Genomic DNA, 288,358 nt, shown 5'->3' on the forward strand with positions numbered 1-288,358 from the left:
GGAGAGGGGAGGCCGACCGTCTCTCTTGGGGAGGCGGCTGCGCCAGGGGTGGTTTGGGTCTCCATTGGTCCAAATGGCCTGCAATCCCCCCTCCACTGCAACACACACAGCTGGCTTCTAGATTATTAACAACAACTTTGAGAATGGTGGCATTATTAGGATTCATCTTTGCTTAGAATCCTGCTGGGTGGCGGTGGTTTTCCAACCAACCAATAAAATCACTAATAAAAGCGATATAAATAGCCCGCTCGTTGCTCTTTTTCAGCCTGCTTCGGAATCAAGGCAGATGAAATAGCACCAGCACCAAGAATGGCTTCAGCTGGTGGCCCAGATGAGCCCCTACCTGGCCCAGGAAAGCCTAACTCCTGTCATCTGTGCCCTGGCAACCTCTAGGGTGGATTAGTGCAGCACATTATACGTGGGGCTGCCTTTGACGTTAGAGGCCCCCCCATCCCTGCAATACAGAGCTAAGATGGTCTAATGCAGGACCTAGGAGCCTATGCCCCCTCTTGCAAATGATCCCCAAGTGTTCTGAAGGTACCTGTGGGTGGCCACAGGGCCCCCACATTGGAGATAAAATTTTCAAATGCACAAAATGCTATGTTTGAGTGCCATTGTATTTACAATGCTGTGCAGTTACGTTTGCATTCAACCAGAGGTTTCACTCTGGCAAATGCGGCAGGAAAGTTTGGATGTTTCCGTTTCAGTCTTTAGGCGAACTGATAACTTATCGCCAGAAACATGAGCTGCCGTCTCCCTTCAGGAAGGCTTAAGTCAGCGTTGGAGCTAGTAGCAGTAGATGCGAAGCTCCGATGCCGAACAAGCGTAGGATCTCTCTCTGGGACTGAACTGCATTCAGGACTAAAAAGGTAATTGGGCCTGCATTGCTTGCGTGTTAAAGAGTTACGTGTTACTTTGTATTTCTGCAACGTTTGTTTGTAACTATTTTAAGACTGTTTTCAGGAAAGCTTTAGAACTCTTTCTTGTGGTGGGGAGCATTCATTTCTACCCTACACAAGGTCCAGAGCAGGGATTCCTCTTGCAACAATTTTTAACACTTCACCCGTGCTCTAAGGTAGCAGAAACCATGAAGGCTAGACTCTACCCTCACATTTGGAGGCAATAATAATAATAATAAGTAGTAGTAGTAGTAGTAGTAGTAGTAGTAGTTCAGAGCACCTCCCAGCGCTCCTTGCCACAGGGGCTTGAAGCAGGACGATACTGTTGTTATGGCTTGGAGCCATTGCTTCAGCCTGTCCTTGTGGCTACCTCCAGCTGTGCATCGCCTACTCAAGAGCAAACAGCCTCCTATTCAGGGCCTACGAAGCAACTGAGCCCTCCTGAGATTCAATGGGAACTTCACAGTAGTAGGGATTGCTTGCAAAGGGCTTCGTGTGGGTCTCTGGGAGGAAACAGATTGCCACCATTATTTCTGGAGAGCTGTCTGGCAGCTGGTGCGGGAGGAGATGGGGTGGCCCGGAACCTGGCTGCTGCAGAAGCGAGTCCTGGCGTTGGATCTCACCTCCGCCTCGCCTTGGCAGAGCTCCGCTGCTGTGCGCGTGGTGCCAATAAAGCTGATTGAATCTAATGGGAAGGAAATTGACCGTGTCAGTGCCAAGCTGCCCTCGCCTCGTTCTTTTCTCTGTCGCAGCCGGCCTCTGGCAGGTGGGTGGGCAGCTCGGGAACGAGTCTCCCTGGGCAAGGAGGATGCAAAACCAGGAGCCAAGCCAGGCGAGGCGCCTCTCCCTGAAAAGAAGGGAGAGCCTCTGCCCATGACACATCGCCCTGTTCCCCCAAACTCAGACCAGGCTCTCAGTGGGAGAAGTGGCAGGCATTTGCGGGAAGACAAGGGGATCTGAGCTTTTGCCCACTTGACGCTTTTCCTGTACATCAGGAGTGATGGTGATGATTTGTTATTTATATGCCCCCCCATCTGACTGCGTTACGCCAGCCACTCCGGACAGCTTCCAGCGAATTAAAACACAGTAAGACCTCAAACATTAAAAAAAAAGCTTCCCTATACAGAGGGCTGCCTTCTGGTGTCTTCTAAAAGTTGTGTCAGTTCACACCTTCCAACATTTCTCCGATGAAAAGACAGTGGTACCTCGGTTTATGGACACAATTGGTTCCGGAAGTCTGTTCATAAACTAAAGCGTTCATAAACTGAAGCGAACTTTCCCATTGAAAGTAATGGAAAGTGGATTAATCTGTTCCAGACGGTCCGCAGAGTACTTAAACTGAAGCGTTCATAAACTGAAGCGAACTTTCCCATTGAAAGTAATGGAAAGTGAATTAACCCGTTCCCGATGGGTTCGCGGCGTTCGTAAAACCGAAAATTCGTAAACCGAGGTGTTCATAAACCAAGGTTCCACTGTAGTGACGTCCCATTCCATAATTCTACTATTCATACCCCCCACAACTTACTGGGGTGCCCCAGTCACTCTGGGCAGCTTACAATATGCAGTGAGGGGCGGGGGAGTATTTGATCCCCTGCTAAATTTGCCCATTTGCCCCCTGGCGAAGAAATGACCAGTCCATAATTTTAATGGTAGGGTTATTGTAGCTGTGAGAGACAGAATAACAACAGGAAAACTCCCAGAAACCCAGAAGACAAAATCAGAGATTGACAGAGGGCTGTCGTACGGCCGGGAATCGTAAAAACGTTCAGGGAACATTGACCTAAAAAAAAAAAAGGTCAACATGGCAACTTGTTCAATCTCTTCCACCTCTCGGCTTCTGGCATTTCTCCACCTTTTCCTCCTTTCTCTTAGACGTTTTCCCGAAACAAGGGGGGAAAGGTAAGGAATGGAAACGGAGGGTGCTGCTGCATTCTGCGCCCAGGAAAGGTTTGTGGGCTTGCGCCCTGCAGTTGTAGAATGAAGGCAGCAAGGCTTAAATCCAGGGCTTACCAAAGTTGCGGCTGCAGTTTGATGTGCAGAAAGGAGCAGGTGATGCCGTTTCTCTCCCTGTGTGCTGTAGAAACTAGCTTCTGCACACAAGACTGCAGATAAAAGGTGCAAGAGAAAACCGGGCTGGGTTCGCCCTGCTCCCCAAAAGGTGGCAACCCCCCTATAATACACTGGTTCTTATTCCTCTGCAGCCACCTTTTGTGAAAAACAAAACAAAACAAAATAAAAAGCAAGAATGTCAGCTTAACCCAGGGGCGTCCAGCTCGTCTCCTTCCTTGGTGCCTCTCGAAATTGCCAATTAGTTCGACTGCAGCAAAGTCTGTAGGAAGATCTGTGACTAGGCTTTGGAGGAGATTAACCTGAAGAGATGAATTTAAATAATTACAATAATACTGTATTATTATTATTTTAGGAGAGCAGAATAAATACAGCAGGTGTGGGTTACACATAAGCCGGAGGGGAGAACAGTTTTGTGTTCCAAAAACAGAAAAGAACCACGAGCTGAAAATATCTTGTGGGGTTTTATTTTTATTTTCCCCCAGCTGTCAATTAGCAACTCGCAGAACAATGGGAGAGGGAGATAAATGGGGGAGGCAAGGAGAGTCCTTCTCTCCTTCCCCTCCAACCGCCAAAATGCTGGGGAAGAGGGACGTTGCTAAAAACGGGCCGGTGGGGTGGATTGGAACAGGCCTTCACAGATGCTCCTGCAAACTAATTTGGGCATCGCAGGTGGTTTGGGGGTGCCATCCAGGGCCATCTTAAGTGTATCTGGCGCCGTGGTGCAGAGATCCCTCTGGCGGGCCCCCCCATGTTTCCCTCCCAGCGGGCAGCGGCTGGAGGGCAGCTCCTCTGGCGGGGAGGAGGCTCCAGGTGCAGCGTGGCATGGTGGAGGTGGGCGAGGGCAGCGAGCTGATGCCGGGAGGTGCCACGTTCAGCCTCTGCCTCTTCCCTCGCGCCCTCCAGAACTTGGTGCCATGGCGCACCGTGCCACTACTAGCCTCTATGGGTAAGACGCCCCTGGTGCCATCAGACTGGATCCAGCCTGCCCCGTCCCTGACTTCAAACACATACCTTCCACAAGTCCAACTTGCAAGACGAATCATTAGGAAATGGGAATGTTCGCCTCGCCAGATGCCTCCAAAGCATTGCCCATGTGCAGAGCTGAGCATAAGTGAGCGAGAGCAGCTTGCTGCATCAAGCCAATGGTCCATCTAGTCTAGCCTCCTGTTCTCACAACGGCCAGCTAGATGCAGGGAGCAGAAGAGTGGAGTGTGAGTGCCTGGCGGCGGTTGAAGGATGGATGACGGGTTGAAGCTGAATCCTGACAACACAGAAGTACTGTTTTGGGGGGACAGGGGCAGGTGGGTGTCGAGGACTCCCTGGTTCTGAATGGGCAAACTGTGCCCCTCAAGGACCAGGTGCGCAGCCTGTACTCACAGCTGTCCATGGAGGCGCAGGATGAGATCCTCCCTGCCCACAGACTGTCTCGCCAGAGTGGTGCATGCTCTGGTTATCTCCTCCTTGGAGTACTGCCATGCACTCTGTGTGGGACTACCTTTGAAGGCAACCCTGAAACTACAACTAATCCAGAATACGGCAGCTAGACTGATGACTGGGAGCGGCCGCCAAGACCACATAACACCGGTCCTGAAAGACCTACATTGGCTCCCAGTACATTTCTGAGCACCATTCAAAGTGTTGCTGCTGACCTGTAAAGCCCTAAACAGCCTCGGCCCAGTCTCCACCCCCATTGTTCTGCCCAGACACTGAGGTCCAGCTCCGAGGACCTTCTAGCGGTTCCCTCCCTGCAAGAAGGGAGGTTACAGGGAACCAGGCAGAGGGCCTTCTCGGTGGTGGCGCCCACCCTGTGGAACGCCCTCCCACCAGGAGGAAATAAACAACCACCTGACTTTTAGAAGACATCTGAAGGCAGCCCTGTTTAGGGAAGCTTTTAATGTTTGATGTTTTATTGCATTTTTTTGTATTTTGTTGGGAGCCGCCCAGAGTGGATAGGGAAACCCAGTCAGATGGGTGGGGTATAAATAATTTATTATTATTATTATTATTATTATTATTATTATTATTATTGCCTCCAAATGTGAAGGTAGAGTCTAGCCTTCATGGTTTCTGCTACCTTAGAGCACGGGTGGAGTGTTAAAAGTTGTTGCAAGAGGAATCCCTGCTCCGGACCTTGTGTGGGGTAGAAATGAATGCCCCCCACCACAAGAAAGAGTTCCAAAGCTTTCCTGGAAACAGTCTTAAAATAGTTACAAACAAACGCTGCAGAAATACAAAGCAACACGTAACTCTTTAACACGCAAGCAATGCAGGCCCAATTACCTTTTTAGTCCTGAATGCAGTTCAGTCCCAGAGAGAGATCCTACGCTTGTTCGGCATCGGAGCTTCGCATCTACTGCTACTAGCTCCAACGCTGACTTAAGCCTTCCTGAAGGGAGACGGCAGCTCATGTTTCTGGCGATAAGTTATCAGTTCGCCTAAAGACTGAAACGGAAACATCCAACCTTTCCTGCCGCGTTTGCCAGAGTGAAACCTCTTGTTGAATGCAAACGTAACTGCACAGCATTGTAAATGCAATGCACTCAAACATAGAATTTTTGAAGTTTTATCGTGTTTTTAATATTCTGTTGGGAGCCGCCCAGAGTGGCTGGGGAAACCCAGCCAGATGGGCAGGGTACAAATAATAAATAATAATAATAATTATTATCATCATTGGTCTTTCTCCCTGGGCCTGCCCCCACTTGGTAGGCCCCGCCCCACTCAACTCCAGGCCCCGCCCTTAACCTCGATGACTCCGCCCACAACGCCACACTCAGGTGTCAGCTGGTGTGTTCTCCTCTGGAGCAAATTAAGCGCTGCACTCACGAGCCCTGAAATAGAGCTGAGGAGAGAAGTGGGGCTGGAATCTCCCTGCCCCACATACGTTGACCTCTAGGGCTCAAGTGGCTGTCCTCTTGGAACCGCTAACCTGGCCAGGAAGGCTGCGTCCTCTCTGGGCAGAAGACAGGTCTCTGTGTGTCATCCTGTTATCTCGGAGTGCTTTTAGAGAAAGAAAGAAAGAAAAGGGGAGAGAGCCCACATTCTGTAGGCGTTAATTTTGACCCCCCCCCAGACTTGGCTCCCTTCCAGAGCCAGTAATTGTTTCCTGCCTGCTGTTTCAATTAGATTGCAGGAAAAAAAACAACAGAGGTCCAGGAATGGGGAGGAGGGATGGCTCGGTAGGAGGAATAAGGTCAGATAAGTGAGTCTTAGGCCCATCCAGACAGGCCATTGTCACATACTCTGATCACTAGGATCTCTTGCAGAGGGCTGGGGCTCTGAAGCAGAGCTGTAGCTTTGCATGCAAAAGGTCCCAGGTTTTGAAAAATGCGTATGGGACCCTAAATGGCCTCGGCCCAGTATACCTGAAGGAGTGCCTCCACCCCCATTGTTCAGCCCGGACACTGAGGTCCAGCGCCGAGGGCCTTCTGGCGGTTCCCTCTCTGCGAGAAGCAAATTTGCAAGGAACCAGGCAGAGGGCCTTCTCGGTAGTGGCACCCGCCCTGTGGAACGCCCTTCCATCGGAGGTCAAGGAGATAAACAACTACCTGACATTTAGAAAACACCTAAAGGCAGCCCTGTTTAGGGAAGTTTTAAATCTGTGATTATTTTAATGTATTTTTGTATTTGTTGGAAACCGCCCAGAGTGGCGCGGGAAACCCAGCCAGATGGGCGGGGTATAAATAAATAATAATAAATAATAATAATAATCTTAGTGGAGACAACATGCAGAAATGCATGATACTGTACTAGGGAAAACCGCTTTGCAGCAAGGGCTGTTTTAGGCCAAATTGCACCCAACCCGTGTGCATTGGAGAAAAGTTCGCCAGAGGGTTTTCACGAGGACTTTGAATAAATATTTGCAAACCGGTGAGGAAATGTGTTGGAATGAACTTTGGGCTGGGGTGACGGTTAATTGAGGGACGAAGGCAAAGCAGACAGAATCCACAATCCCTAATCGCGGGTGGGGAGTTCTGCTTTCGCACTCAGGTCCTGTTTGTGAAGGGGAGAGGTCCTACTGGGGCTTAGAATCATAGAGTTGGAAGGGACACTAAGAGTCATCTAGCCCAACCCCCCGCAGGCCTCTCAACTAAAGCATCCCTGACAGATGGCCGCCCAACCTCTGCTTAAAAACTTCCAAGGAAGGAGAGTCCGCCTCCTCCCGAGGGAGAGCGTTCCACTGACAAACAGCTCTTGCCATCAGAAAGCTTTTCTGTATATGTTTAGTCAGAATCTCCTTTCTTGTAACTTGAAGCCCTGGGTTCGAGTCCTACCATCCAGAGCAGGAGGGAACAAGCTTGCTCCCTCTTCCATGTGACAGGCCTTCAGGTACAGTCGTACCTTGGTTCTCGAACGTTATCTGTTCCGGAAGTCCGTTCGACAACCGAGGCGTGGCTTCCGATGGGCTGCAGGAGCTTCTTGCACCCTGAAGGAAGCTGCGTCGGACGTTGGGCTTCCAAAGAACGTTCAAAAACCAGAGCCAGGTTTTTGGAATTCGGGAGCCAAAACATACGAGTACCAAGGCGTTCGAGAACCAAGGTACGACTGTATTTGAAGATGGCTACCATCTTGGAGAAAAGCAATGACAAACCTAGACAGCATCTTAAAAAGCAGAGACATCACCTTGCCGACAAAGGTCCGTATAGTTAAAGCTTTGGTTTTCCCAGTAGTGATGTATGGAAGTGAGAGCTGGACCATAAAGAAGGCTGATCACCGAAGAATTGATGCTTTTGAATTCTGGTGCTGGAGGAGACTCTTGAGAGTCCCATGGACTGCTAGAAGATCAAACCTATCCATTCTGAAGGAAATCAGCCCTGAGTGCTCACTGGAAGGACAGATCCTGAAGCTGAGGCTCCAATACTTTGGCCACCTCATGAGAAGAGAAGAATCCTTGGAAAAGACCCTGATGTTGGGAAAGATTGAGGGCACTAGGAGAAGGGGACGTCAGAGGACAAGATGGTTGGACAGTGTTCTCGAAGCTACGAACATGAGTTTGACCAAACTGCGGGAGGCAGTGGAAGACAGGAGTGCCTGGCGTGCTCTGGTCCATGGGGTCATGAAGAGTCAGACACGACTAAACGACTAAACAACAACAATTTGAAACGCGCAGAGAAGAGCAAATAAGAAGATAAAGGTAGGATATGAGAATTAATTATTGATGGGATATAGCACAACTACGAGAAAAGTTAGAAAATGGAGATCATGCACGGGTGAGGGGAAGTGAGGGGTGAGGGGGATTTTGGAAGTGTTTATTTCATTGTATGGGAAAGACTGAGGGCACAAGGAGAAGGGGACGACTGAGGACGAGATGGTTGGACAGTGTTCTTGAAGCTACCAACATGAGTTTGACCAAACTGCGGGAGGCAGTGGAAGACAGGAGTGCCTGGCGTGCTCTGGTCCATGGGGTCACCAAGAGTCGGACACGACTAAACGACTAAACAACAACAACAACACCATGTCTCCTCTCAGTCTCCTCTTTTCCAGGCTAAATATACCCAGCTCCTTCAACCGTTCCTCATCAGGCTTGGCTTCTAGGTGTAATCCCTGGCACCTCCAGGTACGACTGAGAAAGATCCTAGAAAGCCGGCACTCTCTTTCCCTGAGTGCGGCGGCCACACATTCAAATCATTCCTCTTTCCTGCTCCTGACACTGCAATTGGACTTTGTGGCAAAGGGAGCTTTTTCTTTTTTCTTTAAAGAGAAAATGAAATGGATGGGTTTTTCTACATCTGTGAAAGAAAAACCTTGGGGTGGATCCTTGGCAGGTAGATCCCAGAATATGGGATTGACAGTGGTTCTCCTGGGTTTCTGGAAGGATTCTCTCCCAGCCCTACCCAGAGATGCCTTTGGGGATCAAGCCTGCAACCTTTTGCATGCCAAGCGAGTGTTCTGCTGCCAAGCTACAGCTATGGAAGGCAAATCTGTATAGGGGAAATAAATCCCTGTAGAGGGGAGCTTTTTAATGTGTAATGTTTTATTATGTTTTATATATGTTGGAAGCAGCCCAGAGTGGCTGGGGCAGCCCAGTCAGAGGGGTAGGGCACAATTATTATCATTATTATTATTCTTCTTATTATTAGCATTTTGGTTTCTCGTTTTCCCAGCCTTGCCCACATTTCTGCACCAACCATGAGAAGCCCTCACAAAAATTCACAAGCAGCTTAATACAAATGTCTCCTAAATACAGTGGTAAAGGTAAAGGTAAAGGGACCCCTGACCATTAGGTCCAGTCGTGACCGACTCTGGGGTTGCGGCGCTCATCTCGCTCTATTGGACAAGGGAGCCGGCGTACAGCTTCTGGGTCATGTGGCCAGCATGACAAAGCTGCTTCTGGCGAACCAGAGCAGCGCACGGAAACGCCGTTTACCTTCCCGCTGTAGCGGTTCCTATTTATCTGCTTGCACTTTCACATGCTTTCGAACTGCTAGGTTGGCAGGAGCTGGGACCAAGCAATGGGAGCTCACCCCGTCGCAGGGATTTGAACATTACAGTGGTACCTCTACTTACGAATAACTCTACTTACGAATGTTTCTACTTACGAATGGAGCTCCGTCCGCCATCTTGGATGTGGTTTAGATAGGATTCTTTCTACTTACGAATTTTTAGACAGGGTTGCTTCTACTTATGAATTTTTTCTCCCAATGCATTCCTATGGGATTCGACTTACAAATTCTTTCAACTTACAAATGTGCGTTCGGAACGCATTAAATTCGTAAGTAGAGGTACCACTGTACCTTGGTTTAAAAACAGCTTAGTTTATGAACAACTTGGATTAAGAACGCTGCAAACCCAGATGCAGGTGTTTTGGTTTGTGAATTTGCCTTGGAAACAACATGTTCCGCCTCCTGTTGAGTGTGTTCCATTTGTAAAGTGAGTCCCCCTCTTCTATGGGAAAGCACACCTTGGTTTAAGAACGCTTTGGTTTAAGAACGGACTTCCGGAACGGATTAAGTTCGTAACCAAGGTACCACTGTATAGGTGAATCATTTTTACTAAAATGCACATTACTGCAAAGTAAACTTCCCTCCTCAAATATAATGCATTTTTGTATGTCGTTTTCACAGAGACGTGCATTCCTTCGCCCTGTATTTAGAATTTTGCACACATTGCACTGCATTGCAAAATTTGGAGAAGTGCGAACTTCAAAGGAAGGCCTTGCGCTCCCCCTCGCTCCATGTTCCGGAAAGCGCAAATTAAATGCCAACTGAATTTGATTTCTCCTCCCTGCCCTCTCTGTCGCCTTCCAGCCTTACGTGGCAGGGCGATGCTCAGCTCTCCCCAGCCAGAGTTATAGCCTTCGGTGTTGCAATTCCCGACGTTTCCGCTCGAGCTCCGAGCGGCGTGTTCTCTCTCCGCAAAACCCACAGCCTTTCAGAAGAGGGGAAAGGAAGGACAGAGAGCCGAGAGCCGTTGTAAACAAAGGTTTATTGGAAGGGAGATAATCCTTGTTTCTCCAGAGTGATACAGAGGAGTTTGTACTGCTGTTGCATGCAGGAGCTGCCACATAGTTAAAAGATGAAAAATCACCGGGGTGGGGGTGGGGGGGGGCAAAGGTCACGAGAGAACTTGTGTCAAACTAGCCCCCTTGTTACGCACATGCTACCCACACCCTATTTACAGTGTGCTTGTCTCTCTGTCTCTTTCTCTGGGGAGGAGTCGTTGCCCCAGGGAGTGGGTGGGGGGCTAGAGAATAACCTACCGTTCTGCAGTTCCCCTAACACAGCTGAGTCCCCTTCCCCCCCATCTCTGCTTTCGAAATCTAGTGGCGGACCCCTTCTGTTACCCCAACAGCCTCTCCAAATCTACAGCCTCAGGAGTCCTCCACCCCTCGGAGCAGGAATCAGGAACGCACCCCAAACCTCGACATTAAAAAAAGAGTGAGCACAAGATTCTCCTTGCACCCCCAGGGCAGGATCAGACCGAAGGTCTGGCTAGACCAGAACATTTCTCGGAGACCCACAAGCAGAGGGGCACACAATCCACACATCCTGGCTGTGGGTTCTGCCCCCAGGGCAGGGGCGTTTGGTGCCCCATGGGACTGGCGCCAGGGAGACCTGCTGTGCGGGGAGCCAGCGCTAACGGCCGGTTGCAGAAGACTCAGCTCTGCATTTGCCCCCCGTCCTCTTCGCTTCTGAGTTCTGCACAAGGAGAAACACTGGGACTCGGGGGAAGGTTGGAAGCTGATATGCAGGGCCACCCTCCGGGCTGGGTGCAAGTGGTGGACGGGTCAGTGAGTCTACGCTGAGTAAAAAACTAAGCTGCTCATTTAGGTCCCATCTCCACCATGCATTTACGGCACATCACACCGCTTTCCCCAAAGGTTCCTGGGACCTGTAGTTTGTTAAAGGTGCTGGGAATTCTATAAACTACAGTTCCCAGTTTTGTTGTGAGAGGGGGGCACAACTGACTTGCAACTGACTTAGAAAACTGGGAAGTGAAGACTGGAAGTGTGTGTGTGTGAACTGGGGGAGAGGAGTTATGGGGAAGAGAAGCCCTCTTGTCCATCCTTTGTTCTTTGAGACCCCTCCTACAATGGTGCTCCCTGTAAGGTTCAGGGGGAGACATGGGGGGGGTTAACCTTGAGGGTACCAGTGGGTTCATATGGCCATGATTCTCCACCCGCCCCCAACATATCCTGCAAGTGTCCTGGAAAAAAACGAGACTGGTGACTGGGAGCGGCTGCCGAGACCACATAACACCGGTCCTAAGAGACCTACATTGGCTCCCAGTATGTTTCTGAGCACAATTCAAAGTGTTGGTGCTGACCTTTAAAGCCCTAAACAGCCTCGGTCCAGTATACCTGAAGGAGCGTCTCCACCCCCATCATTCAGCCCGGACACTGAGATCCAGCGCCGAGGGCCTTATGGCGGTTACCTCACTTCGAGAAGCAAAACTACAGGGAACCAGGCAGAGGGCCTTCTTGGTAGTGGCACCCGCCCTGTGGAACGCCCTTCCATCGGAGGTCAAGGAGATAAACAACTACCTGACATTTAGAAAACACCTAAAGGCAGCCCTGTTTAGGGAAGTTTTTAATCTGTGATATTTTAATGTATTTTAGTACTTGTTGGAGGCCGCCCAGAGTGGCGGGGGAAACCCAGCCAGATGGGCGGGGTATAAATAATAAAATAATAATAAAAATAATTTTCTTGTGAGAGCAGCCATTTTTAGAGCCATGATCTCGCACCAAGATTTCCCCCCCCCAAAAAAGAGTGTGTTTTCTGGAGCCGAGATCATGCATGGTGCCCCCAAACACATGTTTTTAGGCCCTGCGCCTGAAAAAATGCTTTTGGGGGACGGGGTGGGGGGTGGTTGTGGTGCAAAATCACGCGGGATCTTGGCATCCCCCAAAGGCTGCAGTTCTCTCACAATAAAAAGTGTCCTGGATTTTGCTTTGTTGGAGGATATGCAACGATGCCCCAGAAGATGGCTCAACTTTCAGGATGTTGTGCAGGGAGGGAAACGAAACGGCGTCACCACGAAAATTCGGAAGCGTCCGTGTTTGTATAGTACTCCCCGCCTTCCTCCCCCTGCCATGCAACAAAGCTTGGGAACTCAGTTCCCGGGTGGGTGGGTGGGTGAGATGGCTGCCAGCCTGAAAATGGAGAATCATAGGGTTGGAAGGGACCCCGAGGGTGATCTAGTGCAACCCCCTTCAAGGCAGGAATCTCAACGAAAGCATCCAAAACAGATGGCCATTCAACCTCTGCTTTTAAAAGCCTCCCAGGGAGGAGAGTCTGCCACTTCCTGGGGGAGTCCGTTCCACTTTCAAATCACAGAACAGTTTTTGTGGATGTTCCCCATAGCACAGCGTTTCCTTAAGGCAGGGGCCAGCAACCTAAGACCCATGGGCCACAAGCGACCCACGGAGGTTGTTTAACTGGCCCATGAGCCGCCCACTTGGTGAGTCCCCGCGCGCTGCGGTAACCTGTCACAGCGCGGCACGGGGAATCGCTTCCGCAGTGCCGGAAATCGCGTCTGGGCGTGTGCAAATGCCAGAAATCGCTTCTGGGCGTGTGCAAATGCCGGAAATCACATCTGCGTAGACTCAAACACTGGAAATCGTGGGAACGCGCACTCATGCACGAGCACGATCCGACCCATGGAGGGATCTCCGCTGGAGTGAAGCGGCCCAGGCGAGGTAAACCTTGCCGCCCCCTCCCTGCCTTATGATATGACATTAAGTGCCACAATCTATGCTGAGGCAGGCCAGACTTAGAACTGTGAGGGATTAGCGCTGACACTACAAATCAAACCAGTGATGGACCTTGGGCATATTGTCCTGACCCTTCTGCACGGATTCATTCCCAACCATCTTCACCCCGCCCTCCCCCCTGTCCACCAATCACAATCCACAGGATTCTTTAAGCCAGGGGTAAACTTAAGGGGGCGTCAAAACGGTCTGAAGCCCTGCAGCATTGAGAACCATGAAAAAGGGGGGTGGTTTGACAACCTGAAGCAGCCGCTAGCACCGTTAGAATCGCAGCTGGAAGGGACCCCGAGGCGCCATCTAGTTGACACCCCCCCCCACCCACCCGGCAATGCTGGGATTTGCTCTCCCAGTGCATGTAGAAAGTCTTTACGGTCCTCTCCTTCTGAGAAATTTCTCGATCTGAGAAGGAAAAGGAAAAAGGCAATCCTTGCCATGCCAGGGTTTGACCATAGACAAACAGCCACTCCCAAACCATTCCTGCTTGGCACGAGCGAGGATTCGTTTTTGTGCATGAGCAAGCGTGTAAGTAACACACCAGAACCTCACCAAACAGGTAGAGGAAATCAGAAGGAAACGTGGGAAGGGATGCCAGCCCCGTGTTTTGTTTTGTTTTTTTAAACGCCTTTCATAGTCTGGCACCACCTTCCAAACATTCAACCACTCGGGGAGAAACTGGGGGCAACAGATAGGGAGACAACCCCCCCCCTGTCCCTGACCTTTGAAATTTCCCTGGCCACTGCCGTTGGTTATTATTTATTTCGCAACCATCATTCAAAATCCTGCCCCCCCTTATTTTCGCGACACCTTTGCGAGGAAGGGGGGGAGCAGCACCCGAGACCGCCCCGTGCCCCGCCTCTCCGAAAGGAGGCGGAGCGCTGCGGGAGGAACAGTCCAGCGAGGAAGCGCCCGGATGAAATAAACCCCAAATCACGCACACGCACACACAGAAGAGGTCTCCCTCCCTGCTTTTTTTTTTGCCTCAAGCAGCATCTCCCAAGTGCCCCCCCTCTCCAATAATCCATACGCCTGGGAGGTTGGGGGGGGAGCACAGGTCCTTCTCCTCCCCCCTCTGCCCCTCCTCAAGGTGGGACCCAGGGTCTTGCGTTGTCCTTTTCCTGATCCGCTCATCCTCCGTGCTGTGAAACCCCGCCCCTTTTCTAAGGAGGGAGGCCGTCAAGCCAAGCCACGCCCCCTGGGCCATTCCCCCTATTTGACGGAAGAGGCAGTCCGCTCCACGCCGCTGTATTTCAGGAGGTGGCTAAAGTCTGTCAGGGTGTGCTGGGCCCCCAACGTGGGTCCCCGCGCTGCCCGGGCGTAGGTCGCCGGCCCTTCCCCGCTGTTGAAAGTGTGGGTGCGCTTGAGTTGCGCGCTCGCCCTGCTGGCCGCATTGTTACTATTCGAGTTCAGCTTCTCGGGGTTCCACGGGGCGGGATCCCCCGTCTCCCCGCCGGGGGCCGACACCACCCGCCGCCGCTCGGGGCTGCCGTGCGGCGTGATGGGAAGCTCTCCACCGTAGGAGCTCCGAGTCCCGCTCGGTCGGTGCGCGGGCGGCGCTTGGTGTTGGTGTTGTTGTTGCTGCTGCTGGGCCACTCGTGTCCCCTCTCCGGCGCTGACCGGCAAGTACCGCATGTCCAGAGAGAGGTCGCCGGCCTCGTTCTCCAGCTCTTGGTCCATCAGCATGGAGTGGCAGGAGATGGGGATGACACGGCCCGAGCCGAGGTGGTGCGGGGGCATGGCGGTGTGGCCGGCGTGGAGGAGGATGACCGAGGAGGGCGGGTCTCCACTGCGCAAGGAGGCGTTGATGAGATTGTGGCTGTACTCCCAAGTGCAGGGCTTGGGGCAGCGCTTCTGCTGCAGGGGGGTCTGCTCCGGGGTGGGCAGCACCCCGGAATCCAGGTCGTGCTGGCTGACCTTCACCAGCCCCTTGGGCCACCCGTTCTGCATGAGTGGGGCCAGCAGGTTCTCAGGCTGCCCGCCGGTGCCCCCCCGGGAGCGGCGCTCGCCCAGCCGGCTGACGCTCACCACCGACTCACTGTGAGACAGGATGTTCTCCTTGTCCTTGCGTCGGGCGAGCTCCTTGCGGTCGCGGTGCCCGATGAACCAGCACACGCTGAAGCCCGAGATCACGGCGCCAATGACAAAGGCCGCCACGGAGGAGATCACTAGCAGGTTCACCGAGACCAGGCCATCCGGCTCATCCACAAAGCTCTCCGTCAACAACCCTGTGGGAGGGAGGGACAACGTTAGCTGGTGGGTTGACCGTGCGTGTGGATGTGCAGGATCTATTATCAATCAATCAAAACCTTTATTGGCATCATTTTCAAACATTTAAAATACATAGTCCAGTACGAGGATCTATTATCATAGAGTTGCAGGGGTGGAATAACATAATAGTGGGTGGTGTCAGGGAATGGTCTGGATCTGAAGATTGGGGGATGCAGTCAGATCAGCTTATCTCAGAAGAGGAGGGGGAATATTTGCCCCCCCCGCCACCTCCAGTGTTTTCAGAAGCAGAGAGAGAGGCAGACTCAGACACAGAAGCTGAACAGATTAGAGAGGAGTTACCCAGCTATGAGATAATGACAGGAGAACCAGAAGGGAGGGGACAGCTAGGATAGATGCCAATTGATAGTATGGGGGAACTCCCCTCTCCCTGGATTCAGAGGTCTGAACATATTAGAGAAGCAGGGAGGCAGTGGGAGGGAGGAACTTCCTGTTGGCACCTTTCTTGCTGCAGAAGTCAGAAGGAGGGGTTAGAGTGGGCAACTGCCCTCCCTGTGGAGAGCTGTGTACAGCCGTACCTTGGTTTTCTAACAACTCAGTTCTTGAACATTTTGGCTCCTGAATGTTGCAAACCCGTAAGAGACTGTTCTGGTTTGCAAACTATTTTTGGAAGCCAAACGTCTGACGGGGCTTCTGCGACTTCCGATTGGCTGCAGGAGCTTCCTGCAGCCAATCAGAAGCCGCGCTTTGGTTTCCGAACATTTTGGAAATCGAACGGACTTCCAGAAGAGATTCCGTTTGACTTCCAAGGTACGGCTGTATTTGTGATCGCAACATGAAGCTGCAATGAAGGACTACAAATCTATCAACTGCTCGTTAATTCTTTTCTGTGAAGTTACCGAAGGGAGGGGAGTACTCTCCATGCTTGACAGGTGGGAAGCGGGGGGGAAATCACAGATGGCAACCAGATCACCATTTTGGTTTTAGATAGTACATGGGTAGATGAGTCTAAAAAGCCCGGGACACAAATTTTCACAGCCCTCTAGTAGCTATGGTGGCTCATTGAACAGGTGTTTGCAACCATGGTGAGTTCGCGGCAGGATCCATACAGCAGCCTTGCCCAGCTGCCCTTGACCCCAGAGCCAGGAATGGTGGACATGCACACACCTTCACAGTCGCCAAGGTGAGAGGTCTTGCCTCCGAGGATGTCCTGCTCGAACGCGACCCTGCAGCCGGACAAATGTGGAGAGAGGGAAGCACAGAGTTAGATAAAGCGAAAGGGTGGTTTGTATTAAGGAAGTCTGTTCCATGCATGGCCTCTGAAGGGTTCAACTTCTGTTGCTGTTGTTTTTTAATTTTTAATTTATACTTTTCAAGTTTACACATTTCACCAGTGCTTTTTTCTTGGGGGGGGGGGATGCAGGGATACGCATACCCCTAAACATTTTGTGAATCTTTGTACTTGTGTCCATTTACTGTATTTATTTTCCTCGATTTGAACTATAAAACAGTTGTTTTCTTGAGTCAAAGTGAGAGTACCCCTAAAACATTTTGAAGAAAAGAAAGCATTGCATTTCACTAATTTTCATAAATTTTACAACCATTTTGACATCAAAACTTGACTTCCTTTCCCCTCTTTCCTTAAATTTATTTTTAATATCTTTTGCATATCCTAATGAACTTAATTTGCTCATTTATTCATCTTCTTTAAATATATACTCTTATAAAACTGCAGGTTGTTAACAATAATTCTGCCGATGTTCTTATTTGTTTGCAATTTATCTGTAAATATTCAACAAACCATTTCTATCCATTTATTAAAAGTTTGTCGTCTTGATTTCTTATCCTTCGGTAAGTTTCGCCATTTCTGCATATTCCACAAGTTTTTGTATCTATTCTTCCTTTGCTGGGACTTCTGCTTCTTTCCATTTTGGGGCAAGGAACATTCTCGCCACTGTAGTCACATACATGAATAAGTTTCTATACAATAAGGGTTCAACAAATAGCTGCTTCCTTATCTCCCTGCTTTTCACAACTTTCCCTCTTCATGTCTAAAAGCTGCTCCCCCCCCCCCGCTCAAACATACCCTGGGAACATCTGGGGGAGGGCAAGTAATAAACTAAATAATGCATGTGGACAGGTGCATCAATAGTCAAGGTTGTTTTGGGCCCTCAATATTGGAAAATAATATATATAATAAGAATAATATTGGAGAAAACTGGGTATTGAAACTTGCTTAATCTAAATCATATATCCCAGTTTACAGCGGGCCTTTAAAGTACGCTTCACGCAGAGTATACGGTCAGAAGTTGACCTGGCTAAGAAAACACCACCAAGAGCGTAGGGTATTATCTCCCTTATATGAAACCCCTTACTAGCTGCACACTTGTAAAAGTATGCAGATGCAGATGAAAATACAAACGGTTGAGTTTCTTTAACTGAAAAACAAACTGAATCTAAAGAGACTTTAAACTAAAGATAAATGCTTTCTCTCTTAGCAACTTTACCCACATTCCATCCTTCAAACCATTCCAAACCTCCCACAAACTCCCACATAACTCCCATTAAACTACCCGAGAATTAACAGCAAACTAGCATTATAACTAAGCAATCATACTAAGATTCAACTAAGGAATCTCTTAAATTGAGAACAACTGAGAGAGAGATCTACTACGAGATGAATCAAACTGAAAGATCTAACTAAGAGATACAGAAGGCTTTCTGGCAGAGCCTTATATACAAGGAACAGAGCCCACGCCTGTGAGCAATTAACAGAAACACCGGCACCTGTTTCTCTTAAACAGACAGCATTTACATTAGACCGGCTCTAAAGTAACTTGACTATTCAAAAAATCCAACACCCAATGTATTTTTGAAGGGCCTGAGCCTTCTCAATATTCAGGGAGCATTCAGCTTTGCCCCCCAGCTTCTCACAGTGTCATGCACGTGACATCATGACGGTGCGCGCCGCCACCCCCCCTCAATCCTGTTAAGAAGATGGCGCCTCCACACATGGAAGCTTGTGTTTTGGGTAAAACCTGTGGTGGGTTGCCTTCTGGCGGTAGGGTGGGTGGGGAGAACAACAGAGGTGGACAGGGCCAAGGCCCAAAGCATCCCATAATGGACTGGGTGAAAGTCAGTAAACTGACGGTCAATCCAGAGAAGGCGGAAGCAACTGTTGGTGGGTGGTTCTCAATTCAATGATCGGGTTTTGAGCTATAAAGCCTTAGACGGCTCAGGACCACAGTCCCTCCAGGACTGCCTCTCCCCGTATGAGCTGACCCAAACCCTGGGATCATCCTCGGAGGCCCTTCTTCACGTGCCTCCTCCATGAGTGGCCCGAAGTGTGGCAAAATGAGAACAGGGCCTTTTCAACAGTGGCTCCCCGTTCGTGTGGGGAGAGCCAGTGTGGTGTAGTGGTTAAGAGCAGTAGACTTGTAATCTGGGGAACCGGGTTCGTGTCTCCGCTGCTCCACATGCAGCTGTTGGATGACCTTGGGCTAGTCACACTTCTTTGAAGTCTCTCAGCCCCACTCACCTCACAGAGTGTTTGTTGTGGGAGAGGAAGGGAAAGGAGAATGTTAGCTGCTTTGAGACTCCTTCGGGTAGTGATAAAGCGGGATATCAAATCCAAACTCCACTTCTTCTTCTCTCCCCAGAGAGTCTCACCTGGTGCCTCCCATTACACATATTTAGGCGCCAGGCAAAAACCTTCCTCTTCCCCCAGGCCTTTGGCTTGACGGACAGCCTATGTCCTTTCAAACGTTTCTGTAGGAGCTGGGGGGGGCACCGGCTTGTTTTGTTTTCGTTCTCGCTTTTATTATGTACTCGTGGTTTTATTCCGTGAACAATAACACACACCCCCGAGATCTTTGTAGGAAGGGCAGCATGCAAATTTAATAAATAAAAACAATAAAATTGAGTTTTTAAAAAGTGGGGATGGCAAAAGCCACAGACTCTGGGGGACTCAGAGTCAGACCCCACCCCCTTCATCAGGGGATGGAGGAGAGGGCTCTGAACTTGGAGGGAAAGGGAGCTCATTGCTCCCCAATTAACCTGTGGCTCCTGTCCCCCCCCCCCCGAGGACCGAGAATGTGGCACCCTCCAAGGACTCCTCTTTCCAAGACTCTGGATGACCCAAGCCTCCTCTGCTCTGCTCAGAGTCTTACCTTCCAAGTCCTGGACTGCAGAATCCGGGACCGGCAGCCGTGTGACACCGGAAGTTGCGTCGACATAACTAACTGTGTCGCTTTGCCCTTCTATGGGCACAAAAAATGGCTGTCACCAGCTTTGAAAGTCGCTTCTACGCATGTCAGGAAGTGCGTCGACGCAACTTCCGGTGTCGCTCTGCCCATCTATGGGCACAAAAAATGGCCGCCGCCGACACCGGAAGTCGCATCTATGCACTTATGGACATGCATAGATGCGACTTTTGAAGCCGGCGGTGGCCATTTTTGGTGCCTATAGAAGGGCAAATCAGGAAAAAAAATGGCCGCCGGAAGGAGAAAATAACGGAGAAAAACGGGAGACGAAGTGATACGGGGGACCACCGGGAAAAGGTAAGTAAAAATGGGGGTTTCCCGGGGAAAATGGGGTACTTGGCAGCTATGCTCAGAGTAGGAGATTCCTGCAGCAACTTCAGAGCCCTGCATATCCCAGAGAACAGCCTGTGCCCTGTGGGGCAGCCCCCCATAGCACCTACACCCTGGCCGAGCCTTGCCCCAGAGCAGGGGACACACACCCCACCCAAAGAGAAACCCTCCACCCACAGAGACGCAGTCTTTTGACATGCACCCATACTTTTATAGCCTCTGTGGGGCAGATGTAGAAGGTTCTGTAGAAGCGGAAGAGTAATCCTCGTCGTCATCTGCCCCCCCCATAATACTAATCAAGGAGGGGCATTTGCCACCAGATAATACCTTGTGCTCTGTTCCAGGAAAATACAGGAACCTTCTGGCGTCCAACCACAGTATGGGTCACGGCTCCCCAGGCAGTTTCTGAAGGGCAGAAAGGAAGACGGGTCTGTTTTGGGTGGTCAGTAAAAAGAAACTAACAGAAATTGCTAGAGAACTATGAGGACATAAAAAACCAGGAATCTTAAAATCACTGACTAACAACAACAACAACAACAACAACAACAACAACAACAAAATATTATTATTATTTATACCAGGCATAGGCAAACTTGGCCCTCCAGTTGTTTTGAGACTATAATTCCCATCATCCCTGGCCACTGGACCTGTTAGGGATTATGGTTGTAGTCCCAAAACATCTGGAGGGCCGAGTTTGCCTATGCCTAATTTATACCCTGCCCATCCGGCTGCGTTTCCCCAGCCACTCTGGGCGGCCCCCAAAAGAATATTAAAAACACGATAAAACAACAAACATTTAAAACTTCCCTAAACAGGGCTGCCTTCAGATGTCTTCTAAAAGTCAGGTACAGTGGTGCCTCGACTTACGAATTTAATCCGTTCCGAAGGCACCTTCGTAGGTTGGAAAATTCATAAGTCGAAAAATGCCATTGGAAATGCGATTTCCCATAGGAATGCATTGGAAACGGAAAAATTCGTAAGTCAAAGCAACCCTATCTAAAAATTCATGTCGAAAAATCCCTATCTAAAACCACTGCGGTTTCCTTTCGGATGTCAAGACATTCGTAAGCGTGCGGCCATTAGCCCCATTGGTAAGTCGAAAATTTCGGTTGTCGAGTTGTTCGTAAGTTGAGGTACCACTGTAGTTGTTTATTTCCTTGACATCTGATGGGAGGGTGTTCCACAGGGAGGGCGCCACTACCGAGAAGGCCCTCTGCCTGGTTCCTTGTAACTTCACATCTTGCAAGGAGGGAACCGCCACAAGGCCCTCAGAGCTGGATCTCAGTGTCCGGGCTAAACAATGGGGGTGGAGACGCTCCTTCAGATATCCTAGGCCGAGGCCATTGAGGGCTTTCAAGGTCAGCAGCAACACTTTGAATTGTGCTCGGAAACGTACTGGGAGCCAATGTAGCTCTTTCAAGATCGGTGCTATGTGGTCTCGTCAGCCGTTCCCAGTCACCAGTCTAGCTGCTGCATTCTGGATTAGTTGCAGTTTCTGGGTCACCTTCAAAGGTAGCCCCACGTAGAGCGCATGGCAGTAGTCCAAGCGGGAGATAACTAGAGCATGCACCACTCTTGCTAGACAGTCTGCAGGCAGGTGGGGTCTGAGCCTGCGTACCAGATGGAGCTGATAGACAGCTGCCCTGGACACAGAATTGACCTGCGCCTCCATGGACAGCTGTGAGTCCAAAATGACTCCCAGGCTGCGCACCTGGTCCTTCAGGGGCACAGTTACCCCATTCAGGACCAGGGAGTCCTCCACACCTGCCCGCCTCCTGTCCCCCACAAACAGTACTTCTGTCTTGTCGGGATTCAACCTCAATTTGTTAGCCGCCATCCGTCCTCCAACCGCCTCCAGGCAGTTGGGAGTCGAGTTGGGAGGGACAACTCATGATGGGTCTCTTTCAGCTCCACAATTCTATGGTTCCCCATGTGGTTTCATGTTTGGGGAGCTGGAGATAAAGAATAAATATTGGGTCTGATGGGAAGCTGGGAGTGGGCACTGCCCTGGCAAGTTTTCATCTCAGCTACACATGCAGAAGGCATGACCCACCCCCCTGTAAAAAAAGGGGCAAATGCCCTCCTACCAATTCTCCCCACGGACTCTCCCAAGTGTGAGATTATATGCAAGCATGGAGGAGAGGAGAATTGGGAGGGGGGGGAGAAGACTCCTCCTCTAGTTTCCCATGCCCTTTTGGGGTAATCCATCCTCCAGCTCTGAACCCCCAGGCCCTGTGACCTTTCGTTCAGAGACAAGCCTGCTCTTTTTATTTCACTTCTCACGTTTTAAATTTTCCCACTGATCTGTTCCCCCCACCGCTCCCAGGGCCAGGTATTTAGCAGGGAGCTTGTGAATAATGGGGCTTCTGTCCCTGGCAATTATGGGAAGGAAATGTTGCATGCGCCGCAGAGAGGGTGGCAGCCCCCGCGGTGGGTGACAAACGACTCCAATATCACGTTGAGGCAGGGCGGCCCGTCGCCTTTTGTGGGAATCAGCTCGAGAACCTCATCGGCGAAGATGCGTGTGCCTCGTTGTGGCCTCAAAACACAGGCGCCGCGGAGAGCTTTCTGGGACACGCAGGCTGTATAGCCGTGCTAAGAACCCAGAATCATATAATAGTAGAGTTAGAAGGGACCCCAGCGGTCATCCATTCCAACCCCCTGCGATGCAGGAATCTCAGCTAAAGCATCCGTGACAGATGGCCATCCAACCTCTGCTTAAAAACCTCCAAGAACTTAAGAGGAGGCTGCTGGATCAGGCCAATGGTACCCTGTTCCCACAGCAGCCAACCAGATGCCTCTGTTGGGAGCCCGCCAGCAGGATTTGAACGCGAGACCTCTCCCCTCCTGCGGTTTATGGCAAGAAGTGTGCCTGCCTCCGACCATGGAGGCAGAGCCATAGCCGTTGTGATTGGTAGCCTCTCTCCTCCATGAGCTGGCTTCTGCCCTCTTTTAAAGCCCTCCAAGCTGGTCGCCACCGCTGCCTCCTGCATGAGTCAGTTCCACAGATTAACAGCCTGCTGCACCAAGAAGCGCTTTCTTTTCCTGTTCCAGTACTGGGTCCCACGGAGAAAGCAACAAGGCAAGGCAGAGTGAGGAAACTGCTCCGACAGCGCAGGATTTAGGGTGGGTGTCGAGTGGGGGGGGGGCTCAACAACACCTACATTTATATGGGTACCTTTTGAGATGCGTAGAAAAAGCAGTCACAACAAAAGGAATTATTGCGAAAATAAGATCTATTGGGGGAGGGCGTCTCCAAATTTTGTCCTTGCTCAGGGCGCCATATTGTCCCTGGCTCTGGCAAGGGTTGGGAGCAGAGGGAGATCTTTTGTAAGCCCCCATCTCCAGGCTCTGCCCCTTTTTGGGAGAACTTTAGAGCCCAGTATACCTGAAGGAGCGATCTCCACCCCCATCGTTTGGCCCGGACACTGAGGTCCAGCTCCGAGGGCCTTCTGGCAGATCCCTCACTGCAAGAAGCAAAGTTACAGGGAACCAGGCAGAGGGCCTTCTCGGTGGTGGCGCCCGCCCTGTGGTAAGCCCTCCCATCAGAAGTCAAAGGAATAAACAACTTTCTGACGTTTAGAAGACATCTGAAGGCAGCCCTGTTTAGGGAGGTTTTTAATGTTTGCTGTTTTAATGTATTTTTAGTCTCCTGTTGGAAGCCACCCAGAGTGGCTGGGGAAACCCAGCCAGGTGGGCAGGGCAATTATTATTATTATTATTATTATTATTATTATTATTATTATTATTACTACTACTTAAAGTGCCATCCCTCTGCTCTTAAGATGGGCCCTCCTCCACCTTCAATTTCCCTTTTTAAATAAACATTTTTTAATTATTTGAAAAACAGAAAACAAACAACAAAATGGCGGGGTTAGATCATTTTGACGGCCCCTTTCTGTTGGAATGAATGTTAAGTGAATAGTTTCCTAAGTTACGTTAAATAGCAGACAGCAAGACAAATGACGTAATATATTCGGTGGAAGCGGAACTGCAGAGAAACGGAAATGGTGCTGATTGCGATGAAAAGCAGTTTGGAATGAAAATTGCTTTATTATTTCAACGGCAACTCCTTCTCTAACAGCGGATTTGGTGATGAGATTGCGGCCCAAATGGGACTCACAGAACGGTTGCGGGAAGCACAAGATTTTCAGACGAACAATTTTTTTTAAAAAAAAGAATGTAAGGGACAAACCCACCAATGGGCCATCAATCAATAGCTGCAAAATGCTGAGTGTCAGTTGAAAAACAAAAACAGAAAATTGGGGGTGGGGAGGGAATCAGCCAGCTTGAGCCCCTTCCTGCTTATGGCAGGGTTAGGGGACTTTTCTTCTGTGAATTTTTGTACCAGCTCAAAGTGACACGGGTGTTGGACCTGGCAGCTGTGGGCGAGCGCCGTAATGAATCGGCTCCACACAAATTCTCTGTAGTAACCTGCAGTAAAGAGTCTTTCCTGAATAGGGCCAGGAAAATATATCAATTTCAGTTCCTCATTTTTTCAAGCCTGAACCTCAGTTCTCCACAATACCACATTAGCTTGTTGTTTACTTACTTACTTATTTTAGAAAGGTCCTTGTGAAAATTCACCAGCATTTTAGTGCAAAATTCTCCTTATTATATGCATTAATTTTTTTTGCAAAGCAATCCCCTCCAACGTAATGCGTGCAACATTTTTGCGTGTTATTTTATTTATTTATTTGCTGCTAATATATGCATATTTTTTTTGCAAACCTCCCTGCCCCAATATCCATTAAAAACTGCAGTGGTACCTCTACTTACTAATTTAATGCATTCCGAACACACATTTGTAAGTCGAAAAAATTTGTAAGTCGAATCCCATAGGAATGCATTGGGAGAAAAAAAATCGTAAGTAGAAGCAACCCTATCTAAAAATTCGTAAGTAGAAAAATCCTATCTAAACCGCATCCAAGATGGCGGACGGAGCTCCGTTCGTAAGTAGAAACATTCGTAAGTAGAATTATTCGTAAGTAGAGGCACCACTGTATTCGGTTCAATTAATTCAACCACACTGATGATCTTCTTGACCCAGTGATAACGAGCTTTTCAAAGCTTGACATATGCATTTTTATATGCATGCTTTCTCCTAGAATATCCTTTCTTTCTTTTTGGCATGCCCAACTTAGCCGGAGAACTGTGTTGCAAAATTCGGAGAACTGCGAATTCTGAAGGATAGCTGAATTTACGTTCTGTAAAGTGCGAATTGGGGAAGCCTGCCTTTCGATACAAGATGAATCGACTCTCCCCCTCCGTCCCAACCCAATGGTGGGGCGGGGGGGGGGGGAGGCTGTGTTAAAACCCCAGCACATGGAAACAGGAATGGAAGACTCACTTTATGCAACCGGAGTGCTGGTGACACCGAGCCACGGGGGCACGCACCACACAGGGCGGGAAGGCCAGCAGCAGGGACCCCGTGGCCTTGTCCAATTCCATGCCCAGAAGTTTCCGTTCACCCGCATTGTCTTTTCCGCACCTGAAGGGGGAAAAAGGAAGACCACATCCTCGGTCAGCCGTGTTAGAAATTAGCCAGGTGCCAGGCGCGTTTTGCTTGGTTTCCAGACCCTTGATCATTTTGGTACTGCCAGCTCCTCAGCCTGCATGAGCTCCCAGCTCTTTCCCCTCTTCAAGAAGCTCTGTGGAAGCATGTGTGTGTGTGGGGGGGATTAGTGAGGATGTCTTTGTATTTTGAGCAGCCAAGTCTATTGGTTTCTGCGATTCTTCCTCCTTGCTTATTGGTTCAGCCCTTTGGAACTGTCCAGAGCTGTGGGTTTATTTTATTGTTTTGATTTACTGTTTGTGCTCCAGCGAGAAGTATCAGCAGGAAGTAGTAAGATCTGCTGGTGGGTCTTTTATTTTATTTTAATTATTTGGTTTTTCAAATTAAAATTTTACAGAGATATATCAAACATTAAAACAAGATTCCATGAAATTTCTCAGACTTCCCTCCTCCCCTTTGTGGGTCCTATTGTTAATCATTTCCTCCTCCATCTTTTATGATAATCCAAATCTTTGTGTCCAAAATTCACGATTAAACTACAAGTGATATTCCAATCCTACTAACAATTTTAACTCTTTACAACAGTTTTTAAGAGGGCCTTCTTGGTGGTGGCACCCGCCCTGTGGAACACCCTCCCATCAGACCACTCTCCTAGGATAGACGCACCACACCTCTCCTCCCAATTCTCTGCCTGCCACACCCCTGTTTTTAAAACAGCCGATGTGAGGGGGAAAGGGTACAGAGAGCCCCCCCCCAATCCTGAGAAGCAGCTCATCCACCAGCAGTAGCGCCAGCGGGAAGGGGGAAAGAGTCCAGTGAGGAAGGAGGAAGGAGGAAACGGAGCTCTGGCAGCATAGGAGAGCCCCTACTGCACGTGGGAGAGGAAGAGAGAGGGGGGGAAGAGGGGGAGAAGGAAAACATGGAAAGGAGACCCTTTCCCCCTCCGGTTCCGGAATTACGCAGGAGGAAACGCGGGAGGAGATTTGGGGTGCCCAGACTCTTATGTTGGAAGAAGACGCGGAGCGCGCCATTCCAGGGTTGTAGGTCAGACTGAGAGGATGTATCCTGTACAGCTCCAGCACTGTAAATAGCCTGCACTTAATAAAAGCATGAAAAGGCAAAGGTCTGGAGAGTCATTACTCTAGAGTAGTCGCAATGCAACACCTGTGACAGCCATGATCACGGATGCCAAACGCAATGATACATTTAATCAGCCAGACCCCCCCTCTTTCTCACACACCCGTCTCGGATGGCTAACAGTCCCCCCCCCACTTTCACAGTCCATAGATTATTTAATGGCCAAAAGCCTGGGTAAAGAGGAATGTTTTTTGCCTGGTGCCTACAGACATGTCGTGATGGCACCAGGTGAGCCTCTCTGAGGAGAGCATTCCACAATCAGGGGGCCACCACCAAAAAGTCCCGTTTTCTTGTCGCCCCCCTCCAAAGGTCTCTGGGATGGGGAGAAAACAGAGAAGGGCCTCAGAGGACTTCTCTTAAGGGCTGCTTCACTGCTTTTCATTCTGTATCCAAGCCTGCTGCTCAATGACGGCACCAGACTTCTCTCCACAAGATTTGCTTATTGCCACCAAATCCAAAAGAACTCTTGCCCGCGGCCAAACTTACTTGTCACTGGGATAGGTCTCGAATTCCTCCAGCAGCAAACTCTGGCTGCTGGCCCTTACGGTAGCAGAGCTGGTGCTGACGTTGGTGTGGACGAGGAACTTGAAGACGGTGCCTGCGTCAGAGGCCAGGAACACCACGGTGTGGTTCCTGCCAGGCCCTGCTGTGGGGTCCACCACAATCTTGCGCAGCTGATACCTGCCCGGAGAAACAGAGGCGGTGGGTTTATTGTCTGCGCACACAAAACCAGTGCTGTGCTGTGTGTGTGTGTGTGTGTGTGTGTGGAAAGAAGCAAAGATCACCAGTGTCATAGCACTCATCTCACTTTCAGGCTGAGGGAGTCGGCGTTTGTCCGCAGACAGCTTTCCGGGTCATGGGCCAGCAGGACTAAACTGCTCCTGGCACAACGGGACACCGTGATGGAAAACAGAGTGCATGGAAACACCGTTTACCTTCCCATCACAGTGATACCTACTTATCTACTTGCACTTTGATGTGCTTTCGAACTGCTAGGTTGGCAGGAGCTGGGACAGAGCAACAGAAGGAGCTCACTCCGTCGTGGGCATTCGAACTGCTGACCTTCCGACCGGCAAGCCCAAGAGGCTCAGTGGTTTAGACCACAGCGCCACCCGCATCCCTCTACACACAATATTTAAAATCCATTCCCCACAGAACCTACCGATCGCAGTGAATTTTGCGTGCCACTCTCCTAGGATAGACACACCATGCCTCTCCTCCAAATTCTCTGCCTGTCACACCCCTGTTTTTAAAACAGCCACCATCACGGATGTCAAACGCAACAACGCATTTAATCAGCCAGATTCCCCCTACCCCTTTCTCACACGCCCGCCTCGGCTGGCTCACTCTACCCTTTGCAAAGCGGGTGGCGGCGGGTAGTCAATTAGAGGAAAGTTTTCTGTCATCTCATTAAATCTGCAATTATCCCCACCAATTAATTCTGGCTGTTTTGCATGTGAAGCTAGCCTCGCTAGCAGTACCGGGCGAGGAGAGGGATGAGGCAGGTGCAAAGGGCTAAAGGGAGGAGTAGAGTTGCGACGGACAATGTCCTCTCTATGGGGATGTAAATGATGTCCTTTACCGCTGGTGGTTGAGTATGTATTCGCCTCCATTCCTGCCGCTGTTCGGGGCTCCCCCCCTGATTTATTTATTTTTTGGGGGGGCTAAGAACAGCCTGAAGGATACACACAGACCCCCACCCCCACCCCCCGGCCCAATATCTTCCAGTGTGTTCTAGCCTGAGAGACAACAGGAATGACGCTTGATTAATTTCACATAAAACATCAATTAAGACAGATTTAATTAGAACCAGCTCGCCTTGGCGGTGGTGCTTAGGAAATTAATGGAAAGTGCTTGTTTTCCTGTGCCTGCCACACACACACACAAACACACACGTAAAATGCACAAAGTATTCACGCAAGAGAGGTGAAACGGAATGGCAGCTGCTGCGGGTAGTTGATTAATCCAAATTAGGTAAATCAACTGAAAAAATACCTTGGCTGTCTCTTGATTAAATTGGTCAGCAGACTTTTAAAAATGCATTTATGTTTCCCTAATGTGACCTTTTGAATTATGGTGCTGGAGGAGACTCTTGAGAGTCCCATGGACTGCAAGAAGATCAAACCTCTCCATTCTGAAGGAAATCAGCCCTGAGTGGTCACTGGAAGGACAGATCCTGAAGCTGAGGCTCCAATACTTTGGCCACCTCATGAGAAGAGAAGACTCCCTGGAAAAGACCCTGATGTTGGGAAAGATTGAGGGCACTAGGAGAAGGGGACGACAGAGGACGAGATGGACAGTGTTCTCGAAGCTACTAAACTAAACTGCGGGAGGCAGTGGAAGACAGGAGTGCCTGGCGTGCTCTGGTCCATGGGGTCACGAAGAGTCGGACATGACTAAACGACTAAACAACAACAACAACAACAACAACAACAACAACAATGTAACACCTGCAAAACTCTTGTTTTCCCTTTCTTAGAATCATGTATCTGAAGAAGTGTGCATGCACACGAAAGCTCATACCAATGACAAACTTAGTTGGTCTCTAAGCTGCTGCTGGAAGGAATTTTTAAAATTTGTTTCGACTATGTCAGACCAACACGGCTACCTACCTGTAATTAGAATCATGGAATATCAATGGTTGGAAGGGGACCCTCCAATGCAGGAATAGCAACTAAAGAACCGCTGGCAGTTGGCCTTCTGACCTCTGTTAAAAAACCTCCCACATTTTGAGGGAGCCCATTTTATTATTATTTTTATTTATTTATCCATTGACTTTATATACTGTACTGCCCTATAAGGGGGGGGGGGGCGCTCAGGCCGGTTCACAGAATATAATCAAGATATAAAACCACAAAATACATAATACAGATAAAAACAACCACCCAATAGCTGCCCCCCCCAAAAAACACATTTTAAAAGGGCGTAGGATGGTGCTGGAGGAGACGCTTGAGAGTCCCATGGACTGCAAGAAGATCAAACCTATCCATTCTTAAGGAAATCAGCCCTGAGTGCTCACTGGAAGGACAGATCGTGAAGCTGAGGCTCCAATACTTTGGCCACCTCATGAGAAGAGAAGACTCCCTGGAAAAGACCCTGATGTTGGGAAAGATTGAGGGCACTAGGAGAAGGGGACGACAGAGGATGAGATGGTTGGACAGTGTTCTCGAAGCTATGAACATGAGTTTGACCAAACTGCGGGAGGCAGTGGAAGACAGGAGTGCCTGGCATTCTCTAGTCCATGGGGTCACGAAGAGTCGGACACGACTAAACGACTAAACAACAACAAGGATGTGAGTCAGATCAGCCAAATCCTGGTAAAAAGGAACGTTTTTTTACATGGCACCTAAAGGTGTACCTTGGTTCTCAAACGCCTTGGTACTCAAACAACTTGGAACCCAAACACTGCAAACCCGGAAGTAAGTGTTCCGGTTTGCGAACTTTTTTCGGAAGTCGAACATGCTCCGTTCTGAGTGTTACGCTTCCGATTTGAGTGCCACACTTCCATTTTGAGTGTTATGCTGAGGCCTGTCTGTTTTTGCTATTTATTTTGCCTTTTTGTTTTTGAGGCTCTTTCGTTTTTGTTTTTGTGACTGTGTGGAACCCAGTTTAGCTACTGATTGATTGTGTGACTGCAGTACATTGTTCTTGCTTTCATTTTATAGATCAATGGTCTCATTAGGTAGCAAAATCCATGTTAAATTGCTGTTTTCGGGGTTGTTTTTAAAAGTGCGGAAAGGATTAATCCATTTTGCAGTACTTTCTATGGGGAAGCGCGCCTTGGTTTTGGAATGCTTTGGTTTTGGAACGGACTTCCGGAAGGGATTAAGTTTGAGAACCAAAGTACCACTGTATAATGAAGGTGCCAGGCGAACTTCCCTGGGGAGAGAATTCCACAGACGGGAAGCCACTGCAGAGAAGGCCCTGTTACTGTGTTGCCACCCTCTGGACCTCTCGAGGAAGAGGCACACTCTTACCGTCAGAAAGTTCTTCCTAACGTCTAGTTGGAATCTCCTTGCCATTTGAACCCATTGCTTTATGTCCTGCCTTCTGGAAGCAGCAGAAAACAAGCTGCTACTCCAGAGAAGCGGACACGGAGCAATGGATTCAAACTACAAGAAAGAAGATTCCACCTAAACATTAGGAAGAACTTCCTGACAGTAAGAGCTGTTCGACAGTGGAATTTGCTACCAAGGAGTGTGGTGGAGCCTCCTTCTTTGGAGGTCTTTAAGCAGAGGCTTGACAGGCATATGTCAAGAATGCTTTGATGGTGTTTCCTGCTTGGCAGGGGGTTGGACTGGATGGCCCTTGTGGTCTCTTCCAACTCTATGATTCTATGATTCAAGCTGGCTCTGTCCTCCAAGTGACAGCCGTTCAAACATTACCCCTCATTCTTCTCCAGGCTAAACATACCCACGCTGAAATTTCTTTAGCTCTCCCTTACCGGGCCATGGTCCGGATGATCCAGGGCGCGTTCCCCAGCGACGGAACCGACTCGTCCATCAACGGATGCGTCTTGACAAAATTGAGGATCTCGTCCGGGAAGAAGCTCGAGGAATTGTAGCGCATCCCTGGAGCTGCGCAACAACCTGGCCTGCAAGGCAAACGTCCAAAAGTCAAGATTCTGCGCTACGTGAGCAAGGAAAGAGGTTCATAGCTGGACAGGGGCTACAGAGATGTCCCGAAAGCACCCAAACCCATCTGTTATGTACTAAGCTTGGATCCTAGAACAATAGGCAGGTAGGATCGTAGAATGCAACAGCTGATTGGTCTGCAGGAGAAGACCAATCAGGCTGCAGGAGGGAAGCAGAATCAGCCAATCAGACGGGACCCATTGTGTAAATAATGTACAGTGGTACCTCTATTTATGAATAACTCTACTTACGAATGTTTCTACTTACGAACGGAGCTCCGCCCGCCATCTTGGATGCAATTTTTTCTACTTATGAATTTTTAGATAGGGTTGCTTCGACTTACGAATTTTTTCTCCCAATGCATTCCTATGGGATTCGACTTACATTTTTTTTCAACTTACGAATGTGCGTTCGGAACGCATTAAATTCATAAGTAGAGGTACCACTGTATATAAAAGCCTGAGGTTTCTGGGGGAAATTCAACCACTATTTTACAATCTGCAATAAAGAGCATGAAATCACTGCAGGACTCCGAGTATATTTCACCATCCCACTATCATTCCCAACAGTAGTGAAATATTTCGTAGGGGGACAGTTTTAGGGCACGTGAGCACGGCACCTCCCTCCCTAAGCCAGGCAGAAGTTTCCGGGGCTTTGGGAAGGAGGTGACAGGAGAGTATTTAGGGACTAGCCTAAATGTGACCACACACCACTAATTTGCACACAAACTATGGGTTGGGATGTAATCCATTGGTATAATCAAATGCAGGGCCGGATTTAGGTTTGATGAGGCCCTGAGCTACTGAAGGTAATGGGGCCCTTTATAATGTCCAGCTGTCCTTTGTCAACAACAAATTGTCGCTATTTTTTGTTGTTGAATATATGCTAGATGTTCATTGATGGACCTAATAGGGATCTCAAGCCGTTTGCGCATGTTGCCATGCAACCAGTCCATGCAGAATGTAGGCACACTATATATAGAAAGGAGCAAACCAGTGATATTTTAGGGAGCAGGCTAGCAGGCGGGGCCCATGACTTACATCACAGGAGCCTACACAACTCAAAACACTGTTGCTGGATTGTTTTTTTATTTTACATTTTGGAAATGTACACCCAGTTTTTCCCCCTTTAATTTTTTTGGTCCCCCAAGAGAGTGGGCCCCTAAGCTATAGCTTGTTTATCTTGTATGTAAATCCAGCACTGGTCAAATGCAAGATTTCTTATTTCCCTATAGGCAGGGAAGATCCAGTCAGAGTAACTTCCTTTCCCACTGATCCAGAGCATCCTCCCCCTGCATGTGACCTGGGAGATGGACGTGGCACTGGCTGACTCCATAAAAGAGCCGCGCCGTGCAGCCATTTTCTCAGTTGTTTTCCTCTTGTCTTGTCTGCTGATCTTTTGCTGCCATGCTGCTCTCCTGCGGTCATTTTGTTGTCTTGATGCAATTTTTCACATCAATTCAGCATAGCTGCCAAGTTCCGGCTTGAGAAATAAGGGACTGGACCGGAAGTAGCAGACCGGAAGTAGCGCTGCCACCATTTTGGAACTGGGCAGAGCATGCTCAGAAGCTACTTTTGATGCTGCTCTGCCCTGTTCCAAAATGGCCGCCGCGCCAGAATAAACCAAGGGAAAACAAAAAAAATCAATTTTTCCGGCTGGGAACAGCTGGAAAAATGGGGGTTTCACGGGGAATACGGGAGACTTGGCAGCTATGCAATTCAGTCTCCATATGAGATAAACTCACAGTTTCTTTGTGTCATTACCAAGCCAAGCCTGCCTTTCAGGGATCAAATCATGAACTGAAATGTGAGCAAACTTTTCGTTTCTTTACTCAGAAAGGCTCTCGTGCCTTTGTTCTTTTAAGAGGGATTAAAGGGGACACCAGGAAATAACCTTAACTAAGAGATTCAAACGAATCTGCAAACTAGCTTCCAGCCATATTGAGGGGAATCTGTTCTGCTACATCATTCACTAGCGTGACTGAAGGAAGGATAATACTTATTCAATACTGTATATCCTTTCCTACTATCCTTAACTTCCCCACACTATGCAGACTTTAAGGAGTCATTGCTTATTCAAATCCCCGGCCATCTCTGCAACAAGCCAAGAGGCATTGAATTATGATACCTCGGTTTTCGAATGTTTCCGTTGGTGAACATTTCATTGGAAGCCACACAGAGTGGCAGGGTATAAGTAATAAATTATTATTATTCATATTATTAAAAGGTAAGGTAAAGGGACCCCTGACCATTAGGTCCAGTCGTGACCGACTGGGGTTGCGCGCTCATCTCGCATTATTGGCCGAGGGAGCCGGCGTATAGCTTCCAGGTCATGTGGCCAGCATGTCAAAGCCGCTTCTGGCGAACCAGAGCAGCACACGGAAACGCCGTTTACCTTCCCGCTGTAGCGGTTCCTATTTGTCTACTTGCATTTTGATGTGCTTTTGAACTGCTAGGTGGGCAGGAGCTGGGACCGAGCAACGGGAGCTCACCCCGTCACAGGGATTCAAACCGCTGACCTTCTGATCGGCAAGCCCTAGGCTCTGTGGTTTAGCCCACAGCGCCACCTGGGTCCCTATTTATAGTATTAGTATTATTTCGGTTTTCAAACGCTGTAAACCCGGAAGTAAATGCTTCGGTTTTCGAACATGCCTAGGAAGTCGAACATGCCACGCAGCTTCCGTATTGAGTTTTCGAACGTTTCAGAATCTGAATGGTCTTCCGGTCTGGATTACGTTTGAAAACCGAGGTACCACTGTATAAGAAAAAGCCTTGCTGCATCGGACAAATGGATCGTCTGGGCCAGAGCCCGCTTTCCAAATGCAGTCCGTTCCTGCTTCTTAGCATCCGAAGACTGCTACTACCAGACCAAGATCCCTTTCCTGGCATTGTTTGGGTGTTTGTGAACATCCCGTGCCATCCCAGGAGCTTGCCCCATGCGGGGGGGGGGGAGTCCCCTTTGAGGACATAAATGAGGAACAGCCCTGCTAGGGGAGACGAAAGGACCAGCATCTTGGTATCTGCAGTGACCGACCCGCACGTCTCGGAAGCCCTCAGGCGGGACGTGAAGATCTGTAACGACACCCCCCCCCTTACGTGCTGTTTGTCCCCGGCACCTGGAACTCAGGAGAGGCGGCCACCTCTGAACATGACAGCGGCAGCTAGACTGGTGACTGGGAGCGGCCGCCGAGACCACATAACACCGGTCTTGAAAGATCTACACTGGCTCCCAGTACGTTTCTAAGCACAATTCAAAGCGTTGGTGCTGACCTTTAAAGCCCTAAATGGCCTTGGTCCAGTATACCTGAAGGAGCGTCTCCACCTCCACCATTCTGCCCGGACACTGAGGTCCAGCACCGAGGGCCTTCTGGCGGTTCCCTCGTTGCGAGAAGCCAAGTTGCAGGGAACTAGGAAGAGGGCCTTCTCAGTGGTGGCGCCTGCCCTGTGGAACGCCCTCCCAACAGATGTCAAAAAGGAAAACAACTACCAGACTTTTAGATGACATCTGAAGGCAGCCCTGTTCAGGGAGGCTTTTAATGTTTAATAGATTATTGCGTTGTATTTTTCTGTTGGAAGCCACCCAGAGTGGCTGGGGAGACCCGGCCAGATGGGCGGGGTATAAATAATAAATAATTATTATTATTATTATTATTATTATTATTATTATTATTATTATTATTATTATTATTATTACGACGGTTCTGCTGCAGCTTTCACTGGTGGCTCGAAAGGACGTGGCAGCTGTCATTTTCACTCACCGTGGTTTTGGCACCAGTTCCTCCGGCACAGGGGTCCAAACAGATTCGGGGGATTTCTGCTCGCGGAAGCGCCCCTCGAAGACGGAGGCTATTTGGGCCATGTCAAAGGCACACACGGCAGAGCCTGGAATGCTGAAGAAAGAGAGAAAGAGAAAGAGAGAGAGAGAGAGCACGCTTTGCTGTGAATTCACAATATGGCAAATTGTAGCCTCAATAAACCCACCTGCAAAACTAACCTGCCATTTGCTTCTCTTATTCCCTCCACACCCACCCACCCAGTTTTAAATACAGTTCTCCGGATTTCTGCAGCCATTTTGCCCTTGAAATATATTGCCGTCATTTCAAGGCCAAGAGTTGCTTATTCTTGAACGGATACTAAAGCAGCCTCTTTGAACTGACTGCATTTTAATGATGCAGTGTTTTAATGACAGACTGAATTTTAACAGCAGTGACGGCTAAACCAGGCGAGGGGAGCCGATGGGCCTCAAACCCATGGCGGGTTAAGGGCTTCCCCTACATGTGATGACAGGCTCCGGCAGAAGGAGCAGACAAGTGGGTCCGACGGTCAAGAAGGCGGTCTCTGCCCGTCTCCCAGCTTCCCTGTTTAGGGAAGTTTTTAATGTTTGATGTTTTGTTCTGTTTTTAATCTGTTGGGAGCCACCCAGAGTGGCTGGGGAGACCCAGCCAGATGAGCAGGGTATAAATAAATTTATTATTATTATTATTATTATTATTATTATTATTATTATTATGTTTTATACCAGGCATCCCCAAACTGCGGCCCTCCAGATGTTTTGGCCTACAACTCCCATGATCCCTAGCTAAGAGGACCAGTGGTCAGGGATGATGGGAATTGTAGTCCAAAACATCTGGAGGGCCTAAGTTTGGGGATGCCTGTTTTATACTGTAAACTGCCCTGTGATCTTCAGATGATGGGGTGGTTAATAATAATAATAATAATACAGTGGTAACTCGCTTAACGAATGCCCTGTAAGGCGAAATTTTCGCTTAAAGAAATGATTTTTCTAGCGGAGGTTGCCTCGCTAGACGAATTCGTTTTACGAAAAATTCGTCTAGCGAATCATGGTTTCCCATAGGAATGCATTGAAATTCAATTAATGCGTTCCTATGGGCAAAAAAAATAATCAAAAAACAAAAATTTCAATGCATTCCTATGGGATTCGCTAGACGAATTTTCCGTTATAAGCATTGACCCGTGGAACGAATTAAATTCGTCTAGCGAGGCACCACTGTAATAATAATAATAATAATAATAATAATAATAATAATATCAGTGTAAACAAATGCAGTGGGAAAACTCAAGGCAGAAGGAACTCTAGATGTTTTGAGGGCTGAGTCCTGGACAGCCCCCCACCCCAATTCAAATCGGGGCCCCTGCTATTCCCAACCGCCACTGACCTGTTGGCAGGTGTGGAAAATACGGCAAGCACGACCGGCCGGCCATCGATCTCCAGGATGTCCGTGACCGACTGGATGACATTGAAGTAGAAATGGGAGTCCCCCGGGACGGAACAGTTGAGGCGGGCCTTGAGGAAGGAGGTCCACTGCTTCTCCAGCACACGCTGAGAGCCACCCATGTCGTTCTTGCAAACTCTGGCCACCCGAGACACGACCACCTACATTGTGGGGACAGCAAGGAGGGTCAGAGGAATCTGGGTCCAAGGGTTCCTGGGTGCTGGCCGCCAGGCCTGGTTCACAATGCCCTCCTCTCGCCAACTTACCTTCTCTAAGTAGTTGAACTCCATTGCGATCTCCCTGAAGAAGAAATAGACGTGGCTCTTCCACTCCACGGCACGGACAAAATATGGTTCTGGGTGGGGAGAGTCCAGATAAAGGAGGTTTTTTATGGTTTCATGTTTTATTTACGCATATTTACAAACAAACAAATAAACAATAAGGTACATACACTTAACCCCCAAAACCAAAGAGAGTAAGGGAAAGGGTAAGAAAGAAAAAAGGATGAAGTCCCACACCCATTTGACTCCCCTCTACCAGCACTCACCATCTTTGAGTCATTTAAGTTCTTATTTACATTGCATATCATTTATCACTGTAATTACTTCTTTTATGGTACTATTATGGTATAACATCAAGTCACCTTACAAGCTTAGTCTAAACATAAAGGTAAAGGTAAAGGGACCCCTGACCATTAGGTCCAGTCGTGACCGACTCTGGGGTTGCGCGCTCATCTCGCATTATTGGCCGAGGGAGCCAGCGTACAGCTTCCAGGTCATGTGGCCAGCATGACAAAGCCACTTCTGGCGAACCAGAGCAGCACACGGAAACGCCGTTTACCTTCCCGCTGTAGCGGTTCCTATTTATCTACTTGCATTTTGACGTGCTTTCGAACTGCTAGGTTGGCAGGAGCTGGGACCGAACAACGGGAGCTCACCCCGTCACAGGGATTCGAACCGCCAACCTTCTGATCAGCAAGCCCTAGGCTCAGTGGTTTAACCCACAGCGCCACCTGGGTCCCTAGTCGAAACATATCAGCATGTTATCTTTACAGCAGTGTTTGGTTCATATATTCTTCGAACCATAACCATTGTGCCCTTAATTTCTGGTGTGTTTGGTGTCTTATTACCGCAGATAATTTTGCCATTTCTATAAACTCTGTTAATTTAATTAACTAATCCTCTTTTGTAGGTATGTGATTTCCTTTCCAGTTCTTTGCAAGGAGTCTTCTGGCTGCCTCCTTTCCAACTATGCTCAGCAAGAATGAGGTTATAAAGGAGGTTATTGGGATGTAACTCTGGAAGGGTTGTCTAAAGGCTGTTGCTGTGTCCAGCCATGGCCTTGCACATGGCATGGAGTCCTTCTCGCCTGAGTGCCGGGATAAGAAAAACCAAACTGCTCAGGCATGGAGCTTTAAAGCCTGTACCTGTGGCTAGAAACAAGGCACAAAAAGTCTGAATGAGCCCTCTGAATCCCGAGATTGCTGTTCCATGTTTGACCCTGATTTGTTTCAACTGCAATGCACCTGCAATAGGGTGATGACGTTTTCATTTTCCCCCTCAAAAATTATTTCCTGTAGCACAAATGGATGAACTTTTGCCTATTAATGACTAAAATGAGGTATATTCCATTGAAATATTAAAAAAAGGTTACGCACAAACCGTTTTTATTTTTTTTGTATGTCGTTTTACCATTTCATAAAATTGTATTAACAATTCTATATATATTTCGTATCAAATTTGGACACAACGCCAGATTCCACAATGGGGAGTATTCTTAGCAACATAGGGTATACAAATGTCACACCTGCGCAAGGTAAAAAACCCTTTTTGGGACCTCAAAACTCAGCCAGCAGACCCTGCTGGGCATGCTGGGAAAAGAACCTACAGGAGAGGTAGCAAAACATCGTCCTCTAGCATAGCTGCCAAGTTATCCCTTTTTTAAAGGGATTTTCCCTTATGCTGAATAGGCTTCCTCGCGAGAAAAGGGAAAACTTGGCAGCTATGTCCTCTAGTGGCGTCTATACTGTTACTGCAGCTAAAAAAAGCTTCCTTGTGTGTTTGATGACCCTATTTAATGTTGTATATATGTGACTCTAAAGCTTGGGTTCAATTTTATATCTGCTTACAGCGACTTCAAAAATGGTCAAAAAACTGATAAATAAATTTTTAAAAATCATTTTGTGCGTGAGGTTTTTTTAAATCAAATCTCTTTGAAAGTAAGATTTTATCTAATCGTTAATGAAAGCTCATCAAATTATGATACAGGGGAAATTATGATTCAGGGAAATGAGGTTGTAAAAAAGTCATCACCCTAACCTGCAAGCTTGCCCTCATTGGTGAATGCTTCGGTGAAAGGCTTTTATCTGTAACTGGAAGCCTAGACAACACCCCCCCATCCCGAGGGCACCCCAAGGAGTGTGACAGTCGCCCAGAATGGTCCTCTGTTTGTGAGACTTATCACTGCTCTACTCCTGATTCACTAAAGCAGGCTTCCTCAAACTCGGCCCTCTAGATGTTTTGAGACTACAATTCCCATTATACTGGCCTCGGTCCAGTATACCTGAAGGAGCGTCTCCACTCCCATCGTTCTGCCTGGACACTGAGGTCCGGCACTGAGGGCCTTCTGACGGTTCCCTTGCTACGAGAAGCCAAGTTACAGGGAACCAGGCAGAGGGCCTTCTCGGTAGTGGCACCCACCCTGTGGAATGCCCTCCCACCAGAGGTCAAAGAGAACAACAATTACCAGACCTTTAGAAGGCATCTCAAGGCAGCCCTGTTTAGGGAAGCTTTTAATGTTTGATTTCTGTACTTTAATGTTTTGTTGGAAGCCACTCAGAGTGGCTGGGGGAACCTGGCCAGATGGGCGGGGTATAAATTATTATTATTATTATTATTATTATTATTATTATTATTATTATTATTATTATTTCCCTGACCACTGGTCCTGCTAGCTAGGGATCGTGGGAGTTGTAGGCCAAAAACATCTGGAGGGCCAAGGCTGAGGAAGCCTGCACTAAAGCAATTCACCGTTTCTTGAAGAGCAAAGATTTAGCCGGTGAGCCAAGATGTGTCCCTCAAAGGAAAGTTAAAATCCCCACTGAAATATACTCGGAGTCGAGAGTGAATTTCATGCTCTTTATTCAGCTCATATTCATCAAGGAGAAGAAGAGAAGACGAATGGCTCTTTTCCCAAAACCATCTGCTTATATACATTATTTACACAATGGGCCTTGCGTGATTGGCTACTTCAGGGCTACACCTGTGGGCCAATTATATTGTGGATTGACTTCTGCCTGCAGCCTGATTGGCTGCTCCTACAGGCCAATCAGGTAGCAGATTCACTTCTGCCAGCCGCCTGATTGGCTGCTCCAGCAGGCCAATCAGGTTGCGGATTCACTTCCACCTGGAGTTGGATTGGGTAGCTCCCGCTGATTCTGAATCCTATTGTTCTAGGATTCCGCTCAGTACATAACACCCCTCCCCTCTAAGTTCCAGTCCTGCCTGGGAAGTTGCATTCGTAGTCCCCAAGGTCTGCTGGCCGCCTCCGTGTGCGTTGTGGCCTGGGGTGTTCCTTGGTCAGGGGTTCTGGTTCTGGCTCGTGTTCCGAGGCTGCTGGCTGTGCCGGGGCTGTCTGGTCTGGCGCCACTGAACCACTAGGTTGTGACTCTGGTTCCGGTGTCCTTCCAGCCTCGGGGCGCCCCTCTGTGCCTACTGCTTCTGCTTCCCCTGCCCACCCCTCTCGCTCTACAGGCCTCACTGCCCTGCTGTCCCCTTGGGACCCCTCTGTCCCGCTCTCCTCCCGGGTTCCTCCTGGGAATCGTCGCCGTAGCTGGTCGCAGTGGCGGCGCCAACATTGCCCCCCTTCCGTTAGTACCTCGTACGACACGGGACCGGTCACCTTGGTGACTGTGGCGGGTACCCATGCTGGGCCTGCCCCAAAATTCTTCGCATACACTGGGTCCTGGGCCACAAATGTCCGGGGGTTCCTGCCTTTCCCCACCACTACCTCATCCTGAGCTCTGTCGGGGTGAAGTCGGTCCAGTCTAGTTGCAAGGCGCCGGCCCATGAGTAGTTCAGCTGGGCTCCGGCCCGTCGTTGTGCTTGGGGTGCTGTGCTGTGCTAGAAGAAATGCGGCAAGGCGGTATTCCCAGTCCCCTTGTGTTATGCGGCGGAGGCTGTCCTTGGTGGTCCGCACCATGCGCTCCGCTTGGCCATTGGTGGCAGGGTGGAATGGTGCTGAGCGGATGTGGCGGATGGCGTTCTGCGCTGTGAAGGTCTGGAACTCCTCTGACGTGAATGCGGTTCCATTGTCCGAGACGAGGGTGTCAGGGAGCCCGTGGGTTGCAAACAGCTTACGTAGTACCCGGATGGCTGCCGCCGTAGAAGTGGACGGTACCAGTACGACCTCCAGCCATTTGGTGTAGGAATCCACCACTATGAAGAATGTTTTTCCCTGGAAGGGGCCAGCGAAGTCCACGTGCAAGCGTGACCATGGATGTCGGGCGGACTCCCAGGGCTGGACTGGGGCCCTTGGGGGATCCGGGCGGGATTCTTGGCAGGTCTGGCAGTGTTGGACCCAGGCCTCTATCTCTCTGTCAATCCCCGGCCACCACACATAACTCCTGGCAAGGGCCTTCATCCTCACTACCCCTGGGTGTGTCTCGTGTAGGGCTGTGAGGACCCTTTTGCGGAGTGGCTGGGGAACAACAACCCTGCTTCCCCATAACAGGCACCCCTTGTGGGCCGACAGTTCATGTTTGCGGTTTGTGTAGCCAGCGAATTCTGGCCCGGGGCTGCTGCTGGGCCATCCTCGCCACACCCAGTCCAGGACCCGGGAGATGACCCTATCTTTTGTGGAATGGTGCGCAACTTCTTGTGCCTGAATGGGTCGGTCGGGAAGCAGCTCCAGGGTCATAACCTCTTGCGCAGGCGCTGGGTCGGGGCCTGTTTCTGGTAGTGGTAGCCTGCTGAGTGCGTCTGCGTGGCCCATCGCCTTCCCAGGGCGGTGGATTAGTGCATACTGGTAGCCGGCAAGGAAAATTGACCACCTGAGGACACGTGGAGACAACACTTGGGGGTCTGCTTCTCGGGGGCAAACAGGCCAAGCAACGGCTTGTGGTCAGTCACTATGGTAAAGGGCCGCCCGTACAAGAAATCATGGAATTTTTTTACGCCCTTCACGATTGCCAGACCCTCCTTGTCAATCTGTGAGTAGTTTCGTTCGGCTGCAGCAAGCGTCTGGGAGAAGTATGCCACCGGCACCTCTCTTCCATCCGGGAGTTGGTGTCCCAGGACAGCGCCGATGCCATAGGGAGAGGCGTCGCATGCCAGCACCACTGGCAGCCTCTCGTCGAAGTGTGCCAAGACCGAGTTCGAGACGAGCAAGTCCTTGACTGCCTGGAATGCGGCCCTTTGTCGCTGGCCCCACACCCAAGGGGCCCTTTTATCTAGGAGTCTGTGTAGGGGCTCCGCTACCGCTGCCTTATGGGGAAGGAAGGCATGGTAAAAGTTCAATAGTCCCAAGAATGACTGAAGTTCGGGCTTGCTCTTGGGCGCTGGGGCCTCACAAATGGCCCGTACCTTGTCACCGGTTGGATGGACCCCTTCTGCGTCCACCTTAAATCCCAGAAAGTCCACCTGCGGCACTCCCAGTAAACACTTTTCCCGCTTCACCTTGAGGCCCGCCGTCTGGAAACGGTGCAGGACGGAGCGGAGGCGGTCCTCAAATTCCTCTGGTGTGGGCCCGGCGATCAGTACATCATCGAAGAAGGGGGTGACGCCAGGAATCCCTTTAAGGAGAGAGTCCATTAGATTCTGGAATATGCCTGGTGCCACGCTAACGCCAAATTGCAGCCGCTTTACTCTGAATGCCCCTCTGTGCGTCACAATCGTCTGAGCCTCTGCTGTGGCTTCGTCCACAGGCAACTGTTGATACGCTTGGGCCAAGTCCAGTTTGCCAAAGATTTTTGACCCAGCCAGGGTGGCGAGGACATGGCTGACCACTGGCACTGGGTATGCATGAGCCGTGAGAGCCTTGTTTATGGTGCATTTGTAGTCTGCACAGATGCGGACCGAACCGTTAGGCTTGACGGGTGTGACAATTGGAGTTTCCCAGGGGGCGTTGGGCACCGGCTCCAGCACTCCTTGCTCCACGAGCCGGTCCAATTCCTCGTCTATGCGGGGTTTCAGGGCGAACGGGACCCGGCGGGCCTTGTGCCTGATGGGTCGTACAGCGGGGTCTAGCTGTAGGGCAATGGGGGGTCCTGTATATCGTCCCAATGCCCCATCGAAAACCCCTGGAAACTCTTTGCATATGGCGTCCACGTCCACTTGTAAGCTAGTGTGGTTCACCCCGGTAACGGCTAGCCCCAGAGGTCCAAACCATGCCAGTCCCAGTAAGCTAATGTAGGGGCCCTTAACTACCAGCAAGTCCAATTGTTGCTTTCGCCCTCGATATTGGACCCTGAAGGTCCCCACCCCCATTGTAGGGACCTTACGTTTCTGGAAGTCCCGGAGGGTGAATGGGGCCGGCCTTAGTTTGGGACCCCCATTAGGGCACAGTTCCCTTAATGTTCGGGCCGAGATTATGGATAGAGTTGAACCCGTGTCCAGCTCCATGCGGCATGGGGCTCCCTCTATCTGTACCTCTATATAAATTTTCTCTGTGCTGGGATGGGGCAACTGGAATACCTGGTAGTCCGTGATCTCCGTCGAGTTGCCTTGGTGCATGGTGCCGTGTGACCTGGGGCTCCTGGGTCGGTCATCTGATGCTTGTCGACGGGTGAGTCGAGCCCGACACACCCGGGCGATGTGTCCCAATTTTCTGCACTGCCTGCACTCTGCGTTGCGGAAACGACAGGTCCTCCTCTCGTGGTTCTCCCCGCAGCTTGCACAGTTCCCTCCTTCTCGTCGAGGCTGCTGTGGTGTGTGTGCTGCTTGAGTGCGCCGCTGTACTCGGTGTACTTCCTCCCTGTCAGATTCGGATTCGTCGGTGAGGTCTTCGTGGTAGACCCTCGGTTGGGATGGCGGGGCCGGTCGTGCCTCTTGCGTTGACCTCTCGGCGGCTTCGGTTGCCAGGGCTTCCTCCAGAGCAATCTGGAACGTGAGGTCTTTTTTGGCGTAGAGGCGTCGTTGCAACATCTCGTCCCTCAGGCCACCGACGAGGCGGTCACGAAGCATGTTCTCCAACTCTGAGAAGTTGCATAACCGGGCGGCTTGGCGGAGGGAGGTCACAAACCCAGTTATGGTTTCCCCCGGGGCTTGCCGCTTTGCGTAGAAGGCATTTCGGCAAGCTACCTCCGAGGGCTGTGGTGAGAAGTGCTCCTTCAGCCGTTCCATTATTGTTTTGTAAGAGACGGTAGCGACATCTCTAGGTGCAAGGAGAGCCCGGGCGATTTCAAACGTCTCCTCTCCACAGACGCTGAAGAATGTCGCCCTCTTCATGGCATCGTTGGTGACTTCTTTCGCTTGCAGGAGGAAGTTGAAACGGGCGGCGTACCCTTCCCAGTCTCCTGATGCTGGTTTGAATGGCAAGAAGCTGCTGTCGGTTGCCATTCTGGGTTCCTTGGGTCCTGGAGCTGAAGCCTGGATGCACGGTGCGATGCAGCGGTGCAGTGCGTGGTGGCGGTCAGCTCAGCAGGATCCCATCCTCGTCGCCAGTGAAATATACTCGGAGTCGAGAGTGAATTTCATGCTCTTTATTCAGCTCATATTCATCAAGGAGAAGAAGAGAAGACGAATGGCTCTTTTCCCATCGGAGGTGGGACCGATTCGGATGGTCCGCCCCCGCTACTTAATGGATCCAATTGGCTTCCAGAGAGTGGTAGGGGATGTTTTATCCCATGTCGATGGCCTTTCAGCTGATTCCCTGGTGGCCCGCTGGAATGCGGAGTTAACCAGCGCTATTGACTGTCTGGCTCCGAAGCGCCCTCTCAGATTGCATGGAGCCCGGACAGCCCCGTGGTTTTCCCCGGCGCTGAGGGCGATGAAACAGTCGTTGAGACGGCTAGAGCGCCGGTGGCGGAAAACTCATTTTGAATCAGACCGGACACGGGCTAGAGCTCAACTTCGAGCCTACCAAGTGGCAATGGCGACAGCGAAGAGGACCTTCTTCACCGTCTCCATCGCATCTGCAGAAAACAGCAGCAGGAGACTCTTCCAGGTGGTTCGCAATTTAGCGGAACCACCTGCTCCATCCGGGCCCAGTACGGGCCACATGATCTCCTGCAATGATTTTGCAAAGTTTTTTGCAGATAAAGTCGCTCAGATTCGGGAAGAGGTAGACTCCACCGTGGGAGCAGGGCCGGGGCGGGGGAGTGCTAGAGTCCTGTCTAGTCAAGTTTTGTGGGATCAATTTCAATCTGTTACCTCCGAGGATGTGGACAGGCTGCTTCGACGAGTGAAACCAACCACCTGTCTCCTTGATCCTTGCCCATCCTGGCTTATAAAAGCTAGCCAGGAAGGGCTGGGCGATGGGCTTCGCGGGTTGGTAAATGCTTCTCTCCATGAAGGAGCCTTCCCAGACCCGCTGAAAGAGGCGGTTATTAAACCGCTTCTTAAAAAACCATCTTTAGATCCGGCCAATATGGCCAACTATCGCCCAGTCTCAAATCTTCCATTCTTGGGCAAGGTGATTGAGCGAGTGGTTGCTGAACAACTTCAGGCACGCCTGGAAGAAGCGGACCATTTGGATCCCTTCCAGTCAGGATTCAGGCCTCACCATGGGACTGAAACTGCCTTGGTCGCACTGGTCGATGATCTCCGGCGGGCTAGGGACAAAGGTAAGAGCTGTTTCCTTGTTCTGCTGGATCTCTCAGCGGCTTTTGACACCATCGACCATAACATCCTTCTGGATCGTCTAGAGGGTTTGGGAGCTGGGGGCACTGTCATGCAGTGGTTCCGCTCCTTCCTCCTGGGCCGTGTTCAGAAAGTGGTGGTGGGGGATGAGTGTTCAGACCCCTGGGCTCTCACTTGTGGGGTGCCTCAGGGTTCTGTCCTCTCCCCCATGCTTTTTAACATCTATATGCAGCCGCTGGGAGAGATCATCAGGGGGTTTGGGCTGGGTGTCCATCAGTATGCTGATGATACCCAGCTCTACCTCTCTTTTAAATCAGAACCAGTGAAGGCGGTGAAGGTCCTGTGTGAGTGCTTGGAGGCGGTTGGAGGATGGATGGCGGCTAACAGATTGAGATTGAATCCTGACAAGACAGAAGTACTGTTTGTGGGGGACAGGAGGCGGGCGGGTGTGGAGGACTCCCTGGTCCTGAATGGGGTAACTGTGCCCCTGAAAGACCAGGTGCGCAGCCTGGGAGTCATCTTAGACTCACAGCTGTCCATGGAGGCACAGGTCAACTCTGTGTCCAAGACAGCTGTTTATCAGCTCCATCTGGTACGCAGGCTGAGTCCCTACCTGCCCACTGACTGTCTCTCCAGAGTGGTGCATGCTCTAGTTATCTCTCGCTTGGACTACTGCAATGCGCTCTACGTGGGGCTACCTTTGAAGGTGACCCGGAAACTACAACTAATCCAGAATGCGGCAGCTAGACTGGTGACTGGGAGCGGCCGCCGAGACCACATAACACCGGTCCTGAAAGACCTACATTGGCTCCCAGTACGTTTCCGAGCACAATTCAAAGTGTTGGTGTTGACCTTTAAAGCCCTAAACGGCCTCGGTCCGGTATACCTGAAGGAGCGTCTCCACCCCCATCGTTCTGCCCGGACACTGAGGTCCAGCTCCGAGGGCCTTCTGGCGGTTCCCTCACTACGAGAAGCCAAGTTACAGGGAACCAGGCAGAGGGCCTTCTCGGTAGTGGCACCCACCCTGTGGAATGCCCTCCCACTAGAGGTCAAAGAGAACAACAATTACCAGACCTTTAGAAGGCATCTCAAGGCAGCCCTGTTTAGGGAAGCTTTTAATGTTTGATGGATTTCTGTATTTTAATGTTTGATGGATCTCTGTATTTTAGAATTTCTGTTTTGTTGGAAGCCGCCCAGAGTGGCTGGGGGAACCCGGCCAGATGGGCGGGGTATAAATAATAAATTATTATTATTATTATTATTCCCAAAACCATCTGCTTATATACATTATTTACACAATGGGCCTTGCGTGATTGGCTACTTCAGGGCTACACCTGTGGGCCAATTATATTGTGGATTGACTTCTGCCTGCAGCCTGATTGGCTGCTCCTACAGGCCAATCAGGTAGCAGATTCACTTCTGCCAGCCGCCTGATTGGCTGCTCCAGCAGGCCAATCAGGTTGCGGATTCACTTCCACCTGGAGTTGGATTGGGTAGCTCCCGCTGATTCTGAATCCTATTGTTCTAGGATTCAGCTCAGTACATAACACCCACTCAATCCAAGGATTGTATCTAATTAAATTTTACTCAGATTGGACCAGCTGTGGTTGATGCACCTAAGACAGCCCTCCCCATTCATTTCAGTGGGTCTCCCCTCTGCGTATGCCTGATATTGACTACAAGCCCAAATCATTCCCCGTGTCTCTTTTTAAGCAGATGGGCCCTTGACGGGTGATGCTTGACTCCTGTTTCGTCAATTCCCCAACATCCTGATAATCTGTCCCTGCAGCATGCCATATTGTGGGATATTTAGAATGCAGTCAAACCGACAATTCATGTTTTGCTGGATAGGCAGCTGAAGCTCACAGAATTCCCCTGTACATTTGCTAGAGAGGACTCTGTGAGAGACACTCCCACTGTGCCCTGGACATAGAAATGCACAGTCGTGCCTCGGAAGTCAAACGGAATCTGTTCCGGAAGTCCGTTTGACTTCCAAAACATTCAGAAACCAAACCGCAGCTTCTGATTGCCTGCAGGCAGCTCCTGCAGCCAATCGGAAGCCGCGGTAGCCCCGTCGGATGTTCGGCTTCCAAAAGAACATTCGCAAACTGTTCTCTATGTTCTTGTTATATGCTGTTTGTTTTTTTCTGCAATTTTATAAAATCAATAAATATATATTATTTTAAAAAAGAACATTTGCAAACTGGAACACTCACTTCCGGGTTTGTGCCATTCGGGAGCCAAAATGTCTGAGTACCAAGGCGTTTGGGATCCAAGGTATGACGGTATATTCTCCTGCCTACCTGCCCGGGCACAAACTCTTTCCATCTCTCTTTCTGCTCAGCCAGCAATGTGAGATTATCTGCACCAGCTCAGACATCATTGTTAAGTTCGACTTTTTATTTTAAGCCTGCCCAAACAAAGCTGCTGTATCTGTTACACTTCAACAAAGTATTCCGAGTGAGCAAACGTCGTTTTTACCTTTTAGAAGATGCGCAATGTTCCGTTGTGTTGTTTTAAGAGGGAGAAAAGGAGGAAAGCACCAGGAAAATCCAGCCTGCCTTAAATCATCCAGGATTGCTTAAACTAGCCTATCTAAGCTTCCTTTTTAAACTGCAAAGGGAACCGATCTCACAAACTCGAGGAAGGATCATCGATGCACATCCCAACACATATTTTACTGTAATTTACTATATTATATTTAAGCATTATATTTACTATAATGCTTCTCTAAAATGTATGTTTTTTCATTGTCCTATATTGAAAGATTTTTGGCAGAAGGGAACTGAAACCACCCACAGAACTGTATGGAACAACCTTACATTTACAGAGCAAAATATCCTCTTGAATTACCCTGTTTCTTCGAAAATAAGCCGTAGCCATAAAATAAGCCGTAGCAGGATTTTTAGGCATTCAAGGAATATAAGCTATACCCCGAAAATAAGACATAGTGATAGGCGCAGCAGCAATGCCGGCCGCATCAAGAGGAGGAGGAGGAGGGGAAAAAATAAGACATCCCCTGAAAATAAGCCATAGTGTGGTTTTTTGAGGAAAAATAAATTTAAGACGGTGTCTTATTTTCGGAGAAACATGGTATATAGCCAGCACATGGAACCTTACAAATGGACAACGAGAGTGGACTCTCCGTGCCCTGACTATGGCAAAAAAGGCTGATACTGATGAATTGGAAAAAAATAAAAATGTGGCTCCCTTCTGTGATTATATGCAAACTTGCAACATACAAACAACTTGCATATAAACGCAGACGCCATGGACAAATTCTAAGATATCCGGAACCTATTCTTGCAAATATTGTAATAGGTTAAAATCTGGTGAAGTACAATAACCACCTTGTAAAACATACAGTTTTGGTTTCCCCCCCTCCCCTCTTTATTTTCCCTTCTACGTGGGTTCTCTTTCTTTCTTTCTTTCTTTTATTTACATGTCTCACCATGTTTAGTGCACATATAGTTATGTACTTTTTGAACTTTCAATAAAGATGTTTAAAAGCAGAACAACAACCCCCCCCGCATATTTTACTCCAGTTCGCCAGCCGATTTAAAGAAGCCTCAATCGATTTGTCACGAGGACTATTTCCTCGACACCAGTTCATCCGACGAGCACATCGCCTTGCGTTATGAGCAAATGGAGCGGCTTCTCCCACTCCTGCCTCCCCCCACCGCGAAGTGAATCGAAAAAGCACCTTTGAACCACTTGGAGTCGTGCTTGACTGTGCGAAGAGTCGGGCTGTCTCCCAGGCTGCGGTAAATTACTGCGTCGATGGCCAGGAAATCCGTCACAGTGGCGGTGAAAAGCATCCCACCTGCCAGGGAAGGGGGAGATAGATATGAAGTGATGGAGGGGAGAGAGGAGTTGTAAATAATGGCATGTTGCGTGGCGCCTGGAAGTTGGAATCACCGAAGAAAATGCTCTAGCTCAGCCACAGAGTACATGCCCTGCATACAAAAGGTCCCCAATTCAATAAAAAAAAAGTTAAAAGGTAAAAGACCCCTGGATGATTAAGTCCAGTCAAAGGCGATTCTGGGGTTGTGGCGCTCATCTCGCTTTACAGGCCGAGGGAGCCGGCATTTGTCCACAGACAGCTTTCCGGGTCATGTGGCCAGCAGGACTAAACGGCTTCTGGCACAACTGGACACAGTGATGGAAACCAGAGCGCATGGAAACGCCGTTTACCTTCCCGCCGTAGCGGTACCGTGTTTCTCATATTATAAGACATGTCTTATATTTATTTTTTCCTCAAAAAACACACTATGGCTTATTTTCAAGGGATGTCTTATTTTTTTCCTCCTCCTCCTGCCGCGGCCGGCATTGCTGCTGCGCCTATCACTATGTCTTATTTTCGGGGTATGGCTTATATTCCTTGAATGCTTAAAAATCCTGCTATGGCTTATTTTATGGGTATGTCTTAAAATATGAGAAACAGGGTACCTATTTATCTACTTGCACTGGTGTGCTTTCAAGCTGCTAGGTTGGCAGGAGCTGGGACAGAGCAATGGGAGCTTACCCGTCGCAGGGATTCGAACCGCTGACCTTCCGATCGGCAAGCCCAAAAGTGGTTTAGACCACAGCGCCACCCGCATAACCCAAGGGAGGCACACGTCCATTGATTTCTAGGGGTTTACTCTGAGCAGTGCTTACATGGATGCGACTCTGGGTTCCTATTTAAACTGGCCTCTTATTAAGAACCTCAAAGACTGGAATAACACTGCTGCAAAAGTCGGGTGCCTCCCGCTCTCTCTGCCGAGTGGTGGCAAAAGCCCATGGGGTTCCGGACATTCACCTGGGGTGTGTGTTCCTTTGGAGGACTGAGACGCAGCGGAGACTGCCGTAGCTTTAAAAAATATGTCACATTCATACATATGTGGTGGACTTGTCAAGAAATAAAAAAGTTTTGGTTAATGATTCATGAAGAATTAAAGAAAATGATGAAAAAAATGATAAAGAAAAAACCAGAGATCTACCTATTAGGTTTATTACCGGTAAGTGAAGAGATTCCCCAAAAGAATAAGACAGTGTTTTTATATGCCAGGGTTCTAATAGCTACATATTGGAAGACATCCAAAACACCAACAAAAGAAGAGTGGATAAACAAACTTAGTGAGTATTTATTAATGGCCAAGCTGACAGCAGCTTTGAGAAATCAACCGAAACAAAAACTAAGAAGCGAATGGGAATGTTACGATGAATATATATAAAAAACATTATTTAAAAGAGGGCATGCTCACATGCCTAGAATAAAAAGATATGAAGGGATACAAAAGATAAAGAGTGGAGATATAAGAGAAGAGAGATAGAGGAATATAGGAAGACAGAATGCATGCAGAGAATATATGTAAGTGATGGACTATACTTACAAAATTGGAGTTGAAGTGAAAACAGAAGTCGAGTAAACAAGGGAGGGAAGTTTGTGGGGGAGGGGGGAAGGTGGCAGGGGGTGATTGGTATTTGGTGAATTTTTTGATTTTTTTAAAAATCGTTATTATTATTATTTATTATTATTACTATTACGGATTATTATTTATTTATGTTCATTGGTTTATAGACTATTTGTTTATTGTTTATGTTTAATTGTATAAAAATTGATACTCAATAAAAATTTATTTTTTAAAAATGGCTTATTCGCCTATTTACACCTTCAGTCTGCATGGAGGGGGTCCAGATCTCACAGCACGGTCATTTCAAGAGGGGCTTGCAGTACAGCCAACCTTCAGCCAGCCTTCCCAAGATGGATCCCAGTCTTTCTGCTTCCCAGCAACCCTTGCTCAAAAACTCTCATTTCCTGCCACCTCAAACACACACCCCATCACCCTGGCAACATCCGTCTCCTCAGGGCCAAAAGATTCCTCTCAGATGGCCCATCGACCCCCTTTTGCCATGTTAACAGATTTGTTCTTTGCTAGGCCAGCCAGGCTGGTTTGCATAAGCCAGCCTGGGGATTCCCGGTCCAGCAAAGTTCTGCATCTTGCATTTTTTCATCCACCTCCCAATTAATCGAAATCCTATCATTTATCAGTTTCTAGGTTTTAGAGCTCTCTCCCCCCCCCAATCTATTTCCATATTTTATTTTATTTTTTTAGAATATTTTTTATTAACTTTTCCCAAATAAACAAACAAAACAAAAACAATTTTTTTTAAAAAATACAATTCATCTTAAATTCACCCATCTCAGTTCATTTTGCTCTGCCGAGCTGTGACTTCCCTCCCTCCCCTCATCCGGTTTTCTTATTCACTCCTATCTTGCAGTTCTTTTGTTTCCCTTACTTTAGTCAATTCGTAGGATTTATTTCAATCCTGCAAGTGTCTTTAAACTTCTACAGTTCTTTTCCATATAATCCACAAATTTACTCCAGTCTTTTTGGAACTTTGTCTCTCCCTGGTTTCGTATTTCCATATTTTATTTTGAGGAGAAGGGCTGTAGCTCAGTTGTAGCGCCACATCCTCTGAATGCAAAAGGCGCTGGATTTGACCCTCGGCAGGGCCAGGGACCCTGGAATCCTGCGGCCCGTCAGGTTGCCGATTGGGGTGTGCGGAACAAACCTGCCGGGCTCTCCTGGCGCTGTTGAATTCGAACCCCCATCAGCCCTAGCCAGCATGAACTATATTGTCAGGGTTGACGGGAGTTTTAGTTCACTAGCACCTGGAGAGCAGCCCCGCCAGTTTCTCCTTGCTGTTGTAAGACAATAACAAGATGGATGTTTTGACTTGGAATAAGGCAGAGGAGAGGGAAACGAATCCGGAGGCACACTTATGCAAAGAGAAAAGGTGAAGATAGAGAGAGAGAGCAGGAAATAAGGACGGCAGCAAAATGAAAAGATAAAGAGAGGGCCGGTTAAAGAAGAAGGGCCAAATTAGATCTGATGCTAAACACAGAATGATAGACATGCAATACATGTCATTAGAAACCATGTGACTCTGTGGGTGTGTTTTTAATTTAATGGTGGGCACATGGGACCAAACAGAGGCAGAGAAGGCGTCTATGATTCTTAGCAAGCGAGGTCCTCCCTCCACCGACACACACAAAACGCCTTGTATATCGAGGACCACGGATAACCTACTTCGTTGTCTCCATAGGAACCAGAGACTGGCTTGCTTCTCTGTCGTTGAAAGAGCTCATTATCTGTGCGTGTGAGGCCAGGTTTGGGGAGACCCAGGTTCAAATCCTTGCTTGGTGGCCTTGAGTGTATCCTCGGTCCAACCTTCCCCACAGGGTTGCTGTGATGCTTAAGGAAACCATAAAAATTTGCAGGGCTGGGGGCAGGGAATGGGTGCATGCAGGCAGCCTCAAGCTCCTTGCAGGAAAGTTGAGGTGTAAATGCTGTTCCTGCTCGCTAAGTCATCATAGCCGGGTCAAAATACTTCCCTCCGTGCTCCGAACTGACCTGTGAAGAGAGCGACGTTGGCGTGCTTCGGGTCATAGGGGCATCGAGCCATCCCACTGATGTTGTCTCCCGTGGGCTCCAGCGTGTCCATCTGATGGAGGGGGGGGAGATAGTTAGACAAACTGCGGATCTCTCGAGGGGCTGGACAAAAGGAAATGGGCTGTATCCAATGACCCAGAGCCATTGACATTAATGGACCCAAGTCATAGAATCATAGAATTGGAAGAGACCACAAGGACCATCCAGTCCAACCCCCTGCCAAGCAGGAAACACCATCAAAGCATTCCTGACAGATGGCTGTCAAGCCTCCGCGTAAAGACCTCCAAAGAAGGAGACTCCACCACACTCCTTGGTAGCAAATTCCACTGCCGAACAGCTCTTACTGTCAGGAAGTTCTTCCTAATGTTTAGGTGGAATCTTCTTTCTTGTTGTTTGAATCCATTGCTCCGTGTCCGCTTCTCTGGAGCAGCAGAAAACAACCTTTCTCCCTCCTCTATATGACATCCTTTTATATATTTTAACATGGCTAGCATATCACCCCTTAACCTTCTCTTCTCCAGGCTAAACATACCCAGCTCCCTAAGCCGTTCCTCATAAGGCATTGTTTCCAGGCCTTTGACCATTTTGGTTGCCCTCCTCTGGACACATTCCAGCTTGTCAGTATCCTTCTTGAACTGTGGTGCCTGGAACTGGACACAGTACTCCAGGTGAGGTTTGACCAGAGCAGAATACAGTGGTACTATTACTTCCCTTGATCTAGACTCACTTAAACAAGTGAGTCATGTTTAATTCCGGTGGGTGTACTGCGAGTGGGTCCGGGTACGACCCAATGCATCCCCCAGCACAACAGACTGCTTTTTTTTTTTGTGGTGAGCCCCGCATGCATCTGGATGGGCAGGTGGAAATCTGTGCATGTTTTTAAAATAAAATTAAAGCATAGCAGAGCCGTTTGCCAAGTGTCGAACCTTATACATAGCCAAAGCACGCAAGAGGCTGTTATCGGCGGACCTGGAGGAACCATGGAATTCACAGGAGCTGCAAGAAATCTTTAGGTGTTTGTGGGCAACCACCAAAACAGCTCAAGTGAATACAGGGCCACAGAAGGGTGGCTCTCAAAGGAGGGGAGCAGCAAACTGTCTGCCTTTTTTTTTACTCGCAACCACACCAGGGGATTGTCACTGACTGTCCCCCTCCTCCGACTCAGGGTTTGCCCCTTGTAGAACTCAGAAGGGAGGAGGAGAAACAAGAATTAGCTGGGCCTGCCTGCCACTGTCTTTGGTGCCCCCTGCTGTTGGGCTCCCAACCTTCTGCCCAAGGGCCACCAGCCACCACTGGTTAGAACACTATTTGAACCATTGGGCATGGAAATAATAGCCCATAACGTTGGTCATGTATATTGTGTGGGGAAGCACGATTCAGCCAGACTAGTTAGGACGCAAGCCAGGGCCAGATTTAGGTTTGATGAGGCCCTCAGCTACCGAAGGTAATGGGGCCCTTTCTATGTCCAGCTGTCCTTTGTCAACAACAAGTTGTCGCTGTTTTTTGTGTTGAATATATGTGATATGGTAATTTATGGACCTAATAGGTACCTAAAGCCATTTGCACATGAGAAAATACATGTATTTTATCAAAGTAAACTGAAATACAGTTGTTGAACTGAAATACAGTTAAGAAGAAGTATATTAATAGTGAAATACAATTAAGAAGAAGTATATTTTGGTGGGGGCCCAAGAGAGTGGGGCCCTAAGCTATAGCTTGTTTAGCTTATATGTAAATCTGGCGTGCTCTGGTCCATGGGGTCATGAAGAGTCGGACACGACTAAACAACAACAAATCCGGCATTGACGCAAGCACAAGGGATATTTGAGTCGTGGCCAGGAACATGTACAAACTGAGGTGAGTGATGAGTTACGGGCACCTTCTGGCTGTGTGGCATCTGACCACCCCTGACCTTTTTGATCAAAGGCTATAAAACTTCTAAAACTCCATTTGTCTGAGGCACATCTCATGTCTTGCCTGCAAATGCGAATTTCTCGTTGCACACAAGCCAAAGACATCTGTTACATCCTGTTGGAAATTCCCCCTAGCCGACCCGAAACTGGCTGACCACAATATGCAAAGCAATGTCCAGGGGCATTTGAGTAGGTAACAGATGCAATAATAGTTATACAGCACCACCTAGTGGAGTAGGCAAAGGGCTTTGCAGCTTGAAATTAGTAAGTCAGACACCATTCTGATTGGCTAAAGGAATACAGCATAGGGGTGGGGTAAGGGGCAGATCTTTTTTGCATGAAGTTGTATTTATACTCTGTATATGCACAAGGTTTTTTGGTGCAAATAAAGAAGCCTTATTCTCACTTGTACTTTATCCTTAGCTGCCAAGTCTCCCGTTTTCCCCGGGAGATCCCCGTTTTTCCTGCTGTTCCTAGCTGAAAAAATGGATTTTTTTGTTTCCCCCCGGTTTATTCTGGCGCGGTGGCCATTTGGGAACTGGGCGGAGCATGCTCAGAAGCGACTTTTGATGCTGCTCTTCTCAGTTCCAAAATGGCTGCAGTGTGACTTCTGGCGCGGCGGCCATTTTGGAACTGGGCAAAGCAGCATCAAAAGTCACTTCTGAGCATGCTCCGCCCAGTTCCAAAATGGCGGCAGCGCCACTTCCGGTCTGCTATTTCCGCCCAGTCCCTTATTTCTCTGACAGCAACTTGGCAGGTATGACTGTATTGATTCTGTCTGACAGAAACAATAAAATTGTTCTTAGAACTTTGAAACTGTACTGCCTGAACTTTTTCATCTGGTCTATGTCGGGAGTCCTGAAACACAGTATAACAGCTGGCCCCAAGTTTCTGGTACTCACGGTGTAGTTGGCACAGATGGGGTTGAAAGCGTTGGTGCCGCAGACGAAGAGCAGGTTGTCATTGCGGAGCAGAAGCACTTTGATAAAATTCCGGCACTCTGCCTGGGGAGGAGAAGCGAAGCGATGAAGGCTGCAAAGTGAAAAGCACCCTTGACATGCTCAGAGTTTGCAACATTACTCTGATGGCCTAGGCAGGAAGCGAGCCCTATAGGGGGCTGAAAGCAAGCGAGGCCCAGGTCAGATTGAGCCCCCAACGCTTCTTTTCTTGTACCCACCACACACCTCATAAAAACAAGCCAGAACTCCTTCTGAACAAGCAAAAACACTTCTATTATTATTATTATCAACATCATTTTTACTCCCCCTATTATTATTATTATCAACATCATTTTTACTCCCCCTAACTGCAAGTTCGGTGCCCCGTGCTGACAGGTGTGGGGCCAAATTCAGTCCAGTTCGCATCCGTGAGTGAGCCTACTAAATCTGAGCTTTGCTAATTCTGTTTGAATTTGCACTTCTCTGAATTTCTGTGGTGTAGTTCTCTGGGCAGGAAATGTGCGCTCATATAGTAAGGTAGGAAAAGGTGTATATTAGTGAAAACAGAATACAAAGATGCATTAGACGAGAGGAATTGCTTTGCAAAAGTGTGTGGGTTTCCATACGTCTGGAATTTCCCAGACATAACCAGAATTCGGCCTTTGTAAACAGCATCCGGGCAGAAATTGCTGAAACGTCCAGGAAAATCCAGAAGTGTAGATTTTGTCAAATTTCATTAAAAATAGCTCAAAAACTCTTCTTTCTTTTTAAAAAGATATTGCCCCCCCCCCAAAAAAAGCTCAAGAATTTTTGTCTCCGGATTTTCACTTTTTGAAATATGGCAATAGTACAGTATTAGAAGAAGAAAAAAATGCACTTTTTGAAATACATTCTCTTTTAAGGCTATGCATGCTGTAAATTTGAGATTTTCGTTCCATAGTTTTGTCCAATCGTCAAGCTCAATATCATGCCCAAAATATATTGCCCATTTTATCTTCTACTTCCTCATCCATAGTATACAAATCTAACAACAGATTATACATTTTAGATAATAATTTAACACTGCTTTCCAAAAAAATGGCTAAACTGACATGCAGAATCCGAGATCAGGATGATACGAAATTCAAAAAAGAGTGGAGTAAATTTGTGGATTATGTAAAGGACAATTATAAGAATTTAAAGACACTGGCGGGATTGAAAGAGATCCTACAATATTGATTTGGTATTGAAAAGTTGTAAAATGCGCAGGTAAATTGAAATAGATTACCTGCTTGGGGGGAGTCAACGCTTGGCGAAGCTATTTGCTGTATATATGTGGATGATAATTTGTTTGATGTTGTAAGGGGAAGAAAGTACAGAGAACCTCCCCCTTGCATCAGAAGTAGCTCCTCCCCAAGCAGTGATGGAAGCGAGGGCTCTGAGGAGGCCAGTCAGGAAGTGGAGAGAGAGGGCCAGGGCTCCAGCAGCATGGGAGAGCCCTGGCTACACAGGATGGAGGAAAGAGAGGGAGAGAATGGGGAAAAGGAAAGCATGGAGCGTAGACCCTTTCCTCCGGTTCCGGAATTACGCAGGAGAAAGAAAGGGAGGAGATTCACTGTCCCGAGACTCCTATGTTGGAGAAGATCACGTGGGGGGGGGCAGTGCCGGATTCTGCATCGGAATGAGCAGACATGTTTTTACGCACCTGTCTCACTGTAAATAGACTGCACTAATAAAGACTGTTTAAAGACAAGCATGCGGAGCGTCGTTACTCTAGAGTAGTCGCAAGAACCCCTGACAGATGTTAATGAATTTGAGTAAATAATAAAAAGTTATTTGGAAAAAAATATAAATAAATAAAGTGCACTTTCCCTGGACCGACGCCTCTTTGTGCGCATTGTTCCGTCAGGGAACCGGGTCTCCAAATTTGGAGGGGCGTAGATCGCGAAGCAGAATCGTTTCCATTTGCGTATCATTTCGCCTTTAAGCATGAGCAAAATGGAGTCTCTCATCTTATCCCTGGTTTCGGATCGCGCTTTTTTTTTAACTTGCTGTTGACAATATCTTGACATTTGCACCTCACTCTTTACATCTCATGCGGGTACCAGTAGTAATAATACTGCTGGTAACAAATGAAAAAAAGACACCCTGCTCCCCTCTCCCATCTCCACGGCTAGCTATTTGGCTCCAAGCGCGCTACCTCTCTTCCCCCCTCGCCTGCTCTAGCACAGACCTTTGTGTTTCTATTGTAAGTTCTCATCCTCTCTCTTTGCTCTCCCATCCAAGCACCTTTTTTCTCCTCTCTGTTTCCATGGTTTCCGAGCAGGCCAGAGAGAGAAAGAGAGAGAGGAACGGGGTTGGGAGAGCCCCCCCCCGCAAACTCCGCTCACTTTCCCATTTCCTGCTAGCATGTCTTCTTCATCTTTCGAAGCCATAATCCCTGCCAGGGTGGAAAGCAGACAATTTTTTTGGGTGTGTGTGTGTGTTTTAATCCCCAGAAATGAAGACCCTCCAAGTGTCCCTATTTTCCAGGGACAGTCCTGGATTTACAGAAGCCAGTTTCTGATTTGATCTCGGAATGTCCCGCTTTTCCTTAGGACGTCCCCATTTTCATCAGGGAAATGTTGGAGGGGGTGGAATAGGACATCACTATTTTCATCAGGGAAATGTTGGAGGGGGTGGAATAGGACGTCCCTATTTTCACTGGAGAAATGTTGGAGGGGATGGAATAGGACGTCCCTATTTTTATCAGAGAAATGTTGGAGGGGGTGGAATAGGATGTCCCTATTTTTATCAAAGAAAAGTTGGAGGGGGTGGAATAGGACGTCCCTATTTTCACTGGAGAAATGTTGGAGGGGATGGAATAGGACGTCCCTATTTTTATCAGAGAAATGTTGAAGGGGGTGGAATAGGACGTCCCTATTTTCATCGGAGAAATGTTGGAGGGGATGGAATAGGACGTCCCTATTTTTATCAGAGAAATGTTGGAGGGGGTGGAATAAGATGTCCCTATTTTTATCAGAGAAATGTTGGAGGGGGTGGAATAGGACATCCCTATTTTCATCAGAGAAATGTTGGAGGCTCTGGAGTTATGTAACCTCCCAAGCCAAGGAGATAAGTAACTATACAACCTTTAGAAGACATCTGAAGACAGTCCTGTATAGGAAAGGTTTTTTTTAAAAAATGTTCAGCATTTTATTTTGTTTTTATATATGTTGGAAGCCACCCAGAGTGGCTGGGTATTAATAAAAAAAATCATCACCATCATTGAATAGGGCATCCCTATTTACACCAGAGATATGTTGGAGGGTATGAGATTGAAGAAGAGGAAGAAGAAGAAGAAGAAGAAGAAGAAGAAGAAGAAGAAGAAGAAGAAGAAGAAGAAGAAGAAGAAGAAGAAGAAGAAGAAGAAGAAGAAGAAGAGACGTTTGGATTTGATATCCCGCTTTATCACTACCCGAAGGAGTCTCAAAGCGGCTAACATTCTCCTTTCCCTTCCTCCCCCACAACAAACACTCTGTGAGGTGAGTGAGGCTGAGAGACTTCAGAGAAGTGTGACTAGCCCAAGGTCACCCAGCAGTCTCATGTGGAGGAGAGGGGAAGCGAACCCGGTTCCCCAGATTACGAGTCCACTGCTCTTAACCACTACACCACACTGGCACTACAGCACACTTGTGAACATTCAATGAAGCCACCCAGAGTGGCTGGGGCAACGCCGTCAGATGGACAGTGTATTATTATTATTATTATTATTATTATTATTATTATTATTATTATTATTAAATAGGACGTCCCTATTATCATCGGAGAAATTTTGGAGGGTATGGAGTTATGCACCCCCCCTTCCCAGAGACAAGGAGATTAGTAACTATACCACCTTTAGAAGACATCTGAAGGCAGCCCTTTATAGGAAAGGTTTTTTTTTTAAAGTTTAATGTTTAATTATCTTTTTATATGTGTTGGAAGCCGCTCAGAGTGGCTGGGGAAACCCAGTCAGATGGGCGGCCTATAAATAATAAAAATTATTATCATTATTGTTATGGAATAGGACGTCCCTATTTTCATCAGAGGAATGTTGGAGGGTACGGAAGAGTTTCTTAAATGGGGGGAAAAGAGGCAAGGCTGGGGAAACAGGCCATTCCTCTAGCCAGGCCCGAATATGAGAAAGCTGGCTGTCGGGGCCTGGTGTCAGAGGCCACCAACATGTGGGAGCTGCTGTTATTTATTTATTTAAAATAATATTAAATTTGTATACCGCCCTATTCCCGTAGATCTCGGGGCGGTTCACAAATCGACAATAATAAAAAAACCCCGCAAAGTACATAATCAGAATAAGAACAAAGACGACCCAATAATTCCCTCCTCCAAAGCACATTTGAAAGGGCATCATATGTCGACCAGCCAAAGGCTTCGTTAAAGAGGAATGCGTTTGCTTGGCACCCAAAGGTGTATGTAAGGGGGAGGGCTTACAGAGAACAGCCCCCCCTCATCCGAAGCAGCTCGTCTCCCAGCAGTCATGAGAGCGAAGGGTCTAATGGAGGGAGTCAGGAAACGGAAAGGGAGTGCCAGGGCTCTAGCAACATCCAAGAGCCCCTGCTCCATAGGCAGGGAGAGAGGGAGGGGGAAAGAGAGGACAGGAATCAGTCAGACCAGAGACCCTTCCCCCCGACGCCGGAATTGAGGAGGAGGAGGAAAGGGAGGCGCTTCTCAGTTCTGAGGCTTTTATGTTGGTCTAGAAGGCGGAGGGGGGCAGTGCAGGAATCTGACTTGAGCGAGTAGACATGAATCCAGCAGTTCGTTACACTGCAAATAATGTGCACTAATAAAAGCTTCTGAAAGACAAGCATGTGGAAGGTCGTTACTCAAGAGTAGTCACAACAACCCTGACAGTGTATAATGAAGGCGCCTGGAGAACTTCTTTGGGGAGAGCAGAAGAACTGCTCTCGAACCTTCAGCCACAGTCCGGCTGACACTAGCCCCAACAGGTCTGGGATGCGTCTGAGCAGGGCTGTCTTAAGCATATGCGGCACCAGGGTGCAAAGATCCACCCGGCGCTCCCCCCCCCCAGGTTGCCCAGTCTCAAGCGCATAGGAGGGCAGAGCTGGCCGGCTGCCTCAGCATCTCGCTGGCTCGGTCACCCCCAAACCCACGGCGCTCCGACCGACAGGCAGGCTCTTCCCCGGACTCAACTCTCGGGCCCCGGACTCTTGGCCTGGCACCCCTGAGAGCCCGGCGCCCGGGTGCCCCGCACCCCTAGCGCCTATGGGTAAGACGGCCCTGCGTCTGAGTTCCTTGCAGGGAAATGGCTTCATCAGATGAAAGCAAGAGAGGCAAAAGGGGTCTCTGAGCCTGCACAGAGCTCTTTCCACTGAATAACTCCACAGGCAGTCTAGTTAGGGATGTTGTGAAGCTATCAGTTTGGGTTCTTCATTTTTTTTTTGCCGATCGAATATGTGCATTTTTAAAGCATGTGCATTTCTCTGCTTGGCTGGAGAACTGTGATGCGAAATTCAGAGAACTAGAAATTTCGAAAGCTGGTTTGCACCTTGTTTCGGAAAAGTGTGCATTGGGTTTTTTCCGCCTTGAAATGCAAACCGAACGGGATTTCTCTCCCTCCTGCTCCTGCTCCCGGCCAAATATATCTAGGATTTGGAGAAGGACCGCAGGGCAGCCTCTGGCATTTCACGTTTGGCAAATTAAACCCTGTTTAATTTTTCACCCTCTGACCCCCACCGCTCTCTGTTCTCCCAGGGAAAGTCTCGGGGTGGCCCATATTGGAGCCTCTCTGGGACTTCACACTCTCCCTTCAGTTCCCTTCAGCTCCCGGCAAACATTTTATATCCAACGTGATTTATTAAGAGGCTCGTATAATTGGTTTTGTAATTAATTATTTCTGGTCTGTTGATCGGAACAGACACATCTCATAATCGGTGCGAAATCCAATTTCCAGATTCTATTAACGCCTCCCTGGGCCGAGTGCAAGGGAGAAGAGCCAGACTTTCCCGGGAGACATCCCAAAAGGATTCAGGGCCAGCGGAGAGAAACTCTGGGGAGGTTCCTTGCCTGCAGCTGCAGAGGGGCGAACGTAGGCACCTTGCAGCTGAGGTAAGTGTGTGTCAGGGCAAAGAGGCTGGGTTGCAAACTCTTTTAGTGGCCTATTTAAAGGACATGAGCGAACACTTCACAGGAACACAAAGTTAATCCCTGTGATAATTTGGCGGTAGGGGAAATGGTCTTTGAGATAGAACCTCGGTTTTCGAACGTCTCCGTTGCCAAACGTTTCGGAACCCGAACGCCGAAAACCCAGAAGAAAATGTGTCCATTTTTGAAAGTGCCCCGGAAGTCAAAACAGCTTCCGCTGCCTGTTTTCCAATTTTCTCAGTTGAATTTGCCAACAGCCCTTTGTGCCTTGGTTTTCAAACGTTTTGGAACTCGAATGGTCTTTCGGAACGGATTACGTTCGAGAAACTGAGGTACCACTGTATTCTGCACAGTGTACAGAGCCAGTGTGGTGTAGTGGTTAAGAGCGGTAGACTCCTAATCTGGGGAACCGGGTTCGCTTCCCCGCTCCTCCACATGCAGCTGCTGGGTGACCTTGGGCTAGTCACACTTCTCTGAAGTCTCTCAGCCTCACTCACCTCACAGAGTGTTTGTTTTGGGGGAGGAAGGGAAAGGAGAATGTTAGCCACTTTGACACTCCTTCGGGTAGTGATAAAGCAGGATATCAAATCCAAACTCCTCCTCCTCTTCTTCTTCTTTTATTTTGTTCTGAGCTTTTAAGTTTTGTCGCCGGCGTTTTTCATCTTGATCCTGGCGACTGACCGTAATCAAATGACTACAGAGCAAAACGTACAATTCCATTTTGAGTTTTGGATCTGTGGGGATGTCAGGGAGCCACCGCCACCAGGCTACTTGAAAACATGGCATTGTCGCCGTGATCACATGGTCCCCAATCAGACGGGCGAGGTACAAAAGGAGAGACAGAGAGGCTGGAATGAGAGAAACTCAGAGATGCACCGAAGAAGGGGTGGATCCAGCCAGCGGGCCAGTTCTTTTCTTTCCCCTTCCCTTTGCAGACCAGATTTGACAGGAGGCAGGGCTGCCCACCTGTCAATCACCTAACGTCACAATGACATCCGATGATTGCCAGGCCTTCAAAGCAATGCTCAGGCTTGGAATCCTTTGGGTGAATCTGCTCATTTCAGTTCCACATTTTCCCAATCTTGACATTCAGTTCTGCTCATTTCCACGCTGGTTTGCGATTCCTACCCTAAGAATCAAGTCCTCAAAAAGGAATGATATCCTATAAACTACCTACAGCTTCCAACAGAGGTGTGAAACTTCGATGTTTTCTATTTCCCGATGTTGGGAGGTTCCCTGTACCCCGACTCCTGCTCTGTAAAACTGTCTGCTGCAGCTAGACTGGTGACTAGGAGCAGCCACCGAGACCATATAACACCTGTCCTGAAAGACCTACATTGGCTCCCAGTACGTTTCCGAGCACAGTTCAAAGTGTTGGTGCTGACCTTGAAAGCCCTAAATGGCCTCGGCCCAGTATACCTGAAGGAGCATCTCCACCCCCGTCGTCTGGCCCAGACCCTGAGGTCCAGCTCCAAGGACCTTCTGGCAGCTCCCTCCCTGCGAGAAGCGAGGTTACAGGGAACCAGGCAGAGGGCCTTCTCGGTGGTGGCGCCCGCCCTGCGGAACGCCCTCCCAACAGATGTCAAAGAGGAAAACAACTACCAGACTTTTAGAAGACATCTGAAGGCAGCCCTGTTCAGGGAGGCTTTTAATGTTTAATAGATTATTGTGTTTTATTTTTCTGTTGGAAGCCGCCCAGAGTGGCTGGGGAGACCCGGCCAGATGGGCGGGGTATAAATAATAAATTATTATTATTAGTAGTATTATTATTAGTATTATTATTCCCCTTTGCCAGTCTCCATCAGCTAAGGCTGGGGGCATCCTCTTCCCAGGCCCCTGTGGCGTGAGGAGGCACCTCTCTTGGGGGTAGGGTCAGCTCAGAGACCGGGGTGGTGGCTGCAGCTGCCCAGAGGACTGCAGAGCGAACACTCCACAAAGGAGGGTGTTTGAAAAGGGGAGAGGGGCTGCCAGCTCTGCAGGCAAAGGGTGATGTAACTGGGCTCCTGAGCCCCACAGAGGAGCAGCAGAAAGAATGTACAGTGGTACCTTGGTTTTTGAACATCTCCATTGACAAACATTTCAATTTTCGAACACACCTCGGAATTCAAGCTCCGTATTGAGTTTTCCGTATTGAGGTTTCCGTACTGAGTTTTCAGTTTTCGAACGCTTCAGAACTCGAATGGTCTTCCAGAACGGATTTATGTTCAAAAACCGAGGTATCACTGTGGTTGGTCAAGGGAGCCGTGGACTCCTAAAGGTCGAAGACCTCTGCTTTACACAATCTCCTCGCCCCTATTATTGCAAAGCTCAGTTTGAAAATATCCCGGCGATTAAGAAGGCCTTACTCGCCCCTGCCCCATCTCTGTGAAAAGCTGACCCATTTATAGAGATGTCACTCTAGAGCTGGACCTTCAAACACCTCCAGAAATTGGCCAGGAGTCTCTAAAAATTAGTGCATCCTGTTCAAAAGCAAAGGACCATACTGGGATCTCTCCAAGTGTCCTTATTTTCCAGGGACAGTCCTGGATTTACAGAAGCCACCCCAAGTTTCTGATTTGATCCCGGAATGTCTTGCTTTTCCTTAGGACGGTGAGGTTTTTCAGCTATTTTTAAGGATATTTGCCAAAAAACCAACACTCCTGACACGGGTTGCCTTGGACATTTTTACTGATTTTTGGAAATTCCGCCCGGATGCAATTTCTGACGGAAATCCCAGACATATGGCAGCCCTAGTTAAGTTGCAGTTCCTTAAAGCTAGGGCAGTGTTTCTCAACCTTTTATGGGCCACGGCACACTTGTTCCGTGAAAAAAATCACGAGGCACACCACCATTAAAAAAGTTAAAAAATTTAACTCTGTGCCGCCCTATATTATAATTATGACTGTAAGAAACACTTGCCAAATATTGCTTTCCGGCGGGTCAGTGCTGGTTATTGGCGGCCGCCAGGCACGTGACAATGCAAATCGCCCTTCTTGTCGCCGCACGTTGCGGCACACCAGCCAGCGTCTCGCGGCACACTAGTGTGCCGCGGAACAGCAGTTGAGAAACGCTGAGCTAGGGTATCGGAGACTCTGCACAGTTTTGCAGACATATGAGAATGTTGAGGGGGGGGAAACTCTGTGCCCAGCAATGCTTTAGATGCGAGATTGAGGGTGGGGGCCGAAATCTAGGTGCTCTGCACACGCTTGAGTGTGCAACACGAAGACACACCGTGAGTGGCAGAACCAATTATGCAAAAGAGGTCATTACTGGCAAGCGTGCCGGAGGTGCGTGATTTATTCAGGCTGCAGAGTTCAGCTTTCTTCGGAGCACGGCTTCAGTTATGTTAGCACAGGACCTGGATGTTAAAAGCATCGCAAAACATGCAACAGCAAGTAAGTGCAGATTCCTGGCCAGCTGTTCCCTGCGTCTCCTCTTCCTGATAAGCTTCAAGTTTCTTATTTTTCCAACCTTACCTTCAGCGCTGCACATTTCCACATCTGTTTGCAAACTTTTTATTTATTTTTTTAAGTCCCTATGCAAATTCATTGGCATCTTAGGGCAATTTTCTCCTGATAGACACCATTTGGTGTGCAATTTTGCCTAATGCAGTGGCTACCTCGGTTCTCGAACGAATCCATTCCGGAAGCCTGTGCAGCTTCCGAAACGTTTGACAACCAGGATGAGGCTTCCCATTGGTTGTAAACCTTCTTGCACTCAGCAGAAGCCACGTTGCATGTTTGGGTTCTGAAAAATGTTCGAAAGCGGAAGCATTTACTTCCGGGTTTTTGTCGTTCGAGAACCGAAACGCACGAAAACGGAGGCGTTCAGGAACTGAGGTACCACTGTATACATTTCCCCAAAGCAATTTCCCCCTAAAACGACACATTTTTGGCATGTTATTTCCCCCACTAATATGTGCATTTATATATGAACTTGGCTGGAGGACTGCATTGTAAGATGCCGCAAAACAGACTTACCTCGTGCTTTCCTTTCATCCGACAGATGTTGATATCGTGTTGATTCGACCTCCATGTCAGTTTCTATGCAAAGCCCGAGCAACAACAAAAATGGGTCAAAGAAATAGAGAGACAATGATACCTGTGTGGAGGATGCTATAGCCTCTTCCCCTCCACCCCCCAAAACACACTTCTAAACAGTACAGTCGTACCTTGGAAGTCAAACGGAATCTGTTCCGGAAGTCCGTTCGACTTCCAAAACGTTCAGAAACCAAAGTGTGGCTTCCAATTGGCTGTAGGAAGCCCCTGCAGCCAATCGGAAGCCATGGAAGCCCTGCCGGATGTTTGGGTTCCATAGAACGTTTGCAAACCGGAACACTTGCTTCCGGTTTGCGAACGTTCGGGAGCCCAAACGTTTGAGTAACAAGGTGTTCGGGATCCAGGATACGACTGTATAAGATTTACCAACTAAAGTGGTATTCAACTAGGTTTTACTCATCGAGTAGACCCACTGAAATAAATGACTGTGGCACATTCATTTCAACAGTTCTGCTCTCAGTAAAATGTAGTTGATTGCCACCCAAAGGCTGCAACCATAACCCCATTTGCCTAGGAGTAAGTCCCATTGCGGGACCCAGGTGGCGCTGTGGGTTAAACCACAGTCTAGGGCTTGCTGATCAGAAGGTCGGCGGTTCGAATCCCTGCAACGGGGTGAGCTCCCGTTGCTCGGTCCCAGCTCCTGCCCACCTAGCAGTTCGAAAACACATCAAAGTGCAAGTAGATAAATAGGGACCGCTCCGGCGGGAAGGTAAACGGCGTTTCCGTGCGCTGCTCTGGTTCGCCAGAAGCAGCTTTGTCATGCTGGCCACATGACCCGGAAGCTGTCTGCGGACTAACGCCGGCTCCCTCGGCCTATAGAGCGAGATGAGCGCCGCAACCCCAGAGTCGGACACGACTGGACCTGATGGTCAGGGGCCCCTTTACCTTTACCCTTGAGTCCCATTGCATTCAATAGGACTTACTTCTGAGCAAACATGGGTTTCATATGCACTAAAAAAATTCCTTTTGGGGGGGGCTCCCTGGTTCTAGCCTCATAATTTCCTGTTGCATCTTTTCCCTGGGCTCGGTATCCATTTCAAAAATGCCCCCTTTGCTACGCTGCTGAGCTGTGACACCTGCTCTTATTGGGTGTTGTTCTCTACCGTTATATCTCCGTTCTGTTTTACTGAGAAAATCAATAAAAGCCTATTTTAAAATAGCCCAGTCCTGTGAAGATCCATATCCATCTGAGAGGCACTCAACCTCCAAGGGAGCGCTTCTTAGCAGGGTCTTTCGTTTCAAAACACTGGGTTCGATCCAGTGCTTAAAAAAAGAAAAGGAAAAAAAGCTGTTGGTGCTCACCATGACGTAGTTACAGAAAGTGTCGATCTATCATCTATCTATCTATCTATCTATCTATCTATCTATCTATCTATCTTCTATCTATCTATCTATCTAGGTAAAGGGACCCCTGACCATTAGGTCCAGTCGTGACCGACTCTGGGGTTGCGCGCTCATCTTGCATTATTGGCCAAGGGAGCCGGCGTATAGCTTCCAGGTCATGTGGCCAGCATGACAAAGCTGCTTCTGGCAAACCAGAGCAGCACATGGAAATGCCGTTTACCTTCCCGCTGTAGCGGTTCCTATTTATCTACTTGCATTTTGACGTGCTTTCGAACTGCTAGGTTGGCAGGAGCTGGGACCAAGCAACGGGAGCTCACCCCGTCACAGGGATTCGAACCGCCGACCTTCTGATCAGCAAGCCCTAGGCTCAGTGGTTTAACCACAGCGCCTATCTATCATCTATCTATCTATTATCTATCTATCTATCTATCTATCTATCTATCTATCTATCTATCTATCATCTACTGTATCTATCATCTATCTATCTATCTATCTATCTATCTATCTATCTATCTATCTATCTATCTATCATCTATCTATCATCTATCTATCTATCTATCTATCTATCTATCTATCTATCTATCTATCTATCATCTATCTATGGCACTGGTACTGCGTACTTTTGAGTACCCCCCAGAAAAATAGCACTGTATCCAGCCAACATTAGTCCTGTTCAGAGTAGTCCCATTGCAATTAATGGGCCTAAGTTAACCATGCAAATGAATTTCACGGACAAGGGCTACAAAGAGCCTGCACTTTTGAGACTTATCACGTACCTGATGATAGCGCATTTCACTGGCTGAGGCCTCGGGTTCAAGGCTTATGCGGTACAAGTTGTCCCTGAGAAGAAAAGAAAGGGAGGAAAATAAAAGGCAGCCCTGTTTAGGGAAGCTTTTAATGTTTGATGGATTTCTGTATTATTATTATTTTCTTTTTTTTAAATAACATTTTATTAAATTTTCCAATTAATACACATTTAAACATAACAAATAACACCATAACACAGTAACATGTATTTCACTGTGACTTCCCTCCATCCCCTCATAAGGTTTTCTAATCGAAGCTTATCCTGCAGTTTTTTATTTCCTCTTCTTAAATTCAATTCGCAGGATTTACTTCAACCCTGCAAGAGTTTTTAAACTTCTACAGTTTTTTTCCATATAGTCCACATATTTACTCCAGTCTTTTAGGAACTTTGTTTCCCCCTGGTTCCGGATCCCGCTCGTAAGTCTCGCTAATTCAGCATAGTCTATCCTTTTTGTCTGCCACCCTCCAATCGTCGGTAATTCCTGTGTCTTCCATTTTTGGGCTAATAAAGTCCTAGCCGCGGTTGTTGCATATAAAAATATATTTTTATTTTTATATTTTTAGATGGATTTCTGTATTTTAATGTTTTGTTGGAAGCCGCCCAGAGTGGCTGGGGGAACCCGGCCAGATGGGCGGGGTATAAATAATAAATTATTATTATTATTATTATTATTATTATTATTATTATTATTAAAAATGAAGTCTGAGATATTCCAGGGAGGGAGAAGCAGGCATCGCTTCCTCTCCCATCTTTTAAAAGTCCAGGGCGGGCCAAATTCAAGCTTGCACCATTCGTCAGCTATACTGTAAATAGGAATGCAAACCAGAATTGCCAGGACATAACCCAAGCGTTTCTTGATTTAACGAAAGAGCATTGCGCCCTTAGGGTCTTTTAACCAGACTTTGACCTATAGAGCCTTAAACGGCTTAGGACCACAAGTCTGCAAGGACCGCAGACCCTCCGATGGGTCCCTGTTTTCCAGGGACAGCCCCTGATTTGCAGAAGCCATTTCTGATTTGCTCCTGGGATGTCCCGCTTTTCCTTAGGGCGTTCCTATTTTCATTGGAGAGATGTTGGAGGGTATGGAGTTATGCAACCCCCGAGCCAAGGAGATCAGGAACTATGCAGCGAACTCAAAATGTTCCGTGCTCCATTGCAGCATTGATCCCAAGTTGGATAGGGTGGGGTCTCCAACTGCTCTCCTCTCCTGGAAGCCTTTAAGCCACGGCGCCTGCGTTTCTTTGTTAGTCCCAGCGGAGCAGCTTTCGCTCCGTTTAATTGTGACGAATAAAACTTTAAAGAAGGACCGGCGTACGCAAGATGTATCTGGCCTCCCGCAGCATAAACTACCCATCGTTCCTCTTGCCAGCTTCAGAGGCCACTTAGGAGGCGAATTCTAAACAGCCAAGCCTGCCAACTTAACTGAGACGATTGTGGCAAAAGGAAACCGCTATCGTTTCACCCCGCGGCCTCAACGAAAATCCTCAAGGATATGTTTCCTGGGAATGGGGGAAAAGTGGAAAGAAGGGGGCCGGGGCAGCAGTTGACCTTTCATTAATTTTCTACAAGAATAGCATCTTCTGATTTAGGGTGAAAGTCCTTTGGTTTGGGATCGTAATTCCCCAGCTTTTCCAAATTTGGCAGCACAGTTTTCCAACCCTCAAAACACAAGCAAAGCCCCCAAACCAGTTTTGTTTGGACATGTTACGTTAAATTCCTGTTTACTTACATATTTTGGACTTTGGGCCAGAGAGACACCCCCCGCCCGAGACAGCTCGCAAGAATCAACGCACAAAATCACAAACGATGCCAATTGTTCTTAACCTGAAACTGTTCTTAACCTGAGGTACCACGTTAGCTAATGGGGCCTCCTGCTGCCACCGCACGGCCACTGCACAATTTCTGTCCTCATCCTGAAGCAACGTTCTTAACCCGAGGTACTATTTCTGGGTTAGCGGAGTCTGTAAACTGAAGCGTCTGTAACCTGAAGCATCTGTAACCCGAGGTACCACTATATATGCTTTGCAATCCCTTGTCTTTGCAACAATCAGACAGAAGGGGGTGCCAAACTCTATCTGAGAATACAGTCATGCCTCATGATACGTCTGCTTCATAGAATCATAGAATCATAGAGTTGGAAGAGACCACATGTTGCGTCTTTTCAGGTTACGGATGCGCCAAACCCGGAAACCCTGGAACGGGTTACTTCTGGGTTCGGCGCATCCGTAACCTGCGTGCATGTGCAAAAGCGCTAAATTGTACTTTGAGCATGCACAGAAGCACCGCATTGCATCACGCGCATGTGTAGATGCGGTGTGTCAGGATGCGGCCTTTTCATGTTGCAAATGGGCCGCCGGAACGGATCCCGTTTGCAACATTAGGTACCACTGTACCAGGAATGCACATGGACCATTTTTCACTCGCCCCAACTCTGGTGACTCCAACTGCATTAGCAAAGCAACCGGGTGGGTTAAGCACCTCCTCATGCTACTTCTCTGCTTCAAACTGCTTCAGCTTTGCAGATTTTTGGAGGAGAGCCAAGTCTCCCCATCATCAGGTCAAAAGGCACCCCAAGATCCAGTTTCTCCCTCCCATAACCGCACCCCCCCCCCCAAGAAGACCCTTTTTCTGGGCCCAACAATTGCGTCAGCAACTAGGAAAAGGTATCTGCTTGGAAATTCCACATGTCCAGAGCCAAGCTTGGGTAACAGGTTCTGGGTTCGAACGCTCGTAAAACTGGATCCGGGTGTGAGGCGGTGCTAGCAAAGTGCCCCCTGTGCCCCCGGGCATGCTGTGCTAGACTTAGGCTGGCAGCATCAGCCAGAGCAAAATGCGCATTTGGGTGAACTTCATGGCATTCCTCATCCCTCATTTTAATTTCTCCACAAGGCAATACTTTACAAAAAGCTCTGCAGTGCCAACAAATTAACATTGAGGATTCCAGGGAGGCTGGGCATATGAGTGTGTGTGTGTGTGTGTGTGTGTGGAAAGACCTGCCAACTTTGGTTTCTCTCAGTTTTGCATTGTTCAAGTTTTAAGTGGAATCCGTCACATTTCTGCATCTATTTGTGAGTTTTTAAAATTCTCACTGGCATATTACTGCAAATTTCTCCCGATAATGACATTTTCAGACGCAGCTTTGCCTAAGGCGCGCATGATTAGCAAAGCGATGCTCTTTAAGACAATGCCCCACTGTCCATTATTTTCACTAATGCGTACAGGACAGCGACCGTTTTAGCTGCGTCCGATATGCGTGTGTCTCACGCCGAACCCAGAAGTATCCCAAAAATGTCACAACAGCATCCCCAAAAGGGGCAGGGCAGAGGCAGTATGGGGACACAAGGGGATGTTTGCAGGATTTTTCCATGGTGTTTCAAATATCTTTTTCTTCTTTGGTGATCACTTGTAGCCGAGTAAGATTGTCTTCCATAAACATGGTTTTAACAGTGAGTCTGTAAGTGACTGTGGAGGCCAATTCTGGATCCACACGTCCTTCCGCAGTGGGGACATTGGTTTCTGGGAGGGAGTTGATCGTGGTGAGGGTTTGCCAAGCGTGCCTTCCTCTTAGCACATTTCTCCCTTGCGTCCTGAGTTCGAGTGTCTTCAAAGCCCATGACACCTTTGGTAAAGGCTGTTCTCCAATTGGAGTGCTTGCAGGCAAGTGTCTCCCAGTTGTTGGTGTTTATACTACATTTTTAAAGATTTGCCTTGAGACAGTCTTTGAACCTCTTTTGTTGACCACCAGCATCATGTTTTCCATTTTTAAGTTCAGAATAGAGTACGGTAGTTGCTTTGGAAGACAATAATCAGGCATCTGCACAACATGACCAGTCCAACGAAGTTGATGTTGAAGAATCATTGCTTTGACACTGGTGATCTTTGCTTCTTCCCGTACACTGGCATCAGTTCGCCTGTCTTCCCAAGTCTTGTGTAAAATTTTTCGGAGACACCGTTGATGGAATTTTTCAAGGAGTTGGAGATGGCGTTTGTAAGTGGTCCATGTTTCACAAGAACACAGTAAGGTTGGTAGTACAATAGCTTTGTAAACAAGCATTTTGTTTCCCTGCGAATGTCCCGGTCCTCAAACACTCTGCATTTCAATCGGAAGAAAGCCGCACTCTCAGGCGATGCTGGATTTCGGCATCAATGACGACCCTTGTGGAAAGGTTACAAGGGGATGTTTGCAGGATTTTTCCATGGTGTTTCAAATATACATGACTTCACTTAAACGTGCGGCGCCTTGGGACCTAAAATGGGGGGATTGCCCATGCATATTTTTTTCCCCAAAAAATGCCTGCATTACCCCAGAATGTGCATTTTTGAACATATTACTTGGAGGGGAGAACTGCATTGCAACGTTCAGATAAATGCACGCATTGTTTCAGAAAGTGCAAATCCGGTGGGTTCTCCTTTAAACGTGAGCCAAATTGAATTTCTACCTAGACCATGGTTTCCATCAGGGATGGTGCGCCCTAGCATTCGCCCTGTGCTGTCTCTATGAAGGGGAAGCGAGTTTGGACGCCAGAACCGAGTACGTACGAGGGGCCCACGGTTTCCCGCGCACACCCTGAAAGGCGCATCGCCCACCACTTGTGACTGACGGGTCTCCCGGCCTCGGCGGCGCATCCATGCGCTCTGTTTACAAACGGCAGGGTCGCGCTTCATTACCCCACCAACCCCATCTGCTCAGCCCAGACTTTAAAAGTCCCATTAAAACCGCAAATAGATAAAACTTATATACCCAGAACGGGATTTATGATGTGCAAGGCTCTGGGGCGCGGTGGGGGGGAGGGAAAGCAGTGCACTGAAGAGAAATCCATCCACATGTCTGGAGGGGATTTAGCACTTTATGGGGGGGGGTGCGGATACCACCCCAAAGCAGCTAAATCTGCTATACATGATGAGCATTCAAGAGCCAGCCAACCCAATAGAAACTACAACTAATCCAGAATGCGGCAACTAGACTGGTGCCTGGGAGTGGCCACCGAGACCATATAACACCTGTCCTGAAAGACCTACATTGGCTCCCAGTACGTTTCCGAGCACAATTTAAAGTGTTGGTGCTGACCTTGAAAGCCCTAAATGGCCTCGGCCCAGTATACCTGAAGGAGCGTCTCCACCCCCATCGTCTGGCCCAGACCCTCAGGTCCAGCTCCAAGGGCCTTCTGGCGGTTCCCTCCCTGCGAGAAGCAAGGTTACAGGGAACCAGGCAGAGGGCCTTCTCAGTGGTGGCGCCAGCCCCATGGAACGCCCTCCCATCAGATGTCATGGGAATAAACAACTATCTGACTTTTAGAAGACATCTCAAGGCAACCCTGTTTAGGGAAGTTTTTAATGTTTGATGTTTTATCACTTTGTAATTCTGTTGGGAGCCACCCAGAGTGCCTGGGGAAACCCAGCCAGATGGGCTGGTTATAAGCAATACATTATTGGAAAGCCCTGCTTTGTCATTTGAATCCATTGGTTTGGATCGTACCCTCTGGAGCAGCAGAAAACGAGCTTGCTCCATGAGCGGTCCAGGACCTCATAGAACCTCAAGGACCGCCTCTCCCCATCTAAACCAACCTGGACCCTGCAAGCATCACCTGAGACCCTTCCTTGTGAGCCAGCTCCATGATTGGTCCATAGGGTGGCAACACGGCAACGGGGCCTTTTCTGTGGTGGCTCCCTGTTTGATGAATGCTTTTTCCAGGAAGGCTTGCCTGGCACCTTCATTTCATATCTTTATCCGTAACCAACCAGGCCTTTAGCTTTCTGCAGCCTTTTAGAAGTTGGCAGGGTTTTAAATACATATTTCTCTTCTCCTTTGATTTGACTGTGGGGTTGTTGTTGTTTTCATTGTTTGTTTGTTTGGTTATAAGCTGCTTTGGGCTTCCCTGGGCAAGGTAAAGCAACTGACAAACACAGGCATTCCCAAACTTCGGCCCTCCAGATGTTTTGGACTACAATTCCCATGATCCCTGACCACTGGTGCTGTTAGCTAGGGATCATGGGAGTTGTAGGCCAAAACATCTGGAGGGCCGCAGTTTGGGGATGCCTGGACAAACAGCAAACAAACAAACAAACAAACTATCCATGTGACAGCTTTTATTTTAATATGGCCATATTAGGGTTGCCATACACCCAGAATTTCCTGGACACAGCAGGTATTCAGCCCATGTCGTTAGTGTAGATTTTGACAAATTTTATTAATAATAGCTCTTCTCTTTTTTTGAGATTTTGCAACTTTGGGCAATCTGCTGCTGTCTGAACCTGACTCCACATCGGCCTCGCCCGAATTTGATGCATAGCCCTAGTCATTGCTTTAGTTTTGGCCACTGTGAGCTTCGCAAAGTGAATATAGCAAAGGTTTCTGCAGAAGCCGGAACGCAGTGCGATGGAAACAGTGCGGTTTGCGGTGAGCGCAGGGCAGGGCAGGGCAGGGCAGAAACCGCCACTTCGCTATGTGCCGCGCGACAAGGCGCTAGGCCTCATTCTGGGAAGGCTGTGCAACTCTGAAATTAGGCAAGGCAGCAGTTTGTGGAGTACGTCGAAATCTATCAGGCAGAGTGCCTTAACCCGGCCTCGCCATTCTTAATTTATCCTGCTTTTTCTGCTGTGCTCTTCCTGTGGATTTCAGGTTGCTATGGCGATGCAGCAGTCCGCAAGCTGAGCTGCACAGCCCGCTTGCTCGGCATTGAGGCAACTCTGCACCCCCTTTGTGTTATGTCTCCGCTCCCACCTCCCTTTGGCTCCTCCAACAAATGTTCGATGCTACTCTTAAAGGCACAGGAGCCTCACATTGCAGCTGGTTAGACCTGCGGGGGTAACCGAGGAGAGAGTGCATTTGAACATGCACAGAGTGCCTTTCCCTTCTCATGGACGGGCCAGCAAATAGGGACATTCCAGGATCAGACCAGAAGCTGGGATAGCTTTCGTAATTCCGGGACTGTCCCTGGAAAATTGGGACGCTAGAAGGGTATTATTCCACCGTAGGCAATTCGTATTGCAACTCTCAGTTTTTCGAAGGGAATAAGTCCCTCCCGCCTTCGCCGGATAACCACACACCCCGTTTCTAAACCATGCACTGAGCTATATGGTCGGGTCGTATGGGGTCACCTGTCTCCTATGTACAAAGTCCTGTTGAATGTCAGCATTCGTTGGATCCTGAGGCGCTCGGCGCCGCCATCTTGGCTGGAAAACCGGCCCATCCCGTTGCCCACGAAGACCGGGTAATGCTTCACATCTGCAGGAAAGCGAGAGAAGGTCAAGGGGAAGTTGGGCAAGGAGGCTCCCCACGACTATTTATGTTTATGTGTTAGCGCATTTAAAGGTGGCCCTTCTGGTGAAACGGGGGCCACAACCACAACATGCAGCCGAAGCACATTCAGCGTGTGTGGCTTCCCTCAAAGGATTCTGGGTGCTATAGTGTGCACCCTCACAGAGCTGTAGTAGCCACCAGGCTTAACATATGACAGTTCCCAGGATTCCTTGGGGGAAGTCATGTGCTTTAAATGTACAGTATGGTGCGGATACCTCCTAGTAATGTGTACGGATACTAAAGAGAAACCAGGGTCAGTAGTTTAATAATAATAATAATAATAATAATAATAATAATAATAATAGCAGCTATGAATAGACCAGGCATAGGCAAACTCGGCCCTCCAGATGTTTTTGGGACTACAACTCCCATCACCCCTGACCACTGGTCCTGTTAGCTAGGGATGGTGGGAGTTGTAGTCCCAAGACACCTGGAGGGCCGAGTTTGCCTCTGCCTGGAATAGACCCATTGAAATTAATAGACCTCTGAGAAGGACTCACATTGAATGAAACCCACTGTCTACCTAATAAAAACAAAAGCTGTCGGAATACTTAAAAAGTGCCTTTCAGAACAGGCACCTTCACTGACACAAAGGAGGCCCTGTCTCTCATCCATGATACAAATAGAATGGAATGGAATGGAATCTTAGAGTTGCAAGGGACCCCTCAGGCTCATCTAGTCCAACCCCCTTTCGGCACATGCATTCAGAACTCCCGCCCACCCTCCCTCGTTTTAGGGCTTTTTGCGATTGACCTTGCTATGCCGTCGTGTGTCGTCTGTCATTGGGACTGGGGCACGGCAGGAATTTCCCCCACTTGGCAGATTGGCTGTTGCCATTTGGGTTTTGCCTGCCGCGTAGCAAATCGTCACAACTTGTAAGGTTGCGGATGGGCTCTGATTCAGGTGGTAGGGATGGAAGAATGGTCTCGCCATCCCTATGTGAAGGGTATTCCGTGAAAGGAATCTAGGGACTCAAATGGTTTGGTGAGCCCCCGAGAGGGGGTTGTGCCCGTGCCTGAGTCCAGGGGGACATCTGGGTGGCAGACATAGTCTGCTCCCAGCTTTTCGCCTATCCAGGTGTTCACTCTTGGCTGACGTATGCTGCTGCCCTGGGTCAGCGCTGTCTGCAAGAGTGCAGGGAGCTAGTCAAACCAGAGCCTATGCAACCACTCACTTTCTGTAATCAATAAAAGGTAAAGGGACCCCTGACCATTAGGTCCAGTCGTGACCGACTCTGGGGTTGCGCGCTCATCTCGCATTATTGGCCGAGGGAGCCGGCGTATAGCTTCCAGGTCATGTGGCCAGCATGACAAAGCCGCTTCTGGCAAAACAGAGCAGCACATGGAAACACCGTTTACCTTCCCGCTGTAGCGGTTCCTATTTATCTACTTGCATTTTGACGTGCTTTCGAACTGTTAGGTTGGCAGGAGCTGGGACCAAGCAACGGGAGCTCACCCCGTCACAGGGATTCGAACCGCCGACCTTATGATCAGCAAGCCCTAGGCTCAGTGATTTAACCACAGCGCCACCTGGGTCCCTGTAATCAATAAAGTTGTGGCCTAAATCCTGCCAAAAACCAAAACTAAAATTTGAGTCATGTGTGAATTTATTAAGGGGGAGGTCTCTGGGTCTGAACACGCAAAGGACCCCTGGATGGTTAAGTCCAGTCAAAGGCGACTATGGGGTCGCGGTGCTCATCTCGCTTCCAGGCCGAGGGAGCTGGCGTTTATCCGCAGACAGCTTTCTGGGTCATGTGGCCAGCAGGACTAAACCGCTTCTGGCACAACGGGACACCATGACGGAAACCAGAGTGCATGGAAACGCTATTTACCTTCCCACCACGGTGGTACCTATTTATCTACTTGCACTTTTGACGTGCTTTCAAACTGCTAGGTTGGCAAGAGCTGGGACAGAGCAATGGGAGCTCACCCCGTGGGGATGGGATTCGAACCGCCAACCTTCTGATCAGCAAGCCCAAGAGGCTCAGTGGTTTAGACCACAGCGCCACCCACGTTCTAAGGATACCTACACTTAAGCCATGTATTATTTGTTTATTTGTTTGTTGGGTTTGGGGCCTAAGTTGTATATGCACATTTTCCCAAAGCATTTCTCCTCGATATGATGCATTCTTGCAAGCTACACTCACAATTATGTGCATCTGTGTGATTTTATCCTAGGTTTTCCCCTAACTTTTCCTTGCACACATTACTTGGCTGGAGAACTGCACTGCAGAATTCAGAGCGGGGCAGATTTCAAAGGACGGCTGGGTTTGGGTTCTCTGATTGTTCCCCCAAAGTGCAGGTCAGGTGGCCTTTAAACGCTGGCGGAATCGATTTTCCACCCCACTCCGTCTACATCACAGGGCTTTTGTGAAAACAAGACGAGGGGAATACTACACAGCACCTTGATCTCCTGTGAGGCACGATGGGAAAAGACAATCGAAGGGAAGTGTCTAGGCGAGAAATAGAACTGCACACAGTGTTTGGGGAGCAAGGAAGGCCCTCTGGCTTTGACCACTGGCCATAACGGGATGGGAGCCGGACTTCTGTGGCTTCTCTGATGGGTCCCACAGATTCCCCAACCCCTTGGTGAGAATCATAGAATCATAGAGTTGGAGGAGACCACAAGGGCCATCCAGTCCAACCCCCTGCCAAGCAGGAAACACCATCAAAGCATTCTTGACATATGCCTGTCAAGCCTCTGCTTAAAGACCTCCAAAGAAGGAGACTCCACCACACTCCTTGGCAGCAAATTCCACTGCCGAACAGCTCTCACTGTCAGGAAGTTCTTCCTAATGTTTAGGTGGAATCTTCTTTCTTGTAGTTTGAATCCATTGCTCCGTGTCCGCTTCTCTGGAGCAGCAGACAACAACCTTTCTCCCTCCTCTACATGACATCCTTTTATATATTTGAACATGCCTATCATATCACCCCTTAACCTTCTTTTCTCCAGGCTAAACATACCTAACTCCCTAAGCCGTTCCTCATAAGGCATCATTTCCAGGCCTTTGACCATTTTGGTTGCCCTCTTCTGAATGAAAATGAAAAATAATTTTTTGGGGGTGGCAGAGGGAAACGCCAGCCGAGCTCCAGCCTCCTATGGCCACACCCTACCACAGCCTCACTTACAGTTGTCAAGGGCCACACTGATGGGACCAGGCTCTTCGGGGAAGAGTGCGTGAGTTGCCCCCTCCAGTAGGAAAAGTAGGACGAGCGGCAGACAGGTGGGCCTCATCGTCTCCTCTCGGAGCGCCCCTCACACCTGCAGGGGTTCAAGATGACAGAGTAACGTTAAGCCATTAGCCGTGTGCGTTGTGGTCCGTGTTGATGACAACCTGTGGCGCACTGAGCCCCGATAAAATGCATGGGAGATGGGGGGCAGAATCAGAGGGCCGGAGGGATGGCATGGCCTGGGGAGGGAGGGATAAGGTAGCCCACGGGGGGGGGGGAAAGGGGTGCATTGTTCTCCCATCCTCCAGAAATTTTCCCCACACCTCTGGACAAATGCTTCCCAAACCAGCTCAGACCTGTCCGAGCTAAATTTCCGAGCTACACCTGAAAGTACTGCAGCTACCAGGACTGCAGGAGGAAGGGAATGTGAACGATTTTCTACGGCAGAGCTTTCAAATATTTTTAGTTCCATCTTCAGGGGTGGCCTGCCGATTGAGTGCAGGAAGGGGCCACCTCCCGCAGTTGGCGGGTTGCGGCGAGATCTTGGGAGAGTTCTGCGAGATCTCAGCAGGATCCATAGCCGCCACAGCCACACAAGTCTGGCAGCAGAGATGGGCAGGGTGTCTACAGGGGAGAGCACTGTCCCGCGAGATTCTGCTACCCGAGGCAGCTACTTCAGGCTGCCTCATGGGCCGGCCGGCCCAGATTCTCTTCTATATATTTGTTTAGACCAGGGGTAGTCAACCTTTTTATACCTACCTCCCACTAATGCATCTTTCTTGATAGTAAAATTCCCTTACCGCCCACCAGTGCTCGATGGAAGGAGGATTCAGCTTGTGCCGTAGAACCCCCTACCGCCCACCTAGAATCCTGAAATGCCCACTAGTGGGCGGTAGGGGCCAGGTTGACAACCCCTGGTGTAGACCTTTTGGTGCTTTCATCTTCCGTATCGTAATTTTAGGGGGTAATAAATTTAACAAGGAGAAGGGGACGGCAGAGGACGAGATGGTTGGACAGTGTTCTCAAAGCTACCAACATGAGTTTGACCAAACTGCGGGAGGCAGTGGAAGACAGGAGTGCCTGGCGTGCTCTGGTCCACGGGGTCACGAAGAGTCGGACACGACTAAACGACTAAACAACAACAAATTTAACAAATCACACCACCACACCATCTTGATATTTGCCTACTCTTCTGAAGCAACTTTTCTGCTTCAGCGCCGCAGCTCAGAGCATTCCGAATGCTGGAAGTTTTTGTCCAAGGGTTATTTGAACCGATGGGCAAGCGGGCCAGCTCATTTCGTAAAGGGATGAACATGAACTGGAATTGGTTTGGACTTGCTGAACATGAACTACAGTCGTACCTTGGTTGTCGAACTTAATCCGTTCCGGGGGGGTCCGTTCGACTCCTGAAACGGTTGAAAAACCAAAGCGTGGCTTCCGATTGGCTTCAGGAGCTTCCTGCACTCAACCGGAAGCCGCATCGGACGTTCGGCTTCCCAAAAACGTTCGCAAACCGGGACGCTCACTTCCAGGTTTGCGGCGTTCGGGAGACAAAACGTCTGAGTACCAAGGCGTTCGAGAACCAAGGTATGGCAGTAGTTCCTTTTAAAAATGAACTTCCCAGGGTCTGGCTGAAGCAAGGCATCTCACCCAAATTAATCCAGCTTTGCTTTGAGATCTCCCCCCACCACCACCACCAAACCCCACCCAATCCAAATGTTTCCACTAGAAATGAAAGGGAAAGGAAACCCGAGAGGAAGTTCTGATTAGATTGGTTTCAAAATTGTGTGCTGCAGCACCTGTTTTGTAGAATTACAAGGTGTGATGGGGCAGAAGGGGGTTAGTTTGCCTGTGGAAAAGAGGATTAGGGAGAACATTTGCCCATCAGTTTCCTACAGACAGATGCACGCACCAGTTGTTGAGAGGCAACATTGACCAGATAATCCCAAATGACAGGACACCCCCCCCTCCCCACACACATTGCTAGCTTCGTGTTTCAGCCCTACAAAACTGATGCTCCCATGTTCCAAGGGAGCCCACTTACTCCCCACAAGTAAAGCATTTTGTAGAATCAAAGAATCCCCCAAGGTCCATTCAGGAATCACAGCTCAATTTAAGAAGCAGGTAGCGAATCCATCAGCTTTGGCTTCTCTTAGTTTCTCATCCCCCTCCCGCACTCCAAAGTTTAGTTCTCTTTCCTTTGGAGAGAACGCGCTTTTGCAAAGCAATTTCCCCTAATACGATGCGCTTTTGCACGTTGCTTTCACTACAGACGCAGTTCCATGCATACTTTCCCCCAATGCATGCATTTCAATTCACCTCCTCCTCCCCCAGTCTTTGCATTTCCATACACATTACTTGGCTGGAGAACAGCACTACAAAATCTGTGTGGGTTTCAAAGAGCGGGAAAGTGCAAATTCCAAAGGGCGGCTGTGTTTCCCATTATGGTATCAGAAAGTATGAATTAGGTAGGTTCACCTTTAGGTGTGATCGGGACGCAGGCGTCACCCCCATGCCTATAAATATGTGAGGCACTGGGATGGGCGAATTAGTCTATTTCTAGGACTTGCCATTTTGGCACACACAAATCTGTTCCGTTTTGTTTCTGCATTGATCTTCAAAGGCTTGTTTTATTTATTTTCATTTCATTTCAAAACATTTGTACAAAAATTCTCGTTTATTTTCCTGGCCGGAAGTGCCCCATATAGTTTCAATGAAGGGGCAAGTCCCCCTTCAAAGTTCTGCGGCGGCCATGGAAAAGAGGAATACAAATAAAAATATGTTATGCCGTGTGTGTATGCGACGGGGATCAAATCTCACTACTCATCCAGGAAACTCCTTGAGTATAGTGCGTGGAGCTTCTCAGAGGAAAGCAATGACAACAGCGATTTGCTACAGGGCAAAATCCAAGGTTCTTGTGTCCCGAGCACAATTCAAAGTGTTGGTGCTGACCTTTAAAGCTGACCTAAACAGCCTCGACCCAGTATATCCAAAGGAGCATCTCCACCCCCATCGTTCAGCCCGGACACTGAGGTCCAGCGCCGAGGTCCTTCTGGTGGTTCCCTCCCTGCGAGAAGTGAGGTTACAGGGAACCAGGCAGAGGGCCTTCTTGGTGGTGGCACCCGCCCTGTGGAATGCCCTCCCATCAGGAAATCCCATCTGACTTTTGGAAGACATCTGAAGGCAGCCCTGTTTAGGGAAGTTTTTAATGTTTCATGTTTTATTGTGTTTTTAAGATTCTGTTGGGAGCCGCCCAGGGTGGCTGGGGAGGCCCAGCCAGGTGGGCAGGGTATAAGTAATAAATTATTACTATTACCATTATTATTATTATTATTATTATTATTATTATTATTATTATATTTGCAAAGCCCTGAACAACTTGCACCCAAGGCACCTGAAGGACTGTCCTATCCCTTACACCCCACTGCGATAACTTTCAACCAAAATCCAAGGAAGTTGTCTTGCTTCTAAACCAGTGTCCGTCGTCCGTAATGGAGAAGATGAGGGGGAACAAAAGTAAACTCTTGTGGAATCTCGACACAAATAATAAAAAGAAACCGCTGTGAAAACGCTAAAAATAAAATAAAATTATTGAATTTGCCATAAGCTCACCATCGCCATCTAGTGTCCCGTTTGTATAATGCGCTTAAAAACACACTTAAAACATTATATTTGCAGCTGTGTAGCTGAGTCATTATTCCAGACAAGGCAGAGGTGTTCTTGTTTTTATTGTAATTATTTCTATGAGAGTTTTGTGTGTGTATTATATATAAGTAATATAATATGATAGAATTCTATCCGTGTTTGACTGTTTCTTTCCCTATGCTTTTAGCAGTTCTTGTTTTTAACTGTAAGCTGCCTTGAATGCCTGTCAGGGGGAAACTTGGGGTTTAAATAAATACCATTATTATCTCGGAAGGGTCACTTTGCCCCTTTGCCCCCTGACGTTTGCTCAGCTTTTACAGAGGAAGGGGGCATAGGCGTAGGCAGGGGGGCAGGAGGGGGCAGCTGCTCCCCCCAAAGCAAAAAATTAATGTATTTTACAGACCATAACCAGCACTTTTCCCCTCCAAAAACTGAAGTGGAAAGGGCTTTGCTTTAGCAAGAGCAGCTCAGTCTCTGCTTGCTGGGGGCGGGAGGCTTGAGTTGGAGACCCTGCCTGTCAAATTCTTAGCTAAGAGAAGTCCTCTCTGTGCTCTTTCATACTGTCTTTGGAAAACAGAACTGTTCAGACAGGTGTTGGCGACGTGGGGTTTGTCCCCCACCTCCACTGACGCACCGCTGATGTCTTTACCAATGTTCTTCTTGTTGAGTTGCGTATTTATGCCGTGCAACACCTTGTAATATTTGCTAAGGAAGTGTGGTTTATAAATATTTTAATGAACACGGCACATTCTAAGGCGGTGCACCAGGTTCAGTCGAAGCCCGAATCCAGTCTGCTTTCGGCAGAACTGGGCTTCAGCTGAGTTGGGCTGAGATACCCTCGATCGGCCCAGGACGGGCCATCTGGGCAACGGTCAGAAGGCTGGACCGTTGGACGGTGGAGGGGAAGAAAGAGAGGCAGGCAGAGCCTTGGCAAGCAGTGCAGGGCTTCTAAACAGCCCCACGCCGAGCTTTGGCTGCACACGCCAGCAGCGGAACAGGTGAAAGCAGCAAAACCGAGCAGGATTGAATCCTCCCCTCCTCAGCTGAAGGGTCCAATCCTGCTGGATGCAGGGGTCTGCCTCTCCAGGGTGTTCTCTACAGGGAATGCAGGGCATAATCCCCCCCCAACATTTCTCCGATGAAAATAGGGACGTCCCATTTCCATAATGATATTTTTACTACTGTCGAACCTCGGAAGCCATTCCATAAGCCATTCCATCCAGAAGCTTCCGGAATGTTCGACAACCGAGTCGCAGCTTCCGATTGGTTCGCAGGTGCTTCTTGCACTCAAGCGGAAGTTGCGCTGGACGGTCGGCTTCCGAAAAACGTTTGAAAACTGGAGCATTTCCTTCTTTGGCGGGAGCCAAACATTCCAAAACGGATGCGTTCAGGATCCGAGGTTTGACTGTATTTATACCCCCACACAGGTGGCGCTGTGGTGTAAACCACTGAGCCTTGGGCTTGCCAATCGGAAGGTGGGTGGTTCGAATCCCCACAATGGGGTGCGCTCCTGTTGCTCTGTCCCAGCTCCTGCCAACCTAGCAGTTCAAAAGCACGCCAGGGCAAGTAGATAAATAGGTACTGCTGCGGCAGGAATGTAGACAGCATTTCCATGTGCTCTGGTTTCTGTCACGGCGTCCCGTCGCGCCAGAAGCGGTTAGGTCCTGCTTCCACCACTTCCCGAGGGAAACCGTTCCACTGTCAAACAGCTCTTTCTGTCTTCTTGATGTTCTTCCTGATGTTTCGTCAGAATCCCCCTTCTTGTAACTTGAAGCCCGCAGTTCGAGTCCTACCCTCTGGAGCAGCAGAAAAAAGCATGTCCCATCTTCCATGTGATAGTCCTTAAGATATTTGAAGATGGGCTATCCTATTTCAGGGGACACAGGTGGCGCTGTGGTCTAAACCACTGAGCCTCCTGGGCTTGCTGATCAGAAGATCGGCGGTTCGAATCCTCACGACGCAGTGAGCTCCCGTTGCTCGGTCCCTGCTCCTGCCAACCTAGCAGTTTGAAAGCATGACAAAGTGCAAGTAGATAAATAGGTTCCGCTCTGGCAGGAATGTAAACGGCGTTTCCGTGCACTGCTCTGATTTCGCAGAAGCGGCTTAGTCATGCTGGCCACATGACCCGGGAAAACTGTCTGCGCAAACGTTGGCTCCCTTGGCCAGTAAAGCGAGATGAGCACCACAACCCTAGAGTCGACCATACAGTGCTTTTCCTTAAAAAATGTTTAGGGGTACTCTCATTTTCCTACTCATATTGAAATTCTGCCCCTCAATGAGGTCAAACTTAGATGCACAAAATGTTTAGGCGTATGCATCCCCCTGCGTCCCCCCAGGGAAAAAAGCACTGCCCCCCCACATCTTACGGGGTTGCCGCAGCCTCTCCGGGCAGCTTCCAAAATATATCAAAACACAATAGAACATTAAACATTTTTAAAAAACCACCTTTCCTATACAGGATTGCCTTCGGACGGCTCGGTGAAGGCCTCCGAAAACTCTATACCCTCCAACATTTCTCCAATGAAAATAGGGACATCCTAAGGAAATGTGGGGCATTCCGGGATCAAATCAGAAACTGGGACGGCTTCTCTAAATCAGGAACGTTCCTGGAAAATAGGGACGCTTGGAGGGTCTGCAGTGGTGAAGAAGACCCCAGCAGGATTGCACTCTCTGCTCCCAAGGTGGCAAGTGGAGGGTTCGATCCTGCTGGCGGCTGTGTGGTTTGGAAAGCAGGGAGGAAGTTCATGGACGTGCCCTTAATAGGTATATGTGCATATATTGGAGCCATGTGAGCTGCGCTGTTCACCAAAGTGGTTCATTCTGAAACACCTCTCTCTCTCTCTCTCTCTCTCTCTCTCTCTCTCTCTCTCTCACACACACACACACACACACACACACACACAAAAGCGCAATTGTCCTTCACACACCCCTTCTGAGCAGAGGTGTTTTCAATCCTCATTCTCACCTTTAGTTAGCAGGTGATAATGACATGGTTGCTGACCTTGAGCCAGACATCTTGGAGAGTGAAGTCAAATGGGCCTTAGAAAGCATTGCTAATAACAAGGCCAGTGGAAGTGATGATATTCCAGCTGAACTATTTAAAATTTTAAAACATGATGCTGTTAAGGTGCTACACCCAATATGCCAGCAAGTTTGGAAAACTCAGCAATGGCCAGAGGATTGGAGAAGATCAGTCTACATCCCAATTCCAAAGAAGGGCAGTGCCAAAGAATGCTCCAACTACCGCACAATTGCCCTCATTTCACACGCTAGCAAGGTTATGCTTAAAATTCTACAAGGCAGGCTTAGGCAGTATGTGGACCGAGAACTCCCAGAAGTGCAAGCTGGATTTCGAAAGGGCAGAGGAACCAGAGACCAAATAGCAAACATGCGCTGGATTATGGAGAAAGCTAGAGAGTTCCAGAAAAACGTCTACTTCTGCTTCATTGACTATGCAAAAGCCTTTGACTGTGTCGACCACAGCAAACTATGGCAAGTTCTTAAAGAAATGGGAGTGCCTGATCACCTCATCTGTCTCCTGAGAAATCTCTATGTGGGACAAGAAGCTACAGTTAGAACTGGATATGGAACAACGGATTGGTTCAAAATTGGGAAAGGAGTACGACAAGGTTGTATATTGTCTCCCTGCTTATTTAACTTATATGCAGAATTCATCATGCGAAAGGCTGGACTAGATGAATCCCAAGCAGGAATTAAGATTGCCGGAAGAAATATCAACAACCTCAGATATGCAGATGACACAACCTTGATGGCAGAAAGTGAGGAGGAATTAAAGAACCTTTTAATGAGGGTGAAAGAGGAGAGCGCAAAATATGGTCTGAAGCTCAACATCAAAAAAACCAAGATCATGGCCACTGGTCCCATCACCTCCTGGCAAATAGAAGGGGAAGAAATGGAGGCAGTGAGAGATTTTACTTTCTTGGGCTCCTTGATCACTGCAGATGGTGACAGCAGTCACGAAATTAAAAGACGCCTGCTTCTTGGGAGAAAAGCAATGACAAACCTAGACAGCATCTTAAAAAGCAGAGACATCACCTTGCCGACAAAGGTCCGTATAGTCAAAGCTATGGTTTTCCCAGTAGTGATGTATGGAAGTGAGAGCTGGACCATAAAGAAGGCTGATCGCCGAAGAATTGATGCTTTTGAATTATGGTGCTGGAGGAGACTCTTGAGAGTCCCATGGACTGCTAGAAGATCAAACCTATCCATTCTTAAGGAAATCAACCCTGAGTGCTCCCTGGAAGGACAGATCGTGAAGCTGAGGCTCCAATACTTTGGCCACCTCATGAGAAGAGAAGAATCCTTGGAAAAGACCCTGATGTTGGGAAAGATTGAGGGCACTAGGAGAAGGGGACGACAGAGGACAAGATGGTTGGACAGTGTTCTCGAAGCTACCAGCATGAGTTTGACCAAACTGCGGGAGGCAGTGGAAGACAGGAGTGCCTGGCATGCTATGGTCCATGGGGTCACGAAGAGTCGGACACGACTAAACGACTAAACAACAACAACAATGACATGAGTGTTTATGCACCAAACATGTGAGAATGTGAGAAAGATGAGGATGGTGTGTGTGTGTGTGAGAGAGAGAGAGAGAGAGAGAGAGAGAGAACGAGCACGAAACACTGCATTTTATTTTATTTTATTTTACAGCAAGACCAGATATATATATATGAATGGACCTAAGCACTCTTTTAAGTCCCGGCCTGTTCATTTAGGGACAGGTGTGTGTGTGTGGGGAGGCACTTAATATTTTATCAAAACTTTTCCAAGCACATCCGTGACACGACATACACACACAAACACCAACCTCTTGATGCATTAAAAAAGAAAAAGGCATTAATTTTGCACTTTACTATGTGCAGGTTATGAAGCATTCAGATGTACTCATGACACTTTTACAAACCATGGTTCTCCCCCCCCCCCAAAAAAATATCCTGGGATTTATAGTTTGCCAAGGACTACAATTCCTAGCACCCTCAGCAAGCTACAACCCCTAGGATACTGTAAAAGACGTACAAGAGTATTTTAAAAAGTCGGGTTTGGGTGTGACCCCTAGTTTGCAGTTTTCAGAAAGAAGAGGAATTGCAAATGGCCAAGCAATCATAAGAGACGAACCTTGCATTTTGTAAAAAGCAGAGCCATTCATATGCAACATTTAACCTCCCCCCTTCCCCCCCCCACACTGGTTTTTCCTGAATGCATGGAAACATGGGCACCCATGTAAATGACACCCGAGGCATTTCATCTGCATGTCAATTACCCAGAGATCCTTGTCTTGATCCCCATTGCTCTGCCAAGTTTAACCAGACAACAGAGCTTATTTGTTTCCAACTCCCCATGGTTATGCAGATCTGGCCCAATTCAGAATCGGGCAATTGTAGAGTGATAGTTTAAGGGTGGGGGGAAACTATCATGCACTTTGGGACTATTATTTGTTGTTGTTGTTTAGTTGTTTAGTCGTGTCCGACTCTTCGTGACCCCATGGACCAGAGCATGCCATGCACTCCTGTCTTCTACTGCCTCCCGCAGTTTGGTCAGACTCATGTTGGTCGCTTCTAGAACACTGTCCAACCATCTTGTCCTCTTTCTTCCCCTTCTCCTTGTGCCCTCCATCTTTCCCAACATCAGGGTCTTTTCCAAGGATTCTTCTCTTCTCCTGAGGTGGCCAAAGTATTGGAGCCTCAGCTTCAGGATCTGTCCTTCCAGTGAGCACTCAGGGCTGATTTCCTTCAGAATGGAGAGGTTTGATCTTCTTGCAGTCCATGGGACTCTCAAGAGTCTCCTCCAGCACCAGAATTCAAAAGCATCCGTTCTTTGGCGATCAGCCTTCTCTATGGTCCAGCTCTCACTTCCTTACATCACTACTGGGAAAACCATCGCTTTAACCATAGCTGCCAAGTCTCCCGTATTCCCCGGGAAATCCCCGTTTTTCCAGCTGTTCCCAGCCGAAAAAACTGATTTTTTGTTCCCCCCGATTTATTCTGACGCGGCAGCCATTTTGGAACTGGGCGGAGCATGCTCAGAAGTGACTTTTGATGCTGTTTTGCCCAGTTCCAAAATGGCTGCCGCGGTGCGGCGGCTATTTTGGAACAGGGCAGAGCAGCATCAAAAGTAGCTTCTGAGCATGCTCCGCCCAGTTCCAAAATGGCGGCAGCGCTACTTCCGGTCTGCTACTTCTGGTCCAGTCCCTTATTTCTCAGGCCGGAACTTGGCAGCTATGGCTTTAACTAGACGGACCATTGTTGGCAAGGTGATGTCTCTGTTGTTGTTGTTTAAAAAAATCCGTGTGACTGACAGGCACCCTGGATTTAGAAGTCACATTGAAAGGAGACTGCTGGGTGTTCAGCCAGCATTGACAGGTGTTTGACCCAACCATTCATTTCCGGATGCATTGAGCAGGCGCCACCTGTGATTTGGGGATTGCACACTGATGGCCTGTGTGGGCGGGGAGTATTCTTCCATTCCATGTCCCTGAAAGGTCATTGCTGCAGCTGACTGGACATTTTCCTAACCATTGCCAAGGGTTATAAATCTGGAAGCCGCACCTCGGGATCTTTTTTTACTCCAGACAAAGCCAGGGTTTTGTTTTGTTTTGCCAAAAGTGCAAAGAGTACAGCCTTCAGACTGGGTGCTTTTACCAAAAAATAGGGTGGGTGGGTGCCTTTAACAGCCTGCTTCTCCCAAGGATAGAGTTGCCAAATTTCAAAAAGTGAAAACCAGAGCTTTGCTTTTGGGGGGGCAAAATGGTTGAGGTGCCTTTTCTTGGGCCAAAGTTGTTCCGCTTTTGCCCAAAGTTGAGATGCATTCCCGACGTAGGTTGCCATACATATGGATTTCCCCAGGCGTTTCAGCGATTTCCACCTTGTTTCAGATGGCCAAATCCTGGCAGTGTCTGGGAAATTACAGACGTATGGCAACCGTACCGAAGGAAGCCTTAGCCTTCGGGTTCCGACATCCAACCAGTGCCGGGTTTAGCACTTTAATGCACCACATCTCTCTTGGAGCGATGGCCCAGGATATTTTGCCTCTTGAGGCAAACCTGAAAAATCTCAGAATTATAGAGTTGGAAGAGACCCCTGAGGGTCATCTAGTCCAACCCCCTTGCAATGCAGGAATCTCAGCTAAAGCATCCCCAATAGACGACCGTCCAACCTCTGGTTAAAATCCTCTGAAGAAGGCGAGTCCACCACCTCTTGGGAGAGACTGTTGCAGTGCCGAAAAGGTCTTAACTGTCAGAAAGTTTTTCCCGACGTTTTGTCGGAATCTCCTTTCTTGTAACTCGAAGCCATGGGTTCGATCCTGCCCTCCAGAGCAGGAGAAAGCAAGCACGTTCCCTCTTACCGTCAGAAAGTCACATTCAATATGTGCACCGCTGTGTGCATGTGCTCATCGCACAATGACCCGGAAGTGACTCAAAAACATCACACAAAAAGGGGCGGGGGCAGAACAGGGTGTGTGCAGCCTTTTCCAACAGCGTTAACAATCTTCGCGGTTTCTCTTAAGCAGGGTGGTGCTTGGGGACGTAAACCCCGCGAAAATTGGTAGTTTCCTGTACGTATACTTAGTTGAGCAAATAAATACCGTATTTATCGTCTATAAGATGTCCCCATGTATAAGACGTCCCTATTTTGGGGGGACTCCAAATTAAGAAAACATCCCTCAGCACTACCCGTGTATAAGATGAGCCCCAATTTTAAACCGAATTTTTTGGTTAAGAAAACAACAAACCCTAGTCTTATACACGGAAAAATACGATAAATCCTCTTGCTTGTCTGGATGGAGAGATGTGCATGTTCAGAAACCTCTGGCTGTAGCATCACCGACATGTAACCTCCTGCACAAAACTAGAGTCATCCAATTGCTCTGCCCACATTTACAACCGGCCCCCAAAAGTTTGCACGAGAAGGAAGGCGGCCCCTGGGCTCCCAAGGCTTTGCCCTCCCCACCCTACTGTAGGTGCTGCTGCTGTGGGAGGGCAGGAGGGAGGGCTGGGGTCAGGGCCAGATTTAGGTTTGATGCGGCCCTAAGCTACTGAAGGGGGCCCTTTATATGTCCAGCTGTCCTTTGTCAACAACAAATGGTTGCTGTTTTTTGTGTTGAATATATGCTTTGAAGCTCAGCATCCAAAAAACTAAGATCATGGCCACTGGTCCCACCACCTCCTGGCAAATAGAAGGGGAAGAAATGGAGGCAGTGAGAGATTTTACTTTCTTGGGTTCCATGATCACTGCAGTTGGTGACGAAATTAAAAGACGCCTGTTTCTTGGGAGAAAAGCAATGACAAACCTAGACAGCATCTTAAAAAGCAGAGCCATCACCTTGCCGACAAAGTTCTGTATAGTTAAAGCTATGGTTTTCCCAGTAGTGATGTATGGAAGTGAGAGTTGGACCATAAAGAAGTCTGATTGCTGAAGAATTGATGCTTTTGAATTATGGTGCTGGAAGAGACTCTTGAGAGTCCCATGGACTGCAAGAAGATCAAACCTCTCCATTCTGAAGGAAATCAGCCCTGAGTGCTCACTGGAAGGACAGATCGTGAAGCTGAGGCTCCAGTACTTTGGCCACCTCATGAGAAGAGAAGAATCCTTGGAAAAGACCCTGATGTTGGGAAAGATGGAGGGCACAAGGAGAAGGGGACGACAGAGGACGAGATGGCTGGACAGTGTTCTTGAAGCTACCAACATGAGTTTGACCAAACTATGGGAGGCAGTGGAAGACAGGAGACACGACTAAATGACTAAACAACAACAACAGGTATCTAAAGCCATTTGCACATAACAAAATATGTATTTTATCAAAGTAATTGTTGAACTGAAATACAAGTTCTCAGGTGATATTTGGAGCTTATATTTGGTGCTTTTGTTTTTGCTATTTATTTTGCATTTTTGTTTGGAGCCTTTTTCAATTAATTTGTTTCTGTGACTGTGGATCCCAGTTCAGCTACTGATTGATTGATTGATTGATTGTGTGACTGCAGAAATAGATAAAAGCCCCTCCTCCAAACAATGACTATCATTAGTGCAGGTAAGAAAAATTATAATTATAATTTTTATCATCTACAATACTGTTTTATTTATTTTATAGTACAGTGCCTTGATTATTGCTTTTAAAAGTCTGGAATGGATTAATCTGTTTTGCATTACTTTCTATGGGAAAACACCCCTTGGTTTTGGAACGGACATCCGGAACAAATTAGGTTTGAGAACCAAGGTACCAAGGTATATGGAAATGAGCAAACCAGTGATATTTTAGAGAGCAGGCTAGCAGGCGGGGCCCATGACTTACATCACAGGAGCCTTCACAACACAAAACACTGTTGCTGTATGTAGGTTTTATTTTATTTGTTGTTTATCTTAAATTTTTGAATTGTACATCCAGTGTCTTTTTTTCCTTTAATTTTTTTTGGGGCCCCCAAGTGAGTGGAGCCCTAAGCTATAGCTTGTTGAGTTTGTACGTAAATCCGGCACTGGCTGGGGGCCACCCAGAGCTACAGACCACCCCTTGTGTGTCAATTCCTAGCTGGGTCCCAGGGGCATTCGAAACATCTGGCTTTGTGGAGCTCCTTCCCATTTGAGGGAGGAGGAAATGCGGAACATGACTGAAAACAACAGAATTTGAAACAAACAAGCCCACAATGGTTATGAGTCACAAATGTCTATGGGGGAAGCCAATGGGGATCTGCCAGCACTCAGCCTCCTACAAATGACCTGGCTCGATCCCATCTTGGTCCAGGCCAAATTCAAGGAGATCACATCAGTGTTTGAAGCCTTCCTTAAAAACAACAACAACAGCAACAAACCAGAAAGTTGGTAAAATGGTTTGTTTATGCCACCAGGGCAGCCAGAGGGGGCATAAAATTAAGCACAAAAATGGGGGGGGGGGGAATCCCAATAAAGGAGAAATGGGTACTCAAGCTATTTGGAGTACAGTATTCAGAAAGGACGGTATGCAGGTGGCACTGTGGGTTAAACCACTGAGCCTAGGGCTTGCCGATCAGAAGGTCAGCGGTTCAAATCCCTGCCACAGGGTGAGCTCCCGTTGCTCGGTCCCAGCTCCTGCCAACCTAGCAGTTCGAAAGCACGTCAAAGTGCAAGTAGATAAATAGGGACCGATCCTGCAGGAAGGTAAATGGCGTTTCCGTGTGCTGCTCTGGTTCGCCAGAAGCGGCTTTGTCATGCTGGCCACATGACCTGGAAGCTGTATGCTGGCTCCCTCAGCCAATAATGCGAGATGAGCGCCGCAACCTCAAAGTCGGTCACGAGTGGACCTAATGGTCAGGGGTCCCTTTACCTTTGCCTTTATTCAGTAAGGGCAGAACTCACAGCTAAAAGTAGGGATCAGAAAGACAGGATAGATGTGGAAGAACGGAGACCGATTTTGGTCTATTTAAAAATGCAATACAGCCAGATAAAACTTCAAACAAGTTTTGAGCCACGAGTAACGGCAAGAAAATAGAAAAGATTGCAGTATGGGATTTAGGTAAATTGATATGATCAAGGAGTTGGGCAGGCAGTTGCTAGGGTTGCCATGTGTCCTCTTTTCCCAGGACACTTCTTCTTTTCCAGGGGTAAAATATCTGTCCAGGTGGATTTTAATTTTTTCCCAAAATGTCTCTGGCTTTGCAGAGACATCACCTTGCTGACAAATGTCTGTATATTTAAAGCTATGGCTTTCCCAGTAGTGATGTATGGAAGTGAGAGCTGGACCATAAAGAAGGCTGATCGCCGAAGAATGGATGCTTTTGAATTATGGTGCTGGAGGAGACTCTTGAGAGTCCCATGGACTGTAAGAAGATCAAACCTATCCATTCTGAAGGAAATCAGCCCTGAGTGCTCACTGGAAGGACAGATCCTGAAGCTGAGGCTCCAAGACTTTGGCCACCTCATAAGAAGAGAAGACTCCCTGCAAAAGACCCTCATGTTGGGAAAGATGGAGGGCACAAGGAGAAGGGGACGACAGAGGACGAGATGGTTGGACAGTGTTCTCAAAGCCACCAACATGAGTTTGACCAAACTGTGGGAGGCAGTGGAAGACAGGAGTGCCTGGCGTGCTCTGGTTCATGGGGTCACGAAAAGTCGGACACAACTAAACAACTAAACAACAACATACGTTCTGGATGAGACCTAGACATTACTGGGGGCTGAAGACTTCCAAAACCTCTGCAAGGGCACCTCCTTTTCCACTGACTCTTGGGGGTTAAGATCGGCTGAGGCCACGATGGTAGCCTGGAGAGGGCCTTTTCTGTGGCGGCTCCAAAGCCGTGGGATTTCTCCCACACAGAGGTGTGCCTGGTACCTTCATTGCATGGCTTTCATCGTATCTTGAAGATGCTCTTCTTTACTCGGACCTTTGGCATGTAAGATAGAATCACAGAACCGAAGGGCTTCGAAGAGACCCAAAGGGTCATCTCGTCCAACCCCCGGCAATGCAGGAAATTATTTATTAAATTTGTACCCCGCCCTTCATTCGAGGATCACAGGGCGGTTTATAGTGTAAAAAACACAAAAAAAATACATAACATGGTAACAGACAAAATAATAGCACCACCACCAATTTAAAAGGCCATCAATTGTTTAATTAGTCAAAGACCTGGGAGAAGAGGAATTATTTCACAATTATTATTTCTTAAACTTTAGACACTGCTTGAACGTAAAACAACAACAACAACAACAACAACAACAACAACCTCAAAGCAGTTTACGAAAGGATAAAACCATATCTTCACCTGCAGCAAAATCCTATATCGTGGGGCGCTATGTTTATTTATTTAAAGAAATATGGTGCAAAAATCGATCAAGTGGTGAACAATAACCCTTGCACCACCATAAAATTAAAATCACAGGCCAACTGGCTAAATGTTGCAGAAAGAAGAAATCTTAAACCACCCGCATAATCTTGGCGGCATAGAAAAGTCCCCAGCAAATGTTCCCAGCCAGCCATGCCTTCTGCTGGGATACTCCATTCCATTACTCAGAATTCCACCTCCACTGAGCATGCTCACTCTCTCCCCCTTTATGGATCCCCCTCCCCCAGAGATTTGGACTGTGGCCAACATTCCGCCCCCACCCACCTGTGAGTTCAAGGATGCTAGCAGGGACTCATACAGAGAGGCAGCGGGGCAGCCTCCCCTGCAAGTCAGTGTTTCGAGGCTCCATTTTTATTTTTATTTTTAAAGCAGTTTCTCCCAGTGCACCAGAGGTTCTGCATCCCAGACCGCAGTTTGCACACCTCTACGTCCAACGCTGCCAAATTTCCCGTCGAGCTCTATTTCGGGGGTTTGTTTGTTTTTTTACCTAAAAAGTAAAACAAATAAAAAATCCTGTCTGGGCAACATAATTGTGGGAACGTGAGACACTGATAAGGATCTTTCAAGCTGCGGCAGAATGTGAGGGGGAGACAAAAGGAGTCGGGGAAGGGGGAATCCGCAGGGAGATTTGGAAGAAAGGAGAGAGGGAAGGGCTTTTCTGTCTGTGTGTTGTATTCCTACTTAGGAACAAGGTTCACAGTCTCTGTCTCTCTCCCTCTTTCTCCCTTCCTCCTTCCCTCCCTCCCTCCCTCCCTCCCTCCCCACTCTCTCCCCTCTGCCTCCCAAAAGGTGACAATGAACATTAAGACATTTATCACACGAGGATGAGAACATTGCTATTTCAAGCCAGCCAATTAAAAACAAGAGGGAAGTGAATCACCCAAGTCTGCGGGAAGTTTCTTGTTTCTTCATGCGCCCCCCCCCCCATTTCCACATGCCATCAAAGGGGAGAGAAACGGGGAAACAATTTTAGAGACACTTCTGTATTTGGACCCCAGAGGCGTAGGAAGGTCAGGTGGTACCCGGTGCGGAAAATTTCTTGCCCCCCCCCAATTGATTATTATTATTTTGCTTGCAAAAATGGTTTTGCGTTATTTCATATTTTCTTACAAAGGAATGTGGATTCTGAGCCTCTGATAACAAGTAGGCGACTATGGACAGATACTTAAATCGACAGGATGGATTGTGTTTTGGCTTGTGTTATTTTATTTATTTTTATTTATCAAAAAAAGCAGAGACATCACCTTGCCAACAAAGGTCCGTATAGTTAAAGCTATGGTTTTCCCAGTAGTGATGTAGGAAGTGAGAGCTGGACCATAAAGAAGGCTGATCGCCGAAGAATTGATGCTTTTGGATTCTGGTGCTGGAGGAGACTCTTGAGAGTCCCATGGACTGCAAGAAGATCAAACCTCTCCATTCTGAAGGAAATCAGCCCTGAGTGCTCACTGGAAGGACAGATCCAGAAGCTGAGGCTCCAAGACTTTGGCCACCTCATGAGAAGAGAAGACTCCCTGGAAAAGACCTTGATGTTGGGAAAGATTGAGGGCACAAGGAGAAGGGGACGACAGAGGATGAGATGGTTGGACAGTGTTCTCGAAGCTACGAACATGAGTTTGACCAAACTGCCGGGAGGCGGGAGGCAGTGGAAGACAGGAGTGCCTGGCGTGCTCTTGTCCATGGGGTCATGAAGAGTCGGACACGACTAAACGACTAAACAACAACAACAAATTTATTTATATTTATTGTTTATTTATTTATTTAATGAAATTTATTTTTTAAAAACCCCTGCAAAGTGTTTTTACCAAAAAAATAAACAAACACCACAGCAGTAAAATCAAGAAAAATTTAACAATCCTACTTTAAAACCAGATTCTGGGTTTTAAACGCCCCCGCCGGAGCAGTACCTATTTATCTACTTGCACTTTGACGTGCTTTCAAACTGCTAGGTTGGCAGGAGCAGGGAACCAAGCAACGGGAGCTCACCCCGTTGCGGGCATTTGAACCGTTGACCTTCTGATTGGCAAGCCCTAGGCTCTGTGGTTTAATGCACAGTGCCACCCGCATCCCTTATAGCTTGTTTAAAGGTAAAGGGACCCCTGACCATTAGGTCCAGTCGTGACCGACTCATCTCACATTATTGGCCGAGGGAGCCGGCGTATAGCTTCCAGGTCATGTGGCCAGCATGACGAAGCTGCTTCTGGCAAACCAGAGCAGCACATGGAAACGCCATTTACCTTCCCGCTGTAGCGGTTCCTATTTATCTACTTGCATTTTGACATGCTTTCAAACTCCTAGGTTGGCAGGAGCTGGGACCAAGCAACGGGAGCTCACCCCGTCACAGGGATTCGAACCGCCGACCTTCTGATCAGCAAGCCCTAGGCTCAGTGGTTTAACCACAGCGCCACCTGGGTCCCTTATAGCTTGTTTAGCTATCAGTATCAGCTATCAGTGCTAGATTTACATATAGCTTGTTTAGCTTATATGTAAATCCAGCACTGATAGGAATACAAGGCAGGGCTGCTGAATCAGTCCATCATCCTGTACTCACAGTGGCCAAATACCCCATAGAACCTAGGGACTCATACAGAGGTCTTGCAGGTACCCTCCTCTGTTTGATGCGCATAACTCCATGTGAATAAGTGCCACTGCTCTGTCTACCTCACCGTGGCCTCTCATGGTCCCAGGCAGAGATAGTCCACACACACACACGCAGAGGCTACAGCACCCAGGAACTGTTTCCCCAGCAAGGTCAAAGAGAGAATCTGTGGTTTTAAGCATGCATAGCCAGAGCCCTCACATTGCAAGCCACCGGGTTCCACGAGCTCCGAGGAGCCTTTCTTTAATTAAATGTATTTCTCACACTCCGTTAGTGTGGCCCAGAACACAGCTGGGTGGATTACTGCTGTAGTTGTTAAGGGGACAGGAGAGACGAGGGAGAATTATCTGTAGCTTTTCCGCACGGGGTGGATGTATGAACAGACAACTGCGCTGCCCAGTTTCCCTGGGGTTCTGAGTCATTAAGGTTCTCTGGCAGAGAAAGGGGAAAGAGGGGAGGAGAGGGAGGGACAAAGGTGGGAGGCAGGAGAGGAGAGAGATGTTCATTTTAAGCAGACTGCCTCGAAGAATTTGTCCTCTGGTCTCTTCCCTTCTCACCAGTCAACACAGAGCCACAGGCATGCATTTACCTCACGTCTAAGTCAAAGAGAGCTTTAGATCCTCTCTGAGCGTACGACCTATGGTGGTTAAAAAGAATAATAGAATCATAGAATTGTAGAGACCCATCTAGTCCAACCCCCCTGCAATGCAGGAATCTTGGCCAAAGGTGGAACTCGAACCCAGGACCCTGAGATCAAGAGTCTCAGGCTCAACCCACTGAGCTGTTGATGGTGAACTACATATCAAATTCACATCCAAGCAAGCCCACAGATTCCCCCCCCCCAAGGGTGGTTCTATTTAGTGTTTTGTTCCTTAAATCATAGATCCTTTGAGTAGGGCCTGAAAGTTGGAAGGGACATCTAGTCCAACCCACCCACTGCAATGCAGGAATCTCAGCTGAAAAATCATCCCTGACAGCTTCTGTTAAAAAACCTTCCCAGGTAGTTCATCCCACTGCCAAACTGCTCTTACCACCAGAAATTTCTTCCTGGTGTTGAGTTAGGATTTGAATCCATTGGCTCATGGGCTATGCCCTGGAATCGCAGAAAACAAGCTTGCTCCATCTTCCATGTGACAGCCCTTCAGATATTTGAAGATGGCTCTCTCATCTTCTCTTCTCTAGGCTAAACCTATCCAACTCCCTCAACCATTCCTCATCAGGCTTGCTTTCCAGACCCTAAATCATCTCAGTCGCCCTCCTCTGCACACCTTCCAGCTTGTCAACATCCTTCTTAGATTCCGGTGCCCAGAATTGGACACAGTATTCCAAGTGTGGTTTGACCTAGGCAAAAGAATCATAGAATCGTAGAGTTGGAAGAGACCACAAGGGCCATCCAGTCCAACACCCTGCCAAGCAGGAAACACCATCAAAGCATTCTTGACATATGCCTGTCAAGCCTCTGCTTAAAGACCTCCAAAGAAGGCGACTCCACCACACTCCTTGGTAGCAAATTCCACTGCCGGACAGCTCTTACTGTCAGGAAGTTCTTCCTAATGTTTAGGTGGAATCTTCTTTCTTGTAGTTTGAATCCATTGCTCTGTGTCCGCTTCTCTGGAGCAGCAGAAAACAACCTTTCTCCCTCCTCTATATGACATCCTTTTATAGATTTGAACATGGCTATCATATCACTCCTTAACCTTCTCTTCTCTAGGCTAAACATACCCAGCTCCCTAAGCCGTTCCTCATAAGGCATCGTTTCCAGGCCTTTGACCATTTTGGTTGCCCTCCTCTGGACATGTTCCAGCTTTTCAATATCCCTCTTGAACTGTGGTGCCCAGAACTAGACACAGTACTCCAGGTGAGGTCTGACCAGAGCAGAATACAGTGGTACTATTACTTCCCTTGATCTAGATGCTATACTCCTATTGATGCAGCCCAGAATTGCATTGGCTTTTTTAGCCAAAAGAACAGCCCTTAAGATATTTGAAGATGGCTCTCATATCTCCTCTCAGTCTCCTGTTTTCCAGGCTAAACATACCCAGCTCCTTCAACCGTTCCTCATCAGGCTTGGTTTCCAGGCCCTTGACTGGTTGAAGGTTGAAGGAGCTGGGTATGTTTAGCCTGGAAAACAGTAGACTGAGAGGAGATATGAGAGCCATCTTCAAATATCTTGGTCGCCCTCCTCTGCACACCTTCCAACTTCTCAATGTCCTCCTTAAACTGAGGTGCCCAGAACTGGACACAGGACTCCAAGTTGGGTCTGCCTGAGGCAGTACTATAAATCAGTAACTCAATAAAAGGAAAAACGAGACCAACAAAAACCAAGGCACTACAATGTAGGCTTCAGATCTTAAAAGGTCCACAGCCACCATTGGCTGTAGGAACCCTGACAGCTCCGGTGTGTCAAAATGAGACCTCTGAAGCTATTGGCTCAGCTGCTGAGGAGCCACGGAATATTTACAGACATTCCAACTTTAATAGCCCTGGGGATGAGTGCTGCTGGCAGATACAAGGGAACACACCGTGTCAGCCGTGAGTGATGTGCGCATTTAGGGATGCGACTGACGTACGACGAGTTGTTGGAAGCTTTTGTGTGGACAGAGAAATTGGACACAGAAGCTACTATGCAAAAAGGCACCGCATCATCACCTCCGCAGCCACTTGCGATTTGCTTTTTTTTTTTTAAATGCCAGATTCTACTTGTTGAAGATAAAAACTATAAGAAAGAACTGCTCCTTTATCCCTTATGGGGTACCCAAGAGACCGTGTTGTTTAGTCGTTTAGTCGTGTCCGACTCTTCGTGACCCCATGGACCATAGCACGCCAGGCACTCCTGTCTTGTACTGCCTCCCGCAGTTTGGTCAAACTCATGTTCGTAGCTTCGAGAACACTGTCCAACCATCTTGTCCTCTGTCGTCCCCTTCTCCTAGTGCCCTCCATCTTTCCCAACATCAGGGTCATTTTCCAGGGAGTCTTCTCTTCTCATGAGGTGGCCAAAGTATTGGAGCCTCAGCTACAGGATCTGTCCTTCCAGTGAGCACTCAGGGCTGATTTCATTCAGAATGGATAGGTCTGATCTTCTTGCAGTCCATGGGACTCTCAAGAGTCTCCTCCAGCACCATAATTCAAAAGCATCAATTCTTCGGCGATCAGCCTTCTTTATGGTCCAGCTCTCACTTCCATACATCACTACTGGGAAAACCATAGCTTTAACTATATGGACCTTTGTCGGCAAGGTGATGTCTCTGCTTTTTAAGATGCTGTCTAGGTTTGTCATTGCTTTTCTCCCAAGAAGCAGGCGTCTTTTAATTTCGTGACTGCTGTCACCATCTGCAGTGATCAAGGAGCCCAAGAAAGTAAAGAGACCGTATAGAGTCCTTAGGTAGAGTCCCAAGAGACCGTATAGAGTCCTTAAGTAGGTTCTCTATTGGTAGGGGAAAATAACAGAGGCCAACCAGAGAATATTGAGAAGCAAAGCAGCTAGTAAGCATGATCCTTATTAAATTGTTGCAACAAGGGTCCCCTAGCCCCCACACACTGAGAGGGAGGAGAGGAACCCAGAACATTGGTGTGCAAGCTCTTATATAGACTTTTGAAACTGCCTCCCCTGTAGCTCAAGGCCACCCCCCAAAACATCATGCATACATCAGAGAAAGAGGTGGTCCCCAGCAGAAATTTTTGCGTGTTGCTTCTCTCCTGTCTGCCAGGATACCTGATAATGCCTTATCAATTGCCTTTTCTGGGTAGCCTGGCCATTCCTTGGAGATGGTAAATACTTACAATAGTTCCTGAATCTCATGTTGAGAGTGTGCTCAGCTTAGCAGATACTCGCCAGGCTGTATTTACAGGGAGGTGTAAGCCCCTACCATCCAAAGACAATTGGATAGCTTTCCCCATTTCCTTCCTCCTTGACGAGAAATACCCCACCCCACCCCCACCCATCTTTCCCCCATCTACCTCTTTCCCCCTTTTCTTCTTCTTCCCAATGTCTCAACAAATGAAAGTGATTTGTAAAAACGTTACGAGACATTGCACATATTTTTTGTAAATCAAGGAAATCTTTAATTTGGGAGAGTCAAAATGGCTTCAGGATTGTTCAGACATGTGGTTTATATACTTATGTATGTGTCTGCCTTGTAAATTTATGAACATTATACTCTCTCTCTCTCACACACACACACACCCACACACCCCCACACCTCTTAGAATTCCTATAACAATACAAAAGCAATTTCCTAGATTCCACCACTTTGTCACACTCTAAACATGGACAAGACACAGGCTGGGTGAGGACTTGATGGCCGTCTTCCTCCTCAAGGGCTCCTGTTATGTATTCAGTGGTCTGTGTTTGCCTGAGCTCGAGTCTGGACTAAGGATTCTGAGTTCCTGTGTTCTGATTCGATACATGATGTCCAATCACAGATCGTTTCAGGATTTGGGCCTCTGCCATTGGCCCTTGAACTCTGAGTCGTGATTCGCAGCTTGGAAGTTTAGACAGCCAATCACGTTGGGAGTGGGAGTGGCCCAGGCTTTCAGGAATGTATATAAACAGGTAACACACAAAACTGCGTTATATCCAGGGCAATTGCTTTGCAAAACATGAGGCAATGCTGTGTTAAAAATGGTGCACACTGGGACAAATTTGTACAAAAAACACTGATGCATCGTCACGAGGGCTTTTAAAAAATAAAGTAAAAGTGGCAAGCCAGGGTGAAAATGTGGAGAACCGAAGCTAAGATTGGGAAATGAGTAACAGTGAGAAACCCAAATTGACAGGATTATTATTAATAATAATATGATGTTATTTATACCCTGCCCATCTGGCTGGTTTCCTCAGCCACTCTGGGCGGCTTCCAACAAAATATTAAAAATACGATGAAACCTCAAACATTAAAAACGTCCCTAAACAGGGCTGCCTTCAGATGTCTTCTAAAAGTCAGATAGTTGTTTATTTCCTTGACATCTGATAGGAGGGTGTTCCACAAGGCGGGCGCCACCACCGAGAAGGCCCTCTGCCTGGTTTAAGCACCCTCTACAACCCATCCATCACTTTGACTTTTCTCCTCCTTCATCTCTTCCTGGCATTCACAAACCCCTCCTCCTGCCACAAGAGTCCATAGGAGTTCTTCCTCTGAGGCAGGAATGACTTTGGTACCCCCAACATAGGATATCTGCCGAGCCTTCAAAAGTCCTTGAGAAAATTCCTTGGCTTTTTTAGTGCAAATTTCTCTCACCATATGCAACTTTGTACAATATGCCGATTCCCTATATGCATAGATTTGCGAAGCAATTTCCCCTAATATAAAGCATTCTCTCTCTCTTTTTTTTTACATGCTGTTTGCTATGATTATACGCTTTTTAATGCACGCTCTACATTTCTGTGTGCAATGTGGAGAAACCCATTGCACACTCTACATTTTTGTGTGCAATGTGGAGAAACCCATTGCAAAATTTGAAGGGAGTAGGAATCTGCAAGGGTGGCTGTGTTTCAGTAAGTGTGATTTTGGTAGGCTCGCCTTTAAATGCAACCTGGACCAACTCAAACCCTGCCCCATGGCCATCTCTAGACAGCCACCTGCCATGTATGATCTAGATGAGATTCCTACAATGCAGGGGGGTCAGACTAGATGACCCCTGGGGGTACCCTTCCAACTCTACAATTCTACGATTCTATGCCAGGTGACCTAATTTACCTTTGTAGTGTGGCTTGAGGCCACCACTGATCAAGCCCTGATTTCAAGCCCTGATCTGAGCAGCTGTTTAAGGAAGTTGTCAAAGCAGAGTCTATAAGGAGGATAGGAGAAACAGCAAAAGGCCACACCCTGCCTCCTGTTTGGTGACTGCAGTCACACCTGGAGCAACGACGATGGCCCCAAAAGCATCACAACAATTGTTGCAGGGGAGAGGGGATGGGAGAGAAATTTGCCCAGTTTAACGTGACCCTAATGGCCTCATTCCATTGGTTCTTCGCAGGGCCATCTTTCCCATTGGTCTTAAGGTTCGTTGTGCCAGGGCGCCGGCCTCTCAGGGACGCTCTAGCGCAGTGATGGGCAACCTTTTGAGCTTGGTGTGTCAAAATTCACCAAAAAACCAAGCATAACTCGGGTGGTGTGTCACTTCGAGAAAAAAACCCATAATTTTGCGATATTTATAGTTTAAATAACAAAAATGTATAATTGTAATATATAACTGTATTTAATAAACCAAAAATTAATTATTTAACCTAACCAAACCAAAAACCCCTTATTTATCACAAAGTGTCCACAGTTGTTGAGCTTTTTGGGGGAGCTGCTGACCAAGGTTTTGGAGGTTTTTTTGGGTGCAAAAGTTGCTTTGCTTTTTTGGGGGGATGCCCCAAAGCTGCTGTGCTTTTGGGGGGGAAGAGAATAGAAATAAATGACGACTAATACCTTTGCTGGAACTAACATGCAACACCGACATAGTCTGCCAAAGCGCCAGAAAAAAACAGCTCAGAAAGGGTTAAAAAACCAATCTCTGGCTACCAGCAACAACAACAACAACAACAAAAGAATCCGGGTTTTAACAGCGAAGACAAGCTCTAGCGGAGACAAGCTGTAGGAGGAGCGGGAGAACAAATGGGGGGGGGGACAACGACAACAACAGCGCGAATGGGCCAATGGGGCGCGTGCCAGCAGTGAGGGCTCTGCGTGTCACATCTGACACGTGTGTCATAGGTTCGCCACCACTGCTCTAGCGAGTGAGGGAGTTGCGCGGCTTTGCCGGCAGCCTCCCCTTTCCCTGTACGCCCTGCCAACTATATGGCGGGCGGGTGGGTGGGCAGCTTCCTTCCCAAGCCTCCGCAGGAGGAGAGCGATCCCTGCAGAGGCTTGGGAAGGAAGTTGCGCGCAGCTTCCCTCCCAAGCCTCTGCATCAGCTAAAGACGGCCCTGCTCCTGGTCATTGTCCTCCTCCTGCTTCCTGGCGAAAGGCAGCGTGCAGCCTTCCGGGGCTGCTTTCTCGGGCGCCCTGACGCCGGAGAGCATGTCCGCCAGCACGTTTCCCTGCTTGATCGCCGCCCACGCTGGAGATCGGGGGTGGGGTGGGGGAAGCAGAGGACATTTTCTACCGCCCCCTCCCTTGTTTTGGAGTTGCTGGAGGGATCTCTGCACCACGGTGCCGGATATGCTTAAGATGGCCCTGGTTCTTCTCAGGCAGAGAAATCCACGCTTCTCCAAATTTTGCAACGCAGTCTTCCACAAACAACCCCACGCTCCGTGCATGCATTATTGCAAAGAGGGCACAGGCGTGAAAAAAAACAGCAAACCCCATGTGGAATATGTTAGGAGGAACTGATTGCAAAAATGCAAATATCAAGAGAGCATCTGGACGTTCGTTGCAAACCGATGGAACTGAAGCCTGGGGAAATGAGAAATGGGGGTTAGGTGCATTTGAGAGGGCAGATGCATTTGTCCTTAGTGGGGAACAACGGCGCACCTCCCTTAAGAACCTACGTATTTTCACTAACATATGCATCAGATGCTTGCAACATAGAAGCCAACTCCTAGGGGCCGTGGGGGTTTCAGCAATAATAATAATAATAATAATAATAATAATAATAATAATAATAATATATTTATACCCCACTCATCTGGGCTGCTCCCAACAGAATATTAAAAACACGATAAAATATCAAACATTAAAAGCTTCCCCAAAGAGGGCTGCCTTCAGGTGTCTTCTAAAAGTCAGATAGTTGTTTATTTCCTTGACATCTGATGGGAAGGCATTCCACAGGGAGGGCGCCACCACCGAGAAGGCCCTCTACCTGGTTCCCTGTAACCTCGCTTCTTGCAGGGAGGGAACCACTCAGAGCTGGACCTCAGTGTCTGGCCTGGACGATGGGGGTGGAGACGCTCCTTCAGGTATAATGGGCCGAGGCTGTTTAGGGCTTTCAAGGTCAGCACCAACACTTGAATTGTGCTCAGAAATGTATACAGTCATACCTCGGGTTGTGTACGCTGCGCGTTGTGTACTTTCAGGATAAGAACGCAGCGGACCCTTACTTCCGGGTTCCGCCACGCGCGCATGCGCAGAAGCGTTCTGCACACTTCGCGTGTGCGCAGAGGTGCTCTTTCAGTGCTTCGCGCATGCACAGAAGTGCCACTCTGGATACATTCTTTTTTGGGGTGAGAACAGCACCCCGGAATGGATCAAGTACGGATCCAGAGGTACCACTGTATAATAATAAAATATTTGAGGGGGCCGAGTCCCCACAAAGTTGATGGGCATTGCCATTCAGATGGTTTGTGTGCACTGCGTCATGTGATCAATTATGTAGGGCAGGGCTTACCTGGGCCCCCCACAATATTTAACCCAAGTTGGCACCGCAGGCTTGCACCCATGTCTGCATCAGAATACTGCACCAGAGGAGCATGCTAGCTATTTCGGGAAGTGTGCTGTTTCAGAGTCGAACTCATCTCCCATCACTACTCGCTGGAAAGTGCAGGGTTATAAAATATAGGAAGCAGAGCTGCCTCTCTCCCCACGGTGACCCCCACAGGCTCACTTTCCAACATATTCCAGGATTTCTCCTTTCCACCCTCCCTCTCTTAAGTTTGTGGGAAGATGGAAGCAGAGAGAGGTGCCGGCTCCCTTGACAGGCGATCAGGCTATAATTAATGAGCTTGTCGGAGGGGTCTGCGATGGCAGGCGGAAATGGTGACAGCCCGAGTCAGCCAGCCCAACAGAGAGCCCCATCCATGGTACTGCATCCTGCTGTTGCCTCTGGCTGATCAGAGTTCAAAGACAGCGGTACTTAGAAAACTGCTTGTCCCGGGTGACAGAGGAGATACAGGGATGCTGGCGGCAGCAATTGCAGGCTGGCTGAAACCAAGTTCTGGTGCTGAAGATTGTGTTTGGGGGCAGGATAATATGGCGCCCCATACGATGCCAAACTTTGACACCCAGCCCCAGACCGTAGCTGTCAACTTTTCCCTTTTCTCGCGAGGAATCCTATTCGGAATAAGGGAATTTCCCTTTGAAAAAGGGAAAAGTGGACAGCTATGCCCCAGACCTTCTGCTGCCTTCCCAAAGGCGGGGCACAAGGAGGAGTAAGGCTTTGGATGGGTCCTAGACCCCTCCTGTCTCCTTCCCAAAGCTGGGCAAGCACTTCCTAGGTGGAAGGAGGACTTTAGGGCCCTGTCAGATCCCTCATGCTTCCTTGCCAAGTCATGGGAAGGTGCCCTGTGTGAGGGAACTGGTCATGCTACCCAAAATCCATCTATGTTGGGGGAAACCTCTGCCACCATTTGAGCCAAAAGCAGCAGGTTACGAACCCTCAAGACCTGTTGAAAGGAGAGTTGCTGTGCTCATTAGGCCACGGCACTCCTGAGCAGTTCCTGTTTCGTCTAATAAAGAGTTAACTTTGCTTTCTCCGTGTGGTTTATTGCTGGCTTGGTGTGGCTCAAGTAACCCAAGACTAGAATGAGCTGGCACTGCGTGTCACTGGCTCTGGCACCACCTACATTCGGGCTCAGTTTCAGTGGGCAGCAACTACAGCTCCCAAGGCATTCTGGGAAGTGCGGCTGGGGAGATGCGGGGCAAGGCTGGCGGTTCCACCTGGCGGCACTTTCTGGCGGGACCCCGAAAAGGCAAATGATGAACGCCTCCCCAAAATGTCAGAGTCCTCTCTCTCAAGTGGCCGTGTAAGGTAATAAAAGTATTCTGGGAAATAATATATAATGAATTGGGGGAAAATGTTTAAAATAGAATAATAGAATCATAGAGTTGGAAGAGACCACAAGGACCATCCAGTCCAACCCCCTGCCAAGCAGGAAACACCATCAAAGCATTCTTGACATATGCCTGTCAAGCCTCTGCTTAAAGACCTCCAAAGAAGGAGACTCCACCACACTCCTTGGTAGCAAATTCCACTGCTGAACAGCTCTTACTGTCAGGAAGTTCTTCCTAATGTTTAGGTGGAATCTTCTAAACATAACCTTTATATAAAACCTTTATATAAAAAACCCGAGACACGTTTTTATTAGGAATTGTAAGTACCAAAATCCCAAAGGAGCAGAAAAGGCTTTTTATGTCTGCAACAACAGCTGCACGGATGCTACTAGCCCAGAGATGGAAAGAAGACAATGTCCCTACTAGAGAGGAATGGCAAACTAAACTGTTGGATTACGCTGAAATGGCAAAACTGCCCGGAAAGCTCAGGAACCAAGAAGACAAAAACTTCACAATAAAGAATGTGAAAAAAATTATAATTTGGTATCTAGGACAGTGTTTCTCAACCAGTGTGCCTCCAGATGTTTTCGGACTACAACTCCCATCATTCCTGACCACTGGTCTTGCTAGCTAGGGATGATGGGAGTTGTAGTCCCAAAACATCTGGAGGCACACTGGTTGAGAAACACTGATCTAGGAGACCACTAAGCAGATGAAGACATTGGCAGTATTCTAATAACACAGGTAAAGGTAAAGGGACCCCTGACAATTAAGTCCAGTCGCGAACGACTCTGGAGTTGTGGCGCTCATCTCGCTTTACAGGCCGAGAGAGCTGGCGTTTGTCTGCTTCCGCAGACAGTATTCCCGGGTCATGTGGCCAGCACGACTGAGCCACTTCTGGCGAAACCAGAGCAGCGCATGGAAACGCCGTAGGTTGACAATAGGACCCATGGAGAGGAAGGTGGGAAGTCTGGAGATTCAGGGAAATCTCTAAATGTGAATGTGTATTTTGTATTGTTGTAATTCTACACTTGTAAAATCATATAAAAATTATTTCCAAAAAGAGAGAGACAGAGAGAGAGTTCTCTCTCTCTCGGGAAAGAAGCAGGAAACCTGCTCGCATCTTCGCAGAGGAAAAGCATTTCCAGGAAAGTTGCGTGCGTGTGAGCCCTAATGGATAAGCGGGCCTTAATGCCAAATGGAACGGCTTGCATGCCAACGGCTCTGGGTGCAAGGTAGGAGGGGACATATGTCCCTGAGAGGTGTTAGAAGCGGTTGTCCTCGCAAGCCGGCAAGGGCAGCTGCACCCCAAGGCGAGGAGGAAGGGGTGCTCCGGCGAGGAGGAAGCTCGCTCCGGTCCAGTTTCTTCCTGAGCCATCCCAGACAGCGAGTTAAAAAAAAGGATTTCAAGGTAAATGGGAAGCCGACTGCCGCCGGAGTTCCCAGGAGAGCCATCGAGAGGAGAGGTTGTTACTCTGCGCAGGTGGCGAGAGCGCCAAAGAGTCACCCTGGGAGGAGATACCCAGCCTTTAATTATTGCAATTAAATCGTTAATGGCTTTTCGAAAGAGCGGCCCAAGCAGAAATAATTCCTGTCTTGGACCGCTGGGAGAAACTTCATTTCACCCAGCGCGGGAAGGAGTCTCTCGGCACAGCGCACTCGCGGCGGGTTGAGAGGCACATGTGTGTGCACGCACAGGAGTGAAGTTTTGTGTGTTTGCAGCTTCAAACCATGGCAGAATGGCCACAGCTAACCAGCAGGCATTGGCTCCAGAGCTTTTGGGACCTGGAGAGAAGGAGGAGTGAATCTGTCAGTCCCGTTTTCTCTCTGTTTCTCTTTCTCTTTCTCTCTCTCTCTCTTCCCCAATTGCAGATTCGGTTCTCCACCTTTTCCACATCCCTTTGCAATGACAGCCGTACCTTGGAAGTTGAACGGAATCCGTTCTGGAAGTCTGTTCGACTTCCAAATTGTGGCTTCCGATTGGCTCTAGTCCTGGTCCGACTGCCCTGGCTACCAATTAATTTCCAGGCCCGATTCAAAGTGCTGGTTTTGACCTATAAAGCCTTAAATGGCTCAGGACCGCAATATCTCAAGGACCGCCTCTTTCCATATGAACCTACCCAGACCATGAGATCATCTTCTGAGGCCCTCCTTCGTGTGCCTTCTCCTTGAGATGTCCAGAGGGTGGCAACACGAGAACAGGGCCTTCTCTGCAGTGGCTCCCCGTCTGTGGAATGCTCTCCCCAGGGAAGTTTGCCTGGAGCCTTCATTATACACCTTTAGGCACCAGGCAAAAACGTTCCTTTTTTACCAGGCCTTTGGTTGACCTGATCAACATCCCGTACCCTTTTAAAATGTGGCTCTTTTTTGGGGGGGTGTGTGCTATTGGGTTATTGTTCTTATTTTGATTTTATATATTGTGATATTTTTTGTGAACTGCCCTAAGACTTCCGGTTATAGGGTGGCATATAAATTCAACAAACAAACAAACAAACAGTAGCTGTCTGTGTCTGTGTCTCCTAAAAACTCATAGAATCATAGAGTTGGAAGAGACCAGAAGGGCCATCCAGTCCAACCCCCTGCCAAGCAGGAAACACCATCAAAGCATTCTTGACATATGCCTGTCAAGCCTCTGCTTAAAGACCTCCAAAGAAGGAGACTCTCCGCACCTTTAACACACTATGGGAACCCATGATTGCTAAAGTGCCAGAAGACGGCTTTAAATGCAGGGGGGGGGCTGTCTCCAATATAAATCCTACACAGAGTAGCCTCATTGAATCACAGAATCATTTAGTTGGAAGGGGCCACGAGGGGTCATTTAGCCCAACCCCCTATTATTGCCCAACTCTGATCTCGAACCCACAACCCTTGAGATTAAGTCTCATGCTCTACCAACTGAGCTATTGAAATGGATAGGCACAGTTAACTTAGATCTGTCGGTTTCTCTGAGCCTACTATGAGTAGGGCTTGGCTGAATGCAGCCCATGGCATGCAAGACCAAAGCTGAATGCCCTGGTCTACTCAGAGTAGGCCTATTGCAAATGATAGACACGACTAACCTGGGCCCATAAATTTCAGTGGGTCTCCACAAAAGCAGAACTTAGCTGGACGCAACCCCATATTCCAGATGTTGCTCATATTCCAGATGTTACAAACAACAGCAACAAAGAGCAACGATTTTGGATAGAAATTGCAGTTAATACTGTTTTCCCAAAGCCTCCATCTAACGAACTGTCATTTAAAGCCGTTGCTTCGCAAGCGATCCCTCCCAGCGGAGACTCCTCAGGGACCCCTATCCATTCCTCCTAAGGAAGGTCGCTTATTTGAGAAAGGAGCAGGTAGCACAGGCAGTAAGAAATATGTACTGTATTGTGTTGGGGGAAATTGCTTGCAAAAATGTGTCGGTCTGCCAAAAGTACACACAGAAATGTGTTTGTTGGGAGAAATCCACACTAAACTGCTGGTGAGTTTTCATGAATAATAATAATAATAATAATAATAATAATAATAATAATAAATAATAATAATAATAAATTATTGCAGAAATGTGCAGACTGTCTTGCCAGAGTGGTGCATGCTCTAGTTATCTCCCGCTTGGACTACTGCCATGCGCTCTATGTGGGGCTACCTTTGAAGGTGACCCAGAAACTACAACTAATCCAGAATGCGGCAGCTAGACTGGTGACTGGGAGCGGCCACTGAGACCACATAACACCGGTCCTGAAAGACCTACATTGGCTCCCAAGACGTTTCCAAGCACAATTCAAAGTGTTGGTACTGACCTTGAAAGCCCTAAATGGCCTCGGCCCAGTATCCCTGAAGGAGCGTCTCCAACCCCATCGTTCAGGGTCCAGTACCGAGGGCCTTCTGGCGGTTCCCTCGTTGCAAGAAGCCAAGTTGCAGGGAACTAGGCAGAGGGCCTTCTCGGTACTGGCGCCCGCCCTGTGGAACGCCCTCCCATCAGATGTCAAAGAGAAAAACAGCTACCAGATTTTTAGAAGACCTCTGAAGGCAGCCCTGTTTAGGGAGGCTTTTAATGTTTAATCAATTATTTTATTTTATTTTTCTGTTGGAAGCTGCCCAGAGTGGCTGGGGAAACCCAGCCAGATGGGCGGGGTATAAATAATAAATTATTATTATTATTATTATTATTATTATTATTATTATTATTATTATTTCCCTGATGTTGGGAAAGATTGAGGGCACTAGGAGAAGGGGACGACAGAGGATGAGATGGTTGGACAGTGTTCTCGAAGCTACGAACATGAGTTTAACCAAACTGCGGGAGGCAGTGGAAGACAGGAATACCTGGCGTGCTCTGGTCCATGGGGTCACGAAGAGTTGGACACGACTAAACGACTAAACAAACAAAAATTATTATTATTATTATTATTATTATTATTATTATTGCATGTGAGCTGGAACTGGTCTGTGACTGAAATTGATAAATTCACATTATTCCTCTTGCTGCCTGCTGTGCCAACATTTTGTAACTTACGTAATTTTCAAAGCAGATTGTATAAATTACGGTGCCCTTACGTTACCCCAACCTGCTCGTTTCAATGCAAATAAATGCAGGGAGGGAACCTAATCAATTATACACTGTTTGTGGACTGAAATTGACAACAACAGTGAATACCGATTGTATTTGCTGGATTGATTTTCATTTTAGACATGGGGGCCAAATAAGTGAACAGCAGAGATTTGTGTTGGAATTCTCTAAAAAAAACCTTAAACTCAACCTTCCTTACTCCTGCAAAGGGGGTGGGGCAGTGCCCCATTTTGATGTTTTTATAACTACTCATTTCCCTCTGAACTATTTTACCAGTTAACTTTTATTTATAGCCTGTTCCTTCATCATTCAGTCTTTATTTTATTTTATTTTGGGATATGCATGCATGTTAAACGACTCCTTTGTCTATTAAATTGTTCTCCTTTTCCTATAGTACAATAATAGATTAAGAAGGGAAAGAAATTAAGGTTTCCTGCTCAGGCGGAGGTGTTCCTTAATGACCGCTAATCACCAAGGAGGCTGATATAGAGGAGACATTTGCATTGTGGGGACCCGAAGGAGCAGATGAGATGTGGGGACAAGGAACTGCCTTATAATTGGACTCAAAATCGGTCCATCTAAGGCCCCATCTGCATTATACATTGAAAGCAGTGCTATTACTTTATTATCATCTATTAAATTAGTAGTCCGCCCTATAACCGCAGGTCTCCCGGTGTGTAGAGCATAAAAGCACAATGTAAAAAGACAAAATACATCATATCGTTTCAAACAGTCATGGGATTTCCCCAGAGAATTCTGGGAACTGAGGGCTGAGAGTAGTTAATGGGATTGCTATCCCCCTCCCGGAGCTACAATTCCCAGAGTTCCCTGGGAAGGAGGAGAATTGGGGTCTCTTAAAGAACCTCTTGATGAGGGTGAAAGAGGAGAGCACAAAATATGGTCTGAAGCTCAACATCAAGAAAACTAAGATTGTGGCCACTGGTCCCATCACATCCTGGCAAATAGAAGGGGAAGAAATGGAGGCAGTGAGAGATTTTACTTTCTTGGGTTCCATGATCACTGTAGATGGTGACAGCAGTCACAAAATTAAAAGACGCCTGCTTATTGGGAGAAAAGCTAGACAGCATCTTAAAAAGCAGAGACATCACTTTGCCAACAAAGGTCCGTATAGTTAAAGCTATGGTTTTCCCAATAGTGATGTATGGAAGTGAGGGCTGGACCATAAAGAAGGCTGATCGCCGAAGAATTGATGCTTTTGAATGATGGTGCTGGAGGAGACTCTTGAGAGTCCCATGGACTGCAAGAAGATCAAACCTATCCATTCTGAAGGAAATCAGCCCTGAGTGCTCACTGGAAGGACAGATCCTGAAGCTGAGGCTCCAATACTTTGGCCACCTCATGAGAAGAGAAGACTCCCTGGAAAAGACCCTGATGTTGGGAAAGATTGAGGGCACTAGGAGAAGGGGACGACAGAGGACAAGATGGTTGGACAGTGTTCTCTAAGCTACGAACATGAGTTTGACCAAACTGCGGGAGGCAGTGGAAGACAGGAGTGCCTGGCGTGCTCTGGTCCATTGGGGCCACGAAGAGTCGGACATGACTAAACGACTAAACAACAACAACAACTCTCGGCACCCTTCAGCTCCCAGAATCCTTTGTGGCAAAGCCATGACAGTTATCAAGGGTGATCATAGTGCGCTCTGTGAGGGGAATCTGGGTCTCCTAACAACTCTATGGCCATCAAGAGCCTTCACAAATCTGTCCCATCCTCTTTTAAAGCTATCTGGGTTGGTGGCCATCATTGTCTCCTGGGGGAGGGAGTTCCACAGTCTAACTATGCACTGCAGGAAGGAGGACTTTCTTATCTCTGCCCTGAACCTTCCAACATTCAGCGTCACTGGAGGTTCACAAGTTATAGTATCATACCCTCCAACATATCTCTGATGAACATAGGGATGCCCTATTCAATGAGGATGATGAGAATGATTTTATTATTTATACCCAGCCACTCTAGGTGGCTTCCAATGTATAAAAAGGTAAAGGGACCCCTGACCATTAGGTCCAGTCGTGACCGACTCTGGGGTTGCGCGCTCATCTCGCTTTATTGGCCGAGGGAGCCGGCGTACAGCTTCCAGGTCATGTGGCCAGCATGACAAAGCCGCTTCTGGCAAACCAGAGCAGCACATGGAAACGCCGTTTACCTTCCCGCTATAGCGGTTCCTATTTATCTACTTGCATTTTGACGTGCTTTCGAACTGCTAGGTTGGCAGGAGCTGGGACCAAGCAACGGGAGCTCACCCCGTCACAGGGATTCGAACCGCCGACCTTCTGATCAGCAAGCCCTAGGCTCAGTGGTTTAACCACAGCGCCAACATAATAAAACACTAAGCATTTAAAAAAAACCTTCCCTATACAGGGCTGCCTTCAGATTTTTTTGAGGCTTTTTCAGTTCATTTGTTTTAGTGGCTGTGTGGAACCCAGTTCGGCTACTGATGGATTGATTGTGTGACTGTGAAAATAGATAAAACCCATCCAAACAAGTGGAGGTAAGAAAATAATAATAATTTTAATTTTTATCATCTACAATCCTGTCTTATTTATTTTATAATACAGTGCATTGATTGTTGCTTCCGTTTTAAGGATCAATGGTCTCATTAGATAGTAAAATCCATGTTAAATTGCTGCTTTAGGGGTTGCTTTTAAAAGTATGGAACGGACTTCCGGTTTGTCGCCCGATCTGGCCGGCGGGGTTTGTCTCGAGTGCCAAGACAGCCCGGCTTTGCTGAGGGGGGGAAGGCTGCGAAAGCGCCGCAGCGCCCCAAAAGAGTTCCAGATAGAGAGTTCTGGAAACAAAGCTCCAGCGGCGCCCCATTTTTTAGCGATTCCCCAATCCTCTGGTGAGCTCTAATAAGAGCCCCGGAGAGAAAGGGTTGCAGTTGCGGGGGCCATTTTGGAGACCAGCGTTACCTCAGCGAAGTGAAGCTTCGAGCTGGTGGTGGTGAGCGGCAGATTCTTCCAAATTTGTTGATTCGGAAAATTGGAACCCGTGAGTAAAGCTTGAAAATATTACGATATTGGACTACAATTTGGTAAACGGGAGTAAGGGAAAAAAACGGAAGCCACCTTCTCCCACTGATTGATTTAAGAAGCCGTGTAATAAAAAGGGAGACCAGTGCCGGCGAAAAGCGGTATATTATTTGAACTCCTTCAGAGACTATTTTAAAGAATTATCTCCGGAGGCAGGGTAAAGGGGTGAGATTTATTTCAAGGCTGATATTCCCTGCATTTCAAGAAAGGGAGAGCTTCTCTCTACCCCGAAATCGGCAGCCCGGAGAGGACAGTAAGCTGATTGTGAAGATGGATGTTAACAAGGATTTGATACTTAAAAACTCTTTGATTGACTGTCTGAAATAATTTTAAAGTTGAAGTTACATATTACGGATTGGATATACAGTTTCCAGTTTGGACTTGCGACAATATATGTCTTTTGTAACCATCTCCTGGTTCTCAAGCCTCGCTCCGCCCTCGGCAAGCTGGAAAAATGGCAACAAAAGACCACACATCTGCATTCAAGGACAAAGTGATAAAACTCTTATGGGAATTCAGAATAGAGACGTATAAGACTCAGCAACAACTGCTGGAAATAAACCAAGACCTACAGGAGCTCAGAGAACGGGATTTGCCAAATGAAAAGGAGCAAGATTTGCAAAAAGAGGACTTGTTTAAAGAAAGAACACAAGAATTACAGGAAAAGGTTTTAACTGAAAAAAGGGCACAAGATGAGGAATGGTCGTATGAACTGAGCGATGGGAAAAAGGAAAATCAAAAGAATAAAGATGGATCACAGGAGTCAGCAATGCAAGAGTTACAGGAGAGACAGAACACCCATGAGAAAAATGGACAGCAAAGAAGAAAAGAAGACTGGGGAGGGGGAGACAGAGGGGTTTGGATTTTGAAACAGGTTAGGAAGGGGGTGGGTTGAAGGAAGATTGAATATTTAACTATTTAGGATAGACAAAAAGGACTGATAATTGGACTGACGATTTTGGAACTTACTGGACTGGAAGGGAAAGGCCGTGACCGGGGTGGGGAGGGGAAAATCACGATATTTAAAAATTTGTGAAAGTAAGAATAATAAAGAGGTTCTTCGGAGGATAAAAAATAGGCAGGTCAAAAAAAAAAGTAATGAGTAGATTTAATTATGAAAAGATTCGGAAATATTAATTTAGTTTGATTAAAAAGGATTTAAAAATTGGGATAGTTTTTATAACATAAGGCCAATTTTTCTTTTTTTTGTGGTAATAGAATGGGAATAAGAATAAGAATACTGCTAAATAAGAATTGAAAATGGAAATCGGGGTAGGGGGGAGGTTGGGGAGGTCCTTTTTCTTTTATTTTTTCTTTTTTTTTCCTTTTTAGTTTCATTTTCTTCTTCTTCTTTTTTTAATCTTTTTCTTTTTAGGGGGGTCTTTTTCTTTTTGTTCCCCCTCCTTTTTTTCTCTTGGTTTTTTCTTGCTTTTGTTTGGATAATTGGTTGGATGGATGCCCCCCCCCTTCGTTCCCTCTCTTAGAGCCTCTCGGTGGCAGGGGGGGTTCCGGGGAGGGGAGGGAGGGGTGGGGAGAAATTCAACCATAAAATGAAACACTGCCGGCTGCCTACCTTTCGGGGGTCCCTCTGGTGGGAGGAGAGGGCTCTGGGAGGGTGGACGGAAGTTAGTGGAAAATATGTTATGTATTTTTTCTTTTGTATGTTTGTTCTCTTTATAATATAAAATCAATAAAATATAATTAAAAAAAATAAAAGTATGGAACGGATTAATCCATTTTGCATTGCTTTCTATGGGGAAGCGCGCCTCGGTTTTGGAACGCTTTGGTTTTGGAGCGGACTTCCGGAACGGATTAAGTTTTGAGAACCAAGGTACCACTGTATGATTATGGCTTGCCCTCATGAGTTGCTCCCCACCCGCCCCTAAGGAAGGGAGATTCAGGTCTTGCATATGGTTGGTCACTGTAAGAAGAGGATGCTGGACGGGCCTGATCCAGGACACTCTGATGATATTCTCAGGAAATCGACTTTGGTTGCATAGGCATGGCGTTCAGCTCAGGGAAAGGACGGCAGTTCCAATACATATGAAATAATACCAGCTGTGCAATTGCAGTCCTTCGGGGCCCTGGTCTAATATCCCTTGACTGATAGTCAATATCTCTCCTGAGCAAAGCCGACAGCCGCTGACTTGCTACATCCTCATTTCTTTCCTTGCGGTTGCTGCCCTCCCTCCCTCCCTCCCTCCCTCCCTGGCCTGCCTTCAGCTCTTCCGGGGGAATGCTGTGACCAGGGGGAAACAGCAAGCCCCAGATTGCCCTAAAGCCTTGGGAAATTGCACACACACACACACACACACACACACACACACACGGAGAAGGCTGTGCAACAGAGAAGTTGCAGCGTCAGGAGATAGCGCTGGGGACAGGAGGAGAGGGTTAGTCCTCAAAATGGGAAGAAGCCCTGGCTGCATCCTTGAGCCTCTAGGTGAAGGTGAAGGTGAAGGTAAAGGTAAAGGACTCCTTTGGTCACAAGATGCCAGGAAAAGGAACAGAAGGCAACTTGGGGCATACACGGCTTGTCAGCTGCTTGCCACTGGAGCCACTACAGGCAGACCATGGCTTCCTCACCATTGTCACAAGTAATAATACCGTAATAAATAATAATAATAATAATAATAATAATAATAATAATAATAATAATTTTATTAATACCCCGCCCTTCCCAGTCAAGGGCTAACAGCAATAATATCAAAGCAAGCATAAAAAACAATTCAATTAAAATGCAGATTAAAAACAATGTTAAAATTCAATTTTAAAATTGAAAGTAAAGGTAAAGAAAGGTAAAGCACCCCTGGATGGTTAAGTCCAGTCCAAGGCGACTATGGGGTTGTGGCGCTCATCTTACTTTCAGGCCGAGGGAGCTGGCATTTGTCCGCAGACAGCTTTCCGGGTCATGTGTCCAGGATGACTAAACCGCTTCTGGCGCAACGGGACACCGTGATGGAAACCAGAGCGCACAGAAACGCCATTTGCCTTCCCGCCGTAGCAGTACCTACTTATCTACTCACACTGGCGTGCTTTCAAACTGCTAGGTTGGCAGGAGCTGGGATCGAGCAACGGGAGCTCACCCCTTTGCAGGGATTCGAACCGCCAACGCTCCGATTGGCAAGCCCAAGAGGCTCGGAGGTTTAGATCACAATGCCTCTACAAGCAGCTGCAACTTGCATATAGGATGAGGAATTGGGACACAATACTGGTTAGTTCTTGCCTGCTGCCCTGCAATGTATGCCAGGCTGAGAGGTTGCGGCGGGTCACCCGGAAGACTTTGCAGCTGAGTCGGCATTCAAACTCAAGGGAAGGAGGCACATCCGAAGGTCAAGACCCCTGCTGCTGCCGCCACCACAAGGCCACTTTAACCACCTGGTGAGCTTCGGGCCTGAGTGAGAATCTGAACCCAGGCCTCCCGAGACCACAGCTCACTGACATGGCAAGGTTTAAAGGTTTGTGAGCAACTGCAGGGCATTGCCTGCCTCAGCCACCCAGATTCTGCCTCCTCCCTGCCCTTTCTGGGCAGTAAGCGCATATTGCAGACCAGGGGTCAGAAAACTTTTTCAGCAGGGGGCCGGTGCACTGTCCCTCAGACCTTGTGGGGAGCCAGACTATATTTTGAAAAACAAAAACGAATTCCTATGCCCCACAAATAACCCAGAGATGCATCTATATAGATATGAAAATGTAAACTTGGCACGTGGGTGTGTTTTTACTTTTCACCAAAACCGCTTGACCGATTGAGGTGAAATTTTGACACAGCATCACATGCGAATGTCCGAAGACTATAGGAAAGTTTGCTAAGACAGATGTCACACCTCCGCCAGGTAAAAAACCCCAAACGCCGTGTTTCAGAACTCACAACTCAGCCAAAAGTGCATGCTGGGAGCACAGGAGAGGTTGCAAACCAGCGCCCTCTAGCGACTGCTACACTGGTACTGCACCTAGGAATGCTTCCCTCTCCACAGCATCTTGCCTCAGCTTTCCAGACTAGGCCGAGTGGAGGTGGGGGCTTGCCTGGGTAGGGGGTGGGGGGAGGAGGGGGCGGGATAGATAATGGGTCAGAACAGGGTGGACTCTGCAGGTCAGGGGAGTCGGAAGGGGGACTCTGAGGCTCCATTTAACAGACTGAGCCACAGCAACGCGTGGCAGGGCCAGCTAGTTTTAAATAAAAGCACACATTCTACTCATGTAAAAACACCAGGCAGGCCCCACAAATAACCCAGAGATGCATTTTAAATAAAAGGACACATTCTACTCATGTAAAAAATTTCGAGAATCCGTTTCTGATTTGGTCCCAGAACACCCCACTTTTCCTTAGAACACCCCTATTTTCATTGGAGAAATGTTGAAGGGGTTGGAGTTATCCAACTCCCGAGCCATCTGAAGGAAACCTTGTATAGGGAAGGTTTTTTGTTTTTTGTTTAATGTTTCATTATGTTTTTATATATGCTGGAAGCAGCCCAGAGAGGCTGGGGCAACCCAGAAAGATGTGTGGGGTATAAATAGTAAAATTATCATTATGGAAATTTTCATCGGGAAAATGTTGGAGGGTATGATATTGTGATGTGCTCAAGATCTCTCCCTGGCTGTTGGCAGCTTTGCAAACTGGCCTTCTGGGAGGGGGTCTGGGCAGGAAGGCTTCCAGGAGCCCAATAAATCACCTGCCTGCTTGTGCCCGGGGCTCCCTTGTCGGGCTCGGCTTAAACACATCGCAAAGCTCTGTGCGCTTGTCCCAGGGATGCCCTTCTGCAGCGTTGCAATTGCTTTTTAAAGCGCTGTTTTCTTCAATCAAAAGAGACCTTCCGCAGAAGGAGATTTATTTTCCTTGGTTCAGCGGCGATGGATTCCCCTCGGCCATTTCCCTCCTGCCTCCTCAACTCAGAGGTCTCCCACTTCGAGCAGAGCCCCACCCCGTTTTCAGGCAATCGCCCAGCTCCTTATGTTTCTCCTCCCACCATCACCCTGGCAGAACATTGGACTCGGTTTAAAGACCTCGCCGGGGAGACGTTCTGCAGACTGAGGGCCACGTTTGCTTCTGGGCAAACTTCTGAGGGCCACATGCCGGCAGTGGGCGGAGTCAGAAGTGGGCGGTGCAATGAATGCAAAATTTAGCTTTGTGCAGTAGACCAATGTCTATGCACGCTCAGCACAACTGTCAGGAGCAAGCCAGCAATAAATCACACAGAGGAAGTGAAGTTATAATGAGCACAGCAACTCTTGCCCCAATGAGGCAGTTGTAAAGATGGAAGGTCCATGCCTTCCCACACTTACCTAAGTTTCCACCCTCCCCAGGTCTTCCCCAAGCAATCTGAGACTATGCCGGCGTGCCTGTCTTTCCTCCCTCCGTTTCATACCTTTCCTGGTCCTGGGAGACCAGAGTTGCAAGGATACACCCTGGCTTCTTCAGCAGCCTGACTCATCTCTGCTTCTTGGTCTTCCGCCTCTCCTGCTTCAGCTTCAGCCTCTGAGTCAGGATTGCTCTCTGCCATGGACTCTTCCCGCTCACTAAACCCTGTTGCCTCTTCAGCTTCTGACACCTCCACCCAGCACTATTCTGCCGGAGCTCCTGGATCAAGCCTGACCCAGGGGTGGGAGAGGAGGAGAGGCAGTGACAGGATGTCTGCGCCTCTCCTCTGCCAGGCTCCAGCGTGAGAGGAACTTCCTTGATGCTGACTAGATGATTCGTTGAGACCATATAACACTGGTCCTGAAAGACCTACATTGGCTCCCAGTATGTTTCCGAGCAAAGTTCATAGTGTTGGTGCTGACCTTGAAAGCCCTAAACAGCATCGGCCCAGTATCCCTGAAGGAGCTTCTCCACCCTCACGGTTTGTTGGCTATGCTCCTGCTGCAGGAATGGGCTGCTAGAGCACCGCGTAGTCACAGAAACTGCTGCGTTGAAGAAAAGTGAGATGGCTTTATTTTTATCCCGTTTTATTTCTTAAAGAGAGAAATCCATTGTCCAGCCCTCACATAGAATCATAGAATCATAGAGTTGGAAGAGACCACAAGGGCCATCCATTCCAACCCCCTGCCAAGCAGGAAACACCATCAAAGCATTCCTGACATATGGCTGTCAAGCCTCTGCTTAAAGACCTCCAAAGAAGGAGACTCCATCACACTCCTTAGTAGCAAATTCCACTGCCGAACAGCTCTTACTGTCAGGAAGTTCTTCCTAATGTTTAGGTGGAATCTTCTTTCTTGTAGTTTGAATCCATTGCTCTGTGTCCGCTACTCTGGAGCAGCAGAAAACAACCTTTCTCCCTCCTCTATATGACATCCTTTTATATATTTGAACATGGCTATCATATCACCCCTTAACCTTCTCTTCTCCAGGCTAAACATACCCAGCTCCCTAAGCCATTCCTCATAAGGCATCGTTTCCAGGCCTTTGACCATTTTGGTTGCCCTCTTCTGGACACGTTCCAGCTTGTCAGTATCCTTCTTGAAGTGTCGTGCCCAGAACTGTGGTGCCCAGAACTCACGATTTTGGGCACTGCCAGGAGACCAAGCAAGCTCAAAGAAGCTAGATTGAGAGCGATGTGGTGGTTTGCGGGGCGATGTACAGTGAGCTTCACTGCCTGGGAGGGGAGGTGAAAGTCAGTGTGCCTGGCTGCTAAAGGTAACCGGAGGCTGGGATCCCGATAGGAATTCGATGCGCATTCAATAAAGAGCCGTGCGAGCGGCAGGCCTCCCCACTCCCCAAACAGCCCCGCAGTTAATTAGCGTCAATAGCAAACAGCATGTCTGTTAATTGATAGTTGGCGTCGGCAGATCTAACCTCAGCAAAGCCTCACAGCCTAACTGGCCTCAAGCAAGTCTGTTTTTCGCCAGGTGCACTAAACTGCCCCCCCTCTTGAAAGCAAGCATTGCCCCAGTCTTTCCGCTTGGTCTCTAACAACGGGCTAAAAACCGTTTCCCTCTCTCCCCTGCCCCATTTTTAAGGTGAAGACGAGCAACGATAGTGTAAACGTTTTTTCGGAAAGCCGTAGGACCACGGAGAGAAAAACCTTTGGCCCTTCATCAGCATCGACGAACATCATCGCTAACCATTGGACATGCTGGCTGGAGCTGATGGCAAGTCGGCAGCATTTGGCAAGTCATAGAATCATAGAATCATAGAGTTGGAAGAGACCACAAGGGCCACCCAGTCCAACCCCCTGGTCAAGCCTCTGCTTAAAGACCTCCAAAGAAGGAGAGTCCACCACACTTCTTGGCAGCAAATTCCACTGCCGAACAGCTCTTACTGTCAGGAAGTTCTTCCTAATGTTTAGGTGAAATCTTCTTTCTTGTAGTTTGAATCCATTGCTCCGTGTCCGCTTCTCTGGAGCAGCAGAAAACAACCTTTCTCGCTCCTCTATATGACATCCTTTTATAGATTTGAACATGGCTATCATATCACCCCTTAACCTTCTCTTCTCCAGTCGTTAACTAGCTGCCCAATTCAGAGAGAATAATTCCACCAGCCACAACAGTATATATCTGAGCCCAGATTTAAGGGACAATTTTTTAAAGAAACTTCAGCTTAGGTTTGTGATGCATCTGGGCTTTTTTTTTTTTAATGCAGCAATAAACAACATTTATGTAGACCTTGGGGATGCCAAAGCACATCACATAGGCTACCTCAGAAATTCCTTACAAAGCAGCCGTCCCAGGCAGGCTGGGTAATAATATGCCCAGATGGCATATAAGGGGTCAAAGGTGAGAGAGCAGCAATCTCAAGGCAGAGGTAATGCAGTTCCCCAACCAAACTATGTGAATAATAATAATACTAATAATAGTAATAATAATGCTTTATTATTTATAGTCTGCCCATATGGCTGGGTTTCCCCAGCGACTCTGGGCGGCATCCAACACAATATTAAAAACAATACAGCACCAAACATTTAAAAACTTCCCCATATTGGGGCAAAATGTGGGTTTAAAAAATGCAAGTAACTGACTGGACGAAAAATTCTCGAGAAAGGTGTCAATATTAGTCAAAACAGCACCCAAATGAAAATGGGTTTATTTGGACAAATTTGCACCCAAACGCTGATGAAATTTCAGGAGGACTTTAAAAAAAGTAATAATTTGTGAACTGCTGTGGGAAAGGTGGAGAAGTGACTTTAAGATTGGAAAAATGAGAAGCCCTGCGAACCTTCCAAGGAACCCTGTAATAGGAAGACCGAGGTCGGGGCAGAGCGACTTGCCTAAAGCCGCTCCGTGACTTTGTAGCAGAGGGGAGATTTGAACCCAGGACTTCTGCAATCCAGAGCTCCAGATCAACCTCACCAACACACACATAGACACAGCTCTCTCAATTAAACATGTTGCCAGAGGGAGAGGAATGCTGCCAAAAGTCACAGGGCTGAGATTTGAAAGTAGCAGGAATAATCAGGGGGAAGAGAGAAGAGAGAAGAATTTGCAAACTGAGAAGCCTGTCACCCGGTGCCCCCCCCCATTTCTTATAGAAAAGCAACAGCCCTGCTGGAGATCTGGGGGCAATTTCTCCAGCTTCAGGCTATGCTCAGAAACGGGCGTGCAACTGAACCCTACTCAGAGTCCACTGATGGCCACACAGATTCTGCTAGCCCAGAGATGGAAGGAAGAGGCAACACCGATCGGAGAAGAATGGGAAATCAAGTTGGACGGACTATGCCGAAATGGCGAAACTAAGTGGGAAACTCGGGAACCAAGAAGACAAGAACTTTAAAAAAGAATGGGGTAAGTTTATAATTTATATACAAGACCGTTGTAAGCAGGTCAAAACGTCAGCAGGATTTTAAACGCACTTGTAATGTAACAGGAGGTACGGATAATTTAGAATGACTAAAAATTGGAGAAGTATTGATATGCAGTGGGAAATAGTATCAATAGGATCCACAGAAGGGATGGGGGGTGGAGTCAGGAGATGTATAAGACAGGTACAAATATGTGCTGGAAATGTAAAGAAAAAGAAGGCACTTTTTATCATAAGTGGTGGACATGTAAGGTAATAAAAGCATTCTGGGAAATGATATATAATGAATTGGAAAAGATGTTTAAAATAACTTTTATTTTTTTTAAAAAAAACCCAACACCCAGAAGCTTTTCTATTAGGAATTGTAGGTGTTGCTATTCCAAAGGAGCAGAAAATACTTTTTATGTATGCGATGACAGCCGCCCGGATGCTATTAGCCCAGAGATGGAAAGAAGATAAAGTCCCTACCAAAGAAAAATAAAAAAATTCCTTCAGTAGCACCTTAAAGACCAACTAAGTTTTTATTTTGTTTTCGTGTACACGAAAGCTCATACCAAAATAAAAACTTAGTTGGTCTTTAAGGTGCTACTGAAGGAATTTTTTTATTTTACTTCGATCCAGACCAACACGGCTACCTACCTGTAACCTACCAAAGAAGAATGGCAAATTAAACTGTTGGACTATGCCAAAATGGCAAAACTGACCGGAAAGCTCAAGAACCAAGAAGAGAAGAACTTTGAAAAAGAATGGGGGAAATTTACAATTTATATACAAGATGATTGTAAACAGGTCCAAACATTAGCAGCACTTTAAACACACTTGTAATGTAACATTACAGATATGCTGATAATTTAGAAAGACTAGAAATCAGAGTAGTATTGATATGCAGTGGGATCAATAGGGATGGGGGGAGTCAAGAGATGGAGAATCATAGAATCATAGAGTTGGAAGAGACCACAAGGGCCATCCAGTCCAACCGCCTGCCAAGCAGGAAACACCCTCAAAGCATTCTTGACATATGCCTGTCAAGCCTCTGCTTAAAGACCTCCAAAGAAGGAGACTCCACCACACTCCTTGGTAGAAAATTCCACTGCCGAACAGCTCTTACTGTCAGGAAGTTCTTCCTGGAGAGTAATCTTGACAACTGGATTCGGAATTGATTTTGTTATATGTATATATTTTTGAAAATCGAATAAAAAATTATTTCAAAAAGGGGGGGGGAAGGACCGATATAAGGCCTGCCCGTTCAACACCAGCGGGTCTCGTTTGAGAATAGCTCAGGCTAGAAGAGGTTGCCTACCTGCCTTCCATGCCACGCCTGAACTTACCTGCCGCAGGGAGCACCCTGTCCTGCCAGGCCCAGGTGATGGGGAGCCTGGCTGTCCGTCAACTCCCTCCTGCGCTGGCCGGGAGCATCTCGTCAGCAGCTTCTAAATGGCCTGGGGCTCCAGCCTGGCAAGGCAAACCCTCGCTACTACCCCTCCCCTGCCTGCAGATGCCATTCACCCTCCCATCTCTCCCCAGCCACACCAAAGCCTCCCCTGTCGCCTGTCTCCACCGCCAGAGCAATTCTCCACCTCAGCGGTGAATAGAATCCTCTCCCTTTCTCATATTATTTTTTCAAATAAAAAAAACCAAGCCCTGTATGTCTCTCTCTCTCTCTCTCTGCCACTTGATCCCCCCACAGGGTCGCCCTTCCTTCTCTAGCCAGTTGTTCCTCAGCCCAGCCCAGCCCCCCAGCCCAGTTCCTATGTCTCATCTTCTTTCCTGCGCAGACAATAAACAGGCTCACGTTACCGACCCCCAATCTCTAGCATTAAAAAGCACCGGCCTCCCCCCTCCCCTTCTCCAGTCCTGAAGTTTCACAGGGCAAACCTGTTCCCCCATCCCATCCCACCCCGCCTGCTTGGGGGGGGGAGGGAAGGGGGGGAAACAAACCCGACTTTCGGGCAGCAGGATGGGATTACGCTCTCACACAGCCGCACCAAACAGCCGCTGTCCGGAAGACAGGTGTGAATATGCTCTCCGTTGCTTAAGAAGAGCAGGTGCCATACCTCTGAGGTGCCACTAGGGGACACCAGCCAGCAGGGGCTTGGGGTCTCGGGGCGACCCCACCCCACCCCACTAATTCAGGTACAGATCACAGAGGCCCTGGCGGTCGGCCCTCCCACATTGGCTCCGTCGGACAAAACTCAAACGCCATAGATTCCGCCAGATGTTCTTAGACACTTGACTCCCATCTGCTCCAATCAGTGTAGCTCATGGGATTAAATAGTAATAGTAATAATTCGATTGTTTATACCCTGCCCATCTGGCTAGGTTGGTTCCAGCTCTTTCCTAGACTACTTCAGGTTTGGTTTTCTCCATGCAAAAACTCCCCATTTTTTGCATTCAGAAACCCCTTTCTGCCACTGCAGACCGCAGGCGGTTATGGGGTTACAGCGCTCATCTCGCTTTTCAGGCCAAGGGAGCCGGCGTTTGTCCACAGACAGCTTTCCGGGTCATGTGGCCAGCAGGACTAAACCGCTTCTGGCACAACGGGACACCGTGACGGAAACCAGAGCGCACGGGAACACCGTTTACCTTCCCGCCAGAGCGGTACATATTTATCTACTTGCACTGGCATGGTTTCGAACTGCTAGGTTGGCAGGAGCTGGGACAGAGCAATGGGAGCTCACCTCGTTGCGGGGATTCGAACCGCCGACCTTCTGATCAGCAAGCCCAAGAGGCTCAGTGGTTTAGACCACAGCACCACCCGTGTCCCATAGGTCTATGCAAACCACACTCCAGTATGAGCATCTTTGTACACATGGCATGCCTGCAGAACAAATTTCAGAGATGTGCAGCTTTCAGTTCCCACATTATTTTGGGAAGTGTGAATTAAGCAGGCTTGCCTCAAAAGGCCACCTCAATCCATTTCACTCCCACCCTCCCTCTTGGGAGACCCACCATAACCACCTCAATGACATCCCGCCCAAACGAATGTTATTTTAAACCAAGAACTGTGTCGGAACTTACTGGAAGACCACTCAAGTTCCTATCTGCCTGATAGCACATTGGGTCAGTTTATATTGGATGCTTCAAACAGTGCTGGATTTCGGGTGGTTCCCTCACACGGGGCACCGAGCTGAGGCAGCACAAAATAATAATAACAACAGCAGCAGCAGCAATAAAGGTAAAGGTAAAGGGACCCCTGACCATTAGGTCCAGTCGTGACTGACTCTGGGGTTGCGCACTCATCTCGCATTATTGGCCAAGGGAGCCAGCGTATAGCTTCCAGGTCATGTGGCCAGCATGACAAAGCCGCTTCTGGCAAACCAGAGCAGCACATGGAAACGCCGTTTACCTTCCCGCTGTAGCGGTTCCTATTTATCTACTTGCATTTTGACGTGCTTTCGAACTGCTAGGTTGGCAGGAGCTGGGACCGAGCAACGGGAGCTCACCCCGTCACAGGGATTCGAACCGCCGACCTTCTGATCAGCAAGCCCTAGGCTCAGTGGTTTAACCCACAGTGCCACCTGGGTCCCAGAGCCGCAGCAATAGCAACCTATAATTTATATGGATACCTTAAAAAGCAACCGTGCCAAGTGTAATTATTGTGAAAATAAGAATTATTGGGCTGGGCGGAAAATGTTGTCCTTGCTCAGGGAGCCATGTTAGCAAAGTTCTGTCTCTGCTTCAGAGACTGAATCCTTTATGCGTTCTTTCGACGGACCAGGACTTGAACCCAGAACCGGCAACAAAGCGCCCACCTTGCTGCTTGCAGCCTTTGTTGGAGGAGGCCCTGGCTCAGGAGCCAGCTGAGAACCAGGTAAGGTAACCCTGCAGTCCTGGTGCAACTGCCCCCCCCTACACATCTGCTCAGCGAGTCAATTTCTTGGGTATAGATGGAACCGTGGATTCCCTGCTTTGTCAGAGTACCTTCCTCGTCTGCTGTTCCTAGGTGTACCCTAACCCAGGTCCCAGCCTTGCATCCTGCTTTTTCTGAGGGAAGCGGGAAGTCACTCGGAGTCGAGAGTGAATTTCATGCTCTTTATTCAGCTCGTAGTGATCAAGGAGAAGAAGAGAAGAATGCCCTTTCCCCAAAACCATCTGCTTATATACATTATTTACACAATGGGCTTTGCGTGATTGGCTACTTCAGGGCTACACCTGTGGGCCAATCAGTTTGTGGATTGACTTCTGCCAGCAGCCTGATTGGCTGCTCCTGCAGGCCAATCAGGTTGCGGATTCACTTCTGCCAGCCGCCTGATTGGCTGCTCCTGCAGGCCAATCAGGTTGCGGATTCACTTCCACCTGGAGTTGGATTGGGTGGCTCCTGCGGACCAATCAGACTGCTGATTCTGGATCCTTTTGTTCTAGGATTCAGCTCAGTACATAACAGTCACCTTCCAATGAACCTCCGAGGATGCTCTCCAGAACCAATTTCAGTGGGTAGGAGGGAAGAAGCGCCAGTTTGAAACACCCATCTCAGCTTTCAGTAGCAGATAACCCATCACCTCTCTTGATCTCCCCGAAATTCTTCGGTGAAATGACAGTATTATGTCAATGGGAGCCAACGGCAACAGAAATCTGCCACTAGAACAAATGTTTACATGCTTTCAAATCCCACCCTTGATCGGTATTGAATTTTGAAACTAGTTCTGGCTTGTCATATAATTACAGAGAATATTCCATATTTGCCAGAAAGGTGGGAGATGATAAGCTACATTCTTCAGAGGAGCAAACTCTTATCTAACAAAATGTCTGGTTTAAATTCCCCCCCCCTCAAACTGTGCAATGTATTTTCTTTACGTATTTTAATTTTTGTCCTGACTTTGGCTGCTGCACAAATAGATAATATTTGTACATATTGGCCAAGTTCAGCCCAAATGTGTGCATCCCTATGAATCATGGCATTTCCTTCCGATAATGAGCAAAACCTCTTCCTTATTAACATGATATTGGAAATAATTCATAGGCTTTTCCCCGCCCCCCCCACCTGATGGATTCGCGTTGTCACCGACAGCAGTTTGGCGTTGTAGCTTTTAAATAAAAACTGAATAAAAATAAAGACATGACAAACTGCAGGGCAATAAATGCTCTTTGGTCCCAAGCGCCCTCTGAAATAGCAGGATCTTAATGAATTATATTTAAAAACGAAAGAGGAAATTCAAAGGATGCGATTTATATCTCTCTTTATATTATTACAGAATACCTGTTAAGTTAGCCAAGCTATCTTAGAATCATAGAATCATATAGTTGGAAGAGACCACAAGGGCCATCCAGTCCAACCCCCTGCCAAGCAGGAAACACCATCAAAGCATTCCTGGCAGATGCCTGTCAAGCCTCTGCTTAAAGACCTTAATTAATTAGAACACAATGCACCCATCACAAACCACTCCCTCTAGTTGTGATGTTCAGGGGCGCGGCCCGTTGCTTTCGTAGCCATAACAGCACCACAGGCAGACACGAAGGGGGGGGGTATCAGTGGGCTCAGGGGAACCCCAAAGGTTTGCAGAAGGACATTCACACACCCCACAAACAAAACTCGATACATGCTGATCTGTTGGGCATGGAAAACCAGGGGGGAGGAGGAATGGGTTACCGCTGCTTCCCACAAAACATGCTACCTGAGACCACATAACACCGGTCCTGAAAGACCAAGGCAGATGTGAGGAAGCTTGGGCCCTCCTGATATTGATGGACTACAACTCCCATTATCCTTGGTTGTGCTTGTTGGGGCTGGTGGGAACTGTAGCTCAGAGCAACATTTCCAAGCACAATTCAAAGTGTTGGTGCTGACCTTGAAAGCCCTAAACGGCCTCGGTCCAGTATACCTGAAGGAGCGTCTCCTCCCCCATCGTTCTGCCCGGACACTGAGGTCCAACGCCGAGGGCCTTCTGGCGGTTCCCTCGCTACGAGAAGCCAAGTTACAGGGAACCAGGCAGAGGGCCTCCTCGGTGGTGGCACCCACCCTATGGAACGCCCTCCCACCAGAGGTCAAAGAGAATTAACAATTACCAGACCTTTAGAAGGCATCTGAAGGCAGCCCTGTTTAGGGAAGCTTTTAATGTTTGATGGATTTCTGTATTTTAATATGTTGTTGGAAGCCGCCCAGAGTGGCTGGGGGAACCCGGCCAGATGGGCGGGGTATAAATAATACATCTGGTGGGAGGGCATTCCACAGGGTGGGTGCCACCACCGAGAAGGCCCTCTGCCTGGTTCCCTGTAACCTGCCTGGTTCCCTGTAACACCGAGAAGGCCCTTGGAGCTGGATCTCAGTGTCCGGGCTGGACGATGGGGGTGGAGACGTTCCTTCAGGCATACTGGGCTGAGGCCATTTAGGGCTTGAAAGGTCAGCACCAACACTTTCAATTGTGCTCGGAAGCATACTGGGAGCCAATGTAGGTCTTTCAGGACCGGTGTTATATGGTCTTGGCGGCTACTCGGTTGGGATATAAATTAGTCCAACTCCCTGCATTGAAAGGGGCTGGACTAGATGCCTCTTGAGGTCCCTTCCGACACTACAATTCTACGATCGAATTAAAAAATGGGGCCAAGGCCTGCGACAAAGCCCGTTGCTGGAGGGCGGGGGTCTCTGGTAACTGCCCAAAGATGATTCCTTCAGTAGCACCTTAAAGACCAACTACGGTAAGTTTTTATTTTGGTATGAGCTTTCGTGTGCATGCACACTTCTTCACACGAAAGCTCATACCAAAATAAAAACTTGGTTGGTCTTTAAGGTGCTACTGAAGGATTTTTTTTATTTTGCTTTGACTCAGACCAACACGGCTACCTACCTGTGCCCAAAGATGTTCAGTGTCAATGCCCTCCCCCCACTTTACGGTCCCTCAAACCTTTGGGACAAAAGAGCGAAGAAGAAGAAGCAGTCGCTTCGGAAACAAAAGAGTCTGTCGCAACTTTCAGGCGTTTGAGAATCCCAGCTTGATGCAAAGAGGAGGCAGGTGAGAATTAAGAGGCTTGTAGGATCTCCTGGGTGTGTGTGGGGGGGACACACGCTAATGGGTCAGCTGTCCCTCGCCTGCTGCAAGGATGCCCCCCTCAGGAAAGAAAACCTTGTCCGCAACAGGTGATCCAAGAGAGCTGATGTCATGCTGTAACCCAAGCCTCGCCTCCAGGCAGCTGCTGGCCCTGCCAAGCTGGCTCCACCGTTCTGGGCAGCCTGCTGGTGATGTCAGGGGAATGTGGCCTCCATCAAGGGGTAGAGTTTCCAAGGTCCTATCCTGAAGTCCTTGGGAGGAGGGGAGGCCGGTGGGGTGGCGGTCAGGGCTTCTGCATCTGTGACATCTAGCAAAAGGGGGTGGGAAGCAGCACCTGCCCTCCCCAACACCAATTGGGAGTGTTATAGGGGAAAAAACCCTGCTCCTTTTCCCTTTCGGGGTATCCAAGAGCCCGTATAGAGTCCTTAAGTGGGTTCCCTATCGGTAGGAGGAAATAACAGAGGCCAACCAGAGAATACCGAGAAGCAAAGCAGCAGTCTGATCTTTATTCAAGGAGCTGTTGCAACAGGGTCCCCACTCCCCACACGAAGGATTCAGTGTGCAATTCTGCAATTCTGGGCTGCATCTGGGCAGCATCAATTCTGCAATTCTGGGCAGCAATTCTGGGCTGCATCAATAGGAGTATAGCATCTAGATCTAGGGAAGTAATAGCACCACTGTATTCTGCTCTGGTCAGACCTCACCTGGAGTACTGTGTCCAGTTCTGGGCACCACAGTTCAAGAAGGATACTGACAAGCTGGAACGTGTCCAGAAGAGGGCAACGAAAATGGTCAAAGGCCTGGAAATGATGCCTTATGAGGAACGGCTTAGGGAGCTGGGTATGTTTAGCCTGGAGAAGAGAAGGTTAAGGGGTGATATGATAGCCATGTTGAAAGGATGTCATATAGAGGAGGGAGAAAGGTTGTTTTCTGCTGCTCCAGAGAAGCGGACATGGAGCAATGGATTCAAACTTCAAGAAAGAAGATTCCACCTAAACATTAGGAAGAACTTCCTGACAGTAAGAGCTGTTCGGCAGTGGAATTTGCTATCAAGGAGTGTAGTGGAGTCTCCTTCTTTGGAGGTCTTTAAGCAGAGGCTTGACAGGCATATGTCAAGAATGCTTTGATGGTGTTTCCTGCTTGGCAGGGGGTTGGACTGGATGGCCCTTGTGGTCTCTTCCAACTCTATGATTCTATGATTCTAAGGAGGGAGGAGAACCCTGAACAATAGTGCGCAAGCCCTTATATAGACTTTTGAAATTGCCCACCCTGCAGCCCAAGACCACCACCCCCCTAAACATCAAAGATACGTCACAGGAGGAGGCGGTCTCCAGCAGAAATCCTGCCTGCCAGGATACCTGATAATGGTCACTGATTGCATTGCCTGGGCAGCCTGGCCATTCTTTTGTGATGCTAAATACTTTAATTCCTGAATCCAGCCTCAATGTCAAGACTGAGGTTGAAGTTTGAAGCAGAACCCCAGGCCCTCTCAGGTGGGGCTGAACTCCAGCTGGCGCCCCTAAAACATCCAAAGCAACCCAATACTCCCCCTCTGCCAGCTCACGCCCCCCCCCGCCAAACTCACCAACCTACCTCAGCTGCCGTAAAAATTAAATTGCAGCGATAGTCTAAAACAGGCATGTCAAACCTGCGGCCCTCCAGATGTTTTGGACTACAATTCCCATCTTCCCCAACCACTGGTCCTGCTAGCTAGGGATCATGGGAGTTGTAGGCCAAAACATCTGGAGGGCCGCAGGTTTGACATGCCTGGTCTAAAACGTATCTTTTGTCACGTCGATTAATTTTCACATGTAAAGATGCATCTATAATTTATGTACATGCCTTCGGAATTTATTTCACATTTTAATTAAATTTCCCCTCCTCGTGATAATATTTTGATCTCCGATCAGAAGGCATGTAATTGGAAGCTGCTGCATAATCCCACAAAATTGGGAGGCAATCGCCACAAAGTGGATTTTGCACAAGGACCCACAACTAAGGGTTGAATGCAACTAAGCTCTAAGCAGAGGAGGCACACTGGAGTAAACGGAGCCTGGCTAGGCATGTCCCCCCTCCTCCCCCCATTTCAATGGGCCTACTCTGAGGAACGGCTACTTATGAGGAACAGCTTATGGAGCTGGGTATGTTTAGCCTGGAGAAGAGAAGGTTAAGGGGTGATATGATAGCCATGTTCAAATATATGAAAGGATGTCATATGGAGGAGGGAGAAAGATTGTTTTCTGCTGCTCCAGAGAAGCGGACACGGAGCAATGGATTCAAACTTCAAGAAAGAAGATTCCACCTAAATCACAGCTCTTCATGAACCAAGGCCTAAATAGAAACCGAGGCAGCTACCATATGCCGGGCAAGCTCCTTGTCTGTCTTGCTCGGCCCTGAAAAGAAAGGACTTTTCCAAGAGTTGGGATTGGAGAGAAAAAAGAGGGGGGAGGGAGGGAGGGAGGGAGAGCTCCAAGTTCCCAAGACTGCCCTTTATCATTATTATTATTATATGCAGTCGGACCTTGGATCCTGAATGCCTTGTGAGTCAAACGTTTTGGCTCCCAAACCCGGAAGTGAGTGTTCCAGTTTGCGAACTTTTTTTGGAACCCTAACGTCTGACACAGCTTCTGCGGCTTCCGATTGGCTTCAGGGGTTTCCTGCAGCCACTCAGAAGCCGCGCCTTGGTGTCCGAACGTTTTGAAAGTCCTACGGACTTCCGGAACGGATTTCGTTCGACTTCCGAGGCGCGACTGTATATTCATAGCAGTGGTGAGAGGAGGAATGACCACAGGGAGGAACTCAGAGAGAAGAAACGCCATGGTGCATCTCAGCAGCACAACCGGACGCCTCCATTTGCCCTGGCTGCAACAAAACATATCTCTCCCATATTGGCCTCTACAGCCACAGCAGGCCCTGCAACCGTCCAACAGTTTGACTTCAACCCCACCATTGTCTCCCACCATTGTTCCACCATTGTCTCCCAAGGCAGACGGATGACAACAACATCTACTATTATTATAAATTTTTATTATTACTATAGTTAAGGTCCGTATAGTTAAAGCTATGGTTTTCCCAATAGTGATGTATGGAAGTGAGAGCTTGACCATAAAGAAGGCTGATCGCCGAAGAATTGATGCTTTTGAATTATGGTGCTGGAGGAGACTCTTGAGAGTCCCATGGACTGCAAGAAGATCAAACCTATTCATTCTTAAGGTAATCAGCCCTAAGTGCTCACTGGAAAGTCAGATCCTGAAGCTGAGGCGCCAATACTTTGGCCACCTCATGAGAAGAGAAGACTCCCTGGAAAAGACCCTGATGCTGGGAAAGATTGAGGGCACTAGGAGAAGGGGACGACAGAGGATGAGATGGTTGGACAGTGTTCTCGAAGCCACCAACATGAATTTGACCAAACTGCGGGAGGCAGTGGAAGACAGGAGTGCCTGGCGTGCTCTGGTCCATGGGGTCACGAAGAGTCGGACACGACTAAACGACTACACAACAACATTAAAATCTTGCCCAGGGCAACCCAAAGCAACTTATAACCCACTCAACTTACAAACTTAGATACATTAAAACCAAGTGGAAATGAATACTGTACATTAAAAAATCATACTGCCCCCCCTCTCATATATCCTAGCAGTTTATTTTGCACAATTCCATTTACAAGTGACAAAACTTCCCACTGGGCTTTACAAATCCAAGGCCATCTCATGTTGCAATCTGGCACTGCATAACAACCACCCCAAGCATAAAGTTAGCCAGGATGGGATCCTCAAAATGGTCACTGCTCTCAGAAGAGATTTTGTCCTATCGCAATCCCGTATTAATTAAAACAGCTAACACCCACACACCCACACACCCTCAGATGCATTCATAGCTGAATGGAGCGCTGCGCCCTGGGGGAGCAAAATCGGGTTGACATCACAAAATGGTGAACTGCAAAGGCATGTTGTGACCAGTGTTTGCTGGGCCTTGGTTGCAGCTGCCTGTGTGGTCCCTGCTGCTATTAGTTGCTGAACCATATGGCTCATCATATATATTATAAAATAAAAAATTCCTTCCAGTAGCACCTTAGAGACCAACTAAGTTTGTCATTGGTATGAGCTTTCGTGTGCATGCACATTTCTTCAAGAAAGCTCATACCTATGACAAATTTAGTTGGTCTCTAAGGTGCTACTGGAAGGAATTTTTTATTTTGTTTTGACTGCGTCAGACCAACACGGCTACCTACCTGTAACATATCTATTATGCTATGCTTCACTGCGTGCTCCTCCTGGAGCACCGACTGGATTTCCTCCACCTGCTTTGTCAGGAAATCCATCTTCCTCTTGAAGAAACCTCTGGCATCGTCCACCGACTTTTCTACATAGCAACCTGTTCCTGCGTCTATCAAGACCTGACCAACACCGGAAACTTCACAGGAGCTGGAAAATGGGACGAAGTAGCCCTTTAGCTTCATTGGTTTTGTTCAAAACTGTCAGGCGGTCCTTGGCTTCCACACATGTTGCCTGCACCACCTTAAGTTGTGCAATGGATAAAGAAAGGAACTCCAACTTCCTGGCCCAGCTGGTTCTTCAGGATCTCCAGCTGCGACAGCGAAAGCTCCGTGATGTCCACCTGCTGTGCCATCTTGGGAGGTGAGGGGAAAGCCGCCCCTCTGCATGCTGTACCGGGCATAGGTAGGCCCATCCTACCCACTTCTAAAAGGCTACAATAGTTAAAGGCCCATAGCCTGGTTATAGAGGAAAGTTTTCACCTGGTGCCTGACAATATGCAAGGAAGGTGCCAGGCGAGCCTTTCTGGGGAGAGCATCCCACAAGCAAGGAGCCACTACAGAAAAGTCCCGTTCTCATGTTGCCATCCTCTGGACCTCTCCTGGAGGGGGCACATGAAGAAGGGCCTCAGATGATGGTTGAGGAGTCCAGGTTGGTTCATATGGAGAGACGTGGTCCTTGAGGCATTGCGGTCCTTCAACCTGTGCTGACCTTGTCTCCAGTGCTGGACTGATACTCTCAAGGTTGCTTCTGGCATTTCCTTCCTCCTCCTCTTTGCTCCTCTGCTTGGGAGAGGAGATCAAAGAGCAGGCCTGGCTCATTGTACCTCCAATGCGGGTGGCGCTGTGGTCTAAACCCGGCTCCTGCCAACCTAGCAGTTTGAAAGCACGCAAGGGCAAGTAGATAAATAGGTACCACAGTGGAGGGAAGGTAAACGCCATCTCCGTGCGCTCTGGTTTCCGTCACGGTGTCCCGTTGCGCCAGAAGTGGTTTAGTCCTGCTGGCCACATGAGCCGGAAAGCTGTCTGCGGACAAACGGCGGCTCCCTTGGCCTGAAAGCGAGATGAGCGCCGCAACCCCATAGTTGCCTTTGACTGGACTTAACCATCCAGGGATCCTTTACCTTTTTACCTTTACCTCTCAAAGAACTCTTTTCTCTCCTGCCAAGCATGCTATTTCCTTGAATGGAGTGAGCTTTCTCCCCCACCCCTAAACTCAGCATCTCTGTGTGATTATATCCAAGGCTGCCCCTCTAGCATGGATTCCCAGAATCATAGAGTCGTAGAGTTGGAAGGGACCACTGCCAGAAGGAGCCTGGATTTTCACTTTCTGTTTCTCCTTCGGGTGTTCTGTACAGTGGTACCTCAGTTTATGAACACAATTGGTTCCGGAAGTCTGTTCATAAACTGAAGCGTTCATAAACTGAAGCGAACTTTCCCATTGAAAGTAATGGAAAGTGGATTAATCCGTTCCAGATGGTCCGCGGATTAACCGTTCATAAACTGAAGCGAACTTTTCCATTGAAAGTAATGGAAAGTGGATTAATCCGTTCCAGACGGGTCCGTGAAGTACTTAAACTGAAGCGTTCATAAACTGAAACATGGGTGTAATTGGTTCCGGAAGTCTGTTCATAAACTGAAGCGTTCATAAACTGAAGCGAACTTTCCCATTGAAAGTAATGGAAAGTGAATTAATCCGTTCCAGATGGGTCCGCGGCGTTCATAAACCGAAAATTCATAAACCGAGGTGTTCATAAACCGAGGTTCCACTGTATATAGTGTCAACGCTTGGACTTATTAGAAGCTATTGTAAGTTTAAGTTAAGTCTACTGCAACTGGATTTGTTAGGGATAGTGCCAATTCTGAATGTATTGGATTTGTGACCATTATGCTCATTTGCCTTCAGGAGCAGTAAAGCTCTGCTGGATGAAATATAATTGCCTTTGGTCTATTTCGTTTGGGAATCCTGCAACGTGTCTAAGTTTTTACTCTGCTAACTATACACCAGAGTTCTACTCTGAATCATTATTGAGTAGAATTTCCATGACAACAACCAGGGTCATCTAGTCGAGCAGAAATCATGAGCCTGTGACCCTGAGATTATAAGTCTCAATGGTCACTGGCGGAGGAACAGGGCCGGCTCTAGGCAGAGTCCCAGTGGCGCGGGGAGTAAGGGCGCCGGGCCGGTAGGCGGGACGCTGCGCGACGAAGCCACATGGAAGCCATGCTGCGAGGGTGGGGCGCCGGAGCGATCTCCGCCCCTCAGCGCCAGGGCGCCCGACCTGCTCGAGACTGCCCTGCGGAGGAAGGTGGGTGCGGGGGGGGGGCAGTACAGACCGGGTGTCAGCCGTGAGGGCGGGTGACATTGCCATGCCGCCGCCCCCCTCCCACTCGCTGGGCAGGCGGTGGGCCAATGGGGACGATGCTACCATGGGTGGCTAGCAGCTCCCCACACACTCTCTGTGTGGGCGGCAGGTGGTTAGGGATGCTCGCCGTGTGGGCGGCTAGCCCTGCCCCCCCCCACCGCTCCGGGTGCCGGGGGAGGTAGCTCTGCCCCTGAGACAATGCATGGCTCAGCTTCCAACCTACATTCTAACCCTGCACTCATATATTACGTCAAGACATGTTCCACACGCACTCCTGTATATAGCAGAAAAGTTGCATCCTTGCCCTGTTCTGTTTCGCCACTGGCCGCCCCTCCAAGAAAATGCAACACGCCTATCTAAGCAGTCGTTGCCGTGGCGAATGCAGCTCTTGCTTTCTCACCTGGAGGGGTCTTGCAATTTAGGGTGCAAAGGGATTTTATGGCCTTACATGTGTACTGCTTCTTATGAACAGGTCCCTCTGCTCTAAGCGACATTTCTTGCAGGACTGCCTCTCCGGGCTACGCATTATGCGCAGAAGAGATGCACAATTGGTTTTAGGCATATCTATTTATTGTTTTATATTTATGTATGTCCAACCCTTTCCCTCAAGGTGGCTTACCAATAAAATTAAGGACCGCTCAAGCGTATAAAAGCAATCATGAAAAACAGGTACGCATTGATAGAATTAAAACTGTGTACATATCTAAACGATATAAAACCATATAGATGATTACAATAAAAGTGGCACAGCAACTGCCCTCTTATTAAAAGCAATCGGTTCCCAATAGCTTGTTGGAAAGCCTTCACTTGCCAGTGGAAAGACAACAAGGAGGGAGCCTGTTATAAGAAAAAAAACCTGCTCCTTTCCCCTTATGGGGTACCCAAGAGCCCATGTAGAGTCCTTTTGTAGGTTCCCTATCAGTAGGAGAAAACAACAGAGGCCAACCAGAGAATATTGAGAAGCAAAGCAGCTAGTAAGCCTGATCTTTATTAACTGTTGCAACAGGGTGCTCACAACCACACGCAGGAGGCAGGAGGGACCCCGGACAATGGCGCGCAAGCCCTTATATACACATTTTGAAATTTCCCACCCTGTGTAGCCCAAGACCACCCCCCATACATCATACATACATCAGAGAAGGGGCAGTCTACAACAGAATCCTGTCTGACACAAAACCTGTTGATGGGTTTACCTGGCAGTTAATGGGTTTACCTGGACAGTCTGGCTCAGGCATCCCCAAACTTCAGCCCTCCAGATGTTTTGGACTACAGTTCCCACCATCCCTGACCACTGGTCCTGTTAGCTAGGGATCATGGGAGTTGTAGGCCAAAACATCTGGAGGGCTGCAGTTTGGGGATGCCTGGTCTGGCTATTCTTTTGTGATGATAACTACTTAATTCCGGAGTCCAGGTCACAGGCTCGCCCTATTCATATCTTAAATGTGCCCTTAAGGGAGGATTTGTGAACGAAGAGACAATGGGGAGGTTTTTCTCGATTCTTCCCTCCTTGCAGAGGAACATTTGAGGTCAGTTTGGGAGAGACAAAATGGTTTCAGGACATTTTCCTGTACTGTTTCAGACATGTGGTTTAGATATTCATGTATGTGTTTGCTTGGTGTATTTATTATATATCTTAGACCTTATAATTCTTTGGTGGTGTTTCCTGCTTGGCAGGGGGTTGGACTGGATGGCCCTTGTGGTCTCTTCCAACTCTACGATTCTATGATTTTCTTATAACAAATGTGAAGAGAAAAAAAAGATAGCTGCAGAAATGTAATAGCTCTCATTTCAGGATTTGCATTATGGGCAGAGAGGCTGCATGCCCAGGACCGCCGCCCCCTTCCTAATTGAAGCTGATGCATTTGGAGAAACAGGCCCCTGGGAAAGAGGATGATAGATGGCCCTGCGGAACGGGGGAGAACGCTCCCCTTCCCGGGCTGCCCGCAAGGCAGAGAGATTTAGAGTGAGGCGCGACCGGCAAGCCGATTTGGACGCCAAGAGTGGATTTTAAGAGCCGGTCTCCACATCTAATGGCGCACAACCTTTCACCCCCCCCCCCTCGCCATAGGCCGGCCGGTGGCAGTGACAGTAACTTACAATCCCTGCACCGCAGCCAAATTGGCCCGAGATTCCTCTCTCTGCTTGAAGCATGCAGCTGCTTCCTCCGAGAGGCGATTATGCTCTGGCTGGCTCTCTTATCGGTTTGGAAGAAGCAGAGATTTTTATCGGGATACTGGCTGAATCCCCAAAGGGCTATATTATACACACAAATACTATATATATATTATCAGAGTGGGGGGTGGCGAGCACGGAAAAGAAAACCAAAAGGATAACTCTCTCAAAAGCGTGACATCCCTTTAAATGGGAAGAGGTAACATCAGTTCCGGGCACTGGGAGCTTTTAGAGGAAAAGAAATGGGTTAGTTTGGAATCCTTTAATGGCGAGTGGATCATGTAAACTCCAGGCTTTGCTGGGAGAGATTATCGAAGCATCAACAAAAAACAAAACAAAAACCCACTTGCCTTTTAATGCGAGGAAGGCTGTTTAGAGATACAGTGGTACCTTGCAAGACGAATGCCCTGCAAGACGAATTTTTTTGCAAGACGAATGCGTCTTGCAATCTGATGGTGACTCGCAAGACGAATTCGTTTTGCGAAAAATTTGTCTAATCGCAGTTTCCCATAGGGATGCATTGAAATTTAATTAATGCGTTCCTATGGGCAAAAAAAAAAAAAAAGAAATTTCAATGCATTCCAATGGAAACCGTGATTCGCAAGACGAATTTTACTGACTGGCAGTAGATAGCTGTGTTTTGGTTCATGAATTGGTTGGGAAAGGGCAAACTGTAACGCAGGGGGCAGCAAACTTTTTCAGCAGGTTGCTGGTCCACTGTCCCTCAGACCATGTGGTGGGCCGAACTATATTTTGGGCAAAAAAACCCAAACAAATTCCTATGCCCTGCAAATAACCCAGAGATGCATTTTAAATAAAAGTACACATTCTACTCATGTAAAAACACGCTGATTCCCGGACCGTCCGTGGGCCAGATTGAGAAGGCGATTGGACCAGATCTGCCCCCGGGCCTTAGTTTGCCTTCCCATGCTGTAACACAACCCACGGAGCCACTGCCATTGATTGATCTTATTGGGGGATGACTCCTAGATGCATATGGAGGAATAGCTTGGCTGGCTAGAGCAGGGTGCTAACAATTCCAAGGTTGCAGGTTCGATCCCCACATGGGGCAGCTGCATATTCCTGCATTGTACAGGGTTGGACTAGATGATCGCCAGGGTCCTCTCCCTCAAAATAAAAGCAAGAACCCAGTCCTCATGGACAAAGGGCTGGATTTAGGACTTTTTCCCCAGCTGGAACTAACAAAGACTCAGTTCCGGCACCTGAAGGAGTGTCTCCACCCCCATCGTTCAACCCAGACACTGAGGTCCAGCTCTGAGTGCCTTCTGGCAGTTCCCTCCCTGCGAGAAGTGAGGTTGCAGGGAACCAGGCAGAGGGCCTTTTCGGTGGTGGCGCCCTCCCTGTGGTACGCCCTCCCATCAGATGTCAAGGAAAGAAATAACTACCTGACTTTTAGAAGACATCTGAAGGCAACCCTGTTTTGGGAAGTTTTTAATGTTTGATGTTTTATTGTGTTTTTAATATTCAGTTGGGAGCGATGGGCGGGGTATTATTATTATTATTATTAATCTCAGGTGGGCGCCATTTCCATTACAGTGGTACCTCAGGTTACGAACTTAATTTGTTCCGGAGGTCCGTTCTTAATCTGAAACCGTTCTTAACCTGAGGCGTGCTTTCGCTATTGGGATTCTGCTGCCGCCGCACGATTTCCATTCTCATCCTGGGGCAAAATTCTCAACCCGAGGCACTACTTCCGGGTGAGCGGAATTTGTAACCCGAAGCGTTTGTAACCTGAAGCGTTTGTAACTCAATGTACTACTTTATAAGAGAACAAGGGAGGCATTCATGGTGAGTTCTTGCACCTCTTTTTCTAGAAAAATAGCCCTGATTACATGCTTCATCCAAAGGTCTCAGGACGGTTCAACACTATAAAAACACTGGGAAATGATACACAATGAATTGAAGAAAATGTTGAAAATAAATGGCCTCGGTCCAGTATACCTGAAGGAGCGTCTCCTCCCCATCGTTCTGCCCGGACACTGAGGTCCAGCACCGAAGGGCCTTCTGGTGGTTCCCTCGCTACAAGAAGCCAAGTTACAGGGAACCAGGCAGAGGGCCTTCTCGGTAGTGGCACCCACCCTGTGGAACAACCCTCCCACCAGAGGTCAAAGAGAACAACAATTACCAGACCTTTAGAAGGCATCTTAAGGCAGCCCTGTTTAGGGAAGCTTTTAATGTTTGATGGATTTCTGTATTTTAATGTTTTGTTGGAAGCTGCCCAGAGTGGCTGGGGGAACCCGGCCAGATGGGCGGGGTATAAATATATTATTATTATTATTATTATTATTATTATTATTATTATTATTATTATTATTATTATTAAACAACCAGAAGCTTTCTTGTTAGGCATTTTATGCCAAGATTTACCGAAAGAGAAGAGGATGCTATTCATGTATGCTACTACAGCGGCAAGAATCTATCACACAAAATTGGAAGGCTGGAGAAGTACCAACTTAAGAACAATGGCAAGAAGAACTGATGAACTATGCAGAAATGGCAAAAATGACGGACAGACTTCAGGAAAAAGAACAACAGTGACTTTGAAAGAGAATGGGAACCATTTATAATATACTTGCAGAAACTAAGGAAGACTATTGATGGCAGGATTTAAATAAACACTCACACCTTTATCAACAAAAATATGTAGAAAATAAAGAAATAATATAGTGGATTTTTTTTTTAGAAATAGCAGTGTGTAATAGATGAAAAATAAATCAGAAGTGGAAGTTGGGGGAAGCCCAGGAGGGGTGGGAAGAGGGAATGTAATATGAATCAAAATAAAAAAAATTCCTTCCAGCAGCACCTTAGAGACCAACTAAGTTTGTCATAGGTGTAAGGGGGAGACAGTATAGAGAACCTCCCCCTTGCATCAGAAGTAGCTCCTCCCCAAGCAGTGATGGAAGCGAGGACGCTGAGGAAACCAGTCAGGAAGTGGAGAGAGAGTGCCGGGGCTCTGGCAGCATGGGAGAGCCCCGGCTACACAGGAGGGAGGGGATAGAGGGGAAAAGGGGGGAGAAGGAAAGCATGGAGCGTAGACCCTTTCCTCCGGTTCCGGAATTACGCAGGAGAAAAAGGGGAAGGGGGTTCACTGTCCCGAGACTCTTATGTTGGAGGAAGTCACGCGGAGGCGCAGTGCCGGATTCTGCATCGGAATGAGCAGACATGTTTTCCACACCTGTCTCACTGTAAATAGAGTGCACCAATAAAATACTGTTGAAAGACAAGCATGTGGAGCGTCGTTACTGGAGTAGTCGCAAGAACCCCTGACAATAGGTATGAGCTTTCGTGTGCATGCACACTTCTTCAGATGAATGTTATGGATAAGTGATGTTTGTAATAACTGAAAAGGAAAGTTGATTTAAAAAAAAATCATAAAAATAAACAAGATAAAAACACAAATAAGTAGTCAAAACAGAAGCAACCAAACAGTAACCCCCACAAGCACATTAAAAAGGCTGCAGAATGTTAACCGGCCCAAGGAGGAACGTTTTCGTCTGGCGCCTAAATAGCGACATGGGAAGGTGTTTAAAAGTCAGACCATTGAAACATGTTGCACCAATTGGCAGCAGCTGACCTGCAGGATTTTGGGGTCTCTGCCAGGTCTCTCCGGAGATGCCATTGGAGGAAGGGACCCGGGGGCCTGCCAAGTGAGAGCTCTGCCCCCTTTGCTCTCAGCGAGCGGGATGCAAGCTCTGCCCCCACCTGCTTGCTTCTTTGAGGGCCGGTTCATAATGGGCTGCTGACAGGCCGGCCTTAATGCCAAGACTATATTGGGGGGGGGGGAGAGAGAGAGACCTTGGAGCCAGAAACAACAGGCGGCGCACACACGCGCCCGGCATCCCGCTGAGATGCCCATAATCTCTGCGCCCTCCACACTTGTGGCAAGAGACTGGGGAGCCCGTGCAAGACCTGATCGATGCTGCCTGCGGGGAGTGCCAAGTGCAAGGGAAGGGAGCTGGGAGAGGGGAGGAGGACCGGGTTCCTATTAACAGCAGCTGTAAGTGGATCTTGAAATTGAATCTTACACGTCCCCGACTCCCAGGGGGGTGTCAACACAGCAGGGAGCTAAGCTCGGGAGACATCGATCCAGCTGCAAAGTGGCGGAGGCAGCCGCCTCCTGCATCTACAGTGGCGGTTCATGTTCGCCCTCTCTCCCAGCAGGGAGCTCGCTGCACACGGCAGGCGGGGCCCCATTTGCCGCAAGGTGGCCGGGCCGCTTCTGCCATCCATTCAGCCCAGCGTCCTGTTGCTGAGACCGGCCACAGGCAGGGCTTGAAGGCAGCCTCCTTCCTATGCTCCGTGGCCCCGTTATTTAGTAATTTCAGGTAGACTGCCCTTGCTCAGGGAGGTTCGATTTGGATGAGCTAATAGACCTGCATAAGAAGGATGCTGTTGGATGGCATGAGGGTGCTAGTATTCAGAGGCCTTCAATATTGGAGAAAGCCATTTAACAACAACAACAACAACAACAACAACAACAACAAATTTATACCGCGCCCATCTGGTTGGGTTTCCCCAGCCACTCTGGACGACTCCCAACAGAATATTAAAAACACGATAAAACATCAAACATTAAAAACTTCCCTAAACAGGGCTGCCTTCAGATGTCTTTTAAAAGTCAGACAGTTGTTTATTTCCTTGACATCTGGAGGGAGGGCGTTCCACAGGGCAGGCGCCACCACTGAGAAGGCCCTCTGCCTGGTTCCCTGTAACCCCACTTCAGTAACCTCACTTCACGCCACCGCAAGTAGATAAATAGGTACCGCTGTGACGGGAAGGTAAACGGTTTCCTTCACGGTGTCCTGTTGCGCCAGAAGCGGTTTAGTCCTGCTGGCCACATGACCCGGAAAGCTGTCTGCGGACAGCCTGAAAGTGAGATGATCGCCGCAACCCCACAGTCGCCTTTGAGTGGACTTAACCCTCCAGGGGTCCTTTACCTTATTGGTTCAGAAAGGATGGATTAGGTACAGTAGGTTTGCTTTTAAATTCACACTGAATTGACATTTCCCCCCTTCCCCACCACCAAGGTAACCCCAACAAGCCCCTACAAATTGTAAGATGGTGAGGGGGTCCGATCCCCACCTGGGAGGCCTCCGCTGTGGAAGACTGCCGAACGTCTGCGACACCCAAGGAGAGTCTGGCAGCCCTCCATATCCGCAGGGCAATTTGCATATTAAATACACACCAATCTGCATATTAAGTGCCCATTTGCATAGAGGAAGTCATCTTGCATTGGCACCAAAAATAAACACACACACAGAAAAAGGCAGCTCTGGAATGCGTAAAGTTTGAAAAAATCAATAAAGGGTCATATTGCGAGAGACATCAAGATGGCAAGAGACAAGGGGAGTGTTTTGAATCTTCTGCCGAGTGCTGCACAGGGTTATGAGCGGTTTCTGGGCTTTTTGGCAAGCTGTCTGGGCTGCCCAGGTCAGATCTGCTCTAGCCATTAGGTAACACAGCCTCAGATATGAACACCCCGCAGGATATGCCCAGGATTACAGCTGATTTCTGCTGTCCAGATCCATTTAAGGTAATTTTTGCAAGACCTGACTTGCCAAACTTGTCACTAGCTTTGCAAAACCCAACCTGCTGCGTCATCTTCATGCATCAAATTAGGGATGGAGGAGCAATGCAATTCAGTACTCATTCAAGACCAAATCTACCAAATCTTCGCTTTCTGAAACAACATGAGAACCCAAACGCAGGTAGCCTTTGAAGTTAACACGTTTGTTGTTTTTTTAAAAAATCGCAATGCGGTACTCCCACCAGTGTTCACAAAAAATCATATATTGGGGAAAGTGCATGCAAAAATGAAGATGCTGTTGTTGTTGTTTAGTCATTTAGTCGTGTCCGACTCTTCGTGACCCCATGGACCATAGCTAGTGAAGATGCTAGTGAAGATAAAATACAAAAATGCATTTTATAGGAGAAATTGCTTGCAAAAACAATGTGTGCATTGGTTAGAGCTGCCTATAGAAGTGTGTTCACCAGGGGGAAATTCACAATAAAATGCTGGTGAATTTTCAAGAGGATTTTAAAAATAAAAAAATAAAAAAATCCCAGATTGCTGCGAAATGTGGAGAACCGAATTTGAGATTGGAAAAACGAGAAACAGGCAGATCGCACACCAAATAGAAAACTTTGGGCTTGAAAACCGCTTTGGTTTAGCCGAGTTAAACGTGCTTCTTAAGAAATCGTTTTCTTTGCTAGTCAGCTAAACAAAGACAGGCCTGGGAAAGACACAAATCCAATATGTCACAACTATTTTTGAAGGCACATAGGGACCATTAGGTCCAGTTGTGACCGACTCTGGGGTTGCGGCGCTCATCTCGCTTTACTGGCCGAGGGAGCCGGCGTACAGCTTCCAGGTCATGTGGCCAGCATGACTAAGCAGCTGCTGGCGAACCAGAGCAGCGCACGGAAACGCCGTTTACCTTCCAGCCGGAGAGGTACCTATTTATCTACTTGCTCTTTGACGTGCTTTCAAACTGCTAGGTTGGCATAGGGAGTCCCTATTTCCCTATCTCCTCCTGCCCATTTTCAAAATCCATAGAAACTGGAGGAGTGTCATGAATGTCCTAAGGTTGCATTCAGATGAAACTTTGCTCCCTCTTCCTGGCGTTTCCTTTCCTGTCAATTCTTGCATTTTGTGTGATCTTTCAGACAATGCAAAAGGCACTTCCGGAAATCTAGTGTTAATTGTTTTGGCAGGTGAAGCAATCAGTTAACTCAGAAAATCAGGGGAGCTTTGTGTTTTAATTTTCACGATCGCTCTGTTGCCCCTTGCGGGATGAAATTTGCGCTGGCATCCTGGCATACAGTTAAAACTGGGCAATGCATGGCAGCATAATCACCCCAAATCTCAATAGTTAACCACACAAAGATCAGCTTTATTGGGATAATAATAGTAGTAGTAATAAATACGGTATATACCCAGCCCATCTGGCTGGGTTTACCCAGCCACTCTGGGTGGCTCCCAACAGAATTACAAACATACCCAGCTCCCTAAGCCATTCCTCATAAGGCATCGTTTCCAGGCCTTTGACCATTTTGGTTGCCCTCCTCTGGACACGTTCCAGCTTGTCAGTATCCTTCTTGAACTGTGGTGCCCAGAACTGGACACAGTACTACTCCAGGTGAGGTCTGACCAGAGCAGAATATAGTGGTACTATTACTTCCCTTGATCAAATGCTATACCCCTATTGATGCAGCCCAGAATTGCATTGGCTTTTTTAGCTGCTGCATCACACTGTTGACTCATGTCAAGTTTGTGGTCTACCAGGACTCCTAGATCCTTTTCACATGTACTGCTCTCAAGCCAGGTATAAATATATTTATACCCCGCCCATCTGGTTGGGTTTCCCCAGCCACTCTGGACGACTCCCAACAGAATATTAAAAACACGATAAAACATCAGACATTAAAAACTTCCCTAAACAGGGCTGCCTTCAGATGTTTTCTAAAAGTCAGATAGTTGTTTATTTCCTTGACATCTGATGGGAGGGTGTTCCACAGGGAGGGCGCCACCACCGAGAAGGCCCTCTGCCTGGTTCCCTGTAACTTGGCTTCTCGCAGGGAGGGAACTGCCAGAAGGCCCTCGGAGCTGGACCTCCGTGTCCGGGCTAGACGATGGGGGTGGAGACGCTCCTTCAGGTATACAAGGCCGAGGCCATTTAGGGCTTGAAAGGTCAACACCAACACTTTGAATTGTGCTCGGAAATGTACTTTGTCAATTTCGGCTTCTCTCATATATCTGGAGGGTTGTTCCATGGAAGCTTGTTCTCCTCTGTAGAACCGAAACCAATGGATTCAAGTGGCACAAAAGGAGATTCTGACTAAACATCCGGGGGGGGGGGGGACTTTCTGAAAGTAAGGTAGAAAGGTAAAGGAACCCCGAGTAAGATCTGTTTGACAGTAGAGTGATCACCCAAAGATGATCAAGCGTTAGGAAACCAAGCCTTCTAAGGAGTGGTTGAAGGAGCTGGGTATGTTCAGCCTGGAAAAGAGGAGGCTGAGAGGAGATATGAGAGCCACCTTCAGATATCTCAAGGGCTGCCCCATGGAAGAGGGAAGAAGCTTGTTTTATCCTGCTCTGGAGGGTAGGACTCGAACCCATGGCTTCAAGTTACAAGAAAGGAGATTCCGACTAAACGTCAGGAAGAACCCTATGACGGTAAGAGCTGTTTGAGCAGTCTCCCTCGGGAGGTGGCGGGCTCTCCTTCCTGGGAGGTTTTTAAGCAGAGATTGGATGGTCATCTGTCATGGATGCTTTAATTCAGATTCCTGCATTGCAGAGGGTTGGGCTAGATCAGTGTTTCTCGGATGTGAGGGCGATCTGGCTGCGACATCTGTCACCCCATTGATCGCCAGGGTTGATTCGGCTGATCTGGCTGGCTAGGCGGGTGTCCCCTTCCTCCCTCACCGCTCCATGTGCGTCCCTCCCGAAGCTGCGCGCTCGGTGGAAGAGGACGACCTTCCCAGATAGAAGGAGTGTACCGTTCTTCGGTCAAGGGTATACGATAGCTGCGCTCCCCTGCTAGAACCTCCAAACAAGCTCTAGATCAGTGTTTCTCAACCTTTTTTGGGCCACGGCACACTTGTTCCGTGAAAAAAATCACCACCATTAAAAAAGTTTAAAAAAATAACTCTGTGCCGCCCTATATTATAATTATGACTGTAAGAAACACTTGCCAAATATTGCTTTCCGGCGGGTCAGTGTTGTGTATTGGCGGCCGCCAGGCTCGTTTGCACTGAGCTTTGGGAAAGAGGAGGAGAAATATTGCTTTCCGGCGGGTCAGTGCTGATTATTGGCGGCTGCCAGGCACGTAACAATGCAAATCGCCCTTCTCGTCGCCGCACGTCGCGGCACACCAGCCAGCGTCTCGCGGCACACTAGTGTGCCGCGGAACAGCGGTTGAGAAACGCTGGGCTAGATGACCATCGAGTCCCTTCTTCCAGCTCTACAATTCTAGGATTGTGGAGCCAAGCACAGTGGCTGGCGGCTCCTCCTCCGCCTTGCTCCCCACCCCAATCCTCTGTTCAAGTCTGCAGCTCTGCTTGAGAGAGAGTAAATCAGATAGAATTGGGCATAGAGGAAAGTTCGGGATCACTGCCAACACCCACAGAAGAGCAAGGAGGAATTCAGGATATTGTACTGCTCTCCTGTTCATTTCAGCTTGAATCACTCCAAGGTGTGGACAGTAGCAATGACCTGCCAGCTCCATCAGTATATCACCTAGGCTTCAAGGGAGCATGTCTCTGGGGCAGGGGGGCCAGGCTGTATACCTTTGGCAGGTGTAAATAATTCATCTGGCCGAGGTGGCGAGTTTCATCCAGGTAGAGCTGGGCCCTTCAAATTAGATTCCCAAAGGCAGGCCTTGTGAATTATTCAGCCGGGTGCTCAGTTCTCGCTCCCACCCCCCGCATTGTGCGCGACGTCTCTCTGGATGCAGCCAGCTCCGTGGTGGCTAATTAATTTTAATCGCCGTCTTTCACTGTTTGGAAATTGGGCACGCTTGCAAAGGGAGGAAACGGAAAGCAGGCGGAAAATGGGGGGGGGTTGAGAAAAATCCAACCGCAGCTAGTTGGAAGGGAGGGGGGGGAAACCTTTGCAACACGTCATTTTAAAAGGAGATTAAAATCCTCGTTAAAAGAGAACATAATTAAGAGGCCACAGGTAGGGGATGGAGAGAGCTGTCCATTTCCTGCTTTCCCAATCTTAAATTTGATGGGTGGTTTTTGTTTGTTTTGATAACCTCTTGAAACTTTTCAGTGCGAATTGCATGCAGTTTCCTGTAACATAATGCATTTTTGCATGTTCTCTGATATATGTGTTTTGTGTGTGTGTGTGTGTGAGTTTTCGGATAACTGCCTTGCGAATTCGGAGAGGTGTGAATTTCCAACGACCGGCTGAGTATGAGCCAGTGTCAGGGGCGTAGGAAGATAAGGGCGGTGGGGGCGGGCCGCCCCGAGTGGCGGGCACCAAGGGGCGCCATCGCGGGCGACCGCCCCACCCCCGGAACGTGTGTCATGCCCCTTCTCCACAGCGCCACCTGCGTCCCTGATAATGGCACCCTATGTCTACACAGAAGGAATTTCTACTGAATTCAACAAGATTATGCCCAGATAATCCTAAAGAGCAGTTAGGACTGTGATAGTCTTTTCCTTTCTTTTTAAGTATTCTTAGATGGCAGGGAGGGAAAGAGGAGAAATGGCAGCCAAACAAGCCGCGCTGCCAAGTGCCGTATTATTTTCGGCGCTTTTTGAAAATGTTGAAAAGCGTGCAATTCCCCCCCCCTTTCTTTTTTGCACATTCCAAGCCCTGGTGGATGGCATTTCCGGGTCTTGTTTTCCCAGCCTCTGCCACTGCCTCTTCACAGCGACCTCGGCTGAGTCACTTCCTCCAGGCCTGCTCGCCAAGTTTCCGCCCGCGCAGGAATCTCGGGCAGGGAGGTGTATTAGCGAGTCATTTCCCCGGGCTGCTGGTTCCACTTGGCGGAGGGTTGATTACCGACGGCGGTTTCCCCCCTCCCACCGCTTTCAGCCTGGCTTCCTCCTGACCCACAAACCTGACCCTCTCCGCTGAAATAGCTGGCAGGTGTTCCCAGGTGTGAAAGAGCTGTGTGCATTTAAGGCAAAGGAGGCGGGAATCTTACAGGAAGGAACTCCGCCGGTTGCTGTTACCAGAAGCAAAATAGCACAGGAGCTGCCAAACAATATTTCCAAGAGAGGAGAAGGGAGGCAGGGAAGAAGAGGCTGGTTGGGACTGAGCTGGGCTCTGCCCCACTTCCCTTCAAAAGCCCACAGGTGAAATTGGGCTGACTTTTCACTTTTGTGGGCAAAATGTGCTGTTCCTTTGGTCGCATCCTTTTGCTTTTCTACCCTCAGAAAGTGTTAATGCTCATGCTTACTAATCAGCAGGGCCGGTGCGTCCATTTAGGCGAACTAGGCAGCTGCCTAGGGCGCCAAAATGGAGGGGGCGCTGGCCAGCCTGCCCCCCGCCCCCCGGTGCTGCCTGGGGCCTCCTCCACTGCACCTGTCACCTGTTGAGCGGCTTCAGGCCGCTATCCTGAGGCGCGCGGGGAGCACGAGCCTGGGGCTGCCTTTTCCGCGCCGGTCACTGTTGAGTGGCTTCAGGCCGCTATCCCGAGGTGCGTGCGTGCCTCCGGAGAGCGGCCTGAAGCCGCTCAACAGCCACAGTGGAGGTGAGTGGGGAGCGTAAGCCTGGGCCCACCTCGCCGCGACTCTCAGCTGTTTTTTATTTTATTTTTTCTACTTTTTTCTTCTATTTTTTATTTTTCTATTTTCTATTTTTTCTATTTTTTTCTATTTATTTATTTTATTAATGGGGGGGGCAGAAGGTGATCTCGCCTAGGGCGCAAAAAAACCCTAGCACCGGCCCTGCTAATCAGGGATCCAGAATGGCATTGTAGCACCATGTGACCAATCCGATTTGCGTCTGCGCTGCTGCCAGGAAGCCAAGTCAGAGCGAGGGCAAAGCTTCCTACCTTCACTCTGAATGGGAGGACGTTTTCACCTCAGTTTTGGACCCTCTATTGCCCAAGTGCACACAGCTGCGTGTCTGTTTCACCACACACCTTGAGCTCTCCTGGATTAGTGCATTAGTTTCACCAAACACCTTTTGCCAGGGGTCAGCAAACTTTTTCAGCAGGGGGCCGGTCCACTGTCCCTCAGATCTTGCAGGGGGAGGGCGGACTATATTTTGAAGAAAATAAATAAAAAAGAACGAATTCCTATGGCCCACAAATAACCCAGAGATGCATTTGAAATAAAAGGACACATTCTACTCATGTCAAAAACACGCTGATTCCTGGACTGTCCGCGGGTTGGATTTCAAAGGCGATTGGGCCCGATCCGGCCCCCAGGCTTTAGTTTGCCTACCTATGCCTTATGCATTAGTGCAATGAATATTCATGCCTTGATTGTTTCGTACGGCAGCGGGGGAGAGGGGATGAGAAGAAGAAAATGTATTGGGAAGCTGGATTTTGAAGCCAGTACCAGATTATTATTTTTTTGGTACCTTTTTTTTGTGTTCCTCTTACAGAAAAAGACATTGCAGATAGCGCGGGAGACAGCTTATGCTGCTATCTTCCAATTCATATTGGCGCACCCTTAACCTCAGCCTACAAGAAAAGCATTCTCGAAGCACACAAACGTCAACTGGAAATTTTAAAGTGCGGACCTCAATAGAGCCTGCTTGTGCATCTCTGCACCTGCCTTGCATTTAACCTTGGCATCAATAGATGTTTTGAGGCACTCCACTTTGAATCTCTCTCTCTGTTATTAATGGCAACAATAAATACGTTCCCAGAGCCTGCCGCCAAATATTTGACAGGTTATTTTCAAATCAACATGCGATTCCTGACTGCCGCGGCTCCTGGCTTTGTGCAAGCCCCCTTCTTCCCCCATCCTCTTCCTCTCTTTGCCTTCCAAAGTGCATGTTATATGTGCACCTTCTGTGTATCTCCGCTTAACAAAAACAGCAGCCTCCAAACCAGAGGTTTCCAGTGGGAGGAAACGGGCTTGCTAAACCCTTTCCGCTTTCAGCCGTGCTTCTGCTCAAAACCATTACCCCCACCCCAGCTTTTCTTGACCTTGGCGAGTGGGGGGGGGGCGAGAATCTCTCCTCTACAACATGAGATAAAAATGCATGTTTCCTCTTAGCACATTCTAATGAGCCAGGGGTTGACAACGTGTGGTCCATGGGCTGGATCCGGCCCACAAAGACCATTTTACCGGCCCACGAGCCACCCCCGAACCGAGCTGCCCGCTCGGCAAGTCCCCCAGACGCTGTGCTAAACCAGCGCAGCATGGGGACTCGCCGAGCGGTGCGGGAAATCGTGCCTGCGCATGCGCAGATACCGGAAATCGCTTCTGCGCATGCCCAGACACCGAAAATTGCTTCTGCGCAGGAGCAATTTCCAGCGTCTGGGCATGCGCAGAAGCGATTTCCGGTGCCACAGACATGCACAGACACGATTTCCGGCGTTGTGCTGCGCCAGTCCAGCCCACGGATGATCTCCGCGGGAGTGATCCGGCCCATGGCCGGTAAGCATTGCTGACCCCTGTATTGAGCCACCCACAACCTGAAACCACTTGCTTGCGGTGCACATGCCCAACCACCAGGATTGCCAGCGATCCCCCCCCCAATTGGAAACGGTAGCCGAAATTGCTGCTGTTTGCGTAGTTCGTCTGTGGTCAGGAATGGAAACCAGTCACGCTGAATATGACTGCCATCCATTCACATTGCAGCTGCTGTTTTTAAGTCTGCAAATGACATGTAATGAATGATGGGAGGTCTTAAGAAAAAAAGAGAGAAAAGAATACATTTTGACGTTTCCTTCGCATTGCAACAAATGCAAATAGTTAACCAAGTTACTTACATTCAATAGCAGGGATTAAGCAACGGAACTGCGGCAGAAGGGAAACAGCGCTGACTGCGATGTGTTCGGGTCAGGAGGGGAATCGCTGGTTCCTTACGTCCCTGTCTACTGCCGAGGAATGGATCCCAACCTTTCACCTGGAAGACTCTGCTCTGAAATTCCAAATCTAGACCACGCCAGAGAGGCAACTCCAGACATTTCCCAAACTCCCTAGAAACGAGAAGCTGTTTTCTTTTTAAAACATATACAACCCCTGTCTCAGTTTTGGCCTCCTCAAAGCTACACCCTCCTGGAGCAATCTCTGCGGTATGAGGAGGAGATTCGGAAGGGGCTGCCAAGGGCCCACACATGGGGGTGGGGAGTGCCAGACCCAGAGACCCTTTAAGACTCAGCTGTGTGATCCAGCAAGAGATTTAAAGGCCACCCGAGGACTGGGGGAAGAGTCCAGGGTACCGCAGGGAGAGAACACTTTCATTGCCAGGAAAGAAAAACTGGCCAGAAGGGGGAAATGTGGAACAATTTATTCCAGGTCCACGTGGGAGTTTTCTTGGGCTGCAAACGAACCTGAAGCTTCCAGCGTTTGTCAGAAATTAGTGTCAAGATTTCGCCCTCATCTGCTTGAGGAGAGGGAGGGCTTCAAATTACATGCCGGGCTGGGATGTGTTGTAAATCCTTGCTCTAAAAAGACACACTCCGACACAGCAAAGTCCACGAGTTTAGAACAAGGCAGCTAGCTGGGGCAGAAGCTCCGAACCAGCAGGTTTGGGGTGCTTGACTTTTTTGGGGAGAACATCTAAAAAAAGGGAGAGGAGGAGGGGAGCTTCTGTGTCAGGCTCACTCCTAGGGTTGCCGGACTCAATAGAGGACAGGACTTCTGTGCCTTTAGTTGCCCTGCTCTCTTTTGAGTCTGGAAACCTTAAAGAGAAACCAGCAGACCCTTTGTTTAATTTCCAAGCAAAGGTTTCCAGACTCAAAAGAGAGCAGGGCAATTAAAGGCACCAAAGTCCTGTCCTCTATTGAGTCTGGCAACTCTACTCACCCCATGGTTCAAAATGGAAAGAGCCTGGTTCTATCTAGGGATGGGCAAGGGCTCCCTTATTTTAGCCTTTTTGCCAATCTAACGTTCAGTTTTCCACATCAGTTTGTGATCCCCCCCATAATAATAATAACAACAACAACAATAATAACAATAGCAATATATTTATACCCCTGACGTTCCATCAATTGAACTTCCAAAAGGGCTGCTTGAAAGCCCTTTTGCAAGGAGTCCAGAGCTGCTCTTTGAACCTCAGAACTTTTACAGAGTAGCAAAGGGCTGTGCTTTGAAGTGCTGGCAACCGAGACTTCAAAGCGCAGCACCAGCTGATGCCCAGCTATCAAATGTGATCCAGCGTGGATGGGGGAATCTGGCCTGCCATGCAGGTAAGATTCACCACCTTTTTTCTTTAACGTAAGAAGAGTCTCGCCTCTGATAATATATGATCACCTTGACTCCAAGGACAGCCTCCTCCTTCTCCACGAATTTTTCATACCCCCTGTTAAAGCTCTCCAAGACAGAAGTCGTCACTACCTCTTGTGGCAGCAAATTCCATAGTGGAACTATGAGCTAAGTGTTCAGGAGAGGACATACTTTACAGCTCTCTGCCTGAAACCCTGGACAGCTGTTGTCATCGGAGGAGACAATACTGAGCAATATAGCCAAGAGTCGGATCCAATCTTCCATTCAGGACAGGCTAAAGAGAGCGCTTCTTCACACACACTGCTTTCAGTTCAACCACGGAACTCCCTGCCACAGGAGGCAGCAATGGCCCCCAACTAGGATGGCTTCAAAAGAGCATCAGGCAAATTAATGAAGGACAAGGGTACCAGTGGTTATCAGTCATACTCTGCCTCCAACTGCTGGAGGCTGTGTGAAACTGACCCTGAATCCCACCTGCTAGGAATCACAAGTGGGGGGGGGAGTGTTCTCGCACTCAGGTCCTGCTCGCACAGGCATCTGGTTGGCTGCTGCAGGAACTAGGCGAGATGGACCACTGGCCTGATTCAGCAGGCTCGTCTTAACATTCTTGGCTTCTGGCGTGAAGCCATTGTTGTTGCAATGCTGGATCCACCTCAACAGGAACCCCGAGCCTCGCCGTTTCAGCAGGCGAGTCGCACCCTCCGCAAATTGATAACGAATACTCCCTGCCACAGGAAATTCCAGCCCAACATTCCAGCAGGGCGGCCCACTTTGCTGCTCATTTCTCAGCGCTTCCCTTGCTTTCTCCCCCCCCCCCCCCGGGAGGGTCCAGCAGAGGAGGAATCTCCTCCTACATCCTGGATAGCTCACAGCGGTTCCCACGAAGGGTCGCCGATCTCCCGGAAAGGTCTCGGCGAGCCCTGAAATCCTTGGCTCACCCCAGTCTCCCAGCACGGCTCCAGCCTCCTTGCGAGGTCAAGGATTGAGTAGCAGCCTGCTTTCTTGGCTGCAACAATAGTTAGCCTGTAAACAAGAGGCTAAGAGCACAAGGTTCCTTTCGCTCTCTCCCATGATGGAGAATGTGCAAAGCAATGCATGACTCATAGCTCAGGCTCGCCGAGCCTCTGGCAACTTGGCTTTCTCACCTCCCTGCTCTGGGATTCAGTTGGATGTGCCAAACTGAGCAAGGAAAAAAAGAAAAGAAACGTCGGCGAGCTCTGGAAGCTACCTTTGGAGAAACAGCCATTGTTTTGCTCAAATAAGCAAGCAGAGTGGCTCCAAATGTCCTTGGGCTGCTGAAGAGGCCGGCTGCATGAATGTTCGCGCTACATAAACCTGCACCAGAAATTCGGCAGAAAAATAGATATGAATTGTAATGATCTGTAATGAGGGTCACGCGGCTGCTGCAGCCCCCAGCCAAGTGGGGAAAGTGTGTGGCCCTCCCATATTTCAGGTGTGAGTGAGGTGGCTTTTTGCCGTGACTGCAAGGGACCAAGGCAGGTGTGAGGAAACTTGGGCCCTCCTGATATTGATGGACTACAACTCCCATTATCCCTGGCTGTGCTTGTCGGGGCTGATGGGAACTGGAGTTCAGAGCAACATTTCCGAGCACAATTCAAAGTGTTGGTGTTGACCTTTAAAGCCCTAAACGGCCTCAGTCCTGTATAACTGAAGGAACGTCTCCACCCCCATCGTTCAGCGCCAAGGTCCTTCTGGCGGTTCCCTCATTGCGAGAAGTGAGGTTACAGGGAACCAGGCAGAGGGCCTTCTCGGTGGTGGCACTCGCCCTGTGGAACGCCCTCCCATCAGATGTCAAAGAGAGAAATAACTACCTGACATTTAGAAGACATCTGAAGGCAGCTCTATTCAGGCGTTTGGGGGGCGGTGCAGGCAGCCGCGATGGCTGGCAGCCTCCTCCTTTGGGCAGCTCATAGAGGCTGCCGAGGGGGGGGCAAGAAAGTGGCGGAAAGCCCAGTCCCACGTGATGCGACAGCCCTGAGAGGTGGGCACAGCGCAGGGTCTCCCTGGGTGGGAAGAAAAGGGAGCGCAAAACTTGATTTTTTAACAAATTGCTCAGTGCATCCTCATCTAATCTTGCCCCCTTCTAAAATTCATTTATTGTCGTGTCGGGGTTTGGAACTGTTCCTAAGGAGTTCCAGCTGCCTAGAAAAGAAAACCACACACGTGCACAGACCACAAACAACAACCTACATGCAAATCCAAGAAAGAACCCCAAAGATGAAAAGCGAAGGTGCCAAGTAACCAAGGAGACCGCGTTAAGCTTCCAGGCCTCAGTGAGGCCTCGCCCAGCAGCTGAAGCGCAAAGCAAAGCCGAACAGGCCCCCCCGCTCAAGTGTCTATTGCCCCTCAACGATTAATTTTGGCAGCATAAATTCAGTTTATTCGGCAGAGGCTGTTTCCCCCGTGCTGCTGCTGCCTCACAGATACCGAGGCACGCTTGGCTACTTGCCCCTATCGGGAAAACTGTAGCCAATTCTTGGCAAAGCAAGCAACATACACACACACACACTGCATCTAACAGCACTTCGCACAAGCTTCCTCCGGATACTTTTTTAGGATTTGGCTCCTCACTAAAATAATATATATGTTATGGCGCTTGAGAAAAAAAGACAGAGACTCTATTTATGTGGCAAAACAGTTCCAGTTTCCACCTCCGTCAGCCGCTCTGGGGAAAATGCAAGGATGCGGCTGTCGAGGTGAGCAATGATGGAGCCTGGAGGGTGGAGCCCTTCTGTTTGCTGGAGGGGGAGCCCCACCTTTAAAGCACTCTTAGGATGCTTTTATCAGCCGCAGAGGGTCCCAGTTTGTTAAAGGCGCCGGGAGTTATAGTTCAGGTCAGGACCCTTGGCAAACTACAGTCCCCAAGATTCGTTGGAGGAAGCTGTGGCGTGGATAAGACCCTCCGTGATGTTGGTATGAGCCTCCAAGTTTGCTAATGTTGTCAGATCAGTTGGCACCTGCTGTTTAGAATATACTGGCCCCCGTTACGTTTGCTTTAAAAAAGGGCTATCTAAGGCAGCGTTTCTCAACTGCTGTGCCGCGAGACGCTGGCTGGTGTGCCGCGACGTGCGGCGATGAGAAGGGCGGGTTAGTGCCGTATATTGGCGGCCGCCAGGCATGTGACAATGGAAATCGCCCTTCTCGTCGCCACACGTCGCGGCAAAATTTAGACAAACTAAACTAAAATTTAGACAAACTTAAAGAAGCTGGCTGGATGAGCTCAACCTGAAACTTGCTGAGCAAAGGTTTGCGCTGGCAGAGAAATCAGCGGCTTGTGAAGCCTTATTACAGGAGATTGCAACCAACACAGCAATTGGCAAGTGTTTCTTACAGTCATAATTATATAGTCAATATAGGGCGGCACAGAGTTAAATTTTTTAACTTTTTTAATGGTGGTGTGCCTCGTGATTTTTTTCATGGAACAAGTGTGCCTTGGCCCAAAAAAGGTTGAGAAACACTGATCTAAGGGGTGATATGATAAGCTCTTCCAACTCTACGATTCTATGATTCTAAGATATCTAACTGTTGGAGATGCAATCTAACTGTTGGAGATGCAATAGGAATAATGCTTCTCTAAAACATACGGTTTTTTTCATTGCCCTATATTGAACGATTTTGGGCAGAAGGGAACTGAAACCACCCACAGAACTGTACGGAACCACCTTACGTTTACAGAGCAAAATATCCCCTTGAATTTTATATACCCACCACATGGAACAATGCGAGTGGACTCTCCGTTCCCTGACCACGGCAAAAAGACTGATCCTGATGAATTGGAAAAATAAAAATGTGGCTCCCGTCTATGATTCGATTGAGGACTTATACAAGCTCGCAACATATGAACAACTTGCATATAAACGCAGACTTGCCACGGACAAATTTAATGATATTTGGAATCCATTCTTACAAATACTGTAATAGGTTAAGATCTGGTGAAGTACAATAACAGCCTTGTAAAATATACAGTTTTTGGATTCCCCCAACCCCCTTTATTTTCCTTTCTACACGGGTTCTCTTTCCCTCTTTCTCTTTTATTTACGCCGCACCATGATTAGTGGAGATATAATTATGTATTTTTTGAACTTTCAATAAAGGAGATACGATAGTCATCTTCAGATATCCCAAGGGTTGTCACATGGAAGATGGAGCAAGCTTGTTTTCTCCAGCTCTGGAGGGTAGGACTCGAACCTGTGGCTTCGAGTTGCAAGGAAGGAGACTAAACACAAGGAAGTACTTTCTGACAGTAAGAGCTGTCAGACTGTGGAACGGACTGGCTTGGAAGGTGGTAAACTCTCCTTGGAGATTTTTAAGCAGAGGTTGGGCAGCCATCTGTCAAGGTTTCTTTAGCTGTGGTTCCTGAATCACATGGGGGTTGGACTACAATTCCATTACAGTAGAGTGGTACCTTGGTTCTCAAATGCCTTGGTCCTCAAACAACTTGGAACCCAAACACTGCAAACCTGGAATGAAGTGTTCCGGTTTGCGAACTTTTTTTGGAAGCCGAATGTGCTCCGTTTTGAGTGCTACACTTCTGTTTTGAGTGTTACGCTGAGGTCTGTCTGTTTTTGCTATTTATACTGCGTTTTCATTTTTGTGGCTCTTTTTGTTTTGTTTTTGTGACCGTGTGCAACCCAGTTCAGCTACTGATTGATTGATTAAAACAAAATTGGCTGATAGGTGGGGTAAACCTGTTGATGACTGTTAACGACTGCAATTGGCGCCACCTGAGTCATTATTATTATTATTATTATTATTATTATTATTATTATTATTATCATCCACTGTGAGAACAGGATGCTGGAGTAGATGGGCCATTGGCCTGATCCTGCAGGCTCTCCTTATGGAATTACAAGCACCTTCCACCTGGCACAGAGGAGCCCATGGCAAGATTTTGAGCAACGGTCGCCCACGCTCGTGGAAGTCTGTCCCCGTCAGCAGTCTAGCCACAGTGTTTTGCACCAGGTGCAGCTTCTGGACCAGGGACCAGGGCGTATTCTATATTTTATGCATCTGATTTAACTTACAGTTGGGATGCAATGCACACCTCCCCAGCCTCCAAGGGCGACTGGTTGCAAGGGAGCGGAATGGAGACACACACACACACACCCCGGGAGGAAATTGGGAAGCTGACAAGGAAAGGCAGCTCAGGGCAGCTGCTGAGGCTCGAGAGAACTCTCAATTATAACTCACATCAAGGCCGGGCCCAGAGGAGCTGCCTCATCCATCACTTAAAGGAGGCAGCGCTTGAAATATTAAAATGCCAGGAGCTTTGTGTCTCTCCCGCTGTGGCCTTTTTGGCAGGGGGTGGGTGGGTGTCGAGATGGACAGAGCCATGGAACGGGCTGGGGTGCACGAAAGGATTGCTGTGGAACCAACCACTCCTCTTGCCCCCGCGCCACCCACACAGCAGGAAACCACATATTCAATTTTTGTGCAATACAAGGCTGCTTTATAGAGAGAGCAGCAGCTTAGGAGCAGATCTGGGTGTTCGCTCGACTGTGCACAACGGCAGATCGCAGCAACGGGAGGGTTTGACTCCAACCTTGGGAAAAACCCAAACCAAATCACAGTTTCTAGACCTCACAGGTGGCACTGTGGTTTAAACCACTGAGCCTCTTGGGCTTGCCAACCAGAAGTTTGGCAGTTCGAATCCCCGCAACGGGGTGAGCTCCCGTTGCTCTGTCCCAGCTCCTGTCCACCTAGCAGTTGGAAAGCACGGCAGCGCAAGTAGATAAATAGGTACCGCTGTGGCAGGAAGGTAAACAGCGTTTCCGTGCGCTCTGGTTTCCGTCACGGTGTCCCGTTGCGCCAGAAGCGGTTTAGTCCTGCTGGCCACATGACCCAGAAAGTTGTCTGCGGACAAACGCCGGCTCCCTTGGCTTGAAAGCGAACTGAACACCACAACCCCATAGTCACCTTTGACTGGACTTAACTGTCCAGGGGCCCTTTACCTTTTATATTCTCAAAAGCAGAACCATAGGATTTTAGAGTTGGAAGGGAACCCCCCGAAGGTCATCTAGTCCAACCCCCTGCAACACAAAGTAAAAATGGCTGGATCTGACCATTTTGGCTCCTCTCTGTTTCTCGTTTTCCCAAGCTCTCTACATGTTCGTAACATTTTGCGGGTTTTTGCTTGTTGAAGAGGTCCTTGTGAAAATTCTCCAGCATTTGAGTGCAGATTTCTCTTAACAGACACATCTCTAGGTGCAAGTTTGCCCAAACCTTTGCAAAGAAATTTCCCCTAACACAATGCATTTTTGTATGCTGTTTTAATGAGCGCTTTAACCCCAGAGTATATGCAGTTCCTTCCTACATATTACAGTGGTACCTCAGTTTACAAACTTAATCTGTTCCGGAAGTCCGTTCTTAAACCAAAACCGTTCTTAAACCGAGGCACGCTTTCCCTAATGAGGCCTCCTGCCGCCAGTGCCCTTCCACCGTTCGGCTTCCGTTCTTAGACCGAGGTAAAGTTCTCAAACCGGGACACTACTTCCGGTTTTGCGGAGTTTGTAAACCGAATCGTTCTTAAACTGGACTGTTCACTGTACATGGCTGGAAAAGTGCATTGCAATGTCTGGAGGAGTGTGACGCTTGCAGGATTCCTGTGTCCTCATATTGTTGAGCAAAGTGCAAATTAGATAGATCCGCCTTTAAATGCAAACGAAATCTCATTTCTTTCCCATCCCGACTTCAAAGTGCACAAGCGTTGCCTGTTCTAAATACTGGAAGCTGGATAATAGGTTTCAACGCTCCCTCCCCACATCCCAGGAAACCGATGCCAAATAACTATGCAAATTCATTTCAGTTCAGGATCCTGCCTTTCTGGGAGAAGAATTTTTGAATATCCCTTAGCGCACAGTCCTTTCTAGGGTCCATCAAATTCCTCACAGATGACATTGAAATTCAGCAGCTTTTAACCGGGGGGGGGGGGTCTTGTCTTTCCTATCGCTGCACCCGCACCCCCAGACGGGGGGGGGGGGTATTTTTACAAACAATTTACCATCATCAGCACACAAAAAGCGCATCACGTTAAAGGTAAAGGTTGGTTAAAACAATAAAACCAGACTTCCATTAAAATATCTGCTGGAATATTAAGATACCTGCTCCAGGTGTTAGCTGAGGCTAGGATTTCAATAGCAACAACAACAACAAAAACCCTTTAAAAATCTACATTTGTGGTCTGAGAACTTGTGGATTTTGTCAATTGTGGGTGGGGGAAATAAAACACATAAATTGTGCGTCTCTAGAGGGCAAGAGGATCTAGAAGGCTTTTATGTCATTGGGTGAAATTTTATTCCATATAAAATTTCTGCTGCTCCAGAGAAGCGGACACGGAGCAATGGATTCAAACTACAAGAAAGAAGATTCCACCTAAACATTAGGAAGAACTTCCTGACAGTAAGAGCTGTTCGGCAGTGGAATTTGCTGCCAAGGAGTGTGGTGGAGTCTCCTTCTTTGGAGGTATTTAAGCAGAGGCTTGACAGCCATCTGTCAGGAACGCTTTGATGGTGTTTCCTGCTTGGCAGGGGGTTGGACTGGATGGCCCTTGTGGTCTCTTCCAACTCTACGATTCTATGATTCTATGTTTCGGACTTCAGGTGCCCAACATTCTCAAGCCATGCCAGGTTGGGAAATAAGGATGTCACAATTTATTTATTTATTCCATAAAAATATATATACCACTTGATTGTGTGGTTTGGTTTTTTTTAAAGACCTCAAAACGGTTTACAAGAAAGGTAAAACAATAAAATCATCGCAACTATTTGCAACCATGATTCGAAACAAGCTAAAACCATAACAGAACGGACTGAAACAAAACAAAACTCAGGCAAACTTTCTAAGCAAACAGGGAGTTGCCTGTACTCTGTTGTCAGAAACACATTGGAAAAAACATAGAATCATAGAATCATAGAGTTGGAAGAGACCACAAGGGCCATCCAGTCCAACCCCCTGCCAAGCAGGAAACAACTACAATTTAACAACTACAATTAAAAAACAATTTAACAACTACAACTAGAAAGGAATTCCCCTTAAACGGGCCCACGATACTGAACAGATGACTCGTGGTGGATTTGAGGCATGTATTCGAGTCACGAGGGGCCACTAGCAGGAACTCTCCAAAGACTTCAGCGACCAGGCAGGGCTTTTTGGGATGGGGTGTCCTTGTCCCAGCAGGGGTTAGGGAACATTCACCTTTCCAGGTGTCGCTAAACTATGAATCTCATCAGCTTTGGCCAACGACTGTGGGTGGGTGGGCGTGGCAGGAATCGGGAGTCCAACATCACCTGGAAAAAGCCAGAAGTTCCCCATCCCATCTTCAAAGCATGTGCTCCACCAGCAAGCAGAAAACAAGCACGTGCTTACTCGCCTATGGTGAGTTGAAAATCATCTCCAGGTGAACAGGAGAAGCAACGCTTTTGCAAATTTAGAGGAGTTTCCCCCCCTTTCTTTTCTGCTACTTTACTCTCAGGCCGCTAAACGCTATATGCTAGTGACCTGCGAACGGGCAGCCTTTACGTGGGATGATAACTTATTTGACTTCAGCGCCTGAGTTCCAGGTAGGCAGAGCTCCCAAAATTCCTTCCAAAAGGATCCCACAAATTTGGCAGCGGACCCGGCTGCTGATTTAATTAAACAGGCCGTAAGCTGTGTCAAAATGCTCAGAAGGACATTCGCCGCAGGCTTTCTTTCCTCGCCGCCATAAAAAACGAGGCAGGAACGTATCGCAAAGCAGACCCCCTCGAGGCACAGTCCTAAGCTGATTAAAAACCAGCCACACGTGAAATAATAATAATAAAAAATAACTTAATGAACTCCCCAGCTAAGTGATTATTTTTTTAAAGGAAAAAGAAAAAGGAGATCATCAGAGTCAAGGACATTCTTTACTACCCTTGATATACCTGCTCACCTTCAGTGCATTTTTACCACAGCAAAATGGTGTGGTAGTGGGGAACCCACACTTGATGGTTTGGGTCTCTGCCAGTGATCATTCATTGGCCTTTGTCAAGCTCCTCATCTCGCATTCTACCCTGGCAGGGTTAAGAGAACCTGACCGCCTCTAAACACCACAGCATCTTGAGCAAACCGCATATTCAAAATAAAAAAAAATTCCTCCCAGTAGCACCTTAGAGACCAACTAAGTTTGTCATAGGTATGAGCTTTCGTGTGCATGCACACTTCTTCAGATACACTGAAACAGAAGTCACCAGACCCTTATGTATAGTCAGAGGGTGGGGGTGGGGGTATTACTCAGAAGGGTGGTGGGAATGGGTGATTGGCTGATAGGTGGGGTAAGCCTGTTGACGACTGTTAACGACTGCGATTGGTCTTATAGCAGGGGTCTCCAGACTACGGCCCGGGGGCCACATATGGCCCCCGAGACTCTTTTATGCGGCCCCCGGGGACCCTTGCCGCCCGCTCTCGGCGTGGCTGCCGACTTCCGACCCGGAAAAGCGACGGAAATGGCTTGTGCGCACATGCAAGTGTCATTTCCAGTGTACTTCCGGGTCGGAGGAGGCTTCTGCGCATGCGCACAAGCTATTTCCGGCGCTTTCCAGGTCGGGAGTGTGCCAGAAATAGCGTTTGTGCATGTGCATGGGCGCGCACAGCCACGCACTCCCATGCCCCCGCGCACACTCCCCCACCCTCCGGCCCACCACACAATCAGTGCGGCGGGCATCCAGCCCAAAGCCGGGTAAGTTTGGGGACCCCTGTCTTATAGCAAAAAGCAAGGGGTGAGATTGCTAAAAATAGCTTTAGCATGTATAATGAGATAAGAACCCAATGTCTCTATTCAGAGCAGGTCTCTCCATGGTTTTAAGCTTGGTAAGGAGTTGCAATTCAGCAACTTCTCTTTCCAGTCTTTGTTTTGCTGAAATTATTAAGGCAAGTTCAAAGGCTTCGAGACTATTGGCTCTCTTCCCCTGCCTTGAGATTTCTTGCTCTTCCATATTGAGTTGTAACCCACCCAGGTAGACCCATTCAGTTCCACTCCCACAACTTTTAGGGCGACAATCTTGCTTCCTTGTACGCTCCTGGGGGAAAAGAGATCTTCCTTACTTTAAGGTTGCCATATTTTGAAGAGCAAAAAAAGAGGACGCTATGACAACTCTCATTTTAAATACCCCTGCTATAGATTGGTACCTTGGTACTCAAACAGCAAAAACCCGGAAGTGTTCCATTTTTTTAACATTTTCTGGAAGCCGAATGTCCGATGTGGCTGTCGGCTATTATTTCCGGGGCGCCTGCACCAATCAGAAGCTGTGCCTTGGTTTTCGAACATTTTGGAAGTCAAATGGTCTTCCAAGTTTGGCACTTACGTTTTTGCTATTTATTTTGCGTTTTTGTTTTTGAGGCTTTTTCAGTTTGTTTTTGTGACTGTGTGGAACCCAGTTCAGGTACTGACTGATTGGTTGTGTGACTGCAGAAATGGATAAAAGCCCCCCCCCCCCCGCAATCCAAACAATGGCTATCATCAGTGCAGGTAAGGGAAAAAATATTTTAATTTTTATCTTCTACAATACTGTCTTATTTCTTTTATTGTACAGTGGTACCTCGGTTTATGAACACAATTGGTTCCGGAAGTCTGTTCATAAACTGAAGCGTTCATAAACTGAAGCGAACTTTCCCATTGAAAGTAATGGAAAGTGGATTAATCCGTTCCAGACAGTCCGCGGAGTACTTAAACTGAAGCGTTCATAAACTGAAGCATGGGTGTAATTGGTTCCGGCAGTCTGTTCATAAACTGAAGCGTTCATAAACTGAAGCGAACTTTCCCATTGAAAGTAATGGAAAATGAATTAATCTGTTCCAGATGGGTCCGCGGCGTTCATAAACCGAAAATTCATAAACCGAGGTGTTCATAAACCGAGGTTCCACTGTACAGTACATTGATTATTGATTACATTTTATGGATCAATGGTCTCATTAGATAGTAAAGTTCATGTTAAATTGCTGTTTTAGGGGTTGTTTTTCAAAGTCTGGAACGGATTCATCCGTTTTGCGTTACTTTCTATGGGAAAGGGCGCCTTGGTTTTGGAATGCTTTGGTTTTGGAACGGACTTCCGGTACAGATTAAGTTTGAGAACCAAGGTACTACTGTATGCAGGCAATAGAAGCTGTGATATATTGCTGAGCGGGGCAGGAGAACGGAAGAGGAAAGTGAGTCTTGAACCACCAGTTATGGCTATGTCTCATCCAGAAAGTATAGGTAAAGGTAAAGGGACCCCTGACCATTAGGTCCAGTCGTGACCGACTCTGGGGTTGCGCCGCTCATCTCACATTATTGGCCAAGGGAGCCGGCGTACAGCTTCCAGGCATAGCTGCCAAGTACCCCGTTTCCCCCGGGAAACCCCCGTTTTTACTTACCTTTTCCCGGTGGTCCCCCGTATCACTTCGTCTCCCGTTTTTCTCCGTTATTTTCTCCTGCCGGCGGCCATTTTTTTTCTTTCCGATTTGCCCTTCTATGGGCACCAAAAATGGCCGCCGCCGGCTTCAAAAGTTGCATCTACGCATGTCCGGAAGTGCATAGATGCGACTTCCGGTGTCGTCGGCGGCCATTTTTGGTGCCCATAGAAGGGCAAAGCGACACTGGAAGTTACGTCGACGCAACTTCCGGTGTCACACGGCTGCCGGTCCCGGATTCTGCAGTCCGGGACTTGGAAGGTAAGCTTCCAGGTCTTGTGGCCAGCATGACTAAGCCACTTCTGGCGAACCAGAGCAGCACACGGAAACGCCATTTACCTTCCCGCTGTAGCGGTTCCTATTTATCTACTTGCACTTTGACGTGCTTTCGAACTGCTAGGTTGGCAGGAGCAGGGACCGAGCAACGGGAGCTCACCCCGTCACAGGGAATCGAACCACCAACCTTCAGCAAGCCCTAGGCTCAGTGGTTTAACCCACAGCGCCACCTGGGTCCCACAGAAAGTATAGCCCCAGACATTTTGGCAAATTTAAGGAACCCACCCAGACAGAAATTTTACCCCTGAAAAAGAGGACATGTCCTGGAAAAAGAGGACACATGGCAACCGTACATAACATCAACCCAAAGCAGTTTGTGCCCCACATTTCTTGTTAATCTGACCTGGATCCCAGCTGTGGAGAGCGGGAAGAGAGGATGCTCAGGTGGAAGATCTTTAAAGCAGGAGCTCGGCAGAAGACAAGCGTCCAGAAAAACAAACACAGGCCACTTAACATCCCTCATTGAGTGCCAGCTCATCCTGGAACGCTGATGACAGCCGCAAGGTACTTCCTAGCGCCTCAAACCGGGCGCCTTTTGCTAATCCACATCCGGTGCCCTCCCACAGAGCATCTTGAACAGGCGGCGGCAGCAGCAGCACGTGTCTGCAATCTTCCCAGATTAAGAGGAACAGGGCCAGGCGTCATCCTGGAAAAGAGCCAGGGCGTGAATCAGAGCAAAGTATTGGCCCCAGACAAGTTCTGTGCCAGCTCTCTTGCCAGACCTGCTATATGAGCCTCGTCATGTGAAGTGAAAAATGGGCGCAGTCAAATGCATAGCAAGTGCAGCAGCTAAAAAAGCCAATGCAATTCTGGGCTGCATCAATAGGAGTATAGCATCTAGATCTAGGGAAGTAATAGTACCACTGTATTCTGCTCTGGTCAGACCTCACCTGGAGTACTGTGTCCAGTTCTGGGCACCACAGTTCAAGAAGGATACTGACAAGCTGGAACGTGTCCAGAGGAGGGCAACCAAAATGGTCAAAGGCCTGGAAACGATGCCTTATGAGGAACGGCTTAGGGAGCTGGGTATGTTTAGCCTGGAGAAGAGAAGGTTAAGGGGTGATATGATAGCCATGTTCAAATATATGAAAGGATGTCATATAGAGCAGGGAGAAAGGTTGTTTTCTGCTGCTCCAGAGAAGCGGACACGGAGCAATCGATTCAAACTACAAGAAAGAAGATTCCACCTAAACATTAGGAAGAACTTCCTGACAGTAAGAGCTGTTCGGCAGTGGAATTTGCTGCCAAGGAGTGTGGTGGAGTCTCCTTCTTTGGAGGTCTTTAAGCAGAGGCTTGACAGGCATATGTCAAGAATGCTTTGATGGTGTTTCCTGCTTGGCAGGGGGTTGGACTGGATGTCCCTTGTGGTCTCTTCCAACTCCATGATTCTATGATTCTATGATTCTAAGCGTCACCTGTCCTGGTCACTCCACAGCTGGAGTCCCGAGTCCAATTCTGGGCACCACAATTTAAGAAGGATGTTGACAAGCAGGAAGGTGTGCAGAGGAGGGAGTCCAAGGTGATTAAGGGTCTGGAAACCATGCTGTATGAGGAACAGTTGAAGGAGCTGGGTGTGCTTAGCCTGGAAAAGAGGAGACTGAGAGGAGATATGGGCGCCGCCTTCAAATATCTCAAGGGCTGCCACATGGAGGAGGAAACAAGCTTGCTTTCTCCTGCTCCGGAGGGTAGGACTCGAACCCATGGCTTCAAGTTACAAGAAAGGAGATTCCGATTGAGCATCAGGAAGAACTTCCTGACAGGGAGAGCTGTTTGACGGTGGAACGGACTCCCCTAGGAGGTGGTGGACTCTCCTTCCTTGGAGGTTTTTAAGCAGAGGTTGGATGGCCATCTGCCACGGATGGTGTAGTTGAGATTCCTTGCAGGGGGTTGGACCAGATGACCCCGCCGGGAGTCCCTTCGAACTCTACAATTCTATGTTCATTTAGATCTGGGAGGGGAATCTTTGTCCTGGAGGCCCAATGTGGCCCTTCAGGTCTCTCTACCTGGCCCCCGGGGCTTTCCCAGGCCTGCCACCACCTCACACCCTGGGGCTCGCTGGGATGTGCCCAGGATCTCTAACAATGCCCGTTGCTTGCCTTTATAGACAGGGAGCTGTGTGCGTGTCTACTGCCCCAAAGGTAAAATCCACACCCACTTTTAGCCCTGGCCCTGCCCACCTGGCCCTCGGAAGCCTGTGTATTAGGGAATGCGGCCCTCAGGCTCAGAAAAGGTCCCCCAGCTCTGGCCAAACAGATCAGGATTGAGATGTTTATACTCTACAGCCACAGCCCGTTTCGCAACCCTAATGCACACATTTGCAGGGTTGATTTATCCCCGACAAATAAAAGGCAGCGCAAACATTTTATTAGCTTGTTATGGCAATAATAACAACAAAGAACCCCAAAATGCCCATTAACACAATGCCGGACACACAAGTCAGAGTTCCTGGCTGTAGAGCTGGAGACTGAAGTGAATGCAAATGAAAAATGGACAGAACACACTTAATATTCCCACTTTCCCCTCAATATAGACCCCAAGGGGAATATCTATGATATTCCCAGGCCCTTTGCACAGCAGACTCCGCAAACAGATGCTGAGCAAGATATCGGACCTGAGACCCACGGCTCCGAAAGCCAAATGAGGTTCCTCCTAGTGGATAGGGACAAGGGCGTTACTGCCCCAGCGGCTTCCTTTTTAATCTCCATCTTACCCGAAAGGGTTCTTAATGAATCATCCCTCTGGGGATTAGACAGGGTGAAGCAGAGCAATCGAGTACCGTGTGATCCTCGACAGCCTCACTCCTGTCCCTTTTAAATTTATCGTGTTTTGAAATGTTTTAACTCGCAATGCCAATAATGGTATTTGTATTCCCAGGCAGTCACCCAACCAGACCTAGACCAGCTTGAATTCAGCAAAACAGAGGACCCACATACCTCCAGACCACACCCTGGGGCCATTTGCACATACCCAGAGCGGCATAGTGGTTAGCTGAGTGTCAGGGACCGGACTGAGGAGGAACGGTGAAGACCGCCTACCCTCCCCCTCCTGCACTTCCCAGAGAAGAGAGAGACAGTATAGATTTAGAACAGTGGTTTGCAGAAGGGCATAGTTCAGAGGCTGCAGAGGGGAAATATTGGGTGGAGGAGCAAGAGGAGGACAATGAAGAAGCACCAGGGGAGAGACAGCTGACAGACTCAGTGTCCTTGGAAAGCATTCCTGACACACATACCCTCCCAGGACCCAGTGTGCATTGAGAGTAGGAGAACAGAAAGTTCAGAGGCAGAAAGCACAGATCAGCTGACACAGAGATGCATACCTGCCAAGTTGCTGTCAGAGAAATAAGGGACCGGGCTGGAAATAGCAGACCGGAAGTAGCGCTGCCGCCATTTTGGAACTGGGCGGAGCATGCTCAGAAGTGACTTTTGATGCTGCTTTGCCCAGTTCCAAAATGGCCGCCACGCCAGAAGTCGCACTGCAGCCATTTTGGAACTGGGCAGAGCAGCATCAAAAGTCGCTTCTGAGCATGATCTGCCCAGTTCCAAAATGGCCGCCGCGCCAGAATAAACCGGGGAAAAACAAAAAAATCCGTTTTTTCAGCTAGGAACAGCTGGAAAAATGGGGATTTCCCGGGGAAAACGGGAGACTTGGCAGCTATGCAGAGATGACATAGAATAGGAGATATGGAAGGGGCAGGACTTTACTCGAAGCAATGCCATTATCTAAGAGAGATCACATTCCTTTCTCTCTCTCTCTGTGAATATTGAATAAATTACCTCTTGTTTTCCAATTTCTGGCTGCCAGCCGTGAAGGGGGGGGGGGTCAGATTCCCTGAAGCCTGGCACTGTGTGACCTTGCGCCTGTCAGTCTCCCAGGCTAATAACCTACCTTGCAGGGTTGTTGTGAGGTTAAAATGGAGGGAGCGGAGAAGTATGCACAGCACCTTGAGCTCCTCGGAGGCCAGGCAGGATTTAATAATAATAATAATAATAATAATAATAATACATTTCAGTTATTGAGAGTGGCTCCACACACACACTTCAGGGTTCCTTCAGAGTCTGGCCATAGACACAGGATCAAACTGCAACTCTGCCATGAAACGCACTGGATGGCTTCGGCCAATAAATATTTCCATATTGAACTTTCTTCACAAGGGTTGGTGTGAGGAAAAAAATAACTCCCGGGGTAAGTGAAGGATGCTGGTTTCGGTGCATAGAAGGCCCATACAACTTGGAACCAAGATCCTGAAGGATCATCTCAGGCCCCTTTCTAGACCCACTTTGCAGGTAAGGGCCTCCCATGTTTCTTGCTTGGCAGGGGGTTGGACTGGATGGCCCTTGTGGTCTCTTCCAACTCTATGATTCTATGATTCTACAATCTTATCTGGAGGTCCGTCCAGCACCCTCAAAGTGTGCTTTGGAACTCCCTGCCCCTTGAAGATTAGACGGTTGCCTTTTCAGCACCCGCTGAAGACCTTCTTCCAACAAGCCCCTTAAGGCGAGGTCTTTCCCCAATCTAAGCCTGCGCTGGAATTGCTTTCAAGATATTTTAGCGTTTGGGTGCTTGCCACCCTGGGCTCTTGTGAGAGCAAAGGTGGGACATAAATTCAATAAGTATTTTTGAAAAGACGATGAGCTCTGAGCAGGCAGTTCACCTGGACACAACTATCCCCCACTACGGAGAGAAGTGCTGCACTTTTAGTTCAGTCGCTGAAATTCTAAATTTGCAGCTTTACATATCAATTAGCATGTGCAAATTTTATGCAGATCTGCTTTCTCTCTCCTTTTTTGATTATGCATTTCTATTCTCTTTGGGGGCGGGAGCGATGCTTCAGCAACTAAGCTTTCAGGAGTGTCCTGCAGCCTTAATAGTTCCCAGGCTGTCTGTGTCCATAGCTAAGACACTGGTACCCTGGGGAACTACATTTCCCAGGGTCCTTAGCGCCTCGGACGCTGCTATTGCAGCGCTTAAGGGCATCACAGAGAGGCCTCCATTTAAACTCCCCATCAGAAGGTAAGGGAAAGGGAAAGCTTTCCACCAGCAAGCATCATTGTTAATTTTGTTGGAGTTTGGGTTCAGCCCATAATTAATTTGGGGGTGATTCGTAAGGTTGCATTACAAGTCCCTCGGCACGGTTGAATCTATCAAGCATTTTGGTTTCTCCTTTTCCCAAACGTAAGGCCAGCTTGTGGTTTATTTTGTTTTTAGAAAAAGTTCTCCTGAAAATTCACCAGTATATTAGGGCAGATTTGTCCTAATGCACACATTTCTGTGCATGTGATTTTGCCCATCGAACCAATGTTCCCCAGGGAATTATCTTCCTATAATTATATGCATTTCTACGCACACTTTACCCTTGTGTCTGTGTTTCTCCACATGTTGTTTGTGGATGGGACCTGGGTAGCGCTGTGAGCTAAACCATGCAAACGGAATCAAATTCATATCCTCCAACCATCCCTATTTTCCCAGGGCGTTTACGGAATTACAGAAGCCACCCTGGCTTCTAATTTGATCCCAGAATGTCCTGGGCGCGTGCGGCTGACTCGCAGGGCACAGAAAGAGGGGTGTCTTTTAATGCGGTGCCCTCGTGCGAGTCACTTGCCTCTCATTCGAGTCTTTTGGTGTGGCTGACCATGCCGGTACACTTATTGTATGGCATGTTGTACGCTGAAAGATTTTTTTTGGAAAATGATGTACGGGTGGTATTTGACAATTAACAAAAATGTATAGAATGTCAGTGTTTTGAAAAAAATATGGCAAAGCTTCTGACCTGCTTTGCCTGGCACAAAAGACTCCACGAAAAGAGTGTCCTTGCAGAGTATATTCTGCTTTTATTCTTAAAAGTCTTTAACTGCAAAATGACTAACTGTACAGACATCAACACCACCAACATTCACCAACCAACCAACCAAACAACCCCCCAGCAAAAGACCACTCTATATATACAGGTACAATACAATTAGGTGATAGGTTTCATGAGTCACCGCAGGCCGCCGACTCATGCTGACTCAGCTCCCCCAGCATTAAAGAAACAGCGGCAAATTTTTAGCCGTGACATAGAACAAGTACAAATACCTGCTGGAAATGTAAAGAAAAGGAAACCTTTTACCACATGTGGTGGTCGTGTAATAAAAGCTTTCTGGGAGATGATATATAATGAATTGGGGGAAAAAATGTTTGTTAAAATACCAGAAGCTTTTTTTATTAGGAATTATAGGTACCGAGATTCCAAAGGATCAGAAAAGACTATTTATGTATGCGACAACAGCCACTCTATGTTATTAGCCCAGAGATGGAAGGAAGAATCATTCCTGACCAGGGAAGAACGGCAAACCAAGTTGATGGACTGTGCAGAAATGGCAAAACTAACTGGAAAGCTCAGGAACCAAGAGGACAAGAACTTTAAAAAAGAATGGGGGAAATTTGTACTTTATTTAGGAGACCACAGTAAGCAGATGGAAACACCAGCAGGATTTTAATCTCACTTGTAAAGTAACAAAGACTATGGATAATTCAGATGGATTAAAAAAAAATGTGGATAACGGATTGATATGTAAATGTTGACATTAGGGCCCATGGAGGGGATGGGGGATGTGGTGAAACTCAAGAGTAATCTCTTTATATGGATCTGCAATTGATTTTGTTATAACTTTATATTTTTAAAAAAACCAAATAGAAACTATTTTACAGACAAAAAGGGAACTGAGTTTCCTTAAAGATACATGTCCTGATTTTTGTTAGAGTAATGTTGGAGGGTACGCCCTCCACGCCTACCCCAAATATGGTCCATATATCAAAACATCTGAGGACGCTCCAGTTTGAAGGGAGGCACTCTGTACATGTTTGGATCTACTCAGAGTCGATTCCCAGGCTCCACCGATGATTTGTAGCACTGGGAGCATGGGCCAGGTATCCACACAATGGGCTCATCATCTCCAGAGACCCCCGTCTCCTTTGCAGCCATGTGCACATCAAAAGCGCAAGATCTATGATGTTGCACACACTTCAAAGCCTCTGGACTTGGCTTTCGCACCACAAGCTGTCAGATCATGTTGCCTTAATGAGCTGGGGAAGTTCACAACCAGCATCGCAGAGAAACCACAAACCCCGTCCAATTTCTCTCTTTCTTTCTTTTCTTTTTTTACAGTAACTGTGAACACACCACAGAGGCGCCAGAGCTTGCGCACGAAAAGGGAAGCAAAGAAGGTGGCCCTGAGACAATCGACTGTAAGGGCTGGATCCAAGCCAAGGACCAGAATTGGAGCCCGTTTCGAATGAACCTGTGCCAAAGAGAGCGACTCTGGGCATGCCCAAAGCGCTCATCTGCCGCGCTGGCAAGCAGCTACAGGCAAGCTCTCGCTCCGGGTATGTCTGGGATTTGCAGGCAGGCATCCAATAAGATGAATTATAGAGAGACAACCTATTTTTAATTTTTATTTAGAACTTTTTGATGCGGGTAGCGCTGTGGGTTAAACCACTGAGCCTAGGGCTTGCCGATCGGAAGGTTGGCGGTTCGAATCCCCGCAACGGGGTGAGCTCCCGTTGTTCGGTCCCAGCTCTTGCCCACCTAGCAGTTCGAAAGCATGTCAAAGTGCAAGTAGATGAATAGGCTTCCAGAGCACACGGAAACGCCATTTACCTTCCCACCACAGTGGTTCGGCAGTTCGAATCCCCACGACGGGGTGAGCTCCCGTTGCTCGGTCCCAGCTCCTGCCAACCTAGCAGTTCCAAAGCACATCCAAAGTTCCAAAGTGCAAGTAGATAAATAGGTGGGAAGGTAAATGGCGTTTCCGTGTGCTGCTCTGGTTAGCCAGAAGCGGCTTTGTCATGCTGGCCACATGACCCGGAAGCTGCACGCCAATAACACGAGATGAGCGCCACAACCCTAGAGTCAGTCATGACTGGACCTAATAGTCAGGGGTCCCTTTACCTTTTACAGGTAGGAGGAAGGGAGGAAGAAGCCCCTTCGCCACAACAAGGCATTAATCCATGAAGGGGATCAATGTTCTCGAAGCTACGAACATGAGTTTGACCAAACTGCGGGGGGCAGTGGAAGACAGGAGTGCCTGGCGTGCTCTGGTCCATGGGGTCACGAAGAGTCGGACACGACTAAACGACTAAACAACAACAACAACAACAGCAGCTATGGAGAACAGATTTGAAATTCACAGCATGTTGTACGCTGAAAGAAAATCATATGAAAACAATGTACAGGTGGTATCTGACTCCTACTAAGTTATCCAAAAGGTATAGAACAAGCTCCAATATTTGTTGGAAGTGTAAAGAAAATGAGGGTACAATTTATCAAATGTGGTGGTCATGCAAGATAACAAAGTCTTTGGGGGAATTGATATATAATGAATTGGGGGAAAAATGTTTAAAATAACATATGTTTTAAAACCAGAAGTTCCGACGCGGTTTCCTGCAGCCAATCAGAAGCTGCACTTTGGCTTCTCTCTCTCTCTCTCTCTCTCTCTCTCTCTCTCTCTCTGTGTGTGTGTGTGTGTGTGTGTGTGTGTGTGAGAGAGAGAGAGAGAGAGAGAGACTGTATATAGTTTTAATTTTATCAATGTTTAATTTTTTTAAATGATTGTTTCCCCTCCCCCATGTGCTTCTTATTTTTATCTCTAAGCTGCCTTGAGTCCCTGTCCGGGAGAAAGGGGTATGTATAAATAAATAAATAAATAAATAAATAAATAAATAAATAAATAAATAAATAATAAAGGTAAAGGGCCCCCTGACCATCAGGTCCAGTCGTGTCCGACTCTGGGGTTGCGGCGCTCATCTCGCTCTATAGGCCGAGGGAGCCGGCGTTTGTCCACAGACGGCTTCCGGGTCATGTGGCCAGCATGACAAAGCTGCTTCTGGCGAACCAGAGCAGCGCACGGAAACGCCGTTTACCTTCCCGCCGGAGCGGTACCTATTTATCTACTTGCACTTTGATGTGCTTTCAAACTGCTAGGTGGGCAGGAGCTGGGACCGAGCAACAGGAGCTCACCCCGTTGCAGGGATTCGAACCGCCGACCTTCTGATCAGCAAGCCCTAGACTCTGTGGTGTAACCCACAGCGCCACCTGGGTCCCCACCCCCACCCTAAAGGCAATTACGCATCTCTTCTGCACATAATGCATAGCCCTAAGGTCATGGCCACGAAAGTGGAGTCCTGCAGAAAATGGCCTTGTCTCTTCTCCCTTAGAGCAGAACGACCTGTTAATACGAACCGGTTTTTAATTCTATCAATGTCTATTTAAAAAAATATACTATGCTTTCAGTAGTTTTTATTTTTATCCATACCCTGCCCTGAGTCCCATCAGGGGAAAAGAAGGGGTATAAATTGGCACTCCAATGCTCAGGAACTTTAAAAATGATGTGCAAATGGGGGAGAACTGTACTCAGTGTTTTGTTGTTTTCTTTTTAAAGGGTGGCGGGCGAGGTGCCGGCACTCACCATGAAGTTGTTACAGTAAGTTGCACACTTTAAACCTTTTTTTTGGGGGGGAGGGAAGGTGTTGGTATTGCATACCCTTAAGCACCCGCAGAAAAAGCACAGTCTGTACTCAAAATTGGGGGGGGGGGCGAGAAACCAGAGAAGCAAACACTGTCAGGTATGCACATCCATAGGATATAACCCGCCGCTGCCTCGCTGGGAAGGGGGGGGGCACTAGAGGTTGAAAAATTGCAACCCACACTCCTTGGGAGACGGAGACTTTGATCATCGGCTGCCAGCGGTGGGGATGGGGGAAGAGGAAAGGATGCAATCTCCATGGCAACCGGATGATTCTGAGGTTGAGAGGATGGAGGATGGAGGGACGGTCCTCTCTGGACAAGCTGACAAAGGAGGGGAGAGAGATGGTTTTGCCTACACACACACACACACACACACACACACACACACACACACACACAGAGGCACACAGGCTCGCAAGTCTCCCCAATCGCCTCCTTAACCGTTTTTAATTTACTGCCGCTTTATCTCGACATCCTGAAGAAGAGGGATGATGAATGGGGCTGATAAAGGGTGGGGGTGGGTAGCTATTTTCCCACGCCTAGGAAAAAAAGAGGGAGGGGAGCAGAGAAGAAAACCAAGCGGGCTCACCCAGCTCTGCGACAGTTGCTATCGTCGCCTGCAAAAGGGGCTTCCCAAGATTTCAGTTCCCCCTATCCTATAACCCCCCCCCAAAAAAATTAAGCACCATTTGGAGACCAATGAACATTCCCACCCTTCCTCATCTTCCTTCCTCAAGAGCAGCCTCCTGCCCACTTGGTGCTCTCAAGATGTTGCAAGACTACAAGTCCCATGATCCTTGATGATCATGCTGCCCGGGGTGGATGAGAGCTGGAGAGCAGCAACACCAGTAGATGCCAGAGAATGACAACAAACACAGAAAACAAAGCAGATCAGGATTTGAAGACATCAGAAGGCAGCCCTGTTTAGGGAAGTTTTTAATGTTTGATGTTTTATCGTGTTTTTAATATTCTGTTGGGAGGGGAAACCCAGCCAGATGGGCGGCGTAGAAATAATAAATTATTATTATTTATTATTATTTGTTCACATCATAGAATTGTAGAGCTGGAAGGGACCCCCAAGGGTCATTTAGTCCAACCCAGGAATCATGGCTAAAGAATCCCTGGCAGGCGGCCATCAGACCTCTGCTTTAAAAGCTGCAGTGAAAGAGTCTCTGTGATTAACGACTTTCTAAACATTGCTCATATGTTTCCTTTACAACTGAAACCAATGCAAGATATGTTAGATGCAGTTAGCAAGATGAATAATAACAAAAAGGTAAAAGACCCCTGGATGGTTAAGTCCAGTCAAAGGTGTCTATGGGGTTGCGGTGCTCACCTCGCTTTCAGGCCAAGGGAGCCGGCGTTTGGCCCCAGACAGCTTTCCGGGTCATGTGGCCAGCAAGACTAAACTGCTTCTGGTGCAACGGGACACCGTGACGGAAACCAGAGCAGTGCATGGAAATGCCGTTTACCTTCCCGCCACAGTGGTACCTATTTATCTACGTGCGCTGGCGTGCTTTCGAACTGCTAGGTTGGCAGGAGCTGGGACAGCGCAATGGGAGCTCACCCTGTCGCGGGGATTCGAACCGCCGAGTTTCTGATCAGCAAGACCCAAAGGCTCAGTGGTTTCGACCACAGCGCCACCTGCGTCCCTCTCAAGATGAATAATGACCCGACAGAAACAACGGCAGCTGAAAGGAAGCAGCTCTGGTGTTGATGACAGCAGATCAGGAGATAAATGGCTGCTTTTGTACATACCATGTCGTCAGTTGTCCCCTACTTCCAGTATTCCCCCCCCCCAATTGAAGTGAAAACACCACTTTAATTCCCACCCACAATTTTTTGTGCCCCAATCAAGTTTTGCAAGTTTTGCTTGTTAGGACTGTTCTCCTGAGCTTAGATTACTATTTTTTTTTCCTCTCTCTCTCCCCCCCCCAGTTCTTCTGACAATGTGCAAAGTTCAGCACTGTACCATCAATGTGATCCAATGTGATCCCTCTGGATCTCTCCATTCAGCTACACTGGGGTTTTATTTTTTCTCTGCCTGTTTGTTTGGCTTTAAGGGACTTTGCGTTGCCCTGGGCAAGATAAAGTGACAGACAAATTAAATAAATAATACTAATAATAATGGATTAATCTCTACATACCAGCTCTGGGTTCAGTGACAGTCTGGAACACTTTCTTATCTATCTATCTATCTATCTATCTATCTATCTATCTATCTATCTATCTATCTACCGTGTTTCTCATATTTTAAGGCATCCCTAAAAAATAAGGCATGGCAGGATTTTCAAGACCTTGCGAAATATAAGGCATACCCCAAAAATAAGACATGAGCAGGACCCGGCAAGGGCAGCAGCGCGCGCTTTGCCGAGCCCCGACTGAGCGGGAGCTGGCAAAGGCAGCAGCGCACGCTTTGCCGAGCTCCAACGGAGCGGAAGCCGGCAAAGGCAGCAGTGCGCGCTTTGCCGAGCTCCAAGCCGGCGGCGGGTTGCTGCTTTCCCGCTCAATTTCGACAATACTGCCACAAGCGAAAGGACGCAATGACGATGCCACTACTCACGACACTACTTTCACTTCCACCCTCCTTCTGGGATGGTCCATCCGACCCCACCTAAGGGCGGGCTTAATGCGGGGGCCTCGAGCCGCCATGTTGGACTTAACCACCAGGATTGTTCTAACGACACCGCTTTTGGAATCCGTTCCTCCCCCCCTCCTGTGCCGAGTTGGTCCCTGCCCCCTCTCGCGAGACTCGCCGCCGGGTCCGCTCTCGCGCACATGGCCCGGTGAGAGGGAGCCTCCCCTGCACGCGCGTCTGCGCTCACCCTCCCCCCTCCCTCCCCCTTTTCGGCCCAGCGCGCCGCCTTGCCTGTTCGTGCGCCGCGCGTGTGAGGCGAGCGGGAAGGCAGGAGATCCCAGGAGAGCCTGGCGGCCGCCGAGATCCCTACCACCGCTCTTCCCGCCCAGGACGAGGGGCCCGGAGGAGGAGAGCCCGGCGGTGGAGGAGGAGAAGGAGAAAGAGGCGGCAGCAGCAGCGGCGACTCAGAGGCCGAGCTGCTGGACGGGCCTTCCGCGGAGGAGCCTGTGGGGAAGAAGTAGCTGGAGCCCGAAAAAGGCGGCAGTGAGGAGAAGGAGGAGGAGGAGAAGCCGCGAAGCAGCAGCCCGCCGCCGGCTTGGAGCTCGAGCCGGCAAAGGTACCGTAGCAGCGGCGCTTTGCCGAGCTCCAACAGAGCGGGAGCTGGCAAAGGCAGCAGCGCGCTCGTTGCCGAGCTCCAAGCCGGCGGCGGGCTGCTGCCTTTGCTGGTTCCCGCTCAGTCGTGGCTCGGCAAAAAATTAGACACCCCCGAAAATAAGCCATAGGCTTATTTTCTTCGAAAAAAAAATATATAAGACATGTCTTAAAATATGAGAAACACGGTATCTATCTATCTATCTAATCTGTCATCTCTCTTTATCTCCAAATATGATCCTACAGACTTTCCAGCGAATTGGCATCCACTCAAATCTGAGCAAATTTTCTAGACTTTCCTTCATACACACTTTACGCGACTAGAAATCAAATCATCCCATTGTTTGTTTGTTTTGCTATCTTTGTTTGATTAATATAAACACATTTAGCAAACTTATGCATGCAGATGTTTATACTTTAGGGGGTTTTGTTTATGAATTCCGAGTTACCTCCAATTATTGGATAACTAATCCTGCCTCTCCACGCCATGTAACTGAATTATTTTGTGGCTGATGATTTATAGAAGAACTGTGTTGTTGCCCATTGGCTACAGGCTTTCTTTCTGGAAAGAGATGTGGGGCATTATTATCCAAACACACCCTTTGCCCCAGAACTGGGGCACAAGGCAGCTCGCAAAAACTTAAAACCATCACTGTGGTGCTGGAGGAGACTCTTGAGAGTCCCATGGACTGCAAGAAGATCAAACCTCTCCATTCTGAAGGAAATCAGCCCTGAGTGCTCACTGGAAGGACAGATCCTGAAGCTGAGGCTCCAATACTTTGGCCACCTCATGAGAAGAGAAGACTCCCTGGAAAAGACCCTGATGCTGGGAAAGATTGAGGGCACTAGGAGAAGGGGACGACAGAGGACGAGATGGTTGGACAGTGTTCTCGAAGCTACCAACATGAGCTTTGACCAAACTACGGGAGGCAGTGCAAGACAGGAGTGCCTGGCGTGCTATGGTCCACGGGGTCACAAAGAGTCGGACACGACTAAACAACAACAAAAGAAGTTTACTCACATCAGTTCAGAGTTGGATTCTTGAAGGCAGATTTAGTTACAAATACGTACTGTATATGTGGATCTAGCCCATATGTGGGAATAATCCCAGTGCTTCTGCTAGCTGAGAGCTAGTGGAGCAGTCCTAGTTAAAAGCTGGTCAAACAATGAAGGAAGACATGGGGTCACGAAGAGTCGGACATGACTAAACCACTAAACAACAACACCTGAGTAGAACTTAGACACAACCCTAAACTCAGTGGCGAACGGTGCTGCTTGGCTGCCCAGGGTGGCACCCCCTGGGGGTGGGGCGTTGGTCTGCAGCGTGCGCCTGTCGTGATGCATGTGTTGTGCTGTCACGATGCACAATGCATGCGCCAGGATGGACTGTGCATGTCCGCACATGCGCAGTATGTCCGGGTGGCCAGGGCGCTCTGAAGCAGGACGCTCTGGTTTGCTGGCACCGGCGCCCGGCAACCCGCTCCATAGCACGCTCTTTTTCTTCCTGCTCGGGCAGAGGAGGCAAGGGGCAGGCCAGGGACCGGGGGTACTGCCCTGCATGCTGCCCCCGCACGAGTGGAGCTAGGGGCGGAGCGCCCCTTACGCCCATGCCTGCTTCAGAAGCAGTAATGCTGTCTGGATAGGACATTGGGGGCAAAATTCAGGGCCCCATGCAGTGGAATGAGTAGCAGGGGTCCCCAGGTGCTGCTGGCTTCATGCTACCACCTAACGGGCCCCAATCCCTTGAGGTCAGAGGGATCTAAGAAGACATCATTTTCCATTTCGCCCAGGAGCTGCCCGAGCCATTTTGCTGCCTGAGGCAAAGGACAAGACAGCGCATTTGCCATTCTGTGCGCAAAATCTGACTAGGCTGGTAAGTGAATCTTACTTCAGCGCTGGTGATGGTGCAGAGCCTCCCCCCCCCCCCCCGCCCACTGCACCCTAGGGCAGCAAGCAAGCTTAGGAGCTACAGGGCAGATCAGGTGGCACATCTATCCTAGCCCCTTCCCGCCCCTCAGAATTTGCTGCCCGAGGCAGCTGCCTTATCGTGCCTCATGAAAGGGCTGGTCCCGATTCCACCTTGCATTCCTCGTATGCAGCACTCTTTCTGTTCCCCTGTAGTTCGGCTTCTGCCAAGAACTATAATATTCGCCTCACTGTCTGCTTTGGCAAAAAAAAAAAAAAAAAAAAACCCCACATAACTTAAATCATTTACACCGTTAATTACACAAATGGCATAATTAAGCTGTCGTTACATTATTCCATCTCATAATTTTAATGCAAAGGAAACACAATGCAAATTAGGTGGGGTGTTTCCCCCTCCCTTCCCAGAAATGCAATCAATTATGTATTGTTTGGGGACTTTAAGCAACAACAGCGAATGTCTATCATATTTACTGGATCGGTTTGCGTTCCAGACGTGGGCCCAATAAATGAACACCAGCAATCCCTGTTACTGTTTTCTGCAGAGTTCTTTAACAGTACCTAAAAACTACATAAACAGCATATTATCTGGACCAAACGGAAAGGAAACCAAGCGGAGAGGCCCATTCTCAGAAAGAAAACAACCTGGGGAGCCAATCAAGGATGCAACCTCACCCCCAGAAACAATGCAATTATTGCAACCAATAAGGGTGACACATGAGAGAGATCCTGCCCTGCTGGGAGCCAAAGGGGCATCCCATAACACGATTCTGTGCCTCCTTGCCTCTCAGGCCACAGATCACCAGCATCTGTGAGCTCTGTGGGTGGGCGGAATTATAACCAGAGCTTATACATAAATACACATATACCAGTGCTATTAATCAGGGCCGTCCCTAGGCCCGGGCTGGGTGGCGCAAGGCACCAGGGCGCCTGGCCATCAGGGGCGCGGAAGGGGCGCCGAACGCTGGTGTCTGCCTCTGTGCACCTCTGCTGTTGAGCGGCTTCAGGCAGCTCTCCGGAGGCGCGCGGGGAGCGCTGGCCTGGGGCCGCCTGAACAGCTGAGAGGCGCGGCGTGGCGCGGTGGCCCCAGACTCATGCTCCCCACGTGTCTCCAGAGCTTAGCGCGGGGAGCGGGAGCCTGGGGCCGTGCCTCTCAGTTTTTGAGTGGCTTCAGGCCGCTCTCCGGAGGCGCGCAGGGAGCGCGAGCCTGGGGGTGCCTCCTCCGTACCTCTCAGCTCCCCGCGCGCCCCTCCTGCCCGCCTCACTCACGGGGGGTGCCGGAGGGATCTTGGCACCAGGGTGCCAGATATGGTGAAGACGGCCCTGCTATTAATGAAAAGCCACCCTGTTGGTTATTGTGGGGGAGAAATGGGAAGTCACGGGAAGTCAAAGCAAAAGCAATGGGTGATCTCCTCCTCCCCCCTCTTTAGATTTCAATAAGAACGTGCCTTTCCCCATCTTCCCCCACCTCCAGAAATGCTAGATAAGATCAGGCCAATGGCCCCCTTTAGTCCAGCATCCTGTTCTCACAACCAGGTGCTAGTGGAAAGCCCAGAAGCAGGGCCTGAGTTCAAGAGCCCTCCCGTGGTCTCCTGAAACTGATCAGTAGCATTGCTGGCTCCATCTTTGAAGCCAGAGAGTAGCCATCACGGCTAGTAATTGATAGCTCTCTCCTCCATGAATTTGTCTCCTGGGGCAGTGAGTTCCATAGGCTAACTAAAAGGTAAAGGACCCCTGGATGGTTAAGTCCAGTCAAAGGCGACTATCGGGTTGCAGCACTCATCTCGCTTTCAGGCTGAGGGAGCTGGCATTTGTCCACAGACAGCTTTCCGGGCAGTGGCAGGGGAAGAGGAGTGGGGGGGAGCGCACCACCCCAGCGGTGTGATCCTGGTGGGGTGCCATCGTGGCTGCCCCCCACCCGTGCTGGGCACCACGCCCCCAGGACGTGCGCCGGCCCTGCCCCCGCCTGCTCTCCGCCCCTGTTTCCGGGTCATGTGGCCAGCAGGACTAAACCGCTTCTGGCGCAACGGGACACCATGACGGAAACCAGAACACATAGAAATGTTGTTGACCTTCCCGCTGGAGCGGTACCTATTGATCTACTTGGACTGGTGTGCTTTCGAACTGCTATGTTTGCAGGAGCTGGGACAGAACGACGGGAGCTCACCCCGTTGTGTGGATTCAAACTGCCGACCTTCTGATCGGGAAGCCCAAGAGGCTCAGTGGTTTAGACCACAGCACCACCCGCGTCCATTCCGTAGGCTAACCATGTTCCGAATGAGGAAGGTCTTTCTTTTATCTCATGTAAATATCTTTTTACGAAATTTACGCAATAATTTCATGAAATTCAGGATTGAGTCTCAACTTTCGTGACCCTCCTCCAACCCAGCAGATTCAGAAGACAAAGAGAAGCAGAGCCAGGTGCCATCGACGTACGAACGATGCTGTGCCCAAAATCGCTCTGCTCCCATTGTAGTTCTCAAAGTGTTGCCAAAAAAAAAGGGAAGGGTAAGATGTATGCAGAACCGCAGGCACAGCCTCCTCAAAGAAAAGGCAGCAGCAACTTTGCACCGCAAGAGTCTCAATTCTGCAACCTGCAAACTCAGCAAAGAGTCGCTATTTTAAAGCAAACTCCAGCGGCCCCTTCCCACCACTGAGCGTCACTACCACTTCCTGAGAGGCAGAGCGGGGAGCGCGAGCTGCAGCGAACTCAGTGAGAATGTGTGTTGCGGACACAGTGCCGCTGCCACCATCCTTGAACTGCGCCAGGCTGTCCCCCCTCTCGTTAAGCAGCAGCAACGCTCAGCGTTGGGAAGCCAGGAGCACAAGGCTGCCTTGTCTGCAACACCCCAGCAACAGCTGCCGGCTGGTATATATATTTTGCCTGCAGCCAGGCGGTTGCCAGGGTGGTTCATGACAATTGCAAATTAGAAATAAAAGCAATACTGTCTTTTTTTTATAAAAAAGATCAACTCCCATTGTAATAAACACCAACAATCAAACCAGCAGTTTTCCCCAGCCACTCTGGGTGGCTCCCAACAGAATATTAAAAACATGATAAAAAATCAAACATTAAAAACTTCCCTAAACAGGGTTCCCTTCCAATGTCTTCTAAAAGTCAGATACTGTAGTTGTTTATTTCCTTGACATCTGGCAGGAGGGCGTTCCACAGGGCGGGCGCCACTACTGAGAAGGCCCTCTGCCTGGTTCCCTGTAACCTTGCTTCTTGGCGGCTGTCCCAGTCACCAGTCTGGTATACAGGACCAACACTTTGAATTGTGCTTGGAAACGTACTGGGAGCCAATGTAGATCTTTCAAGATCAGTGTTATGTGGTCTCGGCGGCCGCTCCCAGTCACCAGTCTAGCTGCCGCATTCTGGATTAGTTGTAGTTTCCGGGTCACCTTCAAAGGTAGCCCCACGTAGAGTGCATTGCAGTAGTCCACGCAGGAGATAACCAGAGCATGCACCACTCTGGTGAGACAGTCCGCGGGCGGGTAGGGTCTCAGCCTGCGTACCAGATGGAGCTGGTAGACCGCTGCCCTGGACACAGAATTGACCTGCACCTCCATGGACGGCTTTGAGTTCAAAATGACTCCCAGGCTGCGCACCTGGTCCTTCAGGGGCACAGTTACCCCATTCAGGACCAGGGAGTCCTCCATAGCTGCCAAGTTCTCCCTTTTTTAAAGGGAAATTCCCTTATGCTGAATAGGCTTCCTCACGAGAAAAGGGAAAACTTGGCAGCTATGGAGTCCTCCACATCCACCTGCTCCCTGTCCTCCAAATCCTGTCTTGTCAGGATTCAACCTCAATCTGGGGTTGAAACAGCAGCAAAGTGGACTCTAGGCAAGCATTCTTAGAGGGCAGGTCCCACGAATGGGATGCCACTGCCGAAAAGGCCCTCTCCCCAGTCACCACCTTTTTCTCCACCCCAGATTTTACTAGAGCTTAGAGAGTTCATTTTCAAAAGGAACGAATGTCAGTTCACAGTTCACATTCATCTCTTTGCTAAATGATAATAATAATAATAATTGCAAAATTCGGAGATGTGTGAATAATAATAATAATAATTTATTTATACCCCACCCATCTGGCTGGGTTTTCCCCGCCACTCCGGGCGGCTTCCAACAGAAAATAAAACACAGTAATCTATTAAACATTAAAAGCCTCCCTGAACAGGGCTGCCTTCAGATGTCTTCTAAAAGTCTGGTAGTTGTTTTCCTCTTTGACTTCTGTTGGGAGGGCGTTCCACAGGGCAGGCGCCACCACCGAGAAAGCCCTGCAACTTGGCTTCTCGCAACGAGGGAACCGCTAGAAGGCCCTCAGTGCTGGACCTCAGTGTCCGGGCAGAATGATGGAGGTGGAGACGCTCCAAGGCCATTTAGGGCTTTAAAGGTCAGCACCAACACTTTGAATTGTGCTCAGAAACATACTGGTGGGTCTAGTTCACTGGTCTTCAACTGGTGGGTGAGGGCCCGCCAGTGAGTTGAAATCTGATCCAAGATGGGGCACAGCAGCAGCACGACCACCAAGCAAAATATAGGGAGAAAGATTAAGAAATGGGCCCCCAAATCCACCTTTGGGTTAAAAGTGGGACTTGGTTCTGAAAAGGTTGAAGATATACTTCCCATTCCATTCAAGTTCATCTGAATTATCCTCAGCCTTCCCCCCCCTTGGGATTTGGAATGTCCCAAGCTGCTGAGCTGATAAAAATACACTTCAGAAGATGAAGAAAACCTCAAAACGCACACAGTGGAATGTGCGAGGTTTAATTTATTTCCCCCAACCATTGTGATCTTTAAGGTTCAAGGCCCAAAGAGTCTAACGGGTCAGAAACAACACGTAAGAAAATGAAGATGAATGAGGAATTGTTTGACAATCTGCCCTAAAATGAACTTAATAAACATTTGGTTCATGTGGCAACCACGGGGAATACTTTCAAGTATAGTTCAGAGATTTTAGGAGTAAGTGAGCATCATGGAACTGAACTAGTTCATTGGGCAAAGTTTCAGTTTCTCCTCTTTTTTTGAATCTTGAGTTCCATTCTCCCCATTTCTGAATTTATTTTTTAAAAGGCACTCGTGAAAATTCACTAGGCTTTTACTGCACATTTCTCATGTATATATTTTTGTGCACCATTTTGCACAACCTACCACGTTTTTGCAAATTGACTTCCTCCAAATATAGCACGGGTTTTTTTTTAATACGTTATTTTTATGCATACTTTACCCTGTATATGCATTTTTGCTCGCATTGCATGGCTGGAGAACTGCGTTGCAAAATTCGGAGATGTGTGAATTTCAAAGAATGGCTATTTCAGTCCACATATTCCCCCCCCCCCAAGGTGCAGAATGGGTATTTGTCTTTAAATGCAAACCAAGTGAAATCTATCCCTTGTTCCCATCTGGAGGTCTTGTGAGCTTCCGGATATTGCTGATTGACAACTCCCACCATACTGGACCATTTGTCATACTCGCTGGGTGTTAGGGAATGGTACGAAGACGAGGACTGGGCAACGCATTCTATGGCAGACCAGCTTCTCTCCGATGGAGAGCTGGATGGGGAAGAGTCATCCCCCTTGTCCGGAGAGAGAGAGAGAGAGAGAGAGAGAGAGAGAGAGAGAGAGAGAGAGAGAGAGAGAGAGAGAAGCTGAACAGCTTAGGGAGGGGTTAACCAGTTTCGAGATAGTGACAAGAGAACCGAAAGGGAGGGGGCAGCTAGTTGAGATGTCACTGGAGAGTGTGGAGGACCCCACCACCACCATCACGGACTCGGAGGTCCAAACATATCAGGAGTCAGAGGGAGGGAGGCACTTCCCGTTGGCACCCAAAATACTGCGGAAGTTGGAAGAAGGGGTTAGAGTATCCAACTGCCCTCCTTGCGAGAGCTGTGAATTTGTGTTCACAACATGATGCTGTAATAGAAGGATTATAAATACATCAACCGCTCGTTAATTGTTTTTTTTTACGGTAAAAAAAAAACCATTGGTTTTTCTGTATATACATCCTCTAACAGTATTTCTCTACCAGTTTTCCGTATTTTCCTACCCCCTCCCTCATACTCCCATATTGTTCACCCTACGTATTGTTTCCCCCAAATTTTCCCTCTTCTTCTTCTTCTTCTTCTTCTTCTTCTTCTTCTTCTTCTTCTTCTTCTTCTTCTTCTTCTTCTTCTTCTTCTTCTTCTTCTATAAAATTGTTATTGTTTACTCTAATCCTGCCAATGTGTCCAGTTCTTTATGTTGTCTCTTCATATATATTGTAAATGGCTCCCGTTCTCTTTTAAAGTCTTTGTTGTCCTTTTCATGTAGCTTATCTGTTAGTTTTGCCAGTTCTGCAGATTCCATAAATTTCCCCTGCCATTGTTCTTTCGTTGGCATTTTTTCCGTCTTCCAAGCTTGTGCTAATATAATTCTTGCCGCTGTTGTTGCATACATAAAAAAAATTCCAATTTCCCTTTTTTAAATCTTGATCTAAAATTCCTAGGAGGAATGCTTCTGGTTTTTTAACAAAAGTCTTTTTAAACATTTTTTCCCCAATTCATTATATATCATCTCCGCTTGTTAATTCTTACATGCGAAGTTACTGAAGGGAGGGGGGGATTCTCCATGCCTGACACTGGGGTTGATAAGAGTTGGAGCCCAATGGCATTCTGAGAGTCACAGGCTCCCCAAACCTATCGTAATGCCTCCGTTCCCCTCTGGCCATCATCAAAGCTTCTGCAACTGCTAGGCTGGTTTTTCTTCATCATCAGGTGCATCATAATCATTATGGATATAATAATATAATAATAATTTATTATTTATACCCCGCCCATCTGGCTGGGTTTCCCCAGCCACTCTGGGCGGCTTCCAACCGAATATTAAAAACAGTACAGCATCAAACATTAAAAACTTCCCTAAGCAGGGCCGCCTTCAGTTGTCTTCTAAAAGTAAAATAATTGCTTATTGCCTTGACATCTGCAGAGAGGGCATTCCACAGGGCGGGTGCCACTACCGAGAAGGCCCTCTGTCTGGTTCCCTGCAACCTCACCTCTCGCGATGAGGGAACCGCCAGAAGGCCCTCGGTGCTGGAACTCAGTGTCCGGGCTGAATGATGGGGGTGGAGACGCTTCTTCAGGTATACAGGACCGAGGCCATTTAGGGCTTTAAAGGTCAGTACCAACACTTTGAATTGTGCTTGGAAACGTACTGGGAGCCAATGGAGGTCTTTCAGGACTGGTTTTATGTGGTCCTGGTGGCCACTCCCAGTCACCAGTCTAGCTGCCGCATTCTGGATTAGTTGTAGTTTCCGGGTCACCTTCAAAGGTAGCCCCACGTAGAGCGCATTGCAGTAGTCCAAGCGGAAGATATGGAAAAGTGACAGGAAGTCACCCACAGCGCTGAAGTGACCCCTCCATTTGGAGAGAGAAGGGAAGGATAACATGTTTGCCTGCCCCCCCATTCTTTCCTCCCCTACTTTCAAGGAGCAGCGCTTTTTCCAGGGAGAGAGAGAAAAAAAGCCCATGGAAATTTGCCACAGCTGTACATCTTTTTAAAAAAAGGCATTTGTGCCTTGCAGTGAATTGCATCTACCATACCCATATGGATGGTTATTTTGAAGCTAATCTCCCAGTGATCTGGTACTCCAAAATGTGCAAGTCACTTCCCTTGATTGTGTACAGCTGCGGTCTGGCCTACACATGTAAGCGGGAGAAAACGATGTGGCAGAGCGGACCAGCAGATGAAATTCTAACCTGGTTGAAAATGCCTTTGGAGCAGGACACTAGCGCCGGTGGGGGGAGAAGGCTGGGCTGCAGGCCTTTCTTCTCTGCACTGTGAAAATGTGTCAAGCAGGACGGTGCACGAGAATGGACTCCCTGAGAAGAGCCAGTTGACCGCATGGATGTTGAGCTAAAAGCTGCGAAGAGGATTCCTGAAACTAGGGACATAGCTCAGAGAGACAGGCCAGCAAAGCAGGGTCAGAGGTGTCCAGAGACATGGAATCTGTCAGACCAGGAGTGGCAGATTCACTGCTCCAGATTTACTGTGGTCTAAACCACAGAGCCTAGGGTTTGCCGATCGGAAGGTCGGCGGTTCGAATCCCTGCGACGGGGTGAGCTCCCGTTGCTTAGTCCCTGCTCCTGCCAACCTAGCAGTTCGAAAGCACGTCAAAGTGCAAGTAGATAAATAGGGACCGCTCCGGCGGGAAGGTAAACGGCGTTTCCTTGTGCTGCTCTGGTTCGCCAGAAGCGGCTTAGTCATGCTGGCCACATGACCCGGAAGCTGTACGCTGGCTCCCTCGGCCAGTAAAGCGAGATGAGCGCCGCAACCCCAGAGTCGCCCGCGACTGGACCTAACAGCAAGGGGTCCCTTTACCTTTAAAATGTTTCTTTAAAAAGCTACACGCTTCCCAGTGGAGCCAGACTTCGTTGGGCACCAATATTTTCCCCACCGACAGACCCACTCCCCTTCAAATGATAAGCACCAGTTAAGCACAGAGGCTCCCAAAATATCCTGGCCTCATAGCCCAGTGTATGGTTTCTCTGGAATAGACATGGGGAACCAGTGCCCCCCCCCGAGATACTACTGCACTACAAATCCCATCTTCCTAGTCTATTGGCCACACTGTCTGGAGATGGTGGGACTTAGAGTTGGAGCCGTAAGGCCATGGGTAGAGAAGAAAGGAACTGTCACTTTTGGTTTATCTTCGTTTCTCATTTCTTCCCAGTTCAATCCTGTACACTTCCACTTCAGCTTTTTTTTTTAAAACAGATTTGCAAAGTCCTCATGAAAATTCATCAGCCTTTTAGTGTGAATTTCTCCCAATACGCATTTTTTTTCTTTGCAAAGGAATTTTACTAATATATGCATTTCTGTGCACAAATTAGCATACGAGTTACTTGTCTAGGGGTCTGCAATGCAAAATCAAGAGAAGTGCAAGTTTCAAAGAATGGCTATGTTATTTCAGAAGGTGCAAAATTCACCTGTCAATGTGAACTGAATTGAGATTGTCACCTGTCCCTGCTTAAGAATGAATGAGCCCTGCCTGGTCAAATATCAGAAGCCAACTCATTATCATTATCATTTATTAAATTTATATACTGCCTTGATCTGAAAATCACAGGGCAGATTACAGAAGAAGAAGAAGAAGAAGAAGAAGAAGAAGAAGAAGAAGAAGAAGAAGAAGAAGAAGAAGAAGAAGAAGAAGAAGAAGAAGAAGAAGAAGAAGAAGAAGAGGAGGAGGAGGAGGAGGAGGAGGAGGAGGAGGAGGAGGAGGAGGAGGAGGAGGAGGAGGAGGAGGAGGAGGAGGAGGAGGAGACACAAAAGCAAACATTTTCACCATCACTCCATCCTTTTACAAGGTCCTGTGTGGTGGGACATGTTTGGACACTGATGGACTGTAGAGAACTGTAGAGTTGGAAGGGACCCTCCAGAAGCCATCTACTCCAACCCCCTGCAATGCAGGAATCTCAGCTAAAGCATCCTTGGCTGATGCCCCTCCTGGATGATTCTGTGATATCACACCTTCATTGCCAGCAGTGTTTTCTACACTCGCAATTGCCTGTGATGATGACTTTCTGTTTCAGTTTGAAAATGGCAACCAAAACATTTCGCAAAGAGGAAGTGTGAAACAGGTTAGGCTCCCCTTTAAATAGGCAGGGAATCAAATTCCTCCCATCCTGACATTTTGCTTTCTCTCGGAGTCTTGGCGCTACAACAGAGTCCGCACGCCCTCCCACTTTGCACCTGAGGAACGGATGTGCTCTCGCTGATACCATCGCATTGCTGCCGGCTTCCCCTCTCCTGAAAAGGAACCCAGACTCGCGAAAGGCTTTGGTTTGTTCATTTTGCTTTGTTTTTCTGAATGGCAGCGGAGAACAAAAAAACATATTTACAAGCTACTCCCCCGGCTGATGCAGGCTTTCGGCACACAGAGGGTCACAATGTGCAGAGCAAATAAAAATATTTTGCTGAAGCGAAAAATGAGGAAGCACATAGGGGGGGCTGGGGGGTGGGAGATTAGCGTTATTCTATAAGCAAACGGAGAGCAATTCCAATGGCAGAGCAGAATCTCTTGCCGCAGCTCACCCCAGGGGTCAGGAAACCTACAAGCCGTGAAACGGTGCTGGAGGGGGTGCAATAAAAAGGTTGCCAAGTTTAATAGCTGGGCAGTGGAAATATGCCGAGAGAGGTACAGCCTTGACCCTCAACTCAACTACCAACCTAATTACTTCCAGCCTGGCAAGCTGGCAGGGAAAGGAGCAGTGACGAACGGTGCCGTTTGGCTGCCCTGGGCAGCGCCCCCTGGGGGCGGGGCATCACTCTGCAGCATGCATGCATCCTGACACATGCGTCGTGATGTCACAGCGCATGGCGCGCACCAGAATGAGCCAGGACGGACTGCACATGTCCGCACATGCGCAGTCCGTCCGGGTTGGCGCTGCTGCTCTGCTTGGCCGGTGCACTCGGCCGGTGGTGGCGCCTGGCTGGCGGCAGTGGCGGCAGCGCTTGGCCGGCAGCGGTGGCAGTGGCAGTGCTTAGCTGGTGGTGACAGCGCTTGGCCCGTGGCGGCAGCGCTTGGCCTCCAGCGGCGCCGGTGCTCGGCTGGCGGCGGCTCAGACAGAGGAGGCGAGGGGCAGGCCAGGGGCTGGGGGCACTGCCCCCGTGCGCTTCCCCCGCTAGACTGGAGCTAGGGGCAGCCCGCCCCCTACGCCCCTCCCTTGCTACGTGCCTGGAAAGGAGTCCTGTTGCGCCAGAAGCGGTTGAGTCCTGCTGGCCACATGACCCGGAAAGCTGTCTGCGGACAAACGCTGGCTCTCTCGGCCTGAAAGTGAGATGAGCGCCACAACCCCATAGTTGCGTTTGACTGGACTTCACCGTCCAGGGGTCCTTTGCCTTACATTTTACCCAGAACTGGACATAATGGGTTGTGTCCAAGGTTTGCTTTGCTCAGAGCAGACACGTTGAATTTAAAGGACATGGCTTACTTGAGCCTGTTAATTTCAATGGTCCCACTTTGAGTAGAGGTTGGGGCTTTAGATGCAGCCTGGCCAGCCCTGTTAGGGCCACATAGCCAGATTATTAAGGAGAATACCACCACCTTAAGGGGTCCTTTACGTTTCCTTTTTTTAAACCTACATATTCATTCGCAAGAACAAAAGAAGACCTCTACTGGATCAAGCCATTAGCCCATCTAGTCCAGCATCCTGTTCTCACAGAAGCCGACCAGATGCCCGTGGGAAACCAGGCATTTCAACAGGGACAAATGGAAGGTTCTATACTTAGGCAGGAATAGCCAGCTGCACAAATATAAGATGGGGGAATCCTTGGTTTGCCAGTATTACATGTGAAAAGGATCTAGCGGTCTTAGTACACCACAAGCTTAACATGACTGGCCCTATCTATTAACATCAATGGGGACACTCTGAGTAGGACTAGCATTGGATCTGAGCCCAGGTCCGTCTGCATTGTTATTTGCAAGGTTTAACCTTACCAAGCATCCTTTCGTGCCAGGAGCCCTGCTGGAAATCCATCTACTCTTCGATTTTATTTATTTAAAAGCATTTATAAACCAATTAATATTTCAAAAATCTCCAAGCCGTGCAGAGCCTAAAATCAACAACAACAACAACAACAACAACAACAACAACAACCTCCAAAGAATGCATCGTTAAAACAAAACCACAAGCTAAAAACAATCAAGCAGCAGTATAAGAATACTTTCAAGCACATAAAACATAAATTCAGACTTAAATCGCGTAAGAAGGGGTCCAGACTTATGGGCCTGCTGAAATAATGGCTTTGTACATGGCAGAGGGAAGGGCATTCCATAGAACAGGAGAAATGTTCTCCGTATTCTGCAGGGTGCGGTGCCACGAGTAGAACTTCCCCAGATAGAATAATAGAGACAGAATTATAGTTGGAAGTGACCCAAGGGTCATCTAGTCCACCCCCTGCAAAGCAGGAATCTTTCACCCAACGTGGGGCTTGAACCCACGGCCCTGAGATGAAGAGTCTCATGCTCTACCGACTGATGATCTATGTCAGGGATCAGCAAACTTTTTCAGCAGGGGGCCAGTCCACTGTCCTTCAGACCTTGTGGGGGGCCAGACTATATTTTTTGGGGGGGATGATGCAAGAGCACCACGAGCCCCGGTGGCTGCTTACCTGTGTCTTGCGAGCGGCAGGGGCTGGTGAGCTGCTTACCTGTGTCTTGCGAGCGGCAGGGGCTGGTGGCAGCGGCGCCGGAGGGACAATGAGCGGCGTGCAAAAGGGCTCCAGAGAGGGGCTGCTTAAAATGGCGGCCGCTTGAGCGCTGCTGCTGCTGGCACCAACAAAGCCCAGCCCCCTTCCTCCTCTAGGCAGGGCGGGGAGAAGCCAGGAGGAGGGAGGGAGGAGGCACCACTGCCATGTGATAGACAGGGAGGAAGACGGAAAGAATGCATGCACGCTGGCGATCTACGCGGCAATTCTCGGACCATCCATGGGCCAGATCCAGAAGGCTATTGGGCCTGATCCAGCCTGTGGCTCTTAGTTTGCCAACCCATGATCTATGTGATCTTACAGGTCAATACAGGGGCAGACAGTCTTCCAATTAACCTGGTCCCAAGTTTTTCGGGGCCTTTCAAAGGCAGCCCTAGAGAGGACGCGTTACAGTGGGTTACTACTTCTAGCCTTTATGGTGATAAGTTAAAACAGTAAAATCACAAAATCCTACAAAGTCATTCAAATACGTTGATAATTCAAACGCACGCACAATATATAAAAGTCTAGATAGCCACCAACGAATAAATCAGGCAACTTTAGATTTAGCTCTTGGTTAAGTACCCCAACATCTTGGTAGTTTCAGGAGCCGGGTGCAACAAAGACAGGTGTTTATATTTACAGGTAGGTAGCCATGTTGGTCTGAGTCGAAGCTTCTTCAGATACCATCTGAAGAAGTGTGCATGCACACGAAAGCTCATACCAAAATATAAACTTAGTTGGTCTTTAAGGTGCTAGTGAAGGAATTTTTTTATTAGGTGTTTATATTGTTGGAAATAATAGGAATATGTTAGAATTATTCAGAAGAACAGTATTTACCACAAGTAAACTAGTCCCAAGCTGTTAAGGGCCGGATATACTAATAATAGTAGCACCTTGAACTTGTTCCAGTAGCAAATATGCAACCCGTGTTAAAGATATAAGTTTAATCTGCATAAAAAGCAATGTTTGCATGCATTGCATTTTAAATGTTATGCAGAGAGGATTGTGTTAAGCAGGAGGTTCATCTGCAGCAAAAGTGGCAAGGAAAGGCTGGATGTTTCTTGATGACAGGTTAATTGATGACTCATCGCCATAAACCCAAGCAGAGATCTCTCACCACAGGAAAACGAAACCTGAGAAGTCAGCGTCTAAGTCAGAAGATGTTCAGCTCCAGGATGATGAACAAGCAAGTTACATAGGACCAGAGAGTGGAAAGTTTATTGAACAGAATTAAGGACTAAAAATAAGACCAGGCCCCATTGTTTGCTGTTTATGAGCAATGGGTTACTTTGTATCTTTGTTAAGGTTTTATTTGTAACTATTTTAAGACTGTTTCCAGCATCGAAGCTCAGTTTTGTGGTGAACAGCAAATTCATTTCTACCCGATACGTACTAGTTCCAGATCAGGGACTCTGTTTGCAGCAATTCTAATAAGTCTTTCAAACCCTCCAGCAGTTCCCAAACTATTAATCCATTTAGGCCAGTGTAGTCTGCTCTGACTGGCAGCAGCTCTCCAGGGTCTCTGACACTGAAGAGTCTTTCTTGTCATACTCTACCTGCAATCTTTTAAACTGGAGATGCGGCTACCTCTGAAGACAATTCAGAAACTCAGCAGCCAGGATTCTCACCGGGACAAGACAGTCTGAGCATATACCCATAGTTTAAAACTCCTGGTAGAGGACAAGAATCCCGAGACTAATGTAGCCAAATTCTGTGTGCCTGCAATCAATCGCAGGAAGCAAGTGGTATCCCATAATGATCAACCCCCTAAATGTTAACTACAGGGGGTACGCTAATAATTAATTTTAATTTTTATATTTAAATCCCTGTTATATTCGTACTGTCCTTTGTATTTTTGATATGTTTTATGATCTGTGATATTGTGCGTGTTGATGCTGGTCTGCAACCATATTCATAAATTCATTCATTCAAGACAGTCTGAGCATGTAACGCCAATCCTGGCTCCCAATTAGTTTCTGGACCAAATTCTAAGTCCTGGTTTTGACCTTGTAGCCTTAAATGGCTCAGGACTGCAATACCTCAAGGACTGTCTCTTCCCATATGAACCTACCCAGACCCTGAGATCATCTTCTGAGGCTCTTCTTCGTGTGCCTCCTCCTCGAGAGAGAGACCCGGAGGGTGGCAACACAAGAACAGGGCCTCCTCTGCAGTGGCTCCCCATCTGTGGAATGCTCCCCCCCAGGGAAGTTTGCCTGGCACTTTCATTGCTTATCTCTACTCACCAGGCAAAAACATTTCTCTTCAAACAGGCCTTGGACTGATTATTCTTTTAAATGTGTGTGTGTATATGTGTGTGTGTGGGGGTGTTTATTGTTTGGTTTTGTTCTCATTTTATTATGTATTTTGTGTTCTCATTCTGTATTATTACATTGTGAACCGCTCTGTGATCTTTGAGTGAAGGGTGGTATACAAATTTAATTAACAACAACAACAACAACAACAACAACTCTGGCATTAAAAATATTTCTAAGAGGAAGGCTGAGCAATAAGGAGCCCCATTTGTAAACTGATCAGGTTAACATTAACTGTCCATACATGTACATAAAGGCAAAGGCAAAGGTACCCCTGACCATTAGGTCCAGTCGCGGACGACTCTGGGGTTGTGGCGACATCTCGCTTTATTGGCCGAGGGAGCCGGCGTACAGCTTCCAGGTCATGTGGCCAGCATGACAAAGCCGCTTCTGGCAAACCAGAGCAGCGCACGAAAACGCCATTTACCTTCCCGCCAGAGCGATACCTATTTATCTTCTTGCACTTGGACGTGCAAGTTGTTTCGAACTGCTAGGTTGGCAGGAGCTGGGACCGAACAACTGGGAATGGCTGGAAAAACCGGGGGGTTTCCCGGGGAATACGGGAGACTTGGCAGCTATGTCCCTCTGTCGTTGCCACACTGCTAGTGTGGTGTAGTGGTTAAGAGTGGTAGACTTGTAATCTAGGGAACCGGGTTCGTGTCTCCGCTCCTCCACATGCAGCTGCTGAGTGACCTTAGGCTAATCACACTTCTTTGAAGTCTCTCAGCCCCACCCACCTCACAGAGTGTTTGTTGTGGGAGAGGAAGGGAAAAGAGAATGTTAGCCGCTTTGAGACTCCTTCGGGTAGTGATAAAGCGGAATATCAAATCCAAACTCTTCTTCTTCTTCCTTTCTAGCCTGCTATTTTTTTACCCCTCACTTCCTTTAATGTGCCGGGGCCCATCCAGGCCAACTCCAGCTGACTCAGGTGGTAGTGGGGTTCATAGGGTGGGGGAGCCATTTTCAGATTTGCCTCAAGTGGCAAAAGGTCTTGGGCTGGCCCTGCTTGGGCTAGAGACATGATGGCATTCACAGACCTACATTCCGAGATTTCACTTCCTGGGACCCTGAGGAATGCACTGAGCTCTTATATGCAACTCGAGCAACCCAGATTAACAAAGCTTTTAACAAGGCATTCCCTGAAAGGCAAAGAGAGAGAGAGAGAGAGGGATTTCTCGGTCATCAGATAAATGACCGGGAAACTGTTCCTATGGGAGTATCACCTGCAGAGTCATAGTCTCACTTGGCCCACGAGAAGGGTTGAATGGGTTGGGGCAATAATTCCCCCCACCCATTAAGTTGCGCCATTCATTTTGACAAGCTGGAACGTGTGCAGAGGGGAGCGACCCAGATGATCAAGGGTCATGGTGTCCCGTTGCGCCAGAAGTGGATTAGTCCTGCTGGCCACATGGCCCGGAAAGCAGTCTGTGGACAAACGCTGGCTCCCTTGCCCTGAAAGTGAGGTGAGCGCCGCAACGCGTCTGTCTATCTATCTATCTATCTATCTATCTATCTATCTATCTATCTATCTATCTTCAAATATATAAAAGGATGCCATATAGAGGAGGGAGAGATGTTGTTTTCTGCTGCTCCAGAGAAGCGGACACGGAGCAATGGATTGAAACTACAAGAAAGAAGATTCCACCTAAATATTAGGAAGAACTTCCTGACAGTAAGAGCTATTCGGCAGTGGAATTTGCTGCCAAGGAGTGTGGTGGAGTCTCCTTCTTTGGAGGTCTTTAAGCAGAGGCTTGACAGCCATCTGTCAAGAATGCTTTGATGGTGTTTCCTGCTTGGCAGGGGGTTGGACTGGATGGCCCTTGTGGTCTCTTCCAACTCTATGATTCTATGAACCCCATAGTTGCCTTGGACCAGGGGTTCTTTATCTTTACCAAGCTCAACCAGATGCCTGATAACACACCCTTCAACGTTCCTCAGATGAAAACAGGGGCATTTCTCACTCCCCGCTCCAACCCTCCTCGACTACCCATTGTTTCTGTGTCTGCAGAACCTTTCCTATCAGAAGATGCCACCACCATTTCAGCAACGGGACACAGCCCACAAGCCCTCCACCGCCCTGAGAAAACCCCTTAATCCCAATTTTATTTTGTTCTCTGGTGGTGGCAGACTCTCCTCCTCCTGGCCTGCTCTCCAACAGCTGCTAGGAGCTGCCCAGAGGAGGAGGCCAGCCATGGAGAGGACATAGAGAGGCAACGGGATGCTCCCTTGCAGCCACCACTGTTCTGGACAAAGCGCCGGCTTCCCCAAGCTCAGTGGGGGGAAATGGGACATTCTGTGACTGAATCAGAAGCTTAGATGGCTTTTGTAATTCTGGGACTATCCCTGGAAAATCGGGGTGCTTGTAATAAAGAGTCCACAAGCAGGAACAAACAGGAGAGGAGCAAGGCATGTCATCTAACCACTGAGCTATAGCCCTGAAATATACTCGGAGTCGAGAGTGAATTTCATGCTCTTTATTCAGCTCATAGTCATCAAGGAGGAGAAGAGAAGACGAATGGCTCTTTTCCCAAAACCATCTGCTTATATACATTATTTACACAATGGGCCTTGCGTGATTGGCTACTTCAGGGCTACACCTGTGGGCCAATTATATTGTGGATTGACTTCTGCCTGCAGCCTGATTGGCTGCTCCTACAGGCCAATCAGGTAGCAGATTCACTTCTGCCAGCCGCCTGATTGGCTGCTCCAGCAGGCCAATCAGGTTGCGGATTCACTTCCACCTGGAGTTGGATTGGGTAGCTCCCGCTGATTCTGAATCCTATTGTTCTAGGATTCAGCTCAGTACATAACAAGCCCCCTTCCATACCTAAACACAGGACACCACATTATAGCAATTCAGCCCATCGGTCGCTCTAGCTCAATATGGCCTGCTTGTTCATTTATTGCATCCACATCCCAGTTCTTTCTCCAAGGAGGTCAAGGTGCTTATGGGGGTCCTCCAGATCCTCATTTAATCCACACAACAACCCTGTGAGGTAGCTAAGCCAACAACCCCAAGGTCATCCAGTGAGCTTCATGCCCAAGTCAGAATTTGAACTCCGGTCTCCCAGGTCCCAGTCCGACACTCTGACCACAACACCACACTGTCTGCAGCCACACTGTAGGACCTTTCCAGGGCTTCAGGCAAGTGAGTTTGCCAGCCCGCCCCGGAGATGCCCAGTCTCCTGTTGCCTCTTTTCCAACTAAATATACTCAACACTTCCATTCTTTCCTTAAAGTCTCCAGGCCATTCAACATCTTTGACGCTCTCTGGACATGTTCTTGTTTGTCAGTATTCTTCTTAAACGTGCGGTGTCCGAGTACAGTATGATTAAAGGAGAAGAAACCACTGCTATTCCCCCTTTGCATTCTGAACGTTATACCTCTGCTGAAGTATAACTGGGCCAAAGTATTAACTGGACCAAAGCAAACAAGATGAATTTTAACAAGGAGAAATGTAAGGTACTACACTTGGGCAAAAAAAAATATGAAAGGCACAAATACAGGATGGGAGACACCTGGCTTGAGAACAGTACATGTGAAAAGGATCTAGGAGTCTTGGTAGACCACAAACTTGACATGAGTCAGCAGTGTGATGCAGCAGCTAAAGAAGCCAATGCAATTCTGGGCTGCATCAATAGGAGTATAGCATCTAGATCTAGGGAAGTAATAGTGCCACTGTATTCTGCTCTGGTCAGACCTCACCTGGAGTACTGTGTCCAGTTCTGGGCACCACAGTTCAAGAAGGATACTGACAAGCTGGAACGTGTCCAGAGGACGGCAACCAGAATGGTCAAAGGCCTGGAAACAATGCCTTATGAGGAACGGCTTAGGGAGCTGGGCTGGGTATGCTTAGCCTGGAGAAGAGAAGGTTAAGGGGTGATATGATAGCCATGTTCAAATATATGAAAGGATGTCATATAGAGGAGGGAGAAAGATTGTTTTCTGCTGCTCCAGAGAAGCGGACACGGAGCAATGGATTCAAACTTCCAGAAAGAAGATTCCACCTAAACATTAGGAAGAACTTCCTGACAATAAGAGCTGTTCGGCAGTGGAATTTGCTACCAAGGAGTGTGGTGGAGTCTCCTTCTTTGGAGGTCTTTAAGCAGAGGCTTGACAGGCATATGTCAAGAATGCTTTGATGGTGTTTCCTGCTTGGCAGGGGGTTGGACTGGATGGCCCTTGTGGTCTCTTCCAAATCTATGCTTCTATGATTCTACGATTCTTCTAAGTAGCCTAGAATCGCCTTAGTCTTTTCGCCTGCTGCATCACGCTGCTGTCTCGTATTTATTCTACTAAAACGCGAGATCCTTTTCTGCAGGTATCGCTGGGAAGTTGGGTGTCTCCCAGCCTATGTTTGCCCAGCTAATTCTTCCTACTTTCATGCAGGAATTCACATCCCTCTTTGCCCAATTCCCATTCTGTTGCTTTTGACTTCTCCACCCTGTCAAGGTTATCTCGTCCCACTCCAGGCAGGAAATAGTTTTTGAAAGTGAAAACAAAGCGCAAACTCAAGCCGACATGTCGAAGTCTGGGGTTCTAACCCGGGTGCTGCTCCCTGCTGGGGCCATTTCCTACAAACAGGGATCGACAACAATGTGGAGAGGTTTCTAAGAAAGTAGAAACGGCACAGTCTATCCGAACAGCTGCAGGAATCTGCCTCCTCATTCTGCTGCATCTCTATAAACCAGATCTAAGCTCATAAAAGTGAGGTATGTTAAATGCCTTCGCGAGTGGCTGCCCATATCTGAAGAATGTCCTTATCTCTTGAAACTTGAGTAAAAAAGAAATTCCAAAAAGGCAGTATGGACCAAAAAAAAAAAAAAAGCCTGTTAGCAGCCAGAGTAAGCAGGCAAAAGAGAAGCTTTATATATTTTAGAAGATATGGATTAGTTGGTTTCATGTTTATTTATTTTTTTTAAAAAATGGAAGACTATGGTTATTCTGCCCAGAGAGCATTTGGGGTTCAGTGCCCCTCACCCAACCCCGAGCCCAGAGCTCAGAGTGAATGAAAAGATGGAACAAATAATGTATAGATTGGAATGGTCTTTGCAGCCTCAATTTCTGCAACGGAGACAAATGGATGGAGCCATCTCAGCCCAACGGAGGATGCAATTCTCCCAAGGTCAAAAGGTGAACCGGTGGCAGAGAGCCCAGGCCTCATAACTAAGCAAGGGCCGGGGCCGGGTCGCCAGCGATTTCTGCAATAAGTGCCTTAATGATTAAAGATAACCTTTGTTTTTTTCCAAGCTGACACAGCTGTGACTCGGCGATATCTGGTTTTCATAACGCTCCCCCTCTCCCAGACAGAGCGAAAGTTTGGCAGAGGGGGATGGAGAAATCAGGCTTGTCCAACCACGGGGAGAGGGAAAGGAGGGGTGCGATGGCAGGTTCTGTGGACTCTGGGCAAATGCCAAGGCTTGATGGACACAGAAGGGACATGAAACACACAGAGAGCCCCCCCCCCCGGCAACCAGAAGGGCCCAATCGAAACCATCACTGGTGGTCTCTTTGGATCATTGCTCCGCCAACATTAATGAGGATGTGTTTGCTACCAAACGAGGGAGGAGCTGGAGGTGGCAAAGGTGGGAGTGGGGGGGAGAAACACTCTGCACATGCTTAGAGGTGCCTGCCGCACCTGCTACCCACATTTCAGAGACTTCCACCGACACAATCTACCTGCCCCAGATCCAAGAGATTCAGGGTCATGGGAAGGCAGAGATGAAGCAACAATGCAAGGCCGCGTTTTATGGGTGCGTGTAAAAGATCAGTTCGGTGATAGCGAGCAGAGATTTGCACACGTTGAAGAGAATTATCCAGTGGCAAAAACCCAACCGTGGGCGGGGAGCTGAGAAAGAGGCAGAAGACTCTTGCCCATATTCAAATGGGCTCTTTACTTATTCCATGCTCGCCTGCCCCCTGGGCATGCACAAAGTGTTTCCCTGCACCACCAGAGCACCTATGCACACAAAAGAATCAGGGCTTAACGGGAGCCAAGCAACGGTCCTTAGCATCTCGCCGCCACCGGAGAAGTGAAGCAACCAGCTAGCAGGTGGGGGCAGCCTCTGGGCATACACAGAGTGGCACTCCTGCACCAGAGGACGCCCAAACCGATACCGTTTGGGGACGGGCAACACACAGAGAGAGGGGATTCCAGCCAAGGATGGGGAAGCTCATTCATTCCCCCCCCCAAGTACAAGAGCCGTTAGTTTGCATCAGCAGGGCACACAATGAGGACTAGCTGCATGCCATGTGTGTTGGGCCAGCCCAAGACATTTTGGCACCGGAGGCAAAGCGCAAAATGATGCCCCCTCCCTGCCAGGGAAGAAGGGGTGAGTGAAGATCTACATCAGCAACAGGGGGGGGGGTAAAGACCTACATCTGCTGCCTGGGCCACTCTTGGGGGGGGGGAGTGTAGGGAGAAAAGCAATATTGCCAGAGTACAGTAATTCCCAAGTACAGGGGGCTTAATCCCACCACAGCTTTTGTCCCGAAGATGCGCGTGCCGACGAGGGTGCCCCTGAACATGCGCAGAGCGCATTCTCCCTGTTTCGCCACTGAGTGTCTACAGCCAGAAGGTACATATAGAAGGCAGGGCTCCAAGTCCAGGGCTAGACCCTTCCCTACACCTCAGCCGCCACAGGGGGCAGGGAAACCTCAGACAGATCCATCGCCCGAACGCTTCCACCTGACCCGTAAAGGGAGCCAGGCCACAAAGGTGCGGGGTGTTTGTGTGAGAGAGGAGGGGGGCGAGTAGTAGTTTCCCCCTGCACCACACAAATTGACTTCTTTGTAAATCCACACCCTCACTGCCTCCCCCTCCCCCTGCTAAAAATTCCATCAAGGACTTCTTAATAAAAAAGGATAGCTTTAAATATATGCCCTTCTCTCTCGGGTTCCACATTCTTGAGCATAATATCTACATTAATTCACAAAGCTCCCTGTGTTCCCTCTCCTTCTTCCCTCCAGCTACTAAAATTCCAAAGTACATAGGTGCGAGGGGTGGGGTGGGGTGGGGGGGCAAGGGAAATATGCAATTCTCCCCCCCCCCCCCAAAATGCCACCCAGTATTTCTGCATCCTCTTATCATGTGTTGGAGAGACTGACTCCTTTTGTGCAAGCATACCTAATCCCAGTAAGATTGTTCGGGGCGGGCATTGGTGGGAGGGGGGGACACCCTAGCCATAATCTGTGGCTTGGAGCGGTGGGCCCCCACCCCAAAGAACCCGCAGATTGAGACAATAGAAGCACCCTTCTTGCCCACCCCAATCATTCTCTGCCGATTTAGTATTCCGGATTGGCTTTCGTTCCATCAGCTTCAAAGCACGCAAGGGAGGGTGGATTTCAAAGTCTAGTGCCCTTAGAGAAAAAAGCCCCCCCCCCTCAAAAGGAGATGAAAGCAGCTCCCCTTGCTCCTCTACCCCCAATTGTATAGCTGGCAGGAGGGGATGTGATGATCGCACACAAACACAGGTCCCGGCCAAAAACAGCAACACACCCCTATTCATTTCCACAGCCACCCCCTTGGTTTTGCAATTCGCATTTCGGGAGAGGTTCCCCCACCCCAGAATCTGATGTAAAAAAGAAAGAAATATAATAACAACAATATTCCCACCCACCCCCCACCCCGGCCGCCGCTTCTTCACCTGCTTGTTAAAAATCTATCCCCTCTCCTAGCTTGTAAGGGGGAGGATTGGGAAGCAATTCTTGGCCACCCCCTCCAACAAGACTGAGGTACCCTATGTGACCCTTTTCAAGGTGTTCAACACCCCCCCTCCAACACACACACACACACACACACACACACACACACACACAGCTATTGAAAAATAGCTGGTACCAAGAGGCTCAAAGGGAAAATCAGAGAAGTGCCCAGCAGTAAGGATGTAATATTATTTAAACATACCGGTATGTAAGTAATCTGGGGGGTGGGGGTGGGGAGGAAGAAGCTGCAGAGATTTTGGTGGACTGGTATTTTTTTTCTTTTTTAAAAAAAGAGTGTCTCCTTTAAAAAACACACACAGAGAGACAAAAAGGAAGAGCACACAGTCTTCCAAATCTGAAACCAACCGCACAAAGGTGCACAGGCAGGTGAAACTGACCGATCATAAAACACACCACTATTCCTATATGATTGCTTTGATGTATCTCTCTCTCTCTTTTAAAGTTTTCCCAATTTTGCTCTTCCCTCCCTTCCCCCCCCCCACATTCCCCCATATTCAGAGCACCTACGAAGTTTTCCGACGTTAAAAAGAATAAATAGATTTTATTTGCTCGAGAGCAGGGGCGTTAGAAACAAACACCGGCCATCGCCGTTTAATAAAAAGCTGCTGAAAAATTTATAAATGCAAACAAAATGTGCCTTTTTCCTTACCTTGGGTTTGCCTCGCGTCTCCCACCGAGTCTGGAATCGTTGTCTCTCTCTCTTTTTTGCTGCAGTTCTTGCTAAAAACTCTCCAAGGCTCTCTTCTTAAGCCTATTGAGGGGAGGGAAATGGGGGGGGCAAGGGATCCTCCTCCTCCTCTCTCCCCCCTTTTTTTACACCTGTCCCTGCCTTGCATTCAGTTCAACTGCCATCGTTGGCTACGAGGGGTCCGAATGACACAAAATATATACAGTAGCTAGCCGGGGACAGGGAGAAAGACATGGGGGTGGTGCTGGGGGAAAAAGACCCCCCCTTCTTCTCAGAAACTCTACACCAGCTGGGTCACAATGCAGTGCCGGGGGGGGTAGCACCTTTTGTGAAAATTCGGGGGGGGGGCGTTGCTCAGAGAAGCAGCTGCTGGAAAAAGAGAGGATTTCAAGAAGAGATGGCTTGCTCTGTCACCTTTCCGAGTCTCTCAGCTGTTAGATTTTTCTCGTCTCCCGTTGGAAAATAAGAGGAGGGGGGGCAGCGGCAGGCAGGGCTTAGCTGCAAATAAGGTTGCAGGTGTGTACGGGGAGGGGGGGCGGATGTCTTGCTGCCGGTCCTCCAGGCTCTGCTTCTGTTCTTGGCTTGGGGGGGGGGAGAGAGAGAGCAAAGCGCCAACATTGACACTACAAGCGCTGGCTGGTGCTGCAGTTCGGAACGCTCAACAGCCTTTCCTAGCTGAGGCCGGCAGGAAAAACAGAGATGGATTCGCTTGGCAAAGGAACCGGATTCCGAAGCCTCTTTCCGAAGCAGCAGCGCCAGCCAAGGCGCGTCTGTCTACTCAGAAGTAGGGGGGGGGGCGGAGGAGAGATTTGGTTCGGTTCACGTTTAAAGGAGAATCTGCCCAATTTGTGCTCTCTGAAACAACGAAACGGAGCTATCCTTTGGAATGCTCTCTCCGAATTTTGCAGTGCAATGCCATGTGTTGTTGTACATGGCGAGAACGGCGCACACAAAAATGCATTGCATTCGGGGGAAAGTGCTTTGCAAAAGTGTACGTGTCGGGGTGGGGAAACGGCATACAAAATTCGTGCGAAAAAATGTAATTTGATGGTGAATTTTGGATTGAATGGAGATGTAAAAGATTTGGATTATTATAAAAGATGTAGGAGGGAATGGCTAACAATAAGACCCACAAAGGCGGGGGGGGGGGGGAGTCCAGGAGATTCTTTGGGATCTGAATCTTGTTTTTATGCTGTATGTTGGATAAGTGATTGCAAAACTGTAATTTGAAATACCAATTTAAAAAATCCTCACGCAAACCCTGGTGGATTTTCTGTTGATGTGGAAATAAACTTAAGGGGGGGGGAATGAGAAATGAAAATGGGCAGATTTACCCGGGCCTGCTCTGAAGTAAGCTCCATTCAGTACAATGGGGCTTGCTCCCCGGGATGTGTGTACAGGGTTGCACCACCAGGAAGGTTTAATATGTGACATCCAGTTGCTCTCTCTTTCTCGTACACACACACACAAACAAGCACATGCACTTCCTTCGAAGTAAGCATCATTGAACTCAGTTTTCCAGGACGGGCATTTGTCTGAAGAATGAGTGGTGTTGAGCTTGGAGATCTGTGTGCGAATTCTGAACTACCGGAGTGACGAAGCCCTCCACCTGTTGGGGGCCACGGGCAACAAGAGGCAGGCAGAAAGAGTCAAAGGAAGGGGGTCTCTTTCTCTGCCTCCCCCTTTCCCATCAGGTTTTGCACCCCTTGTTAAAGAGCTCTGCGGATTGGGCCGAGGATTCAGGCTGTACTCCAGCCCCAAATCAATTTGGGGAGTGGGCCTGATATTTGGGGTTTTTAAAACCCTAGTTAAACACGGTCAGGAGGGGGGGGGGAAGAAGCCCTGCTCCCATCTCCTTGTCTGAGATCAGGAGGTTTCAGCCCTGCAAGAGGGGTGCTGAGGCGGCCCCCCTTCCAGCCTTCCCACCCTGCACCCCACCCCCTGGCTGCCCCAAATTGCTCCCAGTGGACTGACCCATTTAGGGAGGTCCGGGTGGTTCCTTGACCTGACTCTGCCTGATCCTAGAGTACCACACACCCCAAGCAGCCTGATTTGGTACAGAGTTCAGGCTTTCTTGGGGCAGACAAGTCCACTGATTCCTACTGCAAAAAGCCAGAGAGCTGCTATGTTCAAACACCAAGAATAGGTTGGGCATTCGCCTGCAATTCCTATATATGCTTTTGGAGGAGTTTTAAGCTCTCCTTTGTTTTCCTAGCAAGCTACGGGCCTGATCCAGCCCACCACAGACCCCCCAAGTGTCCCTATTTTCCAGGGACAGTCCCAGATTTACAGAAGCCGTCCCAGTTTCTGATTTGATCTCAGAATGTCCTGCTTTCTTTAGCACGTCCCTATTTTCATTGGAGGGTATGGAGTGATCTGAGCCCCAAGCCATCTGAAGGCAGCCCTGTATAGGGAAGGCTTTTAATAATAATAATAATAATAATAATAATAATAATAATAATATTTAATGTTTTATTATGTTTCTATATTTGTTGGAAGCCGCCCAGAGTGGCTGGGGCAACCCAGTCAGATGGGCGGGGTATAAATAATAAAATTATTATTATGGAATAGGGCATCCCTATTTTGATTTGAGAAAGTTTGGCGGGCATGCCCTGACCCCATTTTCCACTATGGAAAGGTAAAGGACCTCTGAACGGTTAAGTCCAGTCAATGGCGACTGAGGTTGCGGCGCTCATCTCGCTTTCAGGTCGAGGGAGCTGGCGTTTGTCTCCAGGCAGCTTTCCAGGTCGTGTGGCCAGCAGGACTAAACAGCTTCTGGCACAATGGGACACCGTGACGGAAACCAGAGCGCACAGAAATGCTGTTTACCTTCCCTCCGCAGCAGTACCTATTTATCTACTTCCCCTGGCATGCTTTCGAACTGCTAGGTTGGCAGGAGCTGGGACAGAGCAACGGGAGCTCACCCCATCGCGGGGATTCAAACTGCTGACCTTCTGATTGGCAAGCCCAAGATGCTCAGTGGTTTAGGCCACAGCGCCAGCCACGTCATGGTGTCCTGTTGCGCCAGAAGTGGTTTAGTCCTGCTGGCTACATGACCCGGAAAGCTGTCTGCGGACAAACGGCCTGAAAGCGAGATGAGCACCGCAACCCCATAGTCGCCTTTGACTGGACTTAACCATCCAGGGGTCCTTTGCCTTTTACCTTACCACTATGGTGGGAAAGGACATAGAACCATAGCAGAGGTGGAAGGAACCCCAAAGGTCATCCAGTTCAACCCCCTGCAATGCAGGAATTAATACTATCTGGTTTTCATTCTATCGCAGCAGGACGATGAGGTTTAACATTGCCTCCCCACTGCCTGCCGTCATCAGATCAATCAACTAATGAGAAGCAGGAGGGTGAAGAATTGATCTTGATCGCGGTACCGTGGTAAGTAGAGAGCTTTCAGCCCGTGGTAAGTAGAGAGCTTTCAGCCCGTGGTAAGTAGAGAGCTTTCAGTCCCTCCATCCAGCCCAGAACCACCACAGGGATTCAGATCTTGATGTGTGTGGATATGCGTTCCCTGTTGTGTACGTCATGTGTCCCTGTGTATTGTGTTGTGCATGAGAGGTGTGCCTGGGGCGCCCTCTGGTGTGACCATGGAGTGGTGTGTGCATGTTCTGTTGTACGCTTGTTTTTTATTTACCCAACAAGATTTATACACTGCGTGGTGGTAAGCAGGACCTCAAAGCGGTTTGCAGAAATGACGAGGGTTAAAATGATCTGCGAGAGTCAAAGTTAAAAACGGGTATTTTAAAAAAATAATAATCAAAATATAATGAAAATAAACAGTTAAGCTAGAAATAGATTAAGACACATGCCTGGATAGGCTTGCCTGAAAAGGAATATTTTTAGCGCCAGTCTGGGGTCAATAGGCGGGGAGTTCCACAGGGAAAGATGGAGGTCGTGCAAATGAAGAAGGAATATTATTTGGCACCTGTAACAGTGCCAATTGTGAAGTAGGCATCCCCACCTCTTGTGCGCCCCTATTATTGGTACGTGGTTAGGAAGGGGCAACGTAGCCAGCGGCGGAGCAAGTCGATCGGGCGCATGGGGCGGCGTGCGTGCCCTGTGCCCAGGGGCGGGGCCAGCCGCCCGTGGGGCAGGGGGAGCCGGGGCAGGACGCTCCGCGGGGCCTCTGAAGAGTCTGCCTGCCTCCTCCCACTCAGCTGCCCAACAGGCGCCCAAGCCACTGTGTCACTCCCAGGAGAGAAGTGTGGCTCGGGTGTGCTGCAGGCCCCACGGTGAGTGCCACACGGCATTTTGTCACACACCCCCCTCAGTGGTGACACCCGGTGTGGACCGCCCCCACTGTGCCCCCCTTCCTCCACCCCTGAATGTAGCTCCGGACCTGAAATTCTTAGCCGCTCGTACACCATTTTTTATCTTTTAATAAATAAATATTTTTTTCTTTTATACAGGAGGCAGCAGTTATGAGTTATCGGTCTCTACAGCCACAGCAGGAGCTGCGATTCTCTACAGGTTTGACTAAACCCCTGGAGACACACTCTGCTGTCTCTCGAGACAGACGGATGCCCCAAACTCCCATCATTCCTAGCCAGCATGGCCAAGGGTCGGGGTTGATGAAAGATGTAGCTCAGGGACACCTGGGAACCAAAGGTTAAGAAAGGCTGCTCCATAGCTTTGGAATGGTGCTTGCATAACCCTGTTACTCTGAATAAAACAATTTCGGTTCATCCCAGTGTCTTGTTCTTCGGGTGTAAAATTCAGTCCTCTGCTTGCGCAACTTTGGCTTCTGAAATGTAGTGGGTTTTTTTAGTCCTCGTGAAGATTCATCAGCGTTTGAGTGTGAATTTTCCCCCATATACAGATATTGGTTGTTGTTGTTGTTGTTGTTGTTGTTGTTGTTTAGTCGTTTAGTCATGTCTGACTCTTCGTGACCCCATGGACCAGAGCATGCCAGGCACTCCTGTCTTCCACTGCCTCCCGCAGTTTCGTCAAACTCATGTTCGTAGCTTCGAGAATAGATATTGGTATGCAGATATTTTAATATAAATTATTATTATTATTATTATTATTATTATTATTATTATTATTATTATTTTGCATCTGGAGAGGCCTTCTTTGTGGGCTGCCACTGAGATCTTCTAGACCAGTGTTGGCCAAACTTGGGTCTCCAGCTGTTTTGGGACTACAATTCCCATCATCCCTGACCACTGGTCCTGTTAGCTAGGGATGATGGGAGTTGTAGTCCAAAAACAGCTGGAGACCCAAGTTTGGCCAACACTGTTCTAGACTGACTAGCACAAGAGGAGGGTCTTTGGGGGGTCCCTCCCTTGGGAAATTCATTCCCCTGGGCCATGACTCTCCATCAATAGACACTGAAGATCTCTTTATATCACGTTCCTTTTTAACATCAATATTTATGGTGCTCCTCATTGGTTTTCCCCAGTGCTGCTGTTTCAGTATTTTAGCTTCACATTGTGGCTTTATATTGATATCATTGTTCTGATGAGAGCTGCCTTGGGGTGGCAGCCCTGCAAAGGTGACATCTGAAATTTTGGAAGAAACGAATGAAGTACGGCTAGGACTGCAGTTCATAGCTGCCAAGTTCTCCCTTTTTTTAAGGGAAATTCCCTTATGCTGAATAGGCTTCCTCGTGAGAAAAGGGAAAACTTGGCAGCTATGCTGCAGTTGCGTCGAGCGCGCTTAGGGAGCGTCAATGGGGCTTACTCTGAAGTAAGCCTGCATTGGGCATGCGGCAGAAGCCTAGGCAGGTCTACTCACGAGTAGGGATGGACAAAACTGTCCTTTTCCACGTCTGTTTTCCCAGTCTTAAATTCAGCTCTCCTGCAACAATTTCCACATTTAAAATACTAAAAAAAAAAAACCTCATTAAGATTAATAGGCATGTGAAGCTGGAGGGGAAGATAAGTACATAACTATTACCATTATTATTACTTAAGGAACTTAAGGAAGCACCCATGCTTCTCCCTCCCCATTTTATTCTCACAACCACCTTGCGAGGTAGGTCAGGCAAGAAGACAACGACTGGCCCGAGGTCACCCAGTGGGCTTTGTAGCCTAGTGGGGGAATTTGAACCCCGGTCTCCCAGGTCCTAGTCCAAAACTCTAACTGCTACACCACACTATCTCTAGATTGAGCTGACTCCTCCTGTCATTGGCTCTGGCGCCATCTAACGACTGGACCCCCTGCCTTTCCCCACCCCCTGAAAGGGCCCTCCGGCTCCTAGACCAGGCATAGGCAAACTTGGCCCTCCAGCTGTTTTGGGACTACAATTCCCATCATCCCTGATGACTGGTCCTGTTAGCTAGGGATGATGGGAGTTGTAGTCCCAAAACATCTGGAGGGCCGAGTTTGCCTATGCCTGTCCTAGACAAACACAAGCTATGGGTTCTCTCTGCCGTGAATCCCTTGTCTTGCTGGCTGTCCCCTGTCGAAGACTGTGTGCTGGGCTGGATCAGCGTTTGAGATATGGCACCACTACCTTGCTCAAAATTTCCTCCCCATCCCAACATTGCCTGTCATGGAAGCAGAGACTGTATAATGAGTCATTGTGCTCAGGGATCCGAGCCAAGCACAGAACCAGCAGTGTCAAAGCTTTAAAAGCCACGCTGCAGAAAATTAATATTTTACATTATCCGTTTCAAAAGTGTTCTTTCATTTTTTTGGGGGGGGGGGGCGACTCCTCTCCCGCAACCACCTTGAGTCTTGCCTAACTCTACAAACACTTGCAGAAAAAGTCCTTTAAAGGGGGAGGGGGCAGATTGGGAAATCTCTTCCGGGGATGGTGGTGGTGATTTTCTATCTGCCCAAACAAAAGCAGGGTCATTCTTTGATTGACCCTAGATCTATTTTCCCTTTGCTTGATTTTTCACACCTGTGAAATTCCTCTACCTTAATTTTCAAAGTGATTTTCTACAAGGCAAAATCATCACAGGCAGGGTGTTTACCTCTCTCCCCCCCCCCAGCCCCAACCTTTGGCACTGTGAAGTCATCCCTACAAGAAAGAAGATCCCACCTAAACATTAGGAAGAACGTCCTGACAGTAAGAGCTGTTCGGCAGTGGAATTTGCTACCAAGGAGTGGGGTGGAGTCTCCTTCCTTGGAGGTCTTTAAGCAGAGGCTTGACAGGCATATGTCAAGAATGCTTTGATGGTGTTTCCTGCTTGGCAGGGGGTTGGACTGGATGGCCCTTGTGGTCTCTTCCAACTCTAGGATTCTATGATTCATTTCCTGGGGAGGAGGAATGCTGGTGAAATTTGATTCGATTTGCAAGCCCACTTAATTCTCCACTCCCCAAACAGTATACCAAACACAGTCATCCTTTTAAATTTGTGCTTCTGTGAATGTTGAGATAGAGTTCTCCAAACAATGCTTATAAAGATGCACATGTTAGGGGGAAATGAATATATTGGTTAAAACGACAAACAAAAATCATTGTATCAGGGGAAATCGCTTGCAAAAAAGAAGAAGTGTGCATTAGCCTAAAGAACATACCCAAATGTATTTGCAACTGAAGTGCTGATAAATTTTTATGAGGATTAAAAAACAAAAAATTCTGCAGAAATGAGGAGAAATGAATTTAAGATTCCTAAGTTGACAGGTCCATCCAGCAAGTGGCGGGATCTGAATTTTGCAATGCCCTGAATAATTCCCACTGCCAACGGATCTTCACGATGGAGGCAAATCTCCGGTCCTACTGCAGGCAGAAGCAATGGAAGTTAAAATGAAGGGTGATCTCGTGTTGGAGAAAAATAAGAATAAAGCGAGTTAAAAGGAAAGTCTTCACTGTTCAGCCACTCAGGGAAATGATGCAGTTTTCATACTTTATTAGGGAAACCACGTTCATTCTGGGGCCCGGGGCGGAGGCAGATTTTAAATATATATATTTAATTTTTCACCCCACCCTTTCCTACCACACAAGGTCTGTGAAGGAGGATGCCATTAAAGCTTGAAGGTGGCAAAGATGTATAGAAGTGCTTCAAATGTATGATGGAAGTGTAAGAAGAAGGAAAGGTAAAGGTAAAGGTAAAGGTAAAGGGACCCGTGACCATTAGGTCCAGTCGTGACCGACTCTGGGGTTGCGCGCTCATCTCGCATTATTGGCCGAGGGAGCCGGCGTACAGCTTCCAGGTCATGTGGCCAGCATGACAAAGCCGCTTCTGGCGAACCAGAGCAGCGCACGAAAACGCTGTTTACCTTACCACTGTAGCGGTACCTATTTATCTACTTCAGGCATGTCCAACAGGTAGATCGTGATCTACCGGTAGATCACTGGACGTCTGTGGTAGATCACTGGTAGATCAGTGGCTCCCCCCAAAGAAGCTAAAAATCTTTGGCTCCCCTAAAAAAAAGCTCAACATCTTTGCCCTGCACCCCTAAAATGACCTGAATCCCAAAAATAGGGTTTTCCTTCCTAAAAAAAAGCTCAATGCCGCTTTCCTCTTCCCTAAAGAAGTTCAATAACTTCTAGGAGAACCCCCCAAAACAGGGCTTTCCTTCCTAGAAAAAGCTCAACAACTTTGACCCGAACCCCCCAAAAGGGGGTAGATCACTGCCAATTTTTAACTCTGTGAGTAGATCGCAGTCTCTTGGAAGTTGGCCACCCCTGATCTACTTGCACTTTGACGTGCTTTCAAACTGCTAGGTTGGCAAGAGCTGGGACCGAGCAACGGGAGCTCACCCCGTCGCGGGGATTCGAACCGCCAACCTTCTGATCGGCAAGCCCTAGGCTCAGTGGTTTAGACCACAGCGCCATCCGCATCCCTTACATGTGGATGTAGAAGATAACAAAAGCATTCTGGGAAATGATTTATAATGTGTGTGGGGGGGAATGTTTAAAATAACGTTTGTGGGGGAAAACAGAAGCTTTTTTGCTCAGAATTTTATATGCAGAGATACCAAAGGAGCAGAAAAGACTATTTATATTCACGACGACAGCAGAGCAGAGGTGGAAAGAAGATAAAGTCCCGACCAGAGAAGAATGGTTGAAGAAGATGATGGACTAGGCGAAATGGCGAAAATGACCGGGAAAATAAGAAACCAGGAAGACCAAAACTTTAACAAGGAACGGGGAACATTTATGACTTGTCTTAAAGACCATTGTAAACAGATAAAATCGTTAGTAGGATTGGAATAGCACTTGTAATTTAAGGTTGATTCTGGACATAATGGAAGAGGTAAAGGGTTTGGATTATCATAGAAGATGCAGGAGAAAAGGATTAATAATAGGACCCACAAAGGGAGGATGGAAATCCAGGAGATTCCTTGGAATCTTGTTTTTATGATTCAGGTAGGTAGCTGTGTTGGTCTGATGCAGTCGAAATCAATTAAAAAATTAAAAAATTCTGCAGTAGCAACTTAGGGACCAACTTAGAGACCGGGAAAATAAGAAACCAGGAAGATAGAAACTTTAATAAGGAATGGGGGGAAATTACAATCTACCTAAGAGATCACTGTAAACCACTATAAACTTTGACAGGATTTGAGTAACGCTTGTAATGTATTAAAAGCTAAGGTAAAAATGGACTGTTTTAAGGAAAATAGAGAAAATATATGATGCAGCAGAAAAAGTTTGATAATGGAGGGGTGGAGGGAAGTCTAAGGATTCAGGGAATTCTAATTGTTGGCGATTATGATAAAGGTTTGAATTCAAATGTAGAATTTAAAATTGAATAAAATGATTTTTTAAAATGAATGATTGAAGATGAACCAATGCTCCGATTCTGTCTAAGGCAGGTTCCTCTGTTCCATCATGGAATCAACTTTAGGATTCCTCTGCCCATTAGGTAGGAAGGATGGAAATAAATTAATTTAAATAAGAGGGCAGGGAAAGGAGAGGAGAGGAGGTGGTCTCATCAGCCCTCTGGGGTTGCGGCAATGTTTGGAAGGCTTCCACTGGCAGCTCGGAAATCTGTTGGCCCTCCTCTCCCGCAGATTGATCGCCCTGTTTACAATTAAAGATGGCATCAGTGGGACCTGGCAGCCGTTATGCGGCCTTTGTTATTTACAAGTGCAACATAAAGAGAGATGGGAGTGGGAATTATGTTTCGAGGTGATAACAAGCCGCATGCATCACCTGCCTTGGAAAAAAATGTGCTGCTGAACCTGCCGCCACCTGCCTCCTTAGGAGCACCTGATTTCTTAGGTAAAAGCCTAGGCTAGCAACAGATACCTGTCAGTTAAAGCTACTCTTGGCTGCATCCACAGAAAGATAGTGTCCAGGGAAAGAATAGAACCACTCTGTTCTGCCTTGGTCAAACCACACCTGGAATACTGTGTCCAGTTCTGGGCACCACAATTTAAGAAGGATGTCGACAAGCTGGAAGGTGTGCAGAGGAGGCCGACCAAGATGATCAAGGCTCTGGAAACCAAGCCTGATGAGGAACGGTTGAAGGAGCTGGGTATCTTTAAACCTGGGTAAGAGGAGACTGAGAGGAGATATGAGAGACATCGTCAAATATCTCCAAGGCCTGCCACATGAACTCATAGATTAATAGAATTGTAGAGTTGTAAGAAACTCTGAGAATCATCTAGTCGAGGGATGTCCAACAGGTTGATTGCAATCTACTGGTCGATCCCTGGGAGGTTTTGGTAGATCGCGGTCGACCGCTGGCTCCTCCACCAGCCACCCTAGATTGCTATCTCGGGCTGGCTGTTTCATTAGCCATCTATTGGTGAGTGACTTCTGTTATTTATTCCTTTGCCCTGATTCCCCCCCCCCCCCCGCAAATGGGAATTTCCTCCCTAAAAAAGCTCAACAACTTTCACCTGAAGGGGTAGATCACTGCCAGTTTTTAATTGTTTGAACAGAGCACAGTCTCTTGGAAGTTGGCCGTCCCTGTTCTAGTGCAACCCCCTGCAACCCAGGAATATGCAGCTGTCCCATACAGGGATCGAACCCGCAACCTTGCCATTATCAGCACCACGCTCTAACCAGCTGAGCATGGAAGATGAAGCAAGCTTGTTTTCAAGTTACAAGAAAGGAGATAATGACTAAACATCAGGAAGAACTTACTGGCAATAAGAGCTGTTTGACAGTGGGAGTGGGACAGGACATAGCTGCCAAGTCTCCCGTTTTCCCCGGGAAACCACCGTTTTTCCAGCTGTCCCCAGCCGAAAAAAAGGATTTTTTTTTTTGTTTCCCCCCGGTTTATTCTGGCGCGACGGCCATTTTGGAACTGGGCGGAGCATGCTCAGAAGCGACTTTTGATGCTGCTCTGCCCAGTTCCAAAATCGCTGCAGCGCGACTTCTGGTGCGGTGGCCATTTTGGAACTGGGCACAGCAGCATCAAAAGTCACTTCTGAGCATGCTCTGCCCAGTTCCAAAATGGCCGCCGTGCTACTTCCGGTATGTTACTTTCGGTCCGGTCCCTTATTTTTCAGAGAGAAACTTGGCAGGTAAGGAACAGGAGGTAATAATAATAATAATAATAATAATAATAATAATAATAGCAATAATAATGATGATGATGTTATTATTTATACCCTGCCCATCTGGCTGGGTTTCCCCAGCCACTCTGGGAGGCTTACAGAATATATAAATCATAATAAAGCATCAAACATTAAAAACGTCCCGATAAAGGTTGTGGACTCTCCTTCCTTGGAAAATTTTAAGCAGAGGTTGGATGGCCATCTGTCTTGAGTGCTAGAGTTGAGATTCCTGCATTGCAGGAGGTTGGACTAGATCAGGCACCCCCAAACTGTGGCCCTCCAGATGTTTTGGCCTACAACTCCCATGATCCCTAGCTAAGAGGACCAGTGGTCAGGGATGATGGGAATTGTAGTCCAAAACATCTGGAGGGTCGAAGTTTGGGGGTGCCTAGACTAGATCACCCCTGGGGTACTTTCCAACTCTAGGATTCTATGATTCTACGATCCCCAATATGCACGGGGCTGCTTTTGAAGACAGATCTCAGCAGGCAGACTGCTGACCAGGGCGAGACAATCTGAGCATGTATGGCGGCCTGACTGAGATTGTTACCAGCTAGTTTTGGGCTCAATTCAATACATTTTTGACCTACAGAGCCGTATGCAACGTACGACCCCCAGCAGCCCAAGGACCACCACTCCCCACATGAACCAAGCAGGGCCTTGCATTCAGCATTTAGGGCCCTTCTTTGTGTGCCCTCTCTGAGGGAGTTGCGGAGGGAAGTGACACGAGAACAGGCCCCCTCGGTGGTGGCTCCCTGTTTGTGGAATGCTCTCCCTTGGAAAATGTGCCTGGCACCATCTTTGTCTGCCTTTAGGCACCAAGCAAAAAAAATATTCTCCTTCATCCTGAGTTACGTTTTTTCATTGGGAAGTTAGTGAGGTATATGAAATAAATACATATCCTGCTGTTGGAAAAGAGCATTGCAAAATTCTGAGAAGGTTTCAAATGATAGTTGTTTCCTGGCCATGAAAACCAGGGCTCTTTTCCTGCAGAAATGCAGGAGAAATAGCACGGATTAAAACCACAGGTTCGTGTATTCATTTGAAAAGGGTAAATTGTGCTGAGTTTGGTTTAATACTCAACCTCCACAACCCCCATCTCAAATCACACACACTTGGCACCCCAACGCCGTTGGAAAAGTGAGTGGATTTTCGCTGCCATTTCAAACTCAAACCGAGCTCCAGTGGCTCACACCTCATGCCACAACCCAGTGCCTGTTTTCCTGAGAGTAAGCCCCATTGAACACAGCGGGACCTACTTCAAAGTAGACATGTATTCCGGATCGCGCCGTTCCTTTCTTCTGCGGCTCTACGTTTTCCAGACGATTCTTCTTCTTTTTTCAAGGAAAAAATATCCCACCTTTTAAATGGCTTTTGGTTTTGACGCAAAGCCACCTTGCCTTTTGACTCCCTGAAAGGAAAATAGGCTGCGCTACAAAAGAGCTTGTGCTGTGGTTGTGGGAAACAAAGGGAAAAGGAGATGGAAACCAACCACTTGGAACTAGAAAACGGGTCTGTGCACAGAGAGCAGTTTCCTCCGGCGGATTCACTCCATCAAGTAGCATGCAAACAGAGTCCATCAGGGGAGGCAAAAATCACCCCCTTCCCTGCTGTCGCTTTCCTTGTGACTTATCCAAGTTGGTTCCAGGTTTACTGCCAGTTAGGAGCTCATTCCAAGCGGCTGGTGGGTCGAGGAATCACCACGCATAGGGCCGGATTTAGGTTTGATGAGGCCCTAAGCCATGGGTCAGCAAACTTTTTCAGCAGGGTCCACTGTCCCTCAGACCTTGTGGGGGGCCAGACTATATTTTGAAGGGGGGGGAATGAACGAATTCCTATGCCCCACCAATAACGCAGAGATGCATTTTAGATAAAAGCACACATTCTACTCATGGGTGCCACAGGGTTTTGTCTTGGGCCCAGTCTTATTCAACATCTTTATCAATGACTTGGATGATGGGCTTGAGGGCATCCTGAGCAACTTTGCAGATGATTCCAAACTGGGAGGGGTGGCTAATATCCCAGAGAACAGGATCACACTTCAAAAGGAACTTAACAGATTAGACAACTGGGCCAAAGCAAACAAGATGAATTTTAACAAGGAGAAATGTAGATTTTTGCAAATTTAACCGGAGTTCAATACCATCGGTACTTCATTTTCATATAGTTCTCTTTCAGTGTAGTACAAACAGTAAATTTCAAATCTGTCTTCCGTCACCTGATCTTCTTGATCTGCTAGTAGAAAGGGCACAGTAGCAATGGTTGAGCGACCCAGCATGGACAATAATAGAGGGGTAATAACCTCAAATCTTTATAGAGTGCAAGCCGGAAGGACATGCACCCCCAATTCGATACTGTCATTTTCGATACTGTTTTTCCAGTGTAATTTCACCATGCAACTGCTACAGGAGGAAGCCCAAGATGTTCGGGGGTGGGGGTGTCAAGCAGGAAGCGGGGGGGGGGGGGCGAATATCAGTTTCTACCGGCTTCTCACTTCGCCAACGTTACGTTCAGTTTTCCGCACTTCCATTTTATTGGAATTTTACTTACAACATAACACAAACCCACCCTCATTAAACGTGAGCATAACATACAGTGAGCATAACATACAACATTAAAGGTAAAGGGACCCCTGACCCTTAGGTCCAGTCGTGACCGACTCTGGGGTTGCGGCACTCATCTCGCTTTACTGGCCGAAGGAGCCGGCGTACAGCTTCCAGGTCATGTGGCCAGCATGACAAAGCCGCTTCTGGCGAACCAGAGCAGTGCACAGAAACGCCATTTACCTCCCCACCGGAGCGGTACCCATTTATCTACTTGCACTTTGGCGTGCTTTCGAACTGCTAGATTGGCAGGAGCTGGGACCGAGCAATGGGAGCTCACCCCGTCGCAGGGATTAGAACCGCCGACCTTCTGATCAGCAAGCCCTAGACTCTGTGGTTTAACCCACAACGCCACCTGCGTCCCTAACATACAACATTACAAACAACCAAATAAAAGACTTCCTTTATCCTGTATCTGGCCTCCTTATTTACTTCTTATAAACTGTTTCCTTTATGAATAATTATTAATAATTAATAATAATAATAATAATAATAATTAATAATAATTATAACTTAAATATCCACAAAATCTCCTGCAGACATTGATTGAAACAAGTCCAGGTATGTATTTTAGGGCACTGTTTTGTGAAGTATTCTCTGCAATTTCCCCATGCTTTTTGAAACTCTTGTCTAGTGTGATCTCTAATTGCCTCTGTTAATCTCTGCACTTCCAAATCGGTTTGAGAATTTTAGGTCCACACAGAAATCCACCAGCATTCAGAGGAAATTCCTTGTATAGGCAACTTCTGAGCGATGTTCACATTTTTCACAAAGCAATTTTGTGTGCCGTTTTCACCAATCTGTGCGGTTTCATCACACCTTGCCCCAGTAAAGGTAAAAGGTAAAGGACCACCAGTCAAAGGCGACTCTAGGGTTGAGGCACTCATCTCACTTTCAGGCCGAGGGAGCTGGCGTTTGTCCACAGACAGCTTTCTGGGTCATGTGGCCAGCATGACCACTTCTGGCGCAACGGGACACCGTGACGGATACCAGAGCGCATGGAAATGCCGTTTACCTTCCCGCCGCAGCGGTACCTATTTATCTACTTGCACTGGCGTGCTTTCGAACTGCTAGGTTGGCAGGAGCTGGGACAGAGCAACAGGAGCTCACCCCGTCGCGGGGATTCGAACCGCCGACCTTCTGATCGGCAAGCCCAAAAGGCTCAGGTGTTTAGACCACAGCGCCACCCGCGTCCTACCATACCCTCCAACTCTTTGCCAATGAAAACAGGGATGTCCTAAGGAAAAGATGGACATTCTGGGATCAGATCATTAACCGGGGCGGCTCCTGCAAACTGGGGGCCGTCCCCAGAAAATAGGGGCACTTGGAGGGTCTGCCTTACATAGGATCCACAGCATGAAAGAGGTGCTCCACAAATCTAGCCCCCCCCATCCAATGGTATGCCACTGGTCTCCCCCACAAGCTTTGCCTGCCTTTCTCTAGAGGGGTGCCCTCCCCATCCTCTCTCCCATCCTCCCCCCTTTGTTGCCGTCGTTCTTCCCACCCCTGGGCTCTCTTCATTTCTCTGCCACCTCTCACTAGCTATCACCAAGGAATCCTTCTGATGGCTGGGCCCATTGTTTCCTGCACGGCTCTTGAGACATCAGCCGCTTGGTCCCGTTTTGTTGCCACCAGGCTCTTCGGTCGTAATTGTCTCTTAAGTGGTTCATGCAATTAAAGATTTGGCTTGGGGGTGGGACCTGCAGAGGCATCCGTGGCCCACTTCTTTCAAGCTGCGCCCACCCACCCGCTGAAGCATTGGTTCTGGCAGTTTCTCGTGCGAGGGGAAATATGTAAGACTAGCTGGCCCGGCCACGCGTTGCTGTGGCTCAGTCTGTTAAATGGACCCTCAGAGTCCTCCTTCAGACTCCCCTCACCTTCAGAGTCCCCCTTCATTTTGTTGAAATGTTTTACGCATGTTCTGTTTACACAGGGTCCTCCCTGTGACCCCCCCTGTCCCGACCCATGACGTATCCCATCCCCTCCTCCCCCCCGGCTCATCCCTGTGGTTGTCCCCACCCTGTACCAACCCATGAGGTATGCCTCCCCCTCCTCCCCCCACCCCCAGCTTATCCCTGTGGCTGGGCATACCCTGTCCCGACCCATGACCTATCCCGTCCCCTCCTCCCCTACCCCCCGGCTCATCCCTGTGACTGGCCCCACCCTGTCCTGACCCATGACCTATTCCCCCTCCTCCACCCAGGTGAACCCTTACCTCCACTCGGCCCAGTCTGGAAAGCCAAGTCGAGATGCTGTGGAGAGGGAAGCTTTCCTAGGTGCAGTACCAGTGTAGCCGTCACTAGAGGGCACTGTTTTGCATCCTCTCCTGGGCTCCCAGCATGCACTTTCGTCTGAGTGGTGAGTTCTGGAACATGTGGTTTGGGGACTTTTATATAACCTCTGTGCTATACTCATTTCAAAGTGTGGCGTAATCAAAATAAAGCATCCATTCCAATAGTACGTTTTATTGTTCACCAAGCACCATGTGGAGGTAGAGATGGGCAGATCTGTCAGTTTTTGTTTTTCTTACCGCCCCCCTGAAGTTCAGCTTTCCGCATTTCCACATGATCTTACGATTTTTATTTTTATTTTATTTTTAAAAAAAACCCGAATCCTCACAAAAGTTCATAAACATTTTAATGCATATTCTCCTCAGGTACACATTTTGGTATGCAGCTTTTAAAAATTCCTCAGTGTGATGCATTTCTGCATGTCATTTTCACTTTCATAAGCCTTTTCACACACACTTTACTTTAGTTCTGTATGTGCATTTTTTGGGGGTACACGATATCTAGTTGCCCTTGCAAAATTTCGGGAAGCACATATTTTGAAGTCTGCCAGTTTTGGTTCAGGAAGTGTGTGAATTGGTTAAGTTTGGCTTTATATGTGAACGGAACTGAAATTTCTCTCCCATTCCTGTCTGGAGGTACTGAGCTTGTCTAATAAGGCTAAATGCGACCGCCCGCTGCCATTGGCCGTGCAGCTGTGATGTCATGGAATGTTCACCGGGAGAATGAAAAAAAATGTGTCTCTGCCCCCACCCTCTCTGGTTACACATTTGTCTCAGCCACAGCAGTCTCCATGGCATCCGAGAGTAAAGGAAACCTCGCTGCTGTATCTGAGCAAATCCTCAAAGGAGGGAAGGGTTTTGAGAGAACAGCTCTGAGGCTGATCCAATTAAAGGCAGCCTGATATGAGACAGCAGGCCTCTCTCTCTCTCTCTCTCTCTCTCCCCCCGCCCCCCACCTTTGTGGCAGCCAAGAATCCAAAGGGACTCAAGCCATGAAACTTCATCGCCAATGCCCTTATTTCATGACAAGGAGGGGAAGGAATGTCAAGGTGGTGCCCTAGAATCATAGAATCATAGAATCGTAGAGTTGGAAGAGACCACAAGGGCCATCCAGTCCAACCCCCTGCCGAGCAGGAAACACCATCAAAGCATTCCTGACAGATGGCTGTCGAGCCTCTCCTTAAAGACCTCCAAAGAAGGAGACTCCGCCACACTCCTTGGTAGCAAATTCCACTGCCGAACAGCTCTTACTGTCAGGAAGTTCTTCCTAATGTTTAGGTGGAATCTTCTTTCTTGTAGCTTGAATCCATTGCTCCGTGTCCGCTTCTCTGGAGCAGTAGAAAACAACCTTTCTCCCTCCTCTATATGACATCCTTTTATATATTTGAACACGGCTATCATATCACCCTCCCTCTGTTCCAATTCCAAGTCCAGAAGCTGCCCAGATGGGTGGCTATTTATTTCATAAAACTGATACATGGTTTGATTGTTGTTTTTTGTTTGTTTTTCCTGGGCAAGCATATATATCTTTATTGTTTTAAAATAAACACATTCATAGAACGGAAAAGGAAAAAAACTACAAATAAACAAATATACAAGCAAACAAACAAACAAACAATAAAAGGAACATACAAATAACAACAATATCAGAATCAGCAAAATTAATATACGTAACCTATATAATTTATACACCCAACAATGCAAATACAGTGGTACCTTGCAAGACGAATGCCCTGCGAGACGAATTTTTTGCAAGACGAATGCATTTTGCGATCTGATGGTGACTCGCAAGACGAATTCATTTTGCGAAAAATTCATCTTGCGAATCACGGTTTCCCATAGGAATGCATTGAAATTTAATTAATGCGTTCCTATGGGCAAAAAAAGAAATTTCAATGCACTCCTATGGGAAACCACGATTCGCAAGATGAATTTTTCACAAAACGATTTGACTCGCAGAACGAATTAAATTCGTCTTGCGAGGCACCACTGTATGCTTGTTAAAGCAGCAACAGCAACCTCAAAGTAGCCTAAAAAAAGGTAAAACCATAAAAACCCAAGAATAATTCACAACCATGTTTTAGAAAACATACAGAAAGAAAAAAAATACAAGAACAGGTTATGATCACCTCAATCCCCTAAGCTTGGGGAGGCTTGTATTCGAGGGCACACTTGAACCTACTGTGCACACATTGTTTGGCTAGAGCAGGCATCCCCAAACTCGGCCCTCCAGTTGTTTTGGGACTACAACTCCCATCATCCCTAGCTATCAGGACCAGTGGTCAGGGATGATGGGAATCGTAGTCCCAAAACATCTGGAGGGCCGAGTTTGGGGGTGCCTGGGCTAGAGAAGGGCACTGCAAAATTCAGGAAAGCGCATATTTTCAAAGAGGGACGGCATTTCAGTTTGTGTATGGTTTTGCGGATTGTGTTGTAGCCAACTGAGCTGCTCAGAGTAGGCCTACTGGCACGACCAGGCCTAAATGTGTTGCGCCAATGGGTCTACACTGAGTCTGTGTGCAGAGGAAGGCAAGCAAGAGGATTATAGCAGGGGTTGGCAAGGTTTACCTCGCCTGGGCCGGCTCACTCCAGCGGAGACCCCTCCGTGCGCCAGATTCAGCGTGCATGCCCACACACATGCCCACGATTTTTGTCATCTGCGTCTGCGCAGACACGATTTTTTGCATCTGTGCATGTGCAGACGTGATTTCCGGCGCCACAGAAGCGAGTCCCCGCACTGCGCTGCACCGGTTTAGTGCAGTGTGTGGGGACTCGCTGAGCGGGCAGCTCAGTTTGGGGGTGGCTCATAGGCCGGTTAAACGAGGGCCTTAGGTTGCCTACCCCTGGTTATAGAATCATAGAGTTGGGTGCATAGAGGCCAACTCCTAGGGGCCAAGGCCTGCACCACCAAGGGCCACATTGGCCAGTCATGCCCCCCCCCACATGGACAGGCAGGAGGTGCAGCACGGTCCTGCTTGGTTCCAGTGGGGGGGCACTCTGGTGGCATCGGCAGTTTGCCCGCCCCGGGTACCGGCAACCCACGCTGTGCCACTCCTTCCCCTCATTGAATTTGCTTTGCATTCTCCTTGAGTGCTTTTGCCCGGCTGGCCTATGTCCTTGAACTCTGGCAAAGCCTCTTCCTGCATGGAGGTCATGTGCCAGGGCATTTGCGGGGGTGGAGGACGTTGATATGCATTACGGATTTTTTTTTTACTGCTGCAAGTGAGGATCTCAGCTGGCACTCTGCATGTTTCCAAGGCTCTGCTGTGCTTTAATCTGCCTTTATAAAGCTGTGTCGAGTCGGGTTTTTATGGCTGTGTTGTTTTATTGTATTGTATAACTCAGCCTGGGATCAGACGAAGGGCGAGCTACGAACGATCTTATAAAAGAAAGAAATTATTTGTGGAAAACATTTTACGCTGCACCCGTCTGGTGGAAAAAGCACCACTCTGGTGGTTTGTGGGGCGGGGCGGGGGGGGGGGGAGGAAGGAGCCTAACGCAATCTGAAGGGATAATTTTGTAGCGATGGTTATAAAACAATCAAGAGAAGCAGCAGTTTAAAGCAAGCATTACAACTTCATCTGCTACAGTCGACAGAAGGCTGCCGGAATATAAAACACTCTTCCGTAACTGGTGAAAGACAACCATGTTTCATGGGGCTGACACTGAGAAGCACACACACACACACACACACACACCACCTCTTGCTCCACTGAAATGTGTTTCCACATTCCACAGTAGGTGGGGCACAGGGACAACTGAGAGGGACAGCAGATCTAGGCCCCGAGGAGCGTAACTCACACCACACAGGTCTGGTGCTAGGGTTTTTTGCACCCTAGGTGAGATCACCTTCTGGCGTCCCCCCCCCCCCGGGCGTCTGCTTCCTCCCTGCGGGCCTGGCCCAGCCTTCACCCCTTCCCTTCCCAGCACCCCTCCCGCTTACCTGCGACATCGACGGCTGGGTTGCTCTGGCTGCCCTCGGGCTTCAGCCACGGACCCCCGGGCACAACAGCAGCTGCTCCCGCCTGCCTGAGAAGTAGAGTGCGGCGATGGCGCCTGGAGCCAAAGGCCCGGCTCTGGCACACGCGCGCCATGGGAAGGGGCTGCTCTCGCCCCATGTGTCCTCCACATGCTGCTGCCCTCGGTGCTCCGGGCATGCCTGGGCTGCACCGGTGCTGCTGCCGCCGCCCGCCCACCCTGGACGCAGGTAGGTGGCGTCGGGGTGCAGCAGCCACGCGGCAGAGCGAGTCCTGTGAAGCCAGCAGTGCTCCCTGTCGTGCCAGCGCCCCCTCCATTTTGGCGCCCTAGGCAACTGCCTAGTTTGCCTTAATGGATGCGCCGGCCCTGACACCACCTCCTGCATTTGTCAACTGCTCCTCCTCTCTCCCCCCCAAGTTCCTCTCTGGCCCCCATTCCCCCATTTCCCCCTCCCTTGTTGCCTTCAGTGTTCCAGAGTTCCCCCAGGCCACCTTCAGTTGTCTCAGGCAGTAGCAGAGGGGGAGCATCATTCTTTGTTTTCCCTCAACACCCTGGGTAACGGGTGTCCATTGGACTGGTGGGCCAGAACGCAGGGAGCCCAACAGTAGGTGGTGCCAGAAGCAATGGCCGGCAGAGTGTTGTGCATTGTCTGGGTGCAGAGAAGTGGTGGGAGACATCAGCTGGAGAACCCCCTAGGGAAGAAGGCTCAGATCCAGGGGAGCGGTGGTGGGGTGGCAGCAGCGAGTGGTCAGAGGGAGAGGAGGGAGAAGATTGGGAAGAGGAGGTGTCAGAAGGTGAAGAGGCAACAGGGCTTAGTGAGCAGGGAGAGTCTATGGCAGAGAGGCAGCTGGGGAAGGAGCCAGGGGATCTGCCCCTCCTGCTGTAACAACCTCCCCTGGTCTCCCGGAACCAGAAGAGGCATGAAGAGGGAAGAGCAGAGACAGGCGCACTGGCGGCGTATCAGATGGCTTGGGAAAGACCCGAGAGAGGAGGAAGCTTAGCCAGCTGTGGGAAGGCAGTCCCGACAACTGCCTCGTAGGGGCAAGAACTACCAGGAAGAGTTGCTGTGCTCCCAGTACATTTCTGAGCACAATTCAAAGTGTTGGTGCTGACCTTTAAAGCCCTTAACAGCCTCGGCCCAGTAGACCTGAAGGAGCGTCTCCACCCCCATTGTTCAGCCCAGACACTGAGGTCTAGCTCCAAGGGTCTTCTGGTGGTTCCCTTACTGTGAGAAGTGGGGTTGCAGGGAACCAGGCGGAGGGCCTTCTCAGTGGTGGCACCCACCCTGTGGAACGCCTTCCCACCAGATGTCAAGGAAATAAACAACTACAGTGGACACTCTGGATACGAATTTAATTCATTTTGGGGGGTCCGAGTGCACCCCGAAAAATCCGTATCCAGAGGTGCTGCTTCTGTGCATGTGCATGCATGATAGAGTGCTTCTGCCCATGTGCGCAGCACGCAGAGCACTTCTGCACATGTGCGAGTGGCGAAACCCAGAAAAATACTTCTGGGTTTGCCACTTTCACAACCCGAAGGTTATGTTACTCAAGAGTAACGTAACCCGAGGGTCTACTGTACTCATAGCTGCCAAGTACCCCGTTTTCCCTGGGAAACCCCCGATTTTTCTTACCTTTTCCCGGCGGCCCCCCATATCACTTCGTCTCCCGTTATTCTCCTGCTGGCGGCCATTTTTTTCTCTGAATTGCCCATCTATGGGCACTGAAAATGGCCGGCGCTGGCTTTGAAAGTCGCGTCTACGCATGTCCGGAAGTGTGTAGACGCAACTTCCGGTGTCGGCAGCGGCCATTTTTGGTGCCCATAGATGGGCAGAGCGACACTGGAAGTTGCGTCTACACACTTCCGGACATGCATAGACGCGACTTTCGAAACCGGCGCCAGCCATTTTTGATGCCCATAGATGGGCAAAGCGACACCGGAAGTTGCGTCTACGCAACTTCCGGTGTCACGCGGCTGCCGGTCCCAGATTCTGCAGTCTGGGACTTGGCAGGTATGACTGTACTGTATCTGACTTTTAGAAGACATCTGAAGGTAGCCCTGTTTAGGGAAGTTTTAAATGTTTGATGTTTTATTGTGTTTTTAATATTCTGTTGGAAGCCGCCCAGAGTGGCTGGGGAGGTCTGGCCAGATGGGTGAGGGATAAGCAATAAATTACTTATATATTTGTTGTTGTTGTTGAGTCATTTAGTCGTGTCCGACTCTTCGTGACCCCATGGACTAGAGCACGCCAGGCACTCCTGTCTTGCACTGCCTCCCGCAGTTTGGTCAAACTCATGTTCGTATTATTATTATTTTACTAGGCACTACCGAGCAACCTGTTTCTTCTAATAAAGAGTTAACTTCACTTACTCTGCGTGATTTATTGCAGACCTGCTCCTCCCACAGAGCCAGCTGCTTCTGGCTTTGTCCCCATCTTTGTCCTCCCTGCTGAGTTCTACAGGGAGCAACACTGAGAAGGAGGAGGAGAAAACGGACAGGCATCATCGCCCCCCCCTGGGCTGGTTGGAAGGAAGAAGGCAGGCAGGTGAGAGCTGGCTGAGGGCACTGCCACCTCTGCCCAAGTGGACATCTCTAGGGGCTTTGACTTGTCCCCGGAAGCTGGTGTTGCAGGGTGGGTGCTGTTCCTGCGGTGGTGCACCCACCGAGGACATTCCTGCGAATTGTGCTGAGGCTTGATGCCTCACTAATTGGCATCTTGGCGGCTCTCCTCTGGGCCCTGTCTCCTTCCCTTCTGAAGCCCCAGCTTGGCAGAGGAGAGGCACATCCCTAATGAAACAGCAGCAACAGGAGAGGCAGAGGGAGAGGGAGGGGGACTGCTTTGATCTCCATGGTGAAGCTGAGAGGGATGACTTGGCGGGGGGTGACAGGGGAGGGAAGAAGAGACTGCTGCTAAGATTAGACACTTCGGGTGCAGCTGGCGGTGTGTGTGGCAGGGTGGGGGGCAGAGCGAGAGCTTACAGGAGGGTGTGCGGAGGCAGGAAGACGACCCATTGTCCAGGCACAGCCCTCCCGTGCCAACTGCTGGTAGCGGCATGCAGAGGTGCAGTTGGACGGTCTCCTCTTGAAACGATAATGAGCAGTGCTTCAAAATTGCGAGGCGCCGGCCCTGCTGTGATCAGCCCCTTCCCCAAATTCTCCCGAGAGGGCCTTGGACTTCTGCTGCAAAGCCCTACTCTCAAAGAACCATCAGCAACTCTCAAAGAACCAGCATGCACAGCCAAGGTGGGTGCATAGGTGGGTCTTGATGGAGGGAGAGTCGGAGGGCCAGAGGGACACCGAGCAGCACCTGAACCCCACTCCCATCCTACCTGCCTGGATTTCATGCTTCTTCTGGGGTGGATGATACTGTCACATTAGAAACCCCACCTCCACCCCAGTCAGCCTGACATCAATACCAGGAAAGATTCTAGAGCAGATCATTAAGCAAACGGTCTGTGAGCACCTAGAAAGGAACGCTGAGATCACTAAAAGTCAGCATGGGTTTCTGAAAAATAGGTCATGTCAGACTAATCTGATCTCATTTTTTGACAGAATTACAAGCCTGGTAGATGAAGGGAACGCTGTGGATGTAGCCTATCTTGATTTCAGCAAGGCCTTTGACAAGGTGCCCCATGATATTCTTGTAAAGAAGCTGGTAAAATGCGGGCTAGACAATGCTACCATTCAGTGGATTTGTAACTGGCTGACTGACCGAACCCAAAGGGTGCTCATCAATGGCTCCTCTTCATCCTGGAGAGAAGTGTAACGCATCATCAGAGATCTATCTACAACCTCTCCTGGACAATGAAAGCTCTCTTTCTCAAGCTCTGGGAGGAAGACCTTTCATTGCCTACAGACAGCCACCCAATCTTAAACAACTCCTCACCCACAATAATACAACCACCAGACTTGATTGTTTATGCCAACAGTGCCCTTCAGCTCTCTATATTGGACAAACAGGCCAAACCCTATGCCAAAGGATAAATGGACATAAATCTGACATCAGGAATCACAAGACAGGAGAAACCAGTAGGAGAACACTTCAATCTCCCAGGACATTCTATACAAGATCTCAAAGCAGCTGTTTTATTACAGAAAATTTTCAGAAACAGACTGGAAAGAGAAGTTGCTGAATTGGAACTCATCAGCAAGCTTAAAACCATGGAGCCACCTGGAATGAACAGAGACATAGGATTCTTATCTCATTATACATGATCAAGCTTTCCTTAGCACCTCAGCCCTTGCTCCCCCCCCCGCAAGACCAATTGCAGTCATTAACAGTCGTTAAAAGTCATCAACAGGTTTACCACTCCTATCAGCCCATCACCCATTCCCATCACCCCCACCCTCTGAATATACATAAGGGTCTGGTTACTTCTGTTTCAGTGTATCTGATGAAGTGTGCATGCACACGAAAGCTCATACCAAAATAAAAACTTACCGTAGTTGGTCTTTAAGGTGCTACTGAGGGCATTTTTAAATTCTGTTTCTTCTGTCGTCCTTCTCTGGGTTGCCCTGCCTTTCGTTCCTTGCCTTCAGAATTCTGGCTTCAGGAAGGGAATGTCCACAGTCAATACTGGAACTTGCAGCATAAGAGAGAGCTGGACCTTTCCAGTAAATTAATTCCACTCGCTTCTGTGGTACCTTATCAACGCACACATGCAGCCTGATAAAACGCGACCGCTGGCCCCTCCAAGCAATCTTGAAGGGGTTGTGATGTGAGAGCACTTACAGCGAAGAAAGACAAGGCCCCCGGTGACTTGATCCTAGGCACCATTAGTGCCAAAGGCCATGCATTAGTGCTGCAAGCCTCAGTGGGTTGAATCAGTACGTTCGCCAATGAAAGCTTAATTTTGAGGTCAGTTTTAATCAGCAGAGCTGTGACATATATTTTCCGAAGCTTTTCTGGGCTGGTGGTGCATGTGATCGCACTCCCAGACCCTAGAAATGACGAGATGAGACAATGGATATATACTGTAAATCTAAGTTTATCCAGTGAGATGAATGGACCTAACTTAGCCATTAGTGACATTAATGGAGCTAAATTATGTGCACTAATTTCTATGGGCCTAAACAGATATTTAGCCACTTATTTATGCAGATGTTTACACTTTAGAGATTTGATTTCATGGTTATGAGTTCTGAATTGCCTTCATTAATTGGATTGCTACGCTCCTCCCTGGTATTGAATTGATATTTCTGTTGATTTTTGTATTTATTTTGCTGTCACCCAGCTGTTGCTGCCTTCCTTTTTTTGGAAGGAAATGTACGGTAAAAAGATTAGGGGCTATATCCAATGTTATTAATACTATGAGTAGACCCATGGAAATCATTGGACATGACTTTATTAGGTCTGTTGATTTCAAGGGATCCACCCTAAGTAGAATTTAGTTGGATGCAATCCAGGAGCTTGAGTTTTCAAATACAGTAAGTAACACTTACCAAGCATTAAAGGATCTGCAGGGGGCTAAGATGCTAACTCTTAAACTTTCTCTGCCCCTGCAGGTTCCGATTAATCTTATTGTAGACTACTACCTCATTTTTCAGGTCTTTGGGAGAAGCCCCCTTATCTCAGGTCCCTGGAGTAGCTTTTCCATACCCCTAGCCCATTCTATAGGCTCCTTTTCCTACCTGGGCAGTTATTTTTCCACAAGGGCAAACATTGATGCCAAAATCCAGCATCGCCTGAGCTCTGCGAGTGCAGCTTTCTCCTGATTGAAATGCAGAGTGTTTGAGGACCAGGACATTTGCAGGGAAACCAAAATGCTTGTTTACAAAGCTATTGTACTACCAACCTTACTGTATGCTTTTGAAATGTGGACCACTTATAAGCTCCAACTTCTCAAAAGAAGTGTCTCTGAAACATTTTACACATCACCTGGGAAGACAGGCAAACTAGTGCCAGTGTACTGGAAGAAGCAAAGATCACCAGTGTCGAAGCAATGACTCTTCAACATCAACTTCATTGGACTGGTCATGTCGTTCGGATGCCTGAGTATCATCTTCCAAAGCAACTACTCTATTCCAAATTTAAAAATGGAAAGCATAATGCTGGTGGCTGACAAAATAGGTTTAAAGACTCTCTCAAGGCAAATCTAAAAAAATGCACAGGTAGTGTAAACACCGACAACTGGGAAACAGTGGTCTGTGAGCGCTCCAATTGGAGAGTAGCCTTTACCAAAGGCGTCATGGGTTTTGAAGACGCTTGAGCTCAAGACAAAAGGAGAAACGTGCTAAGAGGAAGGCATGCTTGGGAGACCCTCACCGTGATCAATGGACTCAAGTTTAAAACTGTGTTTATGGAAGACAATCTTACTTGGGTACGAGTGATAGGAGGAGGAGGAGGAGGAGGAGGAGGAGGAGGAGGAGAAGAAGAAGAAGAAGAAGAAGAAGAAGAAGAAGAAGAAGAAGAAGAAGAAGAAGAAGAAGAAGAAGAGGAGGAGGAGGAGGAGGAGGAGGAGGAGGAGGAGGAGGAGGAGGAGGAGGAGGAGGAGGAGGAGGAGGAGGAAGAAGAAGAAGAAGAAGAAGAAGAAGAAGAAGAAGAAGAAGAAGAAGAAGAAGAAGAAGATAGGGTGCCCTGCTCCCCTGAACCTCCAGACTCTGAGTCCCTCAGTAGGAGAAGATAAGCTCACTCCCAAACCCATCCGACTAGCACTAGATCTTGCTCCCAGACCCTTGAACCCCAAAGGTGTGCCTTTGCCTATGGGCTCCAAGGGATAGACGACCAACTCCTCTGAGGATCAAAAAAGCCCTGCAGAACTTCCATGGATCCAGCTCTCTACAGCCCCAAACCCTGCAACCTAGAAGGACCCAATGGTGAGACCAAAGGACATTAACCCTTTAAGTCAGCAGCTGCAGTACATAGAAGCTTCCAGGGCAAGCAATAAAGAGCTGGCACAGGCATCCCCAAACTGCGGCCCTCCAGATGTTTTGGCCTACAACTCCCATGAACCCTAGCTAACAGGACCAGTGGTCAGAGAAGATGGGATTTGTAGTACAAAAGATCTGGAGGGCTGAAGTTTGGGGATGCCTGATCTGGCAGGTGCAACAAGCCAGTGTTGATGCAACAAGTTCCCTTCTCTCTGTTGCAGGGTTGCTGTCCGTGGTCCTGAAGCCCTAGCTCTTGAACTCTAGGCCAGCACCCTTGCCCAGGGCCATGACCTCGTTCCAGCAGCCCCAAGTCTCCTTCTAGTACAGGTACATGCAAGTCCCACTATCCAAACACTCATTATTAAAAAAAAAACACCTGCTTATCCAAACACAAGGAATTAGTACCCAAACCTCACTATACACACTGCAGATTCAGATATCCAGCAGTCACACCTGCGTGTAGTGTTGTAAAGAAACTGGCTTTGGCTGGTCCACGGTAGCCATTTCAGAAAGGACCGCAGGTGGTTGATATTGGGGGGGGACATGCTCTTAGGTACTTGGGTGCCAAGCCAAACTCCCAAGTTCTAAACAAGCTTCAAAACCCATAAATCACACCTTATGTCCGAAAAGATAAACGGTAACAGGCAACCTCTAAGTCACTCTGAAATCAATATACTCAAATCACTGCCTACGAAACAAGGAAATATTGGTGGCCCTTTTAAACAAATCAATACGTACAATGTCCTTCACAATCCATATGCATGCATAACCAATGTCAACATGTGTATTGACTGTCCCTAACTTTATGTGCTGCAATTTTTTAAAATCCCACTTTACATATTAAACATGGGGGGGGGGATACGAGTACTTCCCATTCAAAGCCCATTTGCCAGATGCTGTGAATCATTAACGCATCAGTGGTGTCTCTTGTCAAGTAGTTGGAAAGGACCCCCGAGGGTCATCTAGTCCAACCCCCTGCAATGCAGGAATCACAGCTAAAGAATTCCTGGCAGACAGCCACCCAACCTCCAATGAAGGAAAGGCCACCACTTTCCGAGGGAGTCCATTCCTTTGTCAAACAGCTCAGAAAGTTCTTCCTGATGTTAGTCGGAATCCTCTTTCTTGCAACTTGAAGCCATTGGTTCGAGTCCTACCCTCCAGAGCAGGAAAAAACAATTACGACCCCTCCGCCATGTAACAGCCCTTAAGATATTTGAAGGTGCTTGTCATATCTCTTCTCTTTTCCAGGCTAAACATACCCAGCTCCTTCAAACGCTCCTCATAAGGCTTAGTTTCCAGACCCTTGATCCTCTTGGTTTCCCTCCTCTGCACATGTTCCAGCTTGTCAACATCCTTCTTAAGTTGTGGTGCCCAGAACTGGACACAGTATTCCAGGTGTGGTCTGACCAAGGCAGAATAGAGTGGGACTATTACTTCCCTTGATGTGGACACTAGACTTCTGTTGATGCAGCTTAGAAGAGCATTAGGCTTTTTTGCTGCTGCATCACACTGTGGACTCATGCTAAGCTTGTGGCCCACCAAGACCCCTAGATCCTTTCCACATGTACTACTGGCAAACCAAGTGTCCCCCACTTATATTTGTGCAGCTTATATTTGTGCAGATGGTTATTCCTACCTAAGTGTAGAACCTTACAAGTGTCCCACACCTTTGCACTAACAGTCTGGGGAACGTTCACAAGGAGCTTGAAAGAAAGAATTCACACACAGATGTGGGAATCTTAACTGAAGACTGGGGTGGGGGAGGGGGAGGGGGACAAGAAGCTAACAGAAACAAATGGTCAGATTCTCCCATCCATATTTAGGACTAATTCATACATACTTGGAAGACACCTGGCTTGAGAGCAGTACATGTGAAAAGGATCTAGGAGTCTTGGTAGACCACAAACTTGACATGAGTCAACAGTGTGATGTAGCAGCTAAAAAAGCCAGTGCAATTCTGGGCTGCATCAATAGGAGTATAGCATCTAGATCAAGGGAAGTAATAGTACCACTGTATTCTGCTCTGGTCAGACCTCACCTGGAGTACTGTGTCCAGTTCTGGGCACCGCAGATCAAGAAGCATACTGACAAGCTGGAACGTGTCCAGAGGAGGGCAACCAAAATGGTCAAAGGCCTGGAAATGATGCCTTATGAGGAATGGCTTAGGGAGCTGGGTATGTTTAGCCTGGAGAAGAGAAGGTCAAGGGGTGATATGATAGCCATGTTCAAATATATAAAAGGATGTCATATAGAGGAGGGAGAAAGGTTGTTTTCTGCTGCTCCAGAGAAGCGGACACGGAGCAATGGATTCAAACTACAAGAAAGAAGATTCCACCTAAACATTAGGAAGAACTTCCTGACAGTAAGAGCTGTTCGGTAGTGTAATTTGCTGGCAAGGAGTGTGGTGGAGTCTCCTTCTTTGGAGGTCTTTAAGCAAAGGCTTGACAGGCATATGTCAAGAATGCTTTGATGGTGTTTCCTGCTTGGCAGGGGGTTGGACTGGATGGCCCTTGTGGTCTCTTCCAACTCTATGATTCTATGACTTAATGGCCAAAATGGAACCATAACTGGTTGTTCTCATTTATTGCCTTATCTGAATTATTGCTCATTGTCCTTATTCATTATTTGGAGCACATTACAAATATATTTTCTAATTTGGGGTCTTTTTAGTGGATGACGTTTGATATAACAGAGCAAACCCCTCATTTGTTCAATGTCTACTTAGGATAAGAAAGCGAGTCTCGAGTTGCTGGGCTGCTGGCTTTGCACACCTCTTCAAATTCACTGTGTCTATAAAACGTCTGCAGCTAATTACGGGAGAGGCGTCTGATGTTCCAGCTCCTTTACACCACTTATGGTGGACTTATTCAGTGTGGCTGTGGTATTTGGGGACTTCATCTTCCGTGAAATAGAGAAAAATGCTAATCAACCTGCAGACCAGGTCCCCCGCAATGGCGCTTTCTAGACTCATTACAGCACCTTCTCACAAGGACTTCATAATCTCTTTCGTTAGTGCACCATGCCCAACGCTCGTTAAGCTTGCCAAATGACCGTGGGGGGGGGGGAGCATCTTTAACAAAATCTGGCTGCTGCGTCAAAAGAAAGAGTTGAACACAAATCTCTCCCCTAAAAAAATGGGTTATTTCTCCGTTCGCTTTCGTGGTTGAACTCTGCTTTTGTTCCCTTATTAATTTGCTAAAATGGCATTTGTTTCATCGTTTGCCCATTGCAGTCGCCTTGCTTTCATTATTTCCATTCCTTTGCATCTTTTGTAGCAGCAGACCTCCTTCCTTCCTTCCTTCCTTCCTTCCTTCCTTCCTTCCTTCCTTCCTTCCTTCCTTCCTTCCTTCCTTCCTTCCTTCCTTCCTTTGGTTTTTCAGAAGGAACATAAGACCACTTTCCCCTAACCTCTGCTCCTCAAACACAGATTCCTATGGGAAAAGATGATTCCAAAGTTTCAACTGAGAGTCTGGGAGGTTCCACTGTCCTGTGAAGGTAAGCTAAAAGGTAAAGGTAAAGGACCCCTGGACAGTCAAGTCCACTCCAAGGTGACTATGGGGTTGCAGCGCTCATCTTGCTTTCAGGCCGAGGGAGCCGGCATTTGTCCGCAGACAGTTTTCCAGGTCATGTGGCCAGCATGACTTAACTGCTTCTGGTGCAATGGGACACTGTGATGGAAACCAGAGCGCACGGAAGCGCTGTTTATCTTCCCACCGCAGCGGTACCTATTTATTTACTTGCGCAGGCATGCTTTCAAACTGCTAGGTTGGCAGGAGCTGGGACAGAGCAACGGGGGCTCACTTTGTTGTGTGGATTCGAACCGCCGACCTTCTGATTGGCAAGCCCAAATGGCTCCGTGATTTAGACCACAGCACCACCCGCGTCCTTATGTCCTGTGAAGTCATAGAATCATAGAGTTGGAAGAGACCACAAGGGCCATCCAGTCCAACCCCCTGCCAAGCAGGAAACACCATCAAAGCATTCTTGACATGTGCCTGTCAAGCCTCTGCTTAAAGACTTCCAGAGAAGGAGACTCCACCACACTCCTTGGTAGAAAATTCCACTGCCTAACAGCTCTTACTGTCAGGAAGTTCTTTCTAATGCTTAGGTGGAATCTTCTTTCTTGAAGCATGTGATGAAACGGTAAACACACCTCATTTTTTGTTGCCGGTTTTGGATACTGTTCTTCTTCGGGGGATTAGGGTTCAGGAGTCAGAGTCCACATATAGGGTGCTCCCAAAAACAATATAAGGCACAGGTAGGCAAACTAAGGCCCGGGCGCCGGATCTGGCCCAATCGCCTTCTAAACCTGGCCTGTGGACAGTCTGGGAATCAGCGTGTTTTTACATGGGTAGAATGTGTGCTTTTATTTAAAGTGCATCTCTGGGTTATTTGTGGGGCATAGGAATTCGTTCATTCCCTCCCTCCCCCCCCCAAAAAAATTAGTCCGGCCTCCCACAAGGTCTGAGGGACAGTGGACCGGCCCCCTGCTGAAAAAGTTTGCTGACCCTTGCTCCAGGCCTTCATTCCCCTGTGGCAGCAGGAGGCAAACCGCCCCCCCCTGCCCCCTTGTAACTGCCTCTCTCCCTACATAACAAACACCGGTACCGCCAGCAAAAGAAAGATGGGGATTTTATTGCCGCCAATTAGGATAATGTGCCGTTTCCTTCGCATGATCTGCTTAGCAAAGACGGATCGCCGAGCGGAGGGGGGCATGGGGGGTAGACATTTGCAAGCTTCTGCGGTGGAAGGAATTGCTTTGGATTGGGAAAGTAGTAGAAGGGAGAGGGGGTGGTGACAGCCAACAAACCTCTCCGCTATTTTTCTTTTGAACGCCTGGCTTTGTAAAATGAAGGAAACTGTGCTGATGCTACGTTCTCTGTTGCCGCAGACAGCAGGACTAGAACGGGTGCTTAAGAGTTTCGGGGAATAAGCGCCGATTCACGCCATGCATTTAGAGCACATGCAATGTGCATGATTTCCACAAATGAATCCTGGGGCTGTAGTTGCCCCCCTCACAGAGCTACGATTCCCAGCACCCTTAACGAACTACAATTCCCATAATTCAGGGGGGGGCACACACTTTCATAGAATCATAGAGTTGGAAGAGACCACAAGGGCCATCCAGTCCAACCCCCTGCCAAGCAGGAAACACCATCAAAGCATTCTTGACATATGGCTGTCAAGCCTCTGCTTAAAGACCGCCAAAGAAGGAGACTCCACCACACTCCTTGGCAGCAAATTCCACTGCCGAACAGCTCTTACTGTCAGGAAGTTCTTCCTAATGTTTAGGTGGAATCTTCTTTCTTGTAGTTTCAATCCATTGCTCCGTGTCCGCTTCTCTGGAGAGCAGAAAACAACCTTTCTCCCTCCTCTCTATGACATCCTTTTATATATTTGAACATAGATACTAGATTAGATAGATAGATAGATAGATAGATAGATAGATAGATAGATAGATAGATAGATAGATAGATAGATAGATGATAGACGTGTTGCGGCGCTCATCTCACTTTCAGGCCAAGGGAGCCAGCGTTTGTCCACTCCAGGTGAGGTCTGACCAGAGCAGAATACAGTGGTACTATTACTTCCCTTGATCTGGCTTTAAATGTGCATTTGTAAATGCATGGCACAAATCTGCCTATATTAGAATTGGAGGTTGGAGGTCATCTAGTTCAGGCATGGAGAATCTTTGGCCAATGCAGGGAGTCGTAGTTCAGCAACATCTTGAGGGCCAATTTGCTCATTTAATTATCTACTTTAAATATATACTCTTGTGAAACTTCAGGTTATTAACAATAATCCTGCCAATATTTTTATCTGCTTGCAATTTACCTGTAAATATTCAATAAACCATTTCCATTCTTTTATAAAAAGTTTGTTATCTCGATTTCTTACCCTTCCGGTAAGTTTCGCCATTCTGCATATTCCATGTGTTTTTGTATCCATTCTTCTTTTGCTGGGACTTATGCTTCTTTCCATTTTGGGACAAGTAACATTCTTGCCGCTGTATTAGCATACACAAATAGATTTCTATACAATTCAGGTAGTTCTGTCCCTATAATTCCCAAAAGAAAAGCTTCTGGGTTGTTGTTGTTGCTTTTTCTTTCTTTCTTTCTTTTGGACAAACGTTATTTTGAACATCCTTTTCAATTCATTGATTATCATTTCCCAGCAGGGTCAACACTGAGCTGCAACATTCATTCAGTTTGAAGGTCCAGCAGGCAGAGTGACAAAGGGGGTTTCAAAGTTATGCAAAAAGCTACTTTCCTGGTCTCAGGGATGCTCGCGCGGGTGAGTTGGGGGGGGGTCTCAGCTAAAGGAGGCTTTTTCCAAAAACGTTTACCCAAGAGAACAAGGTCCAAGGTGCATCGTGGTTTCCACAGAGCATCAACCCAGGTCCAAAACTTGATCCAAAAATAAGCTCAGGGTCTTTATCGCAAGGGGTTCAGCATGACAAGGACCCAAAATTAGCAGCCAAAGACCTGTGTTTCTCCCAGCAACTAGAAGGCTCAAGAGGGGAAACATACTATTTGTGTTTTGATATTTATGTTGAGTTTTAATCGTTGCAACCCACCCTGGGACCTTAAGGTGAAGGTGCAGAGAGAAATGCAATGGAACTGGGGGGGGGGGGATATAATCAATTCATGTTCCATTTGTGGACTAAAATCAACAACCGTGAATACTGGGTTAGAAAACCCCACAGCAAATGCTGGCCCTATTTGCTGGATCGATTTGCACCCCTGACATGGAACGAATAAGCGAGCATCAGCACCTTCTGTTCCTGTTTCCGTCAGAATTCTCTGGCAGCCTCATCCTGCTCCTTCTACGAGCCATGCTTGCCCCTGAAAGGCTCCCTGGCGAAGCACCTGCTTCTCCTTTCAGATTGTTCAAGATTTTTCCTCCAGGCCTGCTTGAAGGTCACCTAGTGCCACCCAGAGAAGTCCGGCGCTGAATCTGCAGCCGGAGGTAGCTCTAACAAACCCACTAATGAAAACTAATTGCTCATCATATCTGCTCATTGTTTACCCGGGGATGATTTAAGTGTGTTTCAGGCTAGACTGAGCATCTTAAATAAAGCATGTTTTGGTGCTAGCTGCCCCCACTCCCGACATGCATTCTCTGTGCCATAATGATATTGTTCCCTGTCATGCTGGCATTGCAGAGAGGGGGAGAGGGGGGGAGGAGCAGGAACAGGGGAGAAGGATGTTAACTTAATAGGGCTCATCCATAAAAGACGCACAATCTGTGCGATTTGCCACGGAGATTGCAAAGGGAGCAAATGAGATCTTTGCAAAGCTCCTGTCGCTGCTCTCCCCTTTAGGGAAAAAAACAAACACCATCCAAACCGCTAATTATGTCTGAGGTGCAATGTTATGGGAATGCAAAAGGCACTTCCACATTTGTCTGAGCTACCTGGCAGGGTTAGGTGGAGGGTCTTGGAATAGGTGAGCACCTGCCTTTTGTAGAATCATAAAATCATAGTTGGAAGAGACCACAAGGGCCATCCAGTCCAACCCCCTGCCGAGCAGGAAACACCATCAAAGCATTCTTGACATATGCCTGTCAAGCCTCTGCTTAAAGACCTCCAAAGAAGGAGACTCCACCACACTCCTTGGCAGCAAGTCCCACTGCCAAACAGCTCTTACTGTCAGGAAGTTCTTCCTAATGTTCCACCTTTCATTTTTGCCTCTCTCCACCCTCATTACAAATACATGCACAACGTTGGAGGGGGACAGCAACCAATCAGTCTTCATGTAACTCTAGAAATGGGGGAACCAACATTTCCTTTGAGCATGTGCCATGTTCCGCTGATGTACACATGCCGTCTTGTAGGCGGGGCTTTTTTTTCCAGCCGGAACTCGCTGGGATGGAGCTCCAGAGCCTCTCTGCTGAGTAGCATTGCCGTTCTAAGATATAATAATTAGAATAATAATTTATTATTTATACCCCAGCCATTCTGGGCGGCTCCCAACAGAAGATTAAAAACACAATAAAACATCAAACATTAAAAACTTCCCTAAACAGGGCTGCCTTCAGATGTCTTCTAAAAGCCAGGTAGTTGTTTATTTCCCTGACATCTGTTGGGAGGGCGTTCCACAGGGTGGGTGCCACCACTGAGAAGGCCCTCTGCCTGGTTCCCTGTAACTTCACTTCACTCAGTGAGGGAACCGCCAGAAGGCCCTCAGAGATGGACCTCATTGTCCGGGCTGAACGATGGAGTGGAGACGCTCCTTCAGGTATACTGGGCCATTTAGGGCTTTCAAGGTCAGCACCAACATTTTGAATTGTGCTCAGAAACATACTGGGAGCCAATGCAGGTCTCTCAGGACCAGTGTTATATGGTCTCAGTGCCCGCTCCCACCCAGTCACCAGTCTAGCTGCCGCATTCTGGATTAGTCGTGGTTTTCGGGCCACCGTCACAGGTAGCCCCATGTAGAGCGCATTGCAGTAGTCTTGGGAGTCGCAGTTTCTTAGAGGTGTTGAGCGTCCTTAGGAAACCCCCTCCCCTCTACCCTGGCCAGGCAGCTTTATCTGGTTTCTCATGTCCAGTTCTGGGTGCCCTGTTTTAAAGAGGGCATGGAACGTCCAGGGCAAGTCCAAAGGAGGGTGGCCAGGGTGATGACGGGTGAGAAAATTGGGTGTGTTTGTGTAAAGGTGGTGTCTCCCCTTCGCATTAACACCCCGGCACAGTCATTTACAAATGTGCAAGAAACAGCTACAGTTCAGGATTATGTGTCCGAACCTGTTGAGTCAGATTCGGGGAGTCGCTTCCTTTGATTCCTGCATCAACAAAGTAGGCGCAGGAATCGTGCGAGACGTCTTTGACCCTTATGTTTCATTTCCCTCCTTGTCTGTGCTGATTTGAAAGCCCCCTCCCTTCCAGGGTCTGATCTCCCTTCCATACCTGCCAAGTTGCTGTCAGAAAAATAAGGGACCGGGCCGGAAATAGCAGACCGGAAGTAGCGCTGCCGCCATTTTGGAACTGGGCGGAGCATGCTCAGAAGGGACTTTTGATGCTGCTTTGCCCAGTTCCAAAATGGCCACCGTGCCAGAAGTCGTCAAGGAGTGTGGTGGAGTCTCCTTCTTTGGAGGTCTTTAAGCAGAGGCTTGACAGCCATCTGTCAGGAATGCTTTGATGGTGTTTCCTGCTTGGCAGGGGGTTGGACTGGATGGCCCTTGTGGTCTCTTCCAACTCTAGGATTCTATGATTCTATGAATTGCAGTTTCTGAGTCACCTCAGCCTCACCCTAGGCCCGGGGGAGATAATGAGGGAGGTGTTCATGGTGAGTTCAGGTGCCTCTTTCCCTAGAGAAATAGCACAGCTTGAGGCGCCCCCCAACAAAGGACTCCTGGTATAGGGTTTCCACAAGTACAGAATTTCCCAGACATAGTTGGTATTCAGCTCTCATAAACAGCATCTGGGCTAAAATCAGTGAAATGTCCGGGAAACTCCAGTGTATGGGCAGCCCATGTCAGTAGCTTAGATTTTGGAGAAATTCATTAAAAATGAAATCCAAAACTTCCTCTCTTTTTTATAGATTTCGCAAAAATGTCCAACAACTTTTTAATATATATAGTAATTTTTATTAATTTTCAATTTTAATCTTTCAATCCAATAATAGCCTCATTAGTAATGGTAATGGTACCCCTGACCGTTAGGTCCAGTCGTGGACGACACTGGGGTTGCGGCGCTCATCTCGCTCTATAGGCAGAGGGAGCCAGCATTTGTCCACAGTCATGTGGCCAGCATGACAAAGCTGCTTCTGGCGAACCAGAGCAGCGCACGGAAACGCCATTTACCTTCCCGCCAGAGAGGTACCTATTTATCTACTTGCACTTTGACGTGCTTTCGAACTGCTAGGTTGGCAGGATCTGGGACTGAGCAACGGGAGCTCACCCCGTCGCGGGGATTTTTAACTGCCGACCTTCTGATCGGCAAGCCCTAGGCTCTGTGGTTTAACCCACAGCGCCACCCGCATCCCAATAGCCTCATTATAACAATGCAATTACGAATACCAATTGTTCAAAGACCTAATTATATGATTTAGGTGGGGTCCCCCCGCATGCTTAGAATTGATGGTTTGGTGATTTTCTTTCTCTCTGCGTTCCTAAATCTTATTAATTTCAATTACATTCCAGTCATAAGAATAATCCCTTTTGCGACAACTGCAATATTAATAATTTCTATTCGCGTTGACACATTAAATGATTTATACAACTACAGCTTTTGCGTCTGGACTTTCACTCTTTGAAATATGGAAACCCTGCCTGATACAACAAGTGCTTTGGTGAAATAGAGGGGGGGGACGATTGATTGATTGATTGATTGATTGACTGATTGACTGATGCATCCCGTTTCTATGCTGTCTCTTCTTCCAAGAAACGCAAGACCTAGTCAGAGGCAGTAAATGCTTCTGGATAGCAGAAGGGAGTGGGCTCTCGCACCCGGATCCCACTCATAGGTTTCCCACGTGCATCTGGAACTTCCTGACAGTAAGAGCTGTTCGGCAGTGGAATTTGCTGCCAAGGAGTGTGGTGGAGTCTCCTTCTTTGGAGGTCTTTAAGCAGAGGCTTGACAGGCATGTGTCAAGAATGCTTTGATGGTGTTTCCTGCTTGGCAGGGGGTTGGACTGGATGGCCCTTGTGGTCTCTTACAACTCTATGATTCTATGATTCTATGGTTGGCCCTTGTGTGAAGAGGAGGCTGGAGTAGGAGGAGGTCCCCTTTGGCCAGATGCAGAGAACCGGTAAGCCAGCATTTCGAATCCCTCAATTGATTCTGTGGCCTTTGAAGGTTACCTGGAAACTACAACTAATCCAGAACGCGGCACATAGCTGCCAAGTTATCCCTTTTTTACAGGGATTTTCCCTTATGCTGAATAGGCTTCCTCGCGAGAAAAGCGAAAACTTGGCAGCTATGACGCGGCAGCGAGACTGGTGACTGGGAGTGGCTGCCGAGACCATATAACCCCGGTCCTGAAAGACCTACATTGGCTCCCAGCACGTTTCCGAGCACAATTCAAAGTGTTGGTGCTGACCTTGAAAGCCCCAAACGGCCTCAGCCCAGTAGACCTGAAGGAGCGTCTCCACCCCCATTGTTTGGCCCGGACACTGAGGTCCATCTCTGGGGGCCTTCTGGCGGTTCCCTCGTTGCGAGAAGCCAAGTTACAGGGAACCAGGCAGAGGGCCTTCTCTCACTAGTGGCACCCACCCTGTGGAACTGTTGAGATTCATTCCCCGTCTACAGTCATAGGATTGTTGTGTATCATATGACTCTATGTGTTTTGTTCCCACAGAGTGGATGTGAGGTAGACAGGATGTTTGTCTACTGTTTTGTTCCTGAAGTGGCACTTTTGTTTCCTTTGTTCTCTCTTCTTTGTTCTCTTTAAAGTCCCAAATGGCTTCAGCCCAGTATACCTGAAAGAGCCTCTTCACCCCCATCGTCTGGCCCGGACACTGAGGTCCAGCTCCAAGGGCCTTCTGGCGAGAAGTGAAGCTACAGGGAACCAGGCAGAGGGCCTTCTCAGTGGTGGCGCCTGCCCTGTGGAACACCCTCCCATCAGATGTCAAGGAGATAAAGAACTACACAATTTTTAGAAGACATCTGAAGGCAGCTCTGTATTGGGATGTTTTTAATGTTTAATGTTCAATTGTTGTTGTTGTTGTTTAGTCATTTAGTCGTGTCTGACTCTTCATGGGGTCACGAAGAGTCAGACACGACTAAACAACTAAACAACAACAAACAACAACAACAACAACAACAACAACAACGTTTAATGTTTGCTGTGTTTTTATTATGTTGGAAGCTGCCCAGAGTGGCTGGGGGGGGGGAACCTAGTCAGATGGGTAGGGTATAAGTATTATTATTACTACTACTATTACTAGTACTACTATTACGACTATGACTACTACACAAAATTTACTTGCTCTGTTCATTTGCCATCGCCTACATTGATCACCTCCCCTTGGATTGATCTTGGTTAATCTGGCAGATGTTCAGTGCTAGCTAGCTAAAGATCACACAAAATTTTATTTAACATGCATACAAAGAGAAAAATGGCGCGCCTTCCTTCAGATCCATTCCCAATTATCCGTTGGTATTTCAGATGACATTTCTAATTCCCACTTTAATGAATGCTGGTTGCAGACAGATCTAGATTGGCAATTATTTCAGAATTACGGACCACGTGGTTGGTTATCAATTGAAATTAACAACTCAAAACTTGTACAGTCCCTTAATGAACCATGAAAACTTAATAGCCCGTTTATAGTGTTTCTGATTTGGAGATATTGAAAAAGAGGTTCGACCTGGGTGAAATTTTGGCTCATCCCTTCTTCATTATAGTTCAGGGGTCAGCAAACTTTTTCAGCAGGGGGCCGGTCCACTGTCCCTCAGACCTTGTGGGTGGACAGACTATATTTCGGGGGGAAATATGAACGAATTCCTATGCCCTACAAATAACCCAGAGATGCATTTTAAATAAAAGGACACCTTCTACTCATGTAAAAATACCAGGCAGGCCCCACAAATAACCCAGAGATGCATTTTAAATAAAAGGACACATTCTACTCATGTAAAAACATGTTGATTCCCGGACCGTCCGTGGGCCGAATTTAGAAGACGATTGGGCCGCATCCGGCCCCCGGGCCTTAGTTTGGGGACCCTTGTTATAGTCTTTTGGTCATATCCAACCAATTCTGCTCAGAGTTGGCCTGTTGAAATCCATGCCCATTAATTTCAATGGGTCTACTCTAAGTGAAACGTAGAAAGATGTAGTATCATCTTCACAGACTGGTAACATCTTTCCAGGGTTTCTCAACCTCCCAGTGTTGGGGATTTGTTTGTATGTAATTTGTATTAAATTTTCAAATTTACATTTCAAAATATTCATTTAAACAATCTTAAATCAATGACTTCCCTTCTTCTCTTTCCGTGGTTCATTTTGCATCCCTGCATATTTTACATGAATTAAACCACTAGGGAATCCATTGTTACATCCATCAAAACTCATTTACACTGTCTAATTTATCTTAATGCTACCAGTGTTTTTAAATAAATACAGTTTTCACCCACATATTCAGTAAACATTTTCCAGTCTTCAGATTAAGTCAGGGGTCAGCAAACTTTTTTAGCAGGGCGCCGGGAGGGCAGACTATATATTTTTTTGGGGGGGGTGAATGAATTCTTATGCCCCACAAATAACCCAGAGATGCATTTTAAATAAAAGGGCGAATTCCACTCATTTAAAAACACGCTGATTTCTGGACTGCCTGCGGGCCGGGTTTAGAAGGCGATTGGACCTGTACTTTATTGACAATTTTATACAACAAATATAGTAAACAGGTACATCTTCTTTAACTAGACATGAGTATAAATCTTATAGACAAAACAACAACTATATACAAGTAATACTGCATTTGTTAACAAACCATAAACTTGATTTATATTTCTACTGCTCCACTGCTCCAGAGGGCAGGACACAAACCAATGGATTCAAATGGCAAAGAAATGAGATTCTGGCTGAACATTTAGGAAGAACTTTCTGATGGTAAAAGCCCTTGGAAGGTGATAGACTCTCCTTCCTTGGAGTTTTCTTCTTCTTCTTCTTTGGTGATCCCTCGTAGCTGAGTAAGATTGTACTCCATAATGTCTTCCACAATGAGTCTGTAAGTAACTGGATCCACACGTCCTTCCACAGAGGGGGCATAGGTTTCCAGGTAGGAGTTGATCACGGTGTGAATTTGCCAAGCGTGCCTTCCTCTTAGCGTATTTCTCCCTTGCGTCCTGAGTTTGAGTGTCTTCAAAGCCCATGACACCTTTGGTTAAGGTTGTTCTCCAATTGGAGCACTCACAGGCCAGTGTTTCCCAGTTGTTGGTGTTTATACAACATTTTTATATGTTTATACAACATTTGCCTTGAGAGAGTCTTTAAACCTCTTTTGTTGACCACCAGCATTACGCTTTCCATTTTTAAGTTCAGAATAGAGTAGTTGCTTTGGAAGACGATAATCAGGCATCTGAACAACACTCCCAGTCCAATGAAGTTGATGTTGAGGAACCATCGCTTCGATGCTGGTGATCTTTGCTTCTTCCAGTACACTGGCATCAGTTTGCCTGTTTTCCCAAGTAATGCATAAAATTTTTCGGAGACACCGTTTGTTATGTACTGAGCTGAATCCTAGAACAATAGGATTCAGAAACAGCGGGAGCTACCCAATCCAACTCCAGGTGGAAGTGAATCCGCAACCTGATTGGCCTGCTGGAGCAGCCAATCAGGCGGCTGGCAGAAGTGAGTACATTTCACTGGCTCCGAGTACATTTCACTGGCGACGAAGGTGGGATCCTGCTGAGCTGACCGCCACCACGCACTGCACCGCAGCACCGCCACCTGCTGCACCGCTGCATCGCACCGTGCATCCAGGCTTCAGCTCCAGGACCCAAGGAACCCAGAATGGCAACCGACAGCAGCTTCTCGCCATTCAAACCAGCATCAGGAGACTGGGAAGGGTACGCCGCCCGTTTCAACTTCCTCCTGCAAGCGAAAGAAGTCACCAACGATGCCATGAAGAGGGCGACATTCTTCAGCGTCTGTGGAGAGGAGACGTTTGAAATCGCCCGGGCTCTCCTTGCACCTAGAGATGTCGCTACCGTCTCTTACAAAACAAGGCTCTCACGGCCCATGCATACCCAGTGCCAGTGGTCAGCCATGTCCTCGCCACCCTGGCTGGGTCAAAAATCTTTGGCAAACTGGACTTGGCCCAAGCGTATCAACAGTTGCCTGTGGACGAAGCCACAGCAGAGGCTCAGACGATTGTGACGCACAGAGGGGCATTCAGAGTAAAGCGGCTGCAATTTGGCGTTAGCGTGGCACCAGGCATATTCCAGAATCTAATGGACTCTCTCCTTAAAGGGATTCCTGGCGTCACCCCCTTCTTCGATGATGTACTGATCGCCGGGCCCACACCAGAGGAATTTGAGGACCGCCTCCGCTCCGTCCTGCACCGTTTCCAGACGGCGGGCCTCAAGGTGAAGCGGGAAAAGTGTTTACTGGGAGTGCCGCAGGTGGACTTTCTGGGATTTAAGGTGGACGCAGAAGGGGTCCATCCAACCGGTGACAAGGTACGGGCCATTTGTGAGGCCCCAGCGCCCAAGAGCAAGCCCGAACTTCAGTCATTCTTGGGACTATTGAACTTTTACCATGCCTTTCTTCCGCATAAGGCAGCGGTAGCGGAGCCCCTACACAGACTCCTAGATAAAAGGGCCCCTTGGGTGTGGGGCCAGCGACAAAGGGCCGCATTCCAGGCAGTCAAGGACTTGCTCGTCTCGAACTCGGTCTTGGCACACTTCGACGAGAGGCTGCCAGTGGTGCTGGCATGCGACGCCTCTCCCTATGGCATCGGCGCTGTCCTGGGACACCAACTCCCGGATGGAAGAGAGGTGCCGGTGGCATACTTCTCCCAGACGCTTGCTGCAGCCGAACGAAACTACTCACAGATTGACAAGGAGGGTCTGGCAATCGTGAAGGGCGTAAAAAAATTCCATGATTTCTTGTACGGGCGGCCCTTTACCATAGTGACTGACCACAAGCCGTTGCTTGGCCTGTTTGCCCCCGAGAAGCAGACCCCCCAAGTGTTGTCTCCACGTGTCCTCAGGTGGTCAATTTTCCTTGCCGGCTACCAGTATGCACTAATCCACCGCCCGGGGAAGGCGATGGGCCACGCAGACGCCCTCAGCAGGCTACCACTACCAGAAACAGGCCCCGACCCAGCGCCTGCGCAAGAGGTTATGACCCTGGAGCTGCTTCCCGACCGACCCATTCAGGCACAAGAAGTTGCGCACCATTCCACAAAAGATAGGGTCATCTCCCGGGTCCTGGACTGGGTGTGGCGAGGATGGCCCAGCAGCAGCCCCGGGCCAGAATTCGCTGGCTACACAAACCGCAAACATGAACTGTCGGCCCACAAGGGGTGCCTGTTATGGGGAAGCAGGGTTGTTGTTCCCCAGCCCCTCCGCAAAAGGGTCCTCACAGCCCTACACGAGACACACCCAGGGGTAGTGAGGATGAAGGCCCTTGCCAGGAGTTATGTGTGGTGGCCGGGGATTGACAGAGAGATAGAGGCCTGGGTCCAACACTGCCAGACCTGCCAAGAATCCCGCCCGGATCCCCCAAGGGCCCCAGTCCAGCCCTGGGAGTCCGCCCGACATCCATGGTCACGCTTGCACGTGGACTTCGCTGGCCCCTTCCAGGGAAAAACATTCTTCATAGTGGTGGATTCCTACACCAAATGGCTGGAGGTCGCACTGGTACCGTCCACTTCTACGGCGGCAGCCATCCGGGTACTACGTAAGCTTTTTGCAACCCACGGGCTCCCTGACACCCTCGTCTCGGACAATGGAACCGCATTCACGTCAGAGGAGTTCCAGACCTTCACAGCGCAGAACGCCATCCGCCACATCCGCTCAGCACCATTCCACCCTGCCACCAATGGCCAAGCGGAGCGCATGGTGCGGACCACCAAGGACAGCCTCCGCCGCATGACACAAGGGGACTGGGAATACCGCCTTGCCGCATTTCTTCTAGCACAGCACAGCACCCCAAGCACAACGACGGGCCGGAGCCCAGCTGAACTACTAATGGGCCGGCGCCTTGCAACTAGACTGGACCGACTTCACCCCGACAGAGCTCAGGATGAGGTAGTGGTGGGGAAAGGCAGGAACCCCCGGACATTTGTGGCCCAGGACGCAGTGTACGCAAAGAATTTTGGGGCAGGCCCAGCATGGGTACCCGCCACAGTCACCAAGGTGACCGGTCCCGTGTCGTACGAGGTACTAACAGAAGGGGGGCAATGTTGGCGCCGCCACTGCGACCAGCTACGGCGACGATTCCCAGGAGGAACCCGGGAGGAGAGCGGGACAGAGGGGTCCCAAGGGGACAGCAGGGCAGTGAGGCCTGTAGAGCGAGAGGGGTGGGCAGGGGAAGCAGAAGCAGTAGGCACAGAGGGGCGCCCCGAGGCTGGAAGGACACCGGAACCAGAGCCACAACCTAGTGGTTCAGTGGCGCCAGACCAGACAGCCCCGGCACAGCCAGCAGCCTCGGAACACGAGCCAGAACCAGAACCCCTGACCAAGGAACACCCCAGGCCACAACGCACACGGAGGCGGCCAGCAGACCTTGGGGACTACGAATGCAACTTCCCGGGCAGGACTGGAACTTAGAGGGGAGGGGTGTTATGTACTGAGCTGAATCCTAGAACAATAGGATTCAGAAACAGCGGGAGCTACCCAATCCAACTCCAGGTGGAAGTGAATCCGCAACCTGATTGGCCTGCTGGAGCAGCCAATCAGGCGGCTGGCAGAAGTGAATCTGCTACCTGATTGGCCTGTAGGAGCAGCCAATCAGGCTGCAGGCAGAAGTCAATCCACAATATAATTGGCCCACAGGTGTAGCCCTGAAGTAGCCAATCACGCAAGGCCCATTGTGTAAATAATGTATATAAGCAGATGGTTTTGGGAAAAGAGCCATTCTTCTTCTCCTCTTCTCCTTGATGACTATGAGCTGAATAAAGAGCATGAAATTCACTCTCGACTCCGAGTACATTTCACCGTTGATGGAATCTTTCAAGGAGTTGGAGATGGCGTTTATAAGTGGTCCTTGTTTCACAAGCCTATGGAGGTTGGGTGGACATTGTCAGGAATTCTTGAGCTGTGATTCCTGCATTGCAGGGGGTTGGACTTAATAATAATAATAATAATAATAATAATAATAATAATAATAATAATATTTATTTATACCCCGCCCTCCCCAGTCAAAACCGGGCTCAGGGCGGCTGACACAGTAAAATTACAATAAGACATAAAATAAAAATAAAAATAATTAAAATACAGGTTAAGATACAATTTAAGTTTAAAATTTTATAAATGCAGCCTCATGTTAAAATAGCCCAAATCAGAACCATAGGGAGGAAAAACATAGGGGTCAGACTTGCATGCCCTGCGGAAAGATGTCAAATCCCGCAGGGCCCTGGTCTCCTGTGAGAGAGCGTTCCACCAAGTCGGGGCCAGTACTGAAAAGACCCTAATTCAGACCACCTTATGGTTTGGGATCTCCAAAACGTTGTTATTTGTGGACCTTAAGGTCCTCCGCAGGCCATACCAGGAGAGGCGGTCCCATAGGTACGAGGGTCCTAAGCCGCATAGGGCTTTAAAAGTCAAAACCAGCACCTTAAATCTGATCCTGTACTCCACCGGGAGCCAGTGCAGCTGGTAAAGCACTGGATGAATGTGATCCCGCAGCAAGGACCCCGTAAGGAGCCTCGCTGCGGCATTCTGCACCCGCTGAAGTTTCTGGATCAGCTTCAAGGGCAGCCCTGCGTAGAGCGAGTTACAACAATCAAGCCTGGAGGTGACCGTCGCATGGATCACTGTGGCCAGATCAGGGCAAAAGAGGTAAGGGACCAACTGCTTGATAAGGCGGTGGTGGAAAAATGCCACCTTAGCTGTGGCTGCAACCTGCGCCTCCATGGAAAGGGTGGCGTCGAAGGTTACACCCAGACTCTTGACAGAAGGCGCTGGCACTAATTGAGCCCCCGCAAGAGATGGGAGTTGGCCCCCCAACCCCATGTCGTCCCGATCCAGCCAGAGGACCTCTGTCTTTGAAGGATTTAACTTCAACCGGTTCCCACGTAGCCATCCAGCCACAGCTTCCAAGCACCTGGTCAGTGTGTCCGGGGCCAAGGCAGGGGCGGCCGTCCATCAACAAATAAATCTGGGTGTCATCAGCATATAGATGACCCTCAGCGCTCCCTCCCAAATCTGAAATTCTATTAGTCTATTAATTTAAACGTGCCTTTAATGTGATTTAATCAGTGTATTAACGTGGAAACAAAACAGAATGCACTTACTGAGGAACATGTGCAAAAACGGCATGGACCTGAAACAGATGGATTCATCCACCCCTAACTCTGGCAACATTCGCACCTGCAGAACTCTGTTGAAAATTCAGAAATAGAAAGGCAGAACAATAGGCGGTTGTTGCCTCCCCCAACACACATGGGGAACAAGACCAGCTAATTCAGGACTCCAGAATCTAGGGAGAATTCCCGAAGATTCCTTAAAATTCATTTAAAAACTCTGAGCCTGGGTTGCATCCAATCAAAGTCCTACTTAGAGTAGACCTGTCGAAATCAGTGGGCAAAAGTTTGTTGTTGTCGTTTAGTCGTTTAGTCGTTTAGTCGTGTCCGACTCTTCGTGACCCCATGGACCAGAGCACGCCAGGCACTCCTGTCTTCCACTGCCTCCCGCAGTTTGGTCAAACTCATGTTTGTAGCTTTGAGAACACTGTCCAACCATCTCGTCCTCTGTCGTCCCCTTCTCCTTGTGCCCTCCATATTTCCCAACATCAGGGTCTTTCCCAGGGAGTCTTCTCTTCTCATGAGGTGGCCAAAGTATTGGAGCCTCAGCTTCACGATCTGTCCTTCCAGTGAGCACTCAGGGCTGATTTCCTTAAGTATGGATAGGTTCGATCTTCTTGCAGTCCATGGGACTCTCAAAAGTTAGCCATGTTCATTATTTCCAATGGGTCTACACTGAGTAGGGCTGACATGGAATATGCATGCAATCCTCTCCATGGGCCACTGGGTCCTGGAGGCTGCATAAGGGATAGATCCCCTGGTAGAGCGTGAGACTCAAGGTTGTGAGTTTGAACCCAACGTTGGGATGCCTTGGAGAAGAAACCTCTTGCAGAATATTTCCTCTTGTGGAACAATGAGAGGGGTTTTATTTTCTGTAGGGTTCTTCTTTTTTGGAGCGGGGCACGGTTGCAAAAATTTCTTGGAGCGTGTGCAGCAGAGGGCAACCAAGGTGATCAATGGTCTGGAAACCTTACCATATGAGGAATGGTTGAAGGAGCTGCATATGTTTAGCCTCGAAAAGAGGAGACAGAGAGGAGATAGGAGAGCCATCTTCAAATATATGAAGGGTTGCCACATGGAAAATGGAGCAAGCTTTTTTTCCCTCCTGCTCTGGAGGGTAGGACTCGAACCAGTGGCTTTCAAGTTACAAGAAAGGAGATTTAAACTAAACATCAGGAAGAACTTTCTGACGATAAGAGCTGTTTGACAGCGGAGCGGACTCCCTCAGGAGGCTGTGGACTCTCCTTCCTTGGAGGTTTTTAAGCACAGGTTGGACGGCTATCTGTCATGGATGCTTTACTGAGATCCTTGCATTGCTGGGGATTGGGCTAGAAGATGATGCTCCAGGTCTCTTCCAGTTCTACAATTCCATGATAATGTGCAGTTTGGCCCCTTCACACTTAGCTTCTGGGTTATGTTGGGGACTTACTGGCCAGGAGCCGTAGCTCAATGGCAGAACATCTGTCTTGCATGCAGAAGATGGCAGGTTCAGCCTCTGATGACATCTCCAGATAGGGATGAGGAAAAAACTCCCTGCCTGAAACTCTGAGCGACCTCTGCCAGCCCGTGTGGACGGGACTGAGCTAGCTAGAAGATGGACCATTGGTAGCTTCCTATGTCCCTACTGAAATCAGCCCTTCACTCTGAATCTTGAGGACTAGGATCTTGAGGCAATACTTCAGTGGCGGAACATCCGGGTCTGAGGTTCCACCTCTGACGCCCCCAGAAAGAGGTTGGGAATGTCCCACCTAAAACCCTGGAGAGCTGCTGGATGGACTTCTGCCCTGACACAGCCTCCTGCTTTTCTCTTCTTCTGCCTTTGCTTTTCCTTCTGCCGTTCTTTGCTCTTCCTTCCCCACTCTGCTCCAGTTCTCTCTATCCCTTTTACTACAAAAGAAGACATCCTGCTCTTTGGTTTTTATTTAGGTTGCAGAACGACACCAGCAACCCTCCCTGCGGGGCAAATCTTTCATGTTTGTTACAGGGGTCAAAAGAAACCAAGGCCACCCAGTGGGGTGGGTGGAAAGAGAGGGAGGTAACAAGGCACAGTCTCGCTTGGGGAAATGGGGACAAGCAGAGAAGCTGCAAAATGGGAACACAGCTATTTTTGCTTCTCTCAACTCATCCTCCACCCCCTCCTCCGGCCTCCTCTTCTTTAAAGCTTCCCTGTTAAATCTCTTTACAGTAAGGGGGGGGGGACCTTTGTGATTGAAAAGAGGCTGAAGGAGCCCAAATCTCGTTCAGAAATCAGAAGCAAAGAGTAATTTGTCTCTCAGTGTGCTGTGTGCCGGGGCGGGGGGGATTACTGTGTGTGTGTGTGTCAGTTTGAAGGAAAGGGGAGACAAGGCTTAATCTGAAAAGCAGTGAGTACTTTTTCCTGCACCATGTGAAGCAATGATAGGCGGCAGCACCTCTGAGCACGTGCAGAGCATCAAGTTTCTTACTGGGTAATCTAGGTCCCACACATTTTTACCCAAAGAAGCAGAAACATGAATGCAGATTCTGTGCATGGGCGCACCCTTTGCCTTCCTGAGTTTAACCGTGGTCCCCTCAACACTGTATATTTGCAGTGCATGGCCCGTCCCCGTCCCCCCCCCCAAAGACTTGTGGGAACTGTAGTTTGCTAAGGGTTTGCCTGGACCTTGGAGCCCCTTCAGAACCCTAAGAAAAGGGGTTCACATTAAAAGTTGAGGTTGTCTTTCGAAAGTGCTTGGAAGTTGTCTAAAACTGGATAAAAATGGGAAGGTGGAGAAGGCTATCAATTGATAGAAAAAAAAATTGGGCTTGGCTTTTACAGCTCGACTCCCCCTCAAGGGTCGGAAGAGGAAGAGGAGGAGGAGGAGGAAGAGGAGGGACCCCGACCTCTGCAATGCAGGAAGCACAGTTGAAATATCTCTGGCAGATGTCTGGCAAGAAGTAGATGCACCAGATCCAAGACCAGGCATCCCCAAACTGCCGCCCTCCAGATGTTTTGGCCTACAACTCCCATGATCCCTAGCTAACAGGACCAGTGGTCAGGGATGATGGGAATTGTAGTCCAAAACATCTGGAGGGCCGAAGTTTGGGGATACTTGTCCAAGACCCTGGAGACAGGTTCCTCCTCTTCAGAGTGTAAGGGTAATGGCACATGGGGAAAGCCCCCAAAGATGAGCTGTGGTACCAGTGTATAATATAATACCAGTGTATAATATAATATTATAATAATAATAAATAATTTATTTATACCCCGCCCATCTGACTGGTTTTACCCAGCCACTCTGGCCGGCTTCCCACAAAATATTAAAAATACAATAAAATATCAACCATTAAAAACTTCCCTAAACAGGGCTGCCTTCAGATGTCTTCTAAAAGTCAGATAGTTGTTTATCTCCTTGACATCTGATGGGAGGGTGTTCCACAGGGCGGGCGCCACCACCGAGAAGGCCCTCTGCCTGGTTCCCTGTAACCTCACCGCAGTGAGGGAACCACCAAAAGCCCATTGGAACTGGACCTAAGTTTTAAAGTTTTAAAGGCTAAACGATGGGGGTCGACACACTCCTTCAGGTATATTGGGCCAAGCCCATTTATGGTTTTAAAGGTCAGCACCAACACTTTGAATTGTGGTCGGAAACGTACTGGGAGCCAATGTAGATCTTTTAAGACCGGTGTTATGTGGTCTCGGCGGCCGCTCCCAGTCACCAGTCTAGCTGCCGCATTCTGGATTAGTTGTAGTTTCCGGGTCACCTTCAAAGGTAGCCCCACGTAGAGCGCACTGCAGTAGTCCAAGCGGGAGATAACTAGAGTATGCACCACTCTGGCGAGACAGTCTGCAGGCAGGTAGGGTCTCAGCCTGCATACCAGATGGAGCTGATAGACAGCTGCCCTGGACACAAAACTGACCTGCGCCTCCATGGACAGCTGTGAGTCCAGAATGACTCCCAGGCTGCGCACTGATTATCGTTTCCAAAGCAACTACTCTATTCCAAACTTAAAATGGAAAGCGTGATGCTGGTGGTCAACAAAAGAGGTTTAAAGACTCTCAGGGCAAATCTAAAAAAGAATGTAGTATAAACACCAACAACTGGGAAACAGTGGCCTGTGAGTGCTCCAGTTGGAGAACAGCCTTTACCAAAGGTGTCATGGGCTTTGAGGACACTCAAACTCAGGATGAAAGGGAGAAAGGTGCTAAGAGGAAGGCATGCTTGGCAAACCCTCACCGTGATCAACTCCTCCCTGGGAACCTATATCCCCACTGTGGAAGGACGTGTGGATCCAGAATTGACCTCCACAGTCACTTATGGACTCACTTTTAAAACCATTTTTATGGAAGACAATCTTACTCGGCTGTGAGTGATCGCCAAAGAAAGAAGAAAGCAGATGTGAAGAAGAAGAAGAGTTTGGATTTGATATCCCACTTTATCACTACCCGAAGGAGTCTCAAAGCGGCTAACATTCTCCTTTCCCTTCCTCCCCCACAACAAACACTCTGCAGGGTGAGTGAGGCTGAGAGACTTCAGAGAAGTGTGACTAGCCCAAGGTCACCCAGCAGCTGCATGTGGAGGAGCGGGGACGCGAACCCGGTTCCCCAGATTACGAGTCTACCGCTTTTAACCACTACACCACACTGGCTCTCTGTGACTGCAAGCCCTAGCCAGGCATTGACCCCTGAACTTTCTTGCAATGCATGGAGGAGATTTGGAAGGCCCCCCCCACGCACCCCGCCCCCAGCAGCCCCGTCCTCTCCTTCATGCACTGAGCAGGTCATCTGGAGGGGGAGTCTTTGCGCACTGGGCTGAATGTGCCTCGACGCCTCCTCTGTGCATGAAGGTTTCCAACTGTGCTCAGTGCAGAGAGTCCTGGATGCCTCCTGCTCGATGTGCGAAAGTGGGGAGGAGGAGGGTGGGGGATGAGAGGCAGAGCTGGCATTCGTGAGCCTGCTGTTCCTCCTTTTGCATAGTCTGAAGGAACTCCTGGAGAGCCCTTTGCCAAATGAGTGAAATTAATTGCCCTGGAAGAAGGAGGCTCAAGAGACAAGTAATGGTAGAAAGGGCATATTTATTAATTGCAACAATAGATGATCTGCCAACAAATAAGCACATTATGTAAGCACCGGCAGGAAGGTTCATTTTAACATCTAGGAGGAGAGCATCGCTCCTAACCCCTGGCACATTCTGTGGCTCCCGAGCCAAGGGATGGGACAATACTCACCTTCTTGCTGAATGAGACTTGGGCACGTTGGCCCAACACAGAGACCACCGTTTAGCATCCCCCCAAATGCATATGCCAGGCCTAAAGGGCACCCCCCAAAAAACACCCAAGCTGGGGGCGGTAGAAAGGCGCTCAAGTCCAAATGATGTATCGCTGGTATTAAACCCAGAGTAAATTAGCAAAAATGTGCAGGACGTGTTTAAATGCTTGTTGGAAATGCAAGGAAAAGGAAGGCACCTTTTGTCATATGTGGTGGAACTGTAAAGTGATAAAGGGATTCTGGGGAATGATATACAATGAATTGAAAAAAATGTTTAAAATAACTTTTGTTACAAAACCTTTTGCTAGGAATTGTAGGTGCAGAGATACCGAAGGAACGGGAAAGACTGTTTATGTACGCTACAACAGCTGCAGGAAGCTTCTTGCCCAGAGTTGGAAAGACAACAAGATAGCTGCCAGGGTGGACTGGCAGATGAAATTATTGGACTACACAGAGACGGCAAGATTAACCAGGAAAATCAGAAATCAGGAGGAACAAAACCTCAATAAAGGATGGGACAAAAATCGATTGTATCTGAAAGACCACTGTAAACACTTGAACTCTTTGGCAGGCTTTAAATAACTCTTGCAATGATACATAGATTTTGAATACAATGGAGGATGGTAAATTAAATGGACTTATAATATTCAGTTTTTAAAAGTTATTTAAAGAACCCACGGAGGGGAGGAGGGAAGTATTGGTATTCGGAAGAATCTTGTGCAAATTTTAATATCTGTAATAATATTACTTGTGTGAATGAATTTGTAAAGTCAAATAAAAATTATTTTAAAAAGAAGAAGGGGACTCAAGTGTGCCCATAACCCAATAATGCTTCCAGGTGCCTGTCAACTCAGTTCTTAAATCCCCTTGTCTGCTCGGACTGTATGTCGAATACCTACGTAACGGGTCAATTGAGGGATGGGAACCGTACTGTGCAAAATAAGGACATTGGCTGGGAAGAAGGAGAGGCAGGCAGACCTGGCATGTTCCCCAGCAGGATCGAATCCTCCACGTCTCCTTGCTTGTTGATATTTTTCTTGAACTGTGGTGCTCAAAACTGAACACAGGACTCCAGGTGGTGCCCAACCGCAGCAGGAAACAACACACACACACACACACACACACACACACACACCAATTAATGAACAACAGTGCAGCTCAAAGCCTCAGAACAGCTCCAAGTTAAGGCTGGGGAAGAAATTCCACTTAGAGGTTTTGGCAATGGAGAGGTATATACGCTCCACACTGGATAAGTAAATGGGCTCCTTTCATGTTTCCTGAAACAATAGGCAAACCAAAACAATGGCCACCCTTTGAAATCCACACATCTCTGAATTTAGCAAATCCAGCCAAATACAGTGGTACCTTGGTTCTCAAACGCCTTGGTGCTCAAACAACTTGGAACCCAAACACTGCAAACTCGGAAGTAAATGTTCCAGTTTGTGAACTTTTTTCAGATGCCAAACGTGCTCCGTTTTGAGTGTTACGCTTCTGATTTGAGTGCCACACTTCCGATTTGAGTGTTACACTGAGGTTTGTCTGTTTTTGCTATTTATTTTGCGTTTTTGTTTTTGCGGCTTATTTGTTTGTTTTTGTGACAGCGTGGAGGCCCAGTTCAGCTACTGATTGATTGTGTGGCTGCAGTACATTGTTTATTGCTTTCATTTTATGGATCAATGGATCATTAGATAGTAAAATTCATGTGAAATTGATGTTTTAGGGGTTGTTTTCAAAAGTCTGGAATGGATTCATCCATTTTGCATTACTTTCTATGGGAAAGTGCACCTTGGTTTTGGACTTACCTTCCAAGTCCCGGACTGCAGAATCCGGGATCGGCAGTCGTGTGACACCGGAAGTTGTGTCGACGTAACTTCCGGTGTCGCTTTGCCCTTCTATGGGCACCAAAAATGGCCGCCACCGGCTTCGAAGGTCGCTTGTACGCATGTCAGGAAGTGTGTCGACGCAACTTCCGGTGTTGCTCCGCCCATCTATGGGCACCAAAAATGGCCGTCGCCGACACCGGAAGTCGCGTCTATGCACTTCCGGACATGCGTAGATGCGACTTTTGAAGCCGGCGGTGGCCATTTTTGGTGCCCATAGAAGGGCAAATCGGAAAGAAAAAAATGGCCGCCGGCAGGAGAAAATAACGGAGAAAAATGGGAGACGAAGTGATACGGGGGACCACCGGGAAAAGGTAAGTAAAATTGGGGTTTTCCCGGAGAAAACGGGGTACTTGGCAGCTATGGTTGTGGAACGGACTTCCAGAATGGATTAAGTTTGAGAACCAAGGTACCACTGTAAAGCATGCAGAAATGTCTAAATTAGTAGGGCTGCCATACGTCTGGGTTTCCCCGGACATGTCAAGGATCTGTCTGACAAAAATAGCATCCAGGAGGAATTTCTGGAAATCGTTAAAATGTCCTGGAAAACCCGGACGTATGGCAACGTATGGAGGAGGAGTCGCCACTGCCAAGGGTCACCTGGAGAGTCTGGTGAATACAGAGGGCCTTCGTGATCCAGTGCAAGCCCCGGACCCGCCGGGCAGCTGTCATGAATGTGCCAGCTCCCAGGGAAAGTTTGCAGCCAGCTGAAGGAAACAGCCAGGAACAGGGAGGGTCAACTGCCAGGCAGGCCGAGCATAGCCTAATGCCAACTTCCCCACCCTTAGGAGTGCCTGTTGATAAGGGAATGGATGAGTGCAAGCCGGAACCCTGCCAACGCTCTTGGGAAGTGCAAAATGCCACAAACAGAGAAGGAAACAGTTTACCAGGCGGGAAAGAGCTAAGAGACAGCCTATCAGAGTGGAGAGGAGGCGGTACCTGACCCTCTCTCTCCAAGGTCTCGGAGAATGGGAGGGCTACAAGACAGGAACCAAAACAAAAGACACCATAAGCAAAAGTTCTGTTGCTTCTGGTCTAGCAGAAAGCAGTCAGAAGGGTCATCATGACTGATGAGACTGTCAGCATGTTAGAGGCGTCTGGAGAACTCTGTTTGTTTTTGCAATAAATCTTCCTTTTTCAATTAACCATGCGTGCTGTGTTATCAAGTCGGAAACTGGGACTCCTGACAACGGCCCTTGGTGGCAGCGGGGGCTCCTTCTCCAGTGAAGTGCAAGGCCTGCTTCCTCTTGGCTCGCCCCTAGTCTGCTCAGCAGCCAGGAAAGAGAGTGACTCGGCTGCCAAGCGGACTAGGGGTGAGCTGAGAAAAAGCAGGCCTAGCGCCTTGCGTCCCACATTGTCCGCGAGCAGGAGGCCAAAGAGGACAGCAAATGTGAAGTCCTTTTTGTTGGGGATAGTTCAGACTGAAATTCCCAGGTGTCAAAAAAGGTTATTTATGTCTGCCACTACCAGTGTTTTGTTAGCCCCAAAATGGAAAACGAGCGAGGTCCCAACTAAAGAAGAATGGCAACTGAAACTGATGGAATGTTCTTATATAGAATAAGAAAACAAGAAGAACATACGTTTAGAGAAGATTGTTGTTGTTGTTTAGTCGTTTAGATTGGAAAACCTTTATTGAATATATGGGGGGGGGGGAATGTGCATATTGAAAACACTGGCACCACTAATATAAATTCAAAAGTGTAAATAAGTTTTGATGAAAGTAATAATGGAATACTGAATGGTTTAGTTTATATAAAATACTCAGGGATTCATGTTATGGAAAAAATGAACCATGGAAAGAGAGGAAGGGAAGTCACTGATATTTTAAGGTTGTTTAAATGAATATTTGAAATTGTAAAACAGAATATTTAATAAAAATGAGAGAGAGAGAGAGAGAGAGAGAGAGAAGAGAGAGGCGCGCAAATGTAAGGCAAGTGACAGAGATGCGGAATGGGGGGCAAATGGGGGCATCTGGGGGCATTTGGTCTTAGGCATATGGCAAGCCTAAAATTAGGGTAAAGTGGACATTAAAATGCATGACAGAAGAATGCGTTATATTACAAGGAATGGAATGGCTTGAAAAATGTGTATGTGAGCAAAATTGCACACAAAAATGTGGATATTAGAACGAATTTTCATGAGAATTTAGAAAAACAGCAACACCCCCACCCGAAAAACAATATGGAAATGTGGAACTGAATTTGTGACTGGGCAAAAAATGAGAAATTGACATTGACATATTGGTCCATCACTACTCATTGAATGGCCAGATGGGACTTGTCAACCCTGATAAGGTTGGGAAGGGAGCTCATCTAGGAGAAGAAAAACACTGATTCTAAACCTCCACTGCTTTGCGGGATATCTTTGGGAGAAGAAAAGGCTCAGGGGCAAACTCTACACCAGAGGTTAGCAAACTTTTTCAGCAAGGGGCCGGTCCACAGTCCCTCAGACCTTGGGGGGGCAGACTATTGGGGGGGTGGATGAACGAATTCCTATGCCCCACAAATAACCCAGAGATGCATTTTAAATAAAAACACAAATTCTAGCTCTTCTTTCCTTTGGATTCCATCAGTGAGGCCGAGAGGGGGGCCTTGTTTTCTGGACAGCCCAGGACCTCTACACACATTTCCCAGGCTTGAAAGAGGTCACTTTCTTGCAGCAAATGCAGTGGTTTGACTTTACTCCCAGAAGCACACTGTCTCTCAAAACAGATGGATGCCAGCAACAACTCATAGTAGTAGTAATAATAATAATAATAATAATAATAATAATAATAATAATAATAAATTATTTATACCCCGCCCATCTGGCTGGGTCCCCCCAGCCACTCTGGGCGGCTTCCAACAAAACATTAAAATACAGAAATCCATCAAACATTAAAAGCTTCCCTAAACAGGGCTGCCTTAAGATGCCTTCTAAAGGTCTTGTAATTGTTGTTCTCTTTGTAATAATAATAATAATAATAATAATAATAATAATAATAATAATATATTTATACCCCGCTCATCTGGCGGGGTCTCCCCAGCCACTCTGGGCGGCTTCCAACAAAACATTAAAATACAGAAATCCATCAAACATTAAAAGCTTCCCTAAAAAGGGCTGCCTTAAGCTGCCTTCTAAAGTCACTTCTAAAGTCTTAAGATGCCTTCTAAAGTCACTTGGAACTGGAAAGATATCAATGTGTTCTCTTCAAATAAAGCAATTGAAAGGTTCAAAACTGAAGAGAACGTCTCCCTTTGTCTCGCCCACCACACCTGAGATGGCAGGTTCACCCAAAGGAGATGCTCTGATGATGATCTTACTCACTGGGTGGCCTGGAGCGTAAGAGAAAGGAATCCAAGAGTTGTAAGGATTATTTCAAAATCGCGAGCGCAAAATGCTTTGAACTCTTGAAGGCACTATGTAAGTCTGTTTCCCTTACAACTAGATCCACGGCAAAAGTAAAACTTTCTCCCTCTTTTTAAAGGAAATCGGAATTCCTAATATCAATTGGCGAATGGGTTCTTGCTTCAGAAGCCAAGCTATTGAAAACTGGACATACAGAAGAGTCACAAATTTGCAACAGGGAGCAGGGCTTAGTCCGTGCCCCTTGGTGCAACAATCATGTTCTGAGCATTTCCTTTTTATGATTCCCCTAATTGTGTGTTTAATTTGAGCTCCCACTAAAAGCACACAGGGGTATATTTCGTTTAGTCGTTTAGTCATGTCCGACTCTTCATGACCCCATGGACCATAGCAAACCAGGCACTCCTTTCTTGCACTGCTTCCCACAGTTTGGTCAAACTCATGTTCGTAGCTTCGAGAACACTGTCCAACCATCTCGTCCTCTGTCGTCCCCTTCTTCTAGTGCCCTCAATCTTTCCCAACATCAGGGTCTTTTCCAGGGAGTCTTCTCTTCTCATGAGGTGGCCAAAGTATTGGAGCCTCAGCTTCACGATGTGTCCTTCCAGTGAGCACTCAGGGCTGATTTCCTTCAGAATGGAGAGGTTTGATCTTCTTGCAGTCCATGGGACTCTCAAGAGTCTCCTCCAGCACCATAATTCAAAAGCATCAATTCTTCGGCAATCAGCCTTCTTTATGGTCCAGCTCTCACTTCCATACATCACTACTGGGAAAACCAGAGCTTTAACTATACGGACCTTTGTCGGCAAGGTGATGTCTCTGCTTTTTAAGATGCTGTCTAAGTTTGTCATCGCTTTTCTCCCAAGAAGCAGGCGTCTTTTAATTTCGTGACTGCTGTCACCACCTGCAGTGATCAAGGAGCCCAAGAAAGTATATTAGACCCCCCATTAAAGCAATTGGGGGTGAAATCGTTTATTAAAGGTGTGACAGTCTAATGACCGCAGAAGAGGAGAAGCTTTGCTTTAACACCACAATATTTGCTTTATTTGAATGCAGCAGTTAAGAGGTGGGGCTTTCTCACTCACTAGTTCCTTACTTCCATTTACCTCTCCTGGTAGTTCTGAATGGAAAGATGGAGGGGTGCATAATTAAGAACTGGGGATGGGTGTGAAGTGTAGGTGGGTTCCCATGAGGCAAGACACAGCGATAATAGCAAGAACCTTTATTGAACAATGTAACTGGGAAACAGGGGCAAAGCAACTGCTTATATGCATTCCTGAAAGCCTGGGCCGCTCCCACTTCCAACGTGATTGGCTGTCTAAACTTCAAAGCTGCGAATCACGACTCAGAGTTCAAGGGCCAATGGCAGAGGCCCAAATCCTGAAATGTTCTGTGATTGGACATCATTGGACAGGAGCTCAGAATCCTTAGTCCCGACTCAAGCTCAAGCAAACACAGACCACTGAATACATAACAGGTGACTCAGTTAATTTTGGTTTCTCTCTCTATCTCTCTTTTACTAGCCTTCAATTAAGTTCTCCACATTTCCACATCAGCTTGTGGCTTTCCTTTAAAGTCCCCGTGAACATTCACATACACAGTTTTCTATGCAATTTATCTTAATACAATGCATTTTTGTATGGTTTTTTTATATATACTTAGGCACCTTTTATAGGGACCCAGGTGGCGCTGTGGTTAAACCACTGAGCCTAGGGCTTGCTGATCAGAAGGTCGGCGTTTCGAATCCCTGCGACGGGGTGAGCTCCCGTTGCTCAGTCCCAGCTCCTGCTAACCTAGCAGTTCGAAAGCACGTCAAAATGCAAGTAGACAAATAGGTACTGCTACAGCAGGAAGGTAAATGGCGTTTCCGTGTGCTGCTCTGGTTCGCCAGAAGCGTCTTTGTCATGCTGGCCACATGACCTGGAAGCTATATGCCGGCTCCCTCGGCCAATAATGCGAGATGAGCGTGCAACCCCAGAGTCAGTCACGACTGGACCTAATGGTCAGGGGTCCCTTTACCTTTAGGCACCTTTTACCCTGGCACATGTAATTCTGCACACATTACTTGCATCCCCCTCAACCGTCCCAATTTGAGCAAGACATCTCGGAATTACGGAAGCCATCCCGTCTTCCGAGTGGATCCCAGAATGTCCCGCTGTTTGGTACAGTACTCTGGAGCGAGTCGGAGTTCAGGACCAAAAGACACTTGTTTTGGGGTCTAGCGCTCTTGCGTAAATCAGCTGGCCCCCCACAAGAGCTCAGGATTTTTTTAATAAAAGAGCATCCCGATTTTGATCAGCAGAATGTTAGAGGGCATGTTCTTGGCTAGAGAATTGCAACGCAAAATTCAGATAAGGGAGAATTTTGAAGGACTGTGGTGTTTCAATTTGCATGTTGCTTCAGAAAGTGCAGATTAGGAAGGTTGGTCTTGGGAACAGAATCGAATTCCTCCCTCATCCATGCCATGCACACCAGGTCTTGAGCATCCTGGATCCAAGTAGGGTCCATGGGGGTTTGCGTATCAGTTGCCAGGAGGATCATGAATTGGAGAAGACATCTGATTGGTGACTGTGGAATACAGGATGTTGGACTAGGTGAGCCTCTGGCCTGATCCTTCAGAACAGTGTTTCTCAAACCTGGGCCTCCAGCTGTTGTTGGACTACAGTTCCCATCAACCCTGACCAATGATCCTGCTAGGTAGGGATGATGAGAGTTGTAGTCCAACAACTGGCGAACCAAGTTCAAGAAACACTGCTTTAGTGTATCTTGGGAGTTGTGGAAGACCTGACTCCTGCTTTTGTAGCTGGAGTCAGTCCACCAGGGCCTGGACTGACTCCAGCTACAAAAGCTGAGGCTGCTGAACAGACTCTTGGGCTGAGGTGTTGTTGTTGAGGGTTTGGGGGATGGGATTGTTGGTGTTATTGGTTTTATTTTTGCATCTTTATTCTAGATCTTACTATTTATGTGGCAATTGCTCGATTTGGTTGTCTGCTTTTTGATGTTTTATTTCTTCTTTAGGACTACTGTGGTTATTTTCATGCTGTCTGCCGCCTTGAGCAGGGCTTAAACTATGGAAAGGGGGTACACAAATAAAATGATGGTGATGTTTTTGTTGTGTAGAGGCTGTTTCCCCTTTTATTTTGCTGTTGTGCATAGCAAGGGCCTCCTCACAGAGAGCAACACCCTGGGGCTCAGGCAAGAAGCCAGTGTCCACCTTCTCTCTCTGCAGAGCTTGTCAAACAGCTTCAGCCAATATGGAAACCAAGAAGTTGGAGTCGGGTGGCCTTTCATCTGATTCAGCAGCAAGCCTCTTCTTTTGTCCTTATGTTCATTGTCAAGTAGATCTGTCTTCTTTTAAAAAAAGAAGTGGCTTGATTTTTTTTTATAATATCAGGTTAATAATAAAGTGTTTTCCCATGTGTAGGAGGGTTTGAAATAAAGACTTGGCTGCTATGTCAGATCCAAATTCTCCAGCTGCTCAAATCGGTCTTGTGGTACCTCAGAAGAAGACCTTCTTCCTTAGTTTTCTCAATTTGCTTCAGATTCATGGTCACCTTCGCACGCCCAGCCCCGTTCCCAGCGGATGGCCTCCAAACTCGACAAAGTGCAAATTGCTAGCCGTCCTCTCCTCCCAAAGCTTTCTCTCCTTGCCTGTGTTGCCTGAGATACATTTGGGGGCAAAAATGTGATCCTCTCGGCTTCCCCCTTTCTTCTGCTTTCCAGCAAGGCTCCAGAGTTAGCCACGCTTGAGGAGGCTGCCACAATCGATGTCCCTTTTGCAAGCAGGCTCTCTCCAAGCCGTCTCTCTGGGTCTCGCGCCATCTCAGCCACCGCTGCTTCGAGGGCCTGGGAACTTGGGCTCCAAAAGAGCCTTACCAGCGGAGAGGGTTGCACATGTGCCAAGGTGTGTGTGTGTGTGTGTGTGTGTGTGTGTGTGTGTGTGTGTGAGAGAGAGAGAGAGAGAGAGAGAGAGAGAGAGAGAGAGAGAGAGAGAGAAGGGATGGTTTGAAAGGCCACAAAACCAAGCAAAATTCAGTACTGTACGCAATTGGACAAGATAGATATAATAATAATAATAATAATAATAATAATAATAATAATAATAATTTCTTATTTATACCCTGCCCATCCAGCTGGGTTTCCCCAGCTACTCTGGGTGGCTCCCAACAAAATAAAAAAGTGATAAAATATCAACCATTAAAAACTTCCCTAAACAGGGCTGCCTTCAGATGTCTTCTAAAAGTCAGATAGTTGTTTATTTCCTTGACATCTGATGGGAGGGCATTTCACAGGGTGGGCGCCACACCGAGAAGGCCCTCTGCCTAGTGCCCTGTAACCTCACTTCTTGCAGTGAGGGAACCACCAGAAGGCCCTCAGAGCTGGACCTCAGTGTCCTGGCTGAATGATGGGGGTGGAGACGCTCCGTCAGGTATACTGGGCCAAGGCCATTTAGGGCTTTAAAGGTCAGCATCAACACCTTGACTTGTGCTCAGAAATATACTGGGAGCCAATGTAGGTCTTTCAGGAGTGGTGTTATATGGTCTCGGCAGCAGCTCCAGGTCACCCGTCTAGCTGCCGCGTTCTGGATTAGTTGTTGTTTCCAGGTCACCTTCAAAGGTAGCCCCACACAGAATGCATGGCAGGAGTCCAAGCAGGAGATAACCGCAGCATGGACCACTCTGGCGAGACATAGTTTAACATTGGCTTGTGTGCTTGAAGTAAGGGTAAGATCGCCCAAGCGTTTAGGCTGTGGGGAGCACAACTGTAGATGTTGGCTGTGGGGACCCTATTTCGCATGATCTTAGGGCATGGTGGGGGTCTCAAAGCCCCACTCACTTTCTCCTTTAGACCATCACTTGACCACAAAAGTCATCTCCAGCAAATTGTCATATCTATCTCTCATCTCTCATCCATCTCTCTCTCTCTCTCTCTCTCTCTCTATCTATCTATCTATCTATCATCTCCTCTACCGGTATCTAGTTACAGGTAGGTAGCCGTGTTGGTCTGCCGTAGTTGAAACAAAATAAAAAAATTCCTTCCAGTAGCACCTTAGAGACCAACTAAGTCTATCATTGGTATGAGCTTTTGTGTGCATGCTTTCATATGGTATAAGCTTTCGTGTGTTATCTGAAGAAGTGTGCATGCACACGAAAGCTCATACTAATGACAAACTTAGTTGGTCTCTAAGGTGCTACTAGAAGGAATTTTTTTATTTTGTATCATCTATCTATCAATCTATCTATCAATCAATCATCTGTCTATCTATATCCATCTATCTATCCATCTATCTATCTATCTATCTATCTATCTATCTATCTATCTATCATCATCCTATATCTATCTATCTATCTCAGGCTAACACTGGGTTTTGTTTGCTGCTAATTGCAAGCTTTTAAAAGTATTTCTTGCAACCCAGAACTGCATACAAACTCATCTCTCTCACATACAGAGGTGATGCCAGAATCCTCCCCCCCCTCCCCCAGTTGCTTAACGAAGGAATATTTATCAGCGAGGTTCAAAAAGGATTCAAAGGAGCTTTGCTTTTGAAGTTGATATTTCTCCCACCCCGCCTCCCCACCCCCACTCAAAAAATTATAATAAAATCTCCAAAGAGCATCTTTCAGCAAGACAAATATGAAGCAAGGATGGGTTACTTTCTTTTAAATTAATTATGTATTCAGATGCAAATATTGGGGGGGGAGGTATGCTAATGCTGTCGCCTTTGATTATAGAAGACAGAAAAAAAGACTCTAGATCTTTGGCTGGTTTCCCCGAGTTTAAAAAGAGTTTCCTTACAACAGCCACTTTTGTCCCCGGGCTTTGCCCTGTCAGTATGGTGCCCCTCCCCACGGCACCCCAACCCTAAGTTGGCACACCAGCCGCCACCACTGCAAAGGAGGGTCTTTAGACTCTGTTGTTGGGTTCAAGTGGAAATGATGCCATTGGCTGTCCCGGGCGGCGCAAGGGAAACTGAGCTGCGTCGAGCCAAACCCTTGAGAAAGGCATAAGGAACAATGGAGACTGCTAAGAACAGTGGCAACTGGGTGACTTGCCAGGCTGAGGTGGTTGGGTTTGCTGGTTTTGTTAAAAAAAGCCTTTGCCTCCCTCCTCAATGCTAGGTGCACACTGAATGGGAGAAGCAACAGAACCACTCTGTTCTGCCTTGGTCAGACCCCACCTGGAATACTGTGCCCAGTTCTGGGCACCACAATTTAAGAAGGATGTTGACCAGCTGGAATGTGTGCAGAGGAGGGCGACCGAGATGATCAAGGGCCTTTGAACCAAGCCTGATGAGGAACGGTTGAAGGAGATGGGTATGTTTAGTTGTGAGCCTCCGTCATCACCAATAGGGTTGGGGCGGGGATTCGCTTCAGGTTCTTTGGAGAGTTGTGGGGAGAAATTTCCTCCATTCAATTTGTACTTCCGGAACTGATGCACAAACTGGAATACGGCTTTCCTTTGAAACCCACATCCCTCCAAAATTTTAGCTTCCCCAAGTAGCACACAATGTCCCCAAGAAGTTGTGGGCTCTCCTTCCTCGGAGGCTTTTAAGCAGAGGTTGGATGACCATCTGGCCTGGATGCTGTAGCTGAGATTCCTCACTGCAGGACTAGATGAGTCCCATTCAATCCTGTCTTGGTAGGGCCATGCCTGGAATACTGTGTCCAGTTCTGGGGACTACAATTTAAGCAGGATGTTGACAAGCTGGAAGGTGGGCAGAGGAGGGTGACCGAGATGATCAAGGATCTGAAACCAAGCCTTAAGAGGAATGGTTGAAGGAGCTGGGTATGTTTAGCCTGGAAAAGAGGAGACTGAGATAGGATAGCCTTCTTCAAACATTTTAAGGGCTGTCACATGGAAGAGGGAACAAGCTTGTTTACTCCTGCTCTGAAATGTAGGACCTGAACCAATGGCATCAAGTTACAATAAAGGAGAATCTGACTCCAAATTATTATTATTATTATTATTATTATTATTATTATTATTATTATTAATACCCAACCCACCTGGCTAGGTTGCCCCAGCCACTCTGGGCGGCTCCCAACAGAATAATAATAATAATAATACATCAAACATTAAAAACCTCCCTAAACAGGGCTGCCTTCAGATGTCTTCTAAAAGTCAGATAGTTGTTTATTTCCTTAACATCTGATGGGAGGGCGTTCCACAGGATGGGAAGGCCCTCTGACTTACCTGATAGTAAGAGCTGTTTAACAAGGACAAAGGACTCCCTCAGGAGGTGGTGGAGGTTTTTAAACAGAGGCTGGCTGGTCATCTCCCTTTAATGGTGATTCCTGCATTGCAGGGAGTTAGACGAGGGGACCCTCAGGGGAGTCTCTTTCAACTCTGCAATTCTATGACAATGATTCTGTGAGGTGTGGGGAACCTTTGGCCTCAAGAGGTGGCTGAACTACAACTCCCACCATTGGCATTTCAGTAGGTCGACCCCAAATAGAATTTGGTTGGACACAACCACATGGCATGGCTAGGGCAGAAGCTGGGGGGGTGGGGTGGGGAACCTGGAGCAGGAATAAGGAGGAGCAACAGGGCTTTCAAGTGGCTTCAGGCGGTGACAAGAATCCCCCGAAGGTAAAGGTAAAGGGCCCCCCTACCATTAGGTCCAGTCGCAGACGACTCTGGGGTTGCGGCGCTCATCTCACTTTACTGGCTGAAGGAGCCGCCGTTTGTCCGCAGAAAGTTTTTCCGGGTCATGTGGCCAGCATGACTAAGCTGCTTCTGGCAAAACCAGAGCAGTGCACAGAAATGCCATTTACCTTCCCGCCGGAGCGGTACCTATTTATCTACTTGCACTTTGAGGTGCTTTCGAACTGCTAGGTTGGCAGGAGCTGGGACCGAGCAATGGGAGCTCACCCCATCACGGGGATTCAAACCGCCGACCTTCTGATCGGCAAGCCCTAGGCTCTGTGGTTTAAGCCACAGCGCCACCCACGTCCCCCTACTGGGGCACAATGAGTCCCTGATGAGACCAAGCATAGCAGCAACAACTATCCTTAGGAAGAAAGGCCCTGGCGGCCAATTTCCTGTTAGGAGTCGACCATCCTTCCATTTCCAGCTGCCTTTTCTGCTTAGACACAGCAAGGATGTTCCAAGGCAACTTTGATCACCGCCGTTCACCGCACCCGGTGACAATCGATCTCTCCCCCCCCCACTTCCTTTGTGTCTCCACCCCACCCTTGGCAGGCGAGTGTTTTCACAGAGGCTTTGAAAGATTAATGGGGAAGGTGTGGGTGACTGGCTGGCGTGGCGCTGGGGGTGGTGAGCGAGAGCTTTCCTTCTGATGGGAAAATTAATTATTCACCACCCAAAGGAGAAGGAAGGCGAGGGGAGTCGGGCGGCAGGAGGAGTCCGGGTTGAGGAGTCTTCAAAACGAGCCTGACAAGATGTCCTTGGAGAAGGTTGGTTGTTGGAAGGAGAGGAACAAGGGAGTCTTTGGAGGACGCACCATCAGGACAGGAGAGGGGATAGCAGGAGATAGCCTAGGCTGAATTGGAGCCCCAGGGAGTGTTTTCAAGGACAGCCACCAGCGAGGGACACAAAGCGTCACTTTCGGTTTTTCGTTCTCCAGATTTCCACAACAGTTTTTGAGGTTTGAGGGAGGAGAGTTTTGTTGGGAGGGGTGGAAGCCCTTGTGCAAATCCACCAGCTTTTTAGTGCAAAATTATCCAGATATACACATGTTTGGCATACCAATACCTCCCCTTTGGACGCGGGTGGCGCTGTGGTCTAAACCACTGAGCCTCTCGGGCTTGCCGGTTGGAAGAAGAAGAGTTTGGATTTGATATCCCGCTTTATCACTACCGGAAGGAGTCTCAAAGCGGCTAACAATCTCCTTTCCCTTCCTCCCCCACAACAAACACTCTGTGAGGTGGGTGGGGCTGAGAGACTTCAGAGAAGTGTGACTAGCCCAAGGTCACCCAGCAGCTGCCTGTGGAGGAGCAGAGACGCGAACCCGGTTCCCCAGATTACGAGTCTGCCGCTCTTAATCACTACACCACACTGGCTCTCGGCGGTTTGAATCCCCGCCACGGGGTGAGCTCCCATTTCTCTGTCCCAGCTCCTGCCAACCTAGCAGTTCGAAAGCACACCAGCGCAAGTAGATAAATAGGTACCGCTGTGGCAGGAAGGTAAACGGCATTTCATGCGCTCTAGCAAGACCGACTGGGAAGACTTGCTGTGCACACGAGGCCTGAATAAAGAGTTAACTTCCCGGACACCTTGTGAGTTATTGCTGACCACTGCCTTGAAACCGCAGAACCATGGGGAAGGTGAATTTTGGGGTCCCTGGTAGCAATTTGGGAAACGCCTTGTGATCTTTGGGTGAAGGGCAGTGTGCAGATTTAGTAAATAAAATAAATAAGTAAATTTGGGGTTTGGCCCTTGGCCCATCTGTTGCCACACTTTCCATTAGGAACAGAATGGGTGTGTGTGTGGAGATTATCACCCGGAGTCGAAGAAAACAGCCCTCCACACAAGGCAGCCATATGCTCCACCAGCCACATTCCACAGAATTAACTGTCTCTACTTAGAAAGGGTTGGGAGTCCCCCGAGGTTAATTAGCAGATACAGCTCGGCTGCGGAAAACCTTGTAAGAAGGCATCGGCATCTTCGAGAAACCCAGCATAGGATTACTACAAAATCGGCAGGAACCCTTTTGAATTAGCAGCGTGTGGAGCACGGCCTGTTTCATCCACACTCGGAGCCTGGAACATTTTAGCCTTAGCTGGTCTAGTTGGCCATTGCAAACCTCACCATTTGTTTAAAAAGAACAGTTCAGTGGGGTGATTCTACGTGGCTATAACAACACAGTTCCTCGTAACGCAGGGTGCAATTTTCAAAAGCACAGCATGCAAATCGGCAAGCGAAACTCATGGAATCGTAGAGTTGGAAGGGACACACACACACGGGTAATTTTATTTCATTCTATTATTTACTGAATTTATATATCGCCCTATACCTGGGGGTCTCAGGGCGGTTCACAGAATAAAATCAAGGTATATAACCACAAAATACATAATAAAAATAAAAACAACAACCCAATAGCCGCCACCCCCCCAAAAAAAAAACATTTTAGAAGGGCATAGGGATGTAAATCAGATCCTTACGGGGTCCTCGCCACGGGAGCACATTCATCAGGTGATATACCAGTTGCACTGGCTCCCGGTGGAGTACAGGATCTGGTTTACGGTGCTGGCCAAAGAAAGATGTTACTTTTTTTCTGTATGCCACAGCAGCAGCTAGGATTGTATTAGCAAGAAATTGGAAATCTGAAGATTTACCTACTGTGGACGATCGGCAGATGAAGCTGATAGAATTTATGGAATTGTCTGAACTGACTGGGAGAATCCGTGATCAGGGAGAGGAGACGGTGGAAGAAGATTGGAAGAAATTCAAGATTTATTTGGAGAAGAAATATAAGATTAAAAATGGACAATAAGGGAAGTGGAAGTACAAAGAGGCTGAAGACCTTAAGATCTGCAGATAATAACACCCTGAAGATCCCAGACCCCAGGGAGATTAGACTGGCCTCAACTAGAGCCAGGGCCTTTTCAGCCGTAGCCCCAGCCTAGTGGAACACTCTCTCACAAGAGACCAGGGCCCTGCGGGATTTGACATCTTTCCCCAGGGCTTGCAAGACGGAGCTGTTCTGCCAGGCCTTTGTCAGTCTGATTCTTCTCTCTCTGTATAAGAACAAGCATTAAAGAGGCCTCCTAGCCCGCTCACTGGTCCTTTATAAGACCAGGGGTAACAGTTGGCCCTGGAGAATATTAACCACTCTCAATTTTATCCATGGACTGCCATCTGTCCAGATTTTAATTTGCTCTGAACTAAATTTAAGATGTATTTCATTTAATTGATTGCCTGTTTTTATCTTCTTTGTATACTGTTCTAGTTACAGGTAGGTAGCCGTGTTGGTCTGACGTAGTCGAAACAAAATAAAAAAATTCCTTCCAGCAGTCCCTTAAAGAGCAACTAAGTTTTTTATTTTGGTATGAGCATGGAAGAAGAAGAAGAAGAAGAAGAAGAAGAAGAAGAAGAAGAAGAAGAAGAAGAAGAAGAAGAAGAAGAAGAAGAAGAAGAAGAAGAAGAAGAAGTGTGCACGCACACGAAAGCTCATACCAAAATAAAAAAACTTAGTTGGTCTTTAAGGTGCTGCTGGAAGGATTTTTTTTATTTTGTAAACTGTGTTAGTTTTATGATGTTAGCCACCCTGAGCCCGGCTCCGGCCAGGGAGGGCAGGGTACAAATAAAATATCATCATCATCATCATCAACCCAAGGCCTGGTTAAAAAGGAATGTTTTTGCCTGGCACCTAAAGGTGTATAATGAAGGCACCAGGCGAACTTCCCTGGGGAGAGCATTCCACAGACGGGGAGCCACTGCAGAGAAGGCCCTGTTCTTGTGTTGCCGCCCTCCAGACTTCTCGGTAATGTAATCCAACCCCCTGCAATGCAGGAATCACAGCAGAAAAATATGGCCACCCTACCTGTTAAAAAATCTTCCAAGGAAGAAGAGTCGACAACCTCCCAAGGGAGTCTGTTCCACTGCCCAATGTCTCCTACCATCAGAAGGTTCTTCCTGATATTGAGTCGGAATCTCCTTTCTCCTTTCCTGTCCTTTGAATTCATTAGTTGAAGTCTGACCCTTTTGAACAGCAGAAAACAAGCTTGCTCCACCTTACCCTCAAGGTAAGAAGTTGGAATAATCTGTCGTGTTCAATCAGAGAAAAGTCATTGTTAACATTTACTAAAGATCGGAAAGCTCTTACAGATTTTTTGTGCGAAGAAAAGTGAACCAACGATAGACTGGAGATAATGTTGGTTTACAGAAAGCAGTTTTGTTAGGTGTAATAGTGGAGTGGGTGGGTTTAATAGCGTTTATAAATAGCTGATAGACGAGGAATCAAAAGTTCTTTATTTTCCTTTATTTTATCCCTTCCCCCTTATTTCTTCTCTATTTTCCTCTTCTTTTGTCTCTACAATGGTACCTTGGTTCTGGAACCGAATCTGTTCGAGGAGTCTGTTTGACTCCCAAAACCGTTCGAAAACCAAGGCGCAGCTTCTGATTGGCTGCAGGAGGTTCCTGCACCAAATCGGAAGCCGTGTCGAATGTTCAGCTTCCGAAAAAAGTTCGCAAACTGGAACACTCACTTCCGGGTTTGCGGTGTTCGGGAGCCGATATGTTCGGGAGCCAAGCCGTTCGACAGCCAAGGTACCACTGTATCTTTCTCTCCTTTTCTTTATTTCTCTCTCTCTCTGGCTTGTGCTTTGATCTAGATTAACGTTCTACTTTTGATTTTTTAAAAAGATATTTGATCATTTCTGTATAGCTTTTTCTAAATTCCAATAAAATCTATTAAAGAAAAAAAGAATAATCTGGTGTGGTGGGAGGTATAATTAATGTTTCCTTGATGTTTCCTTTTTTATTATTTATTTATTATTATTTCAAAATACCTTTATTTCGAATAAAGATTTAAAAGTTATTTACATCAGATCTTTCCAAATGTAAACAAATAAAATATATAGCAGAATACATCAAACCAAATTCTCAAAACTGAAATTATACATACCAAAATCATATCTCAAGATGTATTCCACTTCCACAAAACTTCCAACCCTTCACCATCATATCTAGTTTTTGTTGTTATTGTTGTTGTTATTTCCCACAAGTTAGTTTATGTCGACTTTACGCTAGAATTTTTCCTCTCTTTTCTTGATTTCACTTTTTATATTTTACAGATATCGCTCAAGTTCTGCCAATAGAATGTTGTTGTTACTGTATGTTTTTAAATACTCTCTGAAAATTTTCCATTCTTTGGATATCTTTTGATATTCTATATCCCGCCCCCAGACTGTTAATTTTGCTAACTGTAAATATTCAATCAACAGACAGACTGTTGATTGTTTCCTTGATGTTTCCTATAATGAATGAGTCAGCTGCATCACACTGTTGACTCATGTCAAGTTTGTGGTCTACCAAGACTCCTAGATCCTTTTCACGTGTATTGCTCTCAAGCCAGGTGTCACCCTGTATTTGTACCTTTCATTTTTTTTGCCCAAGTGTAGTACTTTACATTTCTCCTTGTTAAAATTCATCAGGATGCCCTCAAGGCCATCATCCAAGTCATTGATAAAGATGTTGAATAAGACTGGGCCCAAGATAGAACCCTGTGTCACCCCACTAGTCACTACTCTCCAGGATGAGGAGGAGCCATTGATGAGCACCCTTTGGGTTCGGTCAGTCAGCCAGTTACAAATCCACTGAATTGTAGCATTGTCTAGCCCGCATTTTACCAGCTACTTTACAAGAATATCATGGGGCACCTTGTCAAAGGCCTTGCTGAAATCAAGATAGGCTATATCCACAGCGTTCCCTTCATCTACCAGGCTTGTGACTCTGTCAAAAAATTAGATCAGATTAGTCTGACATGACTTATTTTTCAGAAACCCATGCTGACTTTTAGTGATCACAGAGTTTCTTTCTAGGTGCTCACAGACTGTTTGCTTAATGATCTGCTCTAGAATCTTTCCTGGTATTGATGTCAGGCTGACTGGGCGGTAATTGTTTGGGTTCGAAAAGGTAGAAAAGAGAGAGACAGCATGCCTTGTCCTTTTAGCAGGTCTGGAAAGATCATGCCCACCCACTAGTCACATGCAAGGAAGGATGCTCCAGGCCAGGAGGAACAGGAAGTTTCAACAGGCTGGACCAGACATTCCCTTGCATGTCCACTCTAGGAAAACAAGGAATGATGTACTTGACTGCTCTCAGTGGATTAAACCCAACACTCATCTCTCCTGTATTTCCACTTCATGTGGGGTTTATAAAAGTCCTCTTCCCTGTGCAGTCTTCTTCAGATTTCAAGAAGCAACTGAAAAGCCATCAATTTCTAACTTATAACAAACACGGGAAGAAACAAAGAAGGGTCATAAAACAATGAAATGAGTGTTCCGTGTGATGGAGGATACATGGAACTTTTTATCCCCGGCAATAAAGCAAGCAACTTGCCAAGAGATCTTAGGGCCGTCAATCACGGGGTTTTAGGTGCTATTTAAAAATAAAATCTCTTCTGCACAGTCTGCTGCTGATGGCGTGGAAAGGGCAGTTGTCAAAATTAAAAAGGGAGAAACTGTTGAGAACCTTTCCGACTAAAAGCAAGCCACCGTTTGATAAATACAGTAACCGTTTTGGGTTTTGTAGGGTTTTACAGGTGCTCAGAGCACACTGAAAGGATTATTTCCGTAAGCTCCAGGTAAATCTACTAGCTACTATTAGCTGCCGTTGTAAAGGGGGGCAGGATGGCTGTTGAGCTGAGCTTAGGGATGGGGGAGCAATTCGATTCAGTTTCCATTTAAAGGCAAACCTGTTTAATTTGCACTTTCCAGAACAAATTGAGAACCATTCTTTTCAGCCGTTCTGTTCAAATTTGCACTTCTCTGAATTTTGCAATGTACCGTAGTTCTCAAGCAGAGTAATGTGTAAGAAAATGCATACATATGGGTAAAGTGTCCTTAAAAACATGTGTATTGGCAAAAAATAATTTACAGCGGTGCATTATATTTGGGGAAATTGTTTTGCATATATATATATATGTGTGTGTGTGTGTGTGTGTGTGTGTGTGTGTGTGTGTGTCTGTGTGTGTGTTGGTTGTTGTTTAGTCGTTTAGTCGTGTCCGACTCTTCGTGACCCCATGGACCATAGCACGCCAGGCACTCCTGTCTTGCACTGCCGCCCGCAGTTTGGTCAAACTCATGTTCGTAGCTTCGAGAACACTGTCCAACCATCTCGTCCTCTGTTGTTCCCTTCTCCTTGTGCCCTCAATATTTCCCAACATCAGGGTCTTTTCCAAGGATTCTTCTCTTCTCATGAGGTGGCCAAAGTATTGGAGCCTCAGCTTCAGGATCTGTCCTTCCAGTGAGCACTCAGGGCTGATTTCCTTCAGAATGGATAGGTTTGATCTTCTTGCAGTCCATGGGACTCTCAAGAGTCTCCTCCAGCATCATAATTCAAAAGCATCAATTCTTCGGCGATCAGCCTTCTTTATGGTCCAGCTCTCACTTCCATACATCACTACTGGGAAAACCATAGATTTAACTATATGGACCTTTGTCGGCAAGGTGATGTCTCTGCTTTTTAAGATGCTGTCTAGGTTTGTCATTGCTTTTCTCCCAAGAAGCCTGCGTCTTTTAATTTCGTGACTGCTGTCACTATCTGCAGTGATCAAGGAGCCCAAGAAAGTAAAATCTCTCATGGATATATATATATACACACACACACACACACACACACACACACACACACACACACACACAAATATATGTTCATTAGGAAAAATTTGCATGCAAAAATGGGTTCTCATGAGGAATGTTGAAGAAATGTGGAGAATTTAAGACTTGGAAAAGAAGAAACTTGGAAAACTGAAAATTGGCCTATTTGTTCATCCATGGCTGAGACGGACAGTGGTTAGAATAATAGAATTGTAGAGTTGGAAGGGACCCCAAAGGCCATCTAGCCCAACCCCCTGCAACTGCCTAATGCCAGTTATTTATTTGGTTCCCCTTTCCCCAAGGAGCTTAGGGTAGCCTGTAGGGTGTCTCCCGCACATTTTTGGTTTTATTATATGTTTTGCATTCCCATTTTGTGTTTTTATGTTGTGAACCATGCTGTGATCTTTGGAGGAAGGGCAGTAGATAAATTTAATAAATAATAAAAACAAAACAATCATGAAAGCAAACTTGGGAGCTGACTGAGAAAGGGTGACTGGGCTGGGGATACCCAGGGAGTTTTATGGTTGTGTGCATCATGTCACGAGCTGCTAGACTGGCATGAGACTCCTCCATGTGGTGAACCACTGAATTGCAGGCAATAGCCTTCCCAGTAAAAAGGTCAAGGACCCCTGGATGGTTAAGTCCAGTCCAAGGCGACTATGGGGTTGCGGCGCTCATCTGGCTTTCAGACTGCGGGAGCCGGCATTTCCAAGGTCATGACTAAACCACTTCTGGCGCAATGGGACACTGTGACGGAAACCAGAGCGCACAGAAACACCGTTTACCTTCCCGCCACAGTGGTACCCATTTATCTACTTGCACTGGTGTGCTTTCGAACCGCTAGGGTTGCAGGAGCTGGGACAGAGCAATGGGAGCTCACCCCGTCACGGGGATTCAAACCACCAATCTTCTGATCGGCAAGCCCAAGAGGCTCAGTGGTTTAGACCACAGCGCCACCCGCGCCTCACTCCTTCCCAGTGAACTACCCCTAGGCTCCAGGCTGACTTCACCCTCCCAAGCTGATCTTTCTGGAGAAGAGGGAATGAATATAAGAAGGCTTGCGAAGCCTTGCTTGTGTCACGGTCCGGTCGGCGGGCGTCAGGACCAGAGGCAAGATGGCGGTGAAGAAGCAGGGTCGAAGGCAGAGGCGAAGGTCCACGGGGCACGAAGCAAGGCAAAGGCAAAGCGAGGGTCCAGGAACAAGAAGCAAGGCGAAGGTCCACGGGGCAAGAGCAAGGCGAAGGCGAAGCAATGGTCCAAGGAGCAAGGAGCAAGGCGAAGGATCCAGGAACAAGAAGCAAGGCGAAGGTCCACGGGGCAGGAGCAAGGCGAAGGCAAGGCAGGGGTCCAAGAAGCACGGCAGCAACAAGGCAAGGGTCCAAGGAACAGGAGGCCAGATGCAACCAGGCAGGGATAGCGTTGCTGTGGCAAAGAGCTGAAGGGAAATGCTGGGCTTTTATCCCTCCCAGCTCCTGCCACCAGGTGCAGTCCCATGCATAGCTGCCAAGTTCCGGCCAGAGAAATAAGGGACTGGACCGGAAGTAGCAGACCGGAAGTAGCGCTGCCGCCATTTTGGAACTGGGCAAAGCAGCATCAAAAGTCGCTTCTGAGCATGCTCCGCCCAGTTCCAAAATGGCCGCTGCGCCAGAATAAACCGGGGGGGGACGACTGTTTTTTCGGCTGGGAGCAGCCGGAAAAACGGGGGTTTCCCAGGGAATATGGGAGACTTGGCAGCTATGGTCCCATGACTCCCAGTTCCCAGCTCTCACCACATTCTGCTGCCCCCATCCCACCTGGGTCTCCCTTATCCCGATCCATCGCTCTAACCACTACACAACATTGTTGGTTGTTTTTTTTTACTGAGGTCACAGTGAGCTCGCACTAGGGGGTCACCTCTCACCTGGGGCTTCCTAGGTCAAAACCGAGGGCCCATCTGTGTCAAACGTTTAAATCATAGCACTGGGAACTGTTATTTGTTAAGGGTGCTGAGAGTCGCGAGGAGACCTTGCAAAGCTACATTTCCCAGAGTTCCCTTGGAAAAGGGATTGATCATTACATGAGGCAAACAGTGGTCAGAGGGATTCATATTTCCCTACCCCAATTCAGAGGTAAACAGCCTTTGACAGCCACATGACTTTTTCTAAATGGGGAGAACCAGGTACCCCACATTGTGTTGGGGAAGTGCATGGTAAATTGATATTGTAGAGCAGGCACCCCCAAACTGCGGCCCTCCAGATGTTTTGGCCTACAACTCCCATGATCCCTAGCTAACAGGACCAGTGGTCGGGGGAAGATGGCAATTGTAGTCCAAAACATCTGGAGGGCCGAAGTCTGGGGGTGCCTGTTGTAGAGCCAAGGAGGAGAATTGAATTCTCTCAAGAAACTGTTCTAAACGCCGCCTTATCTCAAGCCGGACCACTGTCCCCTCTCCTTCAGGATCTACAATGTGAATGGCTCTCCATGATCTCTGATGGGGCATCCCCAGCTCTACCTGAGACACACTGCATGTAAAAAATGTACTAGACCACTAAGCCAGAGCTTTCCAAACTGTGTGTCGTGACACATTCGTGTGTCGGCTGCAGTGTGATTTTTCAACATCAACTTCGTTGGGCCTGTCATGTTGTTCAGATGCCTGATTATCGTCTTCCAAAGCAACTACTCTATTCCAAACTTCAAAATGGAAAGCATGATCCTTGTGGTCAACAAAAGAGGTTTAAAGACTCTCTCAAGGCAAATCTTAAAAAATGTAGTATAAACACTGACAACTGGGAAACACTGGCCTGAGAGAACCCCAATTGGAGAACAGCCTTTACCAAAGGTGTCATGGGCTTTGAAGACACTCAAACTCAGGGCGAAAGGGGGAAAGGTGCTAAGAGGAAGGCACCCTTGGCAAATCCTCACCATGATCGACTCCCACCTGGAGACCTATGTCCCCACCGTGGAAGGACGTGTGGATCCAGAATTGGCCTCCACAGTCACTTACGGACACATCGTTAAGACTGTGTTTATGGAATACAATCCTACTTGGCTACGATGAAGACGTAGACGAAGACATCTCACCAAAGATTAAAAAGAAGAAGAAGGAGTAGGTGTGTCATGTGACTGCTCCCCGTGTTGCGCCCCAGGCTGGAAAGGAGTTAGTTTAACCTCTGGTTGGTAGACCACAAACTTGACATGAGTCAGCAGTGTGATGCAGCAGCTAAAAAAGCCAATGCGATTCTGGGCTGCATCAATAGGAGTATAGCATCTAGATCAAGGGAAGTAATAGTACCACTGTATTCTGCTCTGGTCAGACCTCACCTGGAGTACTGTGTCCAGTTCTGGGCACCACAGTTCAAGAAGGATACTGACAAGCTGGAACGTGTCCAGAAGAGGGCAACCAAAATGGTCAAAGGCCTGGAAACGATGTCTTATGAGGAACGGCTTAGGGAGCTGGGTATGTTTAGCCTGGAGAAGAGAAGGTTAAGGGGTGATATGATAGCCATGTTCAAATATATGAAAGGATGTCATATGGAGGAGGGAGAAAGATTGTTTTCTGCTACTCCAGAGAAGCGGACACGGAGCAATGGATTCAAACTTCAAGAAAGAAGATTCCACCTAAACATTAGGAGGAACTTCCTGACAGTAAGAGCTGTTCGGCAGTGGAATTTGCTACCAAGGAGTGTGGTGGAGTCTCCTTCTTTGGAGGTCTTTAAGCAGAGGCTTGACAGGCATATGTCAAGAATGCTTTGATGGTGTTTCCTGCTTGGCAGGGGGTTGGACTGGATGGCCCTTGTGGTCTCTTCCAACTCTATGATTCTATAGTTTGCTAGCAAAACTGAATTACCATGTCACGAAATGATGCTTGTCCAAAAAGTGTGTCACCAACATGAGAAGTTTGGAAATCTCTGCACTAAGCCATGCCATTGCTAGCTGGAAGGGCCCTCTATGTATGTGAACACTTTCCCCAAATGACTTTTTTCTGGATCCTTGGAAGGATATCTGACTCTGCCCTCTTCTAAGCTGTCATTTGAGGGGCCTTGAACTTCAGAGGCATTCAATCCAAGCTTGTAGCGGAGCCTTTCTTGGGGGGCGGGGGACGACGACTGGTGTCTCCTTCCCTTTGCGATTCCATCCATCTATCTCCCACATTGCGCTGACGCCTCCTTTTGTCAAAGCAATTTCCATTTGCTCCGTCAGAAGGCAAAGAACCGCCATCAAATCGCGGGAGGTTTGTCACTGCGGGTCTAATTAACAATCGCGCAGAGTACTTCTCTGCCTTGACATAAGAGCAAGAGAAATGAGTGTGCGCAGATTTGTCTTCGTTTCCGCACACTGAACTGAGCCACCTCTAGGATCTTGTGGAAATGTCTGCAGCCCCTTTCAGACGCTGTGGAAGTGAGCGTGATGGGTTGGCTCTTTTGGGAAACGAGAGATGCACTTCAAGGCTAGGGGAGGGGTGTTTGCCGGGACATCCCCCTTTGACTGGACTTAACCGTCCAGGGGTCCTTTACCTTCACCTATACATGATTCATGTCAGATCGTGAAGCTGAGGCTCCAATACTTTGGCCACCTCATGAGAAGAGAAGACTCCCTGGAAAAGACCCTGATGTTGGGAAAGATGGAGGGCACAAGGAGAAGGGGACGACAGAGGACGAGATGGTTGGACAGTGTTCTCGAAGCTACGAACATGAGTTTCACCAAACTGCGGGAGGCAGTGGAAGACAGGAGTGCCTGGCGTGCTCTGGTCCATGGGATCACGAAGAGTTGGACACGACTAAACAACAACATACATGATTGCAGCCCAAGATGGTGGCCCTCCAATTGTTGCTGGACTTCACCTTCTTCCAGTCCTAGCCAGGAATGATGGTAGTCCAGCAACATCTGGAGGGCCCCCATTTCCCATCCAACCATGGCCTCAGCTTTGGCTTTCAACTCAACACAGCCCCTAGGGAATCCCTCACCTGCTAGGATCCTTAATTCACACAAGAAGCTGCTGTGTATCCATCAGACTCATTATCGTCTATCCCAGGGGTAGGCAACCTAAGGCCCATGGGCCGGATGCGGCCCAATCGCCTTCTCAATCCGGCCCACCAATGGTCTGGGAATCAGCGTGTTTTTGCATGAGTAGAATGTGTGCTTTTATTTAAAATGCATCTCCGGGTTATTTGTGGGGCACAGGAATTCGATCATTTCCCCCCCAAAAAAATATAGTCCGGCCCACAACATGGTCTGAGGAACGGTGGACCGGCCCACGGCTGAAAAAGGTTGCTGACCCCTGGTCTATCTTGATTGACGCTAGCTTCTTGGGGTCTCTGTTCCTACCATAATACAACCAATCTGATCCTTTAGCTTTTGTGTGAGCTAAAAGTCCCCCCCACTGAATCCATTTTCCCCTGCTTTCCAACCCACTGTCTGGTCCATATCTCTTTCCTTAGCCTCCAGGGACACGGGTGGCGCTGTGGTCGGCGGGTCAAATCCCTGCAATGGGGTGAGCTCCTGTTGCTCTGTCCCAGCTCCTGCCAACCTAGCAGTTCGAAAGCTCATCAAGTGCAAGTAGATAAATAAGTACCGCTGCGGCGGGAAGGTAAACGGTATTTCCGTGCGCTCTGGTTTCCGTCACGGTGTCCCGTTGCACCAGAAGCGGTTTTGTCCTGCTGGCCACATGACCCGGAAAGCTGTCTGTGAATAAAGGCCAGCTCCCTCGGCCTGAAAGCGAGATGAGCGCCGCAACCCCCATAGTCTCCTCTGACTGGACTTAACCATCCAGGGGTCCTTTACCTTAGCCTCCATTCCTTCTGGAGTCTCTTCCCCCAGAGCGCACGGAAATACCGTTTATCTTCCTGCCGCAGCGGTACCTATTTATCTACTTGCATTGGTGTGCTTTCGAACTGCTAGGTTGGCAGGAGCTGGGATAGAGCAACAGCTCCTGCCACCAGCATGTACAGTAGCTCCTCTCATCTCTAGGTGTGCGAGGTTTTCCAGCCAAACTGACCGTTTCCTTCCCTCACAGGAGCTAAACTACTATCAGGAGCTGCCTGAGCTAGGAACATGGAACCCACTAATCTATGTGCTGCTTCTGCTTCTGCTGCCTCAAGTGGTGAAACAGTCACACTACATATTAGAACATTCCCACTGCCCAGAGCAGTGAATATATATAGTTTTAATTCCACATCCCTTTTTCCTTGTTTCTCAGGGACTCTTGTTTTAATTGATTGTAGATATACAGCCCTGCAAGTTCTTTTTAGCTGAGGAGTAATGGAAGTTCAATAAATAAAATATCAGCATGAACTGCCTCTAGGGATGGGGGAGGAATGCGATTCGGTTAACATTTAAAGGTGTCGAAACAAAATAAAAAAAAAAATTCCTTCCAGCAGCACCTTAAAGACCAACTCAGTTTTTTATTTTGGTATGAGCTTTCGTGTGCATGCACACTTCTTCAGATACTTCAGATTAAGAAGTGTGCATGCACACGAAAGCTCATACCAAAATAAAAAACTGAGTTGGTCCTTAAGGTGCTGCTGGAAGGATTTTTTTTTAATTTTGTTTCGACTACATCAGACCAACACGGCTACCTACCTGTAATTTAAAGGTGTATCTACCTGATTTGAATCTACCTTTCCAAACACACACAAAAACTGAAACAGCAGTCATCCTTCACACGTCTCCACATTTTGAAATGCGGCTCTCCAGCTAAGTAAAGTGTCAAAAAATGCATAAAGTGTGTATAAAAAATGCATAGATTGCTGGCAAAAAAAGCATAAAGCGCATTATTGTTATTTTGTATATTCGTATTTCATTTCAAGTATAATATCTAGGTAAAGAATAATAAAGACATCTTCAGCAGTACAGAAACGTGCCATTTTTCGAATCCGAAACAGTTATTTCAAAGGTTGGTGCGTATACAATACATCCAGTAACAATAGAACAAATTACTATTTACCCTCCTCCCAAATCCAGGCATAAAATGTATCCTATTAGGGGAAATTGCTCTGCAAAATAAAATAAAATGTGTACATTGGGCAAATTTTCATACACACATGTGTGTACTAAGATAAATTTTCACTAAAATGCTGGTGAATTTTCATGGAGTTTTATTTAAAACAAAAAAAAACAAAACAAAACCACACACTCAAAAACTGATGAGCGAGCTGCTCGGATTTCTGGTATAGGATTGGTGAATGTGCAAGTTTTGGCTTCTCTCTGCTTCTCATTTTCTGCCAGTATGAAGCTGTAAGAGGCGAAGGGGGGGCCTGGGGGGCTCTGCCTTCTGACTGCTTTGCAAAAGGATGATATTTACTGCCTTATATGTATGTATTCTTAGCTAGAGCAAAATTATATGCTTCCTTTTATTATTTTCTATATCTGTAACCTTCTAAGAAATGTGCACCGCTATTTTAAGTTGTATGTTTTACACCTTTTAAATAAATCCTTGAAAAGGAATGTTGGACTAGTTTCCCCACCCTGGACAAGCACTCAAGGTCCAAACAATATTCCTTTTCAAGGATTTATTTAAAAGGTGTAAAACATACAACTTAAAATAGTGGTGCACATTTCTTATAAGGTTACATATAATTTTGCTCTAGCTAAGAATACATACGTATAAGGCAGTAAATACCATCCTTTTGCAAAGCAGTCAGAAGGCAGAGCCCACAGGGCCCCCTTCCCCTCCTACAGCTTCATAAGGTTGTAGGGAGTTCTTTGCCCAAAAAACTCTTCCCACGTGTCTCGCTTTACGTCGTTGTCCCTCCCGCATTTTTCTCTCCACTCAGTCCCTTCTCTCTTTCCGTTCCTCTCTTTTCCGACTCATTTCTGTTTTAAAAATTGCATAATTAATCAGTCGTAAAGAGACATTCTCTTGAGGGGGGAGGTTCGGGGGGGGGAGTTGAACCTGCCACTTTTTCCAGCGAGCGCAGGAGACAAGATTTAACAGAGTGTGCCAAAATTGGCTAAACAGCGCCAGAAAGGATTAGCTAAAATAACAAAAAATGAATAAAAAAATCGGCCTCTTTGGAATATATAACTTCTTTGCAAGTGGGCCGCTGTTAAATAGCTCAGAGTTCACCAGAAAGCCTTGGAGAGAGGCCACGAAAGAGATTAGGGGTGGGAAGAAAGAGGGGGTTAGAAGTAGATGGGGGGAGATGGGGGGGTCAGGTGACGGTGTTTCTATTTGACTTAATATACGTGGGGGGGGGTTGTCAGCGTCGCTTGTGCAGGTTCTCTGTTGTTGCCTTGTGTTCCTTTGGTGGTGAGAGAGGTTGGGGTTGGCCGAAGGTATGGTTGTTCATTTGTGGGTGGCTGTAGTGGTTTTTGTTTCGTGTGTGAGTGGGGGTGGGTGAGTGTTTTGGATCAGGTTAGCCATATTGATTTGTATGCTGTTGGTGGATTTTTGTCATTGTCCTGTTGGGCTGTGATATGTGATAAAGGGGAACCATACTGGGGTGAAGTCGTCTTCTTCTATTTGTCCCCGTGCCCGTTTCAGCTTATTGGTTAATTTTTCTAGTAGGGCTGTTTCCCATACTATTTGGTACCATTGGTCCATGCTTACTCCTGACAGGTCTTTCCAGTGTCTGGTTATGGTTGCGGAGAGTAAGTGGGTTTATGAGTTCTTTGTAGTGTACTTGGGCATTATTGTCTTGGAAAATGTTTAGCAAGGCCAATTCTGGGGTCATTTCAAATGTTTGCTTGGTTATTTTACTTATTTCCCATATGGTTGTTGTCCAGAATAGTTGGCTTTTGGGGCACTCCCACCACATATGGAAATATGTGCCTGTTAAGGTGCACCCTCTACAGCATTTTGGTGAGGTTCCTGGGCGTATTAGCGCTAGTTTTCTTGGTGTTAGGTACCACCTGTAGGTGAGTTTCAGAGTGAGTTCTTTCCTTTTTGTTGATATGGATATAAAGGGGGGGTTAGACCACATTCTGGTCCATTGAGTGGGATTAATCTCGTAGCCTATGTCGCCTTCCCATTGTCTTTTGTGTCTAAGGGACTTGTGGGATTTTGGAGTAGTATTTTATATATTGCAGATCCCATCCCTTTGCCGTGTCCCTTTGTCATTAGGAGGAGGTTTTCGAAGGTTGTCAGAGGCCGAGTTGCTGCTGATTTTACTGATGGGTTGTTTAAGAGGGCATGTAGTTGGTGTTGTGCTAACCAGGGTATTTGGGTGTTTTCTAGTTTATCCTCTATTTCTTGTGTTGACAGAGGTTTGTTATTGTTATAAAAGTTTGCTAGGCGATATAAGCCTTTGGTTTTGCCAGGTTTTTATCTGGAGGTTTTGTGCTGCATGGTGGAATAATGGATGGTAAACCAAGGGGATTAGTGGGGATGGGGTTGGGGATAATTTGCCTGTTTCTGTTTTCCATGCTTTGAGCATGGTTTGTGTGCACCTACTAAGTGTTATGGGAATTTTCCTTAGTTTGTTCGGGAGGAATGGGTATGCTGTGGTACGGATATTTTCGATTGAGTCCCTCTCCAAGTGTATCCATTGTTTTGTCTCATCTTCTAGTATGCATGGGATTATATGGCGTATTTGGTTGGCTCTGTAATATGTTTCTATGTTGGGGATGCCCCATCCTCCTGCTGAGGTGGGGAGGTGAAGGTATTTGGTGCTTATTCTTGGTTTTTTATGTGAGAAGATAAAAGAGTGTAACTTTCCCTGCCATCTGCGAAGTTGGGTTGGGGGGATCCAGATTGGGAGGGTTTGGAATAGGTGGGTTAGTTTTGGGAGGGTGACCCTTTTGATCATGGCCATTTTGCCTGAGAGAGCGATGTAGCCTATCTTGATTTCAGCAAGGCCTTTGACAAGGTGCCCCATGATATTCTTGTAAAGAAGCTGGTAAAATGCGGGTTAGACAATGCTACCATTCAGTGGATTTGTAACTGTCTGACTGACCGAACCTGTCAGGAGTATGGGCAGGAGTCAGGCTCTGGGGCCTGTAGTGCTTTGCAGGACTGGGGCCTGCCTCAGCTTGTGCTGGAGAAGCAAGGAGTGGCCACTCAGGTGAGGCCTCAGCTTGTGCTGGAGAGGCAAGGAGTAACCACTCAGGTGAGACCACTTGATATCTCACTGCACCTGGTGGCAGGAGCTGGGAGGGATAAAAGCTCAGCATTTTCCTTCAGCTCTTTGCCACAGCAACGCTATCCCTGCCTGGTTGCATCTGGCCTCTTGCTCCTTGGACCCTTGCCTTGCCAACACCTTGCTCCTTGGACCCTCGCCTTTGCCGACGCCTTGATCCTCAACCCTTGGACCTTTGCCTTGCCAACGCCTTGCTCCTTGACTCCCAGACCTTCGCCTCTGCCTTGCTCCTTGACCCTGTGACTGCCTGCTGCTGGACCCTCAGCCCTGCACCTGCTCCTGCTTCTACACCACCATCTTGCCCTGGTCCTGACGTCCTCAGCCAGGGCTTCAACCGCCCACCAACCGGACCGTGTCAGAACCCAAAGGGTGCTCATCAATGGCTCCTCCTCATCCTGGAGAGTAGTGACTAGTGGGGTGCCACAGGGTTCTATCTTGGGCCCAGTCTTATTCAACATCTTTATCAATGACTTGGATGATGGGCTTGAGGGCATCCTGAGCAGGTTTGCAGATGACACCAAATTGGGAGGGGTGGCTAATACCCCAGAAGACAGGATCACACTTCAAAATGACCTTAACAGATTAGGTCTTCCAACTCTATGATTCTATGGTTCTAAATTCTTGTCTCTTCCAAGATGGCGCCGAGGCAAGTTCTCTCTGAGTCCCGCTTATGTGAGTAAGAGCATCTTTTAACAAATACGCCGATAAAGAAGTGCAGGGCAGAAATAATTACCAACCTCCTTCCCTTATCACCAACAAGACTCCGACAAGATCTTTGAAAGACTCTGGGAGTTGTTTGAAGAGCTCGTAAATTCTCCTCCTCCGCAGTTCCATAGCCTCCATAGCTTCCCAGACTAACGCTGGACTCCTTAAATTAGCCTATATCATTCTGAGTCAGCTATGGTTCTAACAAGACAGTGTTATAAGGAACTGGGTATATCACCTCTATATCCTGAGGAAAGCCTTTTAAGAAAAAAGCAGACCAAAATTCCAACTTTTTTTCAATCAAAAGGGGAAGGATTAAAAAACCCAGTAGACCCCCACCCACACGAATGGTCTTTGGATCATGCTTGGAACAGGTGGGAGGAAACACCAAATGATAAAGTGGCTGAAACAGACCTGGCAACGGAGTTGCAACAAGCAGCGTTAGCAAATAAGAGCCTCGTCGCCCACTCAGATCATGAACCACCTCAGGAGCAGGGGCCTTTAAGTGGAAACCCTGATTCTGGACTAAATGTGCCCAGTTCACCTCCCTCACAGGAATGGGATAAACAGCAAGGCAACATCGGATTACAATTCACGCACAGCCACTTTTACCTTCTGTCTGGGATGTATGAAGACTTGTTTAGAAACTATTCTTCACAGATAAATAAAGACCTGAAGCTGATAAAAAACTTTCTATCAGAAAGCCTGAGCCTGCTTGCTACCTTAATTGAACTAATTAAGAGACAAGAAAGGCCTCCACCTCATGAATCAAATAATAATATATCCAATGATAATAAATGCCAGTCAGGCACTGAAGTCACGGAAATTAACTCCTCTACACCTCGACAGAAGGAAAGTCCCCTTGTGGTCAGGAAACTGTCCTTAAAGAGAAAGCGACAAGTACAAAAAAAGAAAAAGCCCAAGAATATCAAAATGGGCCGCCGCTCCGGAAAATTGTACTACCAGACCAGGAAAATGAACTTCCCAAAGCTCTTCAAATTGCTGGAGGACTCAATAACAAACAACCCTTCCACAATAACGAAGAAAACTGTCCAAAAGCCAAGCTCTTCAACAAAACACTCTCTGGCCATGCTACAAAACAGTATAGAACCTACACTGCTACCAAGCGATGACTCTGAAAAACAAAAGGACCCCTCGACGCTTAAGCAAACAAGTTTACATAAGATGTCCGAAGGAATCATTGCCCATTCAAATCAATCCAAAAAGGTGTGTGATAAATTAATCCAAAATGGCTGGAATTTAATTTTAAACAAGCATAAACTTGTTTTTACAATCCCACACAATAATAGAAACTTCCTAATGTACAACCACAGGGAAAGTAACTTTCGGACGAAAATTGACCTTGCTATTGGGGGCTTTATGAGATTAGACAATATTAGAAAGGTAACATTTCTCTCAAATGATAAGTTATACAGCAGGGCAGTGGTGACTTTTAAAGACTGGATGGCAGTTAAGCAAGTATTATCAAACAGAGATAAATTCCTGAAGTCTGGACTGCGGATAAATCGCCTTTTTGAAAACATTGGAGCTCCCTCACCAGTTTTAGAGAACTACAAGTCTGGCAGATCCAACATTGGTTCTACAGAGTCTAGCAGTATGGCAAATCTTAAGTCTTCACAATCAGACACAGTTATAGCCTACACCCGGGAGGTCAAGCTCCCCAAAACTCAAATATCTATTAACAAGCCCAGCAAGGTGGAAAATCCTAAGCCACCACAGCCAGACATTACAAAAAATGAAACCCGCCTCCAGGATAATCCTAAATCACCACACCCAGTCACTGTTAAAACCCATCTCCATGAGAATAAGCCCCCCAAACCCCAAACATCATTTAGCAAGGAAGGAAATGATTTTATTCTAAAGAATGGGCAATGCCTGATGGCCAATCTAGAGCAACTTCAGCAGTCTCAGGATACACTGATCGATGAACTCTCGGCCCTAAGAAAACATATTTTCCTTCTAGCTCCTCCGGCCCCTTTGGATTATTATTACGCCAATCACAAAACAAAGCCCCTATCTAATGAGGAGTGGTTGGCATGTCAATACCTGACCCCGGAAGAAATGGGCCCCCCAACACTTCCTTCAACACCAAAATTGACAACACACCAAGTTGAACTGGTGCAGCCTAGGCCTGGAAATGGTTCAGTCTTTGTGGACAAACTTGGCACTTTAGAAACCATTCAGGCAGAAGACTGACACAGGAACCCAGGGGACGGGTGCCTTGATGGACAAACTGTGCACTTTAATTTAATCCGGGATGTGGCGGGAGGGGCTATACTTATACCTATTGGAGATGTCTGTCCATCCGATTCTACATATCATCATTATATCCTTCCTATTCAAGAGACTGGGCCTAGGGCAGATCTGTTATTGAAGGGACATCACTCCTTTGGGGAGGACGCTGACACGGGGCTAGGGATCACCACTGTCGATGGGCGAGGGAGGTATGGTGGTGGGGGTAGATTTCACAGGCGAAGGGTTTTGAGATGTGGTGATGCTCGAATCCCTTCCAATCTACGCCCCATCCCGAGGGACGAGGGTAGGGTGAGCAGGGATTATCCACCTCCGTCACTGGTGTTGTGCAATGCCAGGTCCATAGGCAATAAAACCGCCACTATGCGAGACTTTTTTATCTCACTGGGGGTTGACCTGGCTTGTGTGACGGAGACCTGGGTACGTGAAGGTGAAGTAGTTGCATTACATGAAATAACACCCCCTGGGTTCTCCGTCCTCCACCAGTCACGGACTGTGGGTCGGGGGGGAGGGGTGGCGTTGTTAATCCGGGAGGATTGCTCTTTCAGGGCTCTGCCATCACCATCAATCACCGGCATTGAATGTGTTGGCCTAGTGTGGGGCACCAAGGAGGGCTTGGCTGTCTGGCTGGTGTACCGACCACCCAGCGCACCAGCAGCCACCCTGTCGGACCTGTTGGAGGTGGTGGCCGGCTGGGCCTTGGAGTTCCCTAACTTATTGGTTTTGGGGGACTTCAACATCCATGCTGATGCCACCCCCTCCTCACGGGTTCCGGACCTGGTGTCTTCCATGGCGACATTAGGGCTCTCCCAGTTTGTTTTGGGTCCCACACACCAAGCAGGCCACACGCTGGATTTGATTTTTGGTGCAGGTATAGATGTGATCATGTCCCCAATTATGGAAGTGCCATGGTCTGATCACTACGCTCTGAAAGCCAGGATTGACTTACCGCCTCTGCCCCGCTTGGGTGGTGAGCCGATTTGGGCTCGTCCGCGAAGGCTGATGGATC

At 48.0% G+C, this 288,358-nt stretch overlaps 2 protein-coding genes and 1 pseudogene across 3 annotated transcripts; 1 reads left to right on the top strand and 2 right to left on the bottom strand.

Annotated features, from left to right (window-relative positions):
• Positions 1-13,505: 13,505 nt before the first annotated feature.
• SEMA6B (semaphorin 6B) lies at positions 13,506-203,082 on the bottom strand. Of its 2 annotated transcripts, none has more exons than XM_060275375.1 (17): positions 202,470-203,082; positions 78,336-78,468; positions 75,006-75,132; positions 67,876-67,939; positions 65,678-65,740; positions 55,563-55,664; positions 52,709-52,799; positions 49,012-49,131; positions 36,777-36,865; positions 36,454-36,671; positions 35,035-35,166; positions 31,088-31,237; positions 27,130-27,324; positions 25,342-25,482; positions 20,319-20,396; positions 16,567-16,625; positions 13,506-15,398 (listed from the first exon to the last, which is right to left on the bottom strand). In XM_060275375.1, the coding sequence occupies exons 2-17, from the start codon at positions 78,439-78,441 to the stop codon at positions 14,383-14,385; spliced, it is 2,751 nt and encodes a 916-aa protein (XP_060131358.1). In that variant the 5' UTR covers positions 78,442-78,468; positions 202,470-203,082; the 3' UTR covers positions 13,506-14,382. The 2 variants fall into 2 exon arrangements, with proteins under 2 accessions (XP_060131358.1, XP_060131359.1); XM_060275376.1 differs by lacking the exon at positions 202,470-203,082 and adding an exon at positions 151,687-152,626.
• LOC132592265 (uncharacterized) lies at positions 44,304-46,510 on the top strand. The gene is made up of 2 exons (XM_060275370.1): positions 44,304-45,292; positions 45,626-46,510. The coding sequence occupies exons 1-2, from the start codon at positions 44,308-44,310 to the stop codon at positions 46,432-46,434; spliced, it is 1,794 nt and encodes a 597-aa protein (XP_060131353.1). The 5' UTR covers positions 44,304-44,307; the 3' UTR covers positions 46,435-46,510.
• Positions 133,588-136,022, bottom strand: LOC132592266 (prefoldin subunit 5-like; annotated as a pseudogene).
• Positions 203,083-288,358: the final 85,276 nt, after the last annotated feature.

This window comes from Zootoca vivipara, chromosome 6 (assembly GCF_963506605.1).
Source record: "Zootoca vivipara chromosome 6, rZooViv1.1, whole genome shotgun sequence".
In the NCBI taxonomy this organism is placed as follows: Eukaryota; Metazoa; Chordata; class Lepidosauria; order Squamata; family Lacertidae; genus Zootoca; species Zootoca vivipara.

Bases quoted from the DNA above. Each gene is read 5' to 3' on its own strand.
- LOC132592265 (XM_060275370.1), top strand. From the start codon at position 44,308: ATGGATCCAATTGGCTTCCAGAGAGTGGTAGGGGATGTTTTATCCCAT. The intron at 45,293-45,625 runs GTAAGAGCTGTT...CTTTTAAATCAG, and splicing joins CCGGCGGGCTAGGGACAAAG to AACCAGTGAAGGCGGTGAAG.
- SEMA6B (XM_060275375.1), bottom strand. From the start codon at position 78,441: ATGAGGCCCACCTGTCTGCCGCTCGTCCTACTTTTCCTACTGGAGGGG. The intron at 35,167-36,453 runs GTCAGTGGCGGT...CTCTTTCTTCAG, and splicing joins TTTTCCACACCTGCCAACAG to CATTCCAGGCTCTGCCGTGT. The intron at 15,399-16,566 runs GTGTGTGCATGT...TCCCTCCCACAG, and splicing joins TCACCTTGGCGACTGTGAAG to GGTTGTTGACGGAGAGCTTT.